This window comes from Struthio camelus, chromosome 10, assembly GCF_040807025.1.
Source record: "Struthio camelus isolate bStrCam1 chromosome 10, bStrCam1.hap1, whole genome shotgun sequence".
Taxonomy (NCBI): domain Eukaryota; kingdom Metazoa; phylum Chordata; class Aves; order Struthioniformes; family Struthionidae; genus Struthio; species Struthio camelus.
Genome location: NC_090951.1, coordinates 9,436,096 through 9,724,453, shown reverse-complemented (window position 1 = coordinate 9,724,453; position 288,358 = coordinate 9,436,096). Strand labels below are relative to the sequence as shown.

At 36.6% G+C, this 288,358-nt stretch overlaps 1 long non-coding RNA gene across 1 annotated transcript; it reads left to right on the top strand.

Annotated features, from left to right (window-relative positions):
* Positions 1-131,611: 131,611 nt before the first annotated feature.
* On the top strand, positions 131,612-273,157 carry LOC138068442 (uncharacterized). The gene is made up of 3 exons (XR_011143256.1): positions 131,612-131,689; positions 272,960-273,043; positions 273,115-273,157. It is a non-coding gene; the product is annotated as an uncharacterized lncRNA (long non-coding RNA).
* The last annotated feature ends 15,201 nt before the right edge of the window (positions 273,158-288,358 follow it).

Genomic DNA, 288,358 nt, shown 5'->3' with positions numbered 1-288,358 from the left:
TACAACTTTCAGTGAAATTCATTGTTTTTTACACTCCTGAATTTGGCTCGTTCTCCTTGTTACAAATAATCCTGAAGTCACATTGGAAGACTTGGCTGTATGTCGGCATTAGTACTTTTCATTAAAGGTGAAAAAAAAGTTGGAAGACTTTGGAGAGAAAAATCAGAAATTCAGACTGACAAGTGATGTCGATTCTTCACTGTACTGTCAGGAGAATGAGAAGCATAGAAAGCTGCTAGCTATTTACATAGCAGTTTAGCTAAACAGAACACTCTGTATGACTATGATCTTGTCTGAACATAATTGGCTCATTAACCAAGACCATTTCAACTTGTTCACGTTATCAAAGTCAAGAAAAAGCACAAATATAAATCTGACTGATGAACATACATATTTACTTTTTACAAGTAGGGTTGATTCAATCAACCATTCTGACCGTTAATGTGCATTAATTTTAAAACTACCTTTCTAGGTCTTGAAATAAAACTGATGCTTTATCAAAATGACTGGCATTTCCTACCCCTCTTCACAGCAAGTCAGAGGGACAGTATTCTACCTTGCTAACTCAATCTGTGCTTTTGTTTGTCAGCTGTCTTTCAAAAGACTGCTAACACGCTGGTCTTTTCTGTGAAAATCAATTTACTACTTGGCATGTTTGTCTGACAGTCGGGTAATAAAGTAATATTTGGAGCAAAGTCTGTGGTGGGACGAAAGCACCTCTCTAGCTGAGAGATGCATATTTGATTATGAGGAAAACAGCAGCCACAAATATTATATATATCTGATGGCAAACTGGTTATCAAGAGACAGAAAACTAGGTTAGGATCCAAACACCCTAAATGCGATTTTAGACGCACAGATTTGAGTAAAGGCACAGTCTCCAGTCCAGTTAGCCTAGTTCCTAGCACCACTGAATCTTGGCAGGTGCCTAAATTCACTAGCATGTCCGCAACGAGCCTTAAAGTTACCTAAGCTTCTCAACCATCTGACTGCAGACGCACCTATCCTCTAGAGTAATCAATTTTTCCATAGAAAGACACCCAAACATTGCTTTAAATTTGCCTGAATTGCCCAAAACATACTGCTCTAAATAACTGTTGTCTCTCACCTTCCATAATCCTGGAATGGAAGGAAAAGCTAGAGGATAATAATGCAGGACAGACAGTTTGGGGAGGATGGAGAACGGATTTGGGAAGGCAAAGGAATAAGAAATAACAACCGTAAGTTTCCCCACCGCCACACACACAACTTGCTGAATCGATGGCTGGCTCCTATATGGTAGGACATATTATCAAACTGTCAACCTTGCTGAAGCAGCCCCTGTGTCAGGACAGGGTTGTGAATACAGAGAAGCTTGGCTAAAATGGCTAGAGGGTGTCTAGTCTCAGCGCCTAACAGTGAAGGCTGGGAAAGGAAATGGTAAGAAATGAGCAGAGGAACTAAATATCAGAGTGGCAGAGCGGTGAATGGACAGCCGGTAAGGAGGTAAACATGATGCAGAAACTCCAGATCAAGTGGATTATGCAATGTTTGCAGGCAGACAGGAGAGTTGGTGGATTGTGGGGCTACAGGAAAATAACGGTAGAGTAGAAATGAGGAAGGAAATACAAGAACAGAAATACATGGACAAGAATACAGGAATACATGGACAAGAGGAATACATGCACAAGACCAGAACCAGACAGAGACAAGTCAAGCTGAAAAGACTGAGGTCAGAGCCTCGGTGCTGCTATTCCTTAGCAAGACTTGACTACATATAGAACTCTGTAGCAACCTATGAAAACTGCTCATAACTAATAGCATAGACAAGAGTTGCATTTGGATTGTGTGCAGAAAGCTGGAACAAAAAGGAGTAGTTGTGTTGGCATCACACTTCCAAACAGGGGATGCACAACTGCTGACCATGATATTGAACACATATGCAAGCATTTTGTTATCACTGAAGGGAAATATATTGCTTCTGTTTGGTCTTCTGTTTTATTGCTAATTTGATTGCTCCTATTTGAGTTAACAGTCTACTGCTTCTGTTTGGCCTGGTACTCACTGCCTTTGAGTCTCGGTAATAATTTGGTAGCAAAACAGAGTTTGTACTGTGAGAAGCACTGCTCACCTGGATTTCTGGCATAAGACCCTCTAGATGACCGATTCTCTCACTCAGGAGTGTAGCCTTCCTGCAAAGTTTCAGTAAGGTTCCTCACTGCCTTCTTTTGCTTGCCAAAGAGACCCGTGCTAACCCAGAAATCACGAGGCCTACAGCCATTAGCACAGCAGGTGACCTGGCTCCAAGTTATGTCAGTTAGGGTAAATGTGCTTGTAACCTACGGAGAAAATGAGAATGATCTCTTAAATTGGCAGATAAAAGAAGAGGGAATCTTTAAAAGCGGGAAGGCAATGGCTTCAGCTGGCATTTCCAGAGATGGGCTTACATCTTTTCATTATCATAAAAAAATACAATACAAAATGAACTTTCCAACCCTGGTATCTGGGAGTCGTGAATTCATCTCTGCATCTGAGTGTAAAGATTTCCATGCCTCAGAGACCATCTAAGTATCTATTTCTCACTCACCATCTGACTGGCTGGCTACCTGGACGCTACTTCTAGAAACCTCTCACTTTAATGTCAGAAGGCCTTTTGACCACCGTGGAAGGTCATGTAAATCAACTCCACAGTCAACGTAAAGACGCAGTTATTATTTCAGCAAACTGGATAATAACCCCTCTTGCTGTCCTAAGGGTCTAATATTTCAGTAAGTGACCACTTAGGCTAGGCTACTTGCCAGACTGAAAACCAGAATTTTATGGCATATGTAATTTTCTTTCAACTAAAAAAAAAAAGTTTATGGCTCCTTTGATACAAATCTACACTTGCACATACACCTTAAGGTCAACAATTCTGAAAAAGCATCTGCAGTCCAGAGGCAAATCCCAAACTCGGTCATCTGGCTTTCAGAGATAACTATCCCTCACTGAATTCAATGAGCATGTTGATGGGAAAACTAATCCAATTAAGAGCTTGAACACAAAGGTAGAATTCCAGCTTTAGGCACCTATTAATACTTTTTGAAACCCTAGCCTAAAATATGTTGCACACTGTTTTGCTTTTATGAGGTCACATATTCTGAATGACAGTTTTTGCAATCTTTTAAATCCATTTTTCACTGTCTGTTTTCCTATACAAAATAGTTTCCATGGGTAAATGTGGAATTTTCACACTTCTATTTCTAATTCTAGAAATTGGTTAGTAAAACAATGATTTAAAGGTGATCTTAAGCATACCGTACATTTTTTCCAAGTGAATTTGCTTTCAGTAAGCTGGAGTAAGGTAATGCTCATCCACTGGTTTATCTACTTCCAGTACTTTTGTAGCAGTGGCTTCAGCTTCTGTACAGTACAAGCTGCTGTGTGACAGTCATTCAAAGCATTCGAATGCAGAACTCTCATTCCTGCCCTGTCTGATATTAGGAATACCTACCTGAGTTAGCTGTCTGGAAGGTTTTCTCTCAGAGATGTTTAAATACAGACAGTGCCAAACAGCACCCTCCCCTTCCTTCGCAGATACAAAACACAAACAAACTTTAAGAGTTTCAGAAAACTATTATACAAGACTACAGAGAGAGCCTGGACCCAATCTTCAGCAAAACTTCTGAAGCTCTGATTTTGCTTCTTCTACCAGAAAGGAAAAGAAAATCTGACTTATTCTAAGAAGTTGAAAGGGCTTTAGAGTAATTTGACATGGAGAATTGTTACAGAAAACTAGGAAATCGCATTTCAGAGAAAATCAAACACAAAGGACAAAACTCTGCACTGACTTCTGTGGAGACTTTTTGCACCGGCAGTGTTTGCAAATCAATTAATTTTGATTTCTATTACAGGTAGATAAAGTGGTCCTGGGAATATGTACTAACACTGAAAAAAAAAAATTAGTAGGCCAGTATATTTTAAATTCCCCTCAATCACTGCATGCGTCCTGTGTATCCGTTAAAAAAAAAAATCCTAAAATAAAAAACCTCCTATAGAAACTTTGCAGCAGTATCCAGTATCAAAATGCAAAACCTGTCTCTCCACAGGCAAATAGAGGCAGCAGAGATCATCTCCACAATGGCAACGAGAGTACACGTGCAGATCACTTCATCGGTGTTCTAAAACTCGTTGAACTGAAGCTTTATTTATAAACCAACTCTTTCCTTCCTCTATAGTGAAGTAACGACTTACAGGAAAGAAATGCTCATTTCCCTCAATCTTTTTAAACAATTTCCTCTCCGTTTTTAAAGTTTTTTTTTTTACTTTATAAAACTTCTATGCAATATTAGACCGCACAACTCAACCTGTTCTGCGCAGGGTGCCAGGTCAGGTGACCTTCAGAGATCTCTTTCAACCTGAGCTACCATTCTGCTGCCAGGTGGTTCATTCCACCTGCAAGGGCAGCACTATGGAATGAAGCTCATTCTGCCCTGGTTCAGCCAAGCTTTGATCAAGTAAAGTACTATATGTGGACCCTCTGCTATTTAAATTTAACTATTGCTGTTGATTCTGTGGCTAGGACAAAAGGAAATAGGAAATAAACACAGATGTGGATATTGATTATAGAATGATTACCCACCTAAAGTCAAGCCCCCTCACACAGCACCAATAAGCCTGAAATTAATGCTTATGTCTACGTACAGGAGTCATTTCTCCTCCCCTTGATAAAAAAGGGGCAGAGAAAATGCTTTTTGTTCACTCATCTATTTAATCTTTTCCCTCCAGCCTTTTTATTTTTTTTAAACACACACATAGCAGGGCAGAGGAGATAGGGTACAGATGGGTGCACCTGGGACTCTTGAGAAAAAGATAGCATTTTTATAGGCGATTACTCTACTGTTACAGCACTATCCAGGAACAGATGCGTAACCCATTTCATCCTTATTTCCAGATTTCTCTTGTATTGACCACGAGTGAAAAGCAGCCAGGATTATATTCAATGAGTTAGATCAAAAGACTGTTCCATTACAGGAACCTACCTCACACCTCTATATTACAGAAGAGGTGAAAAATTAATTCCCAGAGGAATTTAAAGCCATATATTATTGAATTCACTTCTTTTATCCCTCTAAAGTCAGCATGAAAGCTCAGTGAGCTTATCTGATTTTACTATCTAATCATTAGATACAGAGAAGGTGAATCAGGCTTTCAAATGTTACCAATTGGGAAAGAAGAGAAAAAGGGAATACCTGTCTTTAATCTATGCATATGTATGCTATTAATATCAAGAGCACTGAGAGTTAAAAGGTAGTCCATAATCATAAAAATGCAAGACAAAAGGAGCCATTTTGAAAACTGAGATATATTTGGATGGCCATTTATGATGATACTCAATATCCAGAAGAAATGTGCACTAGTTAAAGAACTTGTACAGGACAGCCTTCTGATTAGCAGGGATGAGTCAAATTTAAGGTTCAGGAATCTTTATCAGAAATGCCAGCAACTGACATAGATCAATCAGATAAAACCATACGCCAGTAAGAGCTTCCTGCACCTCTAGCTTACTATGTCGGGTTTAAAAAAAGGAACCCAGAACCTCCCCAGAACACACTTTTCAGAGTCCTTATTCATGGCTTATGTTACTGTCTCTGTGTGGGTGGTGCTGATACTGTGGGAATCAAATTACATCTCTCTCTGGTAAAAGAAGAGTGGAGGACACTAGAACAGTAGAAAGCTCCACTTCCTGATTACGACTGGGTATATACCTATATCATTACTCATTACTGTATCAGGTAAAACAATTCTCTGGGCAAGAAATACTCACAGATTGTAGCACAGCCCAAATCTTCAAAAGTATTTACATGATGGAACTTAAATTTTTTCAAAGTCTAGCTCCTACAGACAAATGCAAAAACGGTGAAGTGGTCTTTGACACTCATTTTCTGATTTAGAAATGCCCTGTACTTGTACCAACTTGGGTTGGTGTGCTGATATGAAAAAAGGACTTTATTAGAAGGGCCATAATAAAAGCTCCCATGTGTAGAGTTCAACATGAAGTATTATTTGAACAACTAGCTACGTAAATTTTTCTTTTATGATTTAATAGTCCGCCCTGTTTACACAACATAACAGTGATTGTCAATCCTTGTACTACCTGCTCAACATTAAAAGAAGTTGTCAGTCTTCCATGTTGTCATGCACACAACAAAATTTCTCACATTTCTTTCATTGCCTCCTAGCTTTAACTCATTCAGATATTTCTATTTATGGATAGAAAGAATCTGAATAGGGATCATTTAACTTGACAAATATATACCTCCTAGAATCTACAGACAGACAATCAAGGAGTTGTTTAAAATCCCATTTATACTGGATATGAGCCTCACCATTCTCTGACTCTATCCTTCAAACTATTTTCCTAGATCATCCTATAACGAAACCCTGAGTACTGAAAATTTGCAATAACAACTATTGGACATAAGTATTGTATATGATAAGCTTTATGTATTTAGCAACAACCACGTATGTCGATGAACTTCAGCTACAACCTTTACCTGAAATTTTGCAAGAGAGATCTTCAAAGTTGCCTTTGAGAATGAGGACCACCTGGCTTCAGAAGTAATTTCACATTAAAGTTTCTATCAAATATTTGGCATCGACATTTGGTGGCCTCCTCTCAGGCATTCATTTGGAGGAGGAGTAATTCAAACTTCTCTTTCTGCAGAGCATATACTCGACTCCCTGAGAACCTGAAACTCCGTCTACTCTGGGAAGGGACCACCACCTGTGGCCTGAAATCTATAGTCTGGTAATAGCAGCCCATTCAAAGGCCTCTTGCACTAAACAGCCTCAACCCTTCCACCGTCTTCAGGATGCAAGAGTTCTCAGCTGATTGACAATGATTCATTTGCAACTCTTGCAACTTACTCTGCCATTGCTTTAGTCAGTATCTTTAACTTATGCTGAGATAGCCTGCACTGAGCCACAATCGTTTACCTACCTACCTAAGTCTACCGTACTGGATCACAACTGAGCTGATTAAAGCTTTCATTTCTGTCTGTATCAACTGGCTTTACTCTTGCCTCTCAAACAAGTTTATTGGCACGTAACAAAAAAATTCAGCTTCTACCAAAGGGCAGAAAAATAAAACACCTATGCATACATATTCTGCAAAACATACATTACAAATATACATTTCATATATATATATAAACACACACAGCTATGTACTAAATCCAGGCAGCTTCAAAGAAAAGAACAAATGAATTTAAAAACAACACAGCTGACTATTTCATGGGACTGCACTGGAACTTATGCAAAATCAACATAGTAGTGAGCAAGAACAGTCTCTCATCATTTGCCCTTTTCATACTTAGAGGAGTACGAAAGGAGCCAGAGATTTAATTTTCCTCTCTCTCTCTCTCAGGATCTTCTAACTGACGACCAAAAGCATTCAGCACCTCTGCAAAAGGAAAAGTCTTTGTGATTTAACACAATATTGTTAAATGGGAGCAAGAGACCCGTGATTGTGTTTCCACGTATGTCACATACTGTGACGTTCAGTAAGTCAGAAAACAAGCGTTTTCTGGAGTGACCGGTGGTACGGGGTTCCTTAAAGTGTGAATGTCAGCTTTGACACACCATGCACCCCGTTGCAGAAGTACTTAGATCCCAGCTCCTCTAACAGTACTGAAAGGCCTGAAGGTATCAGAGGTCTGAATGTAAGCATCACAACTAACATGATTTTCTCAGGTTACCTGTATGCAAACACGTCAATAATTATGCTTAACTACTCTGTAAACGAAGTTCTGGAGGAACTTGATATTTTACTGTTCATGAGGCAAACCGAGATTAAAACTTAGCATACTTCTTAAGAGATAGGTACTGCTATGCACGAATATAATGTTTGTTCTTTGACAGTAATGCGCGAAGTAGAAGCGTTATTAAATGCTAAACCAAAAAGCAGCTGGTATCATAGACTCTTAAAACCTGTTGCTTGTCTCAGTATTAGGCTGTACTGAAACTCCTCCCTTAACCTGTGCACTTTAAGATTCCAGTCCCGCTGCTGAAATGGTTGTAGATCTGATGCCACAAGAAGCAACGATTGCATGCTAGGTCTTTACAGGAACAAACAAGTAGTACATGCTCAAGGCCAAATTAAATATTTATTAATGAATTCTAACAAAGTGATTAGTGACAAATTAGAATATACTGGCGATCTGATTAATAGTTAATTGTCTTTACTCACCTGGGAGTCCATTGTTTCTATAGTCTCTGCTAAGGGAAATACAGAAGAGAAAATGTGCATTGCATTGCAGTGATGTGTAATTTTTGAAAGTTTCCACCAGTTATAGGAGACAGCTGGCCTAAAAATAAGTAAAAAAATGTGTTCTACATGCAAACCTGAAAGGGGCATCCTAATTTAAAGGCTTAATCCTGCTAAACTGTAATGTAAATTACTGGTTCTTTACTAAACGCGACAGCAAGATCAAGCCTGGGTATGATCTGAACCAGTGGGTGTGATGTGTCCCACCTTTTAGATTGCCAAAATTAAACATCTGAACTGGTTTAATGGAAATAGGATGATTCATCCTATCTGTCCAAGGAGCTTCAACAACTCGTTTAGGCTAGGTTTCTGAAGTGACATGAGCTTGAGTGAAAAACAAGAGACTAGAATTCATGTCAGCAGCTGATGGGAAAGGTAGTAGGAATTTCGAAGGTAGGGGTAAGATGATAGGAATTTAGTAAATGACTAATTATCACAGACTGTAAAACCAAGCAAGGATAACAACGAAAATAAGACAGTTTGTCCTTGGCTTTAACAAGCATCTGTAATCAAAAGGTCAAATGCATGGTCTGGTCATGCTCCAGATTTGAATTAAACTCTTAATTATTTTAAACTAGCATTTGATACTCAGTCTGCTACGATCAGATTTTCACGCCTTCCACCTCCCCTTTGAATTCACCTAATGACAATCGAGAGAGGGAAAATGGGTAACCAGGGCTAGCCAGTTACAGTTACAGATGACCAGTGCAGTTTTCAGGAAAATGATGGATCAGTTCTGCCCTCCTGTGGTACTAAAAGCCATTATAGATCCAAAACATCTGTACTGTCAGTGGATATGCTTGTCTTGCTCTAGATCCAGAGTAAGAAAAAATACATTATGCAAGTAGTGCCTATATTCTCGTATCATTTTCCCTTACGAAAAAGTAGTCCAACAGAAGAGAGGCCAGAACAGGAAGTGGTATAATACTGCAAGTAATTTGGAAATTACCACTTTCAGAAACTTTTACAAAAGGCTAAAGATTTAAATGGAAGATGCTACAGATAACCTATTGATAGTTCTTTCCCTTGGCCTCTCTCCACCTTGGGCGAGAGTTCATGATAATAGATACAAAAATACAGATGAAGACACAAGATGAGTTTTTCTAGCATAAATCTTGTTTTGTGATGTCTTGTTACTTTGCCGGTTTGGAGACTTTTTAGTAAGCTTTTGCCAGTTCTGATTCAAGATAAGGCCTGTGGCTCCCATATTTCCACCTCTTTTTCCTATACTGGAATATTTTTTAACATTACTGGATTTACCAAAATATATGCAAAGGATATTTTGTCAAAACTGACACTGTAGGTTGATAAATTCTTTCATACAAAGTCTGTGGAGAGAAAAAGGAGTCTTGGTATTCATTGTTAGAAAATGACTTGAGCTATCATCTTTTAGACCATCATGGAACAGCAAGGGAATAGGAGCAATAGAATGAATACTTTTCTTCAGCCAGCTGATGCAAATGTGACTCTATTCACATCTGTCACTCTTCATTCACATTACATGCTTGCTTCTTCAGAAAAAAAGATGTTAACCAAAATGATGTACATATGCAAAAAGGAAATTTAGATAAGTACTGGCAACTTTATTTGAATTAAATCAAGGACAACTTGAACCACACTAAGCCGTAAGGAAAGTGTGCATCTTGCCACTGAGGGACATAACACCAATGTTCTGAGCAGAGTGCTGGTAACTAGCAAGATGCTGGCTCCAATCAAATATATATCCTACGCTGAAATAAATGACATGACAGCTCTGTTTTCTATGTATATTCACCACTACACTGTTTACAAAATTTTCTGAAATGAGAGTTCCGATAAAATATGCATCTCATCTGTAACTTCTATGTCCAGAGAAATCCATCAGAGCTGCAGATCTTTTCCCTCCTCACAAGGTACCCACTTTGTTGTCTCTGTTCTAATCTACAAGAAATTCCCCATCAGCAAGATCTTAAACAAGACAGAAAAACAAGGAAAATATTGGACTCTATATTTTCAAATTCTTTTGTGTGTGTGTGTGTGTATAAATATATATATATATATATAAAATAATGAACTTTATGACGTACCAGCAAGAGTTTTCGAAAGGGCTCAACAGATACTTTATCTGATTTTACTATATCAGTATATTGCGTAAAAGATTCAGATTTTTGTTGGATATTTACAAATAAGCAGAACCCCACAGGCACACGTTCTGCATTCACGTCAGAGAAAGCAGCCAAAGAGATCATCTCCAAAACCAAGCTTTCTATTGCATAAAAGCACTCAGACCTAGGACTTTAGGCTTGTGCAAAGATAACACTTAACCCAGTGGAGATTCCCTTCACTGAAGGCATCTACCTAATGTACCTAGTCATCCTAGGTTTCCTATATGGACAGTGGAGAAAGACAGGCAATTTCAAGGGATGATCCATTAAATCCATTGGGTATCCATCAACTATAATAGCTATGATTTTCAAGTATTTTCATATTGTAAACTCCATATTTGAACATGTTGAAATAGGCTTGTTTCTCTCCCTCTAATTTTGGAAAATGGAGACAGTGCAGAGACTGCTGAGGGTTAAGATGCTGAAATCCAGTGTTCAGTCTACGGCAAGCACAGGGATATTAGGTTCAAAGTAGCCATGCAGGGAATCTAAACCTAGGGTACATGAACCTTCCAGTGCTACCCACATTAATGTGAAGAAAGGCAGGACTACTATCTATTCATTCACTTAGTGAAAAGATAAATAACTAAATGTAAACACAGAATTTTAATTAGAAAGCTTTTCTAACAAACTGAAGGCAAAATGAACGTTCAGTCCCCTTTCCCCCCCTTTTGTTGTTTTTGAGGCAATTTAAACAACGCAGCATCATCCAGAAATAAGCCCTTAAGGACATCTTTTTACAGGTCACAGGTACTAAATACCTTTTGAAATTCAGAACTTAAATCCTTGTCTGGAGAAACTCGTATTTGCAGATCTCATTCAAGTGTATGGGAAGTGCGAGATGTTTAGCATCCCTGAAAACCGGGGCATTTATTCAAGCGCTTAATTCTGCACAAACGTTCTTACAGTCTTCTGACAAATACAGATGTGCAAATCATTTTAGTTTTGTCCCTTTATGATCAAGAGAATTGGGGTGGAGGGAGATAAGATAACATCAGTCACAATGTTTTGCACAGGAGAAATTCTGCAATATCAACGAGCAAGTGAAAAAAAGTGTTTTAAATAAGGTCACAAGAGGTTTGCATGCAAATTTATGCTCTATATTCATAATCATATTATATTTCTGGAAGCAAGACGACAACAAAGCAACCAACTTCTCTTGCAGCCGCTCTCTGACTTTAAATTAAATTACCAGATCAGTATCAAAAGCAAAGAGTAAAATCTCTTACGTTTAACTTTTAGGAAATTATCCCACTGTTGCCATCTTGTGGATGACCCACTGCATCATACTGCTTATTTTGCCTCTTCCTACTGCCTTGTGGAAAATATTTTCTGATAGTCCAGATTGCCATGGCAATCCATTACCCAAAAGTTCTAAAAGAAAGGAACTCTTTGTAGAATTGACTTTATTAATTTAAATGAACTGACTAAATCAAAATAAAGTTCTTTCAATAAATGATGAGTTACTTTTTCCAAGTAAGCTATTGAACACTACTAGTACAGGAAATGAATTTTACAAAATAGCAACTGTGCCATAAAAATGGCTTTAATTATGTTTGTATCGTTCCCTTTTTTATTGGAGGATTGAATTTTTCTGAGGAAGAATGACCTATTGTTTAAAGCATAACGCTCATGTAAATCATGTAACTAATCAGTGTCACAATGCCTTGAAGATAATAGTTTTAAATATAAATGTACAGTAGATGATTGTGTAAAACTCAGATACCATGCTATCTGATGGTAGTAGCCACATAATACAGAGAAAAAGCTTTCCAACCATATTATGTACTGATTATGTTATTTCATGTAATGTTCTTATAAAGAGAAAATACAGCTTGACTTATTTTTTCAGGAACTAAGAAGCCCAAAGGCTACAGAGTACATGACATGATTATCCAATTCCCATGTTAAAAACCAAATCGTATGCCTAGGATGTCAAAGACTTTGCTTTCAGGTTTCATTTCACAAGTCTAGAACTAAAGAATTAATTTAACTAATGGCAAATCAGTCTTTGGAACGCAGCACTTCACTCTCCTGCTCTGACGAGAACTGTAATAGAAATATCACAGATATGATTGCAGAGTCTTTTACAAACAGATAGCGATGCATTCTGCCTATCTCCCAACTGCTTTGCAAGTTGCTTCCAGCCCACATTGGAAGCTATGATTACTTTGGCACTGTGCTCAGTTAGTTAAGTACTGCTTAAACGTACTGTTACACTATCGCAGCTACACTCTTTTCAGACAGGGATGATTCCATTTCTACCAGCAAAAAGCTTACACATACACATCCCAATGGCCCCATTCATACTTATATTGCATCTAAATGGAGTGTATCAAAAAGATTTTTGTTTGTTTTGGAAAGAATCATCCTGCTAACACTATCTAAATTCTTCAAGCCTTAATCCCTGCTGATGAATCAAGCCTTCTTAGCTGATTTCAGTTGTGTGTGACACATACTCGTTTACAATATTATCTCACTGCCATGCACCCCAGACTTTTTTCAGTCTTGTACGTCACCATAATATCTCCACATTTCTTCAAGTCTCTCTTCCTCCTTAGATTATTCTAAGTATCACTTCAGTGCAAGAAGTGTTAATAAGTTTTAAAGAGAGTTTCTAGTTGCATTCAGTATAGTTGGCCTGCCTGTTTAGGAAGCAGGTCACAGATTTCATAACTGGAAAAAAAGATCGTATTCCACTGAAAAATGTTGCTTCATTAAATTTTCCCTAGGTTTTTGTTTTCTTCTAAACAACATCATTGTGCAAAACCAAAGCTATGGCATCTAGCTTTCGGCTTTCGTGTAACACCAGAATGTTGACTTCAGAGGAAAATATGTCCTTTGTCAAGGTGGACAAATTGCCAAGTTAGTACAAAATGAAAGAATATATTACAATAAACCAGGTCTCATAAATGCATAAGCCATAGCCTGGCAGAATTAAGCCAATGTAGATTCAGAGGATAAAAATCAGATTTTACAAAAGACTCAAGAAAAAAAAAAACAAAAAGACAACTTCTGTTAAAGAGTCAAAGTATAGAATTTTTGACAGTCAACATATTTTCTGATTATATGGAAAAGATTCCATCACTGAAAATAAGCAAGGAACGTAGTTTTTCTCCTAAATGGCTTTCCATACACAGTCATTCTTCAATTCTGAGCTTTGAGCACACTTATGAGTAGCACATGATTAGTCAGTGCTAGTATACACAAACTCTGCCGGCTTGCAAAACATTCTTCATGGAAATGAGGGCTGATCTAAAATCCTTTTAAGTTAACAAAAAGACTCTGAACTGAATATTGAAAATACTTAGTGGGAAAGTATAAAACACCATTGCTGTCAAAATTAGAGTACTTTCTAAGTGCCAGGTGCTTCTCCATTTGGATAGTTGGAGATATAAGGAAGGTGGGCAAATGAAGAGGTAAATTGACTGGATCATTTCCACAATAATGGTTACATAAAGGTCCTCAGTAATTCTTCATGCTATTTAGAAAACTTTGTATTTCTGTCTTAGTCTAATCTTATACATGTATTATTCATGCATTTGAAACATTTCTGACAGAAAGGGTATCTGAAGAAAGTACAACAGATACGAAGCTTCACTCTAAGTTAAGCAAGAAAAAAAAAAAAAGAACCCAATTTAGGCATAAAACACTAATTGACTGTTCCTCTATTAGTAGAGAAATCATGGTCACAAATTTATGATCTCTCTTACCCACTTAATAAAGCTCCAGAAGCTCAACGTTTAGGAACGCACTTGTAAACCACACTGTGAACTGCTAGATTCAATGGTCAATTAATGTGGCCATCTATAGGGCCATCACATCTCCTCACCCTGCAGTATATAACATTATCCTTTGAGGTCTGGAGCTCTTGCTAACCCACTGACACAGTAATTAATTCTCACAAAGCTTCACCTGCCCTTCAGACCTGCTACTACATTTCACTGACTTGAGACAGACTATAAACAATCTGCTTAGATGCAGGTTAGTGAATGCAAAGCAGCTTTGTGATAGAAGATTAATTGTTTTTAACTGATACTGTTTGCTAAAATACGTATTTAGATTTTGTCTGTAAACACTAATTTAACCGAACTCCTCATTATTTAGAGATTCCCTTTTTACATAATGCAGGCAAGTAGTATGAGGCTTAAAACAGATACAAAAGTTCAAGTTCACAATATTTTGCGTGATGTATTCTATCATCAAGTCAAAAAGTTCTTTTATCTTCTGGAAAATAATGATTAAAGAGGGAGCTGGTGGCAACTTTTAAAGTTGTTTTACACTTCCTTCTATAAAAAGTTATTACAAGTCATTAGGATTATGACCTACTAGCTGAAAGTAACAAAGATCTCTCTTTGCAATAGATCTTTGAAACATGGCATTCTGGTTTAGAGATGTGTCTTTTCATTGTTTTTTGGAATTGCATTCTGGCTAAGTGGAGCTCTGTGCTTTAGTCTCTGTCTCTCTTTGGGGTAGTCTCTTTATCTCTTTGGGTTAGTGGATTTTCGCTTGATGCCATATAACACAGTTCAAACCGTGTTGCAAAACGGGCAGAGGCACTTGATGGAGGTCCGATCTGCTGTACTTACTAGAAGTTGTTAATTCCCCTGGGGGGGAGGAGGGGGGAAACAGAAAAAAACGCTTAGGAAAACAAAGAAACAATTTATATTGCCAAGCCAAACACTCTGTAATTAAGAAGAACCAAATATAAACCCATATTCATTATCTGTAATGCGTTTCCCTTGTCTATATGCTTTATTGTCCACTCATTAATTCCTCAGTTGAATCCTATATCCCCTCACAGTATCTCTACCTCATTATGTATTTGTGCATTTTTAGGGGTTTAAAGCCCCTCAACAACAAATGATAGCAACATAAATTTAACATGAACATTGATGATTTCAGCTGCAGGACTCCTTTGGTGTGAACGAACTACAAATCAGACTTACGGAACCCCGAACAAGATGTCTAAAGTATTTTCAGATAACTCCCACTTTACATTGCTTAAAAGATCTGACAAGGTGCTTATTTTCTGAGGTGATTTCTAAGCTCTGATTTTTTAAGAATTCAAACTATAAACACTTTTCTTGAAAATAATGAATTTCATTAGAGATTATTAGAACAATTGAATGGTCTTATGTTACAGAAGTAATTGATCTATTCTATTCAAAAGATGAACACTTGTGTATGGTTTAATAAAAAGCATCTCTCATAAAGATTATGTCCAAATATTGTGGGAATTCTGTCAGCATAGACAACTTAGATTAATTGTAATAAACAGAAATTGTCACTAAAGCTCTCAGCTTATGCCACGTAATATTGTGTGAATAAATTTCGTTTTCTAATATTATGAAACAGCCAGGAGTATAATAAACCACCTGCCTAAGTCCTTGGAGAATTTTTGCATAATTTACCAAAACAAATCGATTTTAGCAGAAAAACTACTAATTTACATGGGGAGGAACGGTTTTCTTAGTGTGATGAATTTAATTTCAATTTCCCTGTTTGCATGAATTCACTTCAGCAATTCATCACTGCTAGAATTAAACTACAACCATGTTTTAGTTGAGCAGGCACATAACTTGCACCTGAATGACAACAAACTGTCTTTTAAAGGTAAGATGTGAAATTTGCAGAATATACCCAGAGAAAATCATTGGAAAGGCCACACAGCTTATGAAAAATATTAGCAATAAATGCAGCATCATAACAGCATTAAATATTTGGAGAATTCTATCCACAGGTTGGTTGACACAAAGGTCACCCATATGGAATGGCTACTACTAGGTCTCATCTACTTTTTAGGTTTTTATCTCCCTTCATCCTAGGTTGCCCACTGGGATAAGAAGTAGAACACTTCATTGCCACGATCAAGAACTGATTTGCCAGAAAGCCACTCATCATGCTTTAACATGCTATACCCACGTCAAATTACAGTAACACAAAAATTGTTACCCCGATAATTAGAAGAATTTACAATGCAAGTATTTCTCCACCTTATATGAAGCGTTTGAGAGTTATCACACCCTCTGTTTAGTACACGTAATATGGAAAGTGATTTCACTAGAAGTAACTTGCTTCTCATAGGGAAAAGAAGAGTGAAGGTATTTATGGAATATTTCATTAATCTCTTTCAGCAGCACCCTATTAGGAATCTTTATTTATTAAATATTGGACCTGTAAAGAACCCATCATTTGCATGTTTTTCTCAAGAGTACCAGACGTACATTCTTAAATAAAGTTATAAATGGCACTGACAAGACTTTACTCTTTTAATGAAAAAAGAAACATTACACGGTATAGACTGTGTCTGTACTTCATTTTCCAGACTTTTATATGCTTTATATGCTTAGAATACAAGTGTTCTACGAACGTTCTAAGTTAAAATGAGAAGAAGGAAAGTTGAAACCTCACTGGAAAACCTCACTTGTTTGCTTGTGGAGTCCACACCACCTGCACTTTCAACAACTTTTGATTTACATATGTTATATATAATTATTCTAAGTGTTCTATTTCATTCTAAGTAAAAATGAATACTAAGGACAGCAGAGTAATTTTTATATCCAACCGCCCATTTACCTGAGCCTTGCAAGATTCATGCCTGTGCACTGGATGCATTGCCTAATCTCCACTGCTTATTAAGATTTTCATATTTACAGGTTGTAATAATGCCAACAGCATACTTAAGTTGTTCTTTTGATATCTTTGAACCAGTTCAGGGGGAGTTTTCTGGCAGTTCAACTAGATGGCAAGCTTTCTGGGGCCAGATTTTTGCTCTTTGTTCATGGCATGTAGTACAACACGTCCTCGTCCATACCTCGATCTCCTAGATGCTTCCACAGTACACCAAAAATAATTCTAACTTGTTAAGTCTCCCAAGAATATGCCTCGTGCTTCCCATGTAAATCACTGTGACCCTGTTTTCACTTTTCCTGGTATTACTATTACCCTATCATGAATCTTATTGTATCTTCTTGTATCAGTATCAACAACTTTGCCATATTTCTTCATTCTGACTCTTAAGATCACATCCCCCTTACATGGTAGAATCGTTTCTAAAATACATGATGTTTCTATTGTACTTTCATCCCTGCTTCAAATATCATGAGTACTGCTATACTGAAAGGGCATAAGTGTCTCAAACATAGCGCAATACTTTCACCGTACATGAAACTATTCCCTGAAAACTTCCCCCTCCCCCAAATATTTCAGAAATGAGAGACAGAGGGAAGAGAAAAGACAAAGACCCTTCTCGAGTGTAGTCCTTCTAAAAGCAGCCTTGTATGCCACTGACTATGCAGGCTGCATCTTCACTGCTTTCCTCTCACAGAGTGATTAGGGACTATATAGTCTATGGCATGGAACTATGCAGGATCCATGACATTCAAAGGCTGTAATTCCTTATTAAGAAGCTGAGCTTTCACTTAACTAGAAAAGTAAGTCTCTAACTATTAGCATCTAATGCCTCAAGTCTTAGCAAGTAGAGGCAAAACTCAGTGCAGCAGAGCCAAATGACAACAAAGCTATATACTTTACGCGCATTGTCTCATTTTGACAACTCCATAAATTTATAATATGAGGTTAGATGAACATGACAGCATTTTTTTCCCCCTTTTACTAAACCACTGTAGGAAAAAAAGTGGTGCTGTGAAAAATGTATCGTTTCCTCCCCTCCAAGCAGTAGCTTGCATCCCTCCTTGATATATCCAGCACAAATCACCAGTAAAGACTGCCTGCAGTCTTAACAACAACTTACCCAACATGTTACTTGAAACCTGTTTGTTTTATGGAAAAACTGTTAAGACTGAAGTTAAATTTTCTAAATCATGTTTCTAAACTGTTGACTTCACCACTCACATTTCTTTGCAGCATCTTAAATGAGTGCTAAATGGATGCATTATTGCTCCAGCTTTCATCACTGGCTCCTGCAGTAATCCTTCTGTTTAATGATCCTGATTTAAAAATCATTACAGTTAACAACTACTGATATTTTACTTTCAGCATTTTGGCATTCAAAACTGCTTAAATGAAACAGTTCAATCTTCTAAGTGACAATAATAGTTCTCATTATCCTAACCTGCAGGACTTCCATTCTGCTACATTTTGATGTATTATAGCCGACTCTGCTATAATCATTAGCATAGTATTAAAAATATGCTTAATCTTTGTCAGAAAGTTCATCAAATATTGAATTTTTTGTTTGGAAATTTAACTGTCCTCCTAGGAGCCACTCCTGCTCTTCTCATGCTGGACATAGGCCATAGTCTAGCTTACAGTCTGACTTGATCATCTATTATTGCAAATATGTACAACAGCTCATTAAAGCTGTCAATTGCTAGCATAATTCATTAGTACTATAGCGTGCACTGTCCTTTTGGAAGCTCCAGAAAGCCTTTCAAATCCGTCCTTTAAAGAATGCAGACAGCACGGTAAAATTAGCTTTAAAAATTTCAACCTTTCACATGTATCTTAAGAAGGAATACATGCTTTTAATATTAAATATTATTAGAATCTACATAATTCAAAACAGTCTTTTAAAGTTTTAACATTTCAATAGTCAACTTTCCAACCAACTTAGCAGCAGTAAAACTGCTACTATGCAACCAGCCCAAGGAAGTGCTATGCAAGTAACAGAAAAATTGAATTGTTTCTAAGTGATTCATTTTACTTCTATTTACTGTATAGTGGTACAATGTCATGTAATGTTAGTCTCTAACATTATTAACAGATAATAAACCCTCCAGAAAAAAGCAGACATTTCTGCTTATGTTTTCCTTACAATAAGAGATGCTGCTTTCTGGAAGAGAATTGTCAAACTGAGAATAAGAGAGAGAAATATTCAGAACTTCCATTCCTATGGCCTTCTATAGGATTGTTTAATATTACTAAGGCAATAGGGTTTTTCCAGTAGATATCTCTTTTGCATATCCATATTAGGTGAGAAACACCAGAACCACACACGTTAAAATAGCAACCATCCTAAAAGTTGGGAGAAGTCACTTCTACCCTTAAAGGTGCAGTAGTTCTCTACAGTAGAACACTAACCACAGAACCTGCAGAACTGTAATAGTTCTCTACCTACCTTGCAAAAGTCTGGAAGTTGCTCTTTGACTGCCTTCTTACACTTTTAAGGTATAAGAAAGGTCAGATCATAACTCTTGCTTTCTGCAACTTACTTTATCTTTTGAATAGATGAGGTGTCAATACTAGTTATTCTATGCTTATTTTTAGCTCCTGAAGTTTTAAAATGTTTTCTGACTGATGGTTGAAATGACCGTTCAGTTCACTCACATCCTCCTCCGGCGACACTGTCATGAACCTTACTGTCATATACAACCACTGAGCTTTTGCAGTGCCTGTCTCCTAATACCAATGAGTAGAACAGCGTTCAAAAGCCCCTTATGAGAAAATCCTATAAACAATTTTGGACAGAAGCAGATTGGTATCAGATACATATATGAAAGCTACACCACTAACTGCACCATGGTCTCTCCCCAGCAGTGACATCTACAGTGCAGTTGATGACTCTGCAACACCCATCGTAAGAGAACTAAAAGATCAATTAGTATCCAATGTGCCACAACATCTGAAATCACTAGCTTCACCTCAGCTCTCAGCAACTGTTTACAGCAGCTAGCATTACACATAGGGCAACACTGTGCAGAGCGGTTCAGCGCATTCCATGAAGCATAAATGGCGTGTTGTTCTGCGCAAACATTATCGTTCCTTTCTGGAGTAATTTATATTGCAATGAAACACAGAAGGGTCAGTTCTTGCTCACTTGAACACAGGACCTATGACTGAGCACAGAAAGTCATCTTTTCTTCTTTCTGTACGCAAGGCATAGTGGCAACTTGACCAAAAATTAACACAGACCTGAGAAAAAAGGCAAACAGATTTGGGCTTATGGGAAGCACAGCAAACATACAGAGTGGAAGGCATAAAGGAAGCTGTTAAAGCTCTGCAATTTCAAACTCTCGTCTTGAGAATCAGATAGGATTCCGAGAGTAAAGGAGGAAACAGGATTTTGGCTGTCTTGGCTGAAAAGATCAGTAAGGTAATGGAGAGGAAAATCAAGGTTAAACCTTAAACTCAAAACATAAAATCTTGTAAACATAATCCTTTAACGAAGTCACCAGAGTTGTGAAGGGGAACTGGCTACGTTCCAGGAATTGTGAGAACAGAGATTCCTAGCTATTGAATTTTGGACTATACATTTGTTTCTATTTATTTGTGAATTTCTGAAGATTACTTCACTAGGCATTTCAATAGCCTATTCTTGAGTTAAATTATAAAACATAATGTTTAAAAGAGCAACGCCCCAGAAAGGGATGATCTCAAACAGCCTTCAATAACACAAGGGCAATGTGCAACAAAAAGCTGTCTGTTAAATAATCTAATCACAGAAACACGATAACTATCTTGACAAGCAAGTTCACAGTTTTAATAGCTCATCAAACTCCAAAGTCAAATGAAACCATAATTGAAATTATAAGAGAACAGAATAATTAATTAAAATAGCAAGAACTGGGGAAAAAACATTGGCATTTTTGAAACAATCCTGCATTAAATATGTATCTACGTATCAGTACCACTGCGTTCTTTAAATGTCTTAAATGACAGCCCTGGAGACCAAAATACGTTATCTGTTCACATAATCATTTCCTTGCCATTGAACTTCAGACTTCTATTCTGGACAAACTCTATAAAGATAGATTAAAACTCCAGTTAGTACACAGAGAAATAATGTAGTTTATGCTTATTCACACTAATGAAAGATCTGAGAAAGGTCAATTCTCTTTCCATCCAAGACCAAGCCTCTCCTCATCTTTTGTCCTTCACACGAGGGGTGCTACTGCCAGAGTTGCTTGTAATAGGACTGTCAGTCTCCTACTGCATCACTGAAGTAGGCATTCGTATCAAAGTGCAGTCTTTTGCAAGTTAAGCATTTAGAAGATATCCAAACTTTTGTTCTGCTAAATAAGTAAACTCTGTCCTTTTCCTTATTCTATCAGCTGTCTAGTCTCCATTTAAGAACTGAATCATCTACCATATGTTAAGCTAATTTTATTCTAATGTCACCTTTCTTTTAAATTCTTGTTGGATTTTCAGGTTCTACTGGAATACGGTTACTAAGAGATAGGAATTCAGTATTTTTTAGTACTTAATAAGTAGTGAACATGCAATGCCTCTCCAGGATATACCTATTCTTCTCTTCTACTAGTAAGACATAGCTTTGGGCTCTTTTGCTCAATCTGTTGCACAAAGATCTGTTACGACACAGGAGGGATCTTCCAGAGGAAAACAGGCCCAGATTCAATTTTTACCTTATTTTCCTACTTAGATAATGTGAGTAATTGGGTAATTATGTGAGTAATCTGGGAAAAGATCTGAAGCAGCACCCGCTGGAAATGGCTTGCAGAAATCCAGAAACAAAGTTCAGTGACTAGTGAGAACCTTTTATTTTAAATCACTTCTCTGTTTGTTTTGCAAGCCAAACTAGACCAACTTCGTTGCGCGCAAAAATGATTAACCTTCTTTGCTTCTCCTAAATACACAATATTATTTTGATTCAATATACGGAGAATGAAAAATGGTTTCCCACTTCTGAAAGCTCATCTATTTGGGAAAGAGTGTATCTAGACCTTTGAAGGTGATTTTTTTTTTCCTTCTGTAGCTAAAAAAGGCTCTTCCTGCAGTGATACTCTTGCTGCTTCACATATACCAAGAGATACGCTCACTGGGCCAACAGATACACAGAAGGCTTGTGAAGTTAGATCAAGAACTAAGTGTATCTTTAGGGAAAGAAAGCAGAAGAGGCGGAAAGAGCTGCAGAACATTTGTGGAGAAATCCCACCTCACCAAAGTTTCAGTACTTGTTGCACTTACCGGTTCATGACCTACCTGTTTAGGTTGTACCTTAGGGACGGGATTTGCCCTACAGTGATTTATTCAGAAACAGATTTTCAAAATGAAAACTGCTGAATATTAAGTTTGAATGTATTAAGAACCCCCCCCAACTCCCAAGTTTTACATTATTCACAGTATTTACGTATCAAAGAATGAATTGCCCAAGGCAAAAATAAGAGATCCTATATAGAGGTTTTTCAGTAGGAGAAAAATGTAGCATTACTGATAAAAGTACAACAGGAAGTATGTCTGTATTTCACTTAGAAAGACTGACAGCTATGTACTGAGAAAAGTGGCCTTATGAAGCAGTTGTGGGGAAAAACACTGCTGCATAGAACTAAAAATGATATAGACAGCTGAGCACAATATCCGGTATGTGTTATTAGAGAAAAAGTAGTGTAAATTAGCAATCTGGTGATATCTGACATCATTCAGATTAAAAAAAAAAATGACAAAGGCAGACTCTCAAGGAGCAGCATACAAATGAAGGGCACAGGAATGACAAGGGAAAGCAATTCTATCTTGTTTAGCTCTTTCTCTTTCAAAATTCTCAATTGGTGTCTGTATTGATATGAAAAAGCTACTTCTACGAACACAAAGTGCAGAGAGCTAAGCAATCCAGCAGACCAGAATAGCACTGGAAAACTAAAAGGCTTCATTTTGTTTGACCAGAATGCTTGGTTTACTATCTCCATTCCTCTTCTTCCATCAGGTATGTTAAAAACAGAGCAGCTTCCTTATGCGTCTTCAGGATCACAGCACTAGCTGCTAACCCCTATTCTACCACTGTGAGCTATACAGGTGCATAGGGAGAAAAGGTTCCTCTACCACTTCCTCCATCTCTTGCCCTAGTAGAGCCTGGCAACAAGCTTACTGTAAGTGACAGGTACACTACCATCATTAAGTGTCTGAAATTGAATAGGATGAAACACAATTTCTAGGTGAGAAACAGGCTGAATATTTTGGATCATACTCGGCTATGGATTCAGATGGCAAAGGACAAATATAAATAAAGCTTTTATATTAGCAGTTTTTGTGCAGTGCTGAAAAAAGTGGAAAACGCTTCAAAAAAAGAAGTCTGTAATATTCATATTGAGTGCACAATGCCTTAGCATTGCGACTGGAATATCCAAAAAAAAAAGTGAAGGAAAATCAACCCAGATGGATTTAGACATGGTAATATGGTATCTGAAAAACTGAGAGAATAGAAATAGGATTTCTGAGTAACAGTGAAACCTAAAATTCTAACAAAAAACACTTGGGAATGTGTAAATATTTGGTATGAACTTTGGTAATGATGACCCATATAAGCAAATATTTAAACAAAGTCCATGTGACTGCAAACAACAAAGAAAAAACAGGTAAAACCTGATTTAAACATGGAAGACTATATACTATTAAAGATCTACAGTCAGTATGCCAGACACGGTAAATATGAATTAAAAATAAAAAAGCAGCATGGAAAGGAGTTACCAAGGCAAAGTGTAAGTATGCAGAATATAGGAACCTTGTAGACCTGGATGCCAAGATGCCTAACAAAAGCAAGAAACATGTCCTTCCAAATTAAAGAATTAGACAAAACCTGGCCTGAAAGGATAGTAGGCAAGTATTCCACATCCACAAAGGACAGTGCGTAAATCTCAACTGTACGTTATCTGAAATGCAAAGTATCTCTTTCATCTAGTGAAGACAAAATGGCTCGCTTCCATTTGATACCTAAGCAATTATTTCGGAGTGCAAAATTACGATATAAATTGTATTTTCTCTACTCTGAAATCCTTCTTTCTGAATTGTCAGAGGGAAGACAGGGAAGAGGAATTAGCATAGATAGAAACTATCCTCAGAACACTGACACTTTGAATTTGTGTATTTACTATGCCACGGTATTACAACCACTTCAGTGAATTGTGGAAATTAATTCCCTGTACGTTCTTTATCAGTGAATTAACAAGAAAAAAACCAAAAGTCAACATGCACACACACATACAAAGCAGCGCTGGAAACCTAATATAAGGCAGAAATGTTTACACTGATAAATCCAAGTATTCAATTTCTAAATTTTACTGAGAATACTTTAGTGAAAGAGTTAGAATAACATCTCTTTTATTTCTATTAGGAATAATTTTACATATGAATTTATATATACGTAACATTTGAAACTTTTGGCTAAGCACTGTGATTACTTCAGCATCTCTACTGAGTAAAGATTACATGAAGGTGTTACTGCAATAATAATGGTCTGTCTACAGCAGATAAAAATACAATCACAAGGGAAACCAAAAGCCCTTCAATGACCAAGAGGCATTCCAAAATCAGATGCAGCTATAAATCTCTATTTGCTACCTCGCCTCGAGTGGAGGAAAGTGGAAGATGGCACAAAAGGACATTCTAGTTCATCTGACAGTTTCATATTCTCAAAACTGACCACTGTTGCATTTGAGCTGCACGCATTTAAACTCACTGTCACACACAAAAATGATCTTTTGCTCCTTTTAGGTTTTGTAGTTTTTGCACCATGCATATTAAGCTATATTATACTAAGAACGCTTTTGTATTTATGTTACTGTCTGCTCTATATTAGGTTACATTCTTATAGTACGAGAAACCACAGACTTTGAATAAAGCATACAGTTAAGTTAACGGAGGTCTTTCCAGAGCAACCAGTGGTATTTGCAACTAGGTGAGGTACTCTTCAACAATATTACCTCGAGGTACTGTGAAAGCAATCAGCATACATCTTCTGTAACCAGAATTTCTGCATTTTGTAAATGTAACATTATTATGCAAGTCGTTTCTTCACTGCCAAAAACTCAGCCAGTGTCTTGTGACTGGCTATATATTTTGTGGGGAGTCCATTCATCTGGAGTTACATTGTCTCCTGACTTGCTTTTCCAGTAACCGTCCATTATTCTAAAAATATCTACTCAGCCATGAATACCCAAGAATGCAAAGCAGGAATTATTTTACTAGCCAGTCACTTGCAACATTCTGGTTATCACAGATTAATACAGCTAAGTTTAAATAGCAGCTCCACATCTTCTGCAAAATACTTTATCCCAAGTGTTAACCAAAATTTAAATGGCTACTGTTGTAAAGATTATCTTTGCAAAGTTTGCACTGAAAAGTCCTGAGTGTTTGTACATGGTCAAGTTTCACAGTTACAATGCCAAAATGATTATGCCATGTATACAGCCATAGTTTACACTAATTTGTACCAGATCTAATTCAAACTTCTGTGGACTTCTTCAAGATTCTTGCTGGTACAAATGAGTAACAAACTGAAAATTTCTTTACATTCTCTTCTTTTATAATAAGATGACTCAAAGGAAAAGCTAACTTGATTGGACTAAACACATTTTCCTCTGATAGCATGACCTTGAATGAAATGAAATGGAAACAAAGATGAAAGGCAAGGAAATCAGAAGAGAGGAATCAAAGTTAGATATAATCAAAGTAAGGACATACACTTTTCCTTTAGAACTGACGTGGCAGATTGTGCTTATAATAAGAACAGAAGAGTCATAAGATTTAACAAGAAAGAGTATAGAAAATAGGGTATGAAATAGTGGTTGTAGCTATAAAATTATTACCAAAAAAACCCCGTCAAAATCACCAATGGAGCGAGGGGGAATACAGTTAAAGATCAGTGTTTCAGAAAGTGACTCTGCAGCAGGCTAGCTGGAAATGGAAGATGTGGATAGCTGGAGAAGAGAGCCAATCAGTACAATCAACAAATTATCACATACTTAAGGACAGGAGGTATGCTTGCTTTGTAATTGTTACTACCACCTGGAAATATATGTAAAAATCACGGCCAATAGAATTAGATAGAATTAGGCCATATAAAGAGCAGTAGAGCGGTAAATAATAATGACAGGATTTTTTACAGGATAATCCTGATGACTTGGTAAGATGGTCCTATTAATACAAGATGCATTTTAATATAGCTAAGCATCCATGGGCAATGAATACAAGGCATACAAACAGAATAGGAAACTATCGCAGAAAACAGGGACTCTAAATAGGATGTTGAGGTCACAGTGAGTAGGGTAACTTACAGGGAAATCTCAAAGGAAGTGAATAGCAGAAAATTATTTTATTCCTATACCTAGGAATACTCCATGCAGATTGGGTGTTCATATGTTAACGACCATGCTTAAACAGTTGAAGTCAGTTCAGAGAGAGACACAATATTACATGAAGGCTGAAAAAAAAAAATACTTGCAGTGAGAGATATAATCTATTTACCTTATCAAAAAGAAGACTGAAAGCGATTAAAAATGATCAGTGTGATATTTCAAAGATTAGTGTGAGATCCCACATTCATGGGGAGAAAATATTAGTTACAAAAGGGCTCTTTAACTGAGCAAAGAACAGCATAATGCAAAAGTGAAGCCAGGCAAATTAAAATTAGAAGAAAGGAACAATTGTTTTTTAACAGTGACTGTAATGGAAGAGCTGGAGCAAACTACTGAGGGAAACAGATAATTTTCCATCCCTTGGAGAACTAAGATTGCAAGCCATATAGAAATTCAGCCATACAGAAATTTGTATAACCAAGATAGAGTCACTAGGATAAATATATGACAAGTTAAATAGTAAATTTAAGGAAAGAAAGGATGCTAATCCATAAAATATACATCTGAACAGTCCACCCATGTCTCAATGCGAGCAGCTGTTTTAACGACTCAATAGACATACATAATAAATCCATAATAATAAGCTGCCAGATAATTGAGATTTGTGAGTAGCGACAGGGTAGAAAGCATTTTGACATCCAGTACGAAAATACCATTTTTCCATTAAACTAAAGCAAAAATTTCCACTAATACAACATCAACATACAACAAATACCTCATGCTTTTATTTCCTCTTTCAGGAAACCTACCTTTTTTCTTTATTCACTTATTTTTCTTAAATAAACACCAACTTTAAAAAATCTTGATAATAAGATCACATTTACAGTTACATCCATCATCTGTTCAAAAAGCAGACTGGCAACTGCTCATTTGGGATTTCAGTCAAAAAGCAAAAATTCATTCCAATTCCTGTTCACGTGCTTTTCCAGTTGTTCCTGTGAGATTTTCAGCAATGGAAGGAAATAAATGAGGAGAAAACATCTACTATCATGAACCAATGGTGCATACTTCACATGAATCAAGAATTATTAAGATATCAGAACTTAAATATTTCTACTCATCATTATATGATGATGCCTGAATTTTGTAAGTAGAATTCTATTAGGTTACACACAGACTGTATACCCAGATAATGTTAGATGCGCTAATTAAGATGTAAAGCAGCCAAATACCTGGGTTAATTGTGTAAGTAAGCGTGGTACAGACTTAAATACAATACCAAAGTGTTCCAAATACCTTAGTGAATAAAATAGCATTTATTTTGCCTTTTTTATTAACAGGATTTTTTTTTTAAACTCAAACTCATGTTTGATATCTGTCCACTGAATCAGTAAACGCACTGGCATTTGGTAAATCAGATTATAAGAGGACAGGTATTCTCCCTTTCTGACATCTCAAGACCACAGTACTACTTGGACAAAACAAGCTCCACAGCTCAAACTCGTCTGAAAGATAAAGGAAATTTCTCAGAGTACTTTGACCTGCATAGTCACAAAAAGCTTCTGGTATCTGTTTGTGCTAAAGTTACGTTCTGCCTTAAACAAACAAACAGAAGAAAACTTGTGTGTGTGTGTGTGTGTGTGTGTGTGTGTGTGTGTGTGTGTGTGTATAAATTAAAATAGAGTCAGGAAAAAATAAACATTTAAAAATAGTTAAATATGCGTTGTTGACCTTCATCTCACAAAGCAAACAGGAGACTGCTTAGCTTTAAACATTCACCTAGAAGTTTGATTGACTTTAGGGGAATGTAAGCTTTAAATTTGGTTCACATTGATGAAATATCTGAATAAAGAGATGTAGTCATAGGATCAGGATTATGCGTTGCATTCACACTTCCTGCTATCTCTGTTACGCATTTGCTTTACAAAATATCTCACCGCTCCTCACCACTCTATGCCCCTTCAAATCTGTTTCCTGAAGGAAGAGGAGTACTCCTGGACATAATTATTTCACTGCTATAAATTTTAATACAGCCTGAATTTCAAAATGCCAAATATTTAAAAGATGAAAAAAAAATCACTGGCAATAAGTGGATACTTATAGAAGCCACTGATCAAAGCTGCATCAAAATACAGAAAAAATTATGATATGACTTCTTTAAAGAGCAGACAAAACCCCATTATATCTGTCACATTTTTAGAAGGCAAAAGCAGTTCTTACTTCTTAAGTTGTCTTAATCTTAAATGGAAATGTTTCAAAAAATAAGGAAAATGAGAAAATGGAACGAGAAATCCCTACTGATTGGGCATGTCAGAAAAATGCTGATAGGCGATATATCATGTTTGACCTCTATAACCTCTGATCAAAATTTAAATTGTCCTCTGTAGAAATCATTATATTGTAATTATTTTCTCAAAAGGTTCATGATTATTAAAATGGCACAGGATTCATCACTAAGTGATATTCCCAGAATGAAAATGATTGCAGCAGAATAATAATAATCCTGCTAGAAACAGTAGTGCAATAAAAAGTTTGTGCAAAATCTAAAAAAATTTTAAAATGCTTGTCTGTTGTTGAAAGTTTTTACCTGCAAGGCATGCAAGGACACTAGGAATGTAAACTGTTACATCTAAGAATTTTAATGGGGACCAATCTCCCTAATTAGTACTCCTCACTTTAATATTATCACAAACACTTTGACAACTCCTTTGAACTCTTAGCTTCTTTTAGCTATATCCCAAAGAGCATAAATTCGGTAACTTTTGTCATTTTGCTTATTAGAGAATAGGTGAATAAGCCTTTTGCAACATGTATCAGCAAAATAACCTATCAGCCAAAACCTATTAACAGTCTCCATAAATAATAGCACCTTATCCAAAGAGACACAATGAAAGACATAAATATATTTCAGATTCTGCATAAATGCTGTATCTTAGATTTTTTGGCACACTTAAAAACTGAAAAAGAAACTCTTAAGCAAACCTGTTGGTATTACCTGAGAAGATTTTATGGCCTTTGTCTGTTTTACTAATTCTATAATTATGCTTCACTTGTTAACAAGACAGCAAAATTGTTACTATCAATCACAACGATTTCACATGTAGAAATACACAGTTACAGAAAAGTCATGGAGAAAAATACAGAACAGTAACAGAAAAGGCTAAGTAGTTTAAACGAATTTCACGTCCAAACTCAGGCATGTATGTCACAGCATCAGCCACAATAAGCAGCTTTCAAAGAGAGTGTAAATTCCAAAGGTTGCTCAAAAATGATAAGCATACAAGCTAAAATTTCTGGCTTAACGTTCTGGGGTTACAGCTATACTTTCTTCTTGCTGTCTGCTTTTAGCCCAGTTCTTTTTCATCTAGTATTTCATTGCTTAACGTGCCTTTCTATCTTTTTATTTCCCCTTCTCTCTCCTTAATCCTCCCACTTTGTGTAAGTAGCGCATGAATCCAACAATACTCTGGTCAGAGGTCAAATATTTTTAGCTCCTATCTTTGAAAGAAGGGTCAAATATATTTTTTCCAATCTTATGTACATTGTTTCTGCTTTTGATGGTCACAGAGGAGTAACTAAAGATGAAATTATTTTATTTTTAGTAAGTGACATCCACTAAGAGAAATACTACATGTCACAAAGACGGACTGGGAGGAGGTATCTTTCCAGTGTCTTACTACTGTTGTGTTGTCACAAACTTGTATAAGACTAAGAACACAAAATATTTTACAGGATGGTTCAACTACTCCACACAAGAGCTCCATGTTACGTTTTGAGGTTTGCCCACCTACTTCAGCCTACTGAAGTGAACAACCTCGCACAGACAGGAGAACACACAGAAAGTTTTCCTTTCCTGTCCACACGTAGTCAGGATTCTCTAGGCTTGAAAACACATGATGATTATTAATATTTTATTAATATACCTTTTTTTGGTACTTGGAAGTCTGTGCAAAGACACAGCTTAGAACACGGACACGAATCACAGAATACAAGTAGTACGTAGATGAATCGTAGTGAGCGTTGCTTTGTTCTTAAACTTTCAGGGAAGTTGGATTCTCCAGCAAATTCATACACTCCCTCACCTTTTCAAGGTCCCTCTAAACAGCTGTCATCATTACAACATCTGGAATGGCAGACAAGCAGCTCTATTTGGAACAGCACAGTCAGCAACTTTCTCCAGGAAACTAAATTTGTCACTTCTGCCAAACATCCATCTTCTTGCCACTTCTTGATTTAATATCCCCAGGCAATGCTCAAAATTGGGCTGCCTGTACTATAACCTGTTGGTGTGCCACAGTCTAGCTTAGTTAAAAATTGATTTCAAGGAAAAGACCTGAAATGATCCTGATGACCTCAAGCTAATACAGCAGGGTATATATATACACACATATACAAAATTAATATTCGTTCACTGTGCAATGTTATAGAAAATATTATTTTGAAGCATGCTAAATAACATATGACACAATTAGTGGAATATGTGTGTATCAGCCTTTGCTGATTAGACCATAAGGAGAAGAATTCACTACTGTTAGCAGTCAACAAATGAACAGTTTCTTCTTCATTTTAGATAGTCAAGACTTTTATTTGTAACAGCTATCAAAAAAAGTAAATCAGCCTGTGGCTAAATTATGAGGAAGCACTATATATATAGTATATGTGTATATATATTTATATATGTATTTTTAAGATTAGGGAATAATTATGCCTACAGGGATATATGCCAAACCTCTTGAGAATGTTTGTATCTGGCTCTAAATTCCATCTGGAAAACATCACATTCCATGTTTTACACCACTACAGAAAAAAATAAATACCAAGAACACAATACTATGTATTTTCAGGAAAACTGAAAAATGTGACAGAGCAGCTTCTACTTGAAAAAGAAAAAAAAAAATCTTACCAAGCAGCTACAGCAATCACAGAAAAAACCAAAAAAAAGGCAAAAAAAAAAAGCTCACCTAACCAGAAAAAGGTTTTCTGAGTTTAGCCTCATCCAATATGAGCGAATATATTTGCTCATCCAATAGTGAACTTCTGCAAAAAAAAACCCCACAGTGCACTGAGCTTGCCTTCACTGCACTAGATCTAGCAATTATGAAGCCACTGTTCAGAAGGATCAGCTGACTGAGCTGCCAGAAGACATTTTTTAGTAGGGCTAGTTTCTGCCCAATCAGTCAGCTGAACTAAATTATCCTGTGCCAGCCTGAATACCTGATCTGATACAAAGGAAGCAGTGAAAGATGACAGGTGGGGCAGTGGAGGGTGACGACAGTTCCACCCTCCATGCAGCAACAGTGACTTAGCAGTAACATGAAAGTGCACCTTTAGAATCATTATCGAACGCAGGCCGTCTATGTGCTCGCACAGAACTGCAGCTAACATTAGCTTTGCTCTCTGCCAGGAATAGCCTGCAGTGTTTTTGTCAGAAGATTCACATTTCCTCACCAGTCTATGCCCCTTTAAATCTGTTTCCTGAAGCAAGAGGAGTACTCCTGGACATAAATTAACTCTAACCATAGACGTTGGTAGAAGGAAACTTTCCCTGTGGACAAGGCATGCCACTGAGGACTTTTTGCACCATTTAAAAAATACTTATACTGGCCTATAAACACCATATCAAAGCCTGAGTACTAGTCTAGATAGACCACAAATCTAGTTCAATTTTGCCACATCTGTGTGGCTTGCTGAACGTGGGCTTGCCAGTCCCACGGTACTCAAGATCTTTTTTCATTCAAAGGCTTGCTCGGTGTGTTTAAAAAAGGCTTATTAAAAGGCTTCTTTATTCTCCTTCAGCCTTAGAAGGCATGGAGAAATGGACAGAGAACTTAATACAGGAAGACTTTGATTCCTTATCTAGTGCTTAGTGCTCAGTTCCCCTAGACCAGTGCCTCACCAGTGTTTTACCACATAATATTCCTACCACGTAATGCAAGATGAAGCGAGGAAACTTTTTGAGAGGGCTGATCATAATTTCAGGTTGATTTCAAGACCATACTTCAAAAATATAGACTATACACGAAAAATTACTACATGTGCAATTACAGATCTGTGCTAATCTGTATGAATATCATAGTCCTTCGCAGTCCTACAATTTTAATTTTTTCCTGGCTGTTCAAGAAAGAACCTCTTGGACAACCCACAGCTACAGAAATGGCAAGGGCATTTGGAAATCTGTATGTGACAGTCACAAGAACAACCAGGTAGGTTCAGTTTGGCCCAGTGCATTGTCACCCTCTTCAGAGCAAAAAGACTCCTGAAGCTAGGACAGCTCTGGATGTGATCTCCTCAGATCTAATGAACAAAGTCAAATGGAAGCATCCAGAATATTTGGAGATCTCTACGGAAAACCCTGGAAATGGCAATGAGCAATGCTTATTCAGTAAGCCGTAGTTTTGCCCCTGAGAAAACTAATACCTCAGTTTGATTAAAAGGGCCACAAAGAGTTGCTTGTCAAGCTGTTGTCAAGAAAGATCATTTTTTGAACTAGATATGGGATGGACTGCTATTTACAGTTATTAGAGTACCCAAGGCATTCTTCATGTAAAGGCATCGACCCTGGTGTACTGGTAAAATCCTACTGCTCAAGGTCTGTGTTAACTTGAAACTGCTTTCCTAGGATCTCCCAACTCTCAAAGATTCTTTACAAAAGCACTTTTCTCACTGCGCAAAATGTGGAAACTGAAGCATGTTCAGGTAAGTGGCTTGCCTTGTGTGATTCTTGGTTCTCAATTCAACTGGGATATCTACTGCTTTGTGCCATTTCACACTCACAATTTTTTAATGATACTTGTCAACATTCTTATCTCTAATCATTTTGTAGCTTTCCTGCTCTCTGTTTTAGTGACTGCATTTCACCTTCGAAGTGGCTGCATTTCAGTTAGCCTGCAAACAGCCTTCCCTTGGCACACACACAAAAAATAAAAAAAATCAAAATCTTGGAAGGAAAAGAGATAAAATTGCAAGGCGGTTTTATCACCTCTGTAAAATATATACTGAAACAAAGTACTTTCATTCTTGTCATTCTTTAAAGGCCAAAACCAGCATTACGAGCGTTTCACTTTAATATATAACAGGACAGAATTTCAGGAATAAACTCTGCTTTAGGAACTTCTTGTGATTCATTCGATCAAGATTTTGGAGTGCTTAATCCCATTACTACAACTATGGTACTCCTATCAGCTGGGTTCCCTACCTCAGTTGCCGTAAAGGAATGCAAAAAATTCTTGGTAGCCACTGTATAAAAGCCCTATTGCTGCTGTACTGCCTCTCAGAACAAAAAGCATCTCTTGGCTCTCAATAAAACTCTGTTATGTGCAAGAATAAGCATTTAACTCCAAACAACCACACCCACAGGAAAAGACAGGAGGGATTATCATTAATTCTCTTCGGCATATTTGCCTTCCTCTCCTCTAGTCTTTCTGTGCTGTTTCAGCAAGTTGGACATGAGCCAGCAATGGGCCCTGGCAGCAAAGAAGGCCAACAGCATTCTGGGCTGCATTAGGAAGTGATGCCAGCAGGTCGAGGGAGGTGATCCTTCCTCTCGACTCAGCCCTGGGGAGGCCACATCTGGGGTGCTGTGTCCAATTCTGGGCTCCCAAGTACAAGAGAGACGTGGAGCTACTGGAGCAAGTCCAGTGAAGGGACACTAAGATGATGCAGGGACTAGAGCATCTGTCGCATGAGGAAAGGCTGAGAGAGCTAGGACTCTTCAGCGTGGAGAAAAAAAAAGGCTCAGAGGGATATTATCAGGATGTATGACTATCTGAAAGCAGAGTGTAAAGAAGCTGGAGCCAGACTCTTCTCAGTGGTGCCCAGTGACAGGATACGAGCCAATGGGCACAGACTGAAACACAGGACGTTCCTCTGAATATAAGAAAAAACGTTATTACTGTGACGGTGCCTGAGCCCTGGAAGAGGTTGCCCAATGAGGCTGTGGAGTCTCCATCCCTGGAGATATTTAAAACCTGGATGGACATGGTCCTGGGCAACCTGCCCTAGGTGACCCTGCCTGAGCAGGGGGGTTGGACCAGATGATCTCCAGAGGTCCCTTCCAGAGATCCAGAGAACATTCCATGAGTCCAATCTCAATCATTCTGTGATTCTATGTGATCTCACCTCTGATAGTATTCTTCGGTTCAGGCCACAGGAACTTACGTACTGTGGCTCATTTCTTAATGCAGCTAACAAAAAATGCATGCTAAGGGGTGTGAACTTAAGTAAAGGAGAGCTGTAGGGAGTCTTACTCATTCTGATGTGAATGATCATTTGACCCCGATTTATGCTGTGGGTACCACGCACATAAATGACCTTTTCTTTTTAGATAATACGTTAGTCCTATTTTCATATTATGCTTTCATAAATCTTTGGAATAGCTTTTCTAAAGATGAATGACTATGCAGCTTCTGTTGAGAAATTAATAGGAGGTTTGCAAACCACAGCCAATGGAAACATCATCAACCCACATATCAGCTCAGCAATGTTTTTACTAAAATTGTCTGCAGCTGAGTGATTTGAGTGCAATTTATTTTCAGAGGCCATCTTTTCAGGCAGTTTCAAATGGCTTTTTACAGACATTAGTGGCATTGCCCTGCATTAATCGTAGGTGTTACACACATTTCTTTCATATCTGTGCTGCCATTCATGGGTACGAAAGTACCTGTTGGAGGCATCAACACAGACTCATAGAACAGATCAAGTTGGAAGGAACCTCTCAAGATCACCTAGTCCATCCCCTCCACCCCACCCCCAGTCAAAGCAGGGTCAGCTTTAGTATGTTGCACACAGCTGTATGAAGTTGGGTTTTGAGTATCTCCAAGGACAGAGACTCCACAGCCTCTCTGGACAACCTGTTCCAGTGTTTGACCGAGCTCACAGTGAGAAAGTTTTTCTTAGGTTTAAATGGAACGCCCTGTATTTCAGCTTGTGCCTATTGCCTCTTTTCCTTTCACTGGATACCATTAAGAAGACTATGGCTGTCTTTTTATTCCTCCCCATCGGGTATTTATAAACTCCTCTACTGTTAACCATTACTATTGCCAATGTATAAGCTGGAGGTAAAAAAAAGGCATTTCAGTGGCCTCAGCCTTTTACTGCTCCACCGATTTTTCTATTTTGTATTCAAAATTTTATATAGTAACACTTGCCTGCAGATCTGAAACAGACTGGAGACTCAGCTGGGCTACAGACGAGTAACATTTCTTCTTCTTCTCTCGGATGGAATAAACCGAGTTGTAGCACAGATTAAATGAATCATTAAGAACAGAGGCCGAGTCAAAATTCCTCCCTTTAAGCCTGTTTGCTCATAAATGGGAGCCATGGCTTCCTATGCTTCTTCTCACTAGTAGGCTGACAACATGCAGAAGTAGGAGGAGATCGAGGGCTCCATTGCTCCTCTGCACACTGAAGGTTGTCACAACAGAATAATGCCTTGTTCCATAAATAGTTCCATTTTCAATGAAAATAGCATTATTAAATTTAGATCGTAAAGAGTTAAAATATCAAAAAGGCTTAGGGAACCTTGTACATTTCATTTGCATTAAATCACAGTTCTATTCACTTTAAAAAGTAAACAACTCTACGTATTTTCCTTATATACTATCTCTTATAAAAAGATTTGAATATTTACGTATCTATCATTTGTATCTGCTGTCACATTAGATTTGTGTGTTATTTGTCAGGCTTTACAAAACTATCTCTGCTATATCTTAATTAAACATTCAATTGCCAGACTAATCAGAGCTTTCCTAATATTTTCACAGAGTATTTGTTTGAATTAGGGCTGGTTTTATTTAAGACTCCTTTACATTCAATACTACAGAAGACAGATCACTAAAATGACCATAATACTTGACTGCTTTTTCTCTATATTTAGGCTTTACTGCAACTCCTGCTGACTACCTTAGAGGCAGTGTTAAGAGATTTCGATTAACGCAGAGAGACATGTAAAGTCACGGGAAAAAATGCTAATACAAAAATCATGCAGTTACCATGCAATCTGTTCTCCTCCTTATCCATTAACTTAGATTTGTTGGGCCTTTACACAAATGAGTGTGAGATTGATACTAAAGGCTTGGACCAAAGACTCTTGATATCAACAGAAAACTCTAGTGACTTCAAAGGGCTTTGCATCAGAGTTTATATCATCATCTGGAACACAACCTACCATAAAACAGATATTCAGCATCAGATCTGCTAATTGAAACTCCAAACAGTTATCCTTCAAACCAGAATTTCTGATGAAAGTAAATTTGATAATTAAACTGAATTCCACAACTTACCCTTTACATGCTGATGAGTTCTGCATATTCAGAACGGTATCACTAGGCAAAAGTCCTGAGACAACCGTGAAACACTGAAAGCAGTTAGCAAGGCTATGAATTAAGCTGCAGTCTGTCTCTCTGGGGAAGAACCACACCTTTTCAAATGAATAAACAGACTCTCCAGAATTAGAGTACTTTTGAGAGTTTTAAATGCACAGCAGCAAAGAAAAACTCCTGTTTTCTATCAGTTGCACATAGATAAATTCTTTGCACTAATTTCCATCCAAGAAGGCAGCATGCCCAAATTAAGCCTTCATATTAGACTGCAGACAGCCTTTATGTAAATCCTAGGGTAAAGGGAAGTGTTATAAGTGTTTATGGGGTACTACTTAGAGCTGTAATTGGTCCTTTCCCGGTCTTATCAAGCCAAGGCAATATGAAATGTTGTTGGCAAATAAATTATTATAACCATCACTGCAGCTATTCTGTCCGTACATCCTCATACTTCCCACAAGCTTTGAAGCGTAGCGAGCACTGCGCGCTCACTACTACAGACCTAAAACAAAGGACAGGATTTTCTTATCCCTTCCAATATACATACAGGTTCAGATCACAGTTCAGCCTTAGAAATGCACAACTTTTTCCTGTATTCATATGAATGTTTAGGCACTTTTTTAGATGAAATTGCCCTTCACTCCCCTCAGATATTTGAACTGCACTGCAGTATGGCTGAAGAACCTAACGTGGACTATGAACAGAATACAGTCACCTTTAATATTTTACAAATGAAAAAACCCACATTAAAATAAACCTCCTCTTCCCCGCTACAGAAGAGGGGAAAAGGCAATCAGAACAGAAAAGCAAAAATTCTTATTGGCTTCACAGCTTCTTTATTTTATTCTAACTATGACATCGTTTAGAATTGGTAGATTGTCTTCAACATCACAAGACAAATTAGGACATGACACGGTAAGTAACATACCGTGTTTTGGGGTCTAAATTTTGCTTTCTGAAGAGCTTAGTTTTGGCAATTGCAATTCATCTTTGAGTGTCTTAAGTGAACTGTTCTGAAAGTGAGAACATTTACCACTGGCAAGATGGAACTATCCATCCATCTCTGTCAATGTTACTTATTCTTAAAGACCACTGTGGTGTTTGTTTGCTTTTCTTATTCATCATTTAATATGCTAAATTACCTTTCAAAGAACTTACCAGTCTTCCTGTGGTCACTATATGCACAATAGTATTTTCTGAACCTTAACCATTGAACTCTTCTACTTCATTGGTACATGTATTATGAAGACAATTGATTTGATGCACATAACTAACTAACTGCTAACTGCTACTGGTCAGTTATAGTTTTGTTTTTAATTGTTAAATTGCTTGCACAGCATCAGCAATATAATATTAAAAAGACAGATGATAACTCCATGGTCCAAAGTTTGTACGGCTCCAGGAGAACACGAAATACTAACTTACCAAAGTAAGCAACTTATTTTAGCCTTGTTTGTGTAACAGTGTATCTGCTTCCTCTGTGCCTAGCAGCCCAGGCAATTACCTTTTGCTTGGCATAGCAGTCTACCACTACTGAAGACTATCATTTGATCAGTTTCTCATTCATTTCTCATTCATTCAGTTTCTCATTCATTTTGCTCAGCAAAAACATCAGAGGAATCTAAAAAAAAAGTATTCAAAATTATTCAAACAGAGTAATAACTAATCTACAACTGTAGCTAAGCTCTGCAAGACTGGTTTCTACACTCGCTTTACCTCGCCAGTCAATAATGACCTTTTCAGGTGATCTTTTCTGCATTCCGTTTTTCCTTCCTTTGAATCTTTCAGTGAGTCCTTGTTTTCCAGAATACTCAGCTCAACTGACTGCTCCTCTCAAAAGCCCATTCTGTTTTTCTGCTACTGCTTCATTCTATCCATTCCCGTTCACATCCTTTAATCTGACACTGGCTTTGTTTATAGTGAGAAAAATAATTTTGGTTCTTGCCTGTACAAGAAAACCGCTTACATTACTTATGAGGCCATATATAAAAAAAAAGAAAGAAATACACAAACAAACCTCCAACTATACTTGGGAACTTCTTTCAGGAAGAACAGCTTATATTCTTGTCAGTGTATATAGTTTAGGAAGCGGTTTAGGAAATGGTTTTAACTACGTAAGGAAGAAAGTAACTGATGTCCACAGGAGGGAGTTGTATATACTAAATCTGGGCAAGCCACAGGGTGCCACACACTTTTACTCACAGAAATGCCATGTAGTGCTTTGTGAGACAAAATGCTGTTGCTGATGCGTGTACTCAGTTTCACACATAAGCATCTCTAGTCATTCTTCTAAGCATGGTTTTGACCCCTCATTTTCTGCATAGTCTCTCCTATCATCTCCCCTTTGGCTTTCTTGGTTAACTTTAAGCAAGAATATTACCCAACTTTTTTTTTGGCAGTTCAAAATACTCTAAGAATACCGTGGCTTCACCCAAAAAAAAACAGCACTGACAATCGCTGTGCACTATACTTTATTCATTTCAGGATTCTCATCATAAATGTACAACTCTGATCATTTTCCAACATAGTTGCAAATTATGATATACTCTTTCTATTACCACCAATCATTTTTAGTTTAAGATATATTTATAGAAAGTGGTAAATCATTGTTCCTAACAACACGATGGGGAACTTTCTACTAATGGTAGGACATTTTGCTCTCATGAAAACGTAAGTCTACATTTGAGCAAAAAGCCATGACCTACTCTCTCACTAGCTGTGGTCAGCGTTGGCTGATCCTTAAAGGTCTCCCTATGAGAGCTGTCACTTCATTTTCCTCTAGGCCAGCAGTCTAGTAAACAGCACAATCCATACATATTGCTGCCCAAACAATTACCAGAAGATCCCAGAATCCAAACTTTATCCGATTTGTTTTCCTTTATATAGAAAAAAATATAGGATACACTTAGCAGCACATATAAGAAACACAAATGTTATAGGATATTCAAGCTGCTCATGCACATTCATATCAAAAGCTGATATTCTGGGCAGGACTGGCACAGATTTGCCAGGTTTATTCTGACCTTCAAGTGAATTTTGAATTAGAGTGAATGTGTGCAGATCAAAGTCTCTGGAAGTCCAGTTTGAATCAAATGAAGCTACAGGCTCCTTGTTTTCACTGAGGCTGGTCAAAAACCTTGGTAGTAGATGACAGCTTCCTTGCCAGTTGTCATCGTAATGTGAATAATCATTTCAGCACAGGCCTCCATTCAGGACTGAACTGCAAAGAATGTAGCCACAGTAGCCTGGTGAGATCTAGTGTGTTAGCATCAAATTGCTATTGATGGAGGAGTGGTGCTAGCGAGGAAGAAGAGACTAGCAGTCCGCCAAACGCCCCAAAATGCAAAAAGATTGCATAAACAGCAAGTTTTTTCCTCTTCCTCACTAAAGTTCAAATATAAAGCATCAATCCATATGATTTTTAAACACACGGTAAGCAAACTGAAGCAGAATCTGCCCTCAGCAAGTGTAAGCACAGAGGATTGGCACTCTAAAACTTTCAGGATGTGCTCCTAATCTGCCTGTGTGGAGTAACTTCAGAACACTGACATACACAGGTGCAGATGCAAAATGAACCTGGATTTCAGGAAAGCCTACTTTGCAGTGAACAGTATGAAGGGCTGGCAAATATATTAACAAAGAGCTTTCCATACTGGCACCACAGCTTGTCTCTGGCACAGCCAGGATTGGAAGTGCTGTGATAGTTCCATAGAGCAGCTTAATTTCAAAATCACTGAACTCTGAAGGCCTCAAATTAGTTTTCCCTTTCTGAAATTGAAAATAAATCTTCAAGAGACAACTGCTGAAAAGCTTCCCTAAATCTCCTGGGAATTACAGTGGAGAGTTTTATACAGCCCTGACACCATCATACTCATAATTCTTCATTAAAATATAGCATTAGACATAAAAAATAGACTGCCCTGTGTACCAACTTGCTTGCCTTTACCACCATCTTGAAAAAAACCTGTATTTAAAAATGACCTTATTCCATTCTAATATAGAGAGACAAAGCACTAAATGTCCTAAACTATCAAGCGTATCGATGCTAAATGCTGAATTTGAGGGATGCAGAACAAAAGTTCAAAGCAACCCTATCCACTGGCCTTTTCAAAGGTTGGAAGGTACCATGTGTTATCCAAAAGCAAAGAAGGTGATGGGCAACGGCAGAATATTTCTAGCAGCAGCATTTAAATACTGCTTTCACTAAAACAGAAAAACGTTGTGAAGCCAAGGTAAAACATAGCAATAAGAAAGAAAGAAAGAAATCTTTAGTGAAGAAAGAGGGATTTTCTCAGAGGGAACATGAAAACAAAAATAGAAATTAACTGAGCTAAGTAATGAAGTATAACCAGCAAAATCAAATAGAAAGAAAAAATTACTGAAACTAAAAACAGAGGAGGAAAAGGTCCTAGATGTGCAATTACTGGAAATAAAAGCTCAGACGTCTTAGAACACTATAAGAGTGCCAATCTCCTAGAATATATAAGAGCCAACCACTATGATGTACCGTGTGTCAGATGCATCTGCTGCAAAGACATACACATGTGCCACAGAGGACAGAGCAAGGCTAAGAAGACAATGAGATCCAGCAACAACTGAAGACAACAGAACTAAAGCACAGGAAGCAGACAATAATCAATAGCATGGCCTGAAGTAGGGAAGCCTGTACTGACAGTCACCTTGAAAGCACGTGGCTGTAATATTTAACTACAGATGGCATTATCTTGGAATAGCTTGTCATTTTATTTCTAGGAAAAAAATACTATTTTTGAATGCAATTACTGTGACTTAATGTGCATTGCTTCACTCTGATTCTCTTCTCTCAAGTCTTTGCTGCTGATTCCGCAATTGACCTGGAAACTTTGAATCCACAGAATTAAACCAGGAAAATTATGCTGGATAGGTTTCCAACTTCATGTGTGGGAACAAGCCTACTAATATTTTGTCCCATCAAGATTCTGATAATGCAACAATCGCCATGTTATCCAAGTGCTTTCTGAACACCTGACTATCAGCAACACTCCCACATAAATAAGAAGAGCACCTGTACTTGCTCAGGTTAAAGGCCCATTTACCCTAATTGTCCAACTGTCACATTTCCAAATTTTGTATTTAGGAATGAGTATAAAAGGAGGATAAGCACATAATGAAACTTGCCCAGAACTCTCTCTTAGCAGTTTGCCTTTGGGGATTTCCTCAGCCAGAGGGGGTGTCTTTTCCTTCATAGCTTTTAATGGATTTTGAGTCTCATCTAAATCAATGTAAACTATTAGCTATTGTACATCCTGCAGCAAGGAGTTTCAGTGCCTAGCAAGATGGATGTTAAAAACAGTATGTTATTTTAAATTAAAACATGAGTACTGTCAACAAATTTTCAGCACCGTCCCCCTAGTCTGCCAACATTCACTCTGCACTTGGAACCCCCCCCCCACCACCACCACCTTTTCTTCCCAAATATGAAGGCTGTGTGACCGTGCACGTGTTAAAAAAGCTACTTTAATTGTACAAACATATGAAGGCAGGAAGAATAGCAGGAAGAACACCAAATTTTTAACTATAACCTAGTACAAAGGCTGAACACGATGAAGTGAACGACATTGAACTTCATTTACTATCTGACCCTTCGTTTAAATAGCTATTCTGCTGTTACACTGACTTGCCTCAAGATGGTAGTACTATGACACAAACCTTTCCCCTAGCTAACACATGCAACTGCACAGTGTGAAGAAAGTCCAGCACCTTTTGTCATGAGCCACAACACAGAACTGAAACAATTTCAGATAGCTGTTCTGAAGTATTGTTAGCCTGTTTCTTCTCTAATTTACATTAATGCAAATACAGAATAGTAAGGCATTCATGGCACATTACTGCAGAAATAACATTCAATCAACTTGTTTTATTTTCCACCTTTTGTTCTACAGTTCTAACTTGGACCTCCACAGGGAACATGATTAGAGGTGGGAAAATAACAGATGTTTCAGTTCTGTACCCAAACTCTGCAGAAACAGAGAGTGATTTGGTTGACTTGTAAGAGAACTTAGGAGTGGAAGGAAGAAAAAGAGAGAAAACAGTGGTGAGGAAAAAAAAAAAAACCACCCTCCTAGGGCAGCCTGAAACATCTCACTTATCCTAGAATGATACACTTTACTCAAAAAGGCCACACAGAAACACTGAAGAATTCGCTATTTTGAAGAATTAGTGCAGAAACACTGAAATGCAAAGGTTTATTTAAAATCTGAGATTTTGCTTTGAAAACGGTCATAATGAAAGACTAACCGGTCTTCTTTATTTCTGACTGGAGATATTCATTAATTTTGATGTAACGGTACTAAACATTGCAGTTCTCCTTCCATTAGGGTTAAATAGACCTTTCTTATTTAGGCGTAGGAATAACTGGGACAAATTCTTCATTGGCTACAAGTTCCCTACTTATCACTTTTTTTTACAAATACATAATCATATACAGATGAAATGCTATCATTTATGATCAGGTAATGCCACTGGTCTGAGTGCTTCCGAATTTACATTTTGAGGCTATTTGATCTGTTCTATTGGAATTTTTCTTTCCATACATAACTGATTGATGTGCCAACGGAACATGGGCTTGTTTGGAAGGCTGCGGTAGGCTTTCCACAGAGGACTGCATGAGGAGGAGAGCTTCTCCATGTTACATTATGAAAACACATGTTCCTCCCACTCCTTGTCAGGATCCAGAAGAAACCCATAAAGGTGTCTGAATGTCCTAGTCTCCCAATAATAAAATGCAAAAGGTTTGAGTATAAGCTAAAAAAAAAAAACCTCTTAGAGCTCTTTATCAAAAAAGCTTAGTGTGTGCAAGGCAGCAGCCCAGAATCTGATGGGAAATTTCTTTATACTGCTGCTAGAGAGTCAATACGATTCCTTGTATGGCAGACTTCATCTAGTGTTCAAAACAGGTACTATGAGGGAGTGATCTAAAGCCTACTCAAACCAGTGAACAGACACCCACTTTGGATCAAGACCCTTGTGTGCTATCCATCTCGAGTAAAAGGAGATGTTTTTTGTATCAAAGATGATCTAACTTATAAACCCAAAGCAGTGAATCAAAACAAGAGAACAAGAGAACCTTCTGTCAGGCCAAGGCATTCAGAAGAAAACCGCTTGTAACAGATCCAGAGTTGGCAAGAACTACCTTGGCATTCTCCTCATTTTTTCCAAGGCAAAGAATTCTGGTTGCTGATTCTGATTTAACACAATCCTGTGTGTGTTTCAGAAAAGTATGCTTTAGTACAACACCCAGCTAGCTCATATGACAGTCTACCTATTATGCCTATTACACCGATACGCAGCTAACTTTCTTGCGAATGGAAGCATGACATTGACAACAACAGTTTTAGGTAGGTAAAAAATAGATAGACTACTTCAGGGTTAAGTCTGCAATTCTTTCATAGCTTGAAAGAAGAATATATGTGATGAGCAAAAAAAAAAGTATCAGGGCATGGGGCAGAATACATACGATTTCTTAAAATTTCATAAAATTCTACTATGGTGGAAAAGAAAATTCACCTTGGAAACAGCAACTATATCATGACAAGGAATAGACTCCAGCAATCTGATACAAAATACTTAGCAAAAAATAGTAAAATTCATTCTGTGCCTTGAAAAATGAACAGTATGGATCTCAGTGACTTCACCGGATGCTGAATAACCCAGTTACCTATAACTGCCAAACTTCTCTAATGAAAAGCCAAAATTATGCCACAAATTTTCATAAAGATTCACAAACTAGCTCCTGTATAATAAAGAATCAGGAATCTGTTCCTTGTCTTGACAGAGCAGCTGTGGGATCTAAATGTGGATCTTCAAAATTAGGAGAGAGGTCAGAAAAACATTACTTTTTAAGCATTTAAATGTCAGGGTTCTTTTTTGAGAGTCACATCACACAGATATAATACCCAGTCCTTCTCAAAGAGCCCACAGTCTGGAAACAGAACCGACAAGATTAACTGTTATTTATTCCCAGGAGACCTGGAGGAAAAGTCAAAATTCAGCTGTATCTGGCAGGTCAGCAGTGAGGCACACCACAACAAAAAAAAAGCGACAAGGTACAGACCTTAGTCTTCTTTCCCCTGAAGCAGCTCTCCCCAGCAACTTTCATTACAGCTCCGTTTTTGTATCGATTATACAAGAACAGTAACTGCATCTGTCTGACAAACTCTCGTAGCCAATAGAAGAAGTGTGGCTTATTCTCCGAGACTAACCCTTTAGCTATTGCACAAAGCTTATAATTCAGTGTCCTTCACGGACACATAAAGACCTCCCTTGTATCACATCAAATATCAGAAAAATGCCATGCTTCTATGGCAACCTATTTCTGGTTTTTTTCTATATTCTCCATAGCTAATAGGTGCTATGGTTTTTATGGAGCTGTTCTTCAGCGTTACTGAAGGAAACAAGTCCTTCCGATTTGAAGGAGGGAGAGGGAGGGAACAGAGCACAACATTATCTCTATTACCCGTCTGTATCTCTCCAGTTACCTCTTTTGGTGAGGTTTTGTTTGTTTGCATCTTCTTTTGAATTTGAATTCTTATGCAAATTGCTCCAGTTCAGCTGCTCTTTCTTTTTCTCCTAAAGAACAGTCAACAGAATATAATGGTCCAGTGAAAACCAAAAAGGTTATTTTATTTACTGTTTCTTAACATCTGCCCAGAAAGTCTCTTAACGTGCGTCCGTGTTTAAAAAATGATTTGAGAGTTTTTGTTATTGCTGTAAGCATTTTCCATAACACAGATTTCATCTTTACAGATCACATATGGTTTAAGTAGATTCTTTTAGAAAGCTTTTTTCTCATTTACAGATGTCTCTAAATTAATGCAATAGCAAGCATAGCTCTGACCTCCCACATTTTTGTCATTTGTCTAGAAGGCTCTCCACAGAGGACTGCATGACTCCCTGTTGTGGTGCAAAAATGGCTGCTCCTCAGGGTGCAAGGCCCCACTGGAAACTGCTCTCTAGCTGTTTTACACCACCACACCACCCCTGGCTGCGCCGCTTAGGTTTCTGTGCCAGAGAGAGGCCATGACACTGTAGTGGAAGAACATGAGACTCTGATGAAAGCATGAAGCAGGAGATTTGATGTCTATTTAATTACACTACTGAATCAGAGCATCTATGGAGGCCCAGAGCCTGGACAATGAGATCATTGTTCAAAGGCCTGCTATCAGAGAACTACCAGAGAAGAATGAAAGATTGCCACTTCTTCTTTACTGATCACGTTTAAGGTGTCTGATGCTCTCATCACAGACTATAATAAAAACTAGAATGGATATGACCTTCTCCATGACTCTTCCCTGAAAAGAGGAGATAGACACCTTCTTTAGTAAAGCATTTACAACTACAGATCCAATGGAAGACCCTACAGCCTTGTAAGAGGCCTCTCACAAAAAAAGAATGTAAATTTTCCCATCCCTGTAATTTCTGTAATGGTTAATTCAGCTTTGACCTGACTGATTTGAATCCTACTCCATGACATAAATTTCTGCTGACTGCAGTTGCACAGATACCTATACAGGTCTTCCTAGGTTCCAGTTCCATTCTGGGCACCATGGAATTAAAAGTTTTGTCCACAGCACATATATTTTTCTCTGAAATGTAAGGTGAGCACCATTTGCACCTGATTATACAGCTGATTGAGCTAAAAAGGTAGTCTCTGTTCTCCTACCTGGAAACCAAAGCCAACCACTCACAGGTGCAAAATAAAGTTCCCTCTGCAAATTTAATATAAAAACTTTCTTGAGCTCTGCTTGCGTATCTCTCCAGAATTCTATGATTTTGCCCATTGAAAGCCTTAGCATAAACTTCCTGTGGCTGTAAGCCCTGTCTTCAGCCAAGTCCACAACAGCACTTCTCAGTCATTTTTGATTTCAAACAATATGCAAGTGGGGCATCTCTAATGGTCATTTAATTAGCAGACAGGTTTATATTTCAGTGTTCTCATATGCTAAAATTAGCAAGGATTACAGAATATCTATGTTAATATTTTTTAAGGTAAGCTGATTAGTTTCTGTTCGCATAGATGCTTTAAATAATTCTGCTGCATATGTGCATGCGTTCTAAAAATTCTTGTGCAATTATAAAAATGTGTTTAAATGTACGTTATAGCCTAAATTTGTTTTACATTATTAATAAAAATGACAGTGTTATTTGCACTCACAGGAGTGCATCATTTCTGTAATTTTAATCTTTAAACTAATCCAGCTCTCACCCTTTATCTTTGCATGTGTTGCATATTAATTATATTATTTTTGGCTCAGTTTTACAGCTTCATAGAAGCTACACAAGCTACTTTAGTATTCTTTAGTCTTTAACAAGCGAGACTGGGAATTGAGGAATAATCAGTAATGGTTATCTGCCTTTCCTATTTAAAAACAATAATGATGTTCACTCATCCTGAACAAGGCCTTTAATTAATCATTGTAGTAACGCAGGCTGAAGTCCCAGCGTTACCATCACTGACGCATAACAGTAATATAAACTCCTGCTTAAATGCTTTTGTTCTGTGAAATAAATCTTTACAGCTATTTATAAAATTCAGTAAGATTAAAATATAGTCTCGTGATTATATTTATTTCAGTATTTTCAAACAGTTGCTACTTATTTTTACCACATGACAGCTAACAATTATCCCATATTTAGAGAAAGTTTTACCAGGCAGTGCATATATTTAAATAAATAAACAAACATATACATTCTTACCTTCACAAGGCAGTTCCTCCCTACATAAAATTTGTCATTCACTTTTACAACAGGTAACTAAATTCTAACAAAGTATGGTATAAACCTAGGGGTTTTTTTATGCTTATTCTTGTTTTAATGGCTAGAGGGAGCACTACAAAGCGACTTGTATTACCTCAAAGACTAGTACTCCTCCTGACTGAAATATAATGTTCATCTTCCATTTGGAGATGTTCGTCTTCTACTAGATAATAGCCTAATTAGATTAAAAGCTACTCAGCGCACTGTCTTTTTCCAAGTGAATAATTTAAGTGAAATGACTAATTAAATTCTTAAGGGAACCACATCGCTATTTAAGATGATAACTTGGAGTTCCCATCAAAGTAGCCACGCACATATCTCTTTCTACTGTCAGACTTCCATTTATACCCTTAGGTTGGAAACACTGTAGAAGTTAAGGACTGTACAGATGAATTCTCCAAAGAGTAAGAATCAACTGTGCAAGAACTTACAAAAACCACAGTTTCTAATGGAGAATGAAAACAAAAGCCAAAGAAAATATTTTTCTCCAGTAGCCTGAAATGTACAAGGACTACATTTCATCTTGATATACTACGCTATATAAACTGTCATACTCAGAAAGGCAATGAATTATACATAGCCACTGTTACTTTCTGACACCTATTTATCTGGACTCCAGGGTACATCCTGACAGGATTTGTTACTTTTTTACTCAAGCTTTACCATGACTTTATCTACCACATCTACCCCAAAAATACAAATAAGTTTGGATAGTATCAACTTTGCTTTCCATCCAAAATTGCCAAGAGATTCTTATGCAATATTAAGGTACTGCCAACAGGACAGTGAGTCAGCAAGGTACAGAGACTTTTGTGTTCAACTTAAAATGCAAAAAAGTTGTAGAAAGCTGATTTTGTGTGTCATAGGTGACATGGACTTCAAGAGGCAGGTACTGTGTCCTGCATTCCACATGACTGTGGACAAATCTCTTAAGCTCTGAGCTTTCATTCGCAGCTTAATAAACGGGGATGCTGACTTTTCCCTGCCAAGATCATTAGGTCACATACACACATATTAATCAGTGGTTGTTAACATCTTGACAGTACAGAAATCAAAACAGTAAGTATTTGTCTAGATGGTAGAAACCATGTATCAAGCTCCCTGCATGAAAACTGAATCTGACTTTTAATGAGGAGGTTTGGCTAGGTGGTCTGGTTTTCAACTAAAAAATGCTGAGAAACACTTTCCAAGTAAATTTTTGCCCTTTTAATTAGAGCTTTTTTTTTTTTTTCATTTTCCCAATCCTTTTCAATGATCCTCTAATATTTTTACAGCGATGCCTTTTGAGGGGCAGGCACAAAGTGAGGCAGATAGGCTGAACAAGGGGATATCAAAGAATGAATTTCCCCTGTCGTTTTAATCACATGAAAGCTCTCCAAATGTATTCCCTTGCTCCTCTTCGTGGTTTGTATAATGAGATCAGTAGAAGTGAACGCTAACATTTCCTTGTTCCATTTGCAGCTGCTAGTAGCTGAAGGATAACTGTGCCACGGTAATGATTCTATTTGAAAAGGGAATATTTGCTACTGCATTCTTTCTTCTTACTCTTTTTTAATGTTCTGACAGTATTCTCAGTTTTGGGGAGGGAAAGGAAGGAAAGAGAAGAGCACTAGAGAAAGGGATCATGCCTGCCTCAAGAATTTAAAATCTGTAGAGAGAAAAAGAGGACAAAACTAATTTGCGGTCTCAGAGGACAGAGAGAATTTTATGATGGGGTAGTGCGGAAGGAAAGCATCTTCGTTGCTTATCAGTCAGACTGATATCCAGAGCTGAGATGTCCAAGATGACTTATGTCAAGCTTCAGAAATGGAAACAGTAGAGCTCTGACAGCATGGAAGGTTACAGGATATAGGGTTTATTTACTGGGGTACACTGCAAAATTGCAGTTACCCTCTCTTGGATTCTCAGCTTCTGTCTGTGGTACTGCCGTGAGCTGAGTGAAGCTGCACGAATTTGCTAAGGCTCTTTCAATTGTGAAGAGTTGCTCACTGTTTTGTAACAATAAAGGTCTGCAGGGGAAGAGATTTAAAATCGGAATGGTGCATGCTTGTACACTGAGAAAGGAAATGTTCATCAGTGAGGGAAACTGAAATCCAAAAGTGAGCATGTCTACACAGCAATCAAAGGTGGAACTGCAGCATTAGGCAAGTATACTTTGCTGCCTTTTGTTTTTTTAATATATATAGCCTTAAAAACATGACTTTTGGTTCTTATCACATTTACTTAATAGAGAGAAACTCAAAATCCCAGTATTTTAAGGGAGGACGTGAGAGTGGTCTATTTTTAGGAAGATTAATTTTTGAGTTTAGGATCCTATATTTATGCTATTTTACCATACTCCTCCTCTCTTCCAGATTGACAAGTTAATCCAATACTCCCCTACTCTTGCATCTTCCCCCTGTCGCACTCTTCTTCCCACCAGACAGTTCTTCCTATGTCTGCTCTTAAACGTTCAGATTGTAGATTCTTATAACTGGTGAGCTCCTGCAGAAATAGCAAGATGCAGCTTGCTGGATTCTAAGGCAGTGGTTCTTGTGATAGCAGAAGATGGGAGCTTCTGTGTGTAGAAATCAGCAGCACATTGCCACTACATAGGGTAACAGCCACAGCTTTTGCTCATTTTGCAATACCAGCTTAACTGCAACGTTCCCTTACACTTTTAACACTGGAGTATGGTCAGATGCAAGTATGAACACACAATTCCTTTCATGGTTTTCTCAGGGAAAGGGGTTAGGAATTCGTTGTAGACTTGACTAAGTGCAATATTTAAGATCGCTCCCCACAATCCACATATCTATAGTTTAACTAAGACTGCAGTCAGTGCATAGGCCCAGTTACCTCCCATATCTCAGTGTATCTGCATCTCTCTTTCTTTCCTGGAGTAGACGGTCTTGTGCCTACAGGCTTGTCCTCCTCCCAGAGATTCTTGACATGCCCAGTGTTCTCCCTAAAGTAACCTATATAAAGAGAGCCTTTTACATTACAGTTTTCCAAATAAAAAAATGATTTAACTGTTTCAGACATGTTTCAGAGATAAAGCTATCACAACATATCAATAATACACGATACAAAAAAGGATCTCGAAACCTGACATATAATTGGATTTATTTGCTACGCTCCACACAAATACTGCTTTCATAACACTCCCAGCCTACAGTAGCTTATGCTTATTCACAGGGAGAGAATGGTCATGCAAGAATGAACTACCCCTTCTAAACAAGATGGAAATAGCTTTCCTCAGAAGAGACATTTTATTGTATGTGTATTTTTATGGAAAAGACTAAATAGGCTTTCCCTTTGTCAAGTCCTGGCAGATAAGTGAGAAGTATACTTTTATTTTTAAACAGATTTTCTTCTTTTCCAGTCAAATTAGACAGAGGTGGGAGAGTGTCCCTTTAACATTTTATTTTGTCCTGTAATATATACTATATACTGAACTTCTGTTTATGTGCTGACAGGCTTACTCCCATTCCTGGTCAGTACAGTTGTTAGTTCTCTCTTCAGGGAACACTATGGCTTAATCTGAAGGAGAGTATTATTAGGGCTGTTTGAATAACTTATTTTTTGATTCAGCCACTGAAATACACGATAAAAACTGAGAAAAATTATGCAGATCAAATTAGAACTAAAACTTGTCACTTTTTCCTTCTCAAATCCAGAATTTAAGAAGTTTCACTTATTTTGATGTGCAACCTGATAGGAGACATTTTGTTTCAGGGACTACTTTGAAAAGCAAAGAAAAAAGAGAGTCTACATTATCAAACTACTGGTTAAAGAAATACTGGTTGCATTTTATCCTTGGCTTAATACTTAGTCTGAGGCAGAGAAGGAGCAAAGACGGAGCCTAAACTACCTCCTTTAAGAAACTGTCAATCTCATTTACTTTTTCTCTGCCTAACTGATTATTTTAACTGTGAAAGTGTTTCAGCAGGAGAGACTGAGAGAAGCTCACCTACACATGCTTAGAACATGATTCACCTAACAGGCAGGACAAAACAGGGAACAGGGCTTACACATACCGGCTCAGTGTCTAACGCAAAACTTAAGATCTAACACTCAGCACTAACTGGGACATTCAAGTGGCAAGATTATATTTTAATTTTCTTCCCATCACTTGAGTGGACGGTCAATCCCCTAAGTGATCAACTAAAACACTGCTTTTTAAATTAAACTGAAAACAGATTACAGCAATTATTACTATTAAGCCTTATTATTCAGACCTACAGACATAAGCATATTTTCAATGTGAAAGAATTTTTAATATCATTGCTATTAACACATTAACACGGTGTTAATCTCCACATTTACAGGCTTATAGCTACATGCTTTCACGTCAGGGTTGCAAAGACTCACTTGGCATGTCCTTCTTTGGTGAATTCTGTCTTTCTGCTGTGTAATTTCTTAAATCAAAAATGATGTAGCTGGAACAACTGATTTTGCTCAAGTCTGTAAATTGTTGGGATTGACTAAAATGGGAAGAAAATCTAGCCTAAAACAAGGAGAAGGAAGACCTTGTAGAAAGATTGGAAAGAAGAGCTACACTGACTTCAGACAATTGTGTTGGTGTGTAATAGTTACTAACAACTGAGCTTTGCCATCCAAATAAGTAAAAATGTCAAATAATTGGAAGAGATCTGTTTGGTTTGTCTGCCTCAATGAGTGTGCTTTTCAGAATCAGACTAGCGTTGGAGCATAACCCACTGCAGTGGTGTTGAAATATCACTTTGTGACATTCAATGACCTTCCTTTCCCAAGAAATCTATCTCAGTAGTATTTTACTCACTTAAAGGAGAAACAAGGCATTTAAGAACTTTACCAATTCTTTTCCTCTAATTAGAACATGTGCTAAGTGACATGGGACTGCTGTAACATATGAGAAAAGCCCAATGACAAAGAACTTGAAATGGGATCTCGGAAGAGATATAGTGCTGTATGGACTACGTGTGTTAACAGAAGCAAGATCAAGTAACAGCTTTAGAAAACACATACACTTCTCACCTTTGGTCAGAGAAAAACATAAGAACCTGGCAAGAGGGAGTATTCTAGTTCTGATATTTGTGGTGGATTTGCAGTTGTTGTTAAACATGAATGTGCCAGCAGTTGCTAGTGAATATAAAATAGAAAAAATTTTTCCCCATTATTTTTTGTAAATATTTGATGCTCTGTCATTTTACACAGTCACAATAAAAAATGGATCAAACACCGAAATAGTTGCTTTGTTTGCCAGTCAGAGAACAATGCCAGCTGTCAGCATTTGAATTATTACAGAACCATATGATACGTGTACAAAAAAGACTATCTGTTGTTGATTTGCCTCGTATTACATCAGCAAATAGAATTATCCAATAGGACTGATACAGTAGCATAGTGAGCTGTATAGTAATGTAGTGAGTAGTACAGCAGTAAAGTGACTATAGTGAGCTATACTGTACACTTCTCTTTCAGTAACAGTTTTTGTACATCACTTCTCTTTGTGCTTTATATGGCTAACTATATTATTAAATATAAAAATAAAACTTTAAAGGCTTTTTAGTTGAAGTATTTTATATGATATATTTCAAAAATATCATTAAGCTCAATCAATGATGATACAACAAAACTCCCAGTGAACCACACGCTACAAAGTATTTTTAATTATTTGATGATTAATGTTACATCAGCACTGAAGATATATACATTCATCTCCTCTTATTTACGCTATCTAGTTAAAAAAGATGAATTAACTGAAATCATGGCAGAGATCATCATTTTGCTTAGTCTGATTCCTATACCAAGAAGTAAACAGAACGAAAATAGAATCTCAGACTTCCAGGTCTAGTAAGCAGAGATCTTTCTAGGGGCAGGCACTAAAGAAAAAAAAACCACTTCCTTGCAAATACAGGAGCAGACGAACTAAGATGAAAAGAAAGCGCATGAAGCAACTTAAGTGACCGGCCAACACCAAAGGTAAGCTGCGTGTAGGGCAAGAGGGGTTGAAATTACAATTCTGGAAAGTGTCTATTTCTTATCTTGTGATCCTTCTGAGTGCTTCTTAAGATAGTTACCGACAATAAAAAGCTCTGCAAATTAGCTGGCCATTTGTTCAAGGAGGAACTTGGACAAACTGATTCCCTCCCGGCGTTTCTTCCTTCCTAGCAGGAGTGAAAATTAAAGTTGCTTGGCAGTAAACGGGCATAACCCAGAGGTAGGCTACAGAGAATGTCACCTACCGTCAAGACCATCCAATACAGTTGTGTTTTTAAGCTGATGCACTTCCTGCTCTGAGATGAATCTTGCTGAACAGAAACGTAGTCAAAGAAAGTTCTGACAACCGTGAGTGGCAAGTGTCAAGCTAGCATCCCATAATTCTTAAGGAAGCCTTTCCGGATAAGCTCTCCAGACTTTGAGTGAGCTCAACTGTGTGCTATTACGCCTACTTTGCAGGAGGCAAGCCCTCTTTTTTTAAAAGACAAACTGTACATCTCTATCAACATTACTGTTCTTTCACACTGCATTCCCTTGAGATTAATTCAGTCGTGCTCTGACAATCTATTGTACATGTTTTATCAGTTTTCTCAATTCTCTGCTTTTTTTTAGCCATAGTCTGATTTTTCAAAGGTATTCCTGGTACAGCACCTCCTCTATTATCCTTTCCTAAGGATACTGTTTGGGTGTAGAGAGTGAGGCTAGAAAGGAAATGCATCAGTTCAACAGCGTGTTACATTGTCATTTCTAAACAAGCCTCTAAAGCAGACCGTTCCTTAATACTGGATAGATGATACTAATTTCTACTGCTCGTAACTGCACACCACCTCATTCACTATGTCATATTATTCTGAGACAATCTTCACTTCAGTGAGAGGCCGCTCTCTATCATCTTGGAAAGGTCCTGGAGATCAGGAGAGGTGCCTGAGGACTGGAAGAAAGCCAATGATGTCACCCCAGCCTTCCAAAAGGGCGAGGAGGAGGAGCCAGGAAACTACAGGCCTGTCAGCCTCCCCTCCATCCCTGGAAAGGTGATGGAACAGCTCCTCCTGGAGGTCATCACCAAGCATGTGGAGGACAAGAAGGGGATCAGGAGTAGTCGGCATGGATTCACAAAGGGGAAATCATGCTTGACCAATCGGATAGCCTTCTCTGGTGGAATGCCTGGCTGGGTAGATGAGGGCAGAGCAGTGGATGTTGTCTGCCTGGACTTCTGCAAGGCTTTGGACACTGTCTCCCATCACATCCTCACAGATAAGCTCGGGAAGCGCGGGCTGGATGAGTGGGCAGTGAGGTGGATTGAGAACTGGCTGGATGGCCGAGCTCAGAGGACTGAGATCAGCGGCGCGGAGTCAAGTTGGAGGCCTGTAGCTAGCGGTGTCCGCCAGGGGTCAGTCCTGGGTCCACTCTTGTTCAACTTACTCACCGATGACCTGGAGGAAGGGACAGAGTGCACCCTCAGCAAGTTTGCTGATGATCCTAAACTGGGGGGAGTGGCTGACACACCAGAAGGCTGTGCTGCCATTCAGAGGGACCTGGACAGGCTGGAGAGCTGGGCAGAGAAGAACCTCCTGAAGTAACACAAAGGCAAGTGCAGGCTCCTCCACCTGGGGAGGAATCACCCCATGCACCAGGACAGGCTGGGGGCTGACCTGCTGGAAAGCAGCTCTGCAGAGAAGGAGCTGGGAGTGCTGGTGGACAACAAGTGAAGCATGAGCCAGCAATGTGCCCTTGTGGCCCAGAAGGCCAATGGGATCCTGGGCTGCATGAGGCAGAGCGCTGCCAGCAGGTGGAGGGAGGTGATCCTGCCCCTCTCCTCAGCCCTAGGCAGGCCTCAGGTGGAGTGATGTGTCCAGTGCTGGACTCCCCACTACAAGAGAGACATGGCACTACTGGAGAGAGTCCAGCAGAGGGCTGCAACGATGATGAGGGGACTGGAGCATCTCTGCTACGAGGAAAGGCTGCGAGAGCTGGGCCTGTTCAGCCTGGAGAAGAGAAGACTGAGGCGATCTCATCAATGTGTGCAAGTATTGGAAGGGAGGGTATCCCTTCCGGATGAGGCCAGTCTCTTCTCCGTGGTGCCCAGTGACAGGACGAGAGGCAACAGGCACAAACTGAACCACAGGGAGTTCCGTCTGAACATGAGGAAAAACTTCTTTCCTCTGAGGAGTGACTGAGCACTGGAAGAGGTTGCCCAGAGAGGTTGTGGGATCTCCTTCGCTGGAGATATTCAAAACCCGCCTGGACGCGATCCTGGGAAATATGCTTCAGAGGCCCCTGCTTGAGCAGGGGGGGTTGGACGAGATGATCTCCAGAGGTCCCTTCCAACCTCAACCATTGTGTGAGTCTGTGATTTACAGCTTCCTCTTCTCTCACACAACACTTGCACTCTAATCCTTACCCAGACCCAGCCTTCCTCCAGGAAGTTGAACAGAAACTTGAAGGTGAAAGGGGCCTCTATTTTTCCTGATTTTCCTGTGATGCACTTTACAGCTTTAGAAAAGTACAATAAAAATAAATCATTAGTGGTATACTATCTGTTTCTTCCAGTTGGAGGAAGTAGCTTGTCTTAGTATCTCGTCCAGTCTGCATGACATGAAATATTCACCGAATGGCAGGCATCTATGTACTTGGATTTTCTTGAGATCATTCACTTAAGGTCAAGTGGAGCAAATTCTAGTCTCAGTTAAACCAATCTGTCCAGCTACATGCTCAGTGACCTAGGGCTCCATGGGTTTACCGACTGGCAGGATTTATTACGTGAGTATTAACTGAGGCTATTTCAAAGAAACTAAATTTTCGTGAAGGCAGTAGACAATGAAAGGAAAGAGTTTTTTTAGCATTTCTGGAAGAAAATATGGGGGAAAAAAGTTTCAGGGGGCAATACAGTAAATTTAATAATATCATTAGTCACTGAAAAGTGCATAGTATTTATGATATAAAATAAAATTTGGAAAATTGACTGAAACCCTGACTGACCTGACCATATTTACTTTTGCCTCAATATGCTAAAGCTCTAAAGGAGTGAAAATTAAGACATACTTGGACTTGTTGTGTTCCAAATCGAAACTCTCAAAAACGCCTTGTAAAGAATGTTTGTTCCCAGTAGGTGCCATGTGTATGTTTGCCAATTGACTGAGCGTTTTTTATGTATCTCAGTGGTTTTAACATTTAATTTTCAACCCCAGAAATGGCTCATCTGGCTTAGCTGACAGGAAAGTACAAAACAGTCTATTCCTTTAAAAGAAAGTCAGTTCTGAAGCCTGCTCGTGGATGGCTTTCCAAGAAGTAGTAAAATATCAAGGGGTTACAACATGAAATGTGTAAACTGAATCAGGTGTCACGTGATGTTAAGTCAAATCCTCATCAAATTCATGCTCAGGTCCTACAGTGCTTCATGGTTCTTATAGAAAAATATAAGATATCTATTCCCTTATCACGTACAAACAAGTAAGAAATAATATCATATTAACTGCCACATGAATGAACTTATTTCACACCATTAACGCCTTATTTCATATGGACATCTGCCAACGTTGGAGCAAAAAGATTCATGAAACATAATGGGGAAGCCTTTGATGCCAAATCTGATTCCTCCTTTCCTTGTTCAGATGTGCCAACCAATTTTTTTTCCTTGCTGCTTTATCTAACCTCCAATGTAAAAAAATGGCTGAAAAAGAAAGGAAAACAGAGAGGCTGGGGAAGTTGGGGGGTGATAGGAAGAATTACCTTTTTGCAGCAGCTAAATTGCTGGATTGTAGATAAAATCTAAGATGAACAATAACTTACCATTCTATCCTTCAGATTACTTACTGCTTAGCCATGACTCTCCAAAGTGACAAAGAACTAAGGGAAGTGACCTCTTTACCTAAAATTTGATCATTTTCTCTTACTTACTTCCAGCTTCTCACCATTATTGAAGATGTACTTATGATACTTTTAGGGTACCTTTAAGATGCCTAACATCAATACGTTATTTCCTGGCCTTTGCTGGACTTCAGGACAATAAAGGATTTCACAGTTGCACTGCTTGATGGTTACAATAGTCAGGATTCATGGAGCTAGCAGCCTAGCATAGATTTAAACCTAATATCCTGAACCAATTATTCTTTAGTTGCTGCAGGATTTCCTGTTGGTTAGATTATGTAAAGAGTCCCAAGACTCTCTGCTTCTGTTCTCAATTTCCTGTATAATCTTACAAGAACTAAATCATCTTTCCTCGCTTGAAGCTGGCGGATATGTGCTCTTTGCATGTTACGTGCAGCACTTATCCGTTTCTCCAAACTATACTTGGACCAATAGGAGCTGGACTGGAGAGAATCACAACTATTTTTAAGTAATTCCAAGGTTAAGGTTGCACAAAGTTGTGAAACTTTGTTTTCCGTACTGCTAAATGGGATAATTTTCTCCCAAAATGTCACTATCAGAACCTTTTAAGCAAATGCCCGTTGGAATGGGAGGGGGCAAGGTGACTGTGCGAGTAGCCGTGCACTTTTGCACTTAGTGTGCACATCAGTATGCTTTCTATGTGTGTGAACTATTAACAAGTATGAAATTTGGGAGGGCAAAACTAAATTAATGTTCTGAGAACTTGTAGAAAATAAAGTGGGAAATTTAATGTTTTTTCCATCAGCTGGGTTGTTGTATCTCACCTGTTTTCTTCCTGGAAACAGAAGACATATACAGTTCACTAAAGAGTTATTTTCTATAGATGGTACTTTGGAAAAAACTACAACAATTATGCCTAGGTATGAAGCAGCAGTCTTTGCAGGGGCCATTGTGTACAATGTTTTCTAGGTTTGCTGTGGACAATACATACGAACAGCCATAGTGAAAACAATGGTGAGAAGCTTAAGTCTTAATTTTACTGTTGCAACCAGCGCCTTTACAAGCAACCAGTTTTTGCTGGCTATAAAAACAAAGATGGGCTTGTATGTCTCTGTTTTCTACCGTCTAAAAGTGCTACTACGGTCAATAGACTCTGACATGGGTCATGAAAAAACAGTGACTAAAATATATTGTGATGCCTTTTGTAGACTAAAGTACATCCATTGGTTGGTTCCGAATGAATACTCAGAATAGCAATCTCACCAAGAATTTCTTTTCACTTACTTTAGTGCAGTGTTTCTCAGACTAAACGTTTTAAGTTCCTTAAAGGAAACTCTTTGTATTTTTCCTGAGAGGTTTAACGAAACGTGGAGAAAGTGAAAAATGAGGTAATAGTTATTTTTAATTAACCAATCTTCATTAGAATATTGCAGAGACTGAACATTCTATAGACAGCAATACTTTGGAGAATCCTTAATAGTAATGAGCCACTCAAAAGATAAAATTAATATACCACTGCTTGAAACAGAGAAATATAAAGTCCTTTTCCATTTTTTCTTTAAAAAAGAGGTCAGTGATTCTAACCTCTAGAAGACTGTCCACATTGTGTTTGGTGCATATGTTATCTAAAATTTGATTACAAATACAACATTTCTCAGCATCCGGAGCCTTACTTTGTCTCCATTCTCACTTTCATGCACATTACCATTTTAAAGATAAAATAAAAACCCTACTCCCTCACTTCCAACTAAAACAATACAGTTCTACTCCTTATGTTAGACTTTTTCTTGTAATTAATTGACTGCATTTAATGTATTAGAAACATAATCCATATAAAAACTAATTTGCAAGTGCAGTGCAAACGGCATTATTCAAGCCAGGCAAGGACTTACCGATCATGAAGGAAAGATCATTATTCCTTGTTTATTGTTCAGAAACCCCACATGCTCTACAAAAACTGAGAAAAAAAACTAAAACAGTAACATAAAAGGTGGACAATCCAGATTACCATCTAATGACATAAACCAGCTGGGCGGTCACACAATAGAGCACCTTTTCTTATAATATCTTATTTTGTAACTTCTGTGGGGAAAATAATCTACTTCCAGAAGACTGTCTTTTCAAAGTAAAAATGCATACGCTGAAGACATGGTCTGCCATTTCTCCATCTAGGACAGATGCAGTTTGTTCAAATCCACTGGATAACAAGCGGGATGGAGTGCTGATGGGAGTGTTGCCTCAACAGTTTTCTAACACTTACCCTCACTTTTTCCTGATGCAAATGAGAAGGTAAAATACAAGGCAGTGTAGTGTATCATAAGTAAACTGTTATTTCATTAATATAACTATTATACTTTACGTTTTTTGAGAAGCTTTTATTTAAAGTGTATATTTTAGGATCCAAATTCAGTTACTGGAATCTTGGATGGCTTTCAGATTCTGGTATTTCACTTGAGCCCAACTTTTCACTGCTAAGCCCGTCATTCCAGGACATGATCCAGGAAGCTGGTGATAACTACTGTTTAAATTCTTGGCAAATAATTTGTTTCAGCTTAGTTGTTCACATGCATTATTAACTGCCTAAACACATTACGAAAAATTTCCTGTCTTTTTCAGGTTTTTTCATAGCTTTTCTGCTATAAGGTTTATTAAGCTGAGGTATAAAAAATCCTCCAATTCCAGAATATTTCCCAGCCCCCCCAAAAAGAAAGGTCCAAACGCACCTATTAGAATTCTTAACAGTGGTTAGAAGCAACCATCACTTCTGTTTACAGAATAGGAGTATAAATTATATTGAAATATCGTTCAGTTATAGTCGTTCTCCACGACTGCAAAGAGATGGATGGTCTCCAGGGTAAGGTTGTCATAAAAAGGAAAATCAAACCAGCTGAATAATACAATAAGCCTGTGTATCAAGCCAGCTCAACCAAGCAGTGATAAGAACTGTGGCAGCCTTTGAGGAGCTGGCTGACAGATTTCATTTGTCTGTGTTCAGATCTTGCCCCAGTGTCATATGTCATATCTTCCCACCATCCCTTTGGTTTTCTACAGGCACCCCTCCAGGTGCCGTCAGGGGATCAGGAGGAGTCTGCCAGTTAAAATGCTTGAATGGATAAGTCAAGAGTACAAGCAAAGAGCCCATTTCTTTTCTTTTTTTTTAGGCTATACAACTGTCACATCCTTCGCATTTGGTTCTGTAATTAGAGGTATATAAACCTTTAAAATACAAATACGTAGCATCATGTTTCAACATGTCCTATTTCAACAGGACATTTCACATATATGCAACTACAAACGAACATGGAAAACGAAGATGAATAAGCCCTTTGACAACATCAAGAGTTACCTTTAAAACATATGACTACTGATGCAACATCTGGAACTAGATAATCTGCTGTAACTGATGCCACACCATTTTAAAATATAAAACCTTGCACACTTGAAAATAAGCCACATCGACATAAAATTTACCATGTGTCAACTACCATGTCTCAACTGAAGAAATAATTAAAAAAAAAAAATCCTTCTCTAGTTTCATTTCCTCATAGACTTTCCTAATGCACGGATCATTCTTAGTCTACACTGATTTAAAATAATTTTTGCATTTCACTCCACTGAGGTGGCTGGTAAAGAGTTATATTTTACAGTCATGTCTAAAGCAGACTCCTGAGTTAGTTCTGAAATAGATCTGAGGAATAATACAAATGCCTAGAGTAAGCATCTAGTGACACTTCAGATGCCTAAGTATCCTATTTGATCTCCAGTGGTTGCTCTAGAAGAGAATGGATCTCCCACACCCTATCTGCCATGGCCATAATGGATACCACAGTTAAACTAATGTGTTTGAAACAGCACTGGGTATCTATACTTCGGCACTTGAATCACAAGGTTTGCGTAAGCAGTTATAGTCAGAAGCGATCGTGCTCACTGGCATGTTAAAGCAACACTTCAAACAGCCTAACGTATGAAGGGCACCACTGTAGCTCTATCACCCGCTGTTCTAGCTCAGCAGGAGCAAGGGCTTATCACCAAGAATGATAGATGCCTACATAAGCACATATGTGAAACTGGGTGTTTCCTGAAATTGGCTATTACATATCTATGCCATTCCTGGAATGAGAAGAACTAATGACATGCAAAACAAATCCTCCTCAGTAATCTCAGGGCTTCAAGCTTTCATTCAGAATCTCTGGCAGACAGGAAACTACTTCCCCATTTAACACAAATCTCTCCCTCACAGTTGCCCCTACTTAAGACATATAAAACAAAAGAAAAACTTAACATAGCAATCCTACTTGAAAATAGAAATCCTCAGTACCATAAATCCTTAATAATTCTGAGTAACTTCAGCTTTTAGAGTTCTTCTGAATTATTCTATATGCTATCTGTAAACAGATGTAATTTTATATACATTCAAACAACTGAGCACTGATTGAATTTGCAACACATATATTTTGAAACTTTCATATAAAGCACACAAATTAAGTGCCAGTTTTCTCAAAAACTATTCTCTGTGAGCACTTGATGAAAAGTAAACCTAGAAGGTTTAGTCAGCTTCAAATTCTTTGTTTATAGGAGGAATTCCTGGACAGTATCAAGACAGTGAATATAACTGAAATAGATTAAAGAATAGTTTAAAATTAAATTGACTTATTGTATCATTTCAGGTGAAAATTGAGTGTTTTGCATAGCATTGGTAGTTAAGTGCAATAGTTTTCTAATCTCAAGGGAACAGAATTCAAGTCTCACACAATCTATACAGATGGATTTTTTTTTTTTTCAGCAAATGCCATTTTATATCTATTGCAATGATAAGACTAATTATTCCCATGTAAGTTCTGGGTTTTTTGCTCATATACACACTTCCTGAAGGAGATGAACAAAGACAGAGGGTACACAACCGAAAATTCCTGTAACAACTGTGGATTATAGGTGAGCTGCAGACCAGGAAAAGAGAGGCAATATTGTAATTGTGGAAGAAAAAATCTAAAATTTCATTTCACATCCAGTTCAGACCTAGACTTCTAGCTTTTCATTCATATTAATTTTCAAAAATGTATCTTTGTATTTGGGAGAAAAAAACGGGCACTTGAATGAAAATATCTGGAAAAAAAGGCAAAAAAATAACACTAAATCAGGCTCCCCTTAATCAGTAGTGTTCAAGAATAGATGTCAAAAAGCTGTTACACCACATTGTAGTTATCAGTCCAGCCTGAGGCCAGAATGCCTCTAGCAATACTCTTTTGACATAGTAGCAACGTCCGCAACTTGTTAGGAAGAGCTGTATTAAATCATCTTGTCACCACTTCTGGCTTTTATCAAGTTAAGTTAAACAAACACACCATTTAAAGTGGAAAATATTGTTTTGCAATAAAATAAATCTAGATATAACATCTTTGAAATCCCATTTTCTACAGTTGCGGATAGATGTGGGTATGGAAGACAGAATAAGGGGCAAACACTTTTGTTTATTACAAAAAAACATGGTGAAATGAAATTATTTTTCAGTACCAAACTCTACAAGTGCCCCCTTTTAAATAAAGTTGAATTCAACCAAAAGGAGGAAGAAAAGTAGGTGGCGGCACCAAAAAAGTGCCGAGCTCACTACAAGATAGATAACATTTTTGAAGTTTTTACTTGGTACCATCAATCATACTTTTAATTTGGCATTTTTAATACTTCAGGGCACAAAATGAAGGAAAAATCAAATGTAATAATGGAGTCAAATAAAGTATATTAAGGATGGCACAAAAGGATCCTGTGGTAGTAGAAGATGAACTGATGGCAGGACACACATTGCTGTCCATGATTCAAACACTAGAAAAACCAGCGTCAGAGAAGAGGTGTCCTGAGTTCCGAAGGTAGCGTAAGAGAAAAAGTACAGATCCTCTTGAATGAATATACAGGTCCTGGCATCTGTGCATTAGGTTTAATTACACTTCCAGAACTGAAATCTGTGAAAAACTGGATTCAGCAGACTGAAAAAATACACTCCAAGCAAAAAAACCTTTTTGAGAGCTCAGAGTTAGAACAGCCAGTCTCTGTATGTCAGTCCCTTGTGCTAGAAGCACAGCCAAGAATAGAAATACAAATAAAGCACTTCAGTGCCCTGGTCCTCTGTCTGCAGCAGTAGTCACGAGAGGGTTACTACACCTGAGTACGTGGCACTGTGACCCGGACCTATTAGACTGGCAATTCTAACTTGCTATTTTGGGAAGTGGAATATTAGTTTTGCACTGTTTTGAAAAGCATGTATCTTAGTTTCTCAGAAATTAGTGTTAAAAATACTACCAACAGCTGGATCGCCTTTCCAATGTTGTTTTGGCTTTCTGAAGGCAAACAGAAAAAGAGAAGACGGGAGCAGAGAGCAATAAAACAAGCAACAAATCTAGACTCCCACTTAGAAGTTTAAATCAATTTTGTATGAGAAAACAGGTGCCACTTTCCCTCAGTGAATTTCATGGCCAATCAGTTTTAAATTCAGCAAATACTGCGCGAAGAGCAGACAGTTGATTCCCTCTAAGCCCTTCTGTTACATAAACGTGCAATAAAAAAAGCCTAGAAAATTTCAGCACTTTGCAGTTAAAATACCTGAAAAATATCCTGACAGCTGTCTGTACATTCTCTTCACTACAATGAACATCATTACAATAATCATAGTAGTTTAAAGAGTGTCCAAGATGTTAAAAATTTTCAGTCGCACATAAGAGCCCTAATTCTACATTTAGTTTACTAAAAAACATCTTGATAAGACATTGAAATTGACGGCTTATTCTTCAACTAATGTTTACTTTCCTAAACTATATTACTCTTCATTTTTGATGAAGTGGGCAAAAATGGGTTGTGCTACATCTCACAGGGACATCAGACTGCTAGATGGAAAAACCCCACATTGAAATGTAAAGATTGGGACGTGAGGCCATTTCCAAGCGAACTTGCTAGAGAGAGAGAAACGCAGTAGAACTGTGTCTCCTAGACCTGAATTTGAGGTATCTGGGTCAAGCTGAACCCTCCTAACTTTCAGAAGACAGGGAAAGTTAACTCTCAGGTGAACAAGCCTTTGTACGTTCTTTTGGGTGAATAAACAGTACCATTGTTTTGAATGAACTGGTATGAGTCACTTGAACCAGCAGAAGTTCCCACAGGAAAATGTCCTACCCGTGGCAAATTCAACTGAGATCGTCATGTAAGCACATTTTTAAAATAGAAGAGTGTAACCAGAGGACTCAGGCTAAAAATGGTTAATCTCAGTGTTCCACCCTTGAAACTAGGAAAGAAGGCAAATGCTCCTGTAGCGGAGCCCCTAAAAGAAACTGCACAATGTCTCTCTGTTAATCATGCTCTCCATCCATAAACAGTAACGCATGATCATAAAAGTGAACCTGTATTTGCTAAAACTGTACAATTCACAGTGCTCTTTTACACTACCCCAACTGCTTTGTATTCCCAGCTAGATCCCTCTAACCAAAATCTTGATTCTGAAGCTTATTGCCTCACATGTGAAGACAAGCCAACTAACCAAAGAAATCAGTGTGAATTGCTCCACTCCTACCAAAAAACAAAAAAATCCCTACACAAACGCACAGAAGAACATTGCAAAATACTCTTTGATCCCAAAAGTGGGCTGAAATAATTTATTTATTTTTAAGATCTAAGTAAAATAACACCAGAGATTTTATTGATTTGTTGTTCTTCACAATCCATCCATTATCACAGTAAAGTACAGGTTAGCTGGTAACTTCACATCACAGTTCTGCAAGGCCGATTTAAAGGGTACGTTGACTACTGCTGAGTCAGTTAAGCTCTTAAAGTTTCAGATTTCAATGACGTTACTAAATCTTTTGGATTTTTGTTAAGTACACAGTTACACTTCTTCTGGCCTTCTCTCTCTGGGATTTAGAGTGAGTGTCATGTTCCTCACCTTAAATATTTCCTCCTTGATGCAAAGAGAAGTCAAGCGTGTGTCAGGAGGTGATGTCAGCCTTGTCTGTCACTCAGGCATTTAGCAAGATTCTTGGGGTCTTTACAGTGTTATCTCTGTACGTACAGGTGAAGACCAAAAAGGCTGCCTGACTCCCAAGTGCATATGCACTAATGGGTAAGATTTACTGTGACAAATGACAAAATTCTTTCCTCTCTAGTCCTCTCACTACGCTAATTCTTAAAAAGGTCTAGCGTTCAGTTTGCTGCTTCTCTCCTCCAAAAAGTATTAGGTAAATTATTGGTTGTTGGGTTTTTCCAATGTTCAGCATTAACACAGTGGTATTCCTCACACTTCAGTGAGCTCTATCTTTAGTTAATTCCTTAGAGCACCTCAGATAACAGCACAGAATAGCTTTATCTGGGTAAAGCAGGTAGAGTAAAGGGAAAATTTGCTTCACCATAACCAGCTGAAAGGTGCTGATTAAATAAGGAACTTAATCAAGAACTCTAGACACGCAACCTTCTCCATCTCTATCTGTTCCTCTTAAACAACCTAAACTACCTTTATTTAGGGATAAAAAGGGGATACTCAAGGAGCCTCAGTGCTAGTTCTCCTAAGTTAAAGAACAAGAGCTTACATAATTACAAGAGCCTACATAATTAAGATCAAGTCCAGACGATGTACAAACCCAGTGAAATATTTAAATGGATAGAGAAAATTATTTCAGAGCCAAATGTGACCATGGCGTACTCTGCACATCTCCTTTGACTATGCAGAGAACTCTCCATTTTCCAGTTTTATAAAAGAAACGGACATTGCAAGTATTATTGACATGTTCTGGAATGAGGTTTTACAAAAGCTAAGATTAATATCTCTGTGACAACAGAAAGTCAATCATCTGCTTTTGGTGGCAGATAGCGAGAATATGCTACTTTTTTCTCCAAATAAATTCTGTTCATGCAAGAATAAAGATGAAAGGCTCAAATGTTTCATTTGAGTACAGAAATCTAAAGGAATAGCAGTTGTTCTAACATCAGTCAGAACTATGAAGGATGAGATTGCATGCAGAAAGGGAGGAGAGGGTCAAGTTTAAACAGTTTATTGTCTACAACAAAGAAATGAGAAAGAACTCAGAACTAGTCTCATATAACACATTCTCGTAAGTATGTCTTGAAACAGAAGTCTAAATACGTGAGTGTGTACTCCTCAAAAAAAGGAAATGGGATTCTTCCCACTGACTCCAGGTGACATTGGATCAATCCTCAGAATGGTTGTTTCTTTAAAAAGGAAACAGCAGAAGAACATTAAGAAAGGTGCATCATAATGTCTTATGCTATTTGCCAGTTGTTGACTTACTAAGCAGTATTTATGTTGTCTGGCTAATTTTAAGATACATGAAACCAGAAACATCTCTTCTCCCGCCCCTGTCCTCTGCAAATATGCTGAACAATTTTGAAAAGCAGTACAGAACATTTTCATTAATGAAGAGATTTCTAAGGTATGATAGAAAACTCTCCAAGCAGTGCTTAGTAAATGCTGCCTGGTATTTAATAATAAATATTGACTATTTAACAGTCAGTCTTCCAGATGCTGAAATGGCAAGAACACTGTTGGCAGCAAATCAACAGAGGTGGAACTCTCCACACTGAGTATAAAAAAAAAGTTAAGTATAGTAATCTCGCGAAACATTTTATTTCTCTAAGCACAGTTCCTCAGCCCACACAGGTTTTTTCTTTTTCCTTTTATTACTTCCTGGTCACCAAATTCTCCATGTGTTGATCTACTGTTACACTTTGGTTAGCACTTGTTTCCAAACAAATCTCCACTTTAGAAAATGGTTAACTTTAACAAAACAAGGAGATAGATGAGCGCACATGTGCTTGTGTGTGTGTATATGTATGTATGTATGTATGTATGTATATATCTCAAAAGGTTTGGAAGGAATTTGGATGATTCACTTAATCTTTCCATTTTAGTTTCTCTCAGATAATTCTTGCACAGTAGGAAAAGCAGCATGTGCTTAAAATTATTACTCAAAAATCTGCAAAGAATATTGTTTTTTGTTTCTTTGCTACTGTGTTATGATGAGAAGGAGTTCAGAGATTCTTTAATTACTCGAAGGTACTGTATTCTGAAAATTGCTCTAGTGTTTGTAGTATGCAAGGAAAGTTGATTCTTTCATTTGACAAAAATCACAGAATCTTTTTGGTTGGAAGGGATCTCTGCCACCCATCCAGTCCAACCTCCCGCTCAAAGCAGGGCCAACTTCCAAGACAGCAAATCAGATCTTATTAGTAAAAGTCTCAGATGTTGTGGAACAATGCGAACAGAAAATCTCAAAAGACAAGAAAATTCCTGTCTAAATGGCTATATCTAGAGTCCTTTTTGACACATATAGTGATTGCATATATACAACAACAGAACTGGAAAACTGTGCTGGCTAAAACAGTAGCTCCTTTTATGCTTCTTAGCATTTTGCTGTTCAAGTGGTTACACTATGCTTAGCGTTCACACCAGTTATGTGTATGTATAGGGTTTAATCATAATGATCTTGCAGCATAATACAAACGGTGGAATAAAACACCAGTGAAATGAAATGCATCAAAGTGCAATACTGATTTTATAAGTAACAAGAAATTTATTTAAATGCTTCGGATAGTCATTTGTTGTATATGAGGAAAGATTATTACACGAGGTTAGTTCTTGTTCTGTATTTACTAAATGACAGAATCTATTTAAACTTACAACGTTTTCAGTCGTCCACTGTGCAGAAAGAACATGACAGTACTAGTGCTAAACAGCTTCTGAGAAGGAACGGAACCCGATTGACTTTAAATTCCAGTTATTTAACTGTAAGCCAAAAAGAGCACACATCTGCAGCTAAGAAATGAATACGGTTACAATTGCAGGTGTTGATATGGAGCTCGCTAAGTAGGGAAAAGCTACCCAAGGACAGAGAAAGAACGAAGAATGTGGATGTACAGAGAATTGAGTAGATGGATGCTGTTCATTATGTTATGTTTATACAATAACTGAAACAAAGAATGTTTCAATCTAAGTCAAAACATCTTAAAAAATAAAATAGTGTTACAGAATTCAGAGACACTACGCATCATCACCTTTCCTCTAAGTTTTAGAGACTCCCTTCTCTACTTTAGAGACTTCCTTCTCTGAGGAAGGAGTCCATGAAACTGAAATTACAAAGACTGATAAACCTTCTACAGAACAGATTCAGTCAAGCTTCACCCATACACCCAGAGTACATTTCAAATGGGAGTCACACCTCTAATTTCTTCTTAACACCCATTCAGTACTGACACTATTTACAACTCTATAAATGACACTATCAAATAGGTACACTGAAGCAATTATCCCTTCAGTCTTAAGTACTGCACACATTGATGCATATTTGCTTCCTGATGAGGTGGGAACAGTCTCTCTCCTGAAAAGAAGACAGATCATTGAGAAAGTCTGTAGGGTCAGCTTATTTAATCCTTGAGGAAATTGTAATATTCAAAGTTAGTGCTGTAATATTCTTTTAAAATAGACTACAAATATCTGTGAAGAATACCCTGGCATACAAACATACTTGCCTGGCATCCCTGAAGAGAGACAATAATTAACCATTCACAAACAAATCTTGAAACTTATTAAGCATCAGACTGAGGCTATCATATCTTAAACAGAAATATAGGGTGAGGAACCCCACAAAGCACAGCATGAATCATGGTAACAATAGGCTACGGATACTCAAGCACAGATACCTCTGTACACAACTTACATAAAAACTGCATGCTATATCGCCAATCAAAAATGCAAGGAATAATGCATCCAACCGACAAATAAAAACTGTCCTCTGTGACCTGCCAACTTTATTTCTGAAAACAAGCCTGTTAAAAGTCACCCTGAGTACTTTCATAAGCAAGGATTTTCCAAGTCTCTGTGGCAAGCATCTGTGTTACTCAGCAAGACTGATTAATAGGATGTTTTTTCATTTCGAGAAAGACTTTCAGTCTGCTTTCTTTTGATCTTTTTCTAGAGCCTCATACTAATGATGGGAATTTTATTTCCTGTATTTATTACAAAACTGGTATTAGCTATGTGTTTTAATTAAATCTTTCAGATGTATTAGGCAAGGGTACAAATAGATTTAAATGCATTAACTAGATCTTATTTGAAAAGTTTCATCATTTTGCACTTTGTTCATAGCATATGAGCGCACAGACAGTGGAACCGATGCTAAAAACTTTTCACGTAGGAGCAGCATTCCAAAAGCCTCCAGAAGAACAGGAAGTGGGGATAATTTTTATAACTGAGTTCCAGCAGAGAACGAAGTTCTTTTTCAAAACTCTCTGCTCCATGAATCCTCTCAACTTTCTCCAGTCTATGTGGGGATTCACTCCTTCGTCTGATCTTTGCATTCAGTAGAGAGCACGAATACTAGACTGCTAAGAATTTGCACTTTTCAACCATTTAACACTTGTAGCAGCTGCTTATAACTGACTCTATGTTTAGGACTTTAGGAAGAAAGACAGCCTCCCATAAGAAAACCAAAAATGCTGTTGGCAAAACCAACATAAGTGATTCAAATGTGTGTGACATTAGACCTGAGCATATTTTTTTGCCAAAATTAGCCAAAAATAGAACTTAAATTAAGACTGAACATGTTTACTTGAAATTAAGGTATGCATTTTTAGCTTGGTGCCTGGGAAAACTAGGTTCGTGTGACTCCATTTTTTGTGTATTCTGCTTTCATTTTTGATTCTTTTGGCAATTTGAATCAAATTTGACAAAGGAGAACTCTCAAAGAGAATTCAGTCCCCCCACTTAAAAACTGGATGTGTGGATGGGGGGGAAGGAAAGAAGCCCTGTTACAGGTCTTGTTGATGAAAAGGCTTCTGTCACAAAGCAAGACCCGAAACAAATATGAAAAGTCTCAATTAACGTTAGTGCTTTCTTAAACACAAAGCTGACCTGGAAGATGAAAATCCATAGGAAAGCAGGTGTCAGCTCTGGGGGCTCACAAAGTTACTTGCTTTTTGTTTATAAAACAAAACAAAAAAACCCATTAATTTGTTTTTTTACGGCAAAAGCCCTGTTTTAGAGAAAATTAGACCAGAAACTAAATCTAAGCCAAACTCCAGTGTCTGTGGTTCATCATAATTAATTTTCCTGGGGATTTTTATTTTATTAAAAGCAGAAAAACTATTTATACTTAGCTAATAAACTAAAAGCCCTGTTATGGCTCACCTTTCCACTTTAAGTAAACTGACTTGTGAAAAGTGTATTAATAATTACCTAGCCTTGCTTGGTCCTGGACACCGGCAGCTGTTCATTTGTCTGTTACCCCTGACTAAAGCTGTGAAAGCACTGCATGAGTATAAACGTCTTAAAACAAGCAAACAAACCCAAATTTCTACTCCTTCACTGTTTTGAGGTTACTTCTTTTTTGAAATGAGTCTCATTTATCATGTACTTGCCTTCACCAGTGCTGTTGTAACTTTGGTTAAGCTGTCAATAAAAATTGACACGGGGTGGAGACAGGGAAAGGAATCAATAAGCTTCTACATGGATTAACAAGTTGTGATATCATTTCTTGGGTTTTGTATGACTTTTTCATCATCTCGTCAAAGCTAGCAGAAAATACTTTATCTGCTCATTAGCTCAGCGTTCTGTGGAGTCAAGCACTTCCCTTGCTATAAAATTTGACAGCATCTTCCATGACAGAAGGCAGTAAGAAAAAGGCAACAGATATATTGGTATAAATCAAGGTTTCACTTACATCTGGAAAGATAAGCTAAGCTATGATCATTAGAGCTAGGATCATCAGCAGACATACAGGAAATTTGAATCCTTTGGTTTGGTTGTGTGCACTTCCATTTGTCTTTTGATTAACCTGTCTGCTTTCCACTTTTATTATCTGCACTTCGTTACTGTGAACAGCATAATGTGTTTTCCAAAAGAAAGGCAATGAATAACTTAACCCACACCTGTCTGAGGAACCAAAATGTAATTACTACGTTTTTCCTAACCTCTGAGAATAGCTCCCTCGGTTGCTGTCCTATCGAATTGGGGGTTTTTGAGTCTTACTGCATAGAATCTGCACCCACAATATGCTTCTTTCATATCTCTAAACTAATGTAGGTTGCCATCATAATTTTGTTCTTTACATCTTCACATTTCCCAGAAAAAAAGAGACATGGCTAATGACACCAAATTCACACTGCCCACAGTGAAACCTGCTCAGTTAAGTAGCCCATTATTCTTTCCTTCAATTCTGCTGGCCAAGGGCTACGTATTTGTTTCATTTCCTGAGCTCTGCTCCGCAACAAAACGTAATGGACTGGGGGGAAAAGGGGGACCCTAAATGTTACTTTTAAAGTAAATGATCATGCTAAGTCCTTTCTTTGCTATTCTTAATCATGCCAATTTCTGTAAATATTTTATCTCTTCATAGGCTAAAGTAGGTAGCACACTTGATATCAAGTTGAAAACCAATGTAACTTGCCACATTTGGATGTAATGACCTGTATATGAATACATATGTATATGTATATGAATATGATTTCCAGAAGAATTTCTTGCACTAACCTAACTTGAAACCTTGTTGTTGATACATTGTGGTATAAAAATACATACGACAGAATGTTTTTGTAACTGCAACAGCACATGAGGATGTAAGGCCAGATCTGCAAACATATTTTAACAGTTGAACACCTGTAGGTTTCAAGGGTTCGACTGAGAAGGTTACGTATTACATTCATTATTTCAACAAGAGTCAAACATTTGCCTACTCCTAGGGATTTAGGCATTGGGCTTATTCTTAGACTCCTTTTTGTGTGCACGGTATTTTTAGCATGTTCTCTTGACTCCCCGTCCTTAGCCATTTTGGAATAATACATTACTTAGTTTTCAAAGACAGGCAACATCCAAATAGGTAACAGGCTGCTAAATCTGCAGGACAACTAACCAGAATTTCAATGTTTCCTTTCACAGGTGACTGTAGAGTCAACAAAGGGACTCCACCGTTGCCCTCTGTCACTACTGAAAGAACTCAAATAGAAACACACTAACTTGAGGTAAATAATACAATCATCTACAAAACGGTAAACAACTTGGCAATGATGAATAGACAGTACTTAGGCTGAATTTCATGCTATTTGTAAAGTCTCTGGAAGATATTCTAAAATTGAAAATATTATGTTAATATTCAATTGCTATGTTAATGTGTCATCTTTTAAAATCAACTTTTATCATTCAAAAATACAGAACAAATAGTTCGGAATCTTTTTTTTAATAGCCCATAAACATGACAGATGAACAGAGTAATTATAACTCAATGGAAATACCTCTTACCAGCTGGAATCCATCTAACCTCCTAGCTACATGGAAGAACATATTCTTATGTTCTTACTAACTCTGACATTTTAAAGATAGGAAAGTCTAGTTTATTATTCTTAACAACTCTATACCTGTACAATTCTACTGACTTTGACAGAGTCGTTCCTACTTTACATCAGCACAAATGAGAGAACAAGGTGGGTTCAAGGACTTTTGGTATCTTTAAGGTCTGATACTGTCAATTACTAACCAGTGGGGCAGGAAACAAGCCATTCCAAAGCCATTTAGGCATGTTACTACTCAGTTACTCACGATCTCTTAGTTGGACTTGCAGGCTTAGGCCCAGCCCTCCATTAATGAGACTATACGTTTCTGACTGCTTAGATATGATCCTTCTCTTTGATATGACAGATATGAAGAATGGTTATTTTATGCATACTTAAAGGCAAGGGATATACTAAAATAAGGTAAGATATATTTTCTCCAAGACACACATTTCCAAGAAATATATTTATTGATTCAATATGTGAAACTCTCTTTGGTTTAATCCGTTCCCAAACCTAGAACTAGTCACAAAATTTGACTGAACTTAAGATGCAGAATAACACATACATCTGATCATAAAAAGACGGAAGTTTCTTCATAGCTAGTCCTTGAAAATACACCCATCCCCACCTTTTTCTTGTTACACTGTTTCATGCAGTGAGAAATTAAACCATAATGATCTGTGAAGATCTTCGATTTTGTTTATTCAAGCCCTTAGCATCTCGTTTTGTTTTGTTTGTATTTTTGGTCTCTTAGACACTGGTAAACTGAAACTTCAGAGTAAATCATCTGTTAGTCTTCTAAATATAGCTGATGATAAGCGAGATTTGTGTTACTAAATCAGAAAGTTTCACTTAACATCTAAATGATGCTGGACTACGGAGTTTACAATATAACATTATTATAAAATTTATCTATTTTGTTTTTATGGTGATCTAAAATTGTCTTATATGTTAATTAAAGAATCAGTATGGATTAGAAATTTGTAATTGACTGTTCTCAGCAGAGAAGTTTTGATTTAGAAGTAAGAAAGTCAGATTTTTGTCTTTCTGCATGCTTGGTGACCTTAACTGACAAGAGAAGCTGGGACTGAATGCGGAGAATAGTATCGTGGTAGAAGGGTGAACACCTCTATCAAGCGGTGATTTAAGGAAAATCACATTTTTCCCATCGGATTTCTATCTGAGGGGGATTTGACAGACCAAAGAAGCCATGCAATGCAAAATGAATTCTATAGCTACTTGAAAGCTGCTAAATTTCAACTCTGAAACTGGGCAAGGATTTTTTTTTTTTTTTAAATTGAGAACCACTGGCAATGTTAAGTTACTGTGATGTACACTGAAGAGAATTGAAGTATGTGACTGCTCAGGAAGTCAAAGTGCTATAAGGGAATAAAATAATTCTGTATTAGGCAGTTTTCTCAAAACATTAAAGGCCTGATCCCTCTCAGTCCTCATTTTATACTCCACAGAAGTCAACAGCGAAAAGTTCATATGCTCTATGTGCCCCTGCTCAGCTTAGCTTGGATGTGCTGTACCAAAAAAAAAAACAGCTTTTTTGTGTAAAGTTAGGATTCCAGGGCTCACACTAACAGATACAACATGCACTTGCTGAAGTGCCTAAGAATTTTAAGCAATGTAAATACCCCAAGCATTTGGGAACAGCAGCTTGGGAAGTTCAGCTTGGCCTGGGTTTGCAAGTACTGGATAAAATGAAAAAAGCTTGAACAGTCCCATTTGGTAAGCCCTATACAAAGTGCTCCTTTTTGTAGTTGCAGGTAACTAGGTAAACCGTAAATAGGAATGCGTTAACATCCGAAACAGCGTAACAACAAAAAAGTAAGGGCAAAACATGTAAGGTTGTTTCCTCGCAAGAATATCCCTTTTCCATGTTCACACTGATGTTTAAATATTTTAATGTTCTTCTTTCTACCCCTTTTTTTTCCAATAACACCTATCAAAACACTGACTATTAAAGCACTTAGGGAGAAGCATGGAAATGGAGGTACGGGGAGAAGGAAGAGAGTAAATCTAGAACGCCCCTTTCCTGTGAAACTTACCTGTTTCACCTTCACAATTACAGGGGGGGGAAAAAAAAGATTTCTAAAGGCATCCATAACCTAAATCCCATTTTTTGTCCTTTGTTGCCCCCTCAATCCCTTGTCTTCACGGCAGGCTGTGATATTATCTGTCGCACTGCAAGACACAAAATAAGAGGGCTGTCAGGTTGACATGCATCTAAAAGCAATAGTTTACTATTAAATGAAAGACCTTCCTCCAACAACTGAAAATGTTTCCTCTTTTCGTTGGGCTGCATTTTATATTGCTTTACTTGCTGATGCATACTGATGAAGGATGACAAAGGGAAAAACATTTCTAACTGTGTATCAAATCCAAACATCTGCAGTGTTTGTGCTCAGACTGCACAGCAGTGGAATATGAAGAGGCTATAAATCTCTCACACAGCTATTCTGCCCCCAGTACAGAAACAGCATCAGCGATTCCATCCAAGCAAACTGTTGAACATACTAGGCTTACATTAGTTGCTTTCTGAAATGCAATAGTTTTGCAAGAAGAGCAACAGGTCCATTGTTTACAAACCTCCTGCCTCATTATGAGAATTATGGCAGGTAGCTTACTTGGGCCTTCTTTGGTCCTTTGATGTCAGTATATAAAATAAGTATTGCCACTACATATAATATTAGTATATATAATAATAGTATATTAAATATAGTGGTAGGTAAGGTAAAATACTCAACATTGTTACAGTGAAGCATCATTGCTCCTTGTGCTCTGTGTTGATCAGCTTAACACAGGACAAACAGGCATCAGACCAAAGGCATGAGAGGCATCTTTGGGGGGAAAAAAAAGAGGGGGCGGAGGGGGAATGAGAGGATGTGTGGCTCTTGCCAGCGACTGCAGGGCAATCTCCATTCAAACTGATATGAGGAAGAATAAGAATGATGAATTCTCCAGGGAGCGGCAAGATAAGGAGAGAGTACAGCAGTGGTTTGGGAGACACAGTACTTACCAAGTGGGACTAACCAAGATTTTTCATTATCTTCAGTATCTTGTAAAGCAAAACCAACATCCCTCCTAATGAGAACTTCATCAAAAATACTCTGAATGAACGGGAACCCATCTCATTTAATCCACTATTCACACCAAGCCAGTTTCTCTTTACAACTGGGAGCAACCGAATCATTAGAGAAGACTTCATGAACAGAAAGGAAAACCAGCACACTCCCTGTATTAGGGGTTGGTAAGTAAGTATGATGAAGCTGCACTACTTTGCTCAGGGCCTCCAAAAAACATTCATAGCTGCTACTTTCAGTTTAGTCCCCTTTTCTGTTATTTCCAGTATGTGTGATGATATAGCAGCCATATATATTTCCACTGTCACATATGCACATAAAAAATGAAAGATGTATTCCTTTAGTAAGAAAACTCAGGTTTATACACTACAATTGTTTCTTCCATGGCACATAGGCTCTGAAACATTTCCACCTGGGGAAGTTCTTATTGAAGCAATCAAGTAGGATTTGTGAAGACAATTAAGTTAAATGTTTTAATGCTACTTCAAGATTTCTATTTATTTAAAAAAAAAAATCCCTAGCAACTCCAGTGATTTGGTTAGCTAAAGCGGGCAAGGAAAGAAGAATATAGGTACCGAATATTTAAAAGGACAGAGCCTACAAAAAAAAAAATCAACCTTAAAATTTCAGATGTGTGAAAATATAATTAGAAATTTTAAGATTATCGGGCTGAATCTTTCATCATTTGGTCATACTGCTGCATAATAACTCAATCTCTTTACTGTCCCTGAAGCAGTTAAAAGGCAATTAAACCAGCCTTCTCTACCTGTGAACAATGAAATCACATTGTAATATTTTCAGTTTGTTGACTGACCTTTAGAGGAATTTCTGCTTGGTAGTTTTTCTTCTTAGCTTGAAATTGCTGCTGACTTTTCGAAAGATGAATAGTCATCTGCCTTGTAAAGAGTTTTGCAGAGATAAATTGGGATGAGGCTATCTCTAGACAGCCTCTCAGATTAGGATACCCAATTTCTTCAGTCTCAAAAGATTCCTTCAATCTTACTAGAGCTGGAGAAAAATTTTTTTCTGTGGTTAGTATTTATTGCCTTCAGGTGCTATAGAAATCAAACATTAGGTGCCCATGAAGGACAGGAGCTCATGGATCAAAACTATTTTTTTTTTTTTTTTTTTTTAAGAAAATGCTCGTGACAGCGAAATTAATTCGACAAATTATGCAGAAGATAGGACTGTCTAGGAGTCTCTACTTTCAGAACATAGCAATAATAATGATTTATTATTACTAGCTTAGCACTTTCTATGTACTCAGCATGCAGAAAGCATGGCTGAGGAGTTTCTGCACATACGTTTGGCCAGTTTGTGGGGAGTATAACGGTGAATTCCTTGGGAAGTACAAGGAGAGATGACACTGCTTCTGTGATCTAGAAACCTGACACAGAATCTTCAAGTGACTGTATATTAACAATTGCAATGCCATGTTCTTCTTCTATTTGTGTACAGCACTAAGTCCTGGTTTCTTAACTATGGAAACAGAAAAAGAGTTAAAACTTGTCAATTTAGGCACAGACTATTAGGAATAATAATGCAGTAGGTGCTGTATTTACCATGAATTTGTCATACTATAAACTATGAAAAGTTTGAAACTCATATGAAACTGCACCTCTCCCAAACACTACCAAAATATGCCCCTGTCTTTAAAATGCTTTACATACAGTGAGTTTTCGTAGCAAAATTTACTCTCTTGCACACATAAACTCCCCTTATATGTACTTGAATTGTATCAGTAGAAATAAGACAGTACATACTTGTAGATTTCAGCTGGAATTTTGGTACTTATAGGATCACATGACAAGAGAAGCTTATATAATAGAGAGTACAACAGGGTGAGCAGCAGGTATCACTAAGATTTTTTCTTCTTTCACTTTAGGATTGTTTTGATTTTTTAAAGGCAGAGCAAAGATTTTACATACTATAAGTAACTATGTTATCTTTCCTGATACCAAGTAAATTGTTGTTCTTCCTGACACCTGTAACATCCGGTCTGGTTACATGATAACAAGAATAGCCTATGAGATTACTCTGATTATCATCTCACTCCATTTAAGTAAAAAAAAGTAGTACTGCCAAAATCCCCTATCTCTGCAAGGTGAACTTGGCAATCACCAGAGTGAGTGCTAAACCTTTTCAAGGTGGTTTCATAGTAAATTATGGAGACATCTATATTCTTCACTATTTTGGACAGTAAATTTACATTTGCTATAAATGTAAATCTTACCCAGATGTGATCAGTTTTCCTGCAATATGGCCTAGAGAATTCACTGCTCCAGTAAGGCTTCGCTTGACTTTTGTTGGCCACTCGGAAGTGGTTGGCATGCCATGTAGCTGATGCAATCCTATCTGTGTGAAAAGAAATGAGGCAATGACAAAGGCTGATACCTAGCATACCACCCTTCACTGGGGAAGTAACCAGCTAAAAAGAGATATTCCCAAAAAAATGAACTCATATTTGTGCAATATCTGAACCCGGGTTGCATGTGGACACAGCTAGCATGCACAGGCAAACTGGCAGTCTGCAAAATGTGTACCGTGCAATTCAGTCTTGCAGAGGTGCAGGATGTATGTGAACAGTTTTGAGAATGTAAATCCAACCCCCTTTTCTCCAAGTGATTTTCAGTATTGAAATATTACTGGATATTACAAAATTGGACTGTGAAAGCCCCTGTTGATAAAAGGTAGCATAGGAAGATGAACAGAGCAGTAAAATGTAGGGAATGGCCCAAGGTAAGGAGTGTGAACTCAGCAGTGCTTGATCAGCTGACCTAGGAGTACCTTGCCTTGAGAGATCCAGTAGTGCACAGAGCTGAGAAAGTGGTCGCATAGTATTGCACAGAGGTGAGTGATGCAAGCGCAGCTGATAAGAAAGATGGGAAAGAGGCTATTTTCACCTCCCTTCATCCTGGCTGCTGGAGAATTCTACAATGTAAAACTTGTTTAAGTACCTTTTTTCATTTACCAATATTTTCATCCTGAAGATTTCAAGTCCTGACATCCAGGAGACAGGTGATGTTGCCTCATGTAATTCATTCTAGACTTCTACTCAGATGAAGAAATGCCATATGGGTTAAAGGCTATCAATTCAGTTTATGGCTTCTAGAAGGCTGTTGCATTATTCTCAGTTTACGTCTTAAATGAAAATATGAAACTTGTACAGTTATAAAAAATTCACCTCAATGCAGTCTCCTCAAGATATATTTGTACAGTGCTTGCAATTTACTCTATAATCTGCTTTTCCTTAAGGGCCCCGCTATTTCCTTTATTGAGTTTTGTGTACTATATGTCATCACTTCATAGCACATAAAGATATCACCAAAAAAATTAAGACTACGGTAAATAATAAGTTTAGGAATAGGTCTTGTTATTCATAATAGGGCACCTTGTGAATTTTCACCTGGGCTAGATATCTATCTCACTTCAGCAGAGGTTGCTGATCCTCCCAGGGATGTTCTCACCTTCATTGTTTTATTTTCTCACCGAGTAACCAGATGCCAAGCCACAGAAATATCAAATTCTGGTGAAATGCATGTCTACTTCAGACATCAGAATACAAATTAGAACAACTAATCTATACCAGCAGGACATAATTAAAAGATTCAAGACTGCATAATTAAAGATTCAAGATTCAAAACCCCCACTGATATCTCTACAAGTGATTTAGGAAGAATGGTTTTGAGACCTAAAGTCTGTTCCTGGTTCTGTCCCTGACTTTCTGAGTGACTTTCCCTTTATTTTTATCAACTGTCAAATAGCTTTAATAGAGAGCTAGAAAAAGTATGGACAAATGCAACAGATATGGAATAGCTTCAATATAAGGAGAAATTAAATAGGCTACAAATTTTCAAATTCATAAAGAAACGACTCAGAGGGGAACACAACAGGGACGTGAAAGTTTCTAGGGAAAGACAAATAGGATACGGATGTATATTCTTTCTCAAAACACAGGAACTGGAGTTCCTGTGAAATTATCAGGCAGCCTGTTTAGTTCTAAAATAAAAACAAGTACTCTTTCACACAACCAATGCACTTGCCACGTTAAGCCATGAAGATAAAAGGTTATATCGGTTCTAAGAGAGATTAGAAAAATTCAACAAGGTAGGTCCACTATCAGCTATTAAATACACCAATAACTGCATGCAACTTCTTGTTCAAGATTTCCACATTTTCTTGTTGGGAAGTTGGGAAAACACCACTCTGCATATGACCTATTCTTTCCCTAAAAACCCAGTACTCTCTGCTGTTGGAATACAATACCGCAGTAAGTAACCCTGAGAGCCAACACTTTGTGACAGTTACACGTTCAGTAAAACATTTAATACAACATCTTTTTAAATTTTGTATTTTCCAGTAGGAGTGGTTGGTTTTAAAATATTAAAGAAACGTAAGGCGAAGTGCTGATTGGGGTATATAATTTCCTTCAGTTCCTGGATTGTTCTTATTTTTTGTCTGGGGGAAATTAGCAAGTACAATGCCTGTTTCAATTCACTGTATGATGTGGACAAACATTGTTGACCAAAATTTGTTACAGAAAAAGGTCCTGAAAATTTTTGTTGAGTATATATGTGCAATCTGGACAGTAGCAGCATGTGGGACCTAATTAGTGCAGTTACTTTGTACCTAGGGATGTCAACAGAAGGCAGAATATATCCTTAAATAATGCAGAGATTTTGCCATGAATACCACAGTCACAGCTTTCCATTCTGGGAATGACTGAACACTGTGTGAAACACCTACATGACAAATAATCTCTGCTATCAAGACAGGAAGAATGTGGTTGACTCGTAGTTTCAAAATGACATCATTCACAATCAGAAATGAAAAAGAAAATTATATATAACTAAGAAATTACTCATTTGCATCAACACATTTGACCAAAATAAGGCAAAGCTAAAACCTTATGACAGATCAATGAACTTGAAAGATTTTTTTTCCTTTCTTCATGTTTTGTCAATTGTTTTAACATACATTTGATAAATTGTTTGGGTTTCCCTAAGTGCCCCAAAGAGCACTTGGAAAAGAAAAACAGCGACTGGAAGGACCTAGTCCATTATGAGTAACTGCAAATATAAATCTCTGGAAGATTCTAGTATCTATGGCTTTTGTACCTTTATTGTAGTCTGATTTTAAAATAAGGCCCTTTTCACTTTTTTAATAAAATGAACTGCTCAAATGTCTGTATTACAGTATCACAGATTTATTTCTGTCAACAGCTAATACTGAAAAATTTAAGGTTTATAATACTTTGCAATCAAAGGCAAAAAAGGCTATGTTTTAACTCCTGGTGATGCTGACACCCACACAGTACAGATACAAAATGAAGTTTTACTTGAACTTTCTCAAACTGGCACCCACATACTTAAAAGATTTCCTGCTCTGGCAGGGCTTGTAGACGCACCATGGTTTCACTGGGGGTGTTCATTTAAACTCCTGGCACCTTGTGTTATTCATTAATCACTTAGGGGCTGGCTGCCCAACAGAAGTCTGAGTAACTTGGTGAAAAATCCAACCGCTCAGCAACTGGAGTTTCTGCTGCAGAAACTGCTGAGGATGAAGTGCTACAGAAAGCAATTATGGTTACTGTTAGAGCTGAGTACCCCAAGCAGCATGTTGCTAGCCCCTCTTACTAACTGAATGAATAAATGAGATTTTATTCAAAAGAACTTAGGAACATCAATTTCTAAGGCATCATCACTAAAAATGTATGTTAACAAGAAACTCCTCTCAGCACTGACAAATCTGAAAGGCCAGAGACATTTTATACCTTCTTCAAAGTCATATTAAAGATGTGTGCACATATGCGCATTATGAACATACAAATAAAAGTAGAAGCCAAGAAAGTTGAATAAGCCTACTGAAAAAAGGAAAAAGCCTGGGCATATATGTACACACTATCAATACACTCCGTAAAAAATCCAAAAACCCTATGTATTTGGTCCTAGATTATTATTTTCTAATTATAATACCTGTGGGAAATGAAAGTATTACTTTAAAAGTAACAAGTTATTGTGAATATCAGACATTCTTCCTATGAACAAACTACATCTGATAGCTGATACAATAATATCTGAATATTGAGTAACTTGCATTGTGGCAGGCTAGAATTTAAGCAGTTTGTTTTGACATAAAATTATAAGATGTAAATGAAAATATAAAACATAAAAGACAGAAAACGTTTTCCATTGAGTTGTACGTCAGGGAGTAAGAGTTAAAAAATAAAAATGCCAACAAAGATAAGAGTCCGTAGGGAATGCCTCTGATCTACATTTAGCATTCTTAAACTATGAAGAAGTACAAATGGGTTACCCCAGCTCATATTTTATTAAATGGTAACAAGAATTCCCATGCTATTGGCAACTTAAAAGTGGAACCTCAGAGAACAGGGGGACACATAAGAGGACAGAAAAAGCAAGCCAAAACCACTGTCCTCCATGATTTCGTGTGCAGAAAGTTAGCACAACTTGAATAATAGTGTTCTCAGGTATATGCTGAACGTACTCATATCCTTAATGAGACACAACGGTCACAAATAGTAATTTTACAATACGTAGTCCAGCAATCAAGGGTGGTTGTGACAAGTATCACGGTGAAAATTTTAGGGTGGAAAAGGGATTATTAGTCAAACTTCGGCCAACAAATTAAGCAGATTTCTGTGAGACCCCTTCTCGTTGGACCAAATAATCTGCCCTTTATGTAGAGAAGATAAAGGCAATAAAATGTGCCTCCAAATCCATTGAGGTATATTCATTAGCAAGATACTCCTGACCTTACAAGTGCCAGTAGGAAGCCTGTGTTGCTTTGTTGCTTCTAATATTATATCATACATCTATAAATAATTTGAGTTTTAATTCCAACAAAACTCCAGAAGAATACAGGAACCGTCTTTCACATGTAAATAGTCAGCTCAGATTTTGTTAACTTCAAAATATTTGAAAAAATACTTTGGAGTATTAAAGTGATTAAAGTTTAGCATTAAACACTCAAAGCAAGCAAATGCTAGCCTCCTGTGTATCCCATATAATGGTGGGGAAAGAGAGAATTAATCAGCATAGCAGAAACATTTCAATCATTCTCTTTAGCAGTCTGAAGGGAAACTTGGAGGTTTCCAAAGAAAGATTAAAGAGCCAAAAAGACACGGCAGGAAGATCCTTCTCTCCATTTAGACATGACAGATGACAAACCGTGTGCCAGTGTAATAAATAATTTCTAGTATGGGGAATACACTTAACAGTTAAGCAACAGAGAAATAACTTACACTGTCAGATCATGGAAGCAAGACAAAAAACTAAGGCTACCTAAATGGTAACAGCGAACAGACAGAAGTAGTTAAGGATGTGACAACAGAGCTAGACTTCTTGAAGCCAAAAGTAGTATCTTAGATGACAGTATTACTGCTATGAATTTAATTGTCTAATAAAGGTTATAGAGATAGCAATTTATAAACTATTTAGCTGCCTTGCATTTTCAACAGCTTCAGTTTTCTTATATCTTCACCTTCTTAATCAATGATAATCATGGTGAGGCCACGATTTACAATGTCTAATTTACAAAATCTAACAGCATCTTTTTAGGCCCAACTCTACTACACCAGTAAAGAGATTGTGCGCTGTGCTACCATTGACCTCAGTACGAAAAACATCATGACTTAAGTGTTTGTAGGCTTGCATTTTAAATTGAACATCTGACTAACAATACAGCCTTTTGATGCAGACGTTTTGGCATGCTTTTGATGGTATAAATCAGCTTTAATTTTCAAATTTACTCCCATGACTTAGGATTTTAAATGCTAGTTTGGATATGCTGGTGCTTAACTAACAAAAACTCTCATTATCAAATATTTCAGATGATGCTGGAATTTTTAGGTATTGTAATCTGTCAATCAACAAACGTGCCAGGAAGCTGTCATTAATTATAGCTAAATTTCCAGAGGATTTTTCTTTCCTTCAACTTCCCCTCTACACTTAACACTACCTTTTCTGAGTGTGAACACGTTGCACCTGTTTTCAGAACAAAAAATACCATTTCTACCTCTTCTCCTATTCCTCCCCATCACACATACAATTACTTTTGGCAAGATAGTATCTCAGCCTTGAAATCTGATACAACATCAAAATAATTTTAATGTTGATTTAGAAATTGCCCAGCTTTAAAACTAGATATTAAAACTTTTAAAACTAGATATTAAAAAATAAAGTTACCGTTATTTTCTCATTAACATTATCTCATTCACAATGTAAAGTCCCTCTCATTCACAAGTTAGTACCTATTTAAAATGTATAGATATTATTTTCTCCATAGAAAACATTCAAAAACACACAGGAGTACTTCTATTTTACTGTTATCCTGAACTGTATCAAGTCATACACCGTAGGAATGTAAAAGGCTACTAAAATAGAACAGTAGTTTCAGGTATAGATTTTGCTAAATAGTGAATGATTAAACACGGTTAGGAGCATGCAGAAACTAGTCCCACACACTTGTCCCAAAGAGAGATGGGAAATTTATAACCATCAATGAAATCTATACATGGGGTTTAGATAAGAGAAAAAAATAAGTACACACATACCTTCATGGTTCCTTCCCAGCCTAGTTCAGGTCTTTTCAGCCATGCAGGCAAATTCTGCTCTACCAGGGATCAGGAAAAAGCAATTTATTCTGCCCTGATTCTTGGTGGGAAAAGTAATTTATTCTGCCCTGATTCTTGGTGGCCACAATTGTCAATTTTAGGGGATGCACTCTTCCTTCTCTGTTCTCCAAAAGCCTTCAGCTCTCAGAGCTGGCAAGAGCACGGAGGTGGAAGGAGGAAAACGTGGACCAGGCATGCAGGCACAGGACCATGGCCCAATCATTCAACAGAACCTGACCTGCTCTATATTCAGATTTCCCACTCTAGTCCATTTACAACTATTACCCAAATTTTGTTTTTGCAAAGTCTAGCAGTAGCATATGTATTTTAGAATAGTAATAAGGTGAAACAAGTGAAAATAGCACAAAACTGCAATTAATACAAACAGTAATATTTCTTTTTTTCCCTCTTGACCAAGAAAGGGTTAAAATCTGCAGAGCGTACCAATCTTGGTTCTAAAATCTTATGTATTTACAGCTGAGTAGTCATGGGGTGCAACAGAAACAACCGCGATATTCCCAGATGCATCCTAACTATATAGCGTAAGAGGAATTACGTACTTCGAATTTCTCACTCCACCCCTGAAATTTCAGTAATAAAAAGAGCCTGAGATCATGCACGTTTTCTTCTGCGAAGATAAGGATTCAAATTCAGAGTCAAATTATGAGTGAAGATTAGTCTTCTGAACTCTTTTATCTAAAACATCAAAATATCACACAATTCACAACAGAAAATCTGCACTAGCTTGGAATGGCATAGCTGTACAACAAAAACTGCATGAGCTTAGCTATATATAACAAGTGATTCTTGATTCAAATCAATCCGACAAATAATTGTCCTGAGTTGGTCTGAAGCATGCAGCAGTCCTTTCGTAACAAAAATTTTTATATCCAGTAGAGGCATTTATGGCAGATGTTTAATATAAGATTTCCCACAAAAAGAATTCTATTGCCCACTGTTAGGAAACTCAGAAAATAAGTTTTGGCATGCCTTTTAAAAACAATGCATTTCAGGAAATTATTACTTCCTTTCTTACTTTCACGAAAACGATTATACTCCCCTATAGATTCCTCCCACAGAACTATTTTTTTCTTTACTGTTTCCTTCTCCTAGCTCCCTAAACAAACGATTGTGGCTCTTTTCAAAGGCTCTTTTCCTTTGTTTTTTAAAGCCTGTGCAATTTGAAAACGCATACACAAAAGTGCTGGGAGTACACGGCCAAATATGCGTTACTTGCTGTTGCTTTTAGCAACTACACACTAGGACATATCCTGTCATTGATCTGCATGTGCTTAAGTTCCTACCAAAATCAATGGAGACTTCTGTTGAAAAAAATCAAAGGCTGGAAATGGTCTTCTAAGGAACAGGCCTAAGACTATCACAACTCTCATTAGTGAAATAGACTACACTTTTAGAGAGCTACTGATGTTAGGCTTAGTGCGTTTAGCTTAACATCAAACCCAGCTTCTGCTCTTCCCAAAAGCTTTCTTCCCAAAACATACAATGCAGCTTATCTATTTTGCTCTCCTTTTCTGAGTTTCCCCTGAGACTCCTTGGTAACTCAGTGACTTCCTTAGTCTTGTCTATCCTTAGCATCTCCGACTGGGGTAAAAAATAAAACACGCTTGGAATAGTGATCAGGTAGAGAAGTACGTTATCTCTAGCAAGAGGGTCCATCTAGGCAATCTATTCAAGAATAAAACATAATGGAAAAGAAACTTTAAACTGTACTTGCATATTCAAGTATCTACTCCTTAGGACCTGCCTCAGACTTTAGGGGAAGCTTAGACTATAACAGAAAGTTTATTTTTCCAAGGTTTTAGAAAATTCTCTTCAAGTTCTGCAACATTAAATGACTCAAAGGCAGAGGTGGCCAAAATAAAGTTTCCAAATTTCCCAGGGGGAAGAGGGATCATTAATTTTGTTACTGCCTCATCTCACTCCACATACCATATTGCACGTAACCGATTTAAAACTAATTTAAATTACATCCAGTCATGTAAAGGATCATGAAACAGACCTTGTCTGGTTACCTAGCTGTTCATTATTCATATAAACATCTACTAGTGCCACTAAGGTTCCTAAGATAAAACTAGACACCGGGGGGGGGGGGGGGGGGGGGAGGGGATAATGCAGTCCTCCACTTCTTTTAATACATTACTTCAAAAACTAAAATTCTAAATACATTCAGTCTAAAAAAATGCTACTTTTTAATTTTTAATAGAATCTCCATTTTAAATCCTTCACATTAAAAATGCAATGCCTGTTCTAAGCACAAGGCAATACTCTACAATATGCCACATTAGGCCAACAACGCTGTTTGTCAAGTATGGGAAGGCAATGTGAGATTCAATGATAGTAGTGATTCCTAGGGGAATCCAGAAAACTTGTATCTAAATTAACAAAGATAAGCTGGGTTTATATCAGTGTAATAAAATCAGAATAGATATTTTTGAGGACATATAAAGGAGGAACATTTATAATCTTGTGGAAGAAATGCAACAAAGGAAAAGTATAGCCACTTCTTAATTCCATAGGATGCTAAGTGTGAAGATGATGTGAAAAAATATTATTTGTGAATTTTCTGAATGTTTTCATTGGTATATAGCCATTGCATGAAAACTTGGTAAAACTGAAGGCAATCTGAGTTTACTGTTGACTTGAGTTAAAACACAAAATTATTCTGTCACTAAAGACAACAACATAAGAAATAATTATTTTTGTTTACACTTGTATATTTACGTATTACTATATGTATTTAGCTTTTTTGAGAAAGAAAAGCTACAATAGTCTTTCGAATAATTATAATTTTTGTATAGACCACCCAACAGAGCACTCAGAAAGTGTCTCAGCTGACACTACTCTGCCATCTGCTACTGAAAGAGCACACAGACTTTGGATTTACTAAATATTTTATCCTGCCAGAGGTTAGATTGGCACGAATAGGTACTTCTGTAAATAACAGATAGTGACAGGGCATTCAGTGTGTTAACCATTTTTCTTAAGCATATTTTTCAAAATAATTAAATATTCAGGATAACTAGATACTCTAATTTTTTTTGCTGTGATCAGCAGTTTTTTAGCAGTTTCTTATATTAATTTTGTAATTCTTCGGTTTTGACATGTGCAAGGTTAAATAAAAATATGTCATTATTATAGAGCATTTATATAAAATATAAAGATTTTACAGAAATGAAGTGCGTCATGCAGATGATAGTATCAGCTACACTCTGTATTTTCATTTTCTGTATATCTGCAGAAACGGATAGTCAGCATCAAACAACGGAGTCTCAAGGAAATCTGTATACCTTTTGTGCAATGGAGCATGAAGTAATTGCATGGAAAATATAGTTTCTGATGTTGCAGACATTCCATTTTACCAGCATAACTTCCAAATAATTGGCTTTCATATAAATGAAAACCAGAGGAGCTGGGAAATGAAAGTTCACCCAGCCATACGGAATTAAGGAACTGGATTTCATGAGAACTATTCGTAACGGATTATCCAGTTTCATTTCTGCTTCTAGGTGAAAGTTAAAGATTGGTATTAATCAAATACCATAACTTTATAATCTGCAGAAAAATGCTTCAGGTATAAATTGTACCTAGAAGTACTTGTGATCATGGGATATCAAAACCCTTTAATCGAAACAGATGCGTTCGCAGGTAAATGTAAAGGAACTTGGTCTCCTAAAATTTAGAAATCTACCTGATTCCTAATATCTTCCACTGTAAACTGGTTTTGGACATAGCGCGAGGTACATTAGATTCTTTCCTTAGTACTTGTGTTCTAATTAAAGTTCTTGGCTATCTAACTGCTCCAGAAATTTCCAATGGATGTGGCATGCCATGTCATAGTGCATCTCTTAAACCACAAGAGATTGCTACAGAGAAGCATCCCATCTTACCATTTGTATATTACTGATCCTACAAAGAAGGTAAAACAATCTGAGGTATTTGAGGGGGTGAGGTTTCAGAAAAAAGACGTCTCCTGTTACTCAGCGATGCAGGCAGTTGGATGGCACATACAATTTCTAACAAATAATCCCAGTTATAAGTAGGAGCATGGGACTTCATCGCAGGCTTACCTTTCTCCTCACACTATCTTGCACCTATTCAATTTAAAAGTCACTTAAACTTCAGCTCCTGATCTAAAGCCCTAATTTTTTGAGAAGAATCACAAGAAGAAAAAACCTAGGTACGGACCATAAATTTTCTGACTAACCCTTCACATGGGAGAGAAGTCAAACCCTGCCTCTGCTTATTACAGGGTGCCGATACTGTCTGGAGCAGCAGGGGCAGCTTCTGCTTCTTCTTAATTGTTAGAAGGTAACAATTAAATCCTGCTCTGATCCTGCCAAAAGCAACAGCAAAATCTAAGTTAGACACCCCAAAGTCCTAATAATATTGTTTCTAAAGAGCAAACACATGATCCTTTTCTAGCTATCCTATCTGTGCATGTTCTTGTTTGCCTTCTAAGCTTTGTCTTCCGTCAGTCTGAAATGAGTACAACCAAGAGCAGCAATAGCAATCTAGCAGTCACTTAGCAATCTAGTCATACCCACACGGGGGAGGAGTGTTGCAACTTTGCAGAGTGAAAAGTTGCTTATTGATCCAGGAGAATTTACTGTGACTCCACAGAGATAACAGAGAGCTTTGACAATGCTACTCATGTAGACAATTGATATACAAGTCTGGAAGGAATGTGAACACATCATTTAACCCACATCCCCCCCAGCCGCACCCCCTAAATAATTTAAAATGAAAACCAAACCATTTTTGACACTCCTTCAGATTTAAAGAAGTTCGTAAGAGTTAAAGCCCTTAAGAGACAGGAAATTTTGAAGGATGGCATATGTATCATAGTTAAAAGCATTTTCTGGTTTAATATATATGCTTTCATACTGCCTTAAAACAAAATACATCGATGACTATATAAATTGAATTATTTACTGAGTAAAATAAACACGCCCTGAAAGATTCTTTCCTAATGTTACACAATACATAAAACACAGAAAACACTTTTTTCAAGGAAATGCTCAGTCATCGTTATTGCAAGACGTTGGAATATTCAAGGAACAGTATCAGAATACATGCTGTGTATTAAGCGCTCCTAAGACAATTTTTGCATTCCACTTCATCCTTTACTATAATCAGTTTCTGCTTCTGACAATTTTACTCATGTACCGGCAAATAATGTCTTAAATCTCCTTAAACGCTCTGCAATAAGCTGTACAAAAGATGCCATATGAGAACTTTAAATAAATGCCATTTAATACATTCTATTGGTAAGGTGTATTTCCAGAAAATATCTCTGATAAAGTACAGTATCTCTAGGATGATATGGGGTCAAAAACTAGACTAATCTTTTTAACTATCATACATATACTGCTTAAAGACAGTAGTTTTTACCGGTACCAATTCAAGTTATTACTCTTAAAGGAAGATTGCATTTTGGACTTTGAACTCAATGAGGTTAATTTTATCTGAAAATTATTATCTTGTATTCTTTTTTATATCTTTTTATTTTTTAAAAACATCTTAATACTGGAAACCACTGAAAACTCCCAAGAGAATACAGTACCTGAATGTTTAAAGACACAGAGATGACAAAATGCAGTCTTTTCGTGAAATAAAGATGGTATTACATTGGCTTGTACCTTCATAAACACTCGTGTTATCCTGCTTAACAATCAGAAAGGTATATACAGAGCAATACAGAAGGTTCCCAAGTATGAGACAAAGGTGCAGTCATCACACTCTCTTGAACACAGTGACTACTTTGACTACTGCTTCTGTAAGATGACAGAGGACTCCTATTTCCCCTCTCCTCTCTCTTCACCTCAAGACCTGACTCAAAGTAAACACTTCATGGTAGGACTCAGAATCTGAAATCACTGAACTCCACTTTATTTTCATGTTGTCTTCAGGGGATTCTCAATCAGTGGCATTCAGAACGAAATGGATGATTTTCAAAGGCAGGAAATACTTTCTGCTATCTTTGGAACTGAGAATTTGTCCAGGAACTTCCTACCTCAATAAATACATCACAGAGCTCTTCTAATGAAGAGAACAGGATCACAAATTACCTCACAACAGACACCTTCTCACATATGACAAACCTGCCTAGCACTATTTTATACAACATGCTGTGGATATTCATACTCTGCAAGAAATCAATAGCATGTATGGTGTTCTTACCTTGTTTGGATTTGAGATCCGTGGGGTATGCAAAACCCTAATTTCCTCATGTCACACTTGATGCACTAGCTGCACATGCCTTGCTAACAACCAATCGCATTTTTGTAATTGCTTCTGTGTTCAGTACATGTCAGCAAAGCAATGAAAGCTGTATCGTAATTTTGTATCATATTGGTCATAATGTTATGTTACAGTAACAAGAATCTGACAGCTCTTTAACAGCGATTACAGGTGTTCTTCTTTCTATGCATTCAGTGGAAACTCCTTTCTTGGCAAACTGGTATTTTCAGCAGAGCACCAAATTCTTGTTGTTTGCTACGGAACAAGAAATGGAGAACTTCGGAAAGTCACAGAGCGCTTTTTTTTCCTCTGTAAACTGTCTTCTTGCTATCCAAAACACCAATTGTGATTTCAAAAGCCTTTGTAGTCATTAATTATAATTTTTTTGCCAAGAATTGAAGTCCAACACGGTTACACTGACATACCTGCTTCTTCCTTTCACCATAACGTTTGTCATTTACTCTAATAAAACCAATTACATTAATCTAGAGAAATTTATTGCTTAACTCGATGGATTTCAGCAGCATGAGTCTAAATAATTCTCAAACACAGAAAACAGACTTTCTTAGGGGGGCCGAGGAGATAGTCTGGAGTTATTCAATCAAGATCAGAGAAAGCGGCTGAATTGCAAAGGAGAATTGATGCAGGAATAGCGAGCATTTTGTTTTAAACATTCTTATCTCACCCAGCTGATCTTGTTTTCATTTACATTTTTGTGTTTTGATAAAAACTCAGCTATATGAAGCCTCTGGTGTTTTCTGGTACGCTCACATTGAAGAAAGTGGGACATTTCCTTTTAATAGGTCTTGTTAACTCAAGATCTTAATAATTCTAAACAAAGAAAAAAAAAAAGCTAAATGCAAAAGACTGACCGATTCCCACTGTAAATACCTAGCAGTAAGACTCTCATAACCCCCGACTCCATTGGTGTCTAACTGTAGAGGTAATTAAAGTGCTTCAAGTTCTGCTAGTATATTTTCCTACAAACTTTTTTAAAAAATCTCAAAAAAATTAAAAATAAGAAAGAGCTTGGTGACCTGAACATAATTTCTGACAGATTTTTTTTGTTTGTCCCCAAAAGAAAAATCGCAATCGTAATGCTACCTCTCAAATAGTATTATTTATCACCTCCTTTTTTTTTAAATGGAGGTGCTTTTTTTTTTTTTTTTTTTTAAAACGGAATAGGACAGAGAATAGACCGGATCTTAGAATTCCTCAACCACAGGTAAATGCCCTAAGCAAATACTACAGAATATAGTACATTGCTACTTGGGCCAGTGAATATTTAAATGTAAAATAAAACATACAGTTGAAAAGAGCTTAGTATTCTATGCTTGTCACAGGCAACCATGTCATACAATCTCTTTTAGAAACTTAGCAAATTCTGCTAGAGAGCTGAGGGACCACTATCACAACATTCTGTAGCTCTTCATCTCAGGCATGCTGTTTGGAGATGAACATTTTCTGAAGCAGAAAAAAAAAAAAAAGATTTCATTTTGAATTTCTTATATTCTAAGTGAGTCGAACACTACAGAACAAAATAAGATACTTACTTTGATATTTAAAAAACAGTGCTGATACAGATACTTAACTAGGTAAGAATATATAGTACTAGGAAACCTTACCCATATTACGACTTTTATTGAGGCCATGAAAGAGATGCCCACAACCTGCTCCTCTTTCCTACCACTTTTCTTTTGCCTATGTTTGATTCCTCAGGTGCCAGTCTTTCTGAGTATCATTTTAAGATGACTAACTTTCCTGTACATTGCACATAGAACATAACTCAGAATTCAGCAAAAATGTTCATGCAGCCTTTGTCATTATGCTAAGAAATTATGAAGTATTTCCACCATTTTGCAAAGTACAATAGAACGTATTGGACAATCAGTTTTGGAAACCACTAAGTCCTCCCACAACAGACACATGAATATTATACCTCCTTCTCATGACCTCCTCTCACCCTTCTGTATGATTTAATAGTATGTTTAAAAAAATGGCTTATTAAGCTGACTTCCCTAAAACTTAGGTTATTAGCATAATCCCTATTAGTGACTGACACTAACATAAATGCATACATCTTAAAGGTAAAGAATATCAAAAAAATCACTGTGGTTCTGAATTTAGTTTTGTATGCATGTATAAGGAATGCATTTGATTTGTAGGGTAAGTACACTCAAAAGGATCCAGTTTTGGAGGAAAACTATACATACAGGAATACTCTTTCAATTACTAGTGGTTTCATTAAACATGGTAAGTAAAGTGGGTATTTTGTATCAGATCAGTATTTAAATTGGCTTGGAAGTGAATGATTAACTATTTTTGACTGAATTATATTCACTGATTACATTATTTAGATTTACCAAGCAACTCTTAATTTTACAAAAGTTAAAATAGCCACTTTAAACATGACTCTGCAAATTCTTACCCAGGAAACGTCAGATGATCACAAGTTACCCTAGAATGAATCAAATGACAGGAGACTAAATGGCATTCCATCCAGATTCTGAAGCCTGGCATTATATAGTTTCTATGAAATGCACTGCTAGGGAAGTGGTCAGGTGTTCTGCACTTAGGGGTTTAATCTCCACTGGGCAGGCTGCTCTGGCAAAGGAACAGAAAACTGAAAATTCACATTTGTGAAGTTACATAAATTATTTCATGGACATGATGAAATAGTATCTTGATACATGTAAAAGATGTATATTCAACTTAAAAACAAAGATACACCAATCTCTGTGGCTAACATCGCCTTTCCCTTCTACCCTACAATACGCCTTAATAGCTAAAGGAATTACCCTGCGTCCCACTGCCCCAGCAGGAGCTCCAGCTAAGGTTAGGTACGTGAGATGAGAAAGACCAGGATCCCTGAGCAGGTTTCACAGGACCTTCAGAGTACTGACACCATATCTATTCCCCTCTCTCAGCAGAGATATATCTGCAGTCTCAGTGAAGCAAAAACCTCAGAGAAGTAGCAGAAACCCTCCCAGAACTGCATTTCAAAGTTCTGCTCATCTGCCAGTTTCTCTGCTTCTTTATCTGGACAGATACCTAAGATAGGAGGACCCTTAAAAATATTAAAAAGCGTGGCAACATTTATCATGGACGGTATACATCTAATTATTCAAAGTATGACATTAAAAAAAAAGGATCAGTAATTTTATTATCAGTCTGTGTGGCAGAGTGGAACTAATTTCTGGAATAGTATAAATCAAATGAATTATAAAAGATTTAAAATATTCCTTTTATTAGAGTAGAAATAACACTAGACCTAATTAAATTACATGTTAAGAGCATCCTTATACGCCTCAGTGCCTTACAACTTCATACACTGCCATCTGTCTCTCACATACACTAATTAGTCATATAAGAATGAAAATGGGTTTGTAATCATGTATGTAACTTCAGTTTCTTGATAGGTAAGTCTGCTTTATGTGCACAGGGCTTAAGAACTGGCCAAGTCTGTTGGGAGGGAAATGTATCTATGGGAGAGAGTCTCTGTAGGAATGAACCAGCTTTAAATATATATATACTCCACTTCCTTTTGGTGTTTCAGTTCTGACTGTACTTTGACTCCTACCCCACAAAACATCTGTAAGAGAGTGAAAACTGTCTTCACAAGGTAAGAGGCTCAAAAATAAATGAATAGGCTTCACAGGCTAATTGATGAAGAAATTTGCTTTGAGGAAAAATAAACTACTTCAGTACATTATCTTAGCTGATCATTTAAAATTCTAAAGTCATTTTAAATTCTTCCACAACCGCCAAAAAGATTCTCTAATAAATCAAACACAAGTAGGCAATGAGCAAATGGTGTACATCTGCCTCTGAACTTCCAAACATTATCTTATTCTTAAAATTGTTTGTTTGCGATTGGTTGCATTACAAAAAATGCAAAACTCCTGTATTTAAACACAAAATGTTAACATTCACTGCAAATTCATGCTACTTTGCATATTATGAACATAGGATCAGACTTCTAGAATTTAAAATCTCAGGTCACTTAAGCTTATTTACAATATATTTGATGTGAAATATAAAGTTCAAGAAGATGTATTAGTCTCTGTAACAAAGCAGAGCTGTCTTCTACCGAAATCCAAAAAAGCAGAGCTTAGCATCTGAAATCCTGGAGTCTTGTGTGGTGTCTTTATGGGCAGCCTGACCCCACTCAAAATAAAGAAATCATTTTGTCACCTTCAGAAGATACAGTTAGCAGTTTTGGAATCAAAAGTCATTTGGTTGGCAACCGCTGTTGTTGGTTCAGTAAATACCTGTTCAGTAATCAGACTGCTGTACCTATTCAAAATTTTTTAAGACTCTGATATTGTCCCACAGGATAAAAAATGGCTTGAAGTCTCATATAGAGATCCTTACTGTGTGAACAGTTCTACATATAAGCGTCTCTAAACATGTAAAAATCCCATTCAGACTAATGGGATGTCCTCATACATATAAGGTTACATAAAAAGTTGCTGTAGGATCAAAACTAATAAATTTTGAAATATAAAAAATTAACCTAACATTTTTAAATATAATCACCTGAATTAAGACACATCTCCAGATACAAGGCTTATCTACCTATAGTGCATAGTGGAATGCAGAGCTGCGATTCCCAAAATAGAGCTGAATAAAATATTTTGGAAACCAAATAAGTTCGGATTCATTGGACAAAGTAATTAGCCATGTCTCGGCAAATATGATGCCTCTTGACTTATAGTGCATTCCGAAACTGAAGGAAACATCGTCAGCACAGTACTACATCGTGTGGGCAGACGTATTTCTTTGCTTAAACCTCTCTTGCAACAACTAACTTGTCACTGCAGTGCACTGAGTGCTCTCTTACAGATCAGTCATGTAAATATGCTATTTGTAATTGATGTGTCACACCACAGATTATAAAGCGATCGCTCAAAGCTAACACTGTGGCTTCACAAACCAAATGACCCTCTTTTGCTTTTCTTTCACAGTAGCAGAAAACCCAACACTTCAATGAGTACAAATATAACATAAAACACGTCATGCAGATTTGGGCTCAGATTCACTTAAACCCCTTTAGTTTGTGTTTTCTATTGCTACCTTACCAATAAAATACATAAAATAGAAATCACATATAGGGGCTTACTCTTTTTTTAAATCTAGGACTTGTATTCACATACTGACCTACAGCCACCTTCATAGAATAAACTCAAAGATTCTTTTAAGGGAATCACTGACAGTTTGGAGGCTGTAAATCAGTCAAATCTTTGGGAGCAACTTAATTTGTGAGCTAAAGCACGCTTACATTACAAGACTAGATCAAACTTTGTACAGAGGGTCAATGTATACATAGGATGAAGATGTAATTAAGGAAACACGTGTCCATTCATTGAGGTTAGCAGGGACTATCAGACTAATATCACATGGAGTTCTGATAAAAACAGTACTAAATAAAATTAAGCAATATTCTGAGACAAGAAAAGCTGAAACAATGAATTCTCCTACAACTATATCTAAGGAAATAACATGATCTTCATGATCTTGAAGTAACTGAACTGGGTGGCACACTAAATAAATCTGTAAGTCATTAGGTTGTCCTAAAAGGAGCAGGTGAAGGGTTGGCAGTAAAATCTTCATTAATACTGAGATCTCTCAGGATAAGCTAACTGGATTATCTAACCATCAAGACTGAAACAGGCATGGGCAATTTGGGGATAAAAATCAATCTTTCAACACCAAAAAAGTAGACTCAGAAACACATAATACAATGAAGATAGTAAAAGAAACTAGCAGTCGCACTATCAGTCTTGCCACATGACAAGCACAAAGATGAAGGTACCGGCTGGACAGATCACATTTACAGGAAGAGTGTGATTTCCCCAACCACATCTAAGTTGAATGTTGTGACTTATACCTTCTCAGCTTGTACAATTATACGTGAAAGGTGCACTGCTTAAGGGTACATTTCATGACATATGCATTCACCACAGCTATATATTAAAGAAAGTAACAGTTAAAAAGAAATTTGAGGAACTCCAAAACTGACTGCATTTGCCATCAAGCAAACACATAATTTGACTTACACCACCCCCTGATTTAAACTTGACTGGAGACAGAGTCACAACTGTCTGTTCCAAACAAACCAAAAAAATTCTGGCTAGAGCTAAACTATTATTTTTCTAAACTGTTTCAGAGAGATAGTAAATTAGGGTTTTTTTCCCCCCATCTCTTTTGCTGCTGCCTCCTCCTGTTCACGTAAAAATGCATCACTCATATTACGTTATCTGATATACCTGCATATTAATACAGTGACTTAGCATGGATATTCTCCATTAGAGGTAATACAATCTGTACTAAAACAGCAAAATACTGATAACACATAAACAATGTTGAATTGAGATTTAAACTTTGTTTAATTTAAAACTACATTGCTGTTTTACTTCAAAGTCAGCATTTCCCATTATTTAAATACTAATAGGAATCAAACAAAGTAATTGCTGGTTAAATTTATCACTGTACCACTACATACCCAAGATAAGCAAGTGGAAATGAGTTTCCTATTATCTTTAAAATTAAGTGTTAGAGGAAAAGCATTTTCAACGTAACTTTGTTCTTTTTCAAATATTTACAGAGACCAGAAACACTTGTTAGAGAGGTTTGAAGTAGTAAGATGTATAATGTAAAGTGGATTTCATTTAGCCTATCTTCTATGTTTTTCATAATAGCTGCCAAAGAAGAGCATAATAAAGCAAAAGCCAGGTCATAAATAAAACACATGAGCATGTATGTATGTTGCATAGCAAACTGAAACTACAGGTACCTTTTAGGACTCATAAACATGCTCACACAAAGATACTTGATACAGCATTTACATCTTTCATATTTACATTTTAAGCACTTCACTTGTGTTTCATATAATTTCACGTGAATGAAGATAGTGCTTTTCCACACCAATGCAATAACCTGGTATGTAATCTACAACTAGTTTTTGATGTAAAATAAATGTACTGCCTATAGATATAAAAGAATAAAGTCTGTGAAATAAAGCAGGACATAATTAGTAAAACATTTCCAATTAATCCAAGGCTTTAAGATAAGTTAGGAAGAGTCCAATCCCCCTCTTAAAAGGTAAATGTCCATTTTATCTAACTTTGGAGCATGTACTGCCTAACGTGACCACGTCAGCAGAGAAAGGGAGATGCACTGAAAGGCCTCTGTTCTAAGGTTACACACCTAAGCTCACCTTAGGCACCTAACACAACATTCCCCCTGAGCGGCGTATCATGGAACACATCTTGAAGCGCTATTTAAGAGCCCAGACTTTGTTTCTTGACTAATTATAGTATAGACATTTGAATAGCTATGAAGTAAAACATTAATTCCTAAATTAGTAATTAATTCAATATCTAAATATCTCCTAATACCTATGCTTAACTTTCCCCTTACATACAGGAATCAACTCTTACCTGTTTAGTTTCTGGTCCTCAGAAAAATTTTATTAGCAGCATTCTATGGATTCTGCAGCGTTTTGTCACCTAGACTAGCTATGAACAACAGCAAGTTGCTCTACAGAAATTTTCAGCTTCCTTAAAGACAGTGGAACAGGTACCAGTAATCCTAATTCTGTCAAAGAAAACGGACATATTCTGCAAGAATTTCCTAGACATCTAGACCAGGAAATCCTTTCTGACAGTTAGCTGAGCTGCTTCTGGGGAAACCAAACAAAACGATCTGATATGTTGCCTTCCTTTCTTATATGAAACACTGGTAGACTTTCAGCCATAGTACTTCCATAATAAAATTCATAATGTCTTCAACTTGCCTACATTTGAAATTGCTTTAGATATATCTGGATTGCAGAGAGGAAAAATCATTTAAGAAGAAAAAAAAGAAAAACCTATTGTTTAGCCTCCCCTTTCTAGCTATAGTGAGTATAAATATACCTTTGCATGTGCACACAAGCATTAATACACATGCCTCTATGATGGCACATTAGTATGTACAATAAATACATGAAAAACAAATCAGCATGACTGAAATATCTGATATGCACAGCAGTGACTGTTTTAATAGTACCAAGCATTTGTACCCTGTCGTAATCCTATTTGCATATTAATGAAGTTGAAGGCCAGATGCCTCTAATTACAACCTACCCACTCTGTCCAACATAATACTACCAAATGCTCATGAGCGGACCTCTTAATTCTATTATGCAAATGATACTTAATTACAGAAATAAATTCCAAATAGCGGCATCTAAAGCAGCATATTGGCAGGAGGTAAAGTAGTAAATATATTCAAGAAATGGAAATTAAAAATTATTATTCAACACTAGATTAATCACTGCTGAGTAAATACATGAAAAAAACCTATGTTTTTTCTGCTGTCAGTTTTAACAGAATAAGATTTCCAGTATACTGTTAAAATATATTAACCAATCTTTCTAGAAGGATTCCAGTAGCATTGGTCTGATGCAGAGTATATTTAAGTAAATATTAAGTAACTGTCTTGAGCACTAGAAAATTAAAGAACTAGTTCTCAAATAATGTGGAAAAATATTGAATTGTTTAAAAAAAAAATCTGCTAGTATAAAGGTTTGGTACTAGAAGATATGGAATATGTCTTCTACAATTAGTGGCTAATGTAAATAACTGGTAAGTAGTTGTTTACCACTGTAAACACTTATGAGTGTTTCGCATATAGTTCAACACCATGAAAATGCGAATATTAATTCTTCAGTGCTCTGCTCTAGGAGATATTGATGTTTATTCTAATGTCATTTTGCTAGAGTAAAACAAGAGGGTTAGCATGCGTCAGTGAATTAAACCCAGCAAATCTATATTAAAAATAAATCAAGCTTCTTGAGAAACTTCTCCTACCCCCATCTAGAAACTCCATTCATCAAGATGAGTAAGTAAAGCTGAAAGCATGCATTCTGAAGAAATACCAAGACTGTCAATGAGGTCTTCTGCTAGTAAGTCTTTCAATTAACACCACGTCTATGAACTTGTATTTACAATGCTAAGCATAATAAAAGTGAAAGAAGAATCCTGCCTCAAAGTATGTGTAACATATGTAACAACAGCGCCAGTTGTTACACTGACAGACATCAAGTACAATGAGATAAAATACTCATACTAAAGGCAGCGACAAGACTTACCATAACAGTGGAACAAGATGAATGCATTTGTAAACATCAAAACAAAAGAACGTTTTCAGTAGCTGTTTAGAAAAGACAATGAAATGGTTTTTAAAAATTTTTCTGTGAACTACACGCAACTGTTGTAGAGGGCAGTTATTATATGCATCTTGACAGGGAACAGCCCAGATGAAAAAAGTACTTGGAAATAAGCACTGAACTGAAGACAATTCAGGCCTTATAGTGACTTGCCGAAAAGGAGAACGTAGACAATAAAATTATTTTGTCTCCTGGGTGGGGGGGGGAGGTGATAACTCTACTACAAGATTTAGAAAGCAATGCTATCATGTGAAATAGCGCAAGAGGTTGAGAAACAGATTTACATACAGAAGAATGCGATGAAGGTGCAAAGCAGGCAACAGGTCAGTGTTTCCAAAAAGAAGTAATGGATTCAGCCAGGGCAAAAGCCTGAAAAGGAATCATGGTGATAGGCAGGACTTTCTGAAAATTAACAGAAGGCAAAAGGAAGAATTATGAGAAGGAATATTTGAGATTTGCTCTGTTATTAGAAAGAGGTGAGTATTCTTTATTAAGAATTAAAGATTATGTCTTTTAAGTATGATTTGGAGTAATGCCACACCCAGAAGGAATAAGAACATTAAGCTACAGACCTGAAACTGGATAGTGTCCTGATGGGAGCATGGAAAAGTTCACTTTCCAGCTGAAATAACTAATGTTATCAAATTCCCACAAGAAGAGATTGGAAGTGATTATGGTAGGTACTCAAAAAAAAAAAAAAAAAAAGACACCAGACCAAAGGCTAACATGACATTCTGTGTAATTTGCTTGAAAGAGTTAAGAAAGGAAACCAAAATGGAGATTTCTATGTTAATGAAATAGAGTTAATCAAAATGCACAATTTTTTAAAAGATTTTCAGCCATTGGGAAACTGATGCAAAAACTAAGGAACTCTAAAATGATGGAAGAATAACAGGAAAGCGGGGAAGAGAGCCTATATGATTGCTTTTTATTACAAAGGAAGAAGGAAACTATATATAGTTTTCTCTCTCTCTCTCTCTCTATAGTGTGCGTATAGATATATACACATACTATATACTCTCTCTCTCTCTCTAGTTTTCTACATATACGTAGTTTTCTATATATAGATATTATATAGTAGTGCAAGGAGTCAGGCCATGAAATAAAAGCACGAGCACGAGTTCTGCAAGAGATAAAAACAAGCTTGAGCGTTGTAGTCCTTTATCCCCAATGTAAAATATGAAAGATAGAAAAGCAAAAGTGGAAACCAATACTCTCAGTCAAGCCATCAGCAACATCCAGTTTGTTTACATAAATTAGAGTTCAAATGACAGTAATTGTGTCAGAATTTCCACCTCCTCCCTACTGGGGTTACATCTGCAGAGATACAGAGTACGTGGCAGCTCTTCTGACAGCAGGCTGAGGACCCTCATACAATCAGTAACAACATAAATACAACTTTATGTTAAAACATGCAAATTTAAAAGCTATCATGTATTTTGCCTGCTTGTATCAGTGGTCACGTAAAAATTTTACATAGAAGAAATAATCATGACCCCTAAAAAATTCATCTGCTCTTTCAATGCCTTTCATACGAAATTTATATTTGGTCTCTCATACCACTTTCTTCTTGGAATGCTTGCAAATAAAGATTCAGCTTTAGAATTATAAAATTCTTTGCAGAACAGAAATCAAGTGGCATGACAGGAAGGGACCTATAGACTGAATGGAAAAATTCACCACATTTTGATTTCACAGTATATCCAAAGCTGCTACGGGAAAGGGCCGCTAAAGGAGTATCACAGAACTGTGCTCTCTAAAACTCAAAATAGTAGGTATGAAAATTGAAACAATTTAAGTAACCAATCAAATATATACAAGGGTATTCACATTACCAAACATCAGGCACTCAACTCAGGTGCTTAAATTACTAAGTTGGTCCAGCTTCCCAAATTAGTCAACAGACAGCAAGAGTCTCCAAAGAGAAGTTCAAAGCATTTACCTGATTAGGAGACCAAACTACCACTAGGTTGGGGGCTCCAAGCTGCTGCACTTAACTGAGTATGGAAACCTAGAGTTAACTGCCTGACACGGTCATGGACAAATCACACGATTCCCATGCTTTACAATCACATGAAACACCTCCAGTTGAATCACAGATCAGAAACAGCAAAGACTGAAACAAGTATGTTTCTGCTGCATGTTAAGAGATAACAATCTTCCCACTACAGAAATACGCTTCAAGAGACAGTTAACTCTGAATTTTATTAGCACAGTCTGAAAGAGTTGAGAATGACTCAACACATTTATGTAATGAGTCACATTCTGCTCCCACTAACAGCAATGGGAATGTTCTCATTAATGTTAAAAGGGTAAAGGCAAGCCCTAAAGGAAAAGTTCCAGATCATGAAAGAACGCTACCAGTGCCTTGAAATATATGTCAATAAAGATCATCAGTATTTCCTGGGGAAAAATGTTCTCCCACTCAGAAACATGTCCAAGTACTACCCAAAATCTGGAAGGTCATCCAGTGCTACGTAAATCTTTGCTTTTGAAAGCACGAAACAAAGAAGATCCTTTTAACGTATCCTTTAGAGGATGGTGAAATAATGAATCACATCTTCTGGATCCTGAGTTCTGTAATATTTACCTAAGCAGCCTTTCATCTCTTTCTCAAAAATACCTTATTAACAAGAAAAATTCACTTTAAGACTTCCTCTTAAACTTCACTTCTCCATACATCAGTTTAAGCAGTCTTAACAATTTAGATCTCAGGAAATTAAAGGACAAACTTTGTCTATTTCAAATCTGAAAATCCCTATTCTAGCTTTACCTGGACCCTTGGGATGAAGAAGTCACTTAGCAGTATTACTTGAACTAACTAAAATTTACGTACTCCTTCCAATTATTTTTCCCATTCTGCAATGTGTGTATCTTACTCAGCTAACTATAAGTTTCCACAGTTCTTGTTTTTTCCTGTTGTCTTTTCATCTTCACTGAATGTAAGAAAACTGACCAGGTGCACTTACTAAAATTCCCTCTCTAAAACTCATTAAATAAGTGAAAAAATGTCACTGGGATTTTCTCAGTTTTCTTTTCGTAAGGTTATGCATCTTATGGTTCTGAAAGGAATACAACAGCTGTGATGCTATTATCAGAATAATAGAATAAGGTAGAAAAAGCGTTATATTAACAAATACATGCATAAACATTTTAGGACTGTTATTTTCAAGGATTTAAAAACTTAATAAGAAAAAATAAAGGCACATAAAACTAAAAAACAAGAATTAACAGTGTGTTGTTAATAAAAATGTTGGACTACAATAATCTTTTGTTCTTCATCTAATTCCATTAGGTTTCGATCTTAGAGGGGCTTCACTATAGTAATATATTAGATTGTATATCACGGTTATGAAAATCTGTCAAAAAAAAAGATTACTTTTCCCTCATGGCATAAGATAACTGGAAAATAAAACAACTTAATTCTATTAGTTCTAATACTATATAGATTACAATACATCTGCAAATACTACTGAATTCAATCAAGAAATAATAACTGAGTAATTTTAATGTTAATTTATTCCTTTACTGTAAATTACTATCTATCATCTAATAAACACAATAGGCAAAATTTTTAGGGACCTGAATGAAAGACTTACGATCATATTTCCAAAGGTATTTAGCACTCAATTGTACCTTCATGGCATTCACTCCTTTATAGATAGTTGGTTTGCTTTACCAAAGGCCATAATGCCAGCTGAGCTATTTTGAAATCTTCCCTGAAACATACACAAATATAACTGCGTTACAATGAGTAACTCTGACTTGTTAAAAAGGTTTCTCTTTTCCGGAAGAACAGATACACAGGCAAAAGTCACTTTACTGCATATGGTCCTAAATCTTTCATAGGGACTGCATGATGATATACAGAATTCCTTCCGTTGCTTTCCCCAATTCTTATGTAACCTTTTCAATACTTAATCACATAAACACAGCACAATCGTAAGGCTGCTTTTATTCTTCAAGTCTTCAGGAAGGGAAATCTGGCCAATATTTGTAGTTGTTCCTGTGGCATAGAGTGGATGGTCATATGTCAATTACTTGAAAGACTTTCTTTTTTGATATCCTCTGGGATTTTATTCCAGAAAAATCAGTGTGACCAAACACGCCCAAAATATTTTCTGATTCCTACAGTACGACAGAAAATCCTCTGATAAGGTAATGTGTCTTAAGTACCTCTTCGTGCTCAAATGGATACATGCTCTATGTGGTTTCTGTAGGTCAGAAAGTGGTAACTCGCAACAATTTGCTTGGCAACTTTGAACTGGTGGCGCATGGGCATGCATGCTTACAATTCTGCATGAAAGTGTCTTAATGCAATACTGGCCTAATTCTAAGAAATTAATTCAAAGCTTATTTTGAAGTGCTCACAAAATATTTTAAGCTGCTAAGTTACACTATCTGATTTAACTGAAACACTTTTGCCACTAGCAGCTTTAATATGTTCTGATTTGCCCATTTTCAAGGAGTACTGGCATGCTTTTAGGAAGCACTGATGCTATGTATAAAGAAATCAAAACTATATATAAACGATTTTACTGTGTATTCCTTAACTATATGTCTTTTTACAGGTTCAGTTTGTCCTACTTCTATCGTGTTCTCATACTGCATCTTTGTACGTCTTTTAAAAGTCAAGTTTTCACTTACTAAAGGCTTCAGGAGGGTTCCAATTATGTCATTTAGTGACAATATATATGGTATTTAGAATACTTTTCAAACAGTAAGCCATCCTCAACGGAGCCAATATTTTTGTCATTATCAAAACAAATTACAGTTGTCACACAATGTGTTCTAGTCTCTAAAATATTTTCAAAGTGGATTTGACCTAAGCTGCTAAAGGTTTTGGTCTTATTTTAAGTTACAATTAGAGTCTGAAATCTGAAAAGCAATTTAAATTGTGGTTCAAATATGCTAGCCAGTAAAAGGACACATAGTTCTGTTAAGACATCAAAATATTCAGTATATCCCTTTCAAATGCTCTCTCGCTGACATTAAGGAAAGCACACCAGATCCCTCCTGACTGCAGAAGCAAGCAGACACAAGTATAGTTGGAACAACAGCAAATTTACAATCCAAGCTCTGTTGATTAGGCTACTTAGCAGGTACACCCAAACAGGTGACTTGTTCCACCTTTTATTTCTGCTTTCCCCACCCAAGTTCCTCTGCTTTACCACCTTCATCCCTTCCTGAAGAAACAGCCCACCCGTTTTCACCATTATCCATGGGTCCTGGTTTTGACAACTTTATACCTTTACCTGGTATTCGTAGTAACCTGGTTGCACTGGTAATTTCTACCTTGGCCATCTCTTCCGTTAAATTAAATTTCCTCTTTTTTGAGAAATGACAAAGTGTCTTGGTATTTCTTAAGGTGCTGTCTTATTCGCCAGGCCACAAGCCAGTGCAGGCCATCTGCACACATACCTTATAAAGTTCTTAAATAACTTTGCTTATAATGTGTGGATTTTAGCGCTTTTGCATCAGCAGTGTACAACTAATCTGTAACACAAACTGAGAGGCTCTGACAGTCAAAGATAAAAAGACTTATCCAGTAGATAACCCAGGAAGAAAACAGAATACTTGTCATCAGTATATGCTACGGTATCACTAAAAATAAAAAGTAACTTTATCGGGAGAGATGAGTTTGTGGGGAGTTGGGTTTTTTTTGAACAATTCATTTGCATTGTGCACCAAATACAATTATAGTAAGTTATAGTAGGAAATTGTAAACTAATACCTGAAAGTAGCTAGTAAGAAACTTGAGATATGCTTGTGCTACAAAGCAAAGCTACTGTACCGCTCTATAATGAAGACCCAAGGCAATAAATAGCTTAATATGCAGTAAGAAAGTATTAGAATATTCACTTTCTAGAACTAGTCCATTGTCACGTGATTCATTATCTCCATTTGATCTTTTCATAAATTGTAATTGAGTGCAGAGGAGATTTAACACAAAGGTGCACGGAAAAGTAAAAAGTCATACCTGAGACCTGATTATGCTAGCTTAACTCTCTGCACACACTAAAAGTGTCCTTTTTAAGGGGATACCTCTACAAATACAAGCTCTGTTTATCTCAGGAATTTTGACAGCTCAAGCCATTATTCCAAAAGGGGCTTGAAATCACTCCAGATATGTTTTGACACACAAGCTGGAGGCAATCTGAACTAAGCAAGTTCAGAGAGCTTAATAAGTACCTTTATTCTGTGGTGGTAATAAGCAGAAGTGTATGCCTGGGGGCTTAGTATTAAAAAGGAAAGGGGGGGAAAAAGAAAAAAAAACCTTTGTACACACTAGGAAAATTTTAGGTTATCACAGTGATGGCCTTAAAGTGAGTAACACATTGCAAAGGTCCCGTTATACAAGAATATCAAAACTATTGATTATAGGAGCTGCAAAAGCACTAAAGAACCAAGCTCCCTTAAGGACAGGTACAGGATACTGTAATTACCTGTAACTGCATCAGTTTTGTTACTGTTTTCCTTTTCATTTAAAAGCTAAGTTATTTGCATAACATTTAACATTTTTCTTCTGTATAACCGAGCTAAAGCAGCACTTGCAATCCTGAATATCTTTCAACAACTTCAATTCCAAATTGTTTGGTCCATCAGCACCCTAAAGGTTAAAAATATAGCTAAAAAGTTCACTTTTTACTTAGCTCGGGCCTTTCCACTTGCTGACTGAAAAAAAAAAATTCTATTCTATTCTGTAAGGTGGATACTTTATGATGCAAAAATAATTGAAACAAGGTGAAGATGCATACTAAATACAAGCAGATAGGTTGGAATAAGGGAGAAAGGAATACTGGTAATTCTATGAATAGCTCGAGTGTGTTAGAACACTTACATCAGCGCTTTTCCTCTTGTATAGTACATAGCACTCGCTACTCATATAGAAGTTGTTTACTCCAGTTTTTAAAGGGAAGCGAAATAATTGCCACAGTATGTCAGAGTAAGTAGTGTACCACCTTATAAACATCTTTTCTCTTATTAAATCGTAACATTCAAGTGCAAGGTAACACATTACCTCATTATAAACGTAGAACTTTCTTGATTACACAGGTTAATGAACTACAGTAATTAGATAACATTCTTTAAGAATTTTATTTAAAATAGTTTGCAAGATTGCTGAAATTATAAATAATATTCATAGCTATGACACCCTAAAAGACTATCTTTCATCTACAATGCCAAAGACCACAAAAATTACAGTTTAAGACCATAAATACTTTTGATATCCCAATTCATGATGAGCATTATAATTATAGTCTTTTTAGTTATCAATTAAAGAATGATAAAGTCTGTTCTTCCCCGCTCCGAGGTGCAACTGTTCCTTACTGCATCTAAACAGATAGCAACGTTTAAACAGAGTTCGATGGCAGTTAGGTATGCGACACATCATTCAAATACGCTGTTATAAACTATGGTTTTTATCTCCTCAACTACCACATCAAGAAGTAGCCTGCAATACAGGTTCTTAATGAGATTTTTATTGTGAAATTTTAAGCATTACCCTTTGCATTCAAAATTGAGCAGCTGAATAAAGGGATTTCCACACTAATTTTCTTTCAACTAATGACAGTGCTTGGTTCTTTCTTCTTTAAACTTAAACCATACTGACTGAAGATTAAAGCTCCTAGGGACTCATCACTTTCAACAAGCCCTGAGGACAATAACAGCATATACTTCTCAAAATCCTGAAGGATCAGGCTATAAAATTTCATCTTCAAGGAACAATCACATTATTTTGTACATACTCCTCTCAAGCTGGACTTTTACGATCTGGTTGAATGCTGTTTTTGTTTTTCATTTCAGTTACTGCAATTCTCCAAATCCTCCACCTGAGAAAACATCCACCTTTTTTTTTTTCCCCTTTAATGACAACTTAATTACATTATGTAAACTTGCCTAAAGTGCATTTAAAGAATGGTTGTAGCATAGTGAGATTTATTTCATTTTTCTACTTGTTTCTCCTTTCCCCAAACTGTTGTATTTCTCTATTTTCTCACCATTTGTAATACAAAAACCCTACAGGTTCTTAAAAATGGGACTGAAACCTTTCTCTTCTATTTCATTTAGGAAGCACAGTTTGGTAGAACAACTAGCGATGGAAAATATTTCAAACAAATATTATTTATTTTGCACATGCAGGTTTGTGCTGAGTGTGAGTGCCAACCAGCTTCAGAATTTCCTTTGAGGGACTGGGCTTTCTTTTTAAAAGAATGGACTACCAGGCTCTGTTAAGCCCACAATTTATGCATCCTACATATAAAAATTTTGATACATCTTACTTCTCACCTGTTCCTTACAATAGAAAGCAGAAAGTTATGTACATAAATGATGCTCCGACATAAAACTCTCTCTTTTCATCAGAAAAAAATCAAAAAAATCGTATGTACCATCACAAAAGTCTTATGCAGCTAGAGCCTAAGTCATATTTGTATAGATCTTTATTGGAAGAAGAGCTACAATAATATATGTACAGTAAAAACTTAGCTATCAGGTATGATACTGGCAATCTAAAGTAACAGTTTTATTGGTTTGAATCAGAAGCAGACACTGAGTTACCCTTACATACATACAGTCATAAAACTTAATTGCCTGTTTGCAAAACCAAAATCTTATCTCAATCCTTTGCATTGATATTCGTTAACATTTTTTCCTGAAATACTTACACTAGTAATACGTTTGGTGTTTACTTATACTTTCTTCAGAATTTAATCATTTCTTCTAATTAGTTACAATAGCACTAGGCTGACCTTGAAACAAAACTGTCTGAAGAGTACCTCTATGCATCAAACTCATTAATGGCGGAAAATGAAAGCTTGAGACAATCACAACCAACATCAGAAGAAATTTTGCAATGTGAACCAGCAAACAGAAAAGAAACTTTCAGTTTACAAATTAGTTTCACTTTTCCTGATTGCAGAAACAAATCTCCAAGTACGTTCACTAGATATCTTGAAAAACAAAACAAAACCAAACCCCCAAAGCCCGAACTTTCCTCCTGAATTATTCACCTATATTCATGAAAATGACCTGATTTGAAAAGGGGTATATTCAAAGAAAACTCTTCTTTTGTTTCGTATCTTTTATTGCTGTTCATAGAATTGTTCAAAACCATTATGACAACTACTTTTTTCATATATACTGGTTTTATTGGCACAGCCAGGCTGTTATCAGCAGACATTCTAAATTTCTAATTTGCTAAATACAGGCAGATAAATAGGCACACAATTCTCTACTGTATTCATCTAAATATGTCAAACTGCACAGAGAGTCTCCACAATTTGAGAAAATAACTTCCTATCCACTTTCTGCTTGTTGTAACCATCATGGCATATACACAGGTAGAAAATATTTAGAAAGCATTCAATGAAACGATGAATGAACTTCCATTATTCCTCAGCACTTCCTCCAAGATCTGTATCCAACAGCAAATTAACTTTGGACACGACCTTTAGCTACAAAAACATTTACTCCACTGACTGAGCCATCCAACCCCTCAACATTCACTTTCTTAAAATAAGTAACCAGAAAAACTGTTAGTGACAAAGTGATTCACTAGAGAAGCTAGTAGTATTTATTGCTAGGAAACATAGTAGCTCCTCACTTGAGGGGAGAAAAAAAGTACGGTTTCAACAATATCCAAATTGAAGAGAAGTAAAAAAAAAAAAAAAAAAATACGAGGAACTTTTCTCCTAGTATGGACACTTCTTTGAGAATAAACTGGCTATGGAGAGCAAGATCACTCATACAGCGTTTTTACAAGAGCAATTCTTTCAATCCCACAGCTGCATTTCTGGCTACCCTCATTCTTCACGTTCTCACATGGCAAAGGGTGACAGCTAACAGTAAGGTCATGATGGTAGCTCTGATAACTAGCAACCCCTCCCGACTATTCTTCAGATCTTTTCAGGGAAATTAAGTATGCAGACATTCAGCCATTTTAGTATTCTGCAAATGATCACACCCACTGTGCACGGTCAGTTGGTTCACTCATGCGATAAGGCAACAGCATTATCTGATGCGTTTGTTGGAAAATGGACATTCTAACCATTCAAAAAGAGGTCACAACTGCAGAACCACTACCTCATACATTATGGTGGGAAGATGTCTAGGAGATGAAGGAAGAGACTGAAGAGAAGAAAAATACTCAGATCTTGTGGACAACTAAATTCAACCATGAAGAACGGACTCTGTCTTTGTCAGTTACATTCCTACGTGAAGCTGGGCGAACCAATTTTGTCTGGTTATTACAAGTAATTCCCTCTTTTTGGTCCTGCTTAAGCTGTGATTTGCATTAACCCTGAATGCTATTGTCTGCAACCAAAATCAGAGAGAGAGACGGGATGTTCTGAACAAATGACTTCATATTGGCGTTTGTGTGTTGAACTGTTTGAGCGATCAGACTGTAAGTTTCTCAAATGAATGACAAAAACATTCAGTGATTTGGAGTAATGAGTTAATCTATGCCTTCATTTTTAATCCATGCATAATACTGCATTACCTCAGAAGTAGCATTATGAAGATAAAGTTACTAATGCTTGTACAGTAATTTAAAGACCACCGTGCTGAAAGCCACAAAAAGGCCATTAAGAAAAATCAGTACTTTAGACTTCAGAAAAGTAAATATGGCAAGACCAGCAAAATGAATAAAGGGGATAAAATGAAGTAGCTGGTTAGCAAGCACTCTCCAGGCTATTTGCTGATTAGAGTAAGAGCTGTATAAAAATACTAAGTGATTAAGGAATTAAAGAAAGGAGCTATGCAGATTCACTTTGGCAATCTTAGATGCGGTATTTCTTAACTTTTGAATACTCGTTTTTGCTACATTCATATTGTATAAGTTTTTATGGAAAATCTAGGTAGTTGTATGTGCATCTGTATTTCTTTTTACAAAGCAACTAAGGACTAGTAAACAGTTTAGAGCTCATATAACGTGGGAACACAAATCTAAATAAATGAGTCTGCCTGAACTGCACAGTCTTAAAAAATGTCCTTGTTGCATTACCATCTACGTAGTAAAGAATTTCACAAAGAATTGCTGAGTTACAAGTTGGTATGGTGTGCACGTGTATTTAGTTTACAGTAAAAATAGCACATTTTGTAAACACAGTATGTTGAAAATCCAAGTTTCACTCTTGTAAGACTTACAAGTACACTTAAGTTTACACATGCGCACATTTAAGTATACTTGCCGACTCTGAGACTTTATGTGCCTGTACAAATATTTAGAAGATCCGGACTTTGTGATAATGCATAAAAACTACTGAGCAGCGCAAAGCAATTTTGCTGTAACTCTTCCTGCAGCAGTGAAATACAGTGACATTCTCACGACATCAGCTCATAAACATGGTAAATAACAATCAAATGGAGTATGTTTAATACATTATGTCTAACATGCATAACTGTTTGCTCTCCTCATCTAAAGAATTACTGTTTTTCAAAACAGAAGAAGAGATATCCGTAAACTACAATGTTCTCATTCATTCATGTACTATAGGATCATTTCTGTTCCAAAGTAATTTTTCCTACTAGGCTCTGGAACCCTTATAGCAGGCTGAAATAAGGAAAATACATGGTCATGCTTTCCTTTACTTCCGCAAAAAGCCTTGAATAGAAAATAGTTTATTTTTATAATCATACAATTTTTATACTAATTTTAGAAATATACTACTTGTGACAGCACGTAGTCAAAGAAACAAAAGTACAAATCACATTTTCACGTAAAACTGTTTCGTAAAAAACAGTAAAAATTAAAAACAGAAAATTAGATTCATAAATAAAAAGGTTTACCGTATACCCAAGGAGTTTACCTGAATCATGACAGATAAATGCGATACTGATTTTCCAGACTTAGTGAACAAAATAATAAAATGGGTGCTGCAATTCATCACTCCTTTGACAGTGATGTCAGAAGAAAAGACAATTTGACATGAATGAACCCTGATGGATGCTGCTTTCACTACCTAATAAATCTGGATATTTACTGAAACAACTCTAAGACTGTAATCATTGTTCTGAGATGATTCAAGTCACAGGTGAAAACCTGTCAAGAACATGAGATTTGCATTTTCTGGTGTCTTTTCTTTTCCCAGTTTCATTTCCTATTTGCTGTTCTGTTCTTCCTACCTTCTGCTTAAGGCAAAAGTTGGTTTAGGGCAAGCCTGGAAGGCAAAAAGCAATTTTCATTATTTCTATTATTCCACAAAAAACATTTAGCAGGAAAGCAGTGAAATTTATATCACTGAAATTTTATGCTCATAAACATTGCACGTGTTCATTCCAGTCAGCAGTTATTATCAACTGTCCAAACATTACCACTCAAATCTTAAGATGAGAGCTTTATTTTTTCCTTGTCTAAAAAAAAAAAAACTTGGAAATGAGATACTAACTAAGGAAAGCATTAGTGGGGAACATCTACTGGAGATTAAGGATGCAAATGATTTTCGTTCTCTGGAGTGCCATGCTAACTAACAGGGTGCTGACAATAGCTGACAATTGCGGCCTTGTTTATTGGACTAAAGAAGAAAAGATTATTAGTCATTCTTGTAAGTACCGAAAGAGAAAGGGAATCAATTCTAGTATTATTTCCGTAATTAAATGGGAAATACAAGACAGGCATCCTAGCCTACATTTTGAACCAGGCAATGGTCTCACATGAAGGAATGCTGAACTTCAGCTCAGGCGTGACTTGTCTACTAACGTGTCAAGTTTTCATCCATATTCAATATACTTGCTCACACTAAGGTGAACTGTGTAGTTAAAATCCAGTACTGAATCAGTGCAAGCAGCTGCTAACTAAGAGCAGTAAGGAGTAAATTTCTCAATGGCAGTTTACTGTGTTGGGTGAAGGAATTCCATACCAGCCAAAGCTCTGAGTTGCATCTGCCTTTATCCTTTTGGGGTGGTTCCTAAAGCAGATCAAAAGGCTTTTAAACTCATAAAAGCTCCTCTATTTTCCTCTCATTCTGACATTAAAAAAATAAAAATAAGACATTGTAAATTATCAGTCCAGAAACTCAGGAAGAAGTGACAGGACACAGAATGTAGCCAAGTTTTCAAACAGAATTACTCACTACCACTTTACTGTATTCCAAAAAATATCAAAAGGGGCTTTCAAATCTAAAGCTATGTTTTACAAATAAAACAATATTATTTAAAAAAAAATTGATTAGCTGGGTAATTTATTTAAATATAAAAAGAATGCAGAAATAGATCATCTTCCTACTCACTGAAGTCTGGATCTCAGTTCAGCAACTTTCTTTGGCTTCCTGGGCTGCAAATCTATTAGGCTCAGAGAAAAGCAGTTGCTGCTGAGATCCCATGCTCAAATTAAATACATGTCAGAGTTAGTTTAGATTTACTTTCAGTGCAGTATGGTGCAATATTTATCAATATTCACACCACCCAAGTTGAAAAAAAGATCTTGACATCCAACTGGAAAAATTTCATTTCCTTCATGTTAATCTACTTTCCGATTACACCGTTTCATCTCTTGAGAACGTTTTTTCCTCAACATAAGGGAAGCTAATTGAGTCCATGCAAATCAGGAGGAATTACTATCAGTTGACAGTTTTTTATTCGCTACTGACACTCCTTCATGAAATCAGACTGGGCAGTTCGAACGTCTGCAAAACTAGGTTCTTACCAATGCTTACTGATATCTGAGAAATTAACTTCCACTTCTGTTACAATCTGTGCTTATCTCAACAGTGCATTAAATGGTTTGTGGGAGGGGGGGAAAAAAAGTCTCAGTTATTTCAGTTACTCTTCATTATTCACTTAGAACAGTAATACCTGTATTAAACTACTGTAATAGTATCTTGTGTAAGAAGATAGGCGGCTTAAATAATGCTACTGATTCAGTGAAGCAGTAATGTCCATAGGCATATTCTCCTTAATTTCTTAAGCAAGGATTATGTGAAAAGGATTATAAACATTTGCTCTAAGTTCTTCTGTTTGAAAACAAGCCAATTGTACCTTAACCGACTTCTGGTATTAGCCAAAAACACCCTACCTCTGCAATATCATTACTTGTTTTGAACTTACTTAAACACTATTCCTCTGTGCTGGCTTCTATTACAACACTTTCGTCCAGCCAAAATGCACAAAAGCTAATCGTACTGCATTGAAACTCTGTACTTTTCTATGACAGGCACACTACTAGCAAGAGTGAGAGAGCAAGAGAGCACGCATGCAAATTACAAGAGAGCAAGAAATGGTTTCATAAGGATCCTGATTCAGAGAGCGAAATTATTAAGATTTGACTCTGATCACCTCCTTTGTAAATTTTTCTTCTGTGCTTTTTAGACAAGTAGATTTTTAATAATGAAAAAAGCTTTCAAGATTACCCAAATCTAGTAGCATTGTGAGGGAATAAAGCAAATAGCTCATGGTCCACTCCAAGAACCAAGACTGTTACTTTTGATGCGTGCTATCTGTCAACATGGAAGTTCTTAAAGCAGGGTATAAAAAGTTTTACATTCTTGAGCAATTATGAATTTTTCAAGTCAGCCATATCTGAAACATATCTGATGAGTAGCTGCTGCTACTCATCTTCGTGCAAATGCAAGAAAAAAGAGTAAGGTTTCTTGCTGTGTTTTCTCAGCCATCTGACAGTACTCAGTGCTAATAATATACTGCGGGTTATAACACAATGACCATAAATTTTCTTATGTCCTTTCTCTATGTTTAGAAATTAGATGGTCCCATCATCTGATTAAAAAAATACAATTATTATTTGTTACGTAGGTGAATTTGTATTAAAAGCTTGGCTTAAGCCCAGAAGGGAGACACTCTTTTCATGCGCTAAAGGTGAAACGCGTCTGTGTTATGCAACGAGCCTTCATAGCATCAAAACGAAGATGTATTTGAAACAAAAAATATTCCTTTATACAGCAAGCTAGTGTTTAAGGAGTAGAGGGGAATCCAATCTCAAGACAATTTTCTGAAACTAGAAAGAAAACAATGCAATCGCGGAGAAAGCAATCAGACACTTTCTTATGCTCCATGTCTTGGTTTTTAATAGAGATAGCTGTATCTTGAGAGATACAATTTGATATCAAATACAATTTGAGTACAAAGAACCCTAAAATGACTCTTTTAGAATTTCACAAAAAGGACATTTGCATTTAAGATATGTGAGGAAAAAAACCCTCATGCATTGAAAAATGTAAAGTCTATTTTCTTGCTTCCCTGCATAAAAGACGTATAGAATTAATATATCTACAGAATCATTATTCGTAATTATTCATGTTTTAGTAGTTCTTCTGTCTCCCAAAAGGTATAGCAGGAATGTCTTATTTTTACATTCCCCTTTGAAGATAAAATACTAAAACCCAAGATATTTTATATTTGATCCTATCCACATTAACACGAGAGCTAAAATTATCTGGAATCATGGGGCGTGTAGAAAAGCATCAGGAAGTCAAGAAAATATTACTCTGCTATTGTTTCACATGAATGTCTATCTTACTTTATCTTATGAACTACTAGTAACTGGCATTTCTGGAAAAGAATATCCAATTTGCAGAAGTCTGAACTCCATTTGCATCTATAGCCTTGAAAAAGAATGACCTATAAACACTTTACTAAAATCATCAGAAAGGCTGCTGACTTTTCCTTTCACTCACATAAAATACATAATTTTTTCTTTTCAGTCTTAATTGATTTTGTAATTTCATATATTATTACCTTAAATAGTAAATTCTCTGGAAGTTATGTTGGGGATTTTTTTATTGCTCAGATGCTGAAACACCATAATGCTTTATCATATTTTCACAATTTTCACAGAAGTTAGAAAAAAGACCATGCTTGAAAGGAATATAATTTTACTTACACTGTATGTTCCATTGTAACATGTATTTTTGTAAAAGGTATTTACTTTTAACATGTGTGAAGAGAAAGAAGCCTGTTAAGCGTTAACTCCTTTGTTAACCATAAATATACATTTCTTTTGAAAGAATTAAAAAAGTCTGCTCCTTGTTCTCCAGACTCTAGTCAAGGTAACAACTGTGATCCAATCCCTTACTACACTAGATGATGATAGTACAAAGATTTGGAAGAAGAAACAGTCAAATTTCATTTCACTGTACTCTCCAGAAAATTCTCTCTTACACGCAAATGTTGTGTTTAGATGACTGCCCACGTAAAAGACTCAGCATAAGCAGACTCATGAACACAGCTTTACATCAAGAACAGAACTGACCGGAAAAAGGAAAATTAAAAAGTATATGGAAAAAATTCTGAAATGTTGCATTCTGCAGCAAAGAAACGATTATAAAGAATTTATAATGTTAAACATTAACATTAAAAATAAAATTAATTGATAAAGATATAACATGGTTGAAGTGTAATCTCTATTTACAAAGAGTTAATTACAAAGAGTTAAAAAGTATTTAGGTAGTGTCATTGAATTTTGACATTCCACAAAATATTTTCTTTGGTTAAATAGTATTTTCATCTGAGATATCAATGGCATCTAAAATGACCTCAAAATTAATTAATTAACTACAATAGGGCAGGGAGCTCCTACTTTTTCTATCTGCTAGAATAAGAAATAAACCCTCTGTTATGAAATGTTATTTTAATTTTTGTTCTGGAAAATAAATCTTCATGAAAGACCCATTACTCCTGTTTTATTCAGTAATTTGAGTCTTTGTCATCTCCATGCACTGCTAAACAACACAAAGATCTCTTTGATCCATTCTCCACAACATATTTCTCATCCACCATGCAAACATGTTTCTGAAGTTGAAGTTCTGGATTCAGAAAAGGAGATCATTACCTAGTGTAAGTTTCCACGCAGATTTCAATGAAGTCTGAAACCGCAAAACTGAAAACCTGCATCCAAATCATGTATGTACGTAAACTTCCTAGATTCCTATGTTTCTGCTAATAAATACTGTTTCCTACAATCTTGAAATTTCTGATGTGCTCAGAGCTGTTGTCATCTTGGAGGACCTCAGGAGTGTAATGTCCTCAAACTCAAACACAACCATGATCCTTAAATATGACACTTTGTGTACTAAGGAAGCGGGACCGAGGCAGGTTGTTTTCAGAGCATACCTAACACATTAGCGGACAAAATGTGAACAGAACATTTTTTAAATAAATAAAAAAAATTCTGTTTCCCTTCTTTATTTTAGTAGCTTATAGACTACAGTACTCCGCACATACGAGATAACGGCTTGTACAATCACCTCAGAATTAGGGCATCATAACCTGACTTTCAGTCCCAGATTTAAGAACTTCCTATGCACCGGAAGAAATACCGAAATAATTTGTTCACAAAATTAGGACTTGAAACATGAAATGTCATTAAACTGTAATGTCTTATTCAGTAAAAAGGCACCACTTTCTCTGTAAGAGAAGCACTTTCGCTTTTGAAAAGATTCAGATGTCCTGCTGTAAGAAAGCATTCCTAACTGTGAATCCAGATCCAACATCTGGATAGCCTATACAGCTGAAAACATCTCTTTTCCAGTTTTAAGCTAATATAAAAATCTCCAAAGAAACTGGATTCAAGATAAACCACTTCACACTGTTTTTCACTGCCAGAATATTAGTTGTAATGAATCCAGTTCTAAAGTCACCTGGTTCCTCTTCCTTCCTGCACAGTTTTGTTATCCTAAGCTGTCTACTCGGGCAGAAAATGAAGTCAGGCATTTAAGTCCTTTCATGGACTGATTCCCCTTACCATATACATCCTAGAATAGTATGTAAGGAAAGACGACATTTACAAGACAATTTGTCTGTAAGTATTCACTAGAAGTATCTTAATCCAAATTCTTTTCTGATCTAGACAAAAATGTTTTTGCCTTGATGTTCTTACTCCCATTCTCCTCAATAATGCGGTTCAGTCCTTCCACTTAGCAATGAAGAGCTGCTCTTGCTCTAGCTCTAGGACGCCATAGGACTGTTCTATTGGCAGCAGCAAAGATTAGATCCACCCTGTAGCCTGAGGCAGACGGGTGGCCTAGCCTTTGGGCTGTGAAACAAATGAGTGAATAAAACTACTTTTGACATCCAAAAGACTCCAAATACAGATTCTACCCTTCTGTACTTATAAAAATACAAAACACATCACAGATACTACTTACACATGACATCCGCAGCTCTGTGCTCATACGCAGCACGGACGTGATTTAAGATCACTCCTCCAATTTGAAATACCTGAGAAAAATATTATAAATTTGAGCATGTAATTCAGTGAGCTTTAAAAGAAAATATTACCATAAATTTTGTCCCGAGACACTTAAATTTCCAAAATGAAAGTTAATACAATATTATTTCTTACATACGCAGCTAAATATACATTATGTATATACAGAGGCACATATATATACACATATAAAAAATAAAACAGCTTGTGTATGTGTGTGTATATATATACACACACACACAAGTTAAATTCCCACAATATCAAAAAAGCTAAAGCAAAAGATGCAACATAGCCTTGAAAAACCAGTTAGCTCTTGAATTTCCTGCCCTGTTACAAATCTATTTCTAAAGGGAAATCTTTAGAATTAGATGCATGAATATTTTTGTCTTGGAATATAAGATAATTTCATTTTCTTTTCCACAGCAAACTGATTATGAATAATTTTAACGAGAGAACTGGATCCAGTAAGTAATTTCTGTCTTCCTCCTAGTATTTTTATACCTCACAATACAAATATCTCAAAAAACTATGTTATTACAGCTTTCATTTACTTACATTTTCAGATCTCTTTTTCAGTATTACAGGCCTGGCCTGAGACGTAAGTCAATACAATTATACCATTGTCACTGAATTACTATCCAAACATTGTACCAGTTTTTATCATATGGCTTAATCAGTACTATGCTGTGCCTATTAACTACAATTTGAATAATTATAATCCCCATGCATGTGCCTACAGCTCAAACATATAACTATACATAGAACATATATTTATTTATATATTTTTAAATATTTTAACTATACTTTTGTAATTTGAAATACTTCACTATCATGATCTAAACATGATCTCTCTGCATGAGGCCCTCAGATTCCCAGTTTTTGATCTCAGCCCATATGAGATATTCAGTGAGACATTTAGTCTCCAAAATTCAGAGATTCGCATCTATTCCTCCCTTTCCTACGCATTTTTCAGTCCCTCCTAGTCCAATCTTCAGGCAGGCATAAAAGTACATCAGAACATAAAAATGCAGATGTTGTAGCTCTGCTGTAGAAAATGATACAGGCATCTAATTGCAGGGAACAAACAACTGAACTGTTAATTGCAAAAGTAAAGGAAAGCACCTATTGACTCTTCTGTGAAGATCGATTCTTTTCTAAGAGGGGAAAAAAATTTAAAAAAAAAATCTGCTTAAATAAAGGAGTTAGTTACACACTGAAACGATAACTGTGAATAAGAGCAGTCTTGGACAGAATAAGGCAACGATCATCGTTGTTATGTTTCCCGGTAACTCATCCAAAACAAAGTAGTTTCATCCACAGTACACAAGTAAAAGTATTTGTACTAGATCTCCTCAGCCCAAATTTGAAAACTTCTGAACTTTATTAAAATTTTTTCTTTAAATCCATCGTTTTTCAAAAGTAATATGATATTATTGTATCCCCTCAATGGGAGACAAACAAACCATTTTTGAGCTATTCCCTTATCAAAAGTAAAGTTTAAGAACATTTTTTTCTTCTTATGGGTCTTACTCAACCATACATGATGGAAACTCTTCAGTCCACAGACTGAATACGGGACACATCACCCTAAGATTTAATTAGAGGGTATGTATATCCAGCATTATTTTGCTGATGTCCAACAGTATCTTTAGAAGAAAAATATTTTTTTTCGCCCTAAATGGATTCTCTCTATATGTATCTTAAAAAAGGGGAACATAAAAAGACTTTATAGCTTAAATGCTTTTCTCTTCTTTCCTATGTCTCTTGCTGCAGTGCAATAAAACAAACAAATCCCAATGGAATGTGTTAAGAATTTAGTTGCTCTAAATATGTATCATTATGTAATCTGCAAGCACTGTGAAAGCCAAATGAAATATTTACATATTTTCTGTTGGACCTCTCAGGAGTTTTATCTCTTTATCTTGAGTTCTTTTTCTTACATAGTCCTTAGCCTCATACTTTGTCAGCCCAGAAAAATACATTAGGGGATAAGTTAATAATGCATGGAAAACTCCGTTACTGGATCAATATACTCTGAGATTTTAATCAAATCTCTCAGTAAATCGAAATATAGAACAAAAAAATTCTAGCAAATGGATCTCTAATTAGTTTATGCTGTAGCTCTAATTTACTACTGATTAAATAAGCCATAATTCTACGTACCTGAGTTAGAACTACCTCTTAACAGCTAGCAACTTTTGCAAAGAAAGGTTACTTATTTGTGGCAATGTTTGAGCTTCCGCCCTTCTCATAACATATTCGCATAGCATGAAAAACACTGATCTTTTTTCCTCAAATGCTCATAACTCGCCATTCTAAAAGGATAAAGATGTTTCAGACACTACAGATCCAGAAATCAGTGCTAATATTTTGGCTGAGTAGGTAGGAGATGGTGCAGCATCAGATATTCTATTTTATACACATTTTATGCTGAAAATAAAAGCACTGTAAGTGTCAAAAAGGAAAATGATCAATTCTTTCCTCATGGCTCAGTGTGCATTCATACGTTATGTCCTACATACTGAACAAACATCCCTGCATTCAAACATTTCTTTGACTACAGAATAATTAATATCTTCATAGGATATACATTTCTGAGCTTGTCACATTGTGGCAAAGTTACCTTCATAAATTCATAAAACACTGGAAATGTTTTAATACCATGGTTTCAATATTTCATGGCAGATGTTAGTTCACAATATTCATGGTTCTTAATCCCTCTTAAAAGAATGAACAAAAGTACTTAACAATGGAGAGGCACAAGCACACATCTAAAAGCAGTTAACAGCCCTCAAAAAATTGGTAACTTGCCAAAATCTGAGGTATAACGTGTGTTCCACATTTACAAAACAGTAACTCTGTTGTTCTTTTTTTTTTCCTCTTCTTTTTTCTTCCAAAATGAATGTTGATGTAAATTTCCATGAAGGAATCAATGTCTCACCCAGAGCAGATTTACACAAGTGGGCCCCTCATGTTAAACAATGGAGGTTAGAGCACGAAGTTTCCTACAGTTGGGGAAAAAGGGAGGGGAAGGAGCGTATCTCCCCTAAACTTTCAACCTCTAAGGTCAGGTTTTCAAAAGAAAGCAGTATTGAAGAGCTTCAGCTGCTATCAAAGGGCAATTTTTGAAAAATCTATCACGTGTGTTAAATTATTTAGTGTTAAATCAGGAGACAGTCTAAAAATTCCTCTTTATTCATGCTAAACATTACAACCACTGTGAATTAACTGTGTATATTGACTGCAAGTCTACCCGTAATTGATAAAACCTCCTTCACACTATAGCTCACTTAGCAGATGACTTAGTGTGCACTTCCTACTCTGGAAAACAACTTCCTGGAAGTGTACCTTTGTCCCTATTTCCTGCCAGTTCAAAACCTAATTAGATGCATTTCCAAAAAAGGTTTTCACAGTGGGACTAGTAGGAGTATGATTCTTCCTGCCAGGACACAGCAGGTTTGTAAATCCTAAGAGGAACTGCTGCACTCCAATCCTCTGCGCTACGCAGAGTCCTGCAGTCAGATCAGGAAGCTGCGTACATCACTGTCCCTTAGGCTAACACAGATAAATCCCTCAGAGAACACATCTCCCAGGCATTTGGGGAGAAGTGGGAATAAACAAATCATAGAGGTTTTTATAGTCTACATCTCTTCCTCACTTGAGTTGCACCAGTATCACTATCCTTCACACTGTCCTTTTGCATTAAGCTTTTGGCTTGATTAGGGCATTTTGGTGGTATCGTTACACAATATAAACTGTAGGGTACCATTTGTTTTCACACACAAACACAGTGTCCCAGCTGCGCTCCCAAAATTTCATTCAAGAGGAAAAGGACTAAGTCCCTGACCTAAGTAAATTTCTGCCATGAACACGAAAACATAGACAATTAGAATTATTAAATTAGCATGTGTGAGGAATATGATAGTCTTGCTAAGTAACAGAGCCACTAGATTTAATGACAGTCAATTAAACAAATGGAGTCAAGAGTGTAAACAGGTATTTACTCTTTCAGTGATGGACCACATAGTGTGCACATACTGATGAGACTTGTTTCTTCTATACTAGACTGGCAATTTTAAATAGGAGTACAGGGGTTAGCAAAGATGCAGGGAAATTGGCAAAAGACTTCAAAGGCAAACACAGGAAGCACTTAACTTCTGATCTTACATTAATTAAATTTATTAGAAATACAGACTTCAAGCCTACTGTAACCCAGCAAAGCCCTGCCAAGCAGTGAGAGTCAGGCATCCTAATATCTTCAGGTTTCTGGGTCTATGCCACTTTCAACATTTGTTCTTCCTGCATGTTATTTTTATAAATAATATGCGCAAGTCTAATTCTGCTCAGAGTATGTCAGATAAAGCTATTTGATATTGCTGCTTCTTAACCAGTAAAACAATGCTCTGTGAAAAACTTACTTTTATTGGTCAAGAAGAGGCAACAATCAATACTGAGAGGAGAACACTAAGTACAAAAGAAAAGTGGAAATCTACTGCAGACAAGTATAGCTGGAGAAGAATGAGTAAGAAACACAGAGTGAGTTTTATGAATGCATGTGCAAAAACAGCTGAGACAAACAGCTGGTGAAGTTTAAAAAAAAATTTTTAAAAAAGGCACTAGCCTCTACTGTCACATGCCAACGTTCATAAGGTCAAAAATCTACTCATTTAATTTTCCATGCTCATTGTCCGTTCAGTTGGAGAGCTGGCGGCCAGTCAGATCTAAAAGTGAAGAATAAGGCTTTCAGTTTAATAAATTGTATAGTTAGGCATTTGAGTTACTCTCCAAAAAACGACTTTGGCTGTCAAAATTTTTCTCTCCCTACACTGTTCTGTCTGTCCCTGTTCTGATTTACTACGATCTTCCAGTGGCTCGAATGACTTTCCCAGCTCATTTCTTTCCACTACGCATAAAACACTACACATTATAATTCACATTCTATACAGAAGACTGGAAAATATCTTGTTTTTATATATATAGCTATACATAAGTTGTTTAGGCCACAGTTTAACAGGTAGTGAAATCATTAATTATTCACTACTATTGGATAAGCATAGTAAAAAAGACTGGTGGCATAATGCCGGCAGAAGGCCTGATATGTGCACCACATTGCTCATAAGAATTAAAATGAAACCATTTTCTATACAATCATAATCTCAGGTATAATAATTAATTCCACCATATAAAAAAATATAAATGCCCTTGCAGATGAGGAAGACGGAACATTGAAAAGATGCTGGCATACATGCATTCAAGCTACTTAATCTGTTTAAACATTCCACTATTTTTCCTTTTAAATTTCTTGACTCGATTTAAATCTGGTTTCAAAGCAGCTATTTGATACGGGATCAGCAATAAACATATATTTCTCAGTTTATATACCTATTTTTAATGCACTGACAGTACCAGAAATCTGTCTTTATTCAATTTGTCATGACACAAATTCATAGTCTCCACTTTCGAAGAAAAAGGAAATCTGGTTAGGAGGGAATAGCTTAGGCATTCTTACCTATGCTCCATTAGCCAGACTACTGTAAATGATGGGTTCAGCACAACACTGGTACTGTCAGTTTCAGTCCATTTCATTTTCTAAATTGCAGCTCTCTCTAGAGGACATAGTTTATAAAAACGACATTGATTGTGTCAAATGTACACATTTGAATAGTGTATTTGCTCAACTTGTCTATAAAGGCACATTTTGGGGTTTTTTCTTTCCAACATGGAAGGTGATTGTGTATGCAAACGACAATCAGAACTGTTGCTTACATGGTTAAGTATGAACACTCCTTTGTTATATTTTGCAAATCACCTCCCTCCAATAAACGTTTAACAGGCAGAACAAGACACTCAACTGCTCTTCAACAGGTTTAAGACTAACTCAGTAGCACTTCATGTGCAAATGTGTTAAGACTTAAATAAACCTTTACTCTTCAAAGTGTTTCAAAAACAACTGTGTTGCACAGGTGTAGCAAAAATCCACCACTTGTATACCTTTCCCTCACCCTTCTTGTATTAATCCATCCAATTGTGTGAAGAGTCCAGCCCTGTGGTACGCAAAGGTGAATTTGCGGAGCTGGAAGTGAAGAGAGGGAAATCTTTTCACTTATCTAGGAAACACGTTACAGAGAGAGTTGGGAGATAAAGGTAAAACAGACGAATTACAAAAAACAGAAGCCTTAATTTTTGAAGGTGTGGAAGAAAGAAGTTAACTAAATATCAACCCTACTAGTGTTAATAGACTTTAAAAAGCAACAGTAGCTGCCTGTAAAGGTGCATCTCCACCTGCAGGACATCATTTTGCTAGCTATTTTCTTTCCTCTTTTTACACAACATACAAAACACAAATAGAATTAAACATTTCTCGTATTTAAAGGCCTGATAAATTGCCACTCCAGATTAAATCAAATTACATTGACTCTCAGTAGATGCAACTTTTAAAAATTGACTGCTGCAGAGTTTTTATCTGGGTTAACAAGCAAGATCCAGTAGGCTTAGACCTACCTTATACATGACTTACCCAGAATTTAGGCACCAAAATCCCAAATGTTAACTGAAAAGCTCAGTTCACTGTCACGATTAAAGAGGGGCTTGAATTTCATAGGTACTTTAACAGCTAAGCTACTAAAGTCACAGCTACACCTGTGCTCATATCTACAATCACAGTTCAAAATCAGAACTTTATATTGTAAAAGTCAAGATCTGAAATACTCGAGACATCCCAAAAGATTGGAGACATCTGAAAGATGGGAGACATTGAATAGGTAAGTAAATACTTGTCTCCTTCCCCTTTCCTGAGGCAGAATTCTACCTGCTAAGATTATTAAACGGAAGCGAAAGCCTTCGGACACCAATCCAAGATCCGTACTCTCCACATACGTAAAGGAGCCCAGCAGCATAGATGTTACAGAGTTTCGTGTTTTATTCTGCCGCCAAGTACCATAAAATCTGGAGAGTGCCGTGATTAACTTCTAGGTACCTAAAACTGGTTTAAGCCTCAGATATGAAGATAGAGGTGCGTTCTAGGTTCTCCAGCTAAATTCAGTCTAAAGTAAATGTTAGCAACTACTTTCTTTTTAAAAAATAACATATGAAATTCTTATGTAATTTTTTTTAATCATCTTTATTCTCAGAGAGCTTTCTGCGACTTTCAAGTGAAAATTTAATATTCCACTCGCTTGTAGAGTAGCGTAAAAAAAATTATCAGATGTCCCTAGAAGGTATTGGGTTTTTGCAAGCAGAACAGTTCAAAACATTTTAAATATAAATAAAATAGCTGTTAGCAACATGGCTGACTTGCTATGAATTCTTCCTATAAAACTTTGAATAGTAAAATCACAGTACCATGATGATATGGCTACTACTGGTTGATGGAACTACCTACTAAGCTATTAAGCAGCTTTTTCATTCTAAAGGCATATTTACATAGTACTTCATACATTGTATAGAAGTTGCATTCATTTGAATATTTAAGAACGTATATTAGCATGCAAAAGTGACACTTGATGGGTAGGAATATTTTAGAAGCAAGCTGTATTAGATCACTTAAAGAGTATCTCCTCTGTTAGTAGGAGAAAAGCAAACCGAAAACAACAGAAGTACTTGTCTAGTCTACAAGATGGATATTCAGGTTTCTTGACACAGTTTTCTAGAAATAGCACCACTTGAAATTACAATTAGTTGCTCAGCCAGAAACTACATCCTATGTATTACAGTAGGAAAATGCAAAGTATTTTGCATGTTCCATTTCTAACCCTAAGTCATAACAGTGACTGACATTGAAAAGTCAGGATTTTGCAAATATGGTAAGATATTCAAGTATTTAAATCTATCCCTAAAATATAAAATTATTCACAATGCAAACATCAACACTGTATTGGAAATGATTTCTAATATATTAACAGCAGCATCTATGCATAGATTATAATTGCTACATGAAAATAAAAATAATTCTTTTCCCTTTCTCCTACAGCTTTTTGGCTGTCTTGGATAAGAGGAAGGTCTGCTGCCTCCCATTTGATCCAAACTTGGTTCTGTAAAGCACCAGTTACGCATACGATAGCAATGGTTGATTTGGTAGCACTGAACGTCAGTTCACTTGAGCATCTCATCAGTGAAAATAAATGTCCTTCTTTGACCAGGTTTGCTGTGACTTCCTTAATAGTATTATTTCACATCCTAAGTTCAAGGACACAATCCTGCTGGCCTACAATACACCAAAGAATAAATAAAACACAAAGCAATCATTTGCTTGTTTATATTTTCTAATGATAGTATCCAGCAACGGTTCCCCCCGCCCCTAACAACCTCTCTAACACAAAAGCCTCTCAGAGACAGAGATGAACATTTTTGTCCTCCCTGACCTTAAGACTGAGAAAGTATACTTAGGACAACACGGAATTATATTATGATGCCAAAGTATATTCACTTCACAATAGCATGGGGCCACAAACACTACCAGGTCTGCCATACTACAACAAAGGGGAAAAAAAGATAACTGTAGTATGTGCAGAAATACGAAAAGCATATAGAGGAGAGTATACAATTGAGACTGATTATTCAGTTACCAGTGGACAATAAGGATCTGATCCTTAAATAACTGCACTAAGCATTCGCAATCTCATTGCAAGCTATGTTGATCATCATTACAATATATTTGCAAATCAGCACTGTATAATAGTATCTTAGTAGAGGATGTAAATGTGGCATCAGGAGGTTTCATATTTACATAGGCCTGGTGGTAAAAGGGTCTGGCATTCAACCTTTCCATAATTTATAAACTGTTAGATCCATTGACATAATAATGTCCTAGGAATGACTGCCATGACATTGTTAATGGTACAGTACGACTGAATCTCTTCGTTTATGACAAAACGCCTGGAACTCAGAAAGGGTAGTTTCCCATAAGGTATTTAATTTCTAATGTGGTTTTATAGCTCCAGTTTGTAGTCTTCACTACCTGACATTTTGCATGTCATCTGGTGAGTTTCCCCAGGGAAAGTAAATCAGCTTCTCTCCTGGAGAGCAAGCTCCCTAATACCAAAAAAAAAAAAAAAAAAAAAAAAAAGTGCTTTGTTTGAGACCAAAAGTATTGTACAGTTGTTATGGTAACTGGATTTTAAATGGAAGTATATAGTTTTGAGGGGCATCTGCTTAATTCTCAAACAAATTCTTCACCCCAGCTGCCCTCAAAGGAATCATTTTAAATCAGTCTTTTGCAAGATGCAAAGAGTGACTTCCAGCTGAGAAGCTTAGCACAGCTCCCACTGGCTTAATGAAAGGATGATCCCTTTACTTCAGCCGGAAGAGTTGCTGTTTATGAGCCTCAAGAGTTCTAGCTTACGTCTCAGCTCCGTTAATGTAAAGGGTGAATACATTACAAGTCCAGCTAAGGCAGTACTCAGTGATTATTTGGTTGTATAGAATTTAACTATACTTGGCAGACACAGCTTGAGTATCCTCTTTCTTCCTAGACATACATATGGGAATAAGTTCCAATGCAGATAGAAGGTGCTGTGTGAATAAGCACAAAGCAAAAAAGGAACATGCATAAATGGAAACCCATCCTGCATGTATAGCAGTAGCGTTGGGGGGGGGGGGAGGGGGTAAGGAGGCAAATAAGCAGATGCTGGCCACAGCTGCCACCATACCATCAGAGCCTGTCAGAAGTTTTGATATGAAGGTATGAACAAGGAAGGTTAAGTTGTTCTCTGTATTTAAAGAAGAGTGGTAATACTTCCAACAGCCATAGCTGGCAACGTTGTCTTTATTGTGAGTAGGTTTACGGATCTTCAAAAGTAACATTACACAGATGCGGGTTTGTTTTTTTCCTGAACAGGCACCACTTGCATATGCAACATACACGCATAAACAGACAAAGTTGTACATGAAGATTATTCAGACTCCTGAAAAACTATAGAAGACTAATAGTTTTGTATGAAAAAAAGATGGTTAGTCAAGCAACAAAAAGATCGTACTGACTCAGACAACAGTCAAGAGACAGGTCAGATTTCTAATGTTGCAAGAGATACATATCTTTACAAACTAAGTTCTTCAAAGGTACTTTTACCATCCAGCACAGATTGGAGTAAAGTAACACAGATAAAGTGACTGCACAGGCCAGGAGTCATGCCTTACATTACCTTCTGCAATAATTAAGTACCTTCTCGAAGCTAAGTATTTTGCTGAATGAGATGCAAAAATATAAAGGCTCTTGTATCTTGTCAAAGTATGAATGGAATGAGAAAGAGGTAAACATTATGCAAAAACAATCAATTTCAGCAATTAAGAGTAAAAAAAAGTAATCTGCATTCAACTAAAGCAAGGAGTCCGAAATACACAAAACCTTAACATGACAATTAACTCTCAGGTGCTAAAAATACACATGCCTCTCATCTGATTACCCGATTTTGCAAATGCACTACCTTTGTTTCACGCTCAAAATCTTAAGTCTTAACAAATGTGCAGGTACTTAATTACAGTAAAGCATCAGCATTATTTTCTGCTAACAAAAATAGAGGAAAATCAGCACGTATAAATTATGCCTTCTTCTGGGCTTATTAATGTGATTGTTTCATGCTGTTCTCCTTTTTACTTATTTTTAAAAGTGTCTTCCTGCTTCTCAAGGCTGCTTTGACAGATGAGCATCAGATGGCTGTTTACACATGTAAACAATGTGCATCTTTAATCTCTAAATTTTAATTTAGTTTATAAACAACTTCCTGCCCCTGCACTGAATAAAGCCAGATTCATATAAGGAGGAATTGTATGTTCACAGGTGTATCTTAACATTAAAGTCCAATTCATTTATTTGACCCTGGAGCCTTGTCCAAACAAGCTCACTTGAGCTTTACCCAGATGGTGGCCGTTTGCTTGGACTTCATTTATTACTATTCCCGTAAGTTAAGGAAGGCAGCCAGCTGGCAAAGAATCACAGACTGCTGCTGTAGAGATTACATGTCTTCATCACTGCATGGTAAATAAAGGAATGACAGTTATAAACAGGCTAATATTTGCATCGTTTTCTTGCTTAACCTACTGGGTACAAGCTTCTTTTGTGCCTGAAAATAATATATACACACACGCATTGACACAGTCGGGAATGAATGCCGGTAGGAACAGAAAGAAGCCGCCCTGAATTTGGAGGGTGCTAGTGCCGCAGTCTAAAATCAAAGTAAAGCTTCAAACTCTAACAGAAGCTTGTGTGGGATAAAAATTGAAAGACCAAAGACTATGATGCTATGAAGAAGTAAGCAAATTCTGCAGTAAAGTAATTACTGTTCTAACTACTTGAGAAGATTAATATGAAGCTTTTCCATCACCAAGTACTTTATCATGGTAGCATTACTAATGGGGTATGTGAAATATTCACACAGGCATCTTGAGTTTTTATTTAAAAATGTTATGAGGTTTTATATTCTGTATCTCAGCAAACATGTAAGAAAGACAGGTGGTGCTGCCTGCAAGAAATTGATATTCAGCTTAGACAGAAGTTTTTACTACTGTGTAATGTAACTTTGCTTCTTGCATCTTCTGTGAAAATAAGATTGTGCATGTACCCCAAGAGATTCATATACAACAAATAAGTTATTGCATTCATTAAATATTGATAGTGTAATATGCTAAGTTTACTATGTAGCTATCATCACACAATTGATTATTATCATGGTATTTTCCTTAAGGTAGCACTTGCTATCTATATGCAACCCACCAGAGCTATGCCCGTAGCTAAACAAACTCCCTCAAAAAGCTGCCTAACTAAAGACAAAGGGAACACTACAGAACATACACACTATTAGCAGACATAACATATGTCCTCTGCCCTCTTAACCTAGCAGTTTGAAAGAGCATACATTTATCTGAGGAGCAGACAGATATTTAACACTGCTCTATTAAGGAGAAATTTTAAATGATAAATATATGACGGTACACAATATAAGATTAATTTCTATCACATAGCCAACAGTCAGTGCAGATCTAGGTATCCATCATTAAAGTAATAATAAATATAACCTATTACATTCCATCAACATTAATGATGCCAGTACCTATAACAGTTATCATTTTCCTAAATGCTGAGTTTTCAAGTAGCTAGTGAACGGACAACCCAACTTGCCATTACATTATACTAGCTTTCTTCATGGAACTAGCAGTAAACAACTTACTCATTTCATGGCAACTTCTGAGCTTTTAAAAGCATATCATTCCACACTGCGTGAAAAAAAAAAAACCCTCAAAACAGGTTTAAAATTTCATGGGACCATCCAATTTTTCAGTGTAAAAAGTTAGGTATTGAGAACTTTCTTTCCTTCTCCAGAAAGCCAACTCTGGCTATGAGAAGTCTCCATTCAAGCTTTTGTTGAAACAAACATTAAAGATTTGACTGTAAGAGACAGATTTCCAAACACTTCTGAATTCTGCATGTAAAAATAAACATCTAATGTTGCTTTGAGGGCTCTAAGTCAATTGAGAGTTAAGACAATTGCATCTCAATGAGAGGTTGCATAATATTTGAAATAAACCAACAAAATAATGTATTCAGCACAGGACATCTGACAAATGAGCCTTTTCATACCGTGCAGTTCAGGCATTCTGAAGTGCCTAACACAATGATTTTGGCTGACAGAAGAACCTGAATGTGTTTATCGCTTTGTGTGTATTTTGACAAGCTAGATGATTTTTTTTAAGTTTATAATCTTCATATTAAAATAAACTGATGAACAGCAAACACATTGGGCCTTTTTGAATTAATTAAGCTTTCAGAGTTTTGTTCGATGCATTTTTTTAACTGACACCAGCTGATAAGTAAGTCTTACAGTTGAAGTTTCATTAGTTCATAGATAGATTTTCAGTGGCAGTAATACCTGAAGTATTTCATTACTAGTAAATAACACATATTACTCCTAATACTCCCATCACACCTGCCCCACAATCCCACTTACCTACCAATCTTCCAGGATAGTGTCAGTACCTTTTTAAGAGTAGAAGTCCCAAACAGGGAAAATTTCAACAAACCTCTTCAGTCTAGGCATACGCATTACTTAGCAGATCAGAGCCTTAACTGCAACTTCACTAGGTACTAAGACAAGAAACTCCTACCTTATATGAAATCGTAACATAGCCCCACAGGTTCAAAGCCTGTTTGCACCCCATCCCTACTTGAGGTGGACTTACTTGGGGGTCATGATTTTTCCTCAGTGGAGCTGCAACCCTGAACCCGTTTTTTCACAGGGAGGCCAAGATCATCTTCCAACAAAGTACAGCAAGCCACCACAGGAGGTGTGAGCGTGCCACCATACACAGCCACTTTGCATTAACACCTGCCTCACTCACCTGTGTGAAGATGTGTGGCAAAACTCCTTACTTGCTTTGTCACTGTTTATCTTAAAACTACCGCTTATAGTAAGCTATTCAAAAGAGTTTAGAAGCCGGCAGGGAAACTACTTGCCTGCTGTACCGTGGCTGCAAGCAGGGAAGGAGGCGCCGGCGCCTCACAGCCACCTCAGCGCGCTCCGTGGCAGAAGCTTCCAGAAGGCGCCGACGCCTCGCAGCCACCTCAGCGCGCTCCAGGAGGCGCCGGCCGTTGCTGGGGGAGGGGCCAGGCGGTGTGGGGGTTGTGGCGGCGGCTGCTTTGGTGCTGAAAGCCGCTAGACAGCTTGAGAGGCAGTACTACCTCGGCTCGCTCTTTACAAAGGTGACTCATATTTACCGCTTATCTTTCTTTAGTGGGAAGAGAGTGCTCAGTTTGGGGTAATTCCCCTTGAGAGTCCGGAGGAGTCTCTGGCAGTGCGGGCCCTGCCCCTCTCCCCACTGTGATAGCGCCTAGTTACTCACGCCGCTTCATGCACCCTGATCCTTATTCTGTTAAGAAAGTGCTTTTGTGGGAGCCAGGTGGGCTTTCCTGATAGACTCCCGTTGGGAATTAAACTGGAGAGTTTTCAGTACTGGAAAGGTTGTGCCTAAAGTGAGTTTTTACTGTTGTCTGGTTGGAAGTAAGGGTTCACTTCTTGGACATTAGGTTCTGCTGTATTTGGTTTTTTAGGTCTACTATACAATTTAAAGCTGATTTTTTTCAAAAGTCCTTTTTACACTGACTTTGAGACTGTGTGTGTTAAAAAAGCATTAAAATACAGGTTTGTCTGCATTAGAGCTAGCATTCATAACAGATAATGTTGCCAGTCCACTCCTGTCAGGGATTTTCTCTAGCTTTTCATATCTACCATAAAGGCCTATTGGTTTCTGTCAAGTGTAAGAACTGTTAAAGTTCAGCATATGCTTAAATTCTTCACTGAACGTGGATGAACCCAAGTGCTTGTTAATGTTTTACTGAATTAGTGATATGTTTTCAGCAGCTCTTTATTTAATCTAGACGCTATCAATGTAAACACTGGTACCTCTATTTAATCAGAAGTGCAGTCTGCAGTAAAATAATCATCATAGACAGTTACTGAAAAAATACACACAGGCATGCTGTTCTTGAACTCCCATCTAGAATCTTGCATTAAAGATACTTGACATTAGGCAGCGCTACAGCTCCCCTCTTCTCCTCCCAAAATTTTGCAGTTACTGGAGAAAGTTTTTCTCCTCATTTCAATCTTTATTACTCCAAGATCTGTTTAGAAATTAAAATTCTTCTCTCTTCATAGCTAACACCATACTGACTCAATCAGCAGATTCTTGCACTTAATGTTTTTTCAGAGCAACAGATGTGCCGTGTTTCCAGCAGGCCCTGTTATCACAAAGTACAAATTGATTTTCCTTCTCTCCGTTTTTTCCTGAGTAATCTTGACTGCACCTCTGCCATGAGGGAAGCTTGTTGATATGCTTCTAATGTAACCTTGGCCAATGATTCCTATAATATTAGATTATTTTTAGTTTTGGTTTTCGTTTTGGTTTTGGTGTTGTTTGTTTGTTTTTTAGTTTGTTTTTCAGCTTGTTTTATTTTTCACAAGCTTCTGTTTCAGGGCAAAATGTGACATGTTTATTTCTGGCTTTTCTGAAGTCACTACCCCATTCTCCCCCAGCTTGTTGGGGGGGGAGGTTGGATTCTAAATATAGCATCGTACCAGGATTTCCCTTTTGCAGAATTCCCAGGTCTTCAGCTTCTGGGCAGTTGCGAAACCCGTTTGTAGTTTCACATTTGCTTGAAGCTTCTGCTTAGAACAAAGTCAGTATTTTCCTTTAACCCTCCTCTGATCTGTGTACGAGGGTTTCACAGCCTTATCTGCTTACATAAAATTCAAATGTAATAAAGCTGTTGCCTTTTGCTTTGTTTTCACATGCATTCAGTACTCACAGATTCCGACTGAAATGTTGCTTAAACTTATTTCATATTGTCTTCTGTGTTTCTGGTGACTTTTTCCTTGAAAGATGTTTTATTCCAGGTTACTAAATCTGATTTTCTTCAAATTCGGTCACTACTACCATAACCTTGATTGCGGCAAGCACTGTCATTTTAAAGATGCTTGAAGCTGCTGCAGTTCAATCACAGCATAGTAGTCATCTCTCTGTAGCTCAATGCAAGCTTGTATAACTGTCTTCCAGATGACTTATCTCTGAAGTCAAACTATTTAATGTTACGTTTCACAAGAGTTTTATAGCACAACCTTCTTGCATAACATTGGGGGAAGAAAAAGTTTATTTTAAAGTTCCAGGTAAGTTTGGAGCAAAAGGAAAATGGAGTCATTAAATGCGGTAATGTTCAAAAGTAGGCCTTTTCTAACTAGAGCAAAATTATTATAATAAAAAGTAAGTATTACCTCTGGTATTGGTGCATCACCGGGTAAGGTGCTGCTTATAATTCTTTAATAGGTTACTTAGGGTCAGTGATAGTTCTGAGGTAATGATAACTGTTTAACACTCAAACATTGCAGTATCTATAGAAATTTATATTTTTCAGTTATATGAATGATTATGTCTTCAGCTGTTTGCAACAAAGTAAAATTAATACATGGGTAACTGGATAAAACATAGTATTTTACAATCACAGGAATGAAATCAGTTACAGCCTTCCTCACACAACTTTGAAGTTAATTATACAAGTTTGATTTTTTGAATAGTGGAGTGGCTTTCTGGAAATGATCTAGAGGACAATTTCAGAAAAGGAAGTCTGTGAAAGAGCGTGTCTTTTGAGGGTACAGGATTTCTCGATATGCTCTGTGTGCGTTAAAACTGGTGCTGGAGTGTCTGCAGATTTTGGTTCCAGAGGTGCAGAAGTTAGCTGTGTGAGTTGTATATCGGTGCATAATAGGGATAAAAGTTCCTTCCTGTTGGCTGTAGTTATTAGACCACTGTCCGTACTGTTCTAGCTGAGTACTGGGTTATGTTTATTGCATGCTGTGAACTTTTCTAAATTTTTCTTGGCAATCTTCTTGAGTTATAAGCGCATAGAACATGGACCCTCAGCACTAGGTCTCTGACCCTGGCAAAGTAGTACAGGCTACAAAAGTAATACTTGAAGGATCTGTGAAAGGTGATTTTTCTCAGCAGAAAGATTGTACCTATGAAATAAATGTAAAAAGAAAATTGAAAAGCTGTTTAAAATAGTCTCGCTATCATGGTTTCTAATAGTAATTATAATTCTCCTTTGTAGTTAGTTTAGTTAGTTTATTTAAATGGTCAAAGGTAATTGGATTTGTTAATTTAGTTTAACAAATTGCTTGAGCATTAGTAGTTAATTTGAGATCTCAGATAATGAATTTATTACATCAATGATTCTCCTATGAACTTTTTTAGGATTAGGGCCCGTGGAATGCATTTGGGTTGCTGTTGTAGTACCGGGTACTCACCACTCACCAAACAGTTCAAGTAAAAAACTTTAATTCCAGGGTTTTTCATAATTTGTTTTGTCTCTTAATATTTTGTTGCATTTGAGAAGTTGTGAAAGGTTAATTTGACTCTAGACTGAGCACTTTGGTAGGTTAACACACACATATTTATCATATTATGTGAATGCAGTCCTGAGCACTTTAGATATCCATTCTCGATTTGGTGCATAAGTACACACTGTTCTCTTTTTTTTTTTTTTTCTTTTCTTTTTTTTAAAGATGACATAGAAACTTTTTGTGGGGGGAGAGGCTGGTTGTTGCTGTGGTCCAGGATAATACTGTTTTATTACTTTTCATCCCCAAATCTGAGTTCCTTGTAAGTAGAGTTAATAACAGGCAAGTATACTCACTGTTGTTTCACGGATAAGGAGTTGTTTTAGTTGTTTTTTCGTCTGTGTCCACCTCTTATTTTGATGGGTTTTATTTGTTGCTTTTTGGAAATGAGGAAGTATTATGTGTGTGCGCGTGTTTCAGTGAAGTTGAAAGAAACACACAAGTCTCCTGAAAATTGCTGTTTTCTTTGAGGACTTTAACCTTTTTTGCTTGATCCTTTCATTTTTTGGCCAAATTTCTGCTGTTTTGCTTAAAATATTGGTGTAAGAGCTTCTGTAATATCAATGAAAATGTCTCAGGTCTTGCCATTGACATGGTAACAGCCCCAGAGGAGCCATTACCATCTCATTGCAGGCACTGGAGCTATTACAGTGTCAATAAAGCGTCTCTGATACTTCCATCGACGGAAGTAACAGCCCCGTAGGACTCATTAAAACGTCATTGCAAGTGCCTGAGTGGTTATGATGTCAATGATGGTGCTATTTTAATGTCACTGTAAAACGGTTGTGCGAAATTCCGTAACTGTGATGAAATAAGGGAATTAATTTTAACAAACTGCTTTGGAAATTCAACGTGGAAGGTTTGAACGTGAGCCTCAAAGGGAAAAATCTTTTGCAACCTCTTAGATATGTGCCATAGCACATAAAGAAAGGGAAGAATTACCTGCAAATTTGCAGCTTCTACTACACTGCGTACATGCAACATAGCGTAAAGGTTCACCGCAGCGCCGTTGTTATAATAGAGTGGTAACCATCGTTTTTACTGAACTCCACAAAGGTGAAAGCCTCAGTCGTGAGACAAGGGGGTGTTGGAACCTTAAGCAAAATTGCATTGTGTTCTTTGTCTTATTTGGGTTAGGTATATCAAATTCTATTCAGTTCGTGTTTTGATGAGCTCTCAGATGAGATCCTAACATATGATCTTTGCACTGCATTTAAAGAACTTATCAGACTGAGTGTTCTACTCAGTGTTGTTAGCTAGTCAGATGAAAAAAATGAATTAAACATGCCTTACTTTGCCAAATTTGCCTGACTAGACGTTTTGAAATAATAGTACTGAAACTATGGATTTACGTCAGAAAACTTCCAAACTATGGAAGTGTACATTTTTTTTAAACTCAAAAAAAACAAGTATTTGTTTTCATCAAAGCAGAAAATAGAGAAAAGTGTAGTAAGAGTAGCTCTAGGCTATTTCTGTGTACAGTTTCCAATATTACTAACCATTTTGATTTGTTTTCCTGAAATGGACCATGGTAAAGAGCATGGATCATGATAAAGATTGCCTCAGATAAAGAAGTTCCAGAGAATCATTCACCTATGTCACCTATACATTCTTAAGAACAGAAAAAATTGAGATAGTCATCACATCATAGTTGCATCAACCCCCGCACCGTCAACATCGTGGCTGTTATTACTGTAACTTAACCTGGCATTTGGTTACTGGTCAAAACCAGTCCTAGCCACTGTTCATAGGTAAGGACATAGGCAGTAAAATACCTGCTGTCGAATAATTGTACCTTCTAGCAGTCACACAGAAAGTAAGTTTACTATAAAGAATACACTGAAGGGTACTAACGGGTAATACAGCCTGCACAAGTAAAGGCAAAAATGAATTCAAATTAACTGTTTAATGCTTTATTAGTTTATATAAATATGTTTATGGTAAAATGCTTGTAGGATGGTTGGTTCTCATATAATGAAAGACAGATAAATAATTGATAGAAGATTACTGTGCAGGTGCAGCCTGCTTCCTGTTTGAGTTTATCTCTCTTGTTCTGGTGTGTTGTGTTGCTGGGCGTGGTGCTAGCGTGCCTTGGCACTGTGCGTGCTTTGCGTGCAAGGGAGGTAATGCTAAGATTTTTAGCAAGGGTTAGGAAGTTAAGTGGAGTTGGACCGCTGATATCCCAAGGTAAGAACTGTCGCTGGTGAGCATGGTGAGCTTATATATGGTTGAGCAAAGGACATAGTAAGGTAGTACATGTTCATAACATGCCATATGTACGTGCTAAGATGTGGCTTATAAGCCACAGGCAGCTTGAAGATTTGTAAGGGAATTAATTCTACTTTTAGATTTTAAATGGATCTTTACCAGAGGAAATATTACTGAATTGAGCTGTTTGGGGTTTAATTTGGATTCTTGTTTTAACTAACAAGAAAATCCCTAATGTGATTGTTAAGGCATTATTATCTAAATACTGAAGAATGATGCGATACTATACATGCTTTTTACACGTTTGGCTGTGCCGTTGTTTCATGCACAATGACCTCAGTGGAGGGACTCGAATGAATCTGGATTTCTGTGTGTTGCAAGCAAATTAAAATAAGATGTTGTACTATCCCATTTCTACTTTTGTTTTTGTCAATTAGGAGAAAGAAGGAGCAGAACACAAAGCGACTGGTAGTCTTTACTAAAAAAATTTAAGAAGATGCGTATGTAAAGTAAAGCCCAGATGTAACAAGTATCTCCCAACGACTCGGCATAAGAGAGTACTTAATAACTTTCTTAATGCACCCTGCTCTGTCCAGATAGAGTACTGGAGGACATAGCATACATTGTACTCCTCTTTGTGAATTTTTAGACTTAAAATTCTGTTTGACACTTTATTTTAAAGTCATTCTTGTCCTTTGAACATGAACCTTTTCTTTCTTTCTTTCTTTCTTTTTTTTAGAGGAGGAAAAAGAACTATTGAAAGCCTGATGAATTTCCCTGGCCACTTTACTTCTGTTCTTGTCAGTAAGATTTACTAGGGGGCTTTGTTCAATGTGACTGCCAAGTTTCTGAATACACAAACTTTGTCCATCTGGAGACTAATTTAGGAGTTGCTGCAGCTACTTACCTTTAAAAATCACCACAAATTTATGTAAGATATAGCCTGCACTTTGTTAACAAGTGATTTAGGATGGCTCTAGTATGTCTAGCCAGGCTACTAGCGTTCAACGCTGGACTGTGGATGAAGGCAATGTTAGCTATTATATATTGTCTTATTTAAGTTAATATAGGCATCATGAAATTGGTCCAGTATAATGCTGAACTTCCGAAGTTGATATCGTAGTTGCCTATTTGGAGTAGGTTTGATTTTGATGCCAAACACCTGTGTATCTACTTACCTTGGATTTCAATTGGTGTCTCTCACTAATCTGTCTGATCTGAAAATAGTAAAGTCCTTTTTGTCACCAAGTCTTTTCATATCTATTTTTTCCCCTCTTTCCTCACCACATATAAGAAACCAGGAAGAGAATCCCTCTTCCTAGGTATTATTTCCACTCAACAAATTGCACAAGCAAATGACAATGGAAATGAACGTTTTGCGGTAGGCAAGACGTTGGCCACTGTCATGTAGACGAGTGAAGCTGGCTAGCAAAGATCTTCTGTAGGCTGTGCTGTTATTTCTCTCTAAGCGAGAAGAGAGCAAGGAAGAAATTGTCATCTTCAGTCGCAACTCCTTTCCTTGTGGTTTGAGGGTAACAGGCCATTCACTAGTCACAGTATTTCAAAATACATTTGGTGTGGTACAAATGGAACTGGTCAGGCAAAATTTTCACTGAACTTGAAATAATATCAGATATTATTTGGCAGTCTTTGAGGCTCTGTCAAAATTTTGTTCCTTTTTTTCCATGTAAGTGATTTCCATTTGAGAAAGCTTAATAGCAAAGCTAACGTGATTTGAGAAGGGGAGAGTGAAATAAAAGCATTAGAAAAATTAGAACCATCTTAGAGGTAATGCCTATTACAGAGAAAGTGAAGTAATTGAAAGGGACCAAGGCAGCCCAGTGTCATTTAGCATATATTGTTAACTAGTAGTGTAACCTTCCCTCTTTTAATCACTGTATTCAGGCACCTTTTGTTACGCTTGGAGAGGCTCTGTAAGCAGAATATATATATGCAACTAAAAAGTGTGACTATTGGTTAATACACACAATAGATAGAGCTAGGATGATCAAGACACCAGGCTAAGTATTTGTTCAACCACCAATACAGCAGTGAAAGAGTCTCTGCTAGCCAGGCAGTCATCAGGCAGATCAGAAGGGTCAGTCACCATTGCCCCTTGGAATGGACTGACTACCCCCATCTTAACCATCTAATCTTTGTTTGCATTATGGCTTTACGTATTTTCTCATAACTTGTCTCAGCTGAGCATTTTTCTCAGAAGTTTGTGCCCAGGTTACACTGCTGTGAGGTATCAAAACTAGGTCTTGGATCGCAAACAGCCTAACCCCTAGAAGGGGAACGGTGGCAGTTGTAGTAAATAGTTAAACTCGGGTCACCATCTTCTCAATCAAGTATCCTTTAAGTAGGCAAGAAGGAGCGATTAAGGCCTTTGGATACTCTGGAAAGGGAGAAATGAAATCTTTTCCGAAAAGTGTCATGAGTGAAGAAAGATGTTGGAAGTGGGCATACACTGAGTGCTACTGAGTGCCTAAAAATGGTGAAAGGAAATATTACTATCCCATGATGGTTACAGGGAAAAGAGAGTGTGTCAAAGGAATAGCAAGGCAAAAAAGTCAGCTTTGGTATTGCTTTGTGTAATGACGTTGCTGTGTTACCAGTGAGAGAGCAAACATGACCTCTGACCTCACTGGGGGTTTTTTTCAGTTTCATTAAGCAGTAGTAATGTCTGTCACAACTTGTTTCTCAGATGCATAATAACGTCATGACTGCTGATTTCCTCATCCTTTTGTTCAGCATCAAGAACCTGAGAGTGAGATATGAAACAGTAGTTTCTATCTGTTCCAGGCCTTATAAGTCCTTACTGTCATATGTAAGTAAATTAAGGAGATTTTGCATCCGTTCCTCTGCATCTTCATGACTTTCTGTGGGTTAAACAAAATAGCTTAGAGTTCTTTTGTGGAACTTTATTTATGCCCATCTTCTCCCATCTGTGACTCCAAAATGGAGCTGCAAGAGATACCTTCGGTGTACCTATTGCAGTGAAATTTTAAAAATTCTTCTCTTAAAGGGCTGCTGCCTTTCGTAACATAACCGTATGTTCCAGGCAGCTCTGCTGATTCCCACAGCTGAGAAGTATTGTGAAATTTTTGCTAGTTTAGTGGTAAGATTTTCCCCTTCTACTATTTATTGAAAGCCTCAGGGACAGCAAGCACATGTGCTGTCAAACATTTGCTTAGTGTTGATCAAAACTCTAGTGAGCAATTGGCTGAAGTTCTTCCTATTTGACTGGGATGTGCTTTGATCTGGGACCCTCTGGTATGCAGAAGTTAGAGAGACTTGAGGCTCAGTTCTTCTAAAATAAATATGGAGAGATCTGGGCTTGTATATGTTTGTATTTTATGTGCCTGTTCGGACATGACTCTTCCTCTTAGATAGCCAGCTTAGATCTTTGAAAGAATAGGTCTGACTAGGTAGGCAAGTAACCAATAAGTCTGTTATTCAAAGTAAGTCTTTGAAAGCATAAATCAAAATATGGCACAGGAAAGTAACCCAAATAACAACTAAGCAAAACAAAAGAAAGCACTCTCTTGCTTTCCACCCCTTCCTCCCAAGCTGAGTGTTCTAAGAACCTATTGTAAGTCACTGCCTTGCAGATTATTAGTTCTTTGGTTGAATACCTGGAGGTGAAGAGGCCCTTTGTTTAGTGGGAGCAGGTGTTGACCTGCATTCTCAACGAGCCCTGAAACAATCATCTTAAACTTTCTGCTCTTAAAAGTGTGATGTCCTGTTCCCCTGGTTATTCCTCACTGGAGCTGGTTCAATTATTCATTAAAATTAAAAGAACTCATTCACAGCTTTTTCCAAATCATTTTTCTCTCAGTGCCTCTGTTCACTGTGACTGCACCCTGCTCCACCCTTTTCAAATGTAAATGTTTGCAATAGCCAACCTTTATGTATATAAAGGTTTGCTTTGGATCACGTTGGCCTCCCACAATTTCTCATTCTTATATACCCGCTATTTAACTCTCAGTCTGCAAACATAGAGATTGGGCTAGGTATTATTCATGCCGAGGAGGTGCAGTTTTGAGTGATCTTCCATGCCATAGGCACTGTAAAGCCAAGGAGTAAAACGATAGGTTAAAGGTGGCTTTTGGGGAGGAGGCAGTGAAAGTGTTCTATGGTTGAAGGTGTAAGGATTGCTGTATTTTGTCGTGTAAAGTTTATTGGCTTCTGTTACACAATCTCAGAGAAGTCACCACCCCACTGGGCAGATGTGATTGCGTTTGTGCTTAATGGCAACAGTAAACGTAAATGTGGAAAACAAAACACTGCCGAATGACATTGGAGAGGAATGCTTGAGGCACCGTCCTGTGGCAATTGACATCATTAATGTAAACTGTTATGCTGGGGTCTTGGAATAATCAGAATTTAGACAAATGTTTCACAGGGGACGCCTTACGGATGTCAGACTTGCGTGTAGTCATTATGATGCTGTGTGTGTTTGATTGTGCGAGAGCAAGCAAGATCTACCTTGAGGCATATCAGGAACTCTAGCCTGATGTATTAGAAATCTTGACAGAGTAAAGCAGTGTATTAAGAGCTTTGGCACTGATGATCCTCTTAAAAACGAGACTTCAGAACACCTATTGCACAGCATGATTAATCTAAGTCATCAAATAGCATATGTTCTTAGCCTTTGACTGCAGTCTTCTTAGTGTTATGTTTCAGCTGAAAAGTGAAATTAATAACCTTTAAAATACCTAATTAACTTCTGTGCAATGTTTTTGCATATGCATCTTGTGAAGAGATTGATTCCTGTAATCACTGAATTAACGCCTGAGTTTTAGGATAGGATAGTAAACATTGTATATTTACATTGAAAAGCCACTGATGATGTGAGTTCTTTCTATGTTAAACATCTTTTTAGAATCAGCCGTGATCTGTTGTAGCATATGTCCTTTCACTTTACAGAGGAATTATTTTCTCTTTTTTTAGCACTGTCTCATGAATCACTAACACAAGGAATCCTCTCCATGACAACTTATTTTCTCTTGAGGTAAGGCAGACTTTCCCATACTCTCAGTCTTCATTCCCTTTAGTCCTCAAGCATGGCTTGCTGCATACTCTTCAGCTCATTTCATTGCGTTCCAGACCTGGTAGGATGTCAGTCCTTTGCTCGTGATTTTAAGGGAAGGTTAGCATGTGACTGATGAAGTTCCCTGAAGATATGTAACCGCTTCGTCTCCTTTGTCCATAGTGCCATCTTCCCAGGTGTTCTCCCAAACCAACGATGGACTCCTTTCCATTTCCATTTGCCTGCATCGTGATAATATTATGGGATCTTCTCAAGTTTTTGTCGCAAGGATGTCTTCAGTTTGTGTTTATACCATTCTTGTCTTTTAGACAAGAGACAAGCGTTTGGATAAGTCATCAGGCATTTTGCTAAAGTATCTGGAAAATCATTGTTTCCTTGCTCAGAACTTAAACGCAGGTGATAGCAAACAGCGCTAAAAATTGCATGATTTAGTAGTGTTTTATAGTACATCTCTACTTGAGATGGTAACAGTTGTAATATACGTGTTTTTGCAATTCAGGAAACTGGTTGTCTCTGTTTAATTACTGAATCTTAAAAAAGGCAGGATTATGGAGGGGGGGAGAGGGGGAGAAAAAAGCAAAATGCTGTAGTTTTTGTTTCGTAAAGTATCCTGTAAGGAAAATACTGGAGGTCTTAATCGGAAAGAAAAAGCAGAGATCTGCTTAATGCTAGCGTTTTAATGATAGCACACTTATTCATGTAATATCTCATTTCTCTGCTCCAAACAATGCACGTGTAAGCTTTTACCCCATTTATTAAAAAGGACCTAATTCACTCGTGGTTTCATAGAATTCATTAGGACTAGTCATGAACACTGGGATGCTAACAGTGAGCCTCACGAAAGTGGAGGCTATACCAAAAGTTTCAGATGGTGTGTTTCCTCAGCAAGTGATTCACTTTAAATATATTAAAACTGAAAGATGACTTTTCTGAAATGCATTTATGAATAGCAAGAATTATTTGGGGAATCACCTATTGTTAATTATAGTAAAAACAAGCTGTGATTGGTGTCTTATACAAGTTAATTCTCCCATTAACCTTAGCTATTCTAAGCTAGTCAAATTATGAAGGAGATTGAAAATAATAGACCAAGGTGGAATACAGATACCATTTAAATTCTGTCTGTGTTATGTATGATCTTTTAGAGTTAACTGCCTGAGATTCATTGCCCTCTCTTCTCCCCTGCTGAAATAGCAGGTCTTGGTCAGTTTGTTGGTCAGTCATGCCCAAGTAGAAGTACAAAGGGGCCTGTCAGGCCTGAAAAGGAAGTGGTTTGAACACCTCGGAGGAAGCATTACTACTCCCTCAGTTCAATTTCTAGATATAAATAAGGAGATGGAGTGGATTACAATCTTAGAAAGAATATTTTGTATCAAAAATTAAAAAATTGAGAGACTGCAAGCTTTTGAATGGCCTCTCTGTGTTTGTTGTTTAAGTTTGCTTTTTATGCATAGAGCAAATGTGTACATGTTTACATTCACGTTAGGATTTTGTTGATACAATTTATTAGTGAGCAAGCCTAGATACAGGTCAACATCTGTTACAAATATAGTGTTCTGTTTATATCTGTTGTCACAGTGCAGATTTTTTAGACGCTCCCCCCCCCCCCCCCCCCCAACCCAGATATTGGACAGATTTGATTTAAAAATACTCTGTATTTTTTGCTTCCTGGAGGAATACTTAAAAAAAGAAGTGGGCACTGCACGTTCTGTTCCTTCGTTAATAATGAGCTGGTTTATTTAGCTTGGTTTGGTAGAGCTGGGTTTTTTGTTTTGCTTTACAAACAGTCTATTATCTATGGAGAGAAAGTACTGTTTATTATCATGTTTTGAACCTATGGTGTCCTTGAATGAGACCATTGAAGGTTATATGGCATTCCGTATCAACAGCAAAATATCTAAAGGGGAAAAGTCTCTTTGAATGCTATGAATGGAAAAACAAAGTACTGAATTTAAAGCATCTAGTTAAGAAGCAACCATGAGCTCTAAATAAATATTTTTCTTGTCAAATACATAGGTTTGGACCCAGACAGGCAGAGATCATAAAATACTGGTGGTTGAGTATTTGCATATGTGTCGATAGACGTTGTGGAAAATAGTTTCCTAACAGCTAAACCAGGTTGTGATTTGGGTGCATCTTCGTAAGTACAGTAAAGGAAGCGTTTTATAAAATAAACTGTGGCACTGAGTTGTCTGTAATAGTTGTCTGACGTAAGCCAACAGCATCCTGTAGATTGTCATTATTTTATCATTTCTGGCTCTGAGCCTTAGCTTTACACCCAGGACAATGGTAGAGATGCTTAAGCATAACTCCTTGTAAAGTTGGCACTTGTAAGCCTGTGCTAGCCCAAGACAAGGGAAACAAAACCAATATTGTTTCCTCAGAAGTTAATTCTCTGTTATTTAACCTGAAGCAAAATCTCCACTAGTTATTTAATAGTGTACAGCTTATACCCATACAGTTTGCCATTTCTCATATTTAACCAATAGAAGGTAATGGCATGTAAAATAATAGCCAATTAGTTAGCATGTTTTTGATATCTCAAAATTTAGTGACAGGTAAGATAGTTTTCAGTAAATTAAAATAGGTTTAAAAACGGAAAATGTACTATTTGTTGCAGTACCTCTTATGTATCCTCAATACTTAACGTTTCTGATCAAGGCAGATGTTTTATAATTTGGTGTATTTTCTGTTTGTGTGTTCTTGTTCTTTTATGCAAAGAAGCTCATGGGGAAGACAGCGTATAGTTCAGCACTCAATTCCCGTGTTTCTGTCGTTATTATTTGAGGTCCCAGTGCTTGAATGGCAATATTTAAATGGAATTGAAATGGCAATTGAGTTTATTCAGTTTATTCAGTTTTTAGTTCTAACTTAACGTGCTTTATCCAGTGTGATATTCTATGGACTGTGGGCTCTTAATTATTTTTTCCTTCCTTATTGCCACCTTAGCAATATTAAGAAATAGAAATGGGACAGTTTTCCCCCCCACCCCACCCTACACGCGCTTCTTAATTTTTGCATGGACTAGTGCTCTTTGGGTAAGGAGGCAAATTTATAGCCAAACCTATCTCTATTGGGATCAAGACATTTAAAAAAAAAATTGTAAGAGGAGATTATCTTTTGCAATGTTAATAAAGGCTCCATGTATTTACTATATATCTTTGACTTACAATGCCAGGTATACAGATTACACCATCAAATCATACATTTCTGCGTTGTTACGGTATGTGCTCCATTTTCCTTTGCAATTAGTATGTTCAGATTTTTACAACATCTGGTGTATTCATAGCAATTAGTTCTGGACAGGCTGTACTCCTGTCACTCTTAATTGCAAAGTCCAACAACATACACAGATTATAACTAGAAATGATTCAATCAATGAGTAAGTAATTTATCTTAGTCACCTGCACCTTAAAGCTATCAAAGCTGGCAGTTCTGACTGTGTTGGTGCTGTTTTCTTTGATAAAAATGTGAAACAGTTGTTGTATAATAGGACTTTTTGTAATAGAATATCTTTATGCTGGATAAAGGAATCTGAATAAACTGCACATTTAAAGTTTACTTGTAAAATAGGCGTACTTATGACGTACCTCGAGCCGTTATATTAGTAAAGACTATTCCCATGAAAATAAGACGGTGGATTGCTTTGCATATAATCATATTACAGATTTAAGTAAAGACAATGACATGCTCCTTGTCAGCTGTTACTTTTAACTGTAATAATGCTGGAGTGTATTTACAGAATTGCCTTTGCATGTGTCCTATACCATAAACAAGGTTATGTAGCGTTCAGCTTATTAATAACCCCAATCAAATTACTTATCATTAGCACAGCTTTTTGACACTTCGAACCATAATTTGTGCAAAAAAAAGAGTATGTTATGTCTGTATAGTAGCCAATAACTGCTCTAAAACTGACTTTGTGCATTGCACAAAATCCAGCAACAGAGAAGTAGCCTTCAACGATGGAAACTTCAGTATGAGCTGCAGCAATTTTCTAGTATGGAAAAACTGTCCAAAGGAGTTCACTTAAGGTATGGTTTATTGACTGTGGTAATACTACATATAACACAAAGAAAGGTGGTTATCAACCCATCTGGTATACGTATCTACAGATACTACTTTGCTTTCTTTTTTGACAGTATGGTTTATGAAGGTAGTCCTAAGTAACAACTGCCTTTCCTTCCCCTGTACGCATTTTTTTGGTGGTGGAGAATACAAATGCACAAATCTGTTAGAGAGTAAGCATTTCTTTTCCTCCAGCTGATGGAGTAAATTTGCTTGTTAGGTGCAGAAGAAGAGGTAAGAAGGTGTTTTGTCAGAAAAATATTGCTAGTAAACTTCTGCCTGCCTTGAAGACTGACAGTGTTATTCCAAAAAAGTTGTCTTTAGGAAATGTAATACCTTAGTATGTGGTGATTAGTATCTGCAGCTCTGATGCCAGCTGAATACATATCTATTTTTTTTTTTCTTTTTTCAATATTCAAGAAGAATATTTCATTGGATCTCTCCTGTCATCTGTGACTTGTGTCTGAGTAGCAAAGTATTAGTGTGCTGAGATTAGGTTTTTTTCAATATATGTTAAACCTACGTCTGGCTGCTAAGTCATGGACATGTAGCTTATACAGAATACATGTTCGAACTGAAATTATGAAATGCAGAAGAAATTGAGGAAATCAGCAAGTATAAATACTTTTTTCCATTCTTTTTTTTTTCTTTTTTCTTTTTTAAACCTGGTGTTTCTAGCGTGCCAAGTATTGAAACAGAAGTTGTAAACAAAATATGCTTGACGCTTTCTCTCTGACAAAGATAATCTTTACAATGTGAGCCCTTCCTATCTGTCTTTCATTGCAAACCCAGAGAGGTAGGGAAGTTTGTGACTGTAGAGTACTAAATGGGATGCCTAAAAGTGCTTCCTTCTGAATGCTGTAGGTCAGATGAGTTATAATTTGAAACATCACTTTCCACACGGGACGAAGGCAAAATCTGAGTGGAGAAAGAATCCATTGCAAGGTGTAAGAACAATGCACTTACATTTTTATCTCTTCTTTTATTGGAAAAATAGCAAGGTCATAGAATTTAAGAATTTGTTTGCTAATTTCTTATCTATTAAAAATCAAAATAGCTGACCTAATTGAGTGGAACTGTTTTTCAGCCACTGAGCAGCTGTTCCAGAGTGCATAAGTAGATACAAAAACATGTTTTATATATATGTTTATATATTTAAGGAAACTCCTTTCTAACGTTGAGAATGTAATAATTCTGGAATACGGAATGGCAAATTAATAGTAGAAGAAATGGGTAAATATGTGACCTGTGAGTACTTCAGCTGTGATACAGCACTACTCTTTTTCAGTATTGGAGTTCACTGGAAAACTTTTTTCAGCATGTTTCTGCAGCACAGAATAGACATATACCTACTTGACACAGACACTGAAAAATTGAACACTTTGCTTATGCAATAGTTTTCCATTGAATAATGTAGTATTTCAGACTTAATCTGTACATAGTTTGGTTTTAGATATAACCTCTACACAGTTTAGTTTGAGAGACTGCATTTGTAAGCTTTGTCTTAGGTTGCTCTTTATGCCCAACTTCCAGTATGAATCTATCTAATAATTTGACTATACCCGGTTCAAGTTAAATGACATTTGCAGCTTTGTTCTGTTAAATTCAACAGATTCCAGGTGAGCTGAGAATGTTGGCCTGCATAACTTTTAGTTCCTGAAAAGAGCTTTCTGCCCTGAAAGGGGTCAGTTTATGTAATAAGTTAGCCAAAAGATGCAAAAACTTTAAAACAGTTTTGTACAAAAGGTACTAAATAAAGACACACTTTTTCATTTATTCCATTTATAAGTAATGGATTTAAATGAACACAACTTTTAATAAATAAGCTTCTAAATATGACTCAATGTAAGCAAATTGGGAATATACGTGCAGAAAGAATTTTAAAAAGAAACAAAAAGCAAGCTATACATATTTTATTTCCTTTGGAAAAACAGCTGCTAAGAATAGGATAAACCTTCAAAGTAAATCCCTAATGAGCAGTATTTTCTCCAGCTAAGTGTTACCTCTCTCTCTACATACATATAAAAAATCATTTTCAGTACACTTCCTAGGGTACATAATGCTAGAACCTGATGTGTGTAAAATCCTTCTTTAATGCCCTAAGATAGACATTTATAGTTCTTTTTGATGTTTAGGTAAGATGCTTGCTATATCAAATATGGTGATTAGTCACTCTTGAATATAAGAGAGGGATTTCTTCAACAAAATCTATTTGACTGTAAAACCTAGGAGGCTGGAAAGAAATCTTTCATACAAAAAATATCTCTATATAGTTGCTCGTACACCAAACACTAAAAAGAACCTCTAAGCTGTCAAGAAATACAATATGATAAAAATAGAAATGATGAAAAGGAAATGGCACCTTGCAGCTGACCGTATGAAAGCATAAATTCCTCCTGGGAGACTTCTGCCTATAAAAGATAGGTTTCACTACTTTCCAAAGAACACTGGATCACATTAACTTATTCAAATAGGAGGTCAGATTGCAGTGTTTAGGTTTTAAGCTGTCCCACACAGTCCTTGATAAGAAAAAATTGACAAATCGCACTTTTGAATAAACTCATTTTAATCCTTTTCTTCCTTTTGAAGTAATAAAAATATCCCTGTCATGCAGTTGCCATTGTATTTAATGGCTGTCATTTAGTGAAATGAAAAAATGATATCTGAACATAATGCCTTCAAATATGGCTAATAGCATTTTTACATGAGGAAAAATACTTTTATTTTGCATGAATATGACTGTTACTCCATGATTATTATTGAAAATTTAGCTGCTTTGCCTATTGCAGCAGAATGATAAGAACAGATACGCCTCTTTGCTGTCATTTATGTAAAAAAATAGTAATCTGTATTCTTAATGTTTTGAATAATTCTCAAAAGAGCTTGATAAGTTTTTTTTTTTTTTTTTTACCAATTACTGCTATACCTGGTTTTCACCTAGTACAGTAAATTATGAGCCATCACAAACTGAAATATTTTAAAATGATTCAGCAATTATGTTTTTGGATTTGTTGTCTTAAATATGTTTTTAGCCCCAAATATGTCACTTTTGTTGAAATTGATGGCAATGCTCTTGTGTAAACAGGTATTAATTAATGGTAAATTACAATGGAATATGTATGGAATTCCAGGTGACATCCACATTAGTACCAAATGAGTCCGTAGTGATTATACTTATTAAAATTTCCAATTAACCTTGAGCACCCTGGAAGAAAACTGCACAATTCCGCTGAATTGCATACATGATTTGCCGCTCCACTGAAAACAAGACCTGCTGTTCAAAAAATGACCGTACAAAGTAGTTCACAGACTACCTCTATGTTGAACTGGCATTTGAAAGAGTCTGAGGCTGTCAAGCCTAGTTCAGATCTCTTCATAAGGAAAATCAAACGAACCACAGAAATGCTAAAAAGAGGTCTTTGGAAGGCTGAGTATATTTACTTCTCGACTCCAGTGCTTGCTCCAGACGTTATCTTTGCTGGAGTTTTCACTGAAGTCTCATTAACAGGACACTTGGAATATATTGCGTTCTTTGTGACAGAATGTCTGCACCTTGGTGGGGGCAGTCAAACTTCCAGTTGTAGTGAAGATGCAGAAGGTTGATTCCTTTTTTTTTTTTTTTTAAAAAAAAAAACACTAATAATTGGAGGATTCTACCCATAAGAACAATACAAAGGACTCGTTTACTGAAATCATGACTGTTCTCTGGAGCACACTGGGAATATTAAATCCTTGTAGGTTTTAGCTGGTATTTGAAAGTGGGGATAATCCAGTTTATAACTGACTATTCTTCTGGTATGTGATTGAAAACCTCCACGTTTATTTTGTAATTGTTGGCTAAGAATATAAAGACTAGAAAGAAGAAAATGCAGCTTATTGAAATTAGGAGTGGTTTAGAGTAGCCATACCATAAATATTTATGCATTATTTAGAAATATTATTCAGATGTTTATTTAGAGTGGTAGTTTTTAGTTCCCTTTTAAGTGAATTGTTCTCCAGACCACCTGAGAGCTACACTGTTTATTCCATATAATTCAGTGACATTTGTCCTTACTATCTGTCTGATGTTTGGATGAGTCCTGTATCTGGCTTATGCAAAGGAGGATGTACCACGAGACTGGCAATGTGGCTAGCTATTTTCACTGAGATGAAATTGGCTGTTCTTTTTATGGACCAAAAGAGGTACTGATTTCTAGAATATTTTCGATGTAATTTTAGATCACAGCAAACAGGACTTAGCTCCCTTATGGTATTCTTGTGTGACTGGAAGTTGTTACTTGGAGAAAAAGGAGATCTAGTGACACGTGCCCAATACGGAGGGATGTTCACCAAGGTTATTTAATGATACCGGCTGAGATCTTCTGACGCAGTGTATTAGTGGTTAGTGCCTTTCAGATTATAAGCCTGTTCACATCACTAGGTAACTGCCCTTGGTGCTTGCCTGCAGCTTTAGGCATAAGTTCGATGTCCTAGATCATTGAAACAAAAAGTTCAACAGGTGATTGTAGGTAAATGACTCTGCTTTCTCTTGTTGTAGACGTGTAGATGCTATGCGACTGATTAACGTCCATGCCTACTTGTTATTTTTAGTTTATTTATGAATATGAAAAGGCTGATACAGAGATGAATTGTTCTGTGGCTCAAATTTTTTTGGCCTTTAAACTTGAGAATTCAAAAGTTGTACAGTATGAATTGGCAAGCTGGTCTGCAGGTTTTGATAAAATGTCCGAGTTTCACTTCTGACTAGTAGCTTGTTCTTATTAATTAGACAGTGATGAGTTAAATGAGTTAAGGTTTGCTTCTCTGTTTACCATACAACCAATAACTCCATGATTGTTTTTTCCTTTCAGTAGGTATGCTCGATGTCAAAGAACTTCAGATTGAGCTGTAGCTTCCGTTTGAAACATTCTACTTAAAATCTGAATTAATAGTTAATATATTGAAATACTAATGATACTGAGGTGTGCATACTTAAACTTTCCTATTTATGCTATATATATATATTTATTATATAAAAATATATGTACAGTGTAAATTTATACTATATGTATTTTTTCTTTTTTCACAGCATCGTAAGTACCAAATATGAAACCTTAAGCTACAGTGCTACTTTCTAACACAATATGTTCCTCCTGTGTCTGCAGCTATAGGATAAAAGGATTTACTTTTCATCGTAGTCCAAATTAAATTTTAATTACATGTTGAAACATAAATGTCAAAAGCAAATCGTTAAGTCAGGATTGCGATCCTCTGTCACAGGGTGTTATATCCCCATTTAAATGCAAAATAATTCTTTTCTTCACTGTAAGTATACTTTTCACAGAATGTCCTGAAGTTTTATTTCAAAACATTATGCTGAGATATATCTGTACTGAAAAGTATATTTGATAGTACAAGACAATCTCAATTTAGGTATCATATTAGAAACTTTTCATACTATGTTTAATTTATCAGGTTTTTTTGGTGTCAAAACAAGTCTTGCAAGTAAATCAAGTACAGCGTGTAGTTTATTAAATGGTATGTTTTGGCATGTGCCAGCTTGCATGCAGAACTCATAATCAACTGAGAGGCAAAGGGCTACATTCTTAGCGGTTATAAATCGGGGCATCCTCACTACGCTTAATGCTGCATGCTGATTTGAGTTAGCTGTGAAACTGACCCTACAATAATTCTTGTTTGATCATAATTCCTGTGCTTTTCCTGTTGTGAGGTATCTCTAAAATGAATCCTGACTCAAAATTGTTATTAGTCCTATTTATCTGTTAAGTCATAGCTAAATCGTACCTATGAATGGAAAAAAATTAGGAGATACTTTTTAAAGTCTTAAGAGAACAGGCATGAACATAACAACTTTGTTTCATTCAATTATCATTTAAATATGGCATGTAATTGTAAAACTTATGGAACTATGAAAGTGGAAATTTATAATGATGCAGTCTTAATTTTATTAATTTAATCCATAAAGCAGATACTATACCAAGACAGACATCAAATTAAAACTCTCAGACTCTAATTAGCTTTAGAAGTCTCTTATGTCTAATTTATATGGTTGTCATAATTAATTTAAATACTAATTTCAACCTGGCCATGATGCAAAAAACTCCATTCAGTAACAGCCCTTAAAGAAGTCTAGTTTCATAACCACAGTTTAATTTACAGTAAGATATTTGGTTGGCTTGCCTGATTTTGGACAATATTAAGCTGCTTTTTAGGAAAGAAAAAAAATTGAAATGTGAATCATCCCATGTACTATTGGGGTTGCTTGCCTGTAATGCAAAGCAGTGTTTTGAAGCAGAGCTTTCTGTGCCATTAGTAATAAATAGTATTATTTCCTAAGAATCTTTAGGAATGTCACCATAGAGTCATTGTCTTTTTTTTTAAGTTTTGAATTTTGAAGGGCTCTTACCGGCTTTTCTGCCCCTTTTGACCCTAAGGCCCACATGCAAAAAAGGAATAAGACATCTAAAGTGAGATGGGCAGAAGATCAGTGTCTGTGGACCAGATTCATTAGAAGATGACAGAAGTGTACTTTAAAATGTCAGTGTCAGCTGCTATCTGATGTTTAAAGCTAGGTTGTGTTCAAACTTCTCTTGATATGTAGAGTTCTGTTTCTGTGCATGCCCTAAATAGCATCAGGCTGTGAGCAGTTCTGTATCCCTCTTGCAAAACGTAATCCAAGACCTAGAATCCATTAGTTATTCCATCGAAGCCTCCCATTACAGGCCAATTTAATAGGCAGCCTCTAACTAAGCCCTGTTGACCAGGCTTCTTAAAATTCAACTATGGCTTCTTTCTTTTAATGGCTGCTAGAAGAATGAGTAGTAGTGTATCTAGCTGTTAACAAGTGCTCCAGTCAGATAAGCTTGTAGCTGAACAGGTAGACTGTTCATCAAGGAAGTTGGAAATGCAAGTTTTATTTCTTACTTAGCTACAGAATGTTGGAATCAACATCTGCAGTCCTTCAGGAGGTTGTCGAGACTTTTTAAAGTGTTTTGGGTTTACATTCTTTTATAGGTAGAGCTCAAAAGTTGAATGGTTCATTTCTTTCAAGCAGCGCTATATCAGCAAATGAAGGCTTTTCCAGTACCTTCAGGAATTCAGTAGGAACTGAGGCTTTTTGCCAAATCAGGGCGCAGCTTCAAGTGAGGCAGTGTCTCCTGCTGAATTTCTGAAGCTGCTGTGGAGCAGTTGGCTGAGCAACTGTTTTCCTGATCAAGTAGTACACTTGCTTGTGTTCAAGGCAGCTTGATTGACGGTGCCTTCAGGAATCACAGGCTCTGAGATCAACTATTTGGTGGTGCATTGCCTCTGTAAAAGTAGGAGTTTTTGCAGAGTTTGGAACAATGCTGTATGGAACTAGAAAATAGGCGTTTCCGTCTAAAGGAAAGGGCAATCTTTAGAATCTTTGCATTCAAGTTATCAGTTAAATTATTAAATATTTACTGAGTCTTAGCGGTTGGCGTCAGCACTCTCTGCCATGTAGTAGACTGAAGTATAAGTTCTAGTCTAGGGATTCACATCAGTGTTCTGCATGCTAATGGCTAAGACACTTTCTTAAAAAGCAGGCCCTAGACTGAACTTCTTGCTCAAAGTCAGGTTGGGAAAGGAAATTGATCCCAACTCTCACAGGTTAGTGCTGCATTAAGAGGGCCTCAAGGTAATGGCATTTTACGTGAAGAATTAGACAAGTGCTCTTCTACTTATCTCAAAGCTTATTTTATAAATTCTACTGGTGGAGCTCTGTGAGCAGAGGAGCTCAAATGTGTGCCCCTCAGGGCCTGCCTTAGTGTGATGTGCTGGCTTGTCACTCTTGCCTTTGTGTGTGTTCCTGGGTGTATGCATCTTAGATAGTAGCAAACCTTTTTTTACAAAAGTTCATCAGGATAAATGAATACATCTGGAAAACTTTTCTTTGAAAGTTGCGGTTACATTTGGAGTTCAGTTGCATTTAGATTAGTCAGGGATTTGAGGCTTTAAATTGTAGACACGCACGCTTATATTCCCCTGGCTAATCTAGCACTTGAAGTGTTTTATTGAATTGCCTTGTGTGACATCAGCTGGTGTAAAGCTGCATGTTCACTCACTTGTCTAACTGTACCAAGTATCATCAACTGATAATCTGGCCTAGTTCCAGTTGGGAAAGTTAGAAACAAATAATTAGTGAGTTTTCACTACACTGGTTAATACTCCCTAAGTAGCTTAGTGTTCAATTTTCCAGCAGTATTGGAGTATCTTTCCTCTGCTTTTATAATCTTTAAAATATTCTTAAGGTTAAGTCGTGTGTGTGAAACTTCAGGTTTATGCATTAGATTAATAATGCTCATCTGCATCCAGATTTCTCGTGTTTGGTGACCCAGAAAAGAAACTGAGAACTAAACCTGTCTTTGTCCAGTCTGACCTTACTATAGTCTTTCTGAAATATCTGAATCTTGAGAAATTGGAAAATTCCTTTTTTCCTTTGTCTTACATGAAAGAAAAGAAAAATTAGGTGTATTTTGGGGTAAAACATTATAAAGGTAAGCCAGTTTGATTCTTACGGAATCTTTCTTAAAAATCATATGCAAAATTTCATGAACTAGGAAATTGTGTGGAAAAAAAGCTTAGAAAAGTCATGGCAACATAAAGACAGTCATTTAAGACTAACTATCACTTTTCTGGCATACAATAGCTGTCATATTTTGCAGCTGAAAATATGAATAGTAAACATGAGAGTAAAAGGGAAAAACAATAACAACTGCAGGGGCATGTAAAAGAGCTATTTTCTTTCTTGCTAGATACAATAAAGAGCTTGCATATGAATCGTCATCCATCATGTAAATGAATGAAGTTGATTTGTTAAACTTATATTTCACAGTCATGAAAATAAGTTAAATTGTCTTCATTAAAATTTAGGCCAGATTTTTCAATTTCGCATTTTCCCTCAGATTGCATTCTGTCCGGTAGAGAAAAACTTGTTCTGTTTTTTTATGTTTTTATATCTGTTTCAGCTGAGTTGGTTGTTGATGATACAGACTCTGGACCACTACAAACTAATGTAAATCAACTGACTTCAAATAAGATAGGTGTTTTTAATGCCATTTGGGGATTCAGATAACTTGAATGGGCCAAGAATTTGTCTCTAACCGTTAGTGAGCATAAAAGCCAACACCTCTAAAAAGCTCTGAGCCAAGCGCATACTAGAGGCTTAACATTTAGTTACAGTGCAGTGATTTTTAAAATATTTGCAAATGCTGACAGTATTTCTTGTTAGTATGCGATTTGATTTTCTTCTCTTAGAAGAAAAATTAGAAAAATCCTGCAGGGGGAGAAATAGACACGAGTATTTTCTTTTCTTTTTTTTCTTTTCTTTTTTTTTTTTTAATGTGTTGATGAGTATCACCTCAGAACTTTGTTTACTGCATTTTTAAGTGCTTCTAATATGTAATTTTTAATGTTGATGGAATGAGAAACCCTCCAGTACTAAACATAAACTATGTGCTAAGCATGAACAGATTAAGGTTTTTCTGATGTTTAATAGATCTTCTAATATATGGAGGCACTCTTCTGGCCAAGCCCATAGGGCACACTTCCTTTCTCTCTCAGCCATATCTCTCATTCAGACTCGATGCAGGAGACCTTTTTAAAAATCTGTTACTGCCACTCAGTCAGTTTATCACTGTGCCAAGCTCACCTCACTCTCCAAGTCCCACAGTTCAGTCCAAATATCAAGAACGTATACCTACATGTCTGTTGTGCTTAAAAACAGAACAAAAAAGCTACCATCCTCTTAATTGTTGGCAACATTTCCACTGAGAAACTGGTACAGTTTATGATGATGACCTTTCTGTGGCTAGTCTGACCCAAATAACATATAATAATAAGACCATGTAGTTTTGCAGTTGTTTTTTCCGTTACTAAAGTCCACTTTATCAATCCATGTCATGCAAGAATCTAGTATTTCACTGCTAATTCTCGATGGGCAAGTCTGTCTAAATTATCTTGCATGAGGAAGAAAGCCTAGCATCAGAAAAATTCTACACAAATTCAAGATTCTGTTTTCTTACAATGTATTAGTGAAATATATTCTAATTTGTTGAATAAATTGACTTCTTTGCCAAACATATACATTCAGCTGGGGAGCCAAATGCTCAGTTAGTTTACGCTGGTGGAGTACTTTAAATAATATAATGTAGCTACACCAGTATATGTACAATAAGAATCAACTCTCTAGAACACTGCAAGCAGTTAAATTCAGTAAATACACAGGAAATGTATTCTTACCATAGATAACTGCAGAAGTGCATATATTTCTTGGTAATTGCTGGAAACATGTAGGAGGTAGTTTAAGGGTGGGAGGGATAGACGAGAGGAAACAAATTATGACTATTGCAGTTAGCAAAAAAGAGTGGAATATAAAATGCTGATGGTAAATAAATGAATACATGGAGAATAATGATCCTAACTAATTTTTTCCACAGAACGACTTCATGCTTCTTGCATCTTAGTCCCAACGCATACAGAAAGCTTTAGCTCATTCTTTTATCACTGACATGACCTCTCAAGACTATCAATATTTCAGAGTCGGGTAATACTTCAATCACACAGTAAAATACTGGAGGTAGCACATATAAAATTCCTTCAGTGTGCTCCTGTGTCTTCTTGACTGCAATGGAACTGGCAGTCTGCATTGTTACACTTGTCATGATATACATGAGAAGCGTTCTGTGCAGGATCATTGGGGGTCATGGCATTTGTATTCTACCAAAGAGAAGAAAGCAAAGAATGAAACCCCAGACACAGAGAAACTGTTAAATGAAAGAAGTTTTGTGAGTCCTTATAAAGTGTTAGAAGAAAAGTTTAAAACGAGCAGTAACGATAATATTGAAAATGCAAGTCAGCAATGCTTAGTTAGAGAATTAAAAATGAATGTATTAGTATATTACAGCCATAGCCAGGATGCTGCTATGCATACTGCAGGCATGCTTTTGAATTTAGATTTAAAAAAATTGCTCATCAGTTTAAATAAACAGATATGAATACTTTAATGTTCAGCCACTATCTTTTCATATCAATTATGGATAGGTTAAAACAAGGGCACAGAATCAGAAGCTACTTAGGTAAGAAGCATTGGAGAGAAAGAATGGGCTTCTGTGGGGAGGGGGAAAAACCTTACAGTGGTAGGTTTAGATGCGGGTCAGGTGAAAAAGTAAAAGAATATTCTGAGTTGGTGGATTAGTGATGTCTGCAGAGGCAGTGATGTTCACAGGACTTCGGTCTTTGTGTGCCACTTCAGCTGGCCTTTGGCTCTACAGTAGCTACCTATGTAGGTTTCCCAAAATTTAAGTGTCAGGACTTCCAAACTCTCAGTTAGTAAGTTAGGCCAAGTGCTTCTAGGAGGTCATGTCACTGCAGTTTCTGTAGGTGTTTTGTGCAAAGGAATATCAGCAAAGGGCTTCGCTTGTTAAGCTGGCATTAGTCATGGGGCCTGCACAAAACCAGTTGAAATTAGATGTGCCATTAAAGCATCAATACATATTTTGCACAGAATTGCTTGTATGTTTTTTACACTCCTGTCTAACAAAGTCTTCAGCGTAAGATGCTGTCGTTGAGTCAGAAGCAATCAGACTGGGTTATCCAGAGAACTTTAAGATCCCATGGCCAGGACTCCTCAGAAATTTTCTCGTGAAAAGATTTTGCGTTACAAAGTACTGACCTGTTAAAATAGGCGTTCTGCGGAAATGATCACTTTCTGAAGAACATTAACTGAAGTGTTGACTGTGGCTCAGATCCTAGCTTGTAGCCTCTGAGGATGTCTGCGATTTGACCACGTGACTGTGACAGAATTGAGGAGCTTCAGATGTCTCAAGTCAATGGCAGTGCGCGGCAATGTGTGTACAAGCTCCTCCATGTTGAGGTGCCTCAGAGCTATCTGACTCATACACAGCTGCCTCATTGGCATGCATTGGAAAGGTAACTACTTGAGTGTCAGGCAATCCAGGGAGCTTGGCCATGAGATAGCATGGCTGAAACTGAAAAGCAGGGGGAGTAGTTGGCAGAAAATGGCATATTTCTGCATTTTAGTGCTCAACACAAAAAGCAATGATGAAACAAGGAAAATTGTATCAGTTGTACTCTAGGCTGCTGAGATTCCAAGGAAGCGTATTTTATTTCTACAATGCGATTAAATTCTTTGAAACGTTTGGAGATGTGTTTGTCTCCCTTTGGTACAAGCAAATACTTAAGAACTGTTGTAGCATATGCATGCTTTTTCTTTACCCAGATCTATTTGTACCTCTCCAGAAAAGCATTAATAATACTGAGAATCCATTAAAGTAGTGCTCAGGAAAAGGAAATAATTTCACATCGCTCCACGTTGAAACATCTGGGGGGAGGGGGGGAGTGGTCTGGTGCACTTTTTCCAAAATTGCTTAAGATTCCAGGTTTTCACAAGAAGTTTTCAGGCCCTAGCTTCATGCTGCAGTCTGATGCGTTGCTTGGAACCTTCTGTTTTGGAAGCTTCCTTTGCAGTTGCCTTTAGCTGTGTACATAGTCTGTAATGCTGCTATCCTTGTCCATTCTGTCAAGGTCTGGATATGTCTAGCTTGCTGTAGAGCTGTCTTCTGTCACTCACTGCTCTTGTGCCTTGTCAGTTCATGTCATTGATAGGACAGTGGTACCTTGGTAATTTCTTCAGAAGGCTTTTTGAATGTTTGTTGTTTCTACAAAACTCCAGCCATTAAAAAATTATGGTATTTTGGAGAATACTATAAATCTTGAGACTGCTGATGATTCAAGTGGGCTGCATTTTCCTATGAGTCATTACTGGAATATCTGTCTTCCACATAACGAGCAGATAATTTTTGCTCTATGTGCTCCTTAAAAAAGAACTCTAGCTGGAAAAAAAAAATCACAATAAACAATTCATTATACATATTGTTTCCTTTTTCTTAATGACTTCCAAGTAAATAGACTGCAACTACTTTATTTGTTTAAAAAAAAACCCAGAAACTGTTATTAACGAACAACTTTCAAGGTTTGCAAAACCTGCCTTATCCACTGTTAGATAATTGATTTTTGAAGGGTGAGTTTTAAGTAGTAAGAACAAACTTGATTGCTTAGAGAGATTTGTTACATTTCCAGTTTCCAACTAGATATGTTTAATTTTTAGAATCCAGTTTTCTGGTTAAAGTGCATGGGTTCAAAACTTAGTACTTGTTTTCTATCTGTGTTTTTCAGTCTTCTATAGTAATTCAGTGCTCCCCAAAACTTTAAAAAAAAAAGAGAGACACCTACTTTGCTAGACTGGGAACGAAATGTGAATGAAAGAAGAGATATGGACGCTGCTCCTAAAGACTTGAATATTTATTCATATAAATAAAACCACATGAATTTATGACAAACATACAAAACAAAATGAGTAGGCATTCTTTTTCCCTTATAAAATGGAACTGTCCTCTTGTCACTTTCTTCTTCTAAAGCGTTCCCTAAGCCATCACCTATTACTATTAAATTTCTTACTAGCATTGCTCATTATAAGATCTAATTTTATCAAGTGTCACTTTTCACCCAGTCTGTAGGTTGTCTACTTGTTATGTATGTGCTGTTTTCTCTAGTGTAACTTATAGTTGCTGTTAAGATTTGAATACCACCTGGGCTTATATTGTCATAGGCTGCTCCCTTAGAGAACAACCTAATCTGTCTGTCTTTTCTACTATATGAAACATGCATGCACAGATAGCTAGAAAAAGGCAATACCATTCAAAAAAAAGATTCATTCTGTACACATACACTGTATTTAAAAACAACAACAACTTAGTGAATTCCAGATGGTTTTCTTTCTGATACATTACTTAACAATTCCATCCTAAAATGTTGTTGTCTTTCTTTTAGTGTTACTGTCAAATGATTTTTATTTATGAATTATCTCCTTATCTCTTCCCAGGCTTAGTATATCAAAGCAATGATAATTGAGAGTCCGAGAATGAAGTACTCAGTTCCCTAATAAATGCGTAAGAAATTAAATGCATTCGAGGTTGGTAAAAGAATCAAGTAGAGAGGGAAGGGAAACTGCGAAAAACGGAACAGATAAGAATTCAAAAATAGCTAGAAAAGATTTAAGATATATTTATAAGCTATCTCCTTGTTGTTTGGCTTTTTTTTCTTTTTTTCTTTTTTAATTTCCTTCTCCAGCCTTACTCGCTATCCTGCCTTTACAATTTTGCATCTGCACTCTAATAGTATTCAGGCTGATGCTTTAGGAGCAACTGCTGCTTCTGTATTGCTTCTCCCCTTTTTAATTCTCTGACTCTCGAGTTTTATTTTAATGACTAGCTGGTGGGGTGTGTGAATACTATGTACTCACAAACAAAAAAATTGTTGCTATCCGGGAGGATATTTTTGCTCAGATTAAGAAAACAGTTTCAAAATTGCTGCACGTTTCTTTTCTGCTGGCAGTATTCTTGTTGGCTTCAAATTGGAAAAAGCATTCTAGTTTAGTAAAGTTTAAAAAGAATTGTATCAGTAGATGGTGCTATAATCTTGGGTTTAGCTTGTTAGTACAAATCTTCCTTCAAAAAAGACCTACTGCATGATTTTTGTACCCTCAAAAAGGAAACTATTATATATAAAATGTAATCAACATGATGCTGTAATTATTTTATATGTTTGACATTTTAAAATATTTTAATATGGTATTTATCCTGAAGCTTACACTATATTTAGCTACAGTGCTTGATGAGACTCTAGTGGACAAGCAACAAGTATGTGATGTGATTCTGAATAAAATGAAGGTTTGATTGTGCCCACTGTGGCTTTTCACACAGGTGTGCATTGGGTTTGCTGTGCTTCAAAATAACCTATCTCTTGAAGGTTCCCTGTTGCACTTAGAGAAAGAAATCTGTTATTCTTTTGAAACTGCATAGCACATTGGAGACTGAGAGATAGATCTCTGTGTGCTCAGTTGCTCACTTTCTCCTTACCAGTTCTTTTTTGGGGAGGAAGAGGGAGAGGGGTATTCCCTGGAAGTTTGACTTCAGTAATTTTCCTCTTCAGAGAACAGGAGTTGCAAATGTAACCCGCTATTAACATGGCCATCTAAAGGACTTTTCTTTTCTCCTCGTCACTATATGTGTGTGATGTGACCTTATTGGCTTAAAAAAATATATGAAGCTAGAAGCAGTGGCAGTGATGATTCAGTTGTCATTTGAAATTGATTTATAAATTTAGGAAAACAAAATCTAGTATGAGGACACACAGCAGCAAGAGCTACACCTTACTAAAAGACCTGTCCTGAATCTACAATTTGTTTAGCATGACAGCTGTGCATAGGTATCATCAAGGAGTGGTAAATGTCAACTCTGAATATTCCTGTACTATACTGTACTGTAAAGATTAAAGTTTGTTTATTTTTTGCCATTTGGAGAATAAATGGTAGATATGAGCCTGAACAAATACTGTAGGAGTGAATGAGTTACAAGCTGGTCACGTTGCACTGAGGTCAAGAACATGTTTTCTTGTAAGAAGACTTGCAATCATTACAGTGGAAGCACTGCATAGCTTGCATACGTTTCTCTACTTACTTCTGTGTCACCTTTATGTGAATCCTGCACTGCTATAACCTGTATACACAGAGCATTGTACATTATGTGCATGTGGCAGAGTTTTGGGAGTGCACATCATAATATACGTGAGACCTTGAAAAGACTCGTGCAAGAGTGGATTACTGGGCTGACAGCAGATGGTATTACAGAGACAAAAAGAGAAGGTTACTCCCATGCTATCTTGCATTTCTTTCCTCATCTTCTCTGCCCCTTTAGCAATTACGGAATAGTTCCATTTCAGGGAGGTTTGGCAACACTAATTTATTTAAGCCTTTTCAGAGTAAGAGTAGGCATATTATAACTTTCAGATTAGTAGCAAATATGCATGCAGTTACGTTCCATATGCCTTTATCAATGAGGCATAAAGATATAATTAGTTTATAGTGACATAATAAGGGGACTTGAAAAGCAGTTTTTATGGTAGAGTTACTAGCATTTTGAATAAAATGTTTCTGTTTCGGAATCGAAAAACAGTTGTTTGTATTTCAACAAAAACCAGTAAATACTGATTTTGGAATGCTCATTTCCTCTTAGAAGCATTTGGTAAATCAGCAGATAAATCGATTTTTGCCAGTGTAAATAAAAAGTCTTGCCACTTCTATTTAGAGAATTTATATGAATGTTGAACTTTTTCAATGGAAAAAGGGACCATGTATTCCAATCTAGTGCCTTAGGACAGTAGCTGTATGTTTGAACAAGGAATATAGTTTTAGAGGACCTTCTTTGTGACAGTGGTACTACTTTTGAGAGTAGTCTAAACATCCATATTCTGCTCGCAAACTGCAGATTTTCAGCAAATGACAAAGTTTTTCTGTATTTTTAAACAATATGTTCTGTTAGTCTTTTAATTCTTAAATATGCCTTTGCTTCAAGAGAAGAGATGAAGTCATAGCTGTTTATTGAAATGCTTTTTCAGAGTTTCTCCCAGAGTTACTGGGAGAAAAAAAGGAACTTATTTTCTAATTAAAAGTTCTCTGTAAAAGTTGGGTCACTGTTATAACAATTCCTAGTACATCAGAATGTATTAGAATATTCACATTTTTATGATGAGATGCGAATAGCTGCACTAGTTACAAAACAGAATTGTTTTAACTGTGGGGGAGCCATAACACAGCTCTAAATGGCTGACCAAGATCTCATTAAGCTTATGTGAAGTCTCATCTGTACCACTTAGTTGATGAAAAGACCTCTGCGTTCCCAGAAGCTTGTATGCATTATGGAGTACGAGATTTTCCCAGGAAGGTCTTCAGCTGTAGGAAGCTTTTTGAAGTGGGTTGTTTTAAGAACAAGCTTGTAATTTAGACTTAATTTTTACTGAGGAAACAGAGGCTATATATGCAATAACTTGAATACAAGTCATAATCTGTAAAGGTTAAGGGTATAAAACTTTATACTTTGTTTTATTTTGAGTTGTTGATAGTTGTTGTTACTTTTATGGGAGTTCCAAATTGCTCCCAGGAAAGGATACATAGTAATAACACAAAAGTACCTTGTATTCTTAGGAAGTGGCTCATTATAACCTCATCTCATCATATAAACCACCAGCTCTGGGATGCATTAATGCACTTACAATGTGCCTTATGGGCCTGCACAAGAAACAGATTAATGCTTGTGAAATCTTATTTTAATTTTTAAATATTCTTTCAAGATGAAAGGAATCCTCTTAGTGTCACGGGTAAGCAATATTTTAAAGCTGTGTGATTGTAATGTGGTCATTAATTTAATGTGTTATTCTCATACAAAAAAGCCCTACATATTACCTGAAGTCTGGTTTAAAGTGGAAGTATTGCAGAAGCTAAGCAGTCTTCTTTTGAGCAAATACACTCACACAGTCAAAAAAGCAGTTTGTTTTACTTGTTTGTAGTAATATACATGCTTGACGTACTAGAAAGCATATAACTGTTGTTAATATAATTGCCGTTATTTTATTGCATCTGACGTGGTCAAATGTTAAAAACGACCTACATCCCAAAAAATCAAGGAAGTCCAAGGAAGCAGGAAAACCAGTCTAACTGAAAATTCAGGAGGAAACTGTCAGAAAAGTGGCATAACTCCTGCTATTTGAAATGAGAAAATAAGACTAAGCAATGTATTAGAACTATATATCAAAGTAATATATTTACCTTTCAGAGAGAAAGCAAGGGGCTGGACTGATTTAATTCCACTTCTAAGTTAGTCCTTGATCCAGTAGATCAGTATGCTTGTACTTGAACAAAATTCCATTAAGTTAATGGATACAGCCCCGGCCTGGATAGATGGACTGGATTAGGGCCCTAACTTCTAAGTAATTTCTAAAATGTGATGATGATGTCTGTAAATAATCCATTTTTATAGCTAATCTACATAAGATTTTTGCATTTTTTTTAATTAAAAGAATATCAGTTACTGTGGAGTTCAATAAGATGAATGAACTAGACAGATGCACATAAATTTATGTGTAGGAGAAACTACTGTATTCTTCCTTACAGAGCATACCATGTTTTTCCAGACAGCGAGTTTAAATACATTTTGTTATTATTTTATTATTTATCACACAAAATTGTGATAAAGTGATAGTTTTAAAGGAGGAATTAAATGCATAGGACTTCATCTGGAGTTTAATTTCAAAGGCACAATAGCAAGTTTCACCGTTTGTTGTTCTAGCGCTCTTAACATAATTCTAACTAGCAAGAGAATCAGTATATTTAGTTTTGCAATTGAAGGCAGAATTGGACCGCAGACATCGTATCTTCCATCATAATGTGAATTGTTCAACACATGCAAGCCTGACAATAAACTGTCTATGGGGCCTTAGGCCAGTGCTCTGCAGTGTTTGTTCTTAAGCTCGAGTCTTATGTCCAAGCAAACTCTTAGGGGACTTCAGGTGTCTTAAATTAGATGTGAGGGGTTTTCTTTAGATTATGATCTTACTGGGAGTGAAGAAATAACATGAAGCAAACACGTAACATACGGACAGCTAAAAGAGGACCAATAACTAGCAAAACTCTAAATGTCAAATTTAATAGTAACAAGTACTTGAAGTTAGAATATTTCTGTGTGCTGGCATTTTTTTTTAAGTCTGTTTCATAGGTTCTGATTCATTGAAGTATAAAAAAAACACTTTAATACATATATCGTAGTAGGCGGTAAGTTGATGTTTGACTTAAATCTGAGAAACGCTATTATATGTATGCTAGTTCAGCCTTAGGTGTCTGCACAAAGCCTTTGAGATCGTATGTCGTAGCTCTACAATATACTGCTGGACTCGGTGAAAGCAGAAGGAGACTGCAAAAATACATTATCCTAGTTAGAAAAGGGATTAGAACAATTGGATGTGCGGTACAGACAGTTCTAGAGTCCTCTTTTTACCTCCAGAATTACCATTTTAAAATTAAAATACAATGTGCCAGCCACTAAATCCAGAAATTGGGTATTCCTTTGGAGAATTTTAAGGTGCTGGAAGTGGACAGCTAATATCTCCACTCATGAAGAAGGGAAAAAAAAATCTTTGAAAGAGTTTGGAAATGATTTGCAAACGACTTGGAAAAAATGAGCAGCTGAGCTTCTAGAATTTGTAAGAGTTGCAGCTGTCCAGATAAGCAAACTTCTGTAGGGTATTCACGGAAGGATATGGCGTTATTCAGTTGTCTGAAGCTGTAGATGACAGCAAAATGACGGAGAAGATGATAATATAAAAGTAGGATTAGTCCTGGAATTAACCTGATATGTGTAAGAAACTGAATTCCTTGAGAACCAACTGATTTGTGTCTTGTAGAACTTCAGCAAGGAATTGTATTAAAAATGCATGATTAATGACTGATTCAAATAAATATCCTAAAGGTGCCTTTGAAATTGGAATAGAAATGTGGTACTTAATAAAAACCCTCTATTACCTCTTCATATTGTCAGATGGCACTGATGAGAAAATGTTTACTGTACAAATCGGAAATTGTTTACAAATATTGCATAGTTGAACTCCTTCTGCTAGAAAAGTTAAAGAGCAAAAATAAATACTTCCTGTACTCCGAGGAAGCTCTTCAGTCACAAACTTCTGTGGATGGTGGTGTTCTAAACCCTGACAAGACTTCCCCAGTTCTACTCAACGAGAGAGGTTTTTTTGGTTCTGTTTTTGGTTTATCTTTTGTCTACCAAAATTCAACTTTGGATTTAGCCTGTATATCTTAACCTTTGAAGAATGATCTAGACTAACGTATTTATTTCAGTCCCGTTTTCTGATCTCTGTGCTAGCAAGCAAAATTCTTCATTCTCTGATGGCTTTTTTTCTGACAGTAGACTCATAAGCAGTACGTATTGATGTAAAACGCAGCAGTGTTACTGGTTACACTGCTTAGTGAATCCTTTTTAGAATGAAGAACTGAGCCCCCTGAACAATTACGAGTTGATGTAGTAGCTTTACACTGGATCACAAATGGGTTTTGAAACAGATGTTACCAGGCTTGATTCTCCAGATGCATCTTCCTTTCATGAAAGGAATGAAGAAAATTTTAATTTTTGTACTATTTGTTGATACTGAGATTCTTTCCATGTGTTCCTTCACTTTTTCTAATGAATTAGGACATGTTTGGACTGGGAAAGAGGGGTCCAAGAGAACTTGAGTTTTTTCAGTTTGGTGGATGTTGGTAGGTCATTTCAAAGTTTTGATTAAATTTAATGAAGCAGATTCGTGGTAGTCTACCTGTTGTATCAGAAGTGTTTGTTCCTGGTAGGCTGTAGGGTATTCTTGAGAGCTTTCAGCCTTTCTTCCTGAAATTCTTTCACGTTGAGTAGAATGATTGAGCAAGAGAGAAAATGATTGTGTAGTAGTCCAGGAGAAAGAGACAGAAATAGTTTCCAGTCTTTGCTCCATAAAATGTTTAAGTGTTTTATACTAAGTATAAAATGTAAATGTGGCATATCACCTTGATTATATCCTTTGCCTACTACTGTTTGTCCCAAATATATTAATAAAATTTTGACAATAAGCACAATGGCTTTCCCACGTTTGTAATACAGCCGTTTCTGGGTTTGAGTACCTCACTTCAGTGTATCAAGCATTCACTGCTCAGCAGTTGATGAAAAGCAAAATTATAGACAGCCATTGAGAACTGTGGAGAGTAGATAATTTTGATTAGCCATTGAAATACCCTTAAATATGCTGTACTGTACTATCTGCAGTTATTCATTTCTATCTGATTTGTGCTATACTTCAGAAGGCAATAACCTTAGTTATCTCTTCTTTTACTATCTAAAGGCCTACTACCCAATTAACACATGCACAAGTTTCAAACACTTTCTTTCCACTTTATACATATAAGTTAGCTGTCTGTTTATGCTTCTAATCTCAGATCTATTTTCTGTCCATGTGTCACTGATTCATTTTCTGTGTTCATTCTTGTGTCCTCAATATGTGATCTATTCATCAGGTCAAGCGACTTTGAAAAACAAATTTTTCTACACTGTTTAAGTAATTGACAGATCTTAACTTTTTGTGCCAGAACTATCTTGCACATTCATGCAAACAGAGAAGAGAAGCAGTATCATGGGATGGACCATCATATATAAGCTTGAATTTCATATATTCATGAGACTTTTCACCAGAAAAAATTTTAAAGCATTTTAATAGAACAAATATAAGTAAGAGATGTAATAAAAAGTTGAGTTCTTATCTACAGTGTTCTGTGTCCAGGAAAAGAAGCCAAATTTATGTCGAAATGGGGGAGTCGTTTTTGTTCTTTCCTTATAAAAAAAAATTAGTCAAGGAAAATAATACCTGTATCGATTCACAGCAACCTAAAGGGTCTTTGCTGTGGCAAACAGAGCAGGCAGAATCTTTGTTTTTATGTCATAAAGTAAATAATTTTTAAGTAGAGACTTTTTTTTTTTTTTTAATGGATGGGGCAGGTCACAGAAGGAATCATATCCCCTCTCAAAGCCCATAGTTTCCCTTTTGCATCTAGATACTGCTATTCCCTATAATCGTTGGAGGAAAAAAATCCCTTGACTGAGTTTTATCAGATTAAGTATGAGCCTGAAGACTAAAAATAAACATGAACTATGAAAAAAAAGATTTGTAATAGAAATGCTAGCAGACCTTTGAATTGTTCAAGCTTGTAATTTTTTCTGGTTCAGAAAAAATTCCCACTGAATAGCACATTACTCTACAAGTAGAAACTGTTTGTTGTTGTTGTTATTGTTTTTTTGTTGCATGGGTCTACTTAAGAAGAAAGACCTTTTTCAATCTGAAGAAAGGAATCAGAATCTATCCTTAAATGTCTTATTGCTGGCAATGGTTATTGCTTTGGGAAAATCCTGCTAGTGTTACTGAGGCATTATGACACTGTAATGAAACAGCCATTCTGATTTAAGTAAGTGTGAGCAAGTGTATTTAAGTAAATGTATTTTTTTCCGTTGCATTTCATAAACATGCAGACATCAATGCATTTGAAAGAAGGGGAGGTAGAATGGATCTGTTAAAGATAAGGCTAAAAATACATAGATTCATATTTTATAAATATATTTTATAAAAGTTTAATATTATTGCAGTGTTTAGAAGACCCCCTCCTAACCTCTGCAGTGGAGCCACGTTCTTTAGTTAGCAACAGTCAAACTCAGTGTCTTATCGCGCTAATGTTAGGATAACTATAGAACTACAGCAAGTTATTTTCTTACAAAGCAAATTAGAAGCACACACTAGAGAGTAAGGTGAAGGTGTGTGGTGGGACTGGGAGGAAGATGTTTTTGTTGAATATAACCGTCTTAAAGTAGTTCAGCTGTCCAGCCGAAATAAGGGCCTGTGTAAGTATTTCTGTAATGCATACATTCTGTGATGAAATTGTGAATCCGCCAGTGCAGCCGCACCTGTAAGCAAGAGGGTGAGATCGGCCTCTAGAACACACAGGTGATCAGGAAAAATAAGCAGAACTTCTGCTTTGTGCCCTACTACTGATCTATAGCTACACTACGTAGCTAGTAGTCGTCTTCAGCATGAGAGAAGAAAATGGTCAGTTAACTTGACTCCTCTATAATATTCCCTTTTTTAAATCTTTCTGCGATTCTTAACCTGTTAAATCCTGAAAAATTAAGTAGATGTAGCAGAAATAAAAATGACATTTAACTGGAAGACCTCTAATCACATTGATTTTGTAACTTCTAAGTAATTGGAACTATGATTAGAAATCCTTAAAAAAAGCTCTGGTTTGCACAAAATTCTGAAGGCATGTACTAAGAAGCAGCGGGTTAGGGTAATTGCATGGCAGTCTTGCTCAGAAAGGACAAGAGGAAAAAAGGGATGGGCAACGCAGGCTGACTCTTAGTATGAAAGTAAGCTTGGTGAATGTTAGCTTGCGTGATCACTGAGCGTGCTTCTGGTGTTGGCTGTGTGCTTTAGGTGAGTGTTTGCTGAACTGCCCTGTGCTTTTGCGCATTGCTACCACTCAGCGGTATATGAGAGGAGCACGTGCAGAATTGTTGATTCCTTTCATCTTCATGAGAGCATATAGCTTGCCCAGAAAAGCGTAAGAGGCAGAGACCAAGGGACAGTAAGCAGGACAGTCAGTATTGGTGAATGTACGAATGTGGTTTTTTCCCTTTTCCACACTTGGATATTTCTCATATAGTACTAGTTAGCTTAAAGGTAGTGTAGGATAAAAGGAGGGTATTCTTAATCTTTCTTTCAAAGGAGAAACTAAAATAAATATGTGCTTCCAGAACCCAGTACATTTAAGCTCAAGATGAAGGTGAAAGTCACCCAAAAGGTGAGGGCTTGCTCAGAGTCTAAACCGTGCTGCTGAGGTGCAAGTCCCAGGGGAAGGATGACATTTGGTTGGAAAAGAGAGATATGACTTCTTAGATGAGACGTACATAGCAGCTCAAGTCATTGTCTCGCACAGAGGATGCTCCTGCAGCAGAGAGGATGTTCAGTTTGGAACTGCAGTTACACTGAGAGAAGAGATCTTAGGATCTTCCTTGACAGGTCTCTGAAAACATAAAATTAGTGTACAGTAACAGTCAAAGTAACGAGGAAAATCTTGTAGGGCGTATTGAGGGCAGGAGAGACGGCATCATTTTGTCATTATGAAACAGGTTTACTCTCAGCTTAGGTGCGTGGTACTGTTTTGGTCTCTGCATCTCAAAAGCTGTAGCGGAGTTGGAAGAGATGTAGAGAAGGCTGACTGAAATGATCAAGGGAACAGAGCAGGAGACATACAAGGAGTGGGTAAAAAGACTAGTACAGTCTAGTTTGGAGTGGAAAAAGCTGGGAGAGGGAGAAGGAAGTGTGACTTGAGTTTTATATTCTCACAAAGGCAGTGGGTAAACTGAATGTGAAAGTATTGTTTGTCACGTAAATACTACAGTATGAGAACTACGGAGCACTTGAAACTGTTTGAAACTGATAAGTAAAGATACTCTACACAGCAGGTAGTGCGTTTTTAGAACTTGCTGTCACAGGCTATTGCGGAGGCACATGGAATCATCGCATACCAAAAGGGATGTTGTCCGTGGTACAGTCATCTTAGGGATCATTAGCAGAATATAAAGAATGGCACACAGAAAGTGACCAGGGTGGGTTTTTGTTTTGTTTTGTTTTTTCTCTCCCCCCTAAACAGTGTCTTCTGTTGTCACCACTGGAGACAGAATATTAGGCTGGTTGGGCTATTGGTCTCATTCAGTAAGGGATATTCTTAAGAAATCTAGAGAGTCTCATTTGCACCAAAGTTTGTCTCTTTCAGCTGTACCGGTTGTTTTAATAAAGATATTAGACCATGCACTCTGTAAATTTTTCCTTTTCTTAATCATAGATGATGTTTCACCTTCTGAACCTACTGCTGCATTTGCTTATGTTTCACGTGTGATTTTATTATAGAAGCTCAACATTACCTACGAAAATATTAATGTTATGTGAAATGAAGGAACGAATGGCTCTTCTCTTCCCTTTTTTTGTAAAACTGAAAGCTTTTTATTTTAGTGATGACTGAATTCCTTTAAAGGTATTACAGTCTTCAGCAATTCACCTTTATTTTCCTAAATTACCGTGACATTTAAAGCTACTCATATTCTTATTTGTTACATGCACAAAAGAGGCTTCTTTTTTAGATAAACTGTCTGTCATGGAATACAGATATAACTATGATCATTATACTTTTTAGGATTGTAAGAGTATTCATAGATAACATACTAATAACTGATGATGTGATATCTGTGGGTGTTCAAACTTGTGTTTGAATTCTGTTCTGAAATAGTTCAGTGTTGTTTATGTATTTGGCTTACATTATATTTTAATTAGAAATACATTTTCACTTAATCATATGGAAAAAGCCGGAAAGAATGCCGCTAAATTATTTTTTCAGCATTTCATAATTATAATAGTTTCTTCTTGGTCTTGTCCTCACTCTCTGCACTCTTTAGTCAGTTTGAGGGGTATCACTTACGCTGACTTGAGAAGCAAATAAATTGCATAGTGTGTTTTGTTGAACAGAAATTGTCTTTTTTTTAAAATAACAAATGAGAAATTTAGTTTAAATTACAGAAAATAGAAGAGTCTTAGTCAAAACTATTCAGGTCAGGGCCAAGAGTAGAAATCAATCTTCAGAGTCCCTCTCCAGTGCCTTGTCCACTGAGCCTAGATGAGCCAGGTTGTATAAAAGTTAGAGACAGATGGCATGTGCTAGTTTAACTGCTCTTTTTTTCTTTTGTACCATTCTTCCCTGCTCATTTTTGCGTTTTTTCTCTTTGGCATACGAAAAGCTCTGACTTTTCTTATATCGTTTTGATGTTGTTTTGTGTTTTTATATTCTTTACAGGAGGATGAATTCTGTCTCTGAAATGTGCATATTTCTCTTCTTATTCTTTTTGAGTGGTACATATTGTAAAACAGTAAAGATGCCACCTAAGCAGGAAGGAAGGATGTGGTGTCCTTAATTAAAGGAAATAACAAGTAAAAATATGATTAAAAATTAAAATAATAATTAGAAAATAATTTTTAAAAGTAGCAGGTACGTGACAAATAGCACAAAAAGTAAGTTAACTTCATTATGATAATTATACCTTGATACTCATTTCACCACGGTTTTGAAAACTCATAGTAAAAAAAAGTATCTTTTTTTGATCAAGTTCAGAGAAAAAGAGTTTTCTGAATTGTGTGTTGTTGGAAACAAAGCTGTCTGCAAAAGTCACGCTTTTTGTGGTATAATGTATGGCTTATACACTAACAGTTAATTCTGCGCAATTATCCTGTGTTTGACTTAATGTCATTTCTGACATTTTCTAATTTACTGGTATTTCAGATCCTACTGACACATAGGAGTCTTCTCCACTGACCTTATGCGTTTCAGGCATCTGGTTAAGATGGACTTCTGGTCCAGTTAGTAGGGAGGTTAAGTAGCTGCAGGAGGTGAGTCATCCTGTGATAGGAGTCAAGGATAGTTTAACTGCACACTTAGACTCTGGTATTCAGGCACCAATAATGACACTAAGTAGTTTTTATGTTAGTTACTTATAGGGGCTTTTTTCCCAAATAAACACCGTCAGTGACCATAATTAAACATTTAAATAATCAATAAACTAAAACTGCATATATGAAAAATAACTAAATAGTGCCGTAATTATAGAAATACTGAGTTCCTTGTATTTAGGGGAAAAAAAGTGGGAAACAGAACAGGTTCTGGTTTGGTTTTGTTTCTTTCTTACTAATGAGTTTTGCTGGATTTGGGTAGATTTTCCTGTATATGCCAAACTCTTGAGGGGAAATTGAATCAAATTTTTGGAATGGCTAGAGAAAAAATTTATCATTTCAATTGTTCTGGAAAATTCACTTTTCATGTCTGTGATACCATGTTGCAATGAGGTCTGAACTGAAAAAGTAACTCTGGAAACCTCATTATTGTTTCCAGCTGCATTGCTGAAAGTTCATTTTATACAGTACCTACAAAGTCATGAAAGCTTCCAGGGTATCTTCTGGATTATCAAGTTTTGTAAAGATTAACTGAATCAAACAAAAAAAAAACATATGTGGACTATATTTTGAGCTACTTTTTATTTGGAACAGTTATCTCTTTAAAATGAGCAATCTTAATAATTAAAGTCCATCTCTGGTACTTTTTGTAAAGGACACAAATGGAGAAATACCCAAATCCCTCAGGACAGTATTATTCAGATGTCCTTATTCCGAGCTGGAGAGTTATGATAAATCAAATGGGAAGACTTACTTTGTTCAGATTTCCATTCCACTCCTGCAGAACAGAGAAGGGGAGATGGGGTGGGTGGGTGGGTGTGTATGTATGTGTGATTATCTGAATTAAATGTTGGATCATTACATAGTTGCTCAGTGCTACCAAATTATGACAATTGGCAAAGTACTTATATAGAGTCAAGTTCTGAAATATGGCCTTAATTAAATGCCCAGTTTTATACACCTACATGTAGTCTGAATTTCAGAGCCGATAAGCACTTACGACAGTGAAAAATATGTGTATCCAGATATCAGATATCACATCTTAATATTTTGTTCTGGTAGCCTGACTTCACGAGGTACTGAGCACCTGTCTTTCCTGCTGATTGCTGTAAGAATTGAGGCCATTCAGGAAAGCTTTCAGTACCTTCTTGATTAGGCTTCCTAGTTGGTGAAAAATAGCATTTTGATTGTTAGCAAGTTTAAAAATCTTGTCACAAGGTGCAAGAATGGAATTTTAATAAACGTGCTAAGTTGTGGAGAAATACATATGAATTACTAGTATTATGCAAGCGCTTAATCAGTTCTCCGAACATCATGAGATTGTGAGAAAATTGGATGTAGAAGTCTTTAACATGTTTTTGATAGTGGTATGGTAATACCCAAATTAAGAGCTATTCAGTACAGAGCAGGCTAACATGTAAGGCTGTCTATAGAGTCCCAGCATTACCGGCCTCTGTTTCTGAGGGCAGATAAACAGTGAAGAAACCCAAGCTGGATTTCCCCAGACATTTTTTTTGGAAAGACAGGTTTCTGGTGCGGAGTTGTCAGAGACAACATGATCATATTGAGGTGAAGAGCTCTATGTGTGATACCAATGGCAATTTACAAAGCCTGAAGCTCTGCCTTCAAGCTGATGTGTGAAGAGTTGCACATTTTCTATATTTGTCTATTTTCTGTCTTCCTTTCTTGATAAAAACTGTATTCTGCCAGTACTTCATCAGTCACAAATTTTTAGCATTCTGTGACTGTCCTTCTGAGAACTTTTGAATGTTCTAAAAGTCCTAATTTAAATAGGCAATATACTAAGATACGTTGATCTACGCCAAGGAACGGGGGCAGTCGTTTTGTAGGAGTATTGGGAAGTGCGCTTCGTTCATTTATGCAAATTGTCAAAAGACAGTAGAGGACTGAATATGAACCTCCTTCAACTTCCGTGGGCTTTTATCCATCCTTGCAGCTGTACATCTCTCAGATTTACAGCTTTTCAATAGTAGCAGGTCATCAAAACAAACATTTCAAGAATTGTTTCTGCAATTTGATTTTAATTCCCCAGCTTGCTTATGTCAGTTACCAAAACACTATCGTTCTGACAGAAATCTAATTGACTTCAACTGCAAAAGTTAAGAGGAATAGAAATAGATGAGCGGTCCATTCAGTGTGACTTATGGTTGCTGAAGCCAGTTTATTGTTGGGAAGAACTCAGAATTCTTCTGTTTTAGTGCATGAATTGAAGGAAATCATTCACTTGCTGTTGACATCTTAGTGGCAAATAGGTAAACAAAGTGAAAAGTAGAAAAAGCTTGGTAGTATGTCATAGCAGCTGTATCCTTGAATTATTCATGTGGATTATGTAAAAATGGAACCTTACTCTACTGAAGAATAGTACATGTAAGTGGAAAAGCAAGTGGAGTCTGAACTGTATACAGTCTTAGCATCTTTTACTTGTATTAAAAATATTAAAGTAATAAATGAAATCGTTCTATTTGAATATACTTAAAGAAATTCAGATACTGGTAACACATACCTTTGGTAAAAATTTTGACAAACAAGCACGCTCAAAGAATACAGTTTTTGTGAACAGACCTGTATGTAATGCATTCTGCAATGTGCGTATGTCTATTTAATACAGTTAAATTACCTCTTGAAATAAAAATAATTGATAGAGCATAAGGTACTGTTGATATCAGATGCTGTTGAGGAGCCACTGTGAAAACATGAGAATATGCATGCAAAAAGCAAATTGGACAGACCTGATTTTTGAATATTTTTCTCCCCTTCTCTGTTACGTATCCTCAATCCTTGTCTCTTACAAATTTTACTTCTTTCCTTGAATATTCACTTTAACTTTCAGTCAGCCAAATATGTAACACTTCTGTTCCACACATTATAGGACCTCCGCTATGATCTCGTATTTGTCCTGTGAGCATATATGACAGCAGGAATCTAAGCACTGAAAAAGTAGAAACAATATCATTGCTAAGATTAAAGCTAGTTTTTTGTGCTACTGTGAGAGCTGTATTTTTTCTCAGGTACGGAAGGTACAGGAGGAAGAATTTTCACAATAGGTGTTAATATAGGAGGTGGGTTAGACTGTGAACCAAGACTCAAGTTTCCAGTCTGATCACTTCTGTGTATAACCCCCCTCCATTTACTTAGTGCAGTTTGTCCCCATCTACAGGTACTGGATTGCCTATGTGAGAATGGGCCTATTTTAAAGGTATGATAAAAAGATCTGGAACTTTTACTCATGCTATATACTTTGGTTTTTAGTCCAGAGGTCTCAAGTTTGACCAGTTCTACTACTGACCTACTTGGGGTCTCATTAGCTTTGAGAGTCTGTAAGGATGAGAATTTCATTTGTTAAGCAGTAACAAGGGGTCAGGCATCCACGTGATTTAAATCAGGATAGCTCTGTCCGGTGAGGGGTGTGACCCAGAAATGAGGAAATTTATTGGAAGATGTTTTTGGTGTATGTCTCTGTGGTACAAAAATGCCCTTATCAAACATATTTTCAGTAGATTCCTTTGGGTGCAGTTCCAGGCTGTGGGCAATGAGATCTCCTACCAGCAACTGTCGACATGAATGAAATACTCTGATATCAGCTTCTGCTGAGCATCCCAGTAATTAGGAAGTGTAATTTTAGCAGATGTCTAGAAGGATGTATTTGATATTTTATTCTCTCTACAGCCTATTCCTTATTTCCAGCTCCTCCTGTGCAGAGATGCTTAGGCTTTTACAGTTTCTGTTCTGCTCACAGTATTTGCTTCAATTTGATCTATTATATGTATGATTCATATATACATATAGTATTGTCCCCGCCCTTTTTTTTTGTCTTGTTGCTAAACATTTTTGTCAGGTAAAATAAGATAGATAGGAAGATGGATTCATGTACACTTACTAATGGTCCAGACGTTACAGTGTTTTGTCAACAGAGTTCTGCTGTTGAAAGCAGTTTCTCTCGCTGTGTCAATATATGTGCCATGCTGTGTTAATATTAATGGATCTGCCAGGAAAGGCATTTAATTAATCTGTTCTGAGAATAAACTCTATCAACTTTAATTTCCTAGCCAAAGATAATGCTTGGGCCAGCATGGCGGCTTAGTCAAAAAATGTTGTAATAAGTTAGATTCATGTTGAAAAAACCTTACTTTGGGACCTAGAAATAGTGCTTACGTCAGCAATTTGTTTCTTTCAATCTGTGGACAAGTTTCAAGCTATCTGACAGCTCTGACATTTGTGCAAGGAAAGAAAAGAGTAGTCTGCAATGAAAAAGTAGTGTGCAAAGAGTAGTCTGCTATGACCAACAGGCCATAGCATCAAGAGCATTTGCCAAAGTTCTGGAAGAAAACTGTAGGACTTGATTCAGTCAGCTGTTGATCAGCAAGTATCTTTCATGTGGATTTTACTGTAGCTAATAAAACTGTGTAACTATGGAGTTTTAGAGGATTATGTATTAACTCAGCCAAAATTCATCTTTAAAAAGTTAAAAATGATCCCACGACTTTTCTGAAGACAGTTGCATATAATAGCCAAGATTGTATAATATGCCTTGTTTATTTTTCATGATTTTACTTGAATTGCTCTTAAAGTCTCACCCAGTGCCTCTTGTTATCAAGAGGAAAACATGTTTACATTAGTGGTTATTATATCAGACTCACAAGTACATGAACAACTGTGCTGCCTAATATTAAAAGAAATGTTTTGCAATAGTTTCAGAAGATAATGATGAGGCTCTGAAGAGAAGGTGAAAATGAGAGGTTAAAAATTTTAAATAAGGTCAAATTTCTTTTACCACATTTATAATCTGTACAGTGTCTGTGTGGTCTCTGTGCTCTCTGTCACTGAAAGTAAGTTTCAAAATAGGCTGTGGACCCTATGAGTTTCAAAGCTGTCCTCCTCAGTCTAGAAAACTGCAGTGCAGACTCCAAAACTGCAAAGTCCAAGCTTGCATAAAAACTCTCAGCCAAATTCTGTAATTAACATAGAAATACCATAGCACTGATATCCATATTTGTGAAGTAATAAAAGCATAGACAAATTTGAAAATCCAATTTTCCCATTGGACAACTGAGGGAAAATTTTTGCCATTTTGGAAAGAAACATTTTTTAAAGAATGCTGTTTAGCCTTAATCTGCCAGAACCCCTCCCCAAAGGGTACAGTGATGTATAAGTTTTATTTTATTACTTTCTGAGGTGTTACTAGTTGGAAAAGATTGTGGTGATCGTAAGTAATCGCGTAGGACCTGCTTCTGAGAACATTTGACACTGCAGTTGCTTTCAAGTGAAGCAATCCTCATGAGATCAAGCATTTGCGAAATTTCTGTATTTAAGACATGGAAGGCTACGATGCTTGTAGCATGTTTATTCCAGATAAACTGCTCAGACATCTGATTTTTCACATAAATAACATGAAATAATTTCAAAATCTTTACCTCTGACCAAGGTATAGTGAATCTTCCTTTCTACAGCCAGAAGAATTGATGTCTGATACCTTCAGCAAGGATCTTCTTTGAAGACCACAACAAGAAGAGTTTTTTGTTTTTGTTTTTAAACTGAGTTCTGTGATCTGTAGACTGTTATCATTAGGTTTCTGCATGCCTAATACACAGTATACAGGGAATATCAGTTACAAATGGAAATAAAAATGCACACGTGTATATATTTTTAATCTACGTATCTATAAATTATTTAAAATATTTTTTCTTCCTTTCCAGAGTTCTGACATAGCAAATTTTGATCTCAGTCTTCCACGTATTGGGGCACCTAGGTCAGTGAAATGGCACAAAAAATAGCATAAATGTACACAGCTGTACTTGTGCAGAGCATCTTGTCTGAATTAATGCATTTTATTAGCAGAATTACAGATAATTATAGTTAAATCACTTTTTTTTTAGCAAATTAAAATAAAGGACATACCATACCTTGTATTGACAGGAGTAGTAAGAATTTTAATAAAGCCGTGTTTTGTTAGCAGACTAATGGATTTCCTGAAAAATGTTTCTGTTGACAAAAATGAAATATGGTATTGGACACAAATATAGGTCAACAGTGTTGGATAAAATGTTTGGTGAAAATTTACCCCAAATTCTATTCCTACTTGCTAAAGTGGGAAATAGCAGATATGATGATTTCCGCTAACAAAAGGAGTTCCCTCCTTTTGTAGTTCACTTGAAGCCAGTGGAACCAAGCCAGTTGATATGAGATGAAGGTTTGACTAATTGAGTTTGCTGAATTCAAGTTTCATATTCCTACAGTAACATCTTATACTCAGGAAAGGTGAAGAGCAATTTAGCAGAGGTATGAACAAACTACTATGCAGTATGCATGCACGTATCTGTGTGGTGTAAATGTTTTATGTGACGCGCAGTTTTCTTCACTTCTAATTTTCTGAATAAAATTGATCTAAATACAAGGACCTAACTCTCACTAAAATACACTGAATGACCCTTTTCTCATAGTATCCATTGGAGAGTTTAATGCTAAGTTCATGTTTGTCTCCTGGGTACCAGCAGAGAGAATGGAGGGAACAGGAGGGAATGGAAATTTCTAGCAGAAGTAGCTGAGCCAGTGTGACACTTTTCTTTAAACAGCGTATGAGGAACATGCGTAACGTATCTGTTCTCAGAGATATAAAATGTGGCTACCTCAACATTTTAGATAGTGATACAATTCGCAAATTAAAATAGCAGGCAATATTCTAGAGTTAAGGAACTTAGCTGGGTCATTATTGTGGCCCCTTGCTCCATTGCTACTCTTAATCTTTATAGTGCAGTTCTTTTGTGTCCTGTATGGTCCTTCAGAGGCTTCATTGTTCTGCTTTCAGAAACCAGAACAAATGTGTCATAGGGGATCTTCAGCGGAAATAATCTCCTGCTCTAGGAGCTGCTCATGTAGTATGAAACTGAGACGAAAGTAAGGTGATACAGCCCTGATCTTTCTTTCTGCAGCTGCCCTCATGCTACAGTTATTACTGATTGTGCACAACACATTTCATAGGTACAACATACAGTATGTGCTTTCTAGAGTGAGCAGGTTATTTATTCTAGCATGGAATGTTTGCCAGCTGTTGAACGTAAGATCTGCAGAAATTACAACAAGCAGATACCGTAGAGAGACTATTTATTCAGAGCACATAAACATCAGGTATTAAATCAGCGTATTTAGCTGTTCATCCATAAATAAAGTTACCTTTTAGTTGAAAAGAGAGAACACCCACATTGCATCACAGAAGTAATAATACAAAAATCAAAAAACAAAATTTAAAACACCACTCAGTTTCCTCTAAATACTGAAACATAAATCAAAGAGATCTGGGAATTTAAACTTTTTTGAGATAGGGCTCTACAATCCAACCAGTCCTGTTTTCAGTAGTACAATAGGTAGCTTCTTTCCCAGTAGGTGCAGGGTTCAGAGCACTCTTGAAATTTGAGAGACGCTGTTTCACAGTGTAAAATATGCTTAACATTTTCTTCTGTCGTTTATCTTTAGTCCAAAAACTTCTTGGAAGCCTATAGTAAATGGGATAAAAAGGTACTAACTTCCCCAAAGCAGTGCTCTTGTGAACTAAAAACACATTTGATTAAGGTGACAGACTCTGCAGTAGATAGGCTATAACAGATAGAATAATGATATAATGGATAGAACATTGTGCAGATCAAATAAGCTATGGACAATTTTTTTTTGTCATGCCTAGAAATCTAAATAATGTTTCTTTAATATTGTACCTCCTCTTAGCGCCCATAGATGCAACAGTTCTGTTGAGAGATTCCTTAAAGAATAAATGAAAACGAAGGTCATATTGAGAGCATGTATTAATACAGTACTTTTTAAATACAAATCACAATGTATAGACAAACTCATATTACTTGACTACATTGTTAATTAAGTGTTGTCTAATCCTTATAAACCTCCACGTTCATATTAATTCATTTGAGGCAATTATCCATAAATCACAATGAAATGAGAAGAATTACAAAGCTGGGGAGGTGATCATCAAATTAAACTTGTCTGAATTCCATGTATTGAAAATAGATGTGTGTATCTGTAACAGAAGCAGTAATAAAATTTACTACAATAGAAATGATATCAACTCATCAGAAATTAGAAATGAAGCACAGGGAGTATCACCACAGAAAATACTTTAAAATGCATGCACTTTCAAATTGCAGCTTGTTATTTATATCTGTCCACTATGGAGACTTAAGAGTGACATTGGGATGTGTACCCAGAGGCTATCTGTGAATAGTGCTGATCACTTCCTTTAAGATGCCTCATCATGCTTTAAATTAGTTGAAGTTAGTGAGCTTTTTTTTCTGGAACGCCAGGGAATACCTTTACATAATTGTAAGATGCCAAAAGTCAGATGTGGTCCTGCAGTTCAGTTTAAGGATGGTTCACCTGATGATTGCTTATATTCCTTTTAGCTTATCTGAACAGTGAAGCGCACAATTTGGGCAAACAAATAATGAACCAAGGATTCAATGTTAAACCTCATTTAATGTTTAAAATGGTGAGTTGGATTTTGCTATACAATTCCCATAAAAGTCTTTAGCTGTTACACAGCATGGTCTACTAAGCACTACTTTAGTACTGCAGAGATTTGTGCTCAATCACGTCCTAATGTGCTAGAGGAAGCCATTTTTCAGCCTTCTAGTAAAATATGTCTTCAAGTGTGCTCTTCAACACATGCTCATATTTTCATAGTTTATCTAACCCGCAGAATATGTCACCGGAGAATTTCAGGAAAGAGCTAAATACAATACTTCCAAACCTTCATGAAGACAGATATCTTTTCCTTTTTTCGTTTTTCTTTTTTTTTAAGTTTCAGTTTATTGTCTTTATAGCTTTTCATAATATGCATGGCAAATAGGTTCTGAGTCTGAAAAAAACCTCTCTGCTTCAGCATTTAATCTAGCTCAACAGCCATTTACTGCTTTCTTACTCAATAAAGATATTAAATTGTTTCAATAAGTACATAAATGTACCTTAGTAAGTGTGCAAAGTTTTCCCCTGACTTTGTAGCTTAATGCATCTTTGTGGCTAGAAAATACATGTTAGCAGTGACCTTAACCTAATGAAGTGTTCATAGCTAATTTTGTTTGCCTCCTACTATCTACAATTAGTATATGCTGAAACTAGTTGAAGTACCACTGTGATCAGTATTACCGAGACCTTTCAAAAAATGGATGGATAAAAGCTCAAGTTGATTTATATACAGTTAGAGATAAGAAAACATAAAACTCAAATCACTTTATGCTAGTTGCCAGGTGAGGTGAAAATTAGCAGTTTTGCTGTGTTTTCCTTTTGGAATTGCATTTACTGAATTCCAATTCAGTTCCAACCAGTTTTACTGGTTCTGTTTACTTGCAACCAGGATAAGCATGTACTCATTTTCTTTTTCCAGTGCCTATTATTTTATATATAATCCTAAACGTTAAATGCAGCAAAAAATCTAAGATTTTTATATAGTAAAACTAATAAATCTGTTCTTTGTAGAAACAAGAGCAATTGAAGCTGAGGATAAGTACTGTAAACATGGAGGACAGGAAAAATGTTTCATTGGGGAGAAAGGTGGGTTTGGGGAACTGGCTGTCTCCAAAGAGAGCTAATGCCTGGGAAATACAGAGGTAGCATGTTCTTATTGTTATTCTGAAAGAGAGGCTGTAAAACCTTTTAATGAACAAAAATGTCTTATTTATTACAGTTTTATATAGATCCTGATCAGAGAGGCTAATTAGTCTTCACTTCTATTTCCTGCTCCTTTTCACTCTACTTCCTTCCCCTCTATATATTCTTCTTTCTTTTTTTATCATCCTCATTTATTAATTTCTTATGCTTCTTGTTTTCTTGATTTGTTGTACCTTAAGAGGCAAATTAAAGTTTTAAATTTAACCCTGAGAAATGACCCCTTTTGTAAGGGTCATTTTTTTCATTCAGCAGCAAACTCTGTTGAGCAAATGTTTGGCATATGTGATAAACAAATGAAAATGAAACCTGAAATATATCCTCTTTGAAAGTTTCTGTTGAGTAACTGCCGACATGAAATTTCTATGCATAAGTAACTTTTCCTGGCTTCTGTTTTCCCCTTTTATGTTTAGCTGCGTAAATATAAATAAGAAAAAATACAATACAACATTTTGAAGAAGCATGACAAAGAATATACTTTAACTTCTGTATCATGCTGTGGGATCAGATTTTGAAGCAGTTGTTAGTGGTAGTTCATGTGCTGTGTGGAAAGCCTTAAAAAAGGGAGGAAAAGGGAGGAAGAGCCTGACAGAAACGAGTATTCCTAATGAAAACTTCAATTCATGCATTTAAAGCAAATTTTGCAGTTTGATTGCCTTTTTTTAATGAAGGATTCAAATAACATAACAAAAGTATATTTAAAATACTTCTTCAAACATCTGCATGGTAATATGCATCCTGAATCATTCTATATATAGGCTATCTGCTACCTGAAGGCTGAATATGGAATTTAATTGGCATATCTTCATCAAGGAAGATAAGAAATAATAATGATGCCGTACCGTTTTTCCTTGTTGCAACAGAAGGTACTTACTAAAAATTTACTTTCTGTAAGAGATAAGTTGAGGGTCAGAAGTGTCCCGTGTAAACAGACAGTCGTCTTCAAAATACATGTGGTGCTATGATAATTTCTATTTGTGCACAAATCCATATCTTCCAACTGAATATTTGTGAATAACTTATTGTTAATAATACATGCAGTTAATGTGATTAACTGAATACCAGACGTGGAGGATTCATACTTTGTGAAAGTTGAACAGATTTTGTATTTGAGGGACATAAAGGTTACACTATTTATTTGATCTACATATGGTTTCCTCTTTCGACTAAGAGTGGTATCTATGAATATACTGTTGGGACTGAGCTCCAGTGACAAAAATATTTATTGCATTTATATTTTTGATGAAATCCAAATGTTCATTTTACAAATATCCATGAAACTGTAGGATTTAGGTCTGAAGGGAAGGAAGATGAGAAGTACCAGCAGAATCATCGGTTTTGGGGCCTGGTAAAAGATTATATGTTTTTCCATAACATTTTTATAACATGCTTAGGAATTGTCATAAAAAACTTAAATCTTGGGCACGTGGACAAACTACTGCAGTGGAAGACTGGAGAACCAAAATTATATCTGAGATCTCCTAACTTAGTGTTACACACTGGCATGGTGAACAGTGGTTGCCAAGGACATCAGTAAGCTTTTTGTATCTCAGCTTCCATACTGAGACTGTGACGTCTAGGAACGTTCCTAGAGAATTATGATTTTGTTTCTATTTTTCTCTCATGAAGTACTGAGACACTTTAGAGTAAGCCAGTTCATTACTGTGTTATATTGGTCTTGTGAAGAGTTTTAATAAGGTGGTAGAAACAAGTCAGAGTTGCATTTGGGCAATCATATTATGAGATTGCTTTGAATTGAAGGCAATTAAATTGGCTGATTAGAAAGTCAGAAGAAATCCTTTGTGAGCTTCTATGTGGCTGAGGCAAAGTTTTGGCCATTGCATACTCTAGTGGACATCCAAATAGTTGTTCAAACCCCCTCAAATTTTAGTTTATAACAGCTCCCAAAACTGCTTACTTGGTCCGAAGTCAAGACTACATTTTAATGATGCTTCGTACTGCTGCTAAACAGTGGTTTTAATCAGTAGTTAAACGAATGTATTGAATGCCATTGAAAAATACCATCACATGGATACCAGTTGTCCTGAAAGCTGTCAGTTCACTGAGGCTGTCAATAGTGCTCACCCGCTGCAGGGCCAGCTTTTACTTTTGCTCAGAATGGTAAATTAGAATGATTATAAACCTGTAATCTTGTTTCCTTAATAAAACGTGAAATTTTAAAGCCAGAACAATTAAAAGTAAAAAAGTCTGAAAGCCATGGTTGTGCAAATCCCATTATACATAATATTAAAATCTATCCAAATGCTGCTAGAATTAGGAAGAGAAAGAAAAAGGCTTCTGGGAGAAACCCAGAAAGTATTCTCCTAGCCAGCAATAGGTTGCAACACTATTGAGAGAGAAACCTCCTATGGGTGAAGCAGTGCTGCAGTTGGCTGCCACTGGAAAGTGAGGAAATGTTGAATGCCATGGAGGTAGGGTAAGTCCTGGGGGGAGGGTACTGACTGAACTGTTGTAATAGGAGGAAACTCTTAATGGTAAAGAGGGAGAATAGAAAAATTAAGGATTATAAAAGTGAGAGATCAAAATAATATACCAGGCTGTAACAGTACAAGCATAAGCATGCTGAAGGGGATATAATGACAGAATTAAGAGGAAAACAAAAGGAGGTAAAACAGAAGAGGAGATTGAATTATGGAAAATGAGGAAAGAGGAAGGAAAAGGAGTGAAAGAGAATTGCACAAGGACAATAAATTCACATCTACCTGAATATAAAGAGGAAACAATGAAGATAATTAAATATTTAATTAGAAATATTAGTGTTAATGAATTGAGATTAGAGTGATTGTAATTATGATTATAAATAAAATTACAGAGATGTTTTAGTATACTGGGGACATGCAAAACTTGATTCTTTCTTCATGCAGTACCATGCATTAAGATTCAATTTATGTAAGTACAGTAGCCATATCTTTTTATATAAAAGTAATCTTTATATGGTCTCTTCATTCTCTGAATCAGCTTCATCACAGAATTTTTCTTCAGGAAAACAGACAATGGCATACATAAGATTGAGGTTCAAAATGACTTTTTTTGCTGACTATTTTTATTTCTTTACATTTGCAACAGTGGTGAAGGAGAGCGGAAGCAATAATAACATGGAAATCTGCATCTTGCACTCTAATATCGTGAACCACAATAAGTTAGAAGTACTCTGAATTCTGACATACATATTTAGCAGAACATTCTTGGACTGTAGTTCAAACAAGTAGTCAAATTATTGGAAGGAAAGCTCTTCCTAGGAAAGAACGGGTACAGTAAGTGAGAACTGAGTAAGGTTCAAGTGGTAGAACTGCAAAAACTCTAGAAATTTCTCTGTTCATATTGTGGCAGATGGTAGTGCTTCCAAAAACTCATGTCTGGGCGTTTTTCTTTCCACATTGTGACTCTTCTGGAAGAAATCCTGAGTGCAGGGGCCAGAATAAAGTCGTCAGGTTCCTTACCTGCTGAATAAAATTAGTTTAGATAGGCCCTGTTACATAGAGGAAAAGTTACTGGAAGCCATGATCAGATCTCTAGTGGGAGAAAAATTGTTTACTTTATGTTGCAAATTGCTCCCTTAGTTATTTTAAACGGAATAAAGCCTAAAAGCAATATGGATGGCAGAAATGTAACTCAGATGAGGCTTCCCTGTTTGGTGGTATTTCCACAGACAGTGAGGTTGTAAAAGTTGCCCTCATCTATAACACTCTTTCCGTATGTCTTTGTATTTTAAATCACCATAACTGAACATACAGGAGGACCAGGTGATGAGTTGATGTGAATGTTATATCCATTTATGATGAAGCTATGCTAAATATTTTTTATTTAGGAAGGAGAAAAAACTACGACTGCAAAAAGCAGTTAAAATCAGCATAGTTAGAGAAATGTCTTGATAGAGAGCTGTTTTTATGATGCTACTAAGGAATCTAGAACAAAAGACTACAGGAAAGGTGCAGCTTTGCTCAGGGAGAACTAATTTTATCTTGTACAAAATTCAATGCTTTCTTAATAAAAATGTTTTTAATAATTGCGGTTGCAGGAATTCTGCGAGTATTTCATTTAGACTTGCTTTTTTCTGTTAGCACCCCCTGCAAGGGTATTTAATTATGACTACAGGATAAATTTGTTAATTTGGCAACATATGCGCTGAGCCTTCCATTTGTGATGGAAAATAATCCTTTGTTCACTATTCTGTATCTGCTTCACTTGTAAAACCATCATTTCAAATTGTATGCTTTTTGAATCTGGATTATAGTTCCAAAAAAATTCTTACCAGTCTATCCGTTCCCTACACTAGGTATCATTTGGTCTTATTTTTAGATATGGTGTAAGATTAGCTTTCGAAAGTGTTCTCTAAATCTTCTGAAATTGGTAGGACCTTGGTGCTATCAGAATGAATACTTAAATATTCTTGTATGAATGAGTAGTTGCATATTCTTGTATGTCTCTCTTCCATTTTCAATTGAATGCTGATAAAATGACCATATTTTGAAGTACATTACATCTATAAGTTTGAGTTCTTTGATGCCAGTATTTCTTTCATTGCAAGGTATCTTCCTAAAACACAGGGAGTTCCACCTGAACACGAGGAAAGACTTTTTTCCTGTGAGGATGACTGAGCACTGGGAACAGGTTGCCCAGAGAGGTTGTGGAATCTCCTTCCCTGGAGATATTCAAAACCCGCCTGGACACAATCCTGGGAAATATGCTCTGGAGGATCCTGTTTGAGCAGGGGGGTTGGACGAGATGATCTCCAGAGGTCCCTTCCCACCTCAACCATTCTGTGATTCTATGATTCTGTGATTCACTCATAAGCTTATTGTGACTATTAAACAGAAATGGATTATGTTAATGTTTGGTAAGCAGAGTAGGAGAAAGAAGGGTAGAAAAGGACGTAGCAGCAACAGATAATTCTCAAGTGATTGTGTTTTAAAATCAGAGGCAGAATTTGCAGAGGAGTAAAACCACAAATGAGGCTGAAGTCAGACACTTGTTCAGTGGTGCAAAAATCAGTGTTTTGATGACTACTGTGAGCTGCTTTCTTGCCTTTTGAGCATATTTTCAAGTCCATGCCAAATGCATGCCGTACCATTCACATACTAAATCCTCTGTGCACATTAGATAACTAAGATAGATAAATTATGGTAGGTAGTAGTTTATCTGCAAGGGGAACTAGAATGTTTGTTTCTTTTGCAGTTAAATAGAATGAGTAGTAGCATATCAAAAGATTATGTAGACATGGTTTCACTGATTATTTCTGTAACATTATGAACCCTTCAGGTGCATTTATCAGTTTTAGTTAAGCAGAACAATTATAGCCCAATAGTAAGTTCTAATTCTCTCTCCTTGTGCGCGTGTTTGTACATACACACATGCACGCATGCACACACACACACACACACACACACACACACACACACACACACACACACACACACACACACACACACACACACACAGTCTGTATAATATAAAGAACATCTGGAAATGCCAGAAAACTAGAGTTGATAGGGGAAGTATTTGAGGAGCTGGCAAGTTAGCGTACTGTTCTTTTTTATAAATGTCTGTTCTGTGCTAGGATACAAATAATGAAATATTGTAATCATACTCGAATATGCAGAGCAGTGAAACTTCAGCTCTTAGAATATGCTCATGATAAGAAACAATCTTATTTTATCTTCTACTGATGAAGTCTCTTAACAGTAACTTTTTCTTTTGCATATGGATGTGGTTACAATCGTACAACCTTTCGTACCTTCAGATAATACAATGTGAAACACTTAGGGCTAGATGTGCAGGATGTTAACGTTCGTAGGTGTGGAAGTATAGTAGAAATGTTAAAGATGATAAGTTATTTTAACTTGCAAATAGCAAGAAAGCATTCTGTTCCTGTGACATTGGATAAATATTATTATTTTTCCCTTTTGTTTTTGAAAGATAATATCCAGAAAAAAGTCTGCCTAGTAACGAAATTCATAATAAATTATGTTTATAAGTTTCTATTTAATTTATATTGAGAAAGCTTTCTAATGCAGATTCTAACCAAACCACTTTTCAACACTTTCCCTTCTAAATAGTTTGTAGTTATTATTTGTTAGTCCAATGAATTGGTGTTTCAAACGTGAAAGGGAAACAAAGGGAACAGTATTGCTCTAGTGATGATGAAGGTTCTTCCAGAAGACCAACAGCATTGATTCAAAAATAAAAGATTATATTTTATTGTCTATTTCATAGTGGTAGGAAAGTGGTGAATGCAGCACAGTAATGTGCAAGCGTTCCAGATTCCAGATAGGTAGGACCCTTTTCTAAGGTCTGAAGTATCTGAAAATGAAGCCACTGCTTTGTTTTCCTCTCTCCTTTTTTTTAAGCCAGCCATTGATTTTGGATTCAGGGCATGTTTGGAAAAATCACAATTCTGGCTTTTAAAGTTTTTCTTTTGATCTTTCCTAAAACACATCACCATCATTATGTGAAGAAAGAAGGGTTCTTTTTATCAGACCTTTTCCTTTCAGTTTTTCACATGGCCAAGCATTGCCTTTAATCTTCTATTTAATGTTAGAGATGGGTTCCTGCACATTATTCAGTTGCATCTGAATGCGGCGTAGCTGCCATCAGATCTTACTCTGCCCTTCCTAAAGTGTCAAAAGTGGAAGCACCGTCACTTTATTTGGCTTCTCAAGATTTTGGCAAGGCAATGCTGATGGAAGCCTGTTTCAAAATTTTCAGGTAAAACTGGAAAGTAGATAATGATATTATTAATAAGAATAACTTCAAGATTAATGTTAAAAAGCAAAACCCAAGAATTATGTAATATTAGCAAAGTTAAATAAGCCTTGCAAGTCTATTACATTCTGTTGCATAGTACACAGCTCCTTGAAATCTTTCTCTGTCTTCTTTTTAATTAACTTGATATTTTTAGTTTCCAAACTGATATGAGTTTACTAATGGTTATTTTTTTAAGTCATTCTCACTCTGATTTATTTTGCTTTGTCCATCTAGCTTGTCAGCAAGGTCTGTCATCATCTGCTTTGTTAATGTTTTTCTATGCAACTCCGGAATTAGTTTTCAGGTGTACACTCAGGGTGGCTTTTGTCTTTTTTTTTACCTTTTTACCTTGGCAATAGTGGGATATTCCTGTCCAAATTTTTTAAGCATCACTAAAGTGTTTTATCGTTCTGTCCTAATAGTGCTATCTCCAAGGATGGCAGCTCCACAACCTCTATGGGCATGCAGTGGTGGCAAAAAGCAGTAAAGGTAACAACAACATGCAACAAATTTCCACGTAGACATTTGCTAATGGTCAAACACATTTCAGAGTGTATGCACATTTGTGCACATGCCCAGTAGCCCTCAGAGGGGATTTTGCTTGTTGCCCCCAAGCTTACAGAGATGGACATGAGACAACTCAGGCTGAGGGTGAAAGGGATCCATAGGAGAAAATTACAATGTCCTTTGCAAGTTAATTGTCATTTTTCCTACTTTCTAACATATAAACAACCAGATATTTTCATTCTGGTAGTAGTATCTTGTTAGTCAATCTCCTATATTATTCTTGACTTTTACGGTGTTATTCTTGCTGTGTTGTAAGTGTATGTGCATGCACATAGACATACAAACAGAAGACTTCCACACCACTAAAAAGCATTTGAGGCACCACTGTGTGTCATGCGGTATAATTCAGTGTTTTCCATATACAAGTGGTTGGCTCTCCGTACGAATACAAAGATTGTTTAATTTTTTTAATATCCTGGCTTCTTACCTTTCATTTTTAATTTATCTTTTTTTTTTTTTTTAACTATTTTATTATGTTTAAATCCCTCTAATATTGTAAACCTTTTAGTTGTTTGTGACCCTGAGGGTAATACTTGCAAAGTGTTTTGGGATGCCTTAGTCTTTAGACGAAGTCTTTAGAAGAAGTGAAAGTTGTTATTAGTGTTGTCATGTTACTGATGTACTGCTTATTTACCCTCATTATAACGTCACACACACATCTCTATTGTTAAGGTTATGTCAGACTTTCTGTTATAAACCCTATTTTTAGGCTTAAAGCTTGTCTATGACTGTATCTTTCAATGCTAAAACACAACATGTCATTCCTCACCTTGAGAACAAATTCTTAGAAAACCAGAGGAGAAAATAAAAAGAAATCCAGGTTTTGAGAGATTGCAGTTTAACTGGGGAAAAATCTATTTGGATTTACGACAACTGTCCGTTGTCTGATACGAACAGTGCACAATGGTGCTAAGTATAAATGCATACCCATGAAACTTTTCTGTTCTCATATATTCTGCATATACTACAAGCAATACAGGAAAAAACAGCTGTTTGATTTCAGTTGATTGTCATGTGTAAGTGATTATCTTTGAGGCAAATGTACAGCAAGACACTATCTGTAAAAATTTCAAAATTTACTGTGTCTCTTAAGTAGTTATCTCTGGGATTGCCAAAGAGTTATGAGGGAAAGTTTGAGAATGCAATTAATTCCTAAAATAACTAAAATTAGTGATATTTTGAAACACATGTACATGTTTTTTTAAGGACTACCTTTTCCGAAAGCAGTTGTTTTTCATGTCCCTTCCAAAAATTCAAAAATGTGTATGGATTGTTATTTCCACAGAGACATCTTGGCTAGTCTCATATATAGAAATTCATGTACAGGTTAGGAAAACTGTCATAGAAAATGCATATGTATGACATAATTTGCACAATAATTTTAGTTAATAAATTAAATTTATATGGTCCAAGGTTGAATCATTACAGAATGATAATTACCACATACAGTAGAACTGTCTCTTCCGTTTCACATTCCTGAATTTGAAATTGAACAGAGAATGAAAATATTTTAACTTTGAGGTGATGCTGAGCTTGAAATTATTCAAATTTATATGGCATAACTTCTGAATGATGCAATTTTAAAGAAGTGCAAAAAAGCTCAATAAGGAAAAGGTCAGCTCAGTATCTGTAGCTTTAAATCTCCTGGGATTTTTTTTTAAAACTCAGTCTCTTTTGAAAATATCAGTAAGATCATACATATCCCAGAAGAGCATGCAGTACACTGTGTATTACTTGTGGTGTGGTTAAGAAAGTTCATTTTGTGTTAGGATAGGCTGTCTCACATTTAAGGCTTATAAAGAGACCAAACGTGAACCTAACTATTATCTTCAAAACATATACTACTTGCCTTTGGATGCCTATTTATTTGGTGGTTTGTTATAATTGTAAAGCTACTTTTTTATACCTGTATTAAACTTTTTAATACCTATATTAAAGAAAATGTTGTTTGCACAAAAGTAATTCTGATAACATGATAATACAAATATGCCTCTGAAGGACAGGTAGATCAGAAGCACTTGCCTAAGTGAGCTAAGATTCACTTTACACATTTCTCACGTCTGATTAGAAGGCTGTGTAGTACTTTTAGTTCAGAATTAAATGGGGGTGCCATTAACTTCCCTATGATATTTTTCATTTCAGATAATGAAACTGAAGTTGAATTTTAAATAACTTCTAAAGATAAATATTAATCATTTTATTGAATACTTTCTGACCTTACATTGTACTACAAACTCCACTTATAAAAAGACTACACTATAACACTGTGAAAGATAGCATATTGGGTTATTTCATTCCTTGCAGAAGTAGATTTATATTCTATTATAAGGTTATCTGATTTTGACTGTGTAATAATTCTGTCTTTATAGCACTGCATATTAGCCCAGTACACTGTAAAATACCTCACTTTCTTCTCTCTTAACAGTTGCACAGCTGATAAAAATCTTAAAAGTTCTCTGGTACATCTTTTGCCCAGTGGTACGCTCAGCTGTGCTTTCTGTCATTCCTGACAGATACTTGACCATCATGTTCTTAAAGAACTCCCTTTATAGAGGCTAGACAACCTCCCAAGGACTGTGTATCATCAATTCCAGTTTTCCTATCTTGATTGTTAAAAGGTTTTCCTAACTTAAATCTCTCTTGCTTCAGTTTCTTCCTTACAGATCTTTTTTGTGTTGGAAGACTATTAATGTATCACTCCTCAGTATGATCTTCCTTTCAATAAGCAAACACAACTTGTTCGGATTCTCTTTTCAGTCCCGGATAAGTAATCATTTTCATTGCTTGTATTCTTTACAGCTGGTCCACTTCTTTTTAGAACAATATTATCTGAAACGCAGTACCCTACATGAAAGCTTACTTTTTGTATCTTGAAGGATGTATTCCCATGTTCACTTCCATATTTTACGAATGCAGGACCCTTCTGACAAGAACCCAGATTGGGTTCCGCTGTAATCTTTAACTAAAGAATTGCTAGTTAGCCACTTGTCCTCCAGCTGCTTTAACGGAACTGATGAGTTTGTGTTAGGAATAGTACCTTACGGTTGCCCCTATAAATTTAATTGTATCAGACCATTTTCTCGGTGTGTTCAGATCATTCTGAATTTATTTCTGTTCTTCAGTCGCCTCCTAGTCAACTCCTTTTTCATCTGCAAATATAAGAACATTTGTTACTTTATCACTTAGGTAGTTAATGAAAGTATTAAATAGCACAGGATTTCAGCAGGCTGTTTTTTAATATAGCTTGATTTCTCCCTATGTTTGAATGGATGAACTATTCTCTGAGCATGATTTTCCGGCATATTTGTCACCCAGAATTAAAACCGTTTAAATTAAACTTGAGTGTCTGGTATGTTTTTCTGGGAAATTTTTATATGGAGATTTTGCCAAAAATGAACGAAATCTGTCTTAAGTCTCGTGAGAAACATGTTCTGGCATGTTATAACAATACAGCTTTTTCTAGAAATCATACATTTTGGGAGACATAAGAGTTAAAAAGACTGTTCTGTAGTATACTTTTTCACTATTCTTTTTTGGACCGATATAACGCTAAAATGTCTTTGTTCTTAAAAAAAAAAAATTTGTCTCTTGGTCATTGCCGATGAGATGCTTTGGTTAACCACATGTTCATGTTTAACCCATGTATAATGCAATCTATTGTTCATTCTGGTTCCATGGAATTTATAAACTTTGCTTAATAGAGAAGCGAATAGCCATGGTGAAAGTAACATCAGTCAGTGGGGACACTCCTATGGTACTGTTATTGTCATGATTTTCTCATTTAAAGGATAACAGTATGGTATAGCAGATGCACTGGGTTAGCAAATGCATGGTAAATGTTTTTATTACATAAAGTGGTTTATACAGCACCAGTTAACGCATGAACTGCTCTGGTGCTATGGCTGTGGTTTTGGTTTGGTTTGTTTTTCCCCCAATTTCACTGCTTTTCTTACCTAGCAGTCTGTTTGTGGTATAAAGTACACAGATCTGAGAAACAGGAGGCAGAAAACAATGCAAGGAATCTTAGAATTCTCCCATAAAAGGGAATGATTTTCAGTCTAAGCAGAGTTTGTCCATTATACTTAGTGGTGGGAGTGGCTGCTTTACACCTCAAGCACAGAACATAAGCATGCCAAACTGATGATAATTTGAGGATGAAATGTTTTGCGGTGCCTACCTCCCATTCTCATTTAACAGTGGTAGTGACAGATGGGAGAGGAAAAATATTGTAGAAGGAAGCTATTAATAATCTAGAGCTCCTTCTCTGTTGAAGGCCACAAGTACTTTATTTCTTGCAGGTGAGAAAGGAGGGCTTGTGGATATTTGGGGAAGAGAGTTTTGGGGCACTGATTTGAACCTATTCCCTGAATCTTCTTCTGATTTACAAATAGCCTTCCTGTCACATTTTCATTTTGGATAAAACGGATCAACTCAGTTTATGGCAATTCGGGAGTCATTTTTTCTGTATGCACAATAGGCTGCTTGGCCTATCCCAGAAGAATACTTCCAGACTTAACGTTAAGTAGACAGGTAAACTGAATGATGTTCAATACTTATGAAAATTGTAATAGTACTTAATTTGAAAAGCTTCTCTGAGGTTTCAATTTAATTCTTATAGCACATTTCACAGTTCTCAGATGAGAAACATGATGTCACGATCATCATGTGTAAATTTTAATACCGTTTTGTTATACTATAGGTTATGTACTCACCCTTTGCTTTGGCTGTGGTGATTCTTTTTCCAGATAAATCATAGATAATTTTATACAGTATGGAAATAAATTATTGTATATAATAAAGTATGGGTTAATGATACTCTTGGCTAACATAATATGTTTAAGGATATATAAATATATAAACATTATATAGATATTCAGACTATTTTTAACTCTGAATAATGAGTTTTAGATTGCCTTATATACTCCAGTCTCTTTGGCATTTGCTTTGAAGATGTAAATTTATACAGTAGATATCTTTAGCATTTATTATTGCAATATTTCTATTATGTTAATTTGTGACTGAGCTAATTTACATGAATAAGTGTAATTTCCTCATATAAAAAATAGGGAAAAAATGGCAAGTGCTTATATCACTTAATAGTACATTTATATAGCTCATGGTTTTGTTAGATAGGTTGTATGGAGGCAAAACATTATTTTACATGATAATCATCAAGGTTTGCCATAGAGAATTTTGTAGTATAGAACAGCTGCACATCTATAATAATTTAGTCCTCCTTTTCTAGACATTTCAAAGTTCTGTGTTTTCAAAAAATTAGCCTGGTGGGATTTTGCTCACTTTTAAAAGCTGTAAATGCTTTTAACCACTTTCTGCGATTTTGGGCGGAGTGATGGGTGGGACAAGGGACAACTAGGTTAGGCTTGTTAGGCATTGAGGATAATTTTCCAAAAACTGTTTTAGGCCAAGAAATGAGATACTGTTAGAAACACTACAGATGACTAGTTAGGAAAACAAAACCTGTGGGTGGGCTAATTAATTTTTATTCTTCTTTGTAGTCAAATCTGTTTTCTGGTTATGTGAGGTGAATGGTATAGGCAAAGAATTGCTGACCGTATTGCCACTATCGGTTTTAATTAGTACTGAAGTATGTAAACTGTTTCAAATGATGTAATCTTGTACCTTTTGATTTGAGATTTATAATATTTGAAATATTATAGCACGGCATGCTCTAAATCAGGAAATGTAAATTATATTGATCTAATAATTGAACCCAATTTTTAGTTCATGATGAGAAAATGTCACAAATTTTATCAGATCAAAGCAATACCCAGTCTTTCATATCATCAGATCAGTGAAGTTGATTCATCAGTTCTGCTAGCAGCTCTTCATTTTGGATTTCACCAAGTGATAGTGGTTCAATCAGTCACTCTGATAATGCACAGTATTGGCTTCTAGTGATGACAGCATAAATAATCTGGTTACCTGAAAGAGAACTCATGGATTTTAGCAGATAGGAACAGTTCATTTGTAAAGAAAGTGATAAATCTGTTTTAGAGAAAAAGGAACAGATTTTTCGCTGAAAGGTACAGAATCCTCATCTTCTGATTAGTACTTGGGATGGAGTGAGATTAAGGTTTAGGATAATGAAAAGTGGAAGAAGCCAATTTGATGGTAGTTTGCTGTCTGGAAAGGGAATGGTGTGGGACAGACTGCATTGTGGTTTTTAGATAATAATTCGTATTCCCTAGTGGTCATCATCATGACTCACCCCTGAGTTATAAGAAATTTTATGGGTAGAGATAGAAAAAAGGAGAGTAGAAATGTTAGATTAGTTGGTGCATGAGTACCACGAGAGACCAAGGATGAGGGCTGGGTTCCTTTGTGGAGTTGCAATAGTTCTTCATATACCCTGCAGATTGGGTAACCGCAACTAGTCATTACAAGGGTTAGAGTTAGGTTTCAGATTAGAGGTTGGGGGGGAGGGGGGGAAGAGTCCTTATTTTTCACAGTTATTTACTACCTGAGGCAGAAGAAGAACGTAAGATGGGTTAGTTGGGCAGCGTAGCTTTCGATTTCCAGTCAACAGAGAGTGAGGTTTTAAATAGGAGAGGATGGGAATGTAATTGAGACCTTACATTTCAATTTACTCTTGGCATTCAATGGCATTAATCTGTTGAGAGCTAAACATAAAATTAAAGCCAAATACATAATAATGCATTAAATAAAATGTCAATCAAAATTGGCCAGATCAACCAAAAGCTGTAGGATGAGGATGCAATTTACAAGGAGTTTCAAAAATAATGTCACATCTAGTCTTTCATAAATACAGTTTTCAACACCTTCATTTTGTTGCCACACTTATATGACATTATATCATAATGATATATATATTTATCTTTTTGTATTTTGATTCTTTTTAACGCAAATTATCATTCCATGGGCCCTATATAAACGTTTAACCATTATTTTGTTTAGAAATATTTCAAAATAAAACTGCTATGTCATGGCTGTCTGCACTGCATTTCATAATATAGTGTAGCAATAATGGAACTAGCTATGAATTCAGTTGATCCAGTCAGAGTAGCCAAGCCCTGTTTAATTTACTGTATTGTGGCCCATGCTGCTGTGACTGAGCTATTAAGCATATAAAAACTAGCTTATTTTCAGTCTAACTAGAGTATCTCTGCATTAAAATCCTGACTGCACATAGTGACCAAATAAATTGCCCAACATAATCCAACAATTTTTTGTCTCCGTCATTTAAAAATTCTGTTATTGGAACCTGCTATTTCTAGTACTCTGCACTTTAGGGACTTTCATACTGTGTCTTACCTCTATAATATATAGTTGAATGCTATTTTTAACTCTCTCATCATGCTTTTAAAAGAGTATGTTTGTATTTCTAAAAGGAAAAAATCCGTCCCCTTTACCGAAAGAAGAGAGAAAAGGTTGCTTCTCTACATTTCCTCTCATGTATTTGAGTATAGAGTTTAGTTTAGACTAATTGCCTAAGTAATTGCTCAGCTTCTTGAATGGATTTTGTAGCTTACATTCTGCTCTATGCTGTGAAAATTGCATTTCTAATTATCCAAAACTTTGGCATTTCAGGCTAGTTTATGTATGTTTATTCCTCCACAGTGACTTTTTATATCAGTACTCCCCATTGTTTTAGACATGTATTTTTGCATTGGTGTGCCTTCTATACCTCATGTTTACTGAGTTTGTTTTTCTTAAGATATTCTTAACTTTGAACATTTGAGTGATGGTAATAGCAAAAAAGAAACTAGCTCCTTTATCTTTTATTAGAGCAGGTGGTACAGTAGGTAAGTTCTTTGTAATTATTGCCCTTCAAGTTGTAAATAGTAACCTTCGGAACTAAATAACAAGCTGAGAACAACTATTCTTAATTTAGTTGGGTATGTATCACATGGATCATGGAGGGAAAATGGGATCAGTGCCTGTGGAGTTGAAGAGATGTTAATGGGAGAAAAGGTAATAGGGAGATTGGGAGAAAAAGAAGCATATCATATGTAGCCTGAAAGGCGTTAGGAGACATGTAATGTGCCATAAAACCAGTATCTTTTTAATCCCTGATTTTTGCAAGTAGGGGTTTTCCTGGGCTTGTCTTTGGAAGATGATTGGTAGGTAGCTCTTCCTTACTGATCAGGTCTGAAATCAGAGATACATTAATCGTCCTGTGAAAAATAACCCGCTCAGGGTTAATTGGACATTTATTTCTGTATTGATTGTGTGAGTTCATTTTGGTTGGTGATGATTGTTTAGTTTTAAGTGCACATTTTCCATTAAGCCATGCTATTTATTGAATGTAGTAATTAGATTTGTCAAAATGCAGATAAAGAACTCATGAGTTTGTTGGATCTGTTGAGGTGGATAGTTACTGTGGAGATGGGGATGCATGTTGACAGGTTGTATTGTTCGGGAATGGACTTGATCTGTCTGCTACATGTAAGAGTACAAGCAGTTTGCATCTGATGATGAATTTAATGAATCTGGGTACTGTTTGACAGATAGGGAAATTCTGCAAAGTTTTATTAAAAAATAGGATCTTGTAATTTAGATTCCAAATGTTTTAAGGGTTTTTTTTTGTTATTATGGTTTTGTTTTTTGTATAAGGTTTCTAGTGGAGTGTGAAAAACAGTGCTGTATGATCTGTGTGGTCTTCCATTTCTATTAAGTTCTTACATGATATCAAGTTCTTAAATTAAGTTGTTTTAATTTTTTAATGAGGAGATCTTTCCATAAATTCAGTGTATTTCCCTGGGAGTATCCTGGTAAAGTTAAGGTCCTATTTAAATTATTCTTTCATGTTTGTGTCCTTATTAAAGGAAATGTGGTGTCTGAGATTTTGGCTATATTTCTTACCAGTTTTATTGATGCTAATACGTCATGACAGTAGGCTTTCTACTTATTGTAGCTTGCTGAACAAGATTGTTTGAATTAGTATTGTTTATATAGGAGTATTCCAGAGATGCTTTGATAGAAGGTGGAACGTGGTGGAAATCAATGAGGATCTCCTGAATATGTCCAGATAACATATCTTAGGTACAACTTAGGCTCTGGTACAACTTAGGCTCTGTAAGCCTGTCTGCTTCTTTCAGTAAAACCTAACTGGCTTAACAAAATACATTATTTCTTCCTGTAAACTGCACCTTACCTTGACCATCATCTAATGTACATCAAGGGTACCATTAACTCTTTCTTCAGTTTCTCTCCAAGAAGGGCATAAGTATTCATATGTCAAATGCAGAAATTTGGGACATGGACAGAAGTAGTTAAATGGAATGTCCAAGTCTCTGTCAGTTGCAGAAATAGTAACAGAATCCTATTTTCTGCATTCTACCACTGTTTCTTGGGACTGTCACATTTTTAATAAAAATACTCAACCATTTTTACAGGATATCTTATATGCGTTTCATTTTGAGACACCAGTTGAATGTATGAAAGTGCATTTTTTCTTTCAAGTAAATGCTGAACAGAAAGAAAGGCAATTTTTATGTATAAATTTAGAATACTAAGATACCAAGATGATTTTGGTGCCTGTTTTGCAGACATAGTGCTAAGGTAAAATAAAGATGTTTGAGAATACACCATACAAACTTACTCGACAGCAGCGTAATGTGTAGTTGAATTGAAGGATGAGAATACATTGCTCATTTCATTTGACAAAGTTTACTGCAATAGGTAGCATTTTATGAAGTCTTATATTTAAGAAACTAATCAGATGTTAATCTGTCTTTTGATTTAAATAGATAGTAAATCTTTTATACTCTAATATTTAATTTCCTGTGGTATGTAAATCCCTCTGGTTAACTATCCAGCAGTCAGAGAAACCATGTTGATTTTGCTATCTAAGGAGAGCATTTTAAAACACAGTATGCATTTGGTCAGAGCACAGAGAGTTGTGTCATATGCCAAAGAATACCTTCATTTTGATTACATTATTAAATACAGAAAGGGAAAACCTGAAATAACTAGTATTTAGCATCCTGACAACAAGCAGAGCATCTTTGCTTCTTTTAAAAGGGACTTCAGTGGACAGACCTTGGAGGTATATTTACATCAATACAGGAAATTTTATTCTTAGTGTAATTACTTTTCTAAAAGTTTTTCTGTTTTTTTCATAAAGATCTAACATAAATATTAAATAGCTCTAATATTCTTATGTTGTCAGTCATTTTTCTCTTTTTTATGTAAATTTTAAAATATAAGGAAAAATACTCATACAGAAGTGATGAACTTTGGTAGTTCATTTCTAATACTTTCAGAGGGGTTGAGTCCACCAGCCTTGGTTCTAATAAAGCAACAAGCAGAGTTTGAGTTACTGACATGATTTTCACCTTGTATCGGATTAATTAAGGAACAATATGCGGAAAATGAGCGTTGAGGTGATGTGTTGCTAAGACAAATGTGATTTATGTGTTAAAATCATCAAGTTTGGAATTCAGATTCCCATTTCTGTAGAGCAGTGGAGATTAAAGGGCCTATTTAATTTACTCAAACATTTGAGTGAATTATTTTTCTATGAAATTTGATCTAGGATTCAAGTTAGACTTAATATGGAAACTTAAGAGATGAGACTAATGCCAGTTCTCCCTGGAGAAAAGAAAAAGTGTCAGAGATGTGGAGAAAACCTTTCTAAAAGTTAAGAGCAAGAGAGCTGCAAATATAATGACTGTGTCGGAAAACTGAAATGGCAGTGTGTCTTTCCTATGCTAACACATTCCGTTTTTTCCCCTTTCAAAGATTTTGCACAGGAAACTGAGGAAATAGTGAATGTATATATATGGTGAGAATCCATAGTCCTGGATTATTATGCAACTGCAAGGTTAGAAAAAATAGGTAATAAATAGGATAGACTAATAAATAAATAAGTGTATTAGTAATACGTCTTCTGCCACTGAATCACTTTATGGTTTTACTTACCAGCAAAAATTAGAAAATGCTGCAAAAAAAATGACAACTTGTCTCCATTAAAGACACTATCAGGAGCAGTGGAGATTTAAACAGGTATGGAAAATGGAATAAAAGACTGAACTTTGATTAATTCTGACACAAATATATATAAGGCACAATCTAAAAGTAGGAATGTTAGTCAACTAACAGAGCGTGAAAGATTGATTTTGATTCACTGAGGTACAGCTCAACCACAGAAATGAGAATGCCCATCCTCTTTTCAGAAATATGCCTTGCAAGTTTAGAAAGACATGTTTTTAGCAGTCTGCAGGCCTGAGTAAAAATGCTTTTTGATCAGCATTGGCTGCCAGGTCTGCCATATGGCTCAAGAGTGGCAACAGGTGCACCAGGAAATCTCAATCTGCTGTCCACCCAATTCCCTAGGCCACGTGCCAGTTCCCTAGATGAATGAATAGAGAGTGTGTTATTATGTTCCATTTTAAATGTAAGAGAATAAGGAATAAGCACTTGGCAGGGTCTGTAGCATAAATTAAAGAGGGTGAGTAAAGATGAGTTTGAGAGTGCAGATGATTTAGGAACAAATAGCATTTAATTTGACCATTGTGAGTCAGATGAGGAGGAAAATCCAACAAATGAAATGGAGGACGGAAAGGGAATATATACCATTGGCAAGAACATAGAGTCAACAGTCTGGGTCAGCTGGACATAGGAAAGATGCAGGCTAGCCATGCAGATGATCAGTTGCCGCTGCTCAAGCATGGTGCTAGACTTACCGCAGCTAAAATGACAGGAATGCAGGCTATAGAGTTACCCTGGAGGATCATGGGGGAAAAAAGCTCACATACCTTGTTCCTCTGCTTGGGCTAGTTCCCTTAGACAATTGAAATAAGCTTATGTAGAATGAGGACTGTTGCAAAAGACGACATAAACGGGAAACACATACAGCATTAAAGATTTCCGAAAAGAGCTGTGAAAGTTTTGTGCAGTGATGCAGTTCCAGTCTATTTTGGCCATCATGGATGGCCCACAGTTACTTTGAGGCCATCTAGACAACAAGAAACAGCCGACAACTATAAAAACGTATCCTGAATGCAAAACCATCAGCAGATTCTTTCAAAGAGGGAAAACACAGTAATTTTGGCTCATTTTGCTTATTTTGAATATTTTTGTATGAGTGGAATCTGCTTAGTATATTTTAGTAGACTGTTAGCACATGCTAGTATGAAAAGGGACAGAAGAGCGGCTGCTCAGTTTTTAATAGAGCAGATCAGAGGTTTTGAAAACTGTCTTTTAGGCCATTAGGAGTGTTTCCATCCTTGACAAGGGTGTGCACGTATTTCAGCTGGCTGCCTAGCAACTACTATATCTAAAAAGGATTAAAGGCAAATATAAAGTATCTTCTTTAAAGCAGAAGCACAGTCCTTAAGAGATTTAAACAGTCACTCATTTTGTTTCATAGCTGTAGAACAAAAAAGGAAGCATTAAAAAAGAAAGGTACTGAGTACTAACCCCTTTCTGAAATAGCTCTACTCCCTCTACCTCTCTCCAAATGCTGGTCAAAATCCTGCTGAGAGTATGAGAAAGGAGACACAGGGGAACCAGCTAAAGAATCAGTATGGGAAGGAGTATTTGTGGACCATCTGGAGTGGAATTTCCCAACTACTGCTTCACTGAACATGTGTGGAATTTTAGTCTCTCTCAAACTATCGTGGGGAAGCAGGAGTCACTCAGATCACGATCACATAAAGATCAATAAATAGCACAGGACTATAGAGAAATCAGTCCTTCTTAGCATGAAGCTATGGCTCCCGTTTTGCCCAAGGATCCAGTTTTGCTTTTCGTGGGGATCTTACCAAAATGGTGTTGAGGGGCAGGAACAGATAAGGCGGAGACCACTCTCCTGCTTTAGAGCACTGCAGCACATTAACAAAGCATCTTGTCCAAGCAGATTTTTTCGCACTTACTTTTCAGTCCATCTGTCCACACCCTTATGAAAAATATAAATTAGTGTGCTAACTAAATAAGCATGCTGTGCTTTGTGTATGTGGAGAGTAATATCCACTAAAAGACTGATGGTGATGCAACTGTTTAATTTTTTTCTAGAATAAACCTCATTCTTCCCAAGAATCTACGTCCTCAGGACTAAACGTTGCCTAGTACTCAGCGTACTTATTGATTCAATCTCATGTATTTAACTAAATCAGTTAATCAATTTAACACTTTAGCTAAACTACTATAGAAAAACCTCAGTTTTTCAGCAACACAGGAAGGCGAGCTTAGTATCTTAAAACACCCTCAGATAAGGTGAAGAATTAACATTCCTTGTAGGTATGGACTATAATAGATTCAATGCATTTTAAAAATGCAAAATATAATCTCCAAGCACAGATTGGAGTGCCAACAGTGGCCATGTTACCACAGATTTTTTTGACAAACAGTCTATCAAATATTTTTTGTCAGTGGAACATAAAGACCCTATCCTCAGAAGTACCTCTGGCTCTGATTACTGTTCTTTCTATTTCCTTTTTTGTGTGGTTTATCTTAGACATAAGTCATCTCAAATTTTATTTTCAGGGAACTAGCGTTTTAAAGAAGTGCTGATTACCAGACATGTGGGTTGTAGGAGTGAAAATACAAATCATTAGGACTACTTGTCTTCCATTACCTTACACAGAACACACTGAAGAATTTTACATCTGTTAGAATGGCGTTTGCCTTCTCTTATGTTTAGGCAAAACTATTGATTTTATTTATTTTTTAAAAAACCAATTGTCAACAACTCAAATGCAGACAAAGTTGAACGTTTTAAGTGAATGTAAGTTGTCACTGCTAACGCTCATCATGAAAGAATTTGCATGAAAAATACCTAAACTCTAAATGCAAAATTATGTATAACTGGTGTTTATTTCTTGTTCTACGGATTAAATTATGTATCTGAATGGCAATGTCTGGATTATGTTTTACGCAGTGATTCTGAATATTTTTATCATAAGATCTGTTAGTAAGCAAATGACTGTGAAAAAAGAAAATATGTCCAAAATAATTAATATATTCTGAAATTTTAATTATTCTCTTATAGTGAAAAGAGATTGTTTTCCTTATAATCAAGTACAGCCAAGTAAATGAAATGATCCATTGGTACCTAAATTTAACTATGGAGCAAGTATAAATATAACATTTATATTCCACTGAACAATTATGGAACAATGTGAAGAACATGAGTTTTGGGAGAAAGCTTAGTTTTGATGACCTGTGTTTTTTCACTTCCATCTGTATTTTTTTTTTTTTTTTAATAGTCATGGTGCAGAATTTATAACATCCGTCCCTTTGATCTAAAACATACATGTAAAAGGCAATGTATTTTCATATGCTTTTTTTTACTTAGAAAAATTTGACTTTTCACAAAATTCTGGGATACAGGTACACAACATACCGAAATGAAAGACAGGAATAAGAGGCTTCCTCTGTTTCCCTCAAATTACTCCCACATAATGCTGACACAGACCTCATGCCAAAACTAGCAACAAAGACAAGCTTTGCACGCTACATTGTCAGATTAGCCAGTGAAATTTACTCATGATCAGAAGTTTTCAGCTGTGAATACCAGACTGCTACCTTTAAGTCCTTTGACCATTGTTCCAGCATTCTAGCTGGTCACAACAATCGTCAGGATGAATGGCAAGCTGGATCTTCAGAAAATTCAAATGCATCAGTTCCTGTGTTAAACCAGCATTCAGTTTTTTTCCCATCAATTCAGTCACTTTTACCAAGGACCCAAATACAGCTATAGGTACATACAGAACCAGAAAGAGAGGAAGAACTGTCCTTTATGCCTGCAAAATAATATCTTTCAGGACAATATATGAGAAGTCTCATAGCAGTATTCACGATGCATAACACAACATCATCTTCCAGTAAAAGCTTCCGCTGAGAAGACCTCATCCACTTCCTCTTCGAAACATGTTGTCCAGCAATAGGGCCAATTGCACTGACAGCTCTTTTTCCCTGTTATGACCAGACGTCATGACCAGTTGCAGTTATCCCCCCATGTGACACTGATTAAAATCTAAAAATGAGCGTTAGAGATGCATAAATATACTAGAAAATTCAAAGTAAAGAAGCATTAATTGATTGGTGTTATCACCAATAATTAATTGTAGTTAATATTAACAGTGTTAATGTATCGAGATCTTGGGATGAAGATCATGGTCCCGTCTGCTAAGCACACTAAGCTTGAAAAGATCTTCATCCTGAAATGATGACCTGAATGATTAAGGAAGATGCAGTTGAGCTAATCCATTGCAATTTTTTTAAATGAGTGATGATTTTTGAAAACATCTCACGAACATAGGGCTTAAATTTTGAGGTTAGCTTCAAAAAACTAGGCTATTTTAAGATACCTAGAGCTGAATACCCTCTACCCCCAAATTATATACAGTGCAAAAGAGACTGTTTTAGTTGCATATAATATATTCAATTTTAGGTGTGTGATATCCAATTTATAATTCTTTGTTTTAGTGCCATTCAAGTCTTCACATTTTCAAAGCTAGTTATACATCAAAAATACATTGGCCAAGCAATTTGTTAATATTTATTCATTATCCAAATGTCAGGCTACTTGTCATAATTAATTATTGAAGTAATAAATAGTCTTATTAATGAAAACTGATGACAAGAACAGAATGATTTCCTTGATAAAGACTGATGACAGATTTTAGTATCTGACACAACACTCAGAACACTGTGCAGATTGAATCTAAGGCCTCCTGCATGGATAATAAATTGTTATTTCAGAGAATGGAATGATTGATACGTTTGCTTTCTGTGGAAAAAGCACCTGGGAAAAGATTCTAGTCCCTAAGTTATTTAAACAGACTATGGTGAAGTTTTCTTTCGTTGTGACAAATTTAACTTTCCAAGAAAGTGACAGCCTTTTGGCAGAGAGAGAATTGATGCCTACTTGGGGTCCTTGACTTACAGATTCTCCTAAAAGTTATGTTCGTTTGAAAATCTCTTGGTGTCCTCACTCACTTTGCATGCTTCTTTGGCAGTACACAGAGGAGTGGCTGCAACACAGCAAGAGGCTGATGGGAAAGCATGGCCATGTGACATGGCATGTCTCATTCTGAGACAAATGAAGTCTGTCAGATACTTTGGAAAGACTGCCATTGTTTTTATTGCTGCATGGTTGAACTGGCCTCTGGTTCAAGCTCATTGTATTTTTTTTCATTGGTTTGATCTTACCTTCTCTGACAAAACAACCCTAGAGACTAAGCATCTTTTGACAACTTGGAAATAGCTGGGCTGGAAAAAAAGTGAGAGGCTTTCATGCAGAATAATGGTTAAACAAAAAAAACAAAACTATTGTATGTATCAGTAGGTGTTTTATTCATAACCACTATTATTGCAAATTAAAATCCAAATATTCTATTTGAAAAGTCATCTCCTAAAGAATGTTGGGCCCATAAGATGTCCGGCATTCAGTTTACTTAGCGTAAGGAAAATGTTTCCTTTGGTATGTCAGTTTCCTCACGTTAATAGAACTTAATGCAGGTCCTTATTATATGAAATAATCTTGACATGTCACTGAAATGTGAAAATGAAAATCAAATAATGCAACATTTTGTTATAATTGCTACACTGTTGGTGAATGAAAAAATAAAATTGTATAGATAAATTTTTAAATTCCTCATGATAGATAAATCTTATTTTTTCAATCTGCTATATATCTGTTACATTCAGTTGCCATTTTAGACATACAAATTATTGAAAATGGGCATTGCATTAATTCTCTGAATGAGACATCCTTGTTTTCTTCCACTGCAGAATGTTTCTGCTGAGGCTAGATGTGATATAATCTTATAACATATATTTTAGCCACTTTCTTTCGATGAGAACTGCCTTACCCTGTTGTGCTGTGATCTGAAAAGAGATGTACAAATGAATAGAAAAATGATCTATTCTTTGAAATATTCTAGTTTAAAGTACGAACAGTATTTCTTGAAAAGACATACCTATATAATTTTCTGTTAGTTATTGCTTTTATAACTTAAAGTGGTCTATAAAGTTAGTCTTTAGCAACAACAAAGTCGTGATACGGATATTTTAAAAAGTTTTTACAAATTGTTGTCTTTTTCCGTTCCTGAGATTTATAATAACAATGTTACAGACTGAAAAAGAGCAATAGAAAATACTATTCCACTGAATGTCCGTGTAATTTGTTTGGAACTTTATGCTATACTTTGTACTTCAGAGTACTGTTATTTCTTAAATCAGAAATATATATTAATAATCATATATCAAACATAGTTGTATTTTCATTGGAATTGTGGGTGTGGGCCAAATAGCTGAATAAAATATCAAAAAAAGACCCTGCATGCTAGACGTGAAAATACAGAGGTGGAATCTTCTCAAGTTTGACTCCCTCCTTTATGAAACAATCTTTGCATTTGACCCTTTGACAGATACTTGCATAAAATTCTTATGAGAATGGCAGTATTTTTCTTCTGACTCATTAATGATGCATACCTTGAGCCAAATCCTGTCAGAATGAACTGCACCTAGCCTAAAATTACAAGTGGCCTTTCTGAAAGAAGTTAAACGGTGATAAAATATGATAACAAGAATAAAGATTGCAAAACTGTAGGTGTTGTTATTCTTTTAGTTTTAACAGCTATATGGTGTGTATATACATGTGTTAGTTCCTAATAAGTAGGCAGGAGTTGTGAGTGGGTAAGTCTTTTTGGCTTGAATCTTTTACTCGCTAATGTGAATATTCAATAATCTTATGACATTTTAAACTAGGATAATTTTAATATTTGCAGTCATAATGTGCTACCTACAGTATGACCACAGTTGCATGGGGACCTGATCACAGCCGACACTGTGCAAAAACTTCAGAGGACTTCTGTCATAGTCTTGTCATTTATTCTTACAGAACAATAGCTGTAAAGTAGAACTAAATGATAGATTGAGAAAAGAGAATATTTTGTTACATACTTGAGAGTGAGAGAACATGTAGAACTGCTTATTTTGAACTACACACCTGTAACCTCAGATTCTAGAATTGGATCCCATTTAGTTTGACCAGTATTAGAAGGAAAGACCTTCCAGAATCTAAGAATACAGTTCTGCCTTTCTTGTTCTGAAGCATTCTCATTTGACTGTGCAAAGTATATTCTACCTTTAAATACATTTGTTGACAGCGGGTAGATTTAATTATTTCACTTCTGTAGGACAGTGATATAAAAGAGGTGTCTATCAAAGAATAATACTTCCTTGAAGGCTAGATGTTTCAAACAGAGAAAAATTAAAAATGGAATGTATCTAATTAGTTTTCATAGTTTGAACACTGACATTCTGTATTGTTATTGTTAAGAATACAGTTGTCCAGCTCAGTCACCGTCTCTGATCTGTAGTCAGCCATGCAGTTCACTTGTACAGGGGTGTGCAAAACACAGAGCAGTTTACTCCAGTTTTCAGATTCTACAAACAGTATGGATACGAACTTGTCCACAGGATATGGCCCAGGATTAAAGGCAGCATAGGCATAGCAGCGGGCCCGGTCTGTACTGAGATCAGCTGAACAGTGTGAAGAATATTCTCATATATTCTTCTCAGATGGGTCTTCCACTCTGTAGGACTCGCAGGTGAGAGTAAACATTTTGGTAAAACTTATTCCAACTTATTGTGCAATATTTGCATAATTTATATAAATCTTAGCAATTTCAATGGGCTAAGCATACTTTGGATTGAAATGTAGCTCTCCCATTAGCACTCAGTGAGATTCCAGCTTCTAAAAACTAAATCTGCAAATGCTTTTAGACTCAGAACGTTTGAGACTTCTGAGTAAATATTAGACCTTCCTGATATCCTGACCACTAGTAAGCTTTTTATCTCTAGCAGCCATCTGAATTCTATAGACATCTTGTTGCTAGTGATAAAATCATTTATGTGCTTCATTGTACAGCCATCCTAGTTTCTATGTCACTAACCTACTCTGCGCTTGTTGACAGAGGAATCTCAAACTAGCGCCTTCTGTCTTGCCAGCTGGACAGATCTGATCGTTACTCAGATTTATCCTACTGGACTGGACTTTGCAAACACAAGTGAACATGATGTACCCAGTGGTGAGGGCAGCCCTCCCTTCAAGTGCACTGGTCCACTGCAAACCCTCTTCCATCAGCTAGTTTTGGGGCAGTGATTTAAACCAAGTTTCCTACCAGTGGTTCTTTAGAAAGCTAGACTGCACATGTAGTTCTGCTTCCTAAGATATATTTAATGAGTCACTTGGTAAGAAAACAGAAAATTCCATATAACATGGCAGTTGTAACAGTTTCCTGGCAAACAGATTTGAGTATTATAATGTATTTGGGGTAATTCTTGCAATTCCTGGCAATTGCTGTAACTAGAGAGGTTTTTTTTTTTTTTTTAATATATATAAAAAGTAAATAGAGAATCAGTAATGTTGCTGCTTCCTCTGTGATCTTTGGCGGCACTGTCAGAAAAGAAAAAATGTAGCCTTGCTCCATTCCTTGAAAAAAATCTACCTATGTGTCATTCTTGGGATTTTTAGCTGTGCATTCCTAGTTGATTCTTATCTCACTGGACTTTAGAACAAAAGCCCAAGAGGTGTAGGGTTTAGACGCATTGTCATCTGCAGCATTTTTTACTATTTCTTTCCAGTCAAATCTTTTGGCTTATTGGCAGTAACGTCCCATTCCAGGACTTTTCGTTCTGCCTACAGATTGAATAGGGATCTAGGTATGAAACAGAAGGTCTTGATGGTACTTTGAATGCCAAGTACTTGAAGTTAGTCAGTCAGCGTTAGTTGAATGTCTCATCTATATAAGATTTTCAGAAGCATTTAACTATCATGATGCCCATTTAAAGGCAATTAAGAGTCACATATGCCATGGTATACGAAAAGAATCAAAGCGAACTACTGCTTCTTGGAAGAAGCAATGAACCTTAGAAAGTCCTCATACAAGTTATGAGGTCTAGTGTTGCATCCGAAAGTAAAATTACTTTAAATCACTAAAAATTTCTTCTTAGTGAAAGGGTTGCAGAGTGTTGGCTCTGTACTGATTCAGACTTGTCCCAGTTTCAGGGTTGATCCTTATCTGAAGACCAAGCCTGAAGCCAATTTCTTCTTTTACAGTATCTAGTCCATGAGATGTGTTCTGAATCTGAGCACTGTGCAGAAGGTTCAGAATAAACCTACATGATATTTGCAGGCCGCTAACTTCTTGCTTTGCCTACATTAGTTGGACACAAATCATCTGTAAACATGAAGTTGTATAACCATGAAGAAACACAAGAGCATAAGCTAATAAATATTCTGAAGGAGAACTTCAAGGAACTCAAGCCACGAACCTGGAAGGTCAGGTTTCGTATTGTATTTCCTTTCTGATGCAGTTACTCTTGTCTCTATTCCTAAGCCCTTTCAACAGTTGGGTTGAGGAGCATTCCTTTCCTCCTCTTCAGAAAATTGCCAAATCATACCTGCATAGAAAAGAATGCAGAATTTATTGTATTTTACAGATTTTTTTTAATATTAGCATTTCAGAGTGGAATCTAGTTATCTTTTTAATTATAGAATTTTTAAAACTTCTCTCAGTAAGGTATCTTTTGCAGTTAATAACTTCTAAGGTTATGTAGAATTCTACTGGTTTTAGCTTCAGTAAATTCTAAGGTTATGTAGAATTCTATTGGTTTTAGCCTCAGTAAATTCTGTAGGATTTTCCTAAAATGATAATAAAAATATTTAAAAATTTTCAAAATAAGGAACAGAAAAGGAAGAGAAACATAGTATGTGATACTGAAGTATTGCTGCTTGCTGCAGAAAACAAGCTGAAGAAGCTGATGAGAAGCTATTAACGTCTGCTCCCTGTGCTAAAATCAGCTCTAAAGTCTGAACATCTAAAAGAATTCTGTTTAATAGGAAAGCTTATACAACTTGATTATTACTTAGCAGGTGAGAGGAAAATCAGGAAATTGCCAGAACTCATTTTTATGTATAGAATTAATAATAGCATAAGTTTAAAAAGTGACTTGGATGGCAATAAGAGACTATGAATGAAGTGCTCATTAGGCATGTAACAGGTGGCCCTTATGCAAGGTTGCCCAGGTTAACTTAAATGATGAAAGATAAGTTTGTTGTGAGTCAGCTAACTGCATCATGAATATAGAAGAGCTAAATGCCCTGCTTCTGGGCCCTTTTAGATAGCTCTTCATGTAAATTTTGTTTATGTAGTTTCAACATGCACTCAGATGAAACAGCCTATTTTCATGTTTTTAAAGTAAATTATCCTGAATAGAGAAGAGATGATTTGCAATATAATTAGCCTACAGTGAAATCCAACTGTCATACAAAGGTCAAGATACCCTCTATTTTATCATTTACAGAGTTTTTAACTTTTCCATGACTCCATGCCCTTTGAAGAGATGTTTGGTTTTAAAACTGGTATGTGCAGCTTCAACTGTTAGTAGTGCCAATGGAACTAATGATCCATTTTTGCTAGATTATAAGGTAGTGGTGTGGTAAACCACAAATACAGTTTTTTAAAAGTGATCTGGTTCTGTATATTTTAGCAAGTGGCTTTAAGTCCGTGTTTGGATAAAAACTTCAGACTGAAAATGCTTTTCTTATTCCTTTGGAGAGTAGCCACAGAGGTGAAAGTTTCTTTGTTACTGATAAAAGAAGAAAGAGAGCTAGAATAGTTTGAGCAATGTTTAAAGTAAAATATGATCTTTGTTGGTCACATAGCTGCAAAAGTGTGTATTTTGCAATTGCTCAGATTTTTGAGAAAAAAGGGTTACAGGAAAAGATTAACATGAGTCCTGCTGATAGTTTGCATCTTACCATAATACAAGTTAACTAGAAAAAAAAGCCTCTTGCATTCATGCAGTTTTCATTTTGTGACAACTCATATTACAATACAAATGAAAGTATATGTTTGTAAATGCCCGTCTTCTATTCACAGCCCTGAGTAGCTCCTATTTTTAGGAATCAGGAAGTGAAAGAATTACTAGATGTGCCCCAACCAGAATGGAGCAGTATCTCCACTGAGATAGCAGTATCTTCACCAAGTATCTGAATATTGCTCTCTTAGTGTGTATTTCCATAACAACTTAACCTGGTCTAAATGAGGGTTGCCAAAGTCCTCCTCCTCCTTGCTTCAGCCTTGTGTTTTTAACCGTTCCTTGCCGCCTTCCACCTTTATCATCTGCACACAAAGATTCTTCTGTGGCCTCTTCCTTCTCTGCTGATGGCATACCACTGGTTAAAATGTTACGATTTTAATGTACTGAATGCACAAAGAAAGTAATTACGGTTTTAAAGCAGATGTGTTGCATAAGGAAACGTGATATTAATGTTGGTATTCTGAAGAATCAGTTTGGGTTGCTAGAGAGAGAACACAGTGTATAACTTTCTGATTACCTTGTGCTTTCTGGAAAGTTATTGAGTGATTTACCTTTGTAGATTATCAGTTATCAGTCTTAAATCATTCTGGCTCTACAAAGGAAATACGTAAAAAAAAAAAAGTAAACATATCTTGCATTATTTTGAGGGTTGAATGCTGTTGTATTCAAAAAGCACGGTCTTAGCCCAAGGAGCTCAGCAGCAGGACTTACATGCACTTGAAAAATTTTCAATTAGGCCTTGGCACGTTTCTTTTTTTTTTTTTTTAGGGTAAGTGAAAAGATGGTTATGACAGTTTTATATTGGTATAAGCAAAAAGTAAATGGGAGCCCTCCACAAAGCATGTTCATAATACCTTACAGCTTTTCTATTATAATATCAAGCATACCAATCATATACACCAAGCAATATCAGTCGTAATACCAATTACCAAGGAGGTTATCCACCGCTAATCATGGATTCATCCATAGTTGAAATCCCCCAAAAAAGAAACTTTGTCGTCAGTTGCGTACGTCCCTTATACAAGAAGAGATTTTTCTAATTGAGTGTCCATAATTCTATCGTACTAAAGTAGAAGCAGATAAATACAATCTAATTTCGTCACTTGTTCAACAGATTCAGAGTAATAATGACTAATATTGACACTGGTATAAACTTTTGAATCTCAGGGAGATTCTCTTCTTCCAAAACAATTTACATAGAAAAGCCTCACTGTGTGTAAGACTGTAGCTATGTCAAGGATGTTGTGCACAAAGAATTGTATTCTCAACTATGTAAACTAGTGTAGCTCTACTTCCATGAATGGACCAACATAAGTTCATACTTGCTGAGGACTTTTTAGAGCAATATTTTACCATAATTTATAGCCGGAAATATATTAGAATTACAGTATAGTTTTAGGTAAATAAAATAATAGTCAAATAAATGGATTATAATGAAGGCTCTAGGATTAATACCTGCAGTCTTATAAAAACTTCCTGGGTTTGCACTAAAAGACCATGATATTAGTGTTAAAGTCTCACCCAGAGTTCTTGCATGCAGCAGTCTATTTTCCAGGCACCGATTAATTGGTGACCAACAGGAATAATTTACTGTTACATATTTAGCACTTATTTGGGGTTTTTTTAAGGGTGTACCGATTTTGCTAGTAGAAGCAGTTCAACCTCGAAGTTGTAAGGCTAGTGTTTACGTGATGTTATAGCTTACTGCTGATCTGGAGGGCATTTCACACATTCCTGAATACGGAGGCCTCAGCTATGCAAGGTTTGATGCACCTAGGCTCCTCCGATTTTGAAAGTTAAGTATTCTTATCATACTAGAGAGAATTCTGAAGTGGGACAAGCACAAGATGAAGCCACACAGATAGAAATCAACTTGAATCAACTGCCTCTCAACCTGGGGTCTGTGAGACAGTTTTGACCTTGTCAGGATGGCCTCCAAGTAAATTGTCTCCTGACAGACATCCGCATCTGGAGACAGATAAGGACATCTGTCAGGATGATAATTTACTGGAAATCAGAGAGCAAAGAAATGGAGCATGTGTCCCGATTCCCTTCACAGAGGACAGTAAGAGTTCCCTAGCAGCTAGTAATGATATTTGTGGCCCAGGCAGTTAAGTAGTTCCTTCTGACACTGCATTAAAAGTAAAAGATTGGCAGAAACAGAGCTTATCAGCTGGGTAGCAAGGACTGCTCTGTAAGTCTGTGCTCTGCCTTGCTGGGTTCTGGGTCTCTTCCGTAACCCCAGCTCATACCAACCTAAGGTTCCCTTGTTACACAGACATCAAGAATCTTTATGTCTCGTTACTGCTGTTCTCACAGAGCATTTCCTTGACTTTTATTGTTTATTTGTTAATCACATGCATACAGATATAGATAGACACCTTACAAAGAAAATAAGTTAAGAGTTATTTTAAAAGTATCATTTCAATCCTCTACAAATCAGTCCCCTGTGCATATGAGAGTCATACTTTTACTACTCTCCAGTGTCAATATTTCAATTCATTTTAGGCTTTTTCTTAATTCTCATTAATTTCTGAAGGTGACGCAGCTGAATGAGAAAATGGGATTTTATTGCAGTTCATATATTACCAACAAAATTGCTACCTAAGTTCAATTGCAAAATATTTTAGCCTACTTTTCTCAGGCATCAAATACCCATAGCTCTTTTTCACTATACTGGAAATTAAACAAGTGCTTCTGAATACTACGACATTCATTAATGTAGGTGTGTTAATCAAACCACTAGAAAGAACATAGCTTGATTTTCAAATTCCAGGTCTAATCTCCAGCACCTCCTCTGTTTCTCTGTTATATGAGTATTTTATTTACCCCTTATCAGCTGCCACAGAATAGTGGGAATGATGAATGTATAGAATCTATAGAATATATCCCATCACCACTGCTGACCTGGTAGATGGAAAAATAAGAATATGAGTGAGAGAGGAGGATTAGGGAGGGACGTGAAAGAAATGTTGGGGACAGGTAGATTACGTATTCAACTGTGTGGACTCAAGTGATTTCCAGAACTCAGTTCCTGCTTGGGTCCTGAATTTTGGACTGCAGGACACTCTGCAGTAGATCTTACCTGATTGGTAAGGGAGCATAGATGAATCAGTTCCCTTTTAACCAATTGAACTATTGTGCAAGTCACCCATTCATTCAAAGTTTTGTATGAATAAAGAGGCTGTTGTCCCTTTTTAAGTGTATAATATACAGGACTGATACTAAACCCACTGTAATAGCTGTTTATATTTGAAATTGTGTATTGCAAGTTTATTTTAAGTTATGTTATTAAATCTTAATCTCCTGCACTGATAGAATGTCCTCCAAATGCTGGATTGTTTTTTTTTTTGTTTTTGTTTTCTTGTGCATGTGATTGATTGGTTTTTAATGCACTGTTACTACTACATTAAAGGGATGGAGAAATCAGAAATCAGCGTATAGTGCTTAAGAAAAAGGGTTAACTGCTATATTGAAGTAGTACATTATAGCTGAAAGAAAACATGAACATTATTTAATCTGTATAAATATTTGCTTTTGTATATATGCACTTACTGAGAGTACTCTGCACATCTATTTCAGCTGTCATTACCTAAAGTGACGTTGTATTTGAATGAGGGTTATATTAGACTTCAGAGCTCACATGGAATTGCTTATCTGCGTGGTCAACAGGATTTGGAATGACAGTTCATTATAATGCATTGTACTTTATTTATAATTCACAAATGGCTTAGAGATTTAGATTTTGTTATTTTATTCCTAAATCCCTTCTTTGTACTTAGTGCCAGTATCCATTAAACATGATTGCTGAGGACAAACTGGTTTCCCAAGTAAATGAAAAAATGTCATAGTCTCGTGGAACCAACTCTGGTGATTCATCCAGTGCAAACCTGCTCTAATTAGCAAAATCTTCCATTTATAGGACTAGAAAAATGTGTAGTAATGTGACAGATATGCTGGGAAGCTGAGTCATAAAATGCACTAGAAAAGCCTTAAATATTTGTAAGTTAGTGTTTAATCATTTTTACCCAACTTGAGAGGAACAAGCATTTCTGTGTTCCTAAAATTTCCTTGTCTGTGCTGCTGTCTTGCAAAGTTTTCCTCCTCGTCACTCTCCTTATCCCTGTTACTGCAACAGTAAAAAATAAAGTATGTGGAGCAAAATTGCCAGGTACCGAAGCGAATGCTTTAGCCATAATTATTCAGGGCAGCCTGCTGTAACTGCGTAAAATATATAGAGCAGGAACAAAATGTATGGGGTCTCTTTAATCAGATATCTTTCATGGTCTTGGCCTTGGAACTTGCGGTAATTATACATCTGTAGAGATGGGATAATATGGGGAATGAGAATACTACATCACGCAAAGGATATCTGAAAAAGCTTAATGGTTATTCTAAAAATGGTGTAAGACAGATAGAAATGCAGCTGTTTTCCTGCATGAACCCTTACGAAGTCCTACCCCCCTCCAGTAGGGCCCCTCTTTGTCAGAAAAGAGTGAGAAGATAAGATGGTCCTTCATTTGCGGAAAAGGTGAAAAAAGATGTGATATTACAAAGCCCTGATATTGCCATAGGAAAATCGTGTTCGCGTTGGCTCTGGCTGGAATTATGCAAGACTAGAATATACATCAACCTGAATTTGCAAATTCAATTTGAATTTTTAACTTGGTAAAGGTTTGATATCAAATATGGTTAACTGAGATTTCAGTGAATGATTTTCACCTTCATTTGTATTTGGTTTGAGGATTGGTCCAGAGTATTTCTACTGTGTCATGATTATTTGTGAAAATGTTGGAGAGTCTGGAAGTTTTAAAAATATGAGTATAAATGATCATTCAGTTTAAATTTGTTCTGGAATGTTTTCTATTTGGTATTAGCCAATTAGTGTGCCATTGTTCAGAAAGTCCTGCTGAACAGCAAGTGGTGCAACTCTTCTTAGAATAGTCTTCATGTTTGGAAGGTCACAAAGAAGTACATTCTCATATTTCTGCAGTCCCAGTAGCCATATGGCCAGAAATGAGCAAAGTGTGGGGAAATTCCAGCCTTACTTCCTATCTGTGAAGCAGGAAAACAATAGTTTCAGAGTCCTAAAATTGATAAAGCGCAAATATTTCAAATTATTAATTTCACCAAATAGATGTTTCAGTAAACATGAAAGTTCTGTGTGCTATAATAGCAGCCTTTTTTAAAGTATCCTGTGGAAGCAATCCTCAAAATAAGCAAAAAAGTGACTAACACTTCATATAAATGCCAGTCTTTCAGTATGTTAAAGTGAAAGTATTATATCAAAGATTTAATAAAAACAGCCTTGAGGAGGTTTAAGAGGAGCTTAACAGAATTTAGAACAGGGAAGAAGTCAAGCAAGTGAAGGATCATTTTGCAGCAGGTGATATAATGGAATATACAAGAAGCAAAAAGACAACACAACAAGACTTTCCTTAAAAGGTCCCATTAGATGACATTTAAAGACTAATGCAAGAAATGCCTGGTTCAGCAGAGACTGTAGAGTAGTTATATGTGAGTTTTAGATTGTCGGCATCTTTTTCCCTGGGTTATACTCCCCCAGATTATTATTTCATTGGAAATAATGCCTCTCATCTGTAGTTAAACATGCTAAATGCATTAGCAGAATCGCATCATCTGATGATAACAGCCCCGATTTAGATCTGTCCCCGTTTCACTTCAAGACATTCTCCAACAGCTGACAACTCAGTATTCTTGACAGAAATTTTCCTTTTCCGTTGCCTACGTTATCCTCAAAACTTAGCTATAGCCCAGCTACACTGTCTTTGAAAACTTGTGCTATGAATACATAACTCAGCAGCAAGAATGGAACAGAACTGGTCCGTTTGAAAGTATTTCAGAAAGTACTTCATGTCAAGCCATAGAGCACTTTCTAATCTGAAACCACAAAGATCATTTTTATTGTTTCCATAAGGCATTTGGATTCAGTAAAGTTGGTGGCTAAAAAATTCTTCTGCTGAGAAAAATCTCAAAGTTACAGTCTCACTGATTAAGTCCACTGGAGTCAGATTCTGAGATCTCTGTGTGTTCTCCCTCCTCTGACCCCAAGATTCTTCCATTAGGTTCTTCTCTTTGGCTCTAAGGAATAAGATGCTTTGTACTTCTTTTCTAATTACATTTACTTCAAAGTAAGTCTTTTCAAGTGCATCTTTTCAGTTGGATTTACTGGAAATTATTGAAGTATTATTGGCTTCTGTCAGTGGTAGGTATTTCTTTTCTGTCCTTGTGAAAAAAGGAATAACTTTATTCTCGAATCATAGCAATGTTACCTGGATTGGAGTTCCAGACATCATCAAATTAGACCTTCCATTTGAAGCAGAATGATTATCAGCCTAGCCCTAGATAAGGTCAGTAATGGCTTTGTCTAGCCAAGGTTTGGAAACCTCCAAGGATGGAGATTCCACGACCTAAACGGGCCCAATGAGGCACTATTCTCCTAATGAATTTGTGGTTTTTTCCAGGGTTCTAACCTGATCTTCCCAAGCCTCAATTCATGGCAGTTACCCTTTATTAATTCTCTGACATGACCAAGAAGAGTTGGGGTCCATCATTCATCAGTCCGTTGTAGTGTTACGTAACTAAAAATGTATTTACGGGCCCTAAATTAATTCCTGATTTTTGATTCCTGAATTTCCATTATTCAGTCATAGCTTTTACTGTCTATAAACCTTTGGTTTAAGTTCATTATTATTCCTAATATTCTTGCAGCTCTTACTTCTTCCTTCCTCAATATCCAGTGGTTGCCACTCAAACTCACTTCCAGTATTTTCCCCTCTTTCTTATTAAACCACTCCTGGCATTTTTTATTACAGATATTCCTTACACTCACATTTGACTGCAGCAGATGTTTGGAAGAAGTCCAGGAATCTTGGTGATGTCCTTAACTGCACGTGGATCTTCTTGTTGACTGCACATTTATCATCTTGTTCACACAAAACAAGTTAAAAGAATTTATTTTCTTTAATTGGTTCATACACTTACAACATTTCTGACTCTTTTCCACCTTACTTTTTCTCTGCTTTACACATTCTCCCTTTCCATGGGTCATTTTCAAAGTCAAACTATACAGGATCTTTAGATAAACTGTTCTCCATTATCTTTTCCTTAACACCGTATTCACTACTAGGTCTGCAAAAACATACGTATTCAGAACAGTTATCTGAATTGGTATGTGCATGCATAGTGAGTATACTGGGGAAAAGTCTACTTTGTGTCGTCAGCCTTTGCTAGTATTCTTGATGCTACTACTCTGATATATTTTTCATGATAATACCGTTTTAGAATGGATGTACTTAGATGCCTTTTTCTGCTCTTAAATTGGCCAGTTTTAATTTCATCTGTATATATGCGTATACTATGTAACCAACAGTTTCATAGTTCTTTTCTCTTTATAATTCTGTTACCAAACTTTATTTTTGTAGAAAAATAAAAAAGAATGCGAAGAATTCAATAAAATATATGAGATTTTCTAAAGCAACTGATGACCAGTGCCTATATTTGCTAGTTCTTTTCTTTATGAAATAAGATATTTAATCAATACTTAATCTTTATTCTTATATTTAGTACAGTAGTTTTTGTAGTCATGGAAAACGAGAACAAAGTTCAGCAATAACTTAAATTTTGACTCTTTCCATTAAGCTTTAAAATGCAAAGTAAAAAACGCTGTTACTAGTAGTTCAAAATACCTCTTTGGTCTTTTATTTTTTGCGATGATTAAAGAAAAACATTATATCTGTATATTATAGTAATTTATTATTTTATCAAGAAGCTAGCAGTTGTACTTGAAAAGTGGGAGGTGGGAAGAGACTGAGGGGAGGACAAAGACAGACAAAGACTGTAATCTGAAAGAGGTGAATAAAGGAAGTGCTGTCAAAATACAGCTGCACTCCAGAGACAATATTTTTAATACATAAAATTGTGGGGAAAAAGGGAAAGAAATAAAGAATACTTCCTAAGACAATTATTAGTACAATTAATTTCTGACAGAGCATGCAGACGAGGATATGTACCTTCAAGTGAAAGTTCTTGGCCTTCTGAGACAAAAGATGTGTAAAAGGGATCTCACAGTTGTAACGCTAGATGGAATTGCAATGTCAAGAATTATTTTCCCTTCATTCGCATCATGTTCTAAAATATGAGTAGGTTTCCTTACTTCCTACTAATACTAATCATTTGATGCTTGTAACAGATTCTTGGATTAGTGACTATGCAGAAGTGTACTATATAAATCAGAAACCAAAACTGGAATGAGTAACAGGTCCTAGGTTAGGTATTTCCAGAGAATGTTTTTCATTTGTCCACTGTGACCAAGTTGACTGCTTCAGCCCAATGTGCCAGGACAGTTCAGAAGGATTTATTGCATCACAGCTGCAGTGCAACAAGGCATTCTGCTGTGGGCAGATACATTTCTACTCTTCTTTATCTCCATGTTCTGCTGCTTGAGAAATGTGTGAACTTCTATATTTTCTGAAGGATCTCCCCCTCCTGTGCCTTGTAGTCACACTGAATTCCATTGCTAGCGGATTCCAGCATCCAAGATAGCATATACGGGATTTGCTGCAAAGGAGGGCACATTCTTTTTAACTTGAACTGTCGAAAGAACAAAGTAAAGATTTTACTGCCTTAAAACACCAACTCCATTATAAAATTGCACTCCATTGTTATTGCAAAGTAAGGCAGTATATTTGAATCACCTGCTGAGAAACAGAAACAGTAGATTTCATGTGAGAAACCTAGACAACTCCCCAATTTATATATCCACTTTTTTAACCAGTCTGTGAAGAAGAGGCTGAAGCAGAATCCAGTTACTTTGTTCAGGGTGAGTTGGGTGAAAATTTCATTATTTTATGCAACAACAAAATAAAGCAACATTCCCTTCCCTTCTGCCTTGTGTTTCTGAACTTTCTTCCCTTGAGTAGCATTAGCACTGCATCGTGATGAAGCAGTGATACTCATGCTGCTTCAAGGTTTTCATTTTCTTATAATTTATGTTCCAGGTATTTGACCTAGTTGCTTTGCAGTAATTTTTAGTTGCTTTTACTTTTCCAGCTAAAGGCAATCTTAGTACCCATTACAGGAAGGATTTTAAACATGATTATTATCTATTCACCAGTAATTCTTGCAATAAAATAACAAAAACTTCCACTATGCTATCTAATGTATTTCCTCTGTAATCTGTGGTGTAGATTCTCATAGATTCTCAGCTGCGTTAATTAGCTCAGTTCAGTGGAAGCCAAATTAGCCTGTAGTGATTTGCATACCTGAGAATTTGGCCTATCCTTTTTTCCTCTTTTTGCTAATCAACATTATTACTTGCCTCATGCTTTTTTTTAATCTGCCTTTTTTTTTCCCCGCTATTGCTTGCTTTGATGTGCTTTAACCACAAGGAATAACTATTATAAATTTTTTTTTAAGGATGTATATACATACATTTGCTCTAAAGTAGTTTTTGTTAGAGAATATGAGCTGCTGAAAAATTAAGCCTTTAAAAGTTCAGATATGATAATTAAACTTACAAAATTAATCCTTCATTTTGTCTCCAAACTTGAGATATCTGGAGCCTGTTCTCTTTCAGAGCACTTGACATTTTGATAGCTTTTGCATTTTAAGCCACGGTTTTATCTGATCTCATGTGCAGTGATGAGTGCTCAACACCTAGTCCAAACTAATCTTGGGTGTTTCATATTAGACAAACAGGGCCTGTGAAACAAACACTGAGTGCAACTTGGGAAAAGTTTGATTTGCTTCACTTGCAGAGCGTCATAAAGGAAATAACTTTCAAAGATAAGAAGACAATCCAGTTACTCAGAGCAGAATTTAGATGCTTTAAGCATAGTGCCATCCCCTGTTTTCTTACATCTTTTGCTACATGCCTTCCGGATTGAAGCAAAAGGTCTGTTAACATCATCACTAACTATATAACACTAAGGCACGTGTGGAGCATCGGCTTTCAAAATTTGCAGCAGAGCCTCTCCTGCTTTTGCTCCCTCTGTAGAGTTTTATATTTTTGCCTTTTGGTCTATTCCAAAGTCTTCGACCCCACTGGCACTTTCTTCTGAGTGCAGCAGTAAGCCTTATCCTTCAAACAACAGCACAGTAGCGTATCTTTACATCCAAGTTTCAGCATGGCTAGACCTGGCCCTGTACAGCTAGTCTGTAGCCCCAAACCCAATTTCTGGCATAGCTGAACTCCCTTCCTCTCCAGCCAACCTGGTGGAACTCCACAGAGTCACCTGAACTGTATGTGACTCCAGGGTGTTCTATCTAAGGGACAGTGATACCTCAGGAGCAGGATACCAGACCAAACACTCCGTAGAGTTTGTTTGGGCTAATTATATGCAGATCCAATAATTTATTTGTGGTCTAACTTAAGAATTAGCAATCTAATCAAATACTTTCCATTAGTCCAGTTGCAGCAATACTAACACTTGTTGTCCAAATAATCCAGTTTGCTAATTCCCACTAATAATACTGACATATACAAACTTTCTAGTATCTACCCCTTTCTCAGGTGTTATCCTAATGCTTTCAATGTCCCTCTGGTACTAAATTTGGTGGTGCTGTGTTTTCCTTAAGAAAAAGGTTGGGGGAGGTTATGGTGAGTCATCAGCATTTCCGCTTCTTCTCCAAGAGGAGTGTAATGTTGATAATGGGGTGTTTCTTCCTCCTGTAGGAGAGAGCTGAGTACTGATAATGTAAAAATGATTACAGTCTCCTTCTCTACTGGATTATTAGTAGTTTAGTACACTATATATACTTCTCAGTCTATTCTTGGAGAAGTACTATAATTACCTAGCATTTAGGATGTAGATTTTGCTGATTGAGTTTCCTAAATGAGAGTTTATTAAAACAGCGGTAATTTTTCCTCAGAGGTTTATTTTCTTATTAATTATTGGCCTGGTCCAAATTACGCTTAAATGTTCTAAAAAGAGAGAAGAAATATCAAAGCTGCATACAAAGGAAGACAGATGAGTTGATACTGTGATTGGTATATGTGCATCATATTCGTGGGAATATGGTTACTTTTTACTGTTTTTTAAAAAGAACTTTGATCATGTACATACAAAGTGGGAATCTATAAATAAGTGTAAAGCATTATAATTTGTTTTTAAATTTGTTTCCTTTCTCACCTGTGCTCAACTGGCTCAGTACCTTATCTTCCAACATCACTTAAAATATTTTTTACGCAACAGAAAGGTACTGTTAATACTTTTTTCCTCATTTCCTCTCTGAAAAGAAATTCCATCTCATGAACTTTATCAGTGCATACAGTATCTCTTTGTGACAATGTCATTTGGTGTGCTGAGAGGGGCATGCTGGTAAGAGCAAAAGAGGTTATATTAGTGTCGTTACTAATCGAGTTCTAATGCCAGTGTTCGTTAACACAGAAAGAAACACAGCACTACAGCGGAAGACGTTAGTTTCCTGTTAAAACATTAAGTGGCATGCATGATACTAAAATTGCTCTTCACCTAATAAGATACTATGTTGTTTTTAGGTGTTTGCATATTGGTTAGGAGCTCTAACAATTTACTAAAGGACCACTCAATATTACTAAATGATCAGTTAAATATTATTTTAGTAATTTTTAAAGTGATGGTCTTAATTAACAACAATTTGCTATAATCATGGATTGCAATATTTGCGTATTTGAATTAATTTGCTCGTTGTTTGCTTGATGTAGCTGGAAAGTTTCTGTTTATTAGGGTTCATGGCTTAAAATCTGTGGCTTCAGTTGCTCTTTTACTGTGCTCTGCCTGACTGAATCAGCAATGTCAAGAAAAATGTGCTTGTAACCAGATACAGTGAGCGTCTATGATTTAGTAAACCTGAGGTAGTAATCAGGAAAAACAAATAACTACATACAGTTGTGCCAGTTCTTTCAAGTTAAATGTTATGGAATATTCCGTTCTTTACAGCTCCTCCCATGATTAATGCTTAACTTAATCCTACGAAAGTGAAAACACATGCTATTTCCAGTAAATCGCATCACACAAGTAGCTTAACGTCTAACTGCATAGAACAGGCAGAACTTAAGAGGTTGCAAGATTCATTCCTGGCGTTAAAGGAGATACTGTAGAAGGTTTCATTCCTGGAGGACTGAACAAAACCTGAAAAAAGGCTCTTTAAATACAAGGGTGGGGAAACAACCAAAAGTGCTGTTAGTATTTTTTGTTTGATTTTTTTCTATTAACTTGTATTTGGGTTTGTGGGCAGCACTGAGAGATGCGGTGCCTTGTTTTGTTGCAATTTGAGTAGTTTGGCTTTGTAGAATTGGCGTATTTGCATATACCTTTGAAAGACAAGATATTTTAGTCATCTTCCTTTCTTTGTATGTCTCTTACTCCCCAAATGATCAAAGCATGACAAACTTTTTGTACCTGCCAGTGGTGCTTTTTAGTGAAGAACATAATTCTGTTCAGTTGACCTTTTACAGCTTAAAGGTAGCATGTAGTGAATAGAACTGTTTGTCTAAATCAAGGCTTATCGAAATAAGGCAGCTTACTTGAACATCATGATTAGGGCTGTGTGTGTTTGTTCTCATTTTACGTAGTTTTGCCTGTCAAGTTTCAGTATGGAAGTTAATTCCAGTTTTCCTTATGCTATTTTCCCCCATGTTTCTGTTTGCTTAAAACAGAAACAAAAAGAATCCAGCAGCCACACAAATAAGTATGAGAATCACTTCAATTACTGTCTAAATATAAACAGTCCTGTTAATCTGTAAATCAGGTTGCAGCAATGTCGTAACATTCGGCTAACAGTATTTTGAAAAGAAGTGGTAGAGAAGACTAGATCTGACAAGAGGAAATGTTAAGTTGCATTGGACGCCAGCTTTCCATTGGACTAAAAATTACAGCTATCCAGGAATTTTGCTTGCGTAAGTATTTGCATTGGAGTTGAAAATAGAATTAAAAGCACCGTATAAATGAAAGGAAGCAGATCGTTAAGACTAAAAATGAACAAACAATTTACTCTGAGAGACATTTTAGAGCTATCTTCCATTTAAAAGGTCTGCTGACAAATTCTTTAGTCGTATAGGCAAATACTATCATACTTTAAGGAATACACAGACATACGGCAATCAAAATTGCCGGATTGTCCAGGGAGCATTTTGACAAAGTGCTCTTGTAAAGTGCAACCAATTTAACATTTTACCACAACATATTACATGTAATGGGATTAGAATATTGTTACTTTTCCTGGTTTCAGGGCAGCTCTTGATAGCCATATAACTGTTTTTCTCTTGTAAACGTGTCATTCAGTCCTGCTGACTACATTATTTAAGAATTATCACATATACCTTTCCTAGAATTGTGATATGAAACTTAAAAAGAAAAAAAGGTATTGCTAAAGCTTGTGTTTTCTTCCAGTAGCAAAACTTATTTGGTAAAAAGGTGAATATAATATAGTCAAAGTTTTAAACATGAAACAGACCTTTTTTTTCCTTAAAGATGTTAGAATGGGCATCCCTTTTTATTTACATTATTGTTGTTACTTGTGTTACAGTGGTGCATGAGGACTTAAAGCAGGAATTAAGGTCCATTAAAAACAAGCAGCTTATAAAGTCCTTGCTGCTCAGAGATCACAGGTTTGGACCACATTCAGTATGTGAATAAGCAAATTTGGCGATCAGAGGGGACGAAATGACAAGTAAATATTGGTGCCAGCGGCCTCCATCTAACTTAAATGAGATGTAATTTTCAAATATGTGAATGTTGAAATTTCAGTAAGGTAGCAATAAAGGGTTATATGAGTAGCCTATTGGAGGAAAAAAAAAAAAAAGTGAAACAGGAAAAATAAGGGAAAGTAAGTCTAGAGAAATACGTGGCTATTGGGACCCCTCCCCACCCAGGACATGAGAACTAGTTTTGCTTTTTCTCTCAATTTGACCTATAATCTTAATGAATACTATAGATCTTTCCTACCAAACCATGAAAGAAGTAAATGGAAAGTTATGTAAGAACATTTCAATAGGCACTATGCACCTTCTTTTTCCTACTGACAGTGGGAGTGCTTTAGGTGCATAGAACTGCCTGTAACTGCACAGCCAGTGAATCTTTTTCTTCACTGCCCAATAGACGTCCAAGTAACATTCAGAGGTAGCTGTGGTGAGCTAGTTACCAAAGGAAAGTGAAGAGGGCTGTTTATGAATATTGAAACTCGCAAGGTATGAGAAATGGACCCTCTCACAAACATTTCTCACACAAAGCCTGGAAACTGCACATCTTTGTTTTCATTGTATATATTATATGATTGTGAAAATATGTGCTATTGATCCGTATACAGGTGGTTAGAGGGGTTTTGACAAAGGTTATTATTATGTGGTATCAGTACTGGAGTTCTACTTTCTTAATCTTTATTCTCAGTCTTTCAGTCATAGATGTGAGATAATTTTATGATACAGGAAAAAAACCCTAAATAAACAGTCTGAGTTTTTTAAAAGTATCATAGACAGAAATTTGTTCTCAGCCTCTAATGAGGAGATTGTATGTTGTCTCATATCAAGATTGGTTTTCAGATAAATGCACTAGAGTGTTACTCAAACCAGTTAGTGAAGAGAAAGATCAAACTAGAACAGCTGATGCTCTTGATCTTGAAAGTTCATCCCAGCCTCCTCAATCTTCAAAACTTTTGCTTTTAGGTTTTTTCATGGATAAGGCACTTTCACCATTATAATTCTCATAAATGAGACGCTCTGGGACTGGTCTTATTGATTAGACATATCCTGCTGTGGATAGCCAGATTTATCTCCCAGATTGTACAGTTTAGAGATTTAAAATTAAAAGATACAATACTGTATGATGCATCATTTGCTTGTGTTTATTTAATGACATAATTCGTCAAGTGATCAGACCATCATTAAGAGAGATGCTGAGAGGGTGTCAGGGTGAAGGAATTAGCTGAGATTGTGAGCTGAAAGACAGTGAAGTTGTCCAGTTCATGATTCTTGGAAAGGTAAAAAGAATAGTGAATAAATAAAGTAGGAATGAAGTTTCAGTAAGCTCAGAAAATCGCTAGGTAAAATCTAATGTCTAAAGGGAAAAGGGATTCTGGAGGGGTTGACAGTTACTTACGGAAGAAATATTAAGACTGCCAGCAAAAGCTATTCTAAAATAAAGAAGGCATAAGAAGCTTAGTGAAGCACCAGGTTGGCTGAATTATGAGTTCTTTGGTGGTTTGATCATGAAAAGTCAAATTATTAGGAGTGTACATTTAAAAAAAAAAAAAAAAAAAAAAAAAGCACAAACATGTAAGAGAAACATCAAAAGACCAGATAAAAAAAGCAAGCAAGGAACATAAAGAATAACAAGGAAGGATACTGCAAGTACATTAGTAGTAAGAGGAAAATGAATGGAAGAGTTGCTCTGCTTCTCAGTTGAGAAGGAAAGTAAATCATAGCTGATGCTTTGAGAAGGTCAGAGTGTTAGTGTCTTTTTTCCGTCAGTCTTAACTAAAAAGCTCAGCTGTAATAATTTTAATGCAACCAACATTAGTGGAAAAGAAAAAGAACTTGGGATAGCATAAGGAAATATCAGAGCATAGAGTTCTTTACAAATCAGATGCTTACACATCGGCTGATCTGGAAGAAATTCACCCAGATTACTTGAGAGAATTGATTGAAGCAGTTTATGAGTCATCAGTGGTTATTTTTGAAATAGAAGATGGGTGAAGGTCCAAACAACTGCAAAATGGCAAGCATTCTGCCTGTTTTCAGAAAGACTGGAAAACAAAGTCTGGATTTACGAATTAGATCAGAACAGTAATAAAACAAATAGTTAAACTCTTTTAAACACGTAAAAATAGTAAGATTAATAGTAGAGGGTCCTGAAAGAAATTATGTTAAAACAGCCCAATTTCCTTTTCTTATTAGATACCATATGGATATGTGAAAGGGAGTAGATGTCATATATATCTCCGTTTTTATAAGGCTTATAATTCCATCAAATAGCAGCATAGTCTCATGAGTAAGCTATAAACATACTCTAGAAGAAACTATTATAAAGTGTCTTGGAGAATCACACCCAGAAAGTAGTATTCAGTCGCCCACTGTCTAAGTGAAAAGACACACTGAGGGGGATTATATAGAAAGACATTAGGAAAAATGTGCTCAAGGTAAGTTTCATTGGAGGGAATTATTTTGGAGGGTTATGGAATTCAAGCACTAGAGTAAATTAGGAGTAAATTAACCATAGTTACCTTAGAAATGGTTTCAATATAGTTGAGCGTGCCATGGGGCAGAGAGTAGGCTAGATTATTGAAAGGTTTCTTTCAGAGCTATTTTTCTTTGAATATTTGTATTCTAAAAGAAACGCAGTCTTATTGTCTAAAAGGGGGGGAAAAAAAGACTTATTTTATTTTTCCCATATAAATTAATCAGATGATTGGTTCTTTGTATTTTGGTTTTGGTGGTTTTATCCGAACTTTTTGAAATGCCTGTTGCTTAAGCACGCTCCTTAGGCCAAATTTCCCCTATGAAATTTGAATTTCTTGTAATTGATTATTTAGAAGTGTTGAGAAAGAAACACTGTATGTCCAACTGTCCATTTACAGTCTTTCAGATCTTTAAGAGTCATTGCTTTGTCCTTGAAACGTATTGCTTTGAATCTACAGTAATAATTAAAGAATAGCTTTTAAAAATGTATGACTTTACATTATACCTTTATAACAGTATTATACTTAATATTCTGATATCCCCTGCATTTGTATTTGAGATCTCCTTGGGCTGGTCTTTTCTAAGTAGGGTGGAAGGCCACCGTGCATTCTCTGTTGCCCATTAAACAGACCAATTTCTGGTTATTGTAAACGAACCCTGCTGATCATGGGACTTACGATCTAGATGCAATTACCTCAGCTCATTTATGTTCAGCATGTATATTGAGTATTCCTGCATATTACAGGAAGGGCCTGTGTGTTCTTCACTAGTAACAAAATGGTGTTGGAAAATCAAGCCTCTTTAGGATTTACTTCAGTATGTTATACCTCAGCTATCTCAAGATATTGATCATTAATAAAATGGATGATGAACCAGACATAAAGCAGGTATGAGCCATTTGTTTACTATCACTTTCCCATTCTGCACTCTTTGCCCTCAAGGTGACAGACATGCTGAAATACATTGAGATGTGTCAGTGAATCTCCAGCTAAAGTGAAAAACTGAGATAAATTGTGATATTCACCATCTTGGTTTATTTATAAATTGACAGGCTGTTACACAAATAATCATTTCTGTATCCCTTCGAGCTATGCAGTTTTAGCAGAAAGTCACACTTCAGTCCACAGGAAAGTTGTCACTAGAATAAGTACTAAGATTATACAAGTTCAAAAAATCATCTTTGAGCAAGGAAGAACATTTTCAGTATTTAACAGTTAGGAGTATTTGAATTCTTAATTCAGTTGTCGTAGAATACAACAGGCCAAATATTCTCTTAGTAAAAGATGATTCTGACACGAAATCAACTCTCCTCATTTTCCCAACCCAAAAATTTGCCAAATGATGTCTGATAAAAAAGTCTTTCTAAAGGCTGAAAAATTCGCTAACCTGAAGAATGAGTTAACAGTATACATTCTTTTGCAGTGCTTCACGTTTTCTGGATTTAGCTCCAAAAGGAAAACATGCTCCGTTTTGCCTCATACTACTAACTTCTTATTGTTGGATTAAAAATCTAATTGAATTGCACAGTTCAAATTTGTAGTAGCAGTTGAAGAGGAGACTTTGCTGTAGTTCACTGGTGCGTTAGTTTGAAAAGTTGTACGATGCGTTTCGTGATGATTAGCCGTGGTATATCCACTCTGAGCTGCTAAGTACATCAGCATTGCCCTGCAATTCACTCTCTCTCTACTCAGTATATCAATATCATTTTTGAAATGAGCTTGGTCACAATATTTTCTCTGAAGTTTCATTTTAATAACTTTCTACCCTTCGTAAGGTTTAGTAAGGTTGAAGGTACAATTACTTTCAACAAAGAGGTGTGTGGGATTAAATTTGTGTTAATTGTAAAAACAATAAAAATGCTGCTGAAACAGAATATTTACCATACCTGCCTTAATAGTAATTTTTTAACCGTGAAGGAAATGTATTTCTAGTGTAATCATTGCCAGTATATCACATTGTGGCAAGCCGTTTATTCTCAGCAGTAATCTAACCATACAGCGTAGTCATTAGCGAATGACATTGTCTTAGCTGAAAGACGCATGGTATGGATAAATTATTCAGAATGTTATCACCTAAAAAGAGTTATCCAGCTGATTTAATTACTATCTGCACCATGCTTTTGTGGACAGGGGGGAAAGGAGAAGGGGGCAAAAGGAAAGAAGAGCAAAAAAACCTCCAAAACTTGGCTCTGTATTCTGGTATGAGTTTACTCATCTGACCTCGCAAGCTGAGCCATGCATATGTCATCTCAAAATGTAGCTTGCATATGAGCTCTTCCTCCATTACAGTTATAAAACATGTAAATTCACCAGAACTGTTTCCTATCTCCTTTCCACTGCACTAATCTTTTTTTCTTTTCCTATTCGACTTGCACTAACCAATTTGACAACATTCGTGACGGTTATTGCTCCTACCCAGACAGTTTTGGCAGACATACTGAATCTCCAGGAACCACACTGACCCGTGCTGATGCTGAAGCATTCCTCCACATCGTATTTATGGAGCCAGAAATTGTGGCTGCCTCTTTCTTGTACACATTTGAGACCATTACCTTCATGTTAGGAAGGGCAACAATGTGTCAGTCTTTTGCATTAGCTGGAAGAATGGTGTGGGGTCCCCTCTTCCCTGTTGTCAAATGTACCCATGTATCCAACCTGAGTGCATCTGTGTCTCCAGCAGGTTCTCTGCACACTCTGGCAAAGCTCTCACCCACTCATCCGCTTGGACCGTAAGTGGTAAATGAGTGATATCCTCTCAACCTAATTCTCAGGTCAACTTCAACTTCTCTGCTTTGAATATTGAAAAGTGCCAGTCCTTTCATTCCAGAGCTGATCAGATTCAAGAACTTCTGTCAAATGCGTTGAGAAGAGCTCTGGTATGCCTTCTTTTATCACAGGTACTTCAAAGTGCAGGTGAAGGGCAATGTTATCATTGTGATCCTGTTCACTGCAGCCTGGATGAAGTTAGCTGCAGTTCCAAAATATTCTCTAAATATCTGTGAAGAGCCTGGGGCTATTTCTGTTCTGCTGAACCTGGTCCTTCTGGGTCTACTGTGAGTATCTTCCATCTCACAGTGTGCAGGCTAGAGTTACGGTTATTTTTTTGTTCTGGAGCAGGCTTGTACATCTCCAGTGAGATACGTCCTCATGTCTAGTAGGAAAGATTGCATAATTCAGAATACTAGCTGTAAATACAGAATGTGTCGAGGGCAAAAATTGACTGAATTTGACATAAAAGCCTATATAGACATTCAGCCTAACTTTTGAGGTAAGCCAGTTTAAAATACAGGGCAAAGAGGCATTTTCAATGAGACTCTTCCATCAGTGTACACACTGTAATAGTAGTCAGGAGTAGGAAGGCAACACATCAGTGAAGCAGAATGGAAAAAAATCAAAATTCATCGATGAAGGAAGGTGGCAAAAGATTTTTAGGAAGTGGAGAAACTAGTTTTCTCTTAAGCGGTGAGTGTTTATCATCATATTTTTTGGCTGATTGATACAGAACCAGGACGGTTACAGAACCAGTCAGGGGCTGTGATTCATCTTCTGATCAGCAGACTTTCTCACAACTTGCCCCCCTCCTCGTTGCTGCTGCGTATTCACAAAGCTGGAATTTTATAAATTTGTGTGACTGATGCAGGTATCCTTTATACTAGATTAAAATTAATGATACTGTAGAATAATATTTAAAAGCGAGCACTTGTTAACTAATCCAAAACAACTAAAACGGTAGAAATGTTGGTTACCTTCCCTCTATTTTTAGAGAAGATAAGAATTGTGATCTGTAATTCGTCATGCACAATCTATCTCCTTCATTATTCTCACCATGTGTCTTATATAGGCATACACTCAGATATGGTGAAAACTGTGAGATTATTTTATGCTCTTTATTCTCAATAAAAGAATTTTTATGTTGCTGCCCTTCAGGAATCCCAAAGAAATAATACAAATCAAGGCAAACAGATAGGAGTAGTACATTATGAACCATGCATCATTAAAAGGTTCCATTTTTATTTGGGGATAGAATGACATGAATGGCCTCTCACACTCTGAAATAGCATAAAAAAGCTTCCATGAAATATCAGCTTTTTAATTAATGTGGCTTGTTTGAAGTGACATGATCCTTATAGCTAGAGCTGGTTTTGTTGCTTGTTGTTGCAGCTGCCAGCATTTGTGTGAAAGGTTCTGATTTCAGTTGCTTATAGCTTTACAAAGCTGCAGAGGATTAGCTAGTATACCTCAAGAAAATTCTGCCAAAACAATTCGCTTTAATCCCAAATCCCTTTCATTCTAGGCAACATGGTGAGGCAATTTCCAAAGATGAAATTACGATGAAATATTTTGTTTTAATGTGGCAGAAAGAGTGACAATGTTGTCTTTAAGAAGTGCCAGCAGTTGATACTTTTAAGTCTGGAACATGGCTTTTGACAGATGAAGTACCTTTCTAGGTGAAAATGCTCAATACTGGCAAAGTTGAATGGCTTTGAAAAATTGCATATTATTCAAGTTGCAATTGGGTCAGACTAGGCCATTTACAGGGAGCAGAGAGATCAGTGCAAACAGATCTGTTCTCACTATACCCTTATTTAGACCCTGAGGTGGAAACGAGGACTTCTGAGTCTAACCATTTCCCTATCTTTGAAACTCACTGACTAGTCATTATAGAAGATGGCAGTCGACTGTTGCTATCAGTCCAGTTAAGTGCATTTACAAGCAGGAGAGCTGCAAGTAGTAAAGGTTTGGGTTTTAGCACTTTATATATGACTGGTGAGAGTTATTTTAGAATGTTACATATAAGCTAGGACCTGCGTTTTTTTCAAAATACTAAATAAATGGAAATCATGCAGAAAAGAGCCATAAGAGTGATTTGAGAAGGGAAGATTTTAGTGAGAGACATAAAACTCAATCTATTTTGTTTAGCAAAGCAAGTATTAACCTCTCATGTTGAAGGTCTTAAAAACTGACCTTCAGTCAAGTGAATTATGAACAACTACTTGAGAAATGGACTTTTCCAAGACAGATGAACCATGTGGCTGATGACAGTAGGGAAAGTTTATCCCTCTGAAGAAAAACAAGACTGTGTTAATCTTCCTGTAGTCAGATGATGTTATTGCAGTGTTTGCTGTATTTTGCTTCTTCTCTCCTGGTGACGAATATAGAACTGTTCATATTCAGAACTTGTTTTCCTTTATAGAGAGCTTTTACCTTGCTATGAAGGGTTTCTCATCATTTTAATGATGTGTCCCAAGATGCTGTTTAATTTGTAACTGAAAGCTATGACAAAACTGTTACAAATAAGGCTACTAACTTGCTTTTTCTAGCTTGGGTCATAATTATATTGGTCAGAAAAATGTAGAAAAATGTTCTTGAACCTCAGTTTAATAGAACATGCAATTTTCTGGACTTGTCTGTAAGACGATCTTCTAATACTTTTCAGTGTACAGAGCAGTTAAGTCTTTGCAATCTGAACTCAGAAATTTAGCAACAGCATCTACTTCCAGTCTGAATTTTGCCTACTCGCTGCAGATTTTTGTGAATAATTGCAAATAGAATTCATTTGTGTTCTGAATACACTTGGAATGTGCATTTCCTGCAGTAGTTCTATTTATAAGGTATTTTGAAAGGTTGCTATTTTGAAGCTTAAAATAAAAATCAAAACGTAGCAGTTTTGATCTGACACATATCTAATTCATTTTTATCTTCATATTATGACAAATGCACAGTATATTCTTCTTTCTCCCTAGGAAGAAACATTTATGTGTCAGTTGTTACACAGTATGTTCTGTACATACCACATGACTGACAGTAAGAAAATTTGGCTTGTCAGCTGCATGCACTTGTCTGTTATAAAGTATTACAAATTACTTTGCTCCTGACAGAATACAGAAAAAGTGTCAAATCTTGCATTAAAAGTACAAGTAAAAATATTCACAAACACTGAAAAAATATTACTACTATGTAGTCTACTATATGCCTAGTTCTTGTGGGCTCACAGTCTCTCTCTATGAGATTGGTATGAGCTGGTATCAGTGGCTTCAACTAATGAATATGACTGTGTACTTAAGTACAATATGATTACTTCAATATGAAAGTATAGTTAAGGAGTTAGACCATATTTTCCTGTGAATTGCTTGAGTTATGCAGCAAATTTCATCAGATGAAGTCCGGCATGAAAATGTTTTTTTCTGCAGTACTACAAGCCAGTTAAATATGTGTGCATTTTTAATTACTGCTTTCTTGCACAATTGTAATTGTTTGGTTTTCTTTTCCCTATTAAAATTATTAACGTGACTACAACCTACTTTTCCTTTCAATAACAGGAGTTGAAATGTTTGAATGTAGAGCTTTTTGCAATACGTATTTGCAAAAGGTCAAAGTTAAAGGCCTGAAGCAAATTATAGAAAGGATTACTGTTTTAAAAAAAATTATGAAAACAATGTACTGGTATCCTGCCTTTAAATGTTGGCATCTCAAGATATTCAGCTGTGCCCTGAAAATGTTGCTCTGAAATTAAGCATGTGCTCACGTTCACTGGATAGCAGAACTTGGACGACTTTTTCTAAACAAACTACTGACTGTTTTAAATTATCCTACATTTGTTAGTGTTACATTTATCCTACATATATTACTTTTTCTTCTGTTTGATCCTGATTCTCCTTTAAAATCAGTGGACTTTTTATCATTGACTTTTATGTACTAATTCCTAAAATATTCAAGCATATGTTTAAGTTTATGCTCTTAGGCTTTTCTCAGCACAGGTAAGTACCTGCAAAAGATTTTTCAAGATGGAAGAAGAATTAAGCCCTTAGTGAAGCAACGAAATTTTATATTGGCTATTAAAAATGGTGCAGGCATGTATAAAAATGTCTAAACTTCTCTATTCATCACCACTTTTCAAAGCATTCAAGCATTGCAATCTGAGACAGTTAGAGCCACTGGGTTTGCTAGGTCTACACAGGTATCGTATTTGTAACCATTAATATGCAGACAGGAGATGATTAAATGCACTTGTGATAAAATGTGACACCATATTATAAATGAGAACGGAAAATGAATTTATAACCATAAATCATGCATTAAAATGTGTGTGACAGGCTCACACTGATGAAGACAATGTAGAAATAACAAATAGTGTATATGTCAGTTTCGTGATAAAAAGAGATGTTTTTCTTCTTTTAATGTGCTATTTTATTTCTTTCCTTTTGTTAAAATTCACTTGACCCAGCTGAAAATAACAAGAGGGATGCGGCTATGGCACATCTAAATCTGCTGATGCTGAATTCCAGTTTGATGCCTACATTCAGTCAACATTCCTTTTTAATGTTAAATAAGACAATGAAATACAGCGTTCTTCTCCAGAAAGTTTAAATGTAATAAAAATTAAATTGCTGTTGTCTCTTTTACCATAAAGAAGCATGTGGTTTTTAACCGGATGTGCAAAGACAGGCTATAGAAATTCATTAAAGATTTCCATCCAGTTAATATCAAAACAGCTACATGACACATTATAAAGGATTACATTTTATAGCTTTATCATAGGTTCATAGAGTCACTGTGAAGGGGCCTCAAGGGAACTTTTGAGGTCATCTATACTGTCTTCTCAATCTTGAATATACAGATAAAAGAGGACTTCTGTGTCCAAAAGCTTGCTCGTTTTTACCAGTCAGTCTTAGTATATATTTGTTAGAAATTGTATGAATATTCTCACTGAACTCTAGCATCTGTTTACAAGACCATAGACTGGGCAGTCCCACATCAACATCAGTGTGTAAACTACTCTGTAAACTTATCTAGGGACTTCATTTTTTCCTGGTTCAGGGTTTTTATCTAAATCACTCCAAGTATTAAATCCTGAGGTCGTTTTCTCATTTCTTACCTTAAGCGCCCTGTATAGGGTGATGGTGAATGCAGCACGTGCACAATGGGTCCAGTGAGTCAAGAGTATGTCATATTTATCACCTGTGTACAAATCCTTGGAATACAGGCTTAACTCATGGTCCATGCACAGCAGGCCTCTTGGAGTCTCCAGGAACCCACTTAGAGCTGTTGTGGAAATCTCAGACAGACGTATGTTCCCGTCAGATTTTGCCTGGCAAGAAAAAGGTGATATATTCAGAAAAAAAGGAAGCTTTACCTAAATCTAATATTGAAATAATGTATAGCTTTATCTTAGAGAAAAGTTGGTCCTTAATTATATTTAAAATCACAGCATGTAAACTTTGATTAGATAAAGATATGTACTGCACCTTTACACTATAGTACAGTACTGCAAGGAACAATTCTCTGCAGGACATAAAAATGGACTAAATTATTTACTTTAAAGTCTTCAAATTTTTTTTACCCCTTTTTATTATATAATTGTAGTCCTTAATACTTAATGGTACCAGTCAGGTTTGAAGTAGAGTGTGTTAGGTGCTGTATGATCATGGAGGAAAGGGCCCAATTATTTTGGCTGACAAATTTTAAAGCTAGCTAGATAGGATAGATGAAAACAGAGAGTGGGAACAGACATACATAAGCGCATAAAGCAATTTGTCCAAGGTCACACAAAAGGGTCACTGGAAGAGCTTGGAGCAGAACTCAAGATTTCTGACTTCCAGTGTTAGAGTCCTAATAAATAATTCATTTAATTTCCCTGCTTTTATCTGCTTGCAAAATTTTCATGAATGTGCTCTGACAATCTCTGAGTCATTCTGCATTCATTCAGAAATCAGGTTTTGTACAAAGCTCAAATACGGTTTGATTTTGGCTATCTAGCATGCTGGGTCCTAATGCATAGTATGCTGACCAGTTATATGGGAATGTAAGGCCTTTCTCTCTCAACGTGCACACCTCATTCACAGTATTAGATCCTCTGCATTCGGCAGGGGGCAGGGGAAAGAGGAGGAGAGGGTCAGGGGTACTCAGAAAAATGAAGTTACACTTACTACGCTTAAATGTTTGCAAGATGAGAGCTATATCTTTTTTTTTTCTTTTGAACCATCAGCATAGCACTATTTTTTAATTCATTTGCCTAAATTTCTGTAATAAGAATTTTGAATAATCAGATATGTATTGTGAAAATTTGTTTTCTTGAATAGGCAAGTTTGAATCTCACTTTTGGCAGCTCTCTCTCCTAGAAAAGTCACTCAATCATGAAAGCTGTTATAACATGATTGAAGTAAAATTTCTGTTAAAATTCAAATGACTATTCGTGGTGGGACATTTTGAAGATGACTTTTTCAGCCCGTAGCCCAGCTCTGTTTTGTGTTATGCCCATCACCATTATTTTTCCCTTTCAGAAGAGAAAATATTTTGACACTTGTGTAATTAAGTTCCGGGTAAGCTTTCTGATTTTTTAGAAAACAAACAAAAAAGCTCACTACCTAGGAAGTGTTAAACCTGACATCATTTCTGAAATAAGAAGTAAAAGCAGGTGCTCAGGGATGTAAATGTTCTCTACTGGCTTGAGTGATTCCAGTTTACCTAACTAGAGGATTTCACTTCTGAGGTGCTCTCTTAGCCAAGAGACCGTCACTGTTTTCTGTCACTGGCATTTTACAGGATGTGCGTTAGGAAAGGAGCTTTCTTCCTTCAGCGGAAAAAACCCAGCCCCCAAATAGTAATTACTGCCTATGTATCAAGCTGTTGTAGGGCACAGTGAGTGGAAAACACAAGAGAGAACCTCCTAGAAGTGAAATGATGAAAATGTGGAAAATCACCATTTTTTTTTATTGGGAGTTTCATTTCACTTCTCAGGAAAAAATCTCCTGTGCCATCACCCTGGGGAATCAGAGAAAATGATGACCCATCCGTTTTGTAAGGCAACTAACTGTAGTTGTCTCCTGATCCTTTGTTAAGGTTGCTTGTAAATACTGGAGAAAAAAGCAACTGTTTTGCTGTACATCTTAGGTTCTCATTGTAAGAACCAAGGAATTCGTGTTCCTCAGTATATACTCGCAGCAGATGAAAACCTCCAGACAGAAGCTAAATAGCATGTCTTTCCTGGGACTTTACATCTAAACAGAACAAGCAACGGTAACAAAGTAGAAAAGAAGGCAAAGAATAGTTAAAGGAAAAATTCCTTCACAGGCACTTCTCATAGTAAATTACATTTCCAAACAGAAATCATTCTGTATGAACCGTAATGGTGGTAACCACTTTGGCTAGAAAGTTTTATTTTCTGATATCAAATTTTATTTTATTTATTTATTTATTTATTTATTTATTTTTCAAATTTTATTATTTTCTAATACCAAAATATATATCGGCAATATATATATATATATATTGTGAATATTACCTAAGTTTTTCATACGTCACAAAAATACAACCACAATTTCTGTTGCTGTTGCTTTGATTTAATAGCTTAGGAATGTATTTTGTATTACAGATATTTCTTCTGACGACAGTTTTGGTAACCACAGCAAAAGCTTCACTACAGATAACTGTAATGCTTAATTGTTCCAGTTATTCTGTGACCATTACTTAACAAAAATGTCATTGTAGATTTTATGTTTAATTGCTAAAGAAATTGAAATGGAAACTGTAGGAAATTAAATAATAGGAATTCTGTAAGTGAACTATGTGTACTCATTATGCACAGTATCATATTATTTTGTAGTCAAAATATATATTAGCTCTTATGACTGTGATGATTTCAGCCAAAGATTCCCGTGCCGTTAACTGTTAGCTATTAATAAGGTAAATTGTTTCAAAGTAGCCACTAAGACACCATAATGTGTGTGTCACATTTTGGAATTTGTACAGTTTATTTCCCATAGTAAATGAACCGGCTAACTTTTCATTTTGTTCAGGTCTGTATGTTTCTCCCCCCTTTCCAGTGTTGTGATAAGATCCACATCAGTAGCAGTTTAAACAAAGGAGTTAAGTACATTCACAAAGCAGAAATGGCTGAATACATCTTCACACAAATAGGAAAGAATTATCATCAGAAGCACTTCAAATTACTAATCTTGAGAACAGAATCTCGACCATAATCATAATATTATTATTTCCTTAAGCTTGCCTTCCTGTTGTAGATTTTGCACATTGATGTATTAATACACTGAGTGCATTTGCACACCTGAAAAATCCTTTGCATAAAGTGATGAAGAACTATTTCAACTATTATTTTTCCAGTGTTGTGCTTTACGCTAATGCATGTCATGGTGTGAGCATGACACTAGAAGTCTCCTTACAACCATTCCTTCTTTTTCCCTTTGAAGTGAAAGAAGCACTCAGGAAACAGTTAAAGAAGTCTCTTAAAGTTCACCCTAAAGTCACTCTAAGTTATTATTTCTCATGTCTCTCATTCCACATCATAATAAAGTCAAATTGTCAGCTTTGCTGGTGATGTATGAAGTATGAGAAGAACTTCAAAAGTTTTGAAATGACCCCCTGAGAACAGCCATGACTCTTCCTGATCCTGATTATTTTAGGTCTTCATCCTACGAGCACAAATTCAAATGTTTTATTTTCCTGCTCTAAGGGAAGTAAATGTGTGCATTAGTGTGCACAACGTTGGAGGGTGAAATGAAATGGATATCACTGCATTTTTAAATGAACATTTTTTAGAAATGCTTTTAAAATCTTAAAGTGTATGCAGAGTTTGAGGATCTGAGGATCTTCTCTGTTTCTTTTTAATTCAAAATGCATTTTAAAAAGTCGTTTTCAAATGAACCCATCTTCAATGAAAAACATTTTGATCAAGAAATTTCAAGATATTTTGAAAAATTAATTTTCAGGATATAGTTAGCCTAATTCAAGCATTTCAAGCAATTTAATCTATATATTCATCTATGTAAATAACACTATGAAGCTCAAGAATAACATAGTTGCTATGCTGCAGTTAAGTTATACCCTAACTGTAGAGGTGCAATACATGTCATAGCTAGTGCTGTTTGGAAAAATAATCTCATTATTATCTAAAAATCAGCACAATCAGGACTGCCCATTACCTAAGTCCTAGAAGCAGGGTTTGTATCTCTTCTTGCCCAACCTGCAAAATGCTTTCAAGAACATGAGTTATAAATCCAAGATTGTTACTGTTAATTTTGGAAATCTCAGTTAGACTCTTAATATTCCTAAAGAATTGGTCATATTTTAGGAATCATTACACAACAGTTGATATTGAATCACATGTTGTTCGTATCAGTCAGGCCACTGATCTGGAGTCTTAAATGTAGATTTGGAAGCAAAGAGGGGTTTTTTTAGGTAGCTAATGGATAATCCTGGTTACGGTGGTGGATCATCTGTGGAGATGTGAAATGCCATTAGGTTTGTCAGGAATTAAAAAGTGCTTACCAATGCTGAATTTCCATTTTGAATATAAATCTTTCAGTAGAGAAGTGGAACACTTTAAGAAATAATCTACAAAGTTAATCATGTTGTATTTTCACAGTTTTCCTCTGCATTACTATTTTGAACTTTAGCTGCAACTGTAAAAAGTAAATTATTATATAAGGCCATTTATCTCATTAAAATCGAATACAGTTCTGAAATTGTGAAGCTGGCTGTTTTGTGCAATGTGGAAAATGGTATTTCACCATAAATGAGTAAGTATTCTTAAAAGATCAGATTAAATAATTAGTAACCAGTGTCACTCAAATTAATAAAACACGTTTTTTCTTCATTTAATGTTAATTCATTTTTCCCCTTAGACCAAGATTTCCCAATTCTCATTCTTTGTGGCATTCTTCACTCATTGGGACGAATGGGAATAGACCCATTCAGACCTTAGCATAAAAGTGAACGTCTCAGTACTATTGTCTGAGCTCAGTTTCTTCACTACCATCATTCTGTTTAGGATTCTAGAAGACTCAATAAATCCTTGAAAAGGAGAAATAAATGCTTAACACAGCTCTCTGTTGCATTCAAAAAATTTTTACTGGGGTTATCTGTAAAGTGATTGCTTTTGAGAATCTAGCACATACAGAATTACAAAACCTCTGGCCCAAGGAGCCAAAAAAATAGTAATTGCAATAAAAATTATTTCAAGAAGCATTCTAAGCACACTGTCCATATGAACTAAGAGTGTATTGCTCACTGAAATAAATAATGTGCTAACAAAACATGCGCTAAAGATAGTGGAACAGTTTCTCTTGGCAGAGGTGAAGGTCTGTGAGGCATTATAATATATTTCAAAAAATGATATGTAGTACAAGCAAGTAAGCACAAAGATTGAAAGTCTCTTGATAAAGTAATTTGGAGAAATTGCTGGGTTTGTTTCTCTTTGTTTCTCTTATTTCACGAAAAGTGAGAATTTGCCTTGGGAGTGTTTTGTTCATTTAAAAAAATTGCGGTTTCCATCTAAACTAAAAAACTAAAATCTTGAACTGCGGGTTAAATGAGAAGAGCATTCTGTTCACCTTTTCAGGGTGCATATTTTCTAGTCAAAATATATCTCCCCTGATGGCCATGAAATATTTCCTTGTATAAGTCACATAAATACGAATACATAAAATTAGGCTTTCATTGGAAGACTGTTTTGGTGAGTGTATTTACTAGAAAACAATTTTTTTTCCCAAAAAAAGGTATATTTGATGTTTTTACAAACGAAATTCAACTTTTTTCAAATATTTGAGTATGTGATACTTAACTTTTCCAGCACACGCAAGTATTTTCCAGCTACCTACATGTATCTTGGATGGTAGTATGTCATTCAAATTTTAAATATAACAGACAAATTACAGGGGAAATAGTCTTCCTGTCTGTAAAGTTGCTTAGTGTTAGAGTATTAATATTGTTCCATCCTATCGCTACAATATATGGAGTATAAAAATTAAAAATGTCTTTATGTCATACCACAAGGACAAGCTCTCCAGATTAATACAGAGCAAGATCTGCTGTTTGGTTTTATTTTTCTTTTTTAACTAAATACATTTTAAATCTGTGTTAAATCTGTACTGCTGAAGATAACTTGATGAAAAGAAGACACATTGCATTTTCTTGTTTCTTCAAAGTAAATTATTTCACAAGGTCCTTTATCTTGTTTAAAACTTGTCTCAGCCCAAGAAATACAAAAGCATATTTTTTAGTGTGGAGAGGTAAACTCAGTGCAGTGGAGAGAAGTTTAGCTACATTGATCAAAAAAATATAAACACCAATGCTTGTTAGCATTCGTTTAACTGCACTCTTCTCCCATTCAGTGAAAACCTTACACAAGTTATTAATGCCCTGGCACTATTGATAATAAAATACCATAATTTGCTGCTTGAAAGCCCGGTTTACTCAAACATGTAAAAGCACAATCTCCCATGAAAATGATGAAAAAATTAATAATTGTAAATGAAGTAAGTAGATCCCAGGCAAACAGTATTTTCAAAGTGCTTTATTAAACAGAATATAACGTATAATGAAGGTTGAGAAATTCCTAAAATAAGCTGAGTAACAACAGTATCTATTCAGTTTAAATACCTTGGTACAGAAGGTGTGCTTGAACAAATTCGGTTGTTTATCTGCTTTCTCCTAAACGCATATCTTTAAAATAATGGTTAGATCTTTAATTCATAGTTCATTATAATTAGAACTCTATGCTGACTTCTAAAAGAATTCATATTAATATAACAGCCTCTTGTATAGTCGTGGCTGAGGAAAATATTCTTACCTGTCCAATTAAGGAGTCTTAACAGCTTGAAGTATCCAGAAAAGTCCCCTGATAGTAATGCTTGGGCTTCTGCAGAAGATGTTTGGTCTTGTTAGCTAGCTTAAGGCTGGAGAAGTGTCATAGTGAAGTGCCAGCTTTTCTGTAAGACAGAAAATGTTCTGCAGATACCACGCTTACTCGCACTCTTCTGAAATGAACACTGTGAGATTGCAAGACACTATTAATCCAAGTCTACAGTTTGGCGAGGGGTTGCTGACACAACACCCCTCCACCTGTTATCCAAAACCACAGGATTATTTTAGGTAGCGTTTTACTCATTTTTTTGGGCTGCCTTGGTGCTCAAACCCTGATTTTGATCATGTCCTATTTGATCCAAAGCATTGAACATTTATTCATTGATGCATGGGATTTGTCATCATCTTAAAGAATGTACTGAAACAGTACTGAAAACATTATTCAAAAATATAAAACTTTCTGGATAGTGTGAAGGCCAAATGGATTACCATGAACTTAGGCAGAAAGATCAGCCAGAAGTGTTTCTAGCTGTTTAATTTTCTTACGGCCTACTGAGGGCATGCTGAGGCTATTGAACCTTAGCTATATCCAGATAAACCTGACTCCTGGAAGAGCTAGGAAGAGGATTTCAAGGCATGCTGCTGTAAAAGGGCAAGCATCTTTGCTTGCTGTACAGAAGTAATGTACCAGAGCGTGGCAAGCAATTCAGACTAATGAAAAGAACAGTCACACATTTATATTTTTATTTGAAACAAAATTCCTGTGATGGATGAGAAGAATTCTGGGAATGAAATATTTTGATTGGGGAAGAGATGAGTGGGAAGAGAAGGGATTTAGCTGAGAAGGAGGCGGGAGGGGGACACTGAGTTGCTGGTGATAACTGTCTGAGCCCCTTTCCGTGGTTGTTTGTAAAATAAAATCTGTGGAAAAGCTGAAAATGATGTCAACTGAAGCCTCTGAAAGCATTGTATGTACAGAGTCAGGGGCCGTGTCAAACTTAGAGTAGCAGGCTTGCAAAGGGAAGCTGGGTAAGACTTAGAATCATTTTGCCATCTTTCTTCTGATTCTCTTAGCTCTTCTAAGAAATATTTGGGCATACCTCAGACTTCAGGATAAAATTCAAATATCATTCTAGTTATTATTTTAGAACTACTGTATGAAACCTACAGAGCCTATTCTAGACTTTGAGCTGCCTATTAGTAGTTTATATCGAGAAAGACAAATAGCTTTTGAAAGAGCGGTGCCTTTTTTCTCTGACTCATGTTATACTGTAGCAATCCCACCAAGTTCTGTTGACCTACCCAAACTTTGCAACTTATATGCAGTTGACTTTGCAAGCAGTTGAACATATGGAGGCTTCAGTTGCAAGGAACTGCAAAAATATAGGTTGTATCCTACATTTCCTCTCAGGACTGGAAAAGAGATGTGTGATGGAATATGTAAAAAACTGACTTAATTTACAGCAAATTTGTCCTTTCCATCATTTCTGCAGATCTTAGATGAAGAACAGAGTTGCTAGAATGGATCGTTTACATTTTATGCTTGGCTTGCCTTATATCACTTTGGAAAATACCACAATGAGTCCTATATAAACATTTTTAGAGAACAGTGCTTTATTAAGGCTCCATGACTCTGTCAGGTTAACAGCTTCTATATTTTATAATTATGAGTATCAGTGTCATTTTTCAAGTATTTTCCGTTGCATTTTTGACATAGCAAAAGTAAATTCACAAATTAAGCCATTCTTTTAAAATTTGCATAGAAATATTTGTTTTCAAGTGACTTTCATAAAAGTTTAATGCAACTGAAGCTGTTAGATTCAGCTCTTTTCCGTATGTAAAGCAGCCTGACTTTTGGAACACACGGTATGTTTACACTTTAAGTTGCCACCGCATATCAATTAGTAAACATGCTTATGAAATGGTTCATTTAGAACAGCATTTTTTACACTACATACAGCCTCGTAAATCACAGGATGCTGACAACATGAAATGCCAGCTGTGAAATGAGAAACTGATGAAAATGCAATAATTCTGAATTTTAATATGATATAAGCCATGTCAGCAATATTTGTGAATAGCAGCTGTCAAGATTTCATTTGAACTGCATGGATTATGGTATTTTTATGTTCTGTTCTTTACTGATAACTTAGACCTTCCTCCACTCCCTCGCAACCTTTCCATATGATAAGCTTTGCAAGGATTGGAGATTTCTGTAAAAATTGTGACTTAACAGCATGAAATGAATTGTCACAACTTTAACACCGAAAGACTAATTATAATGACCATTGAAATGTGAGTTGAAAAATACCGCATGCGAGCATATTAGTATTATTTATTTTAAAAGCTCAGTATTTTGTGAAACTTCAAAAAAATGTATTTTGCTTAATAAGGTGATGAATATGCGAGAAATGGTGGAGATTTCTACTGAACAAGATTCTGATTTTGCTGGAGAATCTTATCCTACAAACAAATTCAGTAGAGTTAAGTAGATCTTTACTGAACTTGTTTAAATATGAAAGTAATTAGAGAATCAGGCCCAGAGGAATTGTAATGAAGGAAGCATTTAGTCTAATACAGAAAAAGATTAATATGGCCATATTGGAATAGTTCACCAATGTGGTGTCTGTATCAGGAATGCGGTATCTGTTCAGTGTCTTCAGTACCACGTGCTTACTAAGAAAATACTTTAGACTTTAAATAAGACAGTATACATGCAGAGTTGCAGGCTGGAATGCCTAGAAGAAACAAATGTTTTCTGAGATTTTTGTTACTACATACTGCCTAAGTCCAAGGTTTTTGTCCATACCTGTAAATTCTCTGTAAAGGTTTTATATAGAGGTTTCATGTATACTTAGAACTTTGTTTTCATCTTCTCCTCAAGAAATCCAGAAAAATCAAGAACTGTTGCTGTACTTTGAACATGGTCTGAAGTGCTAGTGTTCAATGGAGTGATACTATCATAACTAAATGAGGTGCCTCAAAGAAAAGAATGTATATTCAGATGTCTGTCTGTCAGTGGAGGTGACGCAACTTGTATTGAGGTTGAGGAAGATAAAACTAAATTGCAGGCAAAATTTAATATAGTTTGCTTCAAAAAGTTAATGTATAAAATCACTTAATCTCGTTCTTTAAATAATTGTAGACAAACATTATTACACAGTTGCACCACCAAGCTGTCAGGTGTTTGTTTTGCCACATATAGCCCATTTTAAAGGATTTCTTTTCTCTCCTTTTGAATGTTGGAGAATACCTCCATATGACATGCTTACGTTTGTCTCTGGCTGTTCCATGCACTTTACAGTCCATATACATGCTTATCTCCATTAGATTAGATGAGCCTGCAACAATGGAAAACTTATTTGTATCATTTATTCCTTTAGGCCTTTTAGGCAAATAGGTATATCTTACAGATTGTGGAACTCGCTAGCGCTACTGGCCCGTATTTAGCTAAGAGAACGTGTCCTTCTTGGTTGAAAATACCTTGGACTGTTCTGATTGTGGACAGTCCATAGGATAGAGATAGAATAGTCTAGTGTTCCTTAGGCTTATTATATTATATTATGTTATTAGTACAGTATTTGAAAGCAATAGGGGGCAAATATTGCGTACTGCTGTTACTTTAAAAATGGACTATTTGTTTTCAAGGAGAAAATCCTATTTAAAATATGCTGACATTTCATGAAATAGCATAGCTCTCATTATACATTACTATTTTTAAAATTCAGAGTTTGTTTTCTAAAAGAAAACAAAATAGTAAGATCAGTTTCCATGGGAAGATGATTGAATTCTAACAAAAATTAATGAAATGGTGTTGTCATCTGGATAATTTTTCATATGCTTAAGTACTTTATTCCTCTTCATACAATGCCCTAGACGTTTGTCAATTAGTAGCTAAAATATTAATGCTTTCTTTTTTCTTTTTTGCTTTTTTCCCCAGTTTCTTGGCTATGACTACTTTAATGCAGAGAATGAAAGAGAAAAGAAAGTGTGTATTGGGAGACAAGATTGCCTTTATTTGCTTTTCCAAGTATTACTTCTCTGAAACACTATGGAAAGTTATGGAAAAAAGCTTCTATTGAAAGCACTAGCATTCTGAATAGAAGTGCAAGTGTTAGTTTGCCATCTTAACATTAGTTAGACAATTCTGTGGGCTTTAAGTTAATGCTTTGCTTTACTTTGCTTTGCTTTGGTTTAATGTGTTGTTCAGAAGAGTTTACAAGTCTGGAGTAAAAGCACATTTTGAATTTTAAAGTATAGTTGTTCCTCCTAAAGAAAAAACAAATTCAGAATTTGCGTGCTACTCTGTGCCTGTCTATTCCATAGCTGAATCCCTTTAAATGAGAAACCTCTATCTCCAGCTGATGGCATCATGTGCTTCGTCCTTGGCTTGGTGACCTGTATTGTCTCAAAGGAATGCAGCTGTTGCAGTGGTTCATGGTAAGTCCTTGATGTACATGGGGTGGTGATCCACTAGTTGTAAGGAAAACTCAGAACAAATCCTTCAGATCAGCATTGGAAGCTAATTTGGAGCTATAGAAATACTTGCAGAAAGGTCTGATGTACTCAGAACAACCTAAAGCACGGACAACTCAGGCAAACACATTTTCAGTTAGTTGAGCTTTGCCACTGAACTAAGTGTGAAGTACAGCAAACTAGCCTGAAAAACTGAAAAGCTTAATAACAAGAAAGCAGTGTGTCTTCAGAGAAGGGAGCAGGTAACCTTTTGGCTATTTCTCCAATTTCCCAATCAGTTTCACTTGGCTTTCCCAGATTCAGGTTCGTCATTACTTTTTGTCAAAGACTTGATTTCTTGTAAACATTGTGTAGGCACAGGTGCCTACAGGCACAGAATTTTAGTGGGTGCCCCTGGTATCCCTCATGCTATGATAGATTTTTCAAAATATTCATGTTATGATAGATCTTTATCATAGACCCTCTTTGGCATTTCTTTTCCCATACAAAGAGTTCTAGTCTCACTTCTCCATTTAATTACTCCTTGTATGCATGCTGTCTCACAGACCTCATCAATAATGTCAGCCTTTCTGTACCTTTTTTGGTTCTACTTAATATTTTGAGCGGAAGTGAGCAGAATTGTATATAAAGTTGAGGATGTAGGACCATGATGAATTTATGTAGTGACATAGTAAAGTTTTCCTTTCCAGTAATTCTTAATAGTTTGCTTAGCTTTTTGAACAATTCTGTTCTGGTTTGAACATTTTCAAAGAGCAATCCGACGTGAATTTAAGTTCTGTCTCTTGAGTAAAAATAGCTCGTGTATGTATCCTGATGCAAAGCGTACTGTTTTCCATTGACATTTCTTTGCATTTATCATTATTGAAGTTCACTTGTTATTTTGTTACCCAGTCTCTTAGCACTGTGCAGTCCTTCAACAGATGTGTTAAATGTAATTATCCTGAATACTTTTGTATAATCAACACACTTGTTTTACCTCATGATTCTCTTCTTCCTTTGGATCATGTGTGTTTATGCTGGATAGCTTATGTCTTAGCACAAATCCTTCTGTAATCCCATTGATAGCTTTCCAATTACGATAACAAGTTTTTTCTTCTTATTCTTTGTATCTAATTTTAAAAAAATCATTAGTCCTTAAGGGAAACTTCTCTTTTATGCCTTGGCCTATCCGTTTCCTGCAGAGCCTTTTGGTAAAGGATCTTTTTAAAAATACTTAGAAAACAGTCCTTTGGATCATGCTACGCTATACATGCCCAGCAAGTCCTTTAAGGAACTCATATAGATTAGTAAAGAATGTCTTCCCTTAATAAAGCTGGGTTCACTCTCTGCCACTGTATCATATTTTCCTTTTGCTTCGAAATTTTGTTCTGTATTGAGATTTCTACAAATTTACCTAGAGGTCTGACTTGCTCGTCTGTGCTTGTGAAATCGTCCCTGCATCCCATTTTAAAAATGCATATGCATTTACCACCTTCTGTTCTGCTATTGAGGATGATTTAGCCAATAGATTACGCATGACTCTTGGAAGTCGAGAAATTTCATATTTAATTCGTTTAGAACTTTTAGGTGAATGGTTTCTTGCACCATCAATTTGTTAATAACTTTTTTATCATTTTTTCTAAAACATCTGTTATTAACACTTCAATTTGAGTCAGATTCAGAATTCATCATTTTTAAAGAATAGCCCTGACGTCAGGAATCTCCCTAACCTCCTTCCTAGTGAGCGCTGATGGAAAGAATTCGTTTAGCTTTTCTGTTGTAGACTTGCCTTTCTTGAGTGCTCCTTTTGCTCCTTGATCATCTGTCAGCCCTACCAGCTGCAGCAGGCTTTCTCCTTCTGATGTGTTTGAAGAAGCTTTTATTATTAGCTTTTGTGCCTGAAGCAAGTTTCTCTTCAAACCTGTTTTGGCCTTCCTTATTATGTTTTTGTATGTAACTTACCAGCGTTCAAATGGAAAAACAGATTGCAAAATGATGACTTAATGTTCAAAGAAAAAAAGGTTAATTTTTCTACTTATTTTACAGCCATCCTTACCTCCTTCCTTTTCTTCCGAGGTTACTACACTTCTGTGAAGAAAGACTGAAAACATAGGAGCTGTTGTACAAGATCCGTTGCCTGTCTTTAGTAGTCAACGTTGCTAAGTGCTGAAAAATAAGGTGCAGTAGTGCCTGAGAGATGGAGTGACTTGGCCATGGGGAAGGTTTCTCTTAACTATTATAACCTTACCCTGCTTCCTCCCTTTCCACTTTCTGAAGAGATAGCTGAGATAGCTTAATGACTGGTCACATGAGCTTTTCCAGCTCATGACTGCAGAGACATACTCACTGTTTTCTATACTGCTTGCAGATGTTCTGTAGGGACGTGAAAGCATTCATATGGTAATGAGGTAAGTTGGGATTGTAGGAATATGAATAAACAAGTTTGTAAATACCCATTATCATGCATTTAGTGAGTCTGAGTTGAACAAATGTTTTTAAGTGCAGTATTGAGCGTTACATTCATCTTGGTTCTGAACAGAAAAGTGAGTTCAGTTATAGATTAGGCCTTACAGCCTCTGCCTTGGGACTTTATAAGTAAAGCAGAAAGAAATATTTCATACATTGCATCCTCACTACTCCTTTTCTCACAACTTTTTGGATCTCAAAATATTTACAGCACCACTTCTGCGCAGGTATGGCTCTTTCTGTCTGCAGTACACCCCTTTGAATCAGAGTAGTTGCAGGACTAAAATCTGATTTTCTGGGTAGATTTTGTATAATATGTGAGGCGCTGCTGAAAACTTTGAGGAATCTTCATGTGGCGGTCTGGATGAACTGTAGCATCAAAATACTCTGAGCTTTCAGCTTGCACTTCACAATTCTTCGTATGCTGCTCATTTTCAGAGCTATGCATCTGTGCTCATTGTCACTCAAAGCAACACAACCTGGATTTGTTAGAACATGAGAAAAGTGAAGCCCTCAGGCTGCCAAATTCATCCTTCCTCCACAGGGATGGTTCTCCCATCACTCATTCATTGCTTTGCCTCTCCCCATTTTTCATGTGGTTCCAAATCAATTCATACTCGTCCAAGAGGAGGAATCAGCAACTGTAAGAAACTGTCAGACTTGTAGTTCTCCCACTTGGTTGTTTTAGTCTGCTGGTTTGTTTCCTTGCAGTTCTCCATAGTGGAACAAAGAACTGTTGCCGAAGCTGCAGTACTCCTTGTACTGGAGATCTTTTTAGTTAGCAGTGCATTATGTTTCTGTCCCTTCTGCAAGTACGTTTTTGAGGACAGTTCTTCTTTATCTTGGAGAAATACTGGGGAAGAATACTTTCCAACAAAAAGTGCTTTCCACAGATAATATTTTCTGATTTTAAAACAGACAGATTTATTTCTGACTCAAAAATGGATGTAAGGTTCGCTCAGTTTCTGACATTTAGAAATATTAAAGTAGAGCAAATTATATCAATCCCTTTTCTTGTTTGGATAACTCAGATGGATAATATCTCATAAATATTATCTCATAAATGCCGGTTCCGCAAAAGAAATCTACAGCCTTTGCAAACCTTTTATTTACAGGCACTCCCACTCTGGTGTTCTGTCTTCTCTCTTCAGTTTATTTAAGCAGTCACTTTCTTTTACTCTCTTGTGCCAGAATCTAATTTGAAGGAGAATAATTAATATTCTCTGTATAGATTAGGGATTACTCTAGCCAATGAAGCTGAACAGTTGATCCAGCAGCCAGGTGGACCTACTGTTCATATGGTCCTGTTTCACCAGACCTTTTGGTTAATGGAAAGTAAGCTGAATTGTTTATGTGTAGAGTTTACAATGCAACTTTCTAATCCTCTGTTGAAGAGAGGAAGGAAAGGAAGTACCTAAATCAAATTTTAAACTGTGTTTCATATTTCATTCCCTGCGTTTAGGGCTCTATCTTCCTGATCACTAATTTTGAATAAGGTGGGGAACTGATCTTTCTGGCTGATTCAGAAGCACATTGGGTTAATCCACTTTATCTTCCAGTTTCTCCTGAATTGTGCAGACATAGATAGTCAACTGATTTTGGCCTTTATGCAGTGGCTTAGAATTACAGATTGTGATACAAGAATTGCACAATACAATACAGAACATTTTGATTTTGCATTTCCCCACTTGAATGAAACAATTTCAGGGAACAGTGAGGGCAGGCGGCTCCCTATAGGATGGGGAGCTGGAAGTGCAGGGCAGGGGCCTTGCCAGCCAGGGCCCATCCCACTGCCCCTATGAGGCAGCAGGGCTGGCCCAGGGATGGCAGCTGGAGCCTGCGCAGAGTCCAGATCAGCAGGAAAGTTCATGGCAGCAAGGCAGGTCTAAGGTCAAGCCGAGAAGTTAATCCACAGTGTGGGGTCAGGTCCGGTTGTAGTAACCAGGGTCAGACATAGCCCAGTTATCCCTGGGCAGGTCCACAGTGATGAGGCAGGTGCAAGGTCTAGCTAGGAAGTTAGCCCACGGGTCGCGGTCTTGATCAATGGGGTCTGTGGCCAAGCATGGCTGTGGCCGCACTGGGGACCAGTACTGTTACAGCACAGCTTGGCAGGGGCTGAAGGCCCAGGGCTGAGTTGAAATGGAGCCCCAGGTCCCATGGGCAGGATGTGAAAGGAGGCCCCAGGTTAGGCTGGGCAGGGCCATTAGGGCTTCTTGGTGCTGCCAAGGCCTGACAGGAAGAGGATTCAAGAGATCAACCAGTTCCTTCCCTCATACATGGAAATAGGATCAGGTATACTTTAGCTGTGCATTCAGTCCCATGTCTCCACGCAAAATTGAATGTCATTTATTCTTCGGAAGTGGGTCAATGCAGTTAAATTATAAGAATATTTTAAAAAAGAAATAAACTCAACATAAAAAGACAAACAAAGGAAAAAAAAACATATGGTGGGGGCAAAAAAGAGCAATGAAGGAAAGAATTATTTCATATCCTTAGGGACATTGTACAGATTGTACACTTGTACATTGTACAGTGTCTCATCCATGGGCTTATCTCTTACCCTAGAGGAAATTAAACCTATTTATTTTACAATCTCTGCAAAAAACTTACAAGTTTATTTTTACGAAGAAGAGTAAGACCTCCTGGATCTCATGCCGTCTATAATCATGGCATTTTATTAGTTTAGCATTATCTATGGATACTTGTTGTGTAATTAATATTTCTGCAGTGTATTATCAGATGTGAACTACTTAATTCATTGGAGTTTACTTTCAGTGTGCAACCCTAATGTCTCTGGCAGAGAGTTTGCTTTAGCGTTGCAATTCTATGTAATTACATTTTGGTTTAGAGGATTTTATTTAGATCTGTAGGAGATTTTAGGGGTATTTAACACAGTATTTTTAAAAACGCAATAAAAATCACCAGGAAAATTTCACAGACTTGCTTAATCAAACCTAGATGAACTGTTTATTCAGTTCCTCATCTGTCCTGTGTGCCCACTCTTACTTGTTTCTTTGTCCATCTGTGTGACTATTTCATCAGAGCAACAGAATATTTTCTCCAGCCTCTAAAAAGAAAATTAATGGAAACCAAGACAGAAAAAAAGATGAAGTTATGTTATCTTTGCAGCGTGACTTGAGACTCAGGTAGATTATGTTATAGCCCTTGAAATTATTTCAATAAATTGGAAACCTATGAGAAGTGGCTTAGACAACGATGAAAAGAGTAAAAATGAGACTTTATAGTGAAGTGTCATTAATCCTTCATTATGGTCACTTTTTTAAAAAAACTGCACTTTCTTACCTCTTTTTTAAGTTAGTTAGTAACATAGTTCTTGTACGTGGGAGTTAAAATTGTGTTCTGTATTCTGCAGAATTAGTAGTCACCTTCAGAAAGGTGGGTATTAGTGACAAGAATGCTTGGTTTAAGTTGAAATCGCAGCAGTGCAATCCACGTTTTGTTTCTTTTACGTTCATCTTTTTATATACAAACCTCTGATAGGATTTAACATGAGAAAAATATGTCTTTCCTCTGATTATAAATGCTTTATATACTACCATTTTTATGATACTTTTTTTGCATAGGAAGTGATGTGAAATATCCAGAAATTAGAACAAGTGTTTCTGACAATTGGGGGAAAAAAACACCAGCAACTTACAAATATAGCAAAAGCTTCATTTGTAAGAAGATATGTAAAAAGCCGACTAAATTGTTTGAATTTTAGGCACTTTTCTTTTCCTCGCCCTTCCACCCCCACGTACTCTTTCAGCAGAGGTTAGCCACATATGCTTGGATAGCAACGTAAGTCCATTAGAAGTTCAGGCTTATTGTAGGCTGTCTTTCCAGTGTGTCTAGCATCTTCAAATCCTCTGTAGAAATAAGATGGTATTAGTCTGCCAGCCCTTCTTCACAAGTCTGTGACGTTTTTGAAGGCCTGAGGCAAACACATGCGACCAGTCACTAAAGGATTTGGTAACATTCCTATAGTGCATCAAGTCTCTAGCCCAGCAGCTGTTGTTTAGTGATAGATCAGTGAAGCAAATAATTATGCCAGTATAAAAAATAGATCTTGAACCACAGCTCTCCTTCTTATGCCTTTGTTCTGCGTTAGTGGCAAACCTCTGGGATTCATTTAGCTGTAATCATTTTTTACTGAGGGGCAGAGTGTCTTTCAGATAGTGATGATGGAGTCACCTTTGAAACAAGTGCAAATGAGTAGAAATCATTTACCAATCTACCCTCGCAGGATTCCATTTGATAACTGGCGCATACTCCAAGAGCCTGTTCAGAATACATAACACAGACATAAACACCAAATAAGCATTTTACTCTTTTATTACAATTTTTTTCTGTGACGGTTTAATTAGTTTGCCTTCTGGATTTTTAAACCTTTATTCAAGAAAAACAGACATACAAAACAAGCACCAGGAGGCAAATTCTGTTTCTGTTTACACTGAAGGAAAAAAAGACCCCATTAGGCATGTGATTCAAAACACAGTGGAGTAAATAATAGTGGTCAATTGCTTTGGATAAAGTGTAGAATTATTGCTAGAGAATGCTCATAATTTTTTCAAGTTAAACCTTTTTTTTTTTTTGTGGTCACTCATTTTCCACAATCAAGTTCTGAAATGTAAAATTTTCTTCACTCAACACAAAATTTAGTTTGCATTTTACACATAAATATGAGAAAGCCTAGAGGATGATTGTGAAAGCATTTTTGAGGTGCTGCTTACCACGAATATTTGGTATGGTGAGGGTTTCAGTGCTTTTGTTTTCTGCAGTTTTCATGCTGAATAAAAACATGTTCATCGGAATATTTACAGTTTTATTTAAAAAATTACTCCCCCGGAAGAGGATTTCTTGACAAAACTGTCCCTCTCTAAATAATTCCTATCTTATCCATAGTTTGGGACTGTTACAACTACTGATTTCCTAGTATAGTAACTGAGAGTTTTTTCCTTAAAAATGAATAAATTCCAGATTGAAAAGAGATTCAGGAAGAACGTTAGTAGTCAAGTCAAATTTTTCAATTTTTGATCTCTCCATTCTCCAAATCTGTCTCTTCTGGTCAGATTGAGCCTGATTATGGCAACACATAAGCACCATAGATTTTCAGCTTTCCATATTAAATACAAAGAGTTTTTATTCTGCACATGCCTGCAAACATCTCTGTAAGAAAACAGCTCATATCTGCATTAAGCTAAGATCTGAGCTGGATCATAGTTTTTCTCCTCTGTTTTTTGACGAAGGGCTTGAGCCTCATATTATGAGTAGGTTTCTACACAGTATTTGTGAGTGACCACTATTTTTTTTCAAAAGATAGCCAGAGGAAAAGATAAGGATATTTTCACTGAACAGCTGAATGATGAACGCACTCAGACCTGGGAAACTGTCAGCATTTACTTCTTTTCTCTGCCTAAGGTACATCACACCCAGTTCCACAGAGCAGGCTCTAATGGCTATTCCAGAGCAACAGTGCTTTCAATTCCCCCACCCTGACTGGAAAGAATGAGTTTGACTGCTTCAGTCACATAGGACTTTTCAGTTCCATTTTTGCTTTGTGGCATACTTTGGCCAGTAATAATTTCAAATGAAATACTGAGGCAGTAGTAAGTGGGAACATATCTTCTGTGTTCTCACGTAGCTTAACAGTGCTAAACTGAGTTTAACAATTAAGTTAACTCTCTCACTCTCTCTCTCTCTCTCTCTCTCTCTCTCTCTCTGAAAGTGTTATATATATAGTATCTTCCTCAAGCTTAAATATATCACCACTTTACATAATTACCATGATAGACAGCTTGCATTTAGCCTATCACTTAAACAAAATACCTAACAAAAATGGTAACACTAAGTTATGTTTGTTGGTGGTAATTCCCATGGAACAACTATATCTGAAAAGCCAGGGTTGCTTGGTTATGCCTGAATATATAAGCCCAAACCAACTTGCTTCATGATTTTAAGGTTAGGAGAAGGTCCTATACCTTGAAAGTACATATGCAGTGTTACCTCAAGTAATGATGTAAATACTCTCCCTTGTCTAATTCATGAGCTTTTCAGCAGAATTCCTGTTTCAGCGAGTCTCTCAAGGTCATGGAATCCCCAAATAGTGAGCCTGTATGGGGACTTTTTTCCTATGATAGTAACAGGAATTATGTCATGTGGGGTACAAATCACATCACATGAGAGGTCAAACCTTTATGTGTGGCCCCGTGTTTAGCAGGTAGAGCTAGTCATGTGGCAAGGACGGACCCCAGGAACAGGTAGCTGTTGTGTTCTGTCACCACAGCCCTTGACTGCATGTTTTCCACCTGATGTGCCTAAGTCTAATCTGCTGGTTAACAGATAATGGTCTGCTGACGTGTCCTGCACATGGATCTTTCTTGTAAACACGGTCTTAGAGCAGGAGAGCGTTACAGGTGTCCTGCTACAGGTTACAGCTCTAGCAATAAGTCCTGCTACATGCTGAGACAAGTAAATGGGAGCAAAAACTCCATAGAGCTGATATTTAGGCTTGTTCATCAGTCACTAAAGGGTTCCAATCTGTCTTCCAGTTGGAACTAATTAAAGTATTGATCATAAATATTAATCATAACTATATGGGAACACACCTTAGTCCCAAATTATTTGGCCATAAAGAAGAATCACTTATTTCAATTGTGATAGTCACTGCCTCACTTCTTGTTTTATGATATCGAAACTTTTTTTTTGGCCAGAGATTTTGTCAAGCTCTCCACTAACCAGATTATTTCCTCACTGGCTGTGTTTATACATGGTGCTTGAAGTGGACTAGGAATTTTACTCATTTTTGTGGAATGTATCAACTTTTGTCATTATAGAAATGCTTCAAAAGTTTAGTTGGGCCAAGTTCCAGTGAGATCAGGAGAGGAATAAATGGTACTAAGAAAAGAATGCATATTTAAAAGAGAGCCTTATTTTCATGCAAAAAATTAGTAACAGTTACTGAAAGAAAAACATGGAGAGTATATTCTCCAGTTGTCTAGTTTATTGTTTTCCATTACATTCCAGTGAGATTTTTTACGTTATTTTCACAGTGTACAGACTCACATTTTTAGTTTTGCTGATGTAACACTAGATTTATAAATTCCAAAATACTGAAGCAAATTAGTATGCAGGACTGCTGTTAATTTGCATTATGACTCTGTTCTAGATCTTACAGTGATAAGGAATGATTCTTTTAAACACTTTGTTTAATCTAAAATGTATCCTTATAGCTTCTGGTAAAGAATTAAATATGTATCTTTAAATGCATAACTGTGATTCTAATATGCTGTTCAGAACACTTTATGATCCATGTAAAGCTGGAGTGGAGAAAGAACAAAATTCCTTATTCAACAAAAGATTCCATGACCCTGAGCAGACTAGTTTACCCCTAAACAGTGTCGTAGCAGTCAGCCACGTGCATAACTTTCCAGAAGAGACTATCTTGTATGACAGGCCTGAGTTACAAGGGCTAATATGCTATTAAAGATGGATCTGCTGAATTAACTGTTTGTGTATTCAGCAGCACCTGTGATATCTGATCTTCTTTCTTCTGTTGGTTATCGGAGCACTTCTAAGAGGACGATGCAGCTGAGGAGCTCACGAGTCAAGGACATTCTCCCTAAGTTTACTGCTCCTTGTAGCCTGTATGTGCCCCTTGTTGGGCTGGTTAAAAATACAGATCACATTTCACATGATGTAACAGTTGTAGGCAAAAATAATTCTTTCTTTAGTGCCTTGAATTGTGAAGCAGTACAATTAGTAGCATCTCTTAAAGTTTACCTGACGCTTCTAGGATAAGAGCCTGCTTATCACTTTGCCAAAGGAATCATGCACACTGAAGTTTTCTAGCTTACTTTTTCTACCTCTGTGCTCCAAGGGCTAATACAGGACTTTCATACTAATTACTCTCCTGGTAACCAAGTGGTTACTGTCATACTTACCCTTGTGAAACTATTTCCTTGATGCTGACAGGGCTCAGACGAAGCAGACCAAGAAGGATTAATAGGACCGAGAGTTAGGGTTCAGAAGCCGAAGAATGAAGAGCTAAGCACTCGCATGCTTGTTAACTTTCTTGCAGACCATGCCTCTTACTGAATGACCATACCTCCTTCAGATCAGAGGCTGGACAGCCCCTGCTGTAGTGAATGAAGTGGTATCTGTCAGATCAAATACTATCACATATGTACAGAATGAGGCAGAAGAGTGCAAGAAGAGTAAGAAGGAAAAGGTTGGTTTTTACTGTTGAAGCAATTGGAAGTTGCCCTGATAATTGGTTTCAATCCCTGATTCTGGCACAGAGCTTTTATATTATGCTGTAAATGCTAGGAAAATCAATTAAGTTAGGCATTTAAACAAAAGTTTTCAATGCAACTAATTGCTTGTTCCTTATTTTCTAAAGCCAGATTTCCCAAAGTGCTGCTTAATGCTCACGACTGAACTGAAGTCATGTAAACTGTTCCATGAATATATTTGTGGCTGCAAAAAAAAGGAAGTACTCATTGAGCATCTCATATTCTGAATATTTCATTCACCTAGAAGTAATGAAAATTTCTGGCATATTTAGCTTTTCTGTCATAATTCATTGTACAACACTAAATAGGAATAATACTATAACATAGTGCCGGTGGTAGTAGCAAAGCAGCAGTTAGTAATGCTTTAGAAGCACAGAGCTGTAACTTCATCCAAAGGAAATGATCTCAGGGAATTTAATAGTGTTATACTCAGTACAGTGCTATGAACCGCCTCTAAACCAGAGACCATTTTGTGAATGACAAGGACTATGAATAACCCTTCTCCTTTATTGAATAAGATGGGGGTTCTGTGGAAGAGAAAGTATATATGATTAGGTAATAAAGATGGATTCATAATGCGCTGGGAAAATAGAACTGAATTATGATAACATGAATACCAGGATTTGGTGTTACTTTACTGTAGATTGATGACTTGACTTCTCAGTTTTATCTTTCTTCATATCTATTTTCATATAAATACCTTTTACAGACTACAAGAACATACTGAGATTTGGTCTCCATGTTCTGTTTCTCTTCCCCAGAGTTGTTACTTAACTTTATGGTGTACAGCTTAACCTATTAAATTATCACAACTCCACTGAAACAGAGGAAAGTATCAGTTTCAAGCAATTAAGAATTAATATACTGTTTAGGTTACTGTGGCTCAGTGAGCAACCCAGTGACTGCGTGTGGCCCACGTGATACTTCAGCAGCTGTATTTTACTCAGAAAACCAACCATTCCAGCAACGCTGCCTAACACCTTTCTTGCTTGATTTAACCAAACATAGAGATATGCGCTGCTATTAATGTTAGGAGGGTTGGGAAGAAAAGGGTAGCAGTGGCAGCAGTTGCCTGGGATGTGAAACTATACATATAGAAGACTGCAACTGGAACAAGGGACCACGAGGCTGACTTAGCAGCATGTAGTAGCCATTCTCTACTGGTCAAACATGAGCAGTAGCAAGCTAGTTAACCGAACTGTTTGAAATATCATGTCCGTGGACTGGATAGGCAGGCACTGGATCTAAAGGCACTATGAAATAGTACGTTCTTCCCATATGTAGTAGTACTAAGGGTCCAGCCACATTCCAGCTGTTCCCAGCTTCTTTTTGCATGCCTCATCCAAGACACAACTGATTATGCAAGTATGTAGATTTGCAGTCTGCAATTTTATTTGAGAGGCAAAAACCTTGAGCAAATGCTGTCTTCAATAACTGATTCCATATTTACAGTGGAATTGGTAAGAGATGGACCCTATATTACAAAAACCTTGGGCAAATTCTGTCTTCAGTACTGTACTTCTATATTTACAGTGGAATAAGTAAGAGCTGGACCCTGTATTACAACAGAATAATACTAGGAGACTGGCTAAATATTTAAGTAAGTAAAGGAGTTCTTGTATAAAAGGGCACCTGTGAGAGGACATCTCACATTTAATGAAAAGTGATAACTAGTTTACAGGGCTCTCTGTTGGGCTAAGCAACAGCAGAATGAGGAAGCTGTGATGTGCTATCTGCAGTCTGTGATGATGGATAACACTTGAAATAGCAACATTCAGATTCAGTGTTCAATTCATCAGAAGTAACATCTGAAAGTTTGTTAGTTCAGGAAGTTATGCATTTGTGCAAAGTAAACATTATAATAAACAGCCTAGTCAGATCTGTTGGTGTGCTTGCGATTAGGTCTCCATCTAGGGGTCAGTCCACAGATAGCATGAAAGAAAAGCTCTACGCTGAGATTATGCACTGAAGTAAAAATGAGGGCCAGATTATCAGTTTAACTCCACTCAAGTCACAGATATTGCAGTTGACAAAGGTAAGTTGAAGTAAAAAAGTAAAATACAACAACAGAATCATCCATGCTATCTTCGAATTAGAAAAGTTAAATATAAAATTACTCCAGGGCTTCCTAACCTCTTAATCCATCAGGAAAAAAGAGAGAACAAATGCAACTTTTTCTCTTTTAGGCATTTATACTCCTTGAAATCTCTTCCTTACAGAGTATATTCAAATGTAAGCTTTTGTTTCTTAGACAAAGAGAGTCAATATTGTGCATATTACTCATCAGAGTTTGTCACCATCCTAAAAATTAATGCAGCTGTGCTAGTTGTATAACTGGACTTCTTTAAGTTAAAACTTGTGCTGTTTGGTTACATATTTATGTACCTTCACCTTATAATTTTATATTTATTCCTCTCATAACGGAAAGCTGTGCAGCCCAGCCTCTGGCATTATCTTTAAGCCTTCCAGAGTTACTCTATCTGAATAACTTGACAGTATATTTTAAGAAAGTGCTAGGACATTTTTTTTCCAGCTTTGCTGATAATTACATTATACCAGTAAACATACCACTGGGCCATGGACTTTCTCGTGCATCTGTCCTGTCTCATCTTCCTGTTCTGTTCAGGCGTGCTGTCTGTTTTGTTAAAAATACAATAGATGTTGACAATGTAGATGACATACAAAAATACAATATTCTGAAGAGTTTCTGTCACTGAGTGTGCTTGGAAATGAAAGATCTGTTTAAAAGAAATAACAGATCTTTTGCTGAGAAATATTACTACTAGGAACAGAATAGGCCCCTGTGAAACATACATAACAGGCTCTATTTGTTGCTGCTACATATAGCTTCTTCTTAGAAAGTAAGAAGTTAGAACTTAGGGCCAGTTCCCTCTGTCTTTGCAGAGATGTGCGGTTAGCAATGAGTTGTATAACATATCAGAGGTACTTTAGGCATAGGTCACCATCAATTTTATATATTTATATATGCATATAAATGCAATTTTATATATTTATATATGCATATATATATAAATATATATATATATATTACATAATTATACTATGTAACATTGTGGTTTTATGTCTATAATCATAAATGCAAGTAAATAGGAAGTAAGGTCTCCAAATGCACTGAGACTTGGTAACTCTGATTTAGGAAACTGTTATTCACATCGCATTATCATATGCTGTGATGTCACATCCGATGCAAAATGCATATCCATGGAATAGAAGAGACATGAGGCAGCAGACATGATGCAGCTCAGTTTTTCCATAGTCAGTATGATTGTCCATGCTTAGGCTATGTCAAGACAGTGTGAATTGGTTCTTGGTATTTGACTTCTGAATTCAGAGGATGAGATTTGGACAATTACAGAGACTACTTCCCGAGATAGCCTACTTCCCGAGGCAACACGAAGGACTCCATAAGAGAGTGGTGTTTTCCTTGAACTATGCTATGGTATCTAGGAGTACTTCCCATTCCCGGCTCCAGGTGCATACTTCCAAAATGCACACTTCCAAAATGCACTCCTGTTCCCTCCATTTGGTTAGTTTTTTACCTGCTGAATGAGGCGCTGGTTGAACTGTTACCTTTGCCCATCTCAATTAATGGTTCCTCAGTGTGTGATAGGTACTTAATGAAAAGTCAAAAAATAAAGAAGTTCAAACTCCTGAATGCCATACTTTTCCTTTTTGCCCCAAAGGTGACTCACGTTTTTTGAACTTCAGTATAGCACTAAAGTGAAATTACTCCCTGCTCCGTAGAAGTGTGAAGCGTCCTTGAAAAAGACTTAAAAAGAAGGTGAGCTATTACCGAGTCTAATCACTTTCAGTGCACCAGTTGCAAAGAGTTAGAGACTTCCTCTGGGTTTCAGTTTTTCCGGTATTGACATATCAAGGCAAGGAAGTTCAGAAGTAAGAATTTGTCTGTGTTTTGGACAGCCCATTGTGTTTGCAGTAAGTTTTTTAGTGTTTTAAACTCTTGTTCAGGTTTTGTTCACTTCTCAAGTGGTATACAGAATAAATTCTTTTGAAGGTTACAACCCTCTGTGGTAGGATCAAAAAAAACCAATAAAAATAAGGAAATTTTCTAACCAAGAGTATGATGTCTTGATCGCCAGTCTGTGAAATATGACTAAGGGCAGAGGGAGAATGTGGTTTAGGGAAGCGCAGGTTGAACTAATGTGAATCAAAGCTTACAATATACTGAATCAGCTCAGACAGCTCCAGGGAGCAGCAATGGGAAGAAGAAGGTGGCTTACGTGAGGATAGTGACTCTCTGATATGCTTACCATTTTTGGTTGGAAAAGGCTTAAGTTTAGAAGCAGTGCTGCAGGAAGAGAAGAGCAACAAAGTGGAATCTCTCGGTATAGTGTTACATGCCTGAGTTCTCCGACAAAGGTCCTTTAGAGGTCTGACTGCCCTGGCGCAAGTGGCAATTTTACTTATCAGCCAACAGTGAGTGCTTAGCACATCATGATTTAAAAAGAATATGCTGAAATATTCTGTACACTGGAAAAAAGAAACGGCCCCTACCATCCTGCGCACAGTAGGTCTGTTAAGAGAGATATTGGTATCCTCCCTTTCCTTCAGCTCCATCAATGTAGAATCTGTGTATCAGCAGCCCCTCGATGAAGCAGCCGCTGAATGCAGGATAAGCTGAGGCATCTGATTAGTCAGAGACCTCAGCGTGTCCATCTTTTTTACCTCCAGCTGCTACCACTACTATCTCAAATGCTAAGTATATATAGATTGGAGGAACCATCTTGTGCTCGGTGCAGAGCGTTCTAGACCCTTTGTTTGACCGTTTATTAAACCGGTGTTTGTTGTTGTGAGCTGAAAACCTATGAAGGTGGCAGTTTAGAACAATTTTTTTTTCTTTTAGATGCAATGTAATAGATTTTTACTGAACTGTAAGTGTTTTTAACTTAAGTGTTCAGTGCCAAGAGGTATGGATACTGTCTCAACTCACATTTATGAAGCTGCCTCCTTTTTTAACATTCCTCATAATGAAGTAGGCGAGCTCGGAAGCAACAAATAATTTGAATATGTAATGGTAGCAAGCTTTTTTTTTTTTTTTTGGAATGTTATAACTCTTCCCAGGAAGAAATACACTTTTCATCTCTTAAAAATATAATTATAAAAATATCTGTTTAATTAAATACACTGTGAGCATGAAAAAAGGACTGAGAATATCATTAACGTTTTGTATAAAACTGACTATAAACTGTTATTCATTCTGCAGTACTGCAAGGATTAATATTAATCACACAAATATACCGGCAGCAGTGGCTGTTACTTATTGTATGGATAAGGCTAAACCTTCGGCCATCTATCTCCCGTCTTCTAAATTAGTCCTTGGGCTAAACCAAAACTCCACTCATACTGACTAACAGAAGTCGAGCTTCTTGTCTTCCTGTGGTGTAGCAACATTACCTTTTATCAGGCTCTCAGTTTAGCAGAGCAAAGTGAGAAGCATTGTTTTACCAGGGAGCACTGAGCCTTGAGAAGAAGGAGTGTAAAGGTGGCCCACTTACTCCTACTCTGTCTTCTTTCATTTGGTACAGTATTGTCTTCAAAATTATCTTTCTGAAAGGGAAGGAAAAGGGAAAGGGAGAAATCTCGAACGTGTTTCAGTCATTTCCTCTCCTCCAGCCCTTTCCTGAGCTCCCATCTTTTGCTTAGGAACATAGTAGAAGAGCTGGATATCCTCTGCAGGCTCTCTTCACAGTGCGCAGAACAAAGTTCGAATGTAAAAATGCTTTACTTAATGGTTTTTGCTGTGACACATACAGCTCGCAGACTACAGGTAGCAGAATGCTTTGACTTTAGGCTATGCTAAGTACATATGCTAAGCTGTTTCATACTATCCTTTGTAGGCTTAATTTACTGACCAACACTGTCATTGTCATGAGGATGGTGATGGGTGAGCAAACACTCCTGTACGGAATATTAAGCAATTATTTCTAGAAGGTATCTCACAATAATTGGGAGGTGGGACTGAGTGGCAGAAACAGGAAATAGGGAAGGAAAATATGAAGAAGCTAGAGGCCACGTAGCTGTCCTCGGTAGCGTAAGAGGCAGAGAATACAAGGCATTTCTATACTTTGGTATTTTATTTTGTTGGTGTAAAAGATCAAGCATAATATATTGCCCTGTGTATTGGACATACTTTTGCTATGCTTAGGCATACTTCAAGCAACTATCTAGGCTGCCTGTTGGCCAGTGCATTTCTCCTCTCTTTTTTTTCTGAAGCTTTGTATTTAATGCACGTTCCCTTCTGTTCTTGGGAGGAGGATTGTGGTAAGGAGGCTTGATCCTATGAAATATTCACTATTTTTAAGTCCACTATAATGGCCTGTTTTGTTTCCTTTAAAATAGAGGAAAAGCTTAAGGGCATTTGTTGAGAGAGGTTGAATGATTCTGCAGAAGTCCTAGGTAAAGTAAAAATATTGATACAGATGAGGTGAATGGAATAGACCTGTGGTCCACGGCTCTGCATGGAAAAAACAGATCTAGAGTGCTGATAGTAAGTAGTTTGGTAGTCAAATAATGTGGAGAGTTTGCCCGTACCAGTCATGGAGTGTGTGGATCAGTGATTTAACTCTATCAGTGAATAACTCTATTGGATGTATGAAACAATATCAGAAGAGTAAAAAACAACTTTCATGCCAGACATGCAGGCCCTTTGAACATGTAAAACAGTATCTTTAAACATAGAACATTTAAAACATCATATTTTTATGAATACTTCTAAGATGAACATACTTTTCCTCTGGTATATTATTCAGTAAATCTAACAACACTTTAAAGTGTCCAGAGTTTATAGAAATGAGATTTGCTAAAAGTATGAACTGCTATATATTTTGTTGTTGCAAATATAAAGATGATTTATCAGTGCAACTCCTTGTTTTGCGTGGTTATTTCTTATATTAGTTCAAGTGAGATAATGCATCCATGGTCTGTTAATCTTATTTGATTTTTTTTACCCTTTGCATTAATGCTCAATTATAATAGCATTTTGTGTTTTCATCTGACTCTTTGCTATCTAGTACAGAATCCAAAAAGCACTATTAATAGTGGGTTCAATCAATTTCTAAGTGCATATATTTCCTCTAGGTACTGATCTAATTGCAATCATAGAAGACATTAAAGAAGCATACTCTAAAAATGGGAAAATTGTGCAAGTTAGAGTGCTAGAGACAATGAATAAACATGTATCTGATTCTTCTAAGTGCTTTTGGAATGAAAATTTATTAATCCACATGAATTCAGATAAATAATTCTAATCAAATGCATATTTCAAGCTGTCTCCCAAAATGTGATTTACACACGCATCCTCAAAGATAGCAAACACTTTCGGCAACTTCACCCACATTACAGAGAATGTAGTTCCGTCGCTTCCAAAAGCGGCCTTTAAGTGTCAGGGCCCTGAGGGCACCAGTAGGCCATAATGGTCATGACCAGCCCCACCTGGGGCATCTCCTCACAGCCTGCCCTGGGGCTCCATTTCAGCTCAGCCTTGGGCCTTCAGTCCTTGTCTGAGCTACATCGTATGTGCGCCTGGCTCCAGTCCTGTCTCTGGCTCTGCCTCCTGGCTGGACCTTGTATATGCGTTGCAGGAAGCTTGTCTGCTGGGTGGACCCCTCAGTTGTATGTTGAAGCTTGTCTCCAGCCCTGTCTTTGGCAATGTCTCCTAGGTGGACTTTGGACCTATGCTGTGGCTTGTCTCCCTCCAGTCAGTCTCTGACCCCCATCTCCTTTTGCTCCTGGCTGTACTCTGTGGTTGCACCCTGGCCCTAGTTCATTGCTTGCCTTGTCTGGAATGGTCAGCGGATCTTGATACCACACCAGGCTCTGCCCACGGTGTTCAGCACCTGTGGGACTGCACCCTGTCGTTGAGGCACTGCCTGCACTAGTGTCAGCCTCAGCTCCTGGCTCATTTTCCCTTCGGGAGCAGCTGGCCCTTGCTACTCCCTGACATCATGAAAACAGTGTATCTATCTGTCATGTACGATGTAGTCTTGCTACTAGAAGAACTACTCTGCTGCATCTCCTGAAGAAATAATGAATAAATACTATTTAATGTTGAGCTAAAACAAAAAGGTGTAACCCGTTTCTGTGGTTATAACAACATGTATATTGTTCTAACCCTTCCTGTCCTGCTGACACTTTTCAAACTTGTGTGTATTTAGTGTGGATGAGTAGGGATTTTCTGAGCACAGAGTCTTGACAGGGAATGTAACTCGTGTGTAAACATGTTCTAACAGATATAGCAATACACAGCACCAGAGCTGTGGAGTTCCATCCCAAGTGTCTGCTCCGATCGGATCCTACTGCGGCGTAGTTCTTTTGATAGCCGGAAAGTGAGCAAGTATGACTGAGCTTTATCTGCTTCATTTTTAATTATGGGCTGACCTGAAATCAGAACTCAGTTTGCTCATGAAGGACCTGTATATTAAATTTACCCTCTTTGGGTGATATTCTTAGTTTCCCTGACGCAAAGTGCTTTTAAGAGGATTATCTGACAATACATTTGGGAAATGTTCTGAAAAGAGGACATACGCAGGAAGTCTAAACTATATACTGCTTTTTACTACTAAGATGGGAATTCTTTAATGATTCCTTATCATTTAAATATAACTTCTTCAGCCTTTTGAACTTTATTTAGCATTGACAGATACCTTACTGAAAAATTTGGAAAGCATAGGAAATTGGTTAGATGTCCTAGAGGAGAAATCCTTCACAAAAGCAAGATTTGTTGGAGAATAAGGCATTTTTTACTATAATGGTATAAAAAAAAGTTATTTCTTTGTTTCTGCATTTGTAAAATGACTAATATTTGTTTTGAAGAATGTAGTGCTGCTGAAGGGACTACATAATATTTAAACAATCAAGTACCAAATTATTTCCTGAGGTGTATTCGAAAAAGAAATATAGGGCTATTGGGCTCTCCTGAAAGCCCAGTTCAGTGAACATTAGTCTAATCTTAACTGGACAGAGTCAAGATAATGATGTATATACCATATATAACTGTGAGCTGTTGTATATAATCGCTAGAATTATGAGAAATTTTCATGAGTGGACAGAAATGAACATTAGTCTCTTGCACTCTAAAAAGAGAGCCAAGAACGAGATTATTTATCATTCCTTTCTGCCCATGCCAGATAAAACATTGAGGAGAACCAAGTTTTGAGAGAAGGGCCCCATCTGTGAGATACCTTCAGGCAACTCAAAAACACTGTTGCAATCAGGAAACTGATGTGAGATGTGAGAGCCCAGTAGTACATGTCCGGACTAAGGGAAACCATTGTTACTTTCTAGTAGGAGAAGATGAGAGGCAAGAAGTGCTTTTCTCTGAATCAGCATGTGTTAGCAATCAGAATGTCTGTGTTGACAAAGCTGGTGGGTGAATTATTTTGTTTATTGCGTGAATGATTTGTTTCTTCAAGACTTTTCCCTGAAAAGTCTTTTTCTGAAAGGATTAGACCAAGAGAATTTTTGACAGTTAATGGCATTTTTTAGTTAAAATTTTACAAACAGTTTCACATAATTCATGTTGTAGAATGGGGAGTATCTTAGCCAAAAAGAAGAAAACACATGATCTTAAATATCTTATGTGATCAGAGCACTTGCCCACAATTCTTCTCCCTTATTCTCTCCCTGCCCCTGCATCCTTTTCACAGGGTCAGTTCGACAGGTGACAAAAGAGTCTTAACTGCATTTCTAGACAAAAAAAGAGAAAATATTCATAATGCTTACATTAAACCGTAGAACACAGCATTGATGTTGGGTGGAGTATGATGAACACAGCTGAAGTGGAAACAGCAAATTTTCATGGAAACATTTTTCTTCCCATGAGCTATTTTTTGTGGTTTTAACCTGTAATCAAAGTATTATGATGTTCACTTTCAAGGGCTACATAGTAGCTGTAGAATGTAATATACTCCCAAATGATACCTATTTTCGGTGCTAACGATATCAAGTGTATTATTAGATATGTAAGCATGTACCCCTAGCTTTGCTCTTTAAGCTTGCTCAGGGCAAAATATTTTTCTTTCCAAGGCAGGAGTGACTTGTGGCTTCCAGTTTGTCAAATGAGATCTGCGTGTATGCACATACGCGTGCACTTGTATTGCACTGTAAAACAAACGGTGAAGGCTCAAAGATAAAACGCTAACTAAAATTAGAGTCCAGCCAAAAACTGTCCAAAAGGAACAAAGATCCATACTGAAAACTCAGTTCTGTGGGCAAGTTTTCATCCCTCTATTTTAGCTACTTGAATGGGCTGCCAATGACTGTGTTCTTTGCTGTAGCTGTATGAGTTGTGATTTCATTGCTTTCAGATATACTGCTTGGGAGTAATTGACAGCAAAGAGGTGGATAATGCAGTCCTCAGATGTAACACAAATTTAAGTTTAATCACATAAGTAGTCACATTAAAGCTAAGGGCTCGAGCTTCTAGTTGTGTAAATTTATCAGAATAGGAAAGCCTTGGGCAAAGTTTGACGAAGAAGCACTTCTTACAAATGTGATAAGGCTGATATTGAAATTCCTGGCAGCCTTTGTCTGCGTGGAAATCAACCACTAGTAGTGGGAACAACCTCTATGATACAAGCCTGGTAACAGTGAATTTATTTTACAATGCTGTTTCTCAACTGACTCACCTTCAATTTTTCTTTGCAATGAAGTTTTGATATTGGTAAGCTCTGTTTATATTTAAGTACTTTGCCACTATCTGTTGTATATAATAACTATACTGTGTATATAACCACTAACTGTGGTTTGGTGGTTCTGTATCAAAATTACGAGGTTTAGACAGTTATTCGTTACAGGCAGTTGTTCATTATAATTATAAGGACCTTATACTAAATTTGAGCAGGACCAGTGAGCAACATGATAAAACAAGCCGCGATACTAGTGACCATTGTGTTGCTACTATCAGTGAAAAGCAATGTTGGAAATTGTTTAGCAGATCAGTAGTTACCATTTGGTATTTTCAAAATGGTGCTGCAAAACTAAGCTACCCATTTTAAGGGCTGTCATATATATATTACATATAATCTTATGTGTATAAATAGAAGTTATCAGTAAAAAGTAGTATTGCATTTACTTTTTATCATGGAAAGACAGACTAATAGTAGCAGCAGGAACAAATTTGCTTATTACACATTTCAGTGTAGAGCTAGCCAGACACTAGCAATGAATAATTTTATAGAAACCCACACAAAATGTTCTGAAATGACCTTTCTGAATAATTGAAGATGGCTGTGTATTTTTACCAGCATCTCTATAAACTCAGTGTGGCATCAATGAGAATTTACCAGAATATCATCTGTAGAGTATCATTTACAAATAGTTCAGAGAGGTTTACTGTAAGTTATGAAATTATTAGAGAACAACCAGGACAAATATATATCTAGATGCTAAAATTTACTTTATGATCTCAGTAGTGCTCACAGTAAATGTAACTGTTTTCTAAAGACCAGATGGATAATAGCTGGACTTTGTGCAATTTTGAAATAGGTAGGTAATGAACCTACAGTTTTCGCTGGTCCTTCCCTGACATGATTATGTCTTACATAGCTCACATACAGAGCAGCTGATACTGGTTTTCTGGAGTATATGTTAATTGTGGCTTTTTATTGTTTTTTTAATAGAAGAACCATAGGCTCCTTGTCCTCACTCACTGGCAGGGCCAAGCATATACTGGTGTCTTGCTAGTTACAGAAATCTAGCTTTACTTATGCTTTGCAAAGTGTCAGGGAAGAAAAAGTGGTTAAGGAGTGTGCCGTGCTTCTTATGGAAAGTAGCCACAGATATTTTTCAGGTGTGAACTGAGACTTTGGTAGTGGAATGTCATCATAATTTCCTCTTACTCTGGACTGCCTAAGTGCTAGAATCGAGTTCAAAGAGAAAATAGAACCTCTTCTGATAAACTACTTCATTTTAAATCAAAATTTAAAAAAAAAGTCTATAGTTGAAACTACTCGAGAATCATTTTATTTATAGAAAATGTTTTCTAATACAACTCAAGCAAGTTTTAGGAAAGGTAATTTGTGTGTGTAATTTGTGTTCCTCATGAAGCATTTAGCTGTAGGATGCAAATTTTGCTAGTAATAGCTGTGGTGAGCCTAAGTTCATTAACCGTTTTAAGTGATGCACAGGGAGGTACATGCCCAAGCCTATGCTACGTGTCAGAGTAAGAAGTCAAACTTGCCAATTCCTAGTTCCCATCTCTAACTTTCAGAGCTCTATTAGATAAGGCGGCCAGTCTTAGGAAGATTACTTTGTAAACAAGCGTGTGAGACAAGTTTAGTAATAGAAACCATGGCTGGATTGTTTGCATTCGGACTCCTGTTCACAGCAAATAAAAACCGATGACAAATTGCAACTCCATGCATGCAGATGAACAAGCTATGTACGTGAGCCAAGTGAGGGAGAAGAGAAAATACGTTTATCTGCAGCTAGAGAAGAATGCTAAGAAGCACTTTACTAAATTCATAGATTAGGAACTCCATGGGTTATTCTAACTGTGCTCCTAGCCAGTCCATCTTCAATTTTAAAGTAGTTTGGATTTGGGGTCTTCCTGAGAGCAGTAAGTGCCTTGCTCTGTTGTGACCCATCCAGATGAACTGTCTGTTGCCAGACCAACAATTAGGAAAATTTACTGGCTTAGACTAATGCAGAATTTCTTAATCACTTCTCCTAATCTGTATCACAGTTCTTTCCCATGGTGTATACTATGTTCAGATATGGACGTTGTCTACGTAAATGTTAAGACCATTCAGATGTGTTTAACAATCCCTTCTTTATGAAGTTTTAGACCTTCCTTTGCTCTGTTTTCTTTCAGAAGGTGATTCAGTAAGTTAGATCTACGGAGAAGATATGCTTAAGGTCATCAGATACACGATGAAATATGTGCCTTTTCTAAGGATAACTCTGCATTGCCACATAGGACCCTAAATGTGGAACGTGTGCTTGTGGTTAAGTAGGGTGTCATCATCTCCATGACAAGGACTGATCCTTACAATTATAAACTAGTAAGATAAAAGTATAACTAGCAAAGTGTAAAAGCAGTTAGCTAGATATTTTCCTGTGTGTTTTTATTTACTAGAAAGAGTACATGAAGGTCGTCTTCACTGCGTCCTATGTACATTTTTTTATGTGACGATAATGTATTTAGACTAATTTTAACCCTCAGAATAAAATTATGTCATATTTAGCTACACACCAATTCTCCACCCCACTGTTACATTAAAGAACTCATCCTGGAAAAGAAGTCATTTATGGCAGTAAGGTGGAAATAGCATTGTCAGTCTGCTGTCCCTGTCAATAATGAAAAGCATTTCCACTGACGAATCCGATCCAGTGGAGGAGGAGCAAACAATCAGAACTGGACGTGAGTGACAACTTAGACAACATCTATTTTTATGAACAAAGTTATTTGGGAGCTGAGACAGGTATAAGGCAAATAAAACAGTAGTATTACAACAATGAGATTTTCTTTCATGAGCCAGCCTTTCCGAAGTTTCATTTAATTTCTTTGTCATTCTGACACTCAGTCCTCAAAATGAAGCACATGATTTCTAAATTTGTCTTTGCTGTAAAGAAACTTTTTATTAGATACCAATGGAAAAAAACCTACAATTTCTGTTCCCCTTCTCCTTCCCCAGCTGGAGGTAATATAGTCACCTTCCCTTTCTGCAAAAAAAAATGTTCCGGTGTGAAAAAGCAGCATGTGCCAAGTTGAAAACTGCTAGTTTAACACAGCCATTTTGGGGAACAGCGTGGAGTAAACAGAATGAGTATTAGCGTCAATAGGAGTCAAACTAAGAGAAGAATGTCAAAATCAATGCCAAAAAAACAAGCAGTTACTGAAAAATGGCAAATAGCAGCTAACTTCTTGTCTCCCACGTAGAGGGCAACGTGCTCAGTTGCTTCACTGATACCACCACACGCCTTGTGGATTAGATGCTTTCTTTACCTTCGTATCTCCTCAGTTTTTTCAGTAGTCAAATGCTTGAGCTCCTGAACTGTAATACTTAACAGCCTATTATGATCTGCTTGGAAAACCTTCTCCAGTAGTGTATGACTATATTGACAAGAGGTGTCCCTGTGGCATAATGCCTAAAGGGCTTAAAATTTGTCTTATAAATTAGGGATAGTATTGCAGTTACATTTAAATGAACTCTCAATTCCTGGAAGTCCCATACTCCTCTATAAGTGAAAACTATTTTTGCATTTCCTCAGCCACACTCAGAGATATATTGTATCTTCAGGTTATTTGCCCTGAAAGGTATTACGGTCTTTGGCATCCATTCTTTATCATAATTCTGTGATGTGGGAAAGTGTTCCAATACTCATGGGAGAAATAAAACAAGTATCACCAAGTGGCACCGCAAAGCATTCCTCCTGTGTGTAGAAAAAATTCTGGGCTTAGACAATCGGCAGCATGATATGGTTAAGATCAAATGTCCAGAAAATATGCTCTGAATCTTAAATTTCCCTAAGTGTAGATCAGCTTACTTCTTTAGAGAAGATTGCTTTTTTCACTAAAGAGTGAAAGTTCTTACATTTATTCTTGAAGGCATTGCTGAAGGAGGGCACTGCTAAAGAAGTCACACATAGTGAGCACTAACACAGCTACGATCGATGAAAAGTTCTCTCAGGAGCAGAGGTAGAATTATTGGAGGGGAAGAGGTAATTGTTTTTCAAGTAAAGTAAAACATATGCAGGAAACTGGAAGGGGAATTACGGTGATACTTTCCTTGCTGTCAATGTAGTAAGTATCTCAGGGTTACAGAGTAGGAAATAGTTATACTGAAGATTCGTGTTCAAGTACATGATTATCCTATTCCTGCAAACATATAACTTGTATAAAGTCAGCAAATGTATTTCCCGTCTTTTCTTCATTCTTCTTTACATACCTGATGTAACATTTTGTCAATTAATGTGGCCTAAAATGCTCAGAGTCCAGGAGTAAGACTTTACCAAGAATTATTTTGATTTTAAATTGTGCAAAGGAGTAGTAGGAATAGGTCATGTAAAACATTGACCGTCAAGGATTTCTTCAGATGGTCAAGATTTCAACAATATAAGCGGAATTTGAGTACTCACTAAATTCTATTCAAAATCGCAGATTACTTCAGTGTTTGTGCAATTACCATGTATTTTGTGACCTCTACACTTTTTTTCAAAATATAGTCCAAATTTTTATTCCACAGAGAAGTTAGTGACGAGTTTGAAAACGAAGACCTCCGTTTTCATGCTGGCACTGGTAGCTTGAACCAAAGCTTCCAGTAAATTAAGGACCCTTGAAACGTTGACTTATTCTTTTTTTGTTCGGTTCTGGTTTTGCTTGTCATATCACAACAAAGCTGGACCAGTACAGACGAAGTGCAGGTGTGGGAAGTTATACTTTAGTCAGGGAGACTAACCTCTTTACTAAATTGGGCAAAATGAATTGCTACAAATTTCAGCATTATTTTTTTCCACTGAGAATGTGCATTACTTCAAAGTACCAGAAGGTACCAATGATTTCTGAATTCTTACTGCAATAGATAGATAGTTAGTCTGGTAATTTTATTTTTTAATTCTGTGAAAAGGAACAATCACAATGCACAAGTGTGATGCCAGAAGAAGTATATCTAGTCTGCAAGGTTTTCTACTTTGAAAAACTTATTTTCAAATTTGTGAGTGAAAAAGCCTTTTTTACCTAGTGATGCACTGCAAAGCTGAAAATGCCTTTCTGTTTATGCACTTCAAAATGTGCATATGGAGATGAATCCTGGTGGTTTGTCTCGGTGTAACTTGTTTTTCATCCCAGTGTTTAGTGGCTTCCAATAATCATGCCTCTAGTACGTAGAAAACCTTTTGTCTCCCTTGCAAATGTGCTTATCTTTGCCTTTTAGAGAACTATGAAAGAGAAGTGACCAAGAGAGACTATTGATTCCAGTGAGAGCGATCTTAAAAGGAAAGAAGAACACTACAAGGAAGTAAGAATTTTTCTGTGCTCATTTCTGTGGGCTGTGAGGCTAGATTGTGACATTTATACCTCATCCCCAAGGACAGATGAAGAGAACATCGTTCTAGGAACAGAAGTAGGGCGATTCAACAGAGTCAAGTTTTGTTCATTGGAATGATGTTTCTATGGGAAACATAGTCTGCACCAACCGTAAGTAATGAATACGTGCCTTTCTATTGCATATCAGTGTATTTACATTAAGTCAGTTCATAAAACAGAGGACCATGGTGGCCTCCTATTTTTATGTGACCCGTTGTCGAAGTGCAAGGAGATACCATTGCAACTGTTATTTGACCAAGTATATAGCAACTTCCGCCTCCTAGTCAAGGACTTAGTGATAGATCTGTTGGGAACAGACTCTAATATTTCCTTGCTGGTGTATAACCATGTTGCTTAAGTGCATGTTCGTTAGACAAAAACTGTCTTCCATATAGAAAAACTCAGAAACAGAAGAGCTTTCTCCCCACCCCTTCTTCAAGGCCTGCAATTAAGTGCTCTGCTGCATTTGGGAAGCGTGGCGAAAAATAAAGGCAGTAGAAGTTGTATGTGCCGTTCTTTGTAGCACACGTCCTGGTTGCAGTCTAGAATCTTAAGCCTTTCTTTCAAAACAACAGAGCAGAGGGATCTAACATGACTGTAGTCCTTCTAAAGCTATACAAGTACCCGCCAATACTTTGGAAATAATTGGTTTTTATAGATTTACTGCACTATTTAATGTAGTTGTAAAGTACTACATTATTCTACATGCTATGCTGGCACATTTTCTTGTACAATCTGTAGTCAGAATGTGTGTCGTCTCACAGAAATTGCTTGTACAGTAAAGTCACCGGTAAATTTGCTTTTCTAGCATTTTCTGAGCAGCCAGTAGAGATTAAGTGAGAGATATGGAAAGCCTGGTGGGTTCTTCCATCTGCTCTAGGTCGCAAATCAGCAAATCTCTATATATTAAATATCAAACACAGGAATTTCAAAGCAAGAAGCTTCAAATTAATTTAGATGGAAGAACTAATTTAAATACATCAGTGAAATAAGCAAAAATATGTCTGTCGTAACAGTTCAGCATATGTCAACTCTGCTATCTAAATTAAGAGTTCCTTATTATCAAACTTACAAGAAAGAATTTAGCCCATTAGTTATTGCATTTAAAAAGGTACAGTTCACACAGATCAGATTTGTATCATCTTTCTGCCACATTCATGCATTCAGCAGTGAGTCAACAAATACTTCACTTTTTGCTTTTAAGTTGGGATTTCAGTTACAAGATTTAACTATCATTCCTTTTTTTCTCACTTTTTTTAATGTTATGATGTGGCAACAGCACACTAATGTGCTGTTTTATGATGCAGCATGTGAAAAACAAAGTGATTCTAATCTTTCATGTAAGACTGTGATACTGACCACAATAAGTGAAACAAAGAAATATAAGCCGTATAGATATTATTTTTGATACGTGTTTTTTAAAGGAAAGCAGACCGTCGGTGGATGTGGCAGTATATTTTTTTGAGGTTTTGGTTGGGTAACCCAAATAAGACCATCAGAGGCCTCGTGCATAACTTACTAAAGTAAAGAAAGGTGAAATTGCCATCGTATTTGGAAAAGACCTGGAGGCTCTGTCAGTTCTATGCCTCCTGTTTGGAAATTTTCACATCATTCAATAGAGATACGTTTTTCAATTACAGAAACAAGGTCAAAGCATGCTCCTCACTGACTATTCTTTACTTGAGACAATATTCCTTAGCGTTCTAGTACTACCAATGGAAACTGGAGCAGACTAGAGTCTTACTCAGTTCCAAGCCATTCCCATGATCAGGTGGAAGATGGAAAGCTGACTGGAAGCTATGTCCTGGTATGACTGAAAATAAATTGCGGTTTAACTGAACACATACAGAAGTCTGTTAATATAGTTTTACCTTACATAGCTGTTTTTCTGCATGTGGGTGAAGTTATGCGTAATAGCAGTTTGTAAAGTTTGCTTGAGAGATACGTTTACAAATGAAAATAACAAACAACAACTTATTAATAACAAATAATAACAAGTAATAACAAATTATCTTGGATAATCCCAGAATCAGTACATTTATACTTGGGATGTATTAGACCCAGATATTGTTGGTTTTAATAAATAGGCTAGTAATTAAGTTACTGTTTTTGGTATATATTTTATATGTGCTTTTTTCCATATTTTAATTTCTGTCTTCATTTTCTGTGTGAAAGGATGTCTCTCCCTCCTCTTCTGTCAAAATACTCTTGTAAGAATCGTATGATCACGGACTACTCTGATCATGAGGACTTTCTTTTATATTTTTCCTGCTTCAGAAATCAGTACTATAATGCTGCTATGACAACTGTCAGACAAAGACAATTTTCCTTTCAAAATTATGATATGTCCTGTTATAATCATCAAGGCTTCTTCTTTATGTTCCTTGGCCTGTGAACATCCCTTCCGACTGATTTTTCTGCCCTGGGCTTTGATGGTCAGATGTCATTGAAGAGAGCCAGCAAATGTGGAAGATCAACATAGTAGTAGACAGAGTAACATTGCCTTTATTTGAATGCTTTTGCCCATCCAGTGAACCTTTTCTTGGCTTCGCCACAGAAGAAGAAGAAAAACCCCAAATAATCAAGATCTGTTTGATTTTCAGTGTATCACATCCTATTCATTTGATTTTGTATTCTGCTGCAGTTTTAAAAAGCTTTTTTTAGTAGATGGTTTACATGTAAACCAAAAAAACTGTTCACAGTCAGTGGCTTACCTAGAAAATACTAATGAAGTATTCACAAGTGTGGTTTTATATGTGAACATGCACACATAAAGATGAAAGTATGCACAGTTTATATGGAGGTCTTGAGAAGAGCTTCTCTGCGAGGTTTGGTACCTTGTTACTGAAAATCAAAGACCAAAAAGTTGAACGAGCGAGAAATACATTTATTTGCTCATTAATAAATTAGCTTTAAGGACTTCACATTCGCAGAGATAATTAGGACTGTTACTTACCTTGTAGATTTCTAAAGTGCATTTCATTCATATTCCCTATCAGTGTGACTGGCACATCTTATCAGACAATGTAACCGCACAGCATCTGCTTGATATCTGGCAATTACACATAGCTGGGGAAGGAGATTGACTCCTGTATTCTCATTCAGTCAAGATCAGCAACTGAACGAGATTTAACCACAGTCGCAGCTTATTTTTCCTTTGTCTGATCCTATTTTACAGGTAATTTTCCCCCATTAATCTGATGTTTCTGCTCAGTATCCATTAATCTTCATATTTTAAAAGTAAGGTTAGACGAGCATATTCAGGCAGTATTTTTGTGGAGACGGATACTGTTTTTCTTCCAGAGTTTTTTAATGTTTACTAAATACAATTTAAGGTGTCAGTCACAGCTAAAGGCTTAAAGCTACGTTCTCCAAGGCCTCTAGGATCATGCAAAGCAGCCTCAGGATTTCTCCAGCCTCTATCTATTATTAATATTCTCTCTTGCTGTCTCCCAGCACAGAAGTTCACCTAATAAAGTAAAAAGAAAAGCTACACTATAAAGAGGTGGTGCAGGCCCTAAACTACTCAGATTCTTCCTCAGTAGGGCGCATGTCCAGATGACTATCGTTTCAAATAATTCTAAGCAGAGAGATTTGTAAGAACTCCATTAATTTTACCTTCAGTGTTTTTCTTCCTCTGCTCCTCACTCGCCAGGCAAGCCCAAATGCTTGACATGCTAAACAAATGACAAATTCTTGTCATACTAAAGTTATTGGTTGAGTTTATCTAAGACAGTTACGATCATCCACAGTTCTCATTGGACAAATTCAGATCATTAGTTACCGTGGTGCACTAAAGTATATTAACCGGAGAGTGTGCTGCAGAATATTCATTTCTATAAATACATTAAAATAGTACCAAAGATATTGTTTCTTTTCACATTAAAATAGAATTATCCTTAATTTAGGTAGCTATGGGTTTTTTTTTTCTCATTTTTGATCGCTCTAATATTTTTATATGGATTTCCATGTTATTTTTGCTATTTGAGGTGCTTCTTTTACAAGAATTTTTCTTTATCAGAAAGGTATCCTTAGCACCATTTAAAACCTTTCCATCTCCTTTCCTGACCTCTTAGATTGTAGTCTTACAATTTCCTATTTAATCTTATCCTCTAGTGAAGTCTATATTTCATTTGCCACCTGTGCTGTAATCATTTTTCAAACTTGCAAATTCATTCTCTATTTTCTTCTCCTCTTGACATGTTGTGTCTTGCATATGCATCTTTCTCACCTTTGATTACTTTTTTATTTCTTTGTTTTCTGTATAGCTTTTTCCTAAGTCTTTTTGTGTATTTATTTCCAGACAGCATGGAACCTCGGGATATCAAATTGTTCTCTTCCGTTTCCTCTGTCCTTTCACCTTAAAGAAAACCCATCACTTGACTTTGTACTGCTGAGTGTCTTTTTTTTTAATTTAGCCAGAGTAAGTCTGCACAGCTTTATATATCGTTATTTATCATGGACATATCTGATAGGGAATTGGTTGTGCTTCCATTTGAACTAGTGGAAACTTGAAAGTTCTATTTGACGTTCCAAAATTCTTTTTATTTGAAATCAGAAATGAAAGCTTTCAAAATGAATGCTTTCAAAGCGTTATCTTCAGTGGATCTTCAAAAAATTCAGTTCACAGACTTTCCCTGTCATCCTTCCAAAATTTAATAGGGTTTCAAAATTTAATAGTATCTCTCCTACTTCTTATTGCCACTTGTGACTTTAAGCAGCTAAAGGCAGGGGATATTCTTGCAATTTTTGACACATTGGGCTTGATTCTATAACTTAAAACAACTTTAAATGATAAAAATAGTATTTTGCAATTATCCCATTGCTATTTAATTAGAAGAGAAAGGAAAAGAAGTTTCAGGGAAAACGGAGCAAACATTATAATATGCTCAAAATAAGAAATTGCTTTACTTTAGTAGTTAGAAAAATCAAGTAGTTAGAAAAAATCAGTTACCCAGTTACCCATTTTAATAACATAGTGGTATTTCCAATTCAAGCTTTCTTGGGTCTTTCTTTGCTTCAGCATGTGTTTTTAAGTGTTTACTCAAATGTTTGATTTCAGATTGTCATGAATAGGTAGGTATTAGAAAAGAAACCAGAATGTTTTCACTGTTATTTATCATTGAATCGTCAGCATAACAATGGAAAGAAACAGTATTACATCACTTATATAATCAAAATATTTTCACAGTGAAGCCTTCACAGGTTGTAAACCTTACACAGTTTGTAAAAGTGCTTCTCCAGACTTTCAGAAATACGTACCATTTTAGTGCTCCAGATACATAACATTTTAGATCAGTCTGTGTTCTGATATCTGAAGGGGAAAGGATGAAAAGGAGTTTTAAGAGTCAGATTCACAGTGAATAACGTGACTAAATGCTGGGATGTTTTCACTTGTTACCTATTAGAGATGTAATGGCTTTTACGAAGTTGTAGACTTTGTTCAGCATATACTGATCTCCCTGATTCTGAAAACCTTCACTTACCACTCAAGTCAGTTCAACGGCTGATATAATACTGAGACTGCACACTCTTGCTTAACTTTTAGGAAAAAGTTCTAGTGGTACATTTGTAGCCATCCCTTATTCCACTACGGTCATTGCATTCAGAGCTTCCTATACCCTTTTTTCCTGAAGTTATCAGCTATTACTCACAGCTAACTGAAAATATTACCTTAAAACACATGTGTTTTTATGGGAAAGACCTAGGAAGAAAAATGAAGCAAATCATCTTGATGTGACAATAGAAATAATACAGCCATCTAGACAGACTGATTAAGTCTTCCCTTGAGCAACAGCAGAAGCGCTGGGAAGATAGTGAACAACTTCTAGGAGGGAATGAGTCTGGATTCAGAGAGGGGAAAGTATAATAGCAACCTTTCTCTCTGACTTGCAGCTAGCCCAAGCTCCCTGGACTTCCATCAGCAGAGACTGCATCTTTTGGTTCAGCCCTGAATTTCTTGTGGCTAGTGAGCTGAAACTTCATTGCTGAGTGGCTTCTGGATTCAGACCTGACAGAAAGCAGCAGCCTTCTGTAGCATGCTACAAAAAAGAAATGATTTTCAGCTTTGCAAAATTATGAGCAGGTGGAAACCGTTAAACCCCTAATAAGCAAGCTGCATGTAGGATGCTGTGAACCTGAATTATTTTTAATTCAGTTATTTCAAAATTTTATCTAAAGTATATATATATATTTAATTGCTCGTTGTCAGCAAAAAATTAAATTCAAGCTTTGAACTTACAAAATATTAGCCTTCAGAAACTCATTCATTGTCACAGAAATTGCAGCAAACAAAGGTTTGATAGTCAGCATGGTGAAAGACAAGGATTTAATTTTGGTAAGAAATGCAAAATGAGCCTGGTACCTAGAAGTAGGAATCCAAACCAATACATGATTGGAAAGACAGGAGAAAGAAGAACATTTGGAAGCTAGGGGAAATGAAAAAAGTGAATAACTGTTTTCTATCCACTCTTCCTGGCTTCCTTCCATTCTTTTGATACCATTCATTTCTCTCATTTTGTTAGATAACAATTTCATATATGTGTCTTTTTGTAGAATTAAATACACACACACACACACACACACACACACACACACACACATAGATATATAGATATATAGATATATATCAGTGACCAGGACTGGAGAAGTGGTTACAATTGCTAACGTGCATTTTTAAGGGCCCGCTAAGCTTGAGGAAAAAAAGTATTCTAAAGCAGTTCAAAATTTCTGTCCAGGAGTTGGTAATTCAGTTCCTCTAGCAATGGTTTCTGAGTCTGACATGATCCAGAATACAGAAAAGCTGAGTTGAATGCAATGGCAAAATAAAGAAACAGTGATTTGAGAAAGTGAAAAGCACTGTGGCCTTGAATCATGACTTCTGCAGCCCTTCAAGCATCCCTCTTCCTGTTTCCTACTTTTTTTAGGCTTTGCTTTGGAGCAGAGTTAAACTATTGAAATTTCAGGCTCCAGCCCTACACATTACTGAATGCTTTATACCGCTTTTATCATAAAAGGTTACATGTCATCCTGAGAAAAATTAATAGACAATTGCACAGGTTGGATCAACTCCTGGCCCCGTAGGCTTGGAAGTGAGGATATAAAAAAACACTGAGGAGCTGTGGTTACCAAAGTAGGACAGCATGTTATATATACAACAGCACTGCAGGCTCAGATTGCTTCTCAAAGCAAAACTTGAGACACATATTCCTTTTGGGTTTTGAATGACTTGTGATGACTTTAAAGATGCACTGAGTAACATGACTGCAGGCAAAGAATGATTCAGGCAAGAGACCAAACTGCGAGCAAAGGACAGAGGAGAGGGAAAGAAGAGATGGATCAAAGCTTAACAAAAATGTCTACAATAAAAAAACTCAGGCATCTCAACTATTTTGTAAAGATACCAAGAAGGAAGTTGGTATTATTCACACAAAATGCATTATACTCATTTATCACTTTGTTTCTCATTGGAGTATTCTCATTCGGTCTATGAAGTCAGTGGAACAACGCATTAATTTGCAAAATTAATTAACCAAATCTAACAACATTTAATATATTTTTAAATAAATATTTAAAATTCAACAAAAAAATCAAATTTTAAAGAATTTACCAATCTATTCAGCGTCAAAATATTCCAACCGGTATTGTCCAAAGTAGTTGGATGTAACAAAAGAAAAGACCTGGTTCCTAGAAAAAAAGATATTATACTGATTTTTCTCTTCGTTTGTATTATGATAATCATTAACATTCTTAAAAACTGCTTATATTCAAAGAGCAGTGCTTAGTATTTACGTAATGCTCTTCCTTTCCTTTTTTACAAGCATTAACTAATGGGTATTTTAAATCAGAAGCAAATGCTGTAAAGTTTCAAATAGGGCTGCAGGGATTCCCTTAAATTAGAGATTCCAAAATACTAGCTACAATATGGCAATTTAGTGTTGTTGTCTGATAATCACGCAGACTGGAACCGTAGTGAGTTAATCGGATTTCTCCCTCACTTCTGCCCATTTGCTTTAATTAAATTGTCAACCAAACCCTTTTTTAGATAATGTACAGATTATATAAATGTATGCTAAACAATGAGGCGTTACAAATCAGAGTCATTTGGGTAGGAAATAACAGACAGTAAATCCGGTAGTTTGCAAGCATCGATTTGCGAGGAAGTGAACCTCTGGGTTCATTCAGGCACTTGGAGGATTCCCCTGCTTCTCCAAGTTTCATGGTGGTAGCTTTCAAAATACATGACAGACCTGAATAAAAACTCAGCCTTATGAGTACTGGTAATATTTTTCAGATCAATGGAATCTTACAGGATTTTCCCTTTCTCCACTGGCATCCCTCCTGGTCCTAATTGGAAAAGGCTTCCTTCCCTTACTGCACTGTGGCAGAGTAGACTACATCAACTGTGAGCCATCCCCAGAGAAAGATGTCAAATCTTGCCTTGAACAAGTATCAGCAATTATACATACCACTCTGCATTTATTTCTGTAAGAAAATCCTTTCTCGCCAAAGTTCCGTTAGTGCTGAGGTTTGCCCTGTTAAATACATGGTATTCATAGACCGAATGAATAAACAGCTGCTTCTAGCAAGGGATTGTTATGTTTTTGTTGCCAGACTTCTGCCCTTGGACCTGTATATATGAATGTGTGTGTGTGTGTGTCTGTGTGTGTGTGTGTGTGTGTGTGTGTGTGCGTAAAAATAATACTATAGTGATATATATGTATGATACATACGTATATTATGTGTTATAGATAAAAAAATATAGACGTATGTGTTTATAATCGTGTACGTAAATTTACATATATATGTTATCTACATGTGTAAAATGGCTGTAGGAGATATCTGGTATCTACTATGTTTGGAATTGCATGTTCCAGCTCTAGAATACTACGTTTCTTATTTATGAACATAAATGGAATAGTGGATCTCATGAATCACATAAGGCCGTGGTTTAAGTTAAACTGTATCTCACAGTCTCCCAGGGTGAGGCGGGGGTTTGCATTTGGAAATAATGGAGAAATTACATACAAGTGTTTTATGTACTGCATTAAGTGTGGCACCTTAAATGCTTTTTTTTCCATTTATTGGCTATCTGTTACAAAAAAAAACGTTAAATGGGAAGTCTACAAACTCACAGTCTGCCTCAAGGAGTGACGTAAGTATTTATTCTTTTGCAACACACTCTAGTTGAACTGACATGCTTAATGAATCATAAATACACTTTTCTTTGCCCATTCTGAACTTAGAGATCCAGAAAACTTCTGGTTGTTTTAGAACTTCCCTCTCCAAAATCGTAATACAAAAGCCCTACAAAATACTACTTTAGTCTTACAAGAGTTTATGCATTATGTTCCTAATATTATAATCAAGAGACCTATTAGAGCAGGGTCCATGTTTCAATTGGAAATCACAGAATCACAGAAGGACAGGATGGTTGAGGTTGGAAGGGACCTCTGGAGATCATCTCGTCCAACCCCCCTGCTCAAGCAGGGTCCTCGAGAGCACGTTGCCCAGGACTGTGTCCAGAGGGCTTTTGAATATCTCCAAGGAAGGAGACTCCACTACCTCTCTGGGCAACCTCTTCCAGTGCTCTGTCACCCTCACAGGAAAAAAGTCTTTCCTCGTGTTCAGACGGAACTCCCTGTGTTGCAGTTTGTGCCCGTCGCCTCTCGTCCTGTCGCTGGGCACCACGGAGAACAGTCCGGCCCCATCCTCTTCACACCCCCCCTTCAGGTACTTACACACGTTGATCAGATTCCCCCCTCAGTCTTCTCTTCTCCAGGCTGAACAGGCCCAGCTCTCGCAGCCTTTCCTCGTAGCAGAGATGCTCCAGTCCCTCTGTCATCTTAGCAGCCCTCTGTGCTGGTCTCACTCCAGGAGCGCCATGTCTCTCTTGTCCTGGGGAGCCCAGAACTGGACCCGGTACTCCAGGTGAGGCCTCACCAGGGCTGAGGAGAGGGGCAGGATCACCTCCCTCCACCTGCTGGCAACACTCTGCCTCACGCACCCCAGGATCCCATTGGCCTTCTGGGCCACAAGGGCACATTGCTGGCTCATGCTTCACTTGTTGTCCACCAGCACTCCCAGCTCCTTCTCTGCAGAGCTGCTTTCCAGCAGGTCAGCCCCCAGCCTGTCCTGGTGCATGGGGTGATTCCTCCCCAGGTGCAGGAGCCTGCACTTGCCTTTGTGGAACTTCAGGAGGTTCCTCTCCGCCCAGCTCTCCAGCCTCTCCTGGTCCGTCTGAATGGCAGCACAGCCTTCTGGTGTGTCAGCCACTCCCCCCAGTTTAGTATCATCAGCAAACTTGCTGAGGGTGCACTCTGTGCCTTCCTCCAGGTCATCGGTGAGTAAGTTGAACAAGAGTGGACCCAGGACTGACCCCTGGCGGACACCGCTAGCTGCAGGCCTCCAACTTGACTCCGCGCCGCTGACCTCAGTCCTCTGAGCTCGGCCATCCAGCCAGTTCTCAATCCACCTCACTGCCCACTCATCCAGCCCGCGCTTCCCGAGCTTATCTGTGAGGATGTGATGGGAGACAGTGTCCAAAGCCTTGCAGAAGTCCAGGCAGACAACATCCACTGCTCTGCCCTCATCTACCCAGCCAGGCATTCCACCAGAGAAGGCTATCCGATTGGTCAAGCATGATTTCCCCTTTGTGAATCCATGCCGACTACTCCTGATCACCTTGTCCTCCACATGCTTGGTGATGACCTCCAGGAGGAGCTGTTCCATCACCTTTCCAGGGATGGAGGTGAGGCTGACAGGCCTGTAGTTTCCTGGCTCCTCCTCCTTGCCCTTTTGGAAGGCTGGGGTGACATCATTGGCTTTCTTCCAGTCCTCAGGCACCTCTCCTGATCTCCAGGACCTTTCAAAGATGATGGAGAGTGACCTAGCGATGACATCCGCCAGCTCCCTCAGCACTCGTGGATGTATCCCATCGGGGCCCATGGATTTATGGATGTCAAGTTTGGACAAAAGATCTCTAACCTGATCCTCCTCCACCAAGGGAGAGTCTTCCTTTCTCCAGCCTTCCTCTCTTGTCCCCAGGGTCTGGGGTTCCTGAGGACTGGCCTTAGCAGTGAAGACTGAAGCAAAGGCAGCATTCAGTAACTCTGCCTTCTCTATCTCCTTTGTTATCAGGGCACCCGCCCCATTCAGCAGCGGACCCACGTTTTCCCTAGTCTTCCTTTTGCTATTGATGTATTTGAAGAACCCCTTCTTGTTGTCCTTGACATCCCTTGCCAGATTTAATTCCATCTGAGCCTTAGCCTTCCTTGTCGCATCCCTGCACACTCTGACAACGTCCCTGTATTCCTTCCAAGTGGCCTGTCCCCTTTTCCACGTTCTATAGACTTCCTTCTTCTGCTGGAGTTTGGCCGGGAGTTCCTTGCTCATCTGATAGTTTTTCAATTTTCAGTGACAGTTTTTCAATTTTAGTTGTAATGTTGATTCAAAGTAAGCTTGGGTAGGAAATCATCTAGTTTGATTTTTTGCAAATGTCTTCCAAGACTGAGAACTGTATCCAACTGAAGAGGTTTTGTGTAACCAGTTGGAAGTTCTGTGTTTCATGTTCCACTGTAAACTAAAATTCCACCCGCTCATCTGGCATCACCAAATGTCTTCCTCTACTGCTGCCCTTTCAGAGACTGGGAAGTGAGGGAAGACCTCTTAACAGCTGAATCATCCCTATAAATATGTGAGAACAGTTTGAAAGACCTCTGTGGTCATTAAAATATTCTAGATACAGTAAGACTTATAAAAGAACCAGAACAACTTCTAGGAAGTACTTTGATATTGCTATACTTTGCATCATTAGGTGAGCAAGTGTGCAGGTAATAATGGCTATTTCAATCTAGGATTTTCAAAAAAATTACAGCAGTTTGATTGCTAAGTTGTGTTTGAATTTGGGGGAAGACTGACACTATTGTTTTTAGAATGTTAAAGGTAAATAGCTACAGCTAGGAAGGGTAATCATGGTACAGGTAGACAGGATAAACTGGTATGTACTTAAGTGAGAGCTCATTACCCAAGAACATAATCAGAGTAAGAACTCTGAAGTACTCATAGGAGTAGACATGTTAGGTAGCTAATGAATTCAGTCTCATCATTTATACCCCCAATAAAGTTTAATAAAAAGCTAGTAACAGGATAAAGAACTACTGAAAATTTTGAAACACAAGAATGGTCTGTATCCAAATGTGCTAAAGATACTGCACTTCACTCTTACGGGTTTCTGAGCAAATGGATTGCAGCCAGCTTGGCTATGCCTTGGATATTCCTACAAATAAAGCAGTTAGTTACATTACAGAAATGTCTCAGGCTCTGTGGAAAATCATAGTTTCAGATTTAAAAAACAAAAGCAACCACAGACATGCCCACTACTGTTACCCTATGAGAGTACAATATTTTTGTTCTGTTCCTTCTGGTTTTTAAATAGTGTTTGAATACTATTTGCAGTCACAGTCATAGTGTGTAGTCAAGCTAGTGTTTACAATAGGTCAATACTTGCAGTGGTTCATGTTTTGCTAATTAATCTTTACGTGACGAGGAGGATGAGATAAAAATGAAAGTTAAGATTATATGATTCTTGTATGTGTGGTCTCATTTTTCCACTCCACTATCTTGCTGGGAGTTTAGTGCAACATCTAGACTATTTTTGTCCGAAAAGCTCGGAATCCGGTTGTACTAAGATGACATGCATAAGTCCTGTTCATGAAAAAGAAAGATATATTCAGCAGCTGGATACCTGCCTATTCCTAAAAATTCCATGTAGACACACCACACCAAATATTTTATGAACTTACGGCTATTTGTGTCCTAGAATTAAATTTAATGCTGTAATTTTTTCCTGCTACTGTGTTACCTGAATTCTGCTTATATATAAGATAAGATGTGATGAGTTGGTATACTTTAGCATATAAATGGGTCAGACTGTTTTTCCACTAGGCTGCGTAGTTATTCTGAAATCAAATTAGAAAAGGATTTTGGCTTTGATAGAACTATAGAAAGTATAGTTCTCTTAACCTGTTTAAAGCTTTTTTTTTTTTTTTTGGAGGAAAAGGTAAAGTGAAAACCAAAAGAAATACTACTTGAATTTTGTTTTGGATGCTGTTGCAGCTGATCCTATATGATCTTAATTTCAAGAAAATTTCATTAGGAAAAATTTGACCTGTGTCTATTTATACTCCTATTTTATATTCCGGGCTACATAGTGGTGACTATAACTATGAATACATATATTTGTCAACTTGCAGTTTTTCAAGTTCATGTACAGCAGCTGTGAGATGATATTTCACTGTTCAGTAGGATTCACAATACATAAGAAAAGCTAAGAATGATTTTATCATTCTTCCTTCTTTGAAAAGAGTATTTTGTCATATCAAAAAGTAGAAATAATTTTCGCTTATGTCGTAATATGTTCTAAAGTTGCTCAGCACTTCACACTGACAGAAAATGCTTAGTGGGAAAGAACTAAAGGACAGTGACGTCCAATGGACTGCTTGAAGCGTAGCACGTCACAGAGGCAGCGCAAGGCAGAACCAAAGATTTTGTCTCTCATAAGAGTTGAGAAATAGCGTTTGGAGTCTGTTCATTCCACAGTATGATGAAAAAATACTACTTGCAACTGCTGTCACCTGTGCATGACTCTTGGGCCTCAGAAGGGACTCTTTTTCTCTGAAAGGTGGTAAAATTGTGTGCTGCAAAAAGAGGTGCACCTTTTCTTCTTTGGGAAGTATGTCTGCTTTAGAACATTTTCTGAAGTAGTAAGGCAAAGATTATTTGATTTTAAGTTAAGAGTTTACTGCTTTCCTTCTGATCAGGAGCCCTTAACAGGTTGTTAAAGACCTCGTATAAACCAGGGTGTTTATAACCAAGATGTTCATCGACAACTTTCTAAGGACTCTTGACAGCAATATCCCACCTACTTCTGGCATTACCAGATTAGTCTGAGCATTGTGGTTTGTCTGTTAAATCTTTTTCAGTGGAAAAACTAGACAGTTTTTTCACTTGCTGGTAAACCAGTCAAACCACCTCAGCATGTCTTATCTACTCTGTGCAGCACTTGTAAAGATTTAAAAAAACAAATCTGTTCCACTGGTTCTAAACCCTTATGTTAACAAGAGCAAAAGTGTCTTTCTTACTAGAGATTTTTGCCTTCACATTGAACAGGAAAATCCAATGAGTGTTTACTCTCCAAGCATTATTTCACTACAAGACTAGCTCTCTATATGATCATCTTGAAAGTAGATCCACACAGAATTTTTATAATACATTCTTCCTTTAGTTAAAGCAAGGGGAAATTTGGGGCATATGGCAAAACATTTCATCCCAAATAAAGAGAACTGAGACTACTCAAATTTATTGTAAAAATAAGTGTCAAACCAAGGGGCTTGGTCGTTCTCCTTTTATCTATCTTAAAGCTGGGTACAGGAAATTCCACTTCGGTGGTCTGAACTTACTTTTTTTCTGTGTAGAAAGTCCTCACCATCTTCTAATAGTGCTATAATATACCTTTGGGTAGATTGCTCTTAGTCTTTTCTGCTGATTTCACTTGTCGACGTGAAGGAATGGCTTCATGATCTGGTAGTTAGAATAACCTACTTAGAACTAGGGACAAGGTGAATGATTTTTATCTCAAAAATATTCTTTCTCTGATTCAGAACAGAAGGACATGTATATTCACATGTCCTGTGGCAGAGGAAATATTCTACACAGGTGATGGGGGAAAAAAAAAAGTACCTCAACATCCTTTTCCAAATGTTTTTCTCATATGAAAACAAAACAGACCCTTTAGAGTCCAATAACATGTTCACTGGACCTGAAACAAACTTCCTGATGGAACGAGCAAGATTTATTTCAGCTTGGCCCAACTCATTTACTTTTTGTTGCTTTTGTTCAGCTATCAAAGTAAAAAAAAGTACTGGTCACTTGGCTCTGAAAATTACTGGATTTTGACAAGGTTCAAAACTTTATTTTTTTTTCCTTCAGATTTACTGAAGGTTTTTTTTGCAGTGGCTAGAAGTAATTATGTTTTATCATTTAGTTGGCTAAATGGTTATTGTTCAAGAAGTCTCAAAAAGAAATAAAGGTTTAATGGAACTTGAAAAACAACAGTATGTAACTGTATATAATATTTAACTTTTTCCCAGTCTTTGCATAGTCAAGTAAGGGAGTAGGAAGAAATGAGCATATCTCATCGCTGTGATGCAGTAGTTTCATTTGTCCAAGCTCTGAATATGGGGTAAAG